Source organism: Euleptes europaea, chromosome 9 (genome assembly GCF_029931775.1).
Source record: "Euleptes europaea isolate rEulEur1 chromosome 9, rEulEur1.hap1, whole genome shotgun sequence".
In the NCBI taxonomy this organism is placed as follows: Eukaryota; Metazoa; Chordata; class Lepidosauria; order Squamata; family Sphaerodactylidae; genus Euleptes; species Euleptes europaea.
The window spans coordinates 60,966,496-61,254,853 of NC_079320.1; the positions used below are offsets into that span (position 1 = coordinate 60,966,496).

At 44.2% G+C, this 288,358-nt stretch overlaps 1 protein-coding gene and 1 pseudogene across 4 annotated transcripts; both read right to left on the reverse strand.

The window, feature by feature from the left end:
- Nucleotides 1–19,188: 19,188 nt before the first annotated feature.
- On the reverse strand, nucleotides 19,189–191,506 carry FAT1 (FAT atypical cadherin 1). 4 transcript variants are annotated; one of them, XM_056855429.1, is made up of 29 exons: nucleotides 191,496–191,506; nucleotides 174,486–177,778; nucleotides 122,954–123,268; nucleotides 97,585–97,646; nucleotides 87,812–88,141; nucleotides 86,871–87,081; nucleotides 82,368–82,507; nucleotides 74,153–74,428; nucleotides 72,552–72,762; nucleotides 66,087–70,154; nucleotides 64,341–64,537; nucleotides 63,252–63,405; nucleotides 57,673–57,906; nucleotides 55,350–55,739; nucleotides 52,735–52,949; nucleotides 52,208–52,345; nucleotides 50,440–50,583; nucleotides 46,242–46,439; nucleotides 41,976–42,777; nucleotides 38,288–38,419; nucleotides 38,024–38,187; nucleotides 35,891–36,353; nucleotides 33,833–33,986; nucleotides 32,279–32,389; nucleotides 29,404–30,035; nucleotides 28,229–28,366; nucleotides 24,768–24,827; nucleotides 21,545–21,580; nucleotides 19,189–20,086 (listed from the first exon to the last, which is right to left on the reverse strand). In XM_056855429.1, the coding sequence occupies exons 2-29, from the start codon at nucleotides 177,757–177,759 to the stop codon at nucleotides 19,461–19,463; spliced, it is 13,875 nt and encodes a 4,624-aa protein (XP_056711407.1). In that variant the 5' UTR covers nucleotides 177,760–177,778; nucleotides 191,496–191,506; the 3' UTR covers nucleotides 19,189–19,460. The 4 variants fall into 4 exon arrangements, 3 of the variants coding, with proteins under 3 accessions (XP_056711407.1, XP_056711408.1, XP_056711409.1); XR_008933506.1 differs by lacking the exon at nucleotides 19,189–20,086 and adding an exon at nucleotides 27,828–27,883; XM_056855430.1 differs by lacking the exon at nucleotides 24,768–24,827.
- A 26,533-nt stretch (nucleotides 191,507–218,039) lies between these two features.
- Nucleotides 218,040–218,611, reverse strand: LOC130482365 (creatine kinase B-type-like; annotated as a pseudogene).
- Nucleotides 218,612–288,358: the final 69,747 nt, after the last annotated feature.

The window sequence follows — 288,358 nt, forward strand, 5'->3', positions numbered from 1 at the left end:
TACAGTCGTTCGTTCATTCATTCGCTCATTCAGCTTGGAGGGCTTTAAGAGGGGGGGTGGACATATTCATGGAGGAAAGCCTCTTAGACAAAGATGAAATGGACACGAGTCTGACTTCGGAAACCGCAATATTCCAAAACCAGTGGGGGAACATTTCAACCTTCCAGGACATTCTGTTGCAGATTTAAGAGTAGCAGTTCTCTTACAAAGGGATTTCAAAGGGAGATTGGAAAGAGAAACTGCTGAATTACAGTGGATATTCAAACTAAAGACAATGCATTTACCTGGGCTGAAGAAAGACCTTGCATTCATGGCTCATGACCAATGCTGATTTCTCCACGCCCATCTCTCCCCTGGACATCACAGACTCTTCTGCAGACCACACCTTATCCCATCACGCCTGCTATTCACCTTTACATACTGTTAACATTTACATACTAATGCTTGTCTGAATTCACTCTCCTCTACTTAAAGACAGATGGATTCACATTCTAGCTGTATCTGAAGAAGTGAGCTGTGGCTCACAAAAGCTCATACCCTCAGGAAAATATTTTGGTTAGTCTTTAAGGTGCTACTGGACTCTTGCCCTTTTCTACTAATGGAGGAAAGGGATATTCGTGGCTATTCGTTAGAATGGATACTAGTCATGCTGCATACCTATTCTCTCTAGTATCAGAGGAGCATGCCTGTTATAGTGGGTGCAGGGGAACACAGGCAGGATGGTGCTGCCGCAGTCGTCTTGTTTGCGGACTTCCTAGAGGCACCTGGTTGGCCACTGTGTGAACAGACTGCTGGACTTGTTGGGACTTGTTGGGTCTGATCCAGCAGGGCCTTTCTTATGTTCTTAAAAAAGAAAAAAAGGCTGGATTTGGAGACTGCCAGTGGCGCAACGGAACCTTGCAAGATCGCCTGGGGCGCGCAGCTGGGAGCAGCAACAGAGATCCTTTAGTCCAGGGGTGCGAAACGTCAGGCTCTGGGGTTGTTTAAGGCCCACAAAATCATTTGGTCTGACCCTTCCTGGGTCCTGGCAGATCTCTAGCTCAGAAGGATCTAAGACTGGCGATCCTCCCCCTCCCGCGGACAGGAATAGTCTCTATTCAAGGCAGATGTGAGTTTGTTTTGCTGAGAAAAGGAACCTTTTCCCCCCCTTGCAGAAGAGTCGTTAGCTATGGAGCTGCTAGGACCTCCCAAGAAACTGTGTTAACCCTTTCTAACCCGGGCCATAGAGAAACATATTCCCTCTGTACTACAAGAAGGCTGGGGGCAGAGGTTGTGACAATGGAGGGGTTAAAGGGGGCAGGGCCAGAATGCAGGGGGGGGTGAGTTCTTAGCCAGTGTGTCCTCATTTCATCCCTGCAGGTGGTAGAATCTGACCCCAACCATGTGGAGCAGGAGCAACTCCGGCTGGACGGCTGTGCCCGGCTTGTGCAACAGACCATCCTGTGCCACCAGGTGGGCGAGTGCGTCACTGGTTGGATGCCTGCCTACTTGCCCGCGTAGCAGCTGCCTGCTGTGGGCTTGGTCGGCTAATTTTTAAGTTGATAATTTTGTATGGCCTGCGAATGATGTTATAAATATCCAAATGTCCCTTGGCGGAAAAAAGGTTCCCCACCCCTGCTTTAGTTGATGTGGAAAGGGAAGAGGGTGGTTTCTTTTGCATCGCACTTTGGATGAATCACGTTTGTTTCAGTCCCGTTTTTGAAAGCAAGGTGGAACTGAAATGCATTCTGTTCAAAGTGCTCTTCGTGTAGTTATTTGCTTTGCATAGCATGTGCGGGGCGGGGGGGGGGGGGAGCCTCAGGGCTCGAATCCACCCAAATGGCATCTGCCTTTGCTTCACAGTAGAAGGGTGGAGAGAGGACGAAGACACCCCCCATGATGATTTACCAGAAAGTCAGACCCTATTCCAAGTGGAATGCTCATTTTCTTCTGTGCCTGTGAGAGCTTAAAACATTTTGGATATTTTGCATATGTGTTCTGCTTCTGAGAGCCAGCCTGGTGGAGTGGTTAAGAGCAGTGGACTCTGATCTGGAGAACTGGGTTTGATTCCCCGCTCCTCCACATGAGCGGCGGAGGCTAATCTGGTGAACTGGATTTGTTTCCCCACTCCTACACATGAAGCCAGCTGGGTGACCTTGGGCTAGTCATATTCTCTCAGTCCCACCTACCTCCCAGGGTGTCTGTTGTGGGGTGGGCAGAGGGAAGGTGATTGTAAGCCGGTTTGAGTCTCCCTTAAGTGGTAGAGAAAGTCGGCATATAAAAACCAAGGTCATTTATGCATGGTTGCTTTAACCTCCTTTATTCCCTGTTTCAGCCAGGATCATTTTTTTCTGTACGCACGTTACCTCATTCCTTGTCGCCTCAACCCTGTTTCAACGCAAAATGAACCCGGCTTTTCCCATTCCTCTTCCTGCCCGAATTAAACCGTTCATCCTGGCTCATTCCCGAATCACTGAGCGAGCGTACAACTTTCTCGGGTTGAGCTTCGCCCCACCCTTTTCCAAACCCCTCTTCAAGGCAGCATGCAGATAGCCAAACAGGGGAAACACAGAAGATTGGCTTCTCTCACAGCCAATCACGAAGCAATGTGTAAAGAGGCATGGATTCAAGTGCTTCCTGCTTCCTCAGAGCGATTTCTGAGCAAAAGAAAGGCTTTTTAAAAACGAGGCTTGGATTTCTCCCCCCCTTCTTTTAGATTGCTCCGTTTTTTGTTTTTTTGTTCTTAAAATGCTTATTTATGCTGCAGTTGGGTTTGGGGGGGAAGGAAATTTTATCTCGCGAGGTAAGCCAATTACGGAGCAGCATTTAAAGGGGACTTGGTTTGAGCTTGGGAGACTGCTTTTCTGTATTAATGGTTCAATTAGCACACAGTTTCATCCCTGATCATTCCAGCCAATGCATACAGTTTTCCCCAACCCAGGTTACTTTGATCCTGGCTGAAACGGGGAATAAAGGAGGTTAAAGTGACCATGCATAAATGACCCAACTCTTCTTCTGATCCCTGAAAGCTCTGCAGTGCCAAGAGGTGCTTTGCTCAGGCCCAGAAAAGATTTTCTCTCTCTCTCCCCTAGAGTGTTTGGGGTGGGGGAGGTATCATGCTGCAAACCAGATGTTCTTCTCTTCAGGGCCATTCAGTATGGGTACTTGCCCAAGGTAACAAATGCAGTGATTTGCATAAAATTTTTATGGCCATGTATTGTGTTCTACCCACGGGCAGTAACAGCTGTTGCTTCCACTGGTGTCTACTGCGGTTGTTTGATGCCTACTAAAACTGGTGGCATTGTTCAAACAGCCTAAACGACAGCCAAGATGAAGCAGGATCTCTCTCGTTCGCATGAAATCTGGCCGAGAAAATGCCTCATCTCTGTGCAGTTTCTCAGCCAGTGAAATCTGGCTGAGAAACTGCACAGAGATGAGGCATTTTCTCAGCCAGACTTCATGTGAATGAGAGACACACCAGTGTTTTTAAAAAGGCAAATTGTTCTCATTGGACAATTTAGAAAATTGGTGCCGTTTGGCCAATAGCAACACACCTGCAGGGTTTAGCAACCCAATTCGTACTATTTTGTCACGATAATGGCATTTTGAAGCCCTTGGTCCTAAATAATTAAAACATCCTTATAGGCAGTTTTTAAAAGGCAGGGGGAAATCAAATAATTATGAACTAGAAAGACCTTTAAAGAGTTGTGCAACAAACAAAAAAGTGAAGTCTTCATATCAGTGAAGTCTAAGATGCTGTTAGCTCTCTGTTTGCCATAGCATTGGCACATCAGTTGTTTAAAAACTATTCTAAAAATAGCATCCAGGGTCCTAATACCTGTCCCATATTAGAAGGAAAGTTTTCTGTTATTGATATTTATCACAGATACCAAGGAATGTAACGCCAGAATGTAACCAAAGGGCTTATTCTACAGGCCTGTACTGTGATGGAATTCTCCAGCCTCAGAAAACAGAACTACATTTAATTAACGCTTTAAACATTAAAATGTTGAAAGAATCTGGTAGCATTCCTGAACACAACTGCAAGCTTGCATTCAAATACATAGTTACCCAATTGTCTGGAGGTTTTATCTAGGTGGCTTTATCTAAAAGAATTGTGCAACATTTTTCACACTCTTGTGGAGAATTATAATTCTTATTTTTTTAAAAAAGTTCCTAGTCCTTTGTGATTGAAAAATTCTTTGTGATTGGAGTAATATATACGGTAACTTATTACTCCAATGCAATCCAACCAATAGGGGGAGCTGCTCTAATAGTCACATGTTTCATCATGTTGGTCCAGCTGCAGGAAAACCAAAGCCTAAATGAAGGAATGAAGTGAAGTGAATGTGTGGTTGATGTTTTTTGCAAGCTATGTTATGGAATGGAAATGTGAAATGGGGGCATATTCATATTTTAGTAAATATTAGGACCAACTAGTATTCACTAATTTTCACAGAAATGCTTCTTTGGTTGGGGGTTCAAGAAAATAGCCCGATGACTTTCTGCACTTCTCTGTAGAGTATGTACTGCTAACCATCCATGAAGGTTGCAGCATATCAACACTGGTGTAACAAAGTTGTGGCAGAAAAAAAGAACATGCAAAGGAGAGCCATTTATTTGACCTTTTAGATCCCAATGTGTTTTGCAATAAGCTTCATCAGGGGATCTCAAGCCGAAACTTCTCTGGCTCCTGTTTAGGGTTGCCAACCTCCAGGTACTAGCTTGAGATCTCCTGCTATTACAATTGATCTCCAGCTGATAGAGATCAGTTCACCTGGAGAAAATGGCCGCTTTGGCAATTGGACTTTATGGCATTGAAGTTCCTCCCTTCCCCAAACCCTGCCCTCCTCTGGCTTCGCCACCAAAATCTCCCACCAGTGGCAAGGAGGGACCTGGCAACCCTACTCCTGTTGCACCGAGTTTTTCCCCCCTCATCTATTGGTATGGCTTTATTTTCTTTCTAGTAGCAAAGCTGTGGGGATGAAGACTGACCACTGGTTTAAATGAAGTGCGACAAGTGAAAGATTAGTGCTTTAAAAATTGGACATTCTTTATGGGCAGGCTTTCTGTTTCACTGTGGCTGAGTGCTGCATGTGCTTGGAAACTGCATTTCATTTGTGGCTTCCCAGATCAGGCACAGGCAGTGAAATTAGACAATTATGGAATTATTGCATGACCATTGCTGCACTGCCTGGAACCTATTTCCTGCATGATATGTAAGAAATCATCTGGAGTCCCTATTTTCTCTAGCTGAAGGAACCCAGGAACTTCATAATCTCTTTTATTTAGGTGTTTTATCTTACCAGCTTTAAAAATTATCTGCTTCTGTTTCATGGATAGTTTTTTTTATGCCGTTTATGCCCAATGGATTGTGGATTGTTTTTATATTTATTTTTTGCTTTCAAGTCACTTCTGACTTACGGTGACCCCTGGTGGGGTCTTCAAGGCAAGAGACTTTCAGAATTGGTTTGCCATTGCCTGCCTTCACGTTGCATGGGTATCCCATCCAAATACTTGCCAGGGTTAACCCTGTTTAGCTTCTAAGATCCGATGAGATCTCAGCCTGGGCTATCCAGGTCAGGGCTCTCTTTTATAGTAAGAAAAACATCAAACCACGTCCAGGAAGTGTCATAAAGTGGCCTAAAATCAGCACCAGTAAAACATCAGTGTCTAGAGAGAAGACAGTTTTGCATTAAACTGGCTGGATCCAAAGCTAGCTAAAAGCTTTTAATTAGCTAAAAGTTCAGGCTACTAAAGCTGACTTTATCTGGCTCTTGCAAGATAGTAAATTAGGTGCAAGATACACCTCTTTGGGGAGAATTTTCCACAAATGAGGCACCACTATTGAAAAAGTCATATCTCTGTCTGCCCCCCACACAGGCATACACAGCAGGGCTTGAAGTGGTGGTGGAGGTGGGGAGGTGTAATTGTGTCAGACACAAGGGTCATCAGGAACCTACCTCTTCTTATCAGGCTAACCAGGTTCAAGTGCTGCCTCATGCCCAAATGGTGCACAAAACTTAATAATTATTGCTGGATGTTTGATGAGCTCAAGCTGAAGTAACTGTCAGTTAACTGCAACCGGTCCTCAAAATGGCTCAAAGCAAGGCAGGCTGTTCCAATGTACTTAAAATATTTGTATCCTGCCTTGTCTTCTTAGATTTAAGGTGGCTGACAAAGCAACAGCAAATTGCAAATGCATATAAACAACAGAACAGTCCATCAACAAGATGAAAACAGCACACATATAAAAAATATCACACAAGACAAAAAAACACAGTTCAGAATGAAGGTATCCGATTTGTAACAGTTTGCTTTTTATGTTTTAGATTGCAGCTTAGAGTACTCTGTTTTTGTTTGATGTCATACATATATAGCACCACTTAAGGGATCTGATGAAGATTCATAATCTTGTTAGAGTATTCTCTGAGCATCTGCAGAGAGATTTTTCTCTGACTGCTAAGCAGCCATGGCCATTGCAGACAGATCTGGTGACCTGGACTCCTGTCTCAGGATTCTCTGGTAGTTCTGGGTCTCAGTACCTTTCCTTTGGCAGGGAAACCTATGATTTTCAATTAGTTATATTTTCCTCCTTAGTCTCATGGAATAAGCCATACCCCCCCCCCCAAAAAAAAAGTCAATTCCTAGAAGGCTGCAACTGTGAACTTATACTGGGAAAACAAAAAATCTGTAGGAACAGATGGTGACTAGGAAACCCAAGTAGGTCACTTGTGTTAATGCAGAGTTTTCCCCACAAGCCTTAGTTCCTCTCTGTTTTCTATCAGTTGTCCTCCAGGCTTTTGAGCTAACATAGCTTCCAAATTAATTCTGTTGGGATTTCTTAATTACTGTTTAGGCTCCAGGGCACAGGAATGTCAGATAAAGCCAGGGCTTCGGAACAATACATTGGACAACTCCTCCCCAATCTGACACTGTTTACTATCGCCGTTTAGGGACTGTCTCTCTTCCCAAGAAATGCACCTGATATAATTGAAAGTAATACTATAATAAAGTATCTAGTGGGGTTTGCAAGAAGTGCATTGCACCACAAGAAGAAAAAGAAGAAGAAAAAGAAGAGTTGGTTTTTATATGCCGACTTTCTCTATCACTTAAGGAAGAATCAAACTGGCTTACAATCACCTTCCCTTCCCCTCCCCATAACAGACACCCTGTGAGGTAGGTGGGGCTGAGAGAGCTCTAAGAGAACTGTTATTAGCCCAAGGTCACCCAGCTAGCTTCGTGTGCAGGAGTGGGGAAACCAACCCGGTTCACCAGATTAGCGTCACAGATGATTTATGGCAAGAGGGCTTTCAAGGCAAGAGACATTCAGAGGTGGCTTACCATTGCCTACCTCTGTGTAGCAACTAGGGTTGCCAACCTTCGGTGGTGGCTGGAGATCTCCCGCTATTGCAACTGATCTCCAGCCGATAGAGATCAGTTCGCCTGGAAAAAATGGCCACTTTGGCAATTGGATTTGGTGGCATTGAAGTCCCTCCTCTCCCCAAACCCTGCCTCCACCCCCCAAATCTCCAGGTATTTCCCAACCTGGAGCTGGCAACCCTAGTAGCAACCCTGGACTTCCTTGGAGGTCTCCCATCCAAGTTCTAACCAGGGCCAACCCTGCTTAGCTTTCAAGATCCGATGAGATCAGGCTAGCTGGGCTATCCAGGTCAGGGTAGGTTGTATTATGAATGTTTAAAATAACCCAAATTCAACTCCAGACTTTTTTTGTACATTCTTACCTTTCGTTGCCATTGGCCAGAATAATCCTTCTAACAAAGAAGAAAAGAATATCTTTAGAATGGGAGGTGTTCAGTGTAAAGGAAGGTACCCAAACTTAATTCCTTTCTTTACCAAAATGCTATCCCATGTTGTGTAGGATTTGAAAATGCTATACGTTTTAGTAGGTTTGTGTGTGTGTGTGTGTGTGTGTGTGTGCCGTCAAGTCACAGCTGACTTATAGAGACCCCTTTTTGGGGTTTTCCTGGCAAGAGACTAACAGAGGTGGTTTGCCAGTGCCTTCCTCTGCACAGCAACCCTGGTATTCCTTGGTGGTCTCCCTTCCAAACACTAACCAGGGCTGACCCTGGTTAGGTTCTGAGATCTGACGAGATCAGGCTAACCTGTGCCATCCAGGTCAGGGCAGTAGGTTCATAGCATGTCCTATTTACATGCAGGGGGAAAAAAGCCAAGCCATAATGTATGATGGTGCAGAACCCATTGCAATATGGCTGTTGGGGTAATGTGCAGAGTCCTGGGCCATGTGGTATGGCAAGGGGAGCCCATGCACCCAGGTCTTCAGGTGGGTTTCCTCACACTGTCTCATTGTCATGGGAAGGAACCACACTGCAGCGGCCCTCACATAGTTATGGCTCAGTGTAAGAATGCGGCCAAAGAAAAGTTGATCAGACAAACAACATTAGTCCAGTATTTGTCATGGCACTCAATCAAACTGCAAAATTTTCTACCGGAAGCTGAAGTTTGCTACCAAATCTCCATGACTCAGAATACCTTGAACTTCTGGATCACTGAGCTTTCTAGAGAGAGGTTAAAAACCTTGAAATCCTATTAGGAACTGACTCAGCATGAAGCAGGATCTTGCTGGAGTCCATTCAGTGTCTCAGTTCCCTTGCTCACATTGGCCTACTCGCAGACGTTTCATTATGCTGTGAACATTCACAGTGAGAACTGCTTAAATATTGTCCTACTGTGTAACTGTCCCAAATGATTAGCTGAAGGGATGATATTCTTAGGAAAGCTTACAGTTTCTCTCTGCTTGTCCCTGCATTACAAATGTGAAACCTCAGAAGACCAAAATCTTCAGAATATTGCACTGTCAATGCAGAAGAGGGGTGAAGTTTCAGATAAATGTGGGAAAGAATCTTTCTGCTCCTACTGCCTAAAATTGCCTAAAATTGCTAACAAAAGTCACCCCACCCCACAACCTCAGCTCATTAATCGAGACTGAAGAGCTAACAGAGGCTAATGGTAGTTAAAAGAATTCAAAACATTTAAAATATTAAAATGGGAAAGGAAAGGGAGAAAGGGGGGAAAGGGGGAAAAGTAGAAGTAAAATAAAACAAGGTTAAAATCTCTAAATGTGAAACGAGCGTTGAGCATCTATAGTCTCATACTCAGAAACACAGCCGATAGAACAGAAAAACAAAGATAAAAGCTTGAATAGACTTAAAACAGGCAGTGGAATATAAAAAGAGACAAATAGGAGCCCTAGTTAAAAGCCAATTAAAACGCTAAAACAAGGAAAAATAAAACCAGTAACAGCACGTTCTTGGGCATCCTGCAGCGTCACACCGGAAGTCGGAAGTCAAGTCCACTTTTCCTCTGTTGTGCTATAAACTGATTGCAGGAGTGGACAAAGCGCCCCAGCAAAATGAAAGTGTGTTATTCAGAAGTGCAGGAGCGTTTCCCGTCCCTTTAGCTTGGTTTCAGTCTTTGCTCACCACATTCTTCGCCAGCGCGTCAGAAAGAGTGCAGGTTAGCAGGAAGATAATGCATAAGTCGGTCATTTCTCAACACGGTGCCCAAATCACTGCAAAACAGACTTACTCTGACATCATAAACCTGTCACGTTAAGCTGTAGTCGATGCCTGCTTTTTCAACACCTATAGATCTCTCTGCAGTTACAGTATCAAAAGCAAATTAATGCCCCAGTCATAAGCTATGCTTGAAACTTTAACTTTTGTACAGCAAGAATCATTGCAAATAATCATCCCCACTCCTCCGCAAGAAGCCAGCTGGGTGACCTTGGGCTAGTCACAGCTCTCTCAGCCCCACCTGCTTCACAGGGTGTCTTTTGAGGGGAGGGGAAAGGAAGGTGATTGTAAGCTGATTTGATTCTTCCTTAAGTGGTAGAGAAAGTTGGCATATAAAAACCAACCCCTCCTCCTCCTCCTCCTCCTCCTCCTTCAACCAACAACACCTGAGTGTGGTATAGTGGTTGAAAGTGTCAGACTAGTATCTGAAGAATCCAGGTTTGATTCCCCACTCATGCCATGGCAGCTCACTGGGTTACCTTGGGCCAGTCACACTGCCTCAGCCTAACCTACCTCACAGGGTTGTTATGAAGGAGAAGAGACTGACGTTAAGTCGCTTGGGGTTGTAAAGCCCCTGTCCTCTCCTCAGTTGAGATACTCCAATTTGACCCCCAGAATCCTCTTAGCTGTTTTAAAGGGCACCCCCTTGAAAACCTAAAGTGCAATGGAGATCCTTGGGAGAAGTCCCTCCCCTCCCCAAACCCTGCCCTCCTCAGGCTCCGCTCCAAAAACCTCCCGCTGGTGGAAAAGCGGGACCTGGCAACCCTATCCATGCCTTTAGTTATTTCAAGGACAAAAAGACAGGCTGTTTCCAGTATTATCAAGTGGTATCCAATTCTCAAATGAACCTAGGGGAGGAAAAAGGCTTAACTGGGTTACTCTGATTTGATCACTAGTTAGTGATTTTCTCCTGTACAAGATCATCCTCAGGTGGATTCACATTTGCATGAATGATTGGCAGTACCCGTGCTATTCACTTCCCATGAGCAGCCAACGTGTGCTTTAGTTGCATGAGTTAGTTATTTTAGAAATGATTTGGGAGCAGTCGCCTAGAAAAGATGGTTTCATTGAAGCGCAAGGCGAATCTCAGCACAGTGCGATCAAAGCTTATAATGAAGAAGATAATAAAATACGAACATTTCCCAGTGTGATGGGGAATCAAGAAAACACGTAACTTGATATCTCTGAGGACACAACGAGTTTCCCTGGAGAAGACAAAATGAAAAATTTAAGCAGAAATTAAATTCAACCAGGATTTGGGGAAGAAGCAAGTGGGTGCCAGGAAACACATCAGCTGCCTACAGACACCATGATCACAGCCCTAGATTGAGCTGACCAGGAAAATATAGATCTGTGAGACGGCCCCCCATGACTATAAGCGTACCAGAAACTAGCTGAACTATCTCCATTGGTGTCAGTCTCCAATGGTTGTTGATGCTGCCAAGAATTTGACACTTTTGTTGACATTTGTGGTTTGAAACATCAAAGCTCTAGCTCGAGAGATGTTTTCCACCCCGTCCATGACTTCCATAGTTACTGTGAGATACAGATGGTATATTGTTGCCTTTAAAGGAGAGGCAAAGCTTGCTTATGACTGCAAGGCTTATTTTATATGAAAACCATGAAAGAAAAGTGCAGCACTGGAAAAATTTGCTATTTAAATAGTGTATCGGCAGATGTGTTTTTAATCAGCAAAATCTTCCTAGTCCCAGGCCCAAAGTTCCTTTAATTATGAATGCAGGAATTGCAACACCTGCTTGTATCAATGGGTGTGGGGTGAGATTTCCACCTCAAAAAGCTTTTTTTACTTATCATTTCTAGGGTCATCTCTGATTTCCTTTTTACAGTTGCATGCACTCTTGTGAGTGGTAACAGGGAAACAAGCCTCTTAGTTAAGGTAAAGGTCCCCTGTGCAAGCACCGGGTCATTCCTGACCCATGGGGTGACGTCACATCCTGACGTTTCCTAGGCAGATTTTGTTTACAGGTTGGTTTGCCAGTGCCTTCCCCAATCATCTTCCCTTTACCCTCAGCAAGCCGGGTACTCATTTTACCAACCTTGGAAGGATGGAAGGCTGAGTCAACCTTGAACCGGCTACCTGAAACCGACTTCCGTTGGGATCGAACTCAGGTCGTGAGCAGAGCTTGGACTGCAGTACTGCATCTTACCACTCTGCGCCACGGGGCTCCTAGCCTCTTAGTTAATCTAGGTTTATAGGAGAACAGGACTTAATTTAAAAAATCACAGCTGCATTGCAAGTACAGCAGGTACTCAAATACTTAATGGAATATGTAAAATCAACATAATGCTCCTTTGTATGTTGTAGGGGGTCTAGATTAATGTGAACACTGGCTGTATTCCCAGGTATTCCCAGCGATGTATCAAGAGTTTGGAAATGTTATAAAACCCCCCCACAGAGTTTCACTTACCTGTAACTGTTGTTCATCTGGTGGATCTTCTATGCAGTAACACATTGGGACTGCGCAGGCCAGCCACTGATAAGATTTGTCAGCTTCTAGCAAAATCGAAAGTGAGAGTGCTCCCCCTCCCCTCGGGGCATGCAGCCTCCCACCCAGCGGTCACATGACCCAGGGGGAGGGAGCACTCTCCCCTCCAGTTGTCCAACCTGCTGCCAAGGAACCAATAACCATGATTGCAGCGAGGTCCCACAGTGGGGAAGGAGGGAGGGATGTGTTACTGCATAGAAGATCCACCAGATGAACAACAGTTACAGGTAAGTGAAACTCTGTTTTCATCTGCGTGGCTTCTATGCAGTCCCACATTGGGAGAGTAGCAAGCTCGGTTCCCCGGATGGTGGGTGTGGGACAGTCACCGAACCCATGACTGCAAGACGGCACATCCCACTACTGCCTCTCTAGAAGAATCCACGTTGACCGCAGTGCGTCATGACGTCACCGCTCGACAAATGTCTTGGAGGTCAATTTTAGACGAACAGGTGACGGAGGCAGCGTAAGCCCTTGTGGAGTGCACCTTGATCATGTCTGGGCAATCCACATGTGCTCTCTCATAAGACAGTCTAATGGCTGAGGCAATCCACCTGGACAGGGTCTGCTGGGAAGCTCGGTGCCCCCTACGGCGGTCACTACAGTAATAACATATTGATGTTTTCCCTGCAAAGAAGGTTCTTTGTAATAGAGCCCCCTCCTTATCGGAAGAAGGGGTCGGCAATGACACGGGTAAGACAAGACCTTGTGTGGGAAAGAAAGCTTGGGTGTCAACACCACTTGATCAGCGTGAAACTTAGTAAATGGTGAGGAATGGCAAGAGCCGCTAAATTTCTGACACGACTGGCCGCGGTGATTGTGACCAGGCAGGCAGTCTCAAGGATAGCAAAGAGAGGCCCCGGTGGCCAAAGGCTCAATGGTGTTTTATGAGTTGGGACAACATGAAGGGAAAGCCCCACTGAGGAACAGGTGGAGATACCCGGGGATAGAGGTTGATTATGTCCCCGTACAAAAAACCTCTGTGAGTCTGGGAGTGAAAAAACACAGAAAGAGTCCAACTCAGCGTGAAGGGCCGAACAGTAGTCGAGGGATTGGACAGTCCAGCATCGTTAAACATACAAGGAAGTCAAAAATTGACAACAGGAGAGAAGCAGCTCTGGACAAACCATTGTCAGCAGCCCTCAGGGAAAAACGTTTCCGCTCGGCATCAAGAAAAACGTCTCATGGACAACTAAATGGGGTGCAGCGGCACCTGAGCTACCCTATCTGACCATAGATTACATAGAATTCTCCATGCTGCCAGCTTGATTCTGGAAGGAATGTGAGAAATATCTTGGGGAGGGACAGTACTCCCTTAAGTCAAGGGCATTAGAATCGTGAACTGAGATCTCCTGGGCCGGATGGTGCTACCAGGATGCCACTTGTCTGTCCGCCCAGATCTTGGCCAGAACCTTGCCCAGCAAGGGGAAGGGGGGGAACCCACCAAGTCATTTGGAATGTATTCCCCATGGAGCCTGGGCTCACCCCCGCTCTGGAGCACAATTGAGGACACGCTGAATTGTGCTAAGTCACAAGAGAAACATTTGCGGGGTGCCCCAGATTAGGAAGAGATAACGGAGACAACGTGAGTCTACAGAGAGTCTGTGACAATCATCAGGATGATAATTTACGAAGTCTACGAGAATGTTACTTGTGCCTGCGATGCGAATGGCAGTGACAGTGGAGCCATGTGTTATGGCCAGTCCGAGACTGCATGGCTCATGCACACAGCAACTGGACCTTGTGCCGCCCTGTTTGTGCTGGGCAGTGCTGTCCATTGTGACCTGAACATGTCGATCCTCAAGGACCCCTGCAAAGGAATAGAGAGAAAGCCTAATAGAATGAAGCTCAAGAAAGTTAATGTGCAGGGTAGACACTTGAACAGGCCATACACCATGGGCCATACAATGAGCTCCCCGTCCTGATAAGGAGACATCAGGAACAAATGAGCCTGTGGAACAGGTGTTTGAGAGGCAACACCAGCCAAGAGGACCACCAATCCAACGAGGCAATCACCGATGTAGGGATTGACAGCTTTTTGTATTAATGGTCAATGTTAGGCTGGAATGCTGTCAGAAAAACTAAGCTTGCAAGGGGAGCATTCGCGAACGAGCAAAGGCAACAACTGCAGTGAAGAAGCCATGAGTCTCAAGTAGCAAAGGCAAGCTCTGAGTAATCGGCCATTGGCCAGTCGTCTAAGTATGGAAATTGACACAGCCCTGCAGGGCCAGGTGTGTAACTCCCAAAGATAAGCGCTTCTTGAAGGCGTGAGGTGCCGTAGCACTATCAAGGGCGAACTGCATATCCAAAGTGTTTGCCTTTGCAGAGAAAACACAATAGTGTCCGCGGTCTTTGTGGATTGCATTGTGCAATATGCATCACACCGGCCCAACAGCAAACCGCATCTGCTCATCTGAGAGTGGCAGGACCTTGGGTATTTAGCATATGAGCAACATATAAGTTTGTGGATCTCAACAGCGTCGTCAATTCCCCAGGTCTACAGAGGGGCGCTTCCCCTGTTTTTGTTGACTAGGTAGAGACGGGAATAATACCCGTAGTCCCAATCCTTGGAGGGAACTTCCCGGACGGCCCCTATCCCCAGAAGTTCCTGAACCTCCTGTAGGGGTTGGGCAGGAGCTGGCGACATAGTGCAAACTGGAAGAGGTAGGGAAGCAGCGTCTCGAGCTCAACAAAGCATCTATGCTTTACTATCTTGCGAACCCAATTATCATCAGTGATGGACATCATATACTGTAACGACGAGACCATTGGACTGTGAAACGCACTTGAGCGTCTAATTATGCCTGCTCAGGTTTGTAGGGCGGTTGAGAGATGGGCTAGGACCTTTCCTGGGTTTAGATGCGCCCAAACGCTTCCTCTCCTGTCGGGCAGAAATGAGATTGGAGGGGAAAGGTACCTTGGTACCTGTATAGGTGGGATGGGTGAGACTGGCTGCCAAAGAATCTTGGCTATAAGCTGGCACAGTGGGGGCGATGCCCAAGGTCTTAGCGGTTATCCTTCATGAAACTATCAAGAAGGCATCATTTAATCGCTGAAGAGCGAGGTGCCCTCAAAGAGTGGGTTCCCAATACGTGATGGAGGTGCCCTCAAGGGCAAGGTCCTAGATACACGATCGAGTGTCATACGGAGGGTTGGACTAGCTAAGTCATGCATGCCTCCGAAGGACTATGGACGAGGCCATGACCTTGCTGGAAGGGTCTGCAACGTGAAGCGCCGCAATAAACTGCTGTCTGTCAAGGGTCATGTTTATGCTCTGAGCAGTTTAGTCTGACAGGCGTTGATCCTCTGGTAGGATACTAATTTGGGATGAATTCCATCCCAGAAGGCATAATAGTATCTGGCCATGATTGCCATGAAACAGAAATGTGAAAGCCAATGGCACTGGAAGTATAGACTTTCCTGGGTAAGGCATCCAGCCTGTGTCCCTCCCGGTTTAGGGGCAAGGAAAGTGAACACGAATCATATTTGCCCGACAGGGCTTCGACCACCATAGAATTTGGGACAGGCTACTGGTACGGAAATCAGTGTCCTCACGACGGATCTTGTAAAGGTTCTCAACTCTTTTGGTAAATAGGGATCGAAAGATTGACTTGGTCCGAATAGAATCGACGACCTCCAAATGCTTGTAATCATTGGAAGGGCCGCGGGACTTGTCTCTGAGGAATGCAATATACCCATGATGGTCGTCATCCGAGACGTCAGGGAGGGAATATATATTAGCACCTTAGACGGCAAAGGCGCATCGCTGTACAGTTGCATCAGTAACTGCTTGCGGAACCGCCGGGCACCCTGGGATCCGCCCTGAATTATAACAGAGGGATATACCAGGGAATCACGAGGAGGCGAGTCCTCCAGAACAATTGGTGGAGTCAGGTGATTCAAGAAGACGTCGACGAACGCCGACGAACGGCGCCGAGGTGATGACGACCCCGATTGGCACCAAGGAGACTTCAAGGAAGAACGATGCTGAGGCGCTCTGTACCGAGGGAAGTTCGACTCCCGAAGACATCAAGGCCCTCACTGACGGAGTTGAATGGCGCTCTGTGCCAAGGGAAGATCAACGCCCGAAGGCATCGAGGCCCTCACTGCTGAGGAGGTAGAAGGCGCTCTGCGCTAAGGGAAGTTCAACGCCCGAAGGCATCGAGGCCCTCACTGCCAAGGAGGTCGAAGGCGCTCTGCGCCGAGGGAAGTTCGATGTCGAATGACGTCGAGGCCCTCGCTGTTGAGGAGAGTTCGACTGATGGCGTTGAGGCGACTTTTACGGAGATTGACGACGGTCTGAAGGAGCCGGGGCAAGGGACTTGGCTGGTAGAATGATCGACTTGGACGTCTTGATGACCGAAGGGAGGATTTAGCATGCTTAGACGTATCTCCAGTGTTCAGCCGAGCATCCTGAGGAGAGGTTTCTTCTCGGGCTCCGCGAAAGTCTGTCCTGCAGGGCCAAGCCTTTTTAGAAGTGCCTTCTCCGGCTTCCAGATGAAGAGTTTCAGACGATCAGTACGAGCCTTCAGTGCTCTGAGGGTGGAATGAATGTGCCGTTCCCTCAGGCAAAGGAGGCAAACCTTGTGGCAATAAGTCTTCGCATTTTGGTGCCACAAGGATGACATTGATTGAAAAGTGGGGGAGAGTGCTCCCTCCCCCTGGGTCATGTGACCGCTGGGCGGGAAGGCTGCATGCCCCGAGGGGAGGGGGAGCACTCTCACTTTTGTTTTTGCTAGAAGCTGACAAATCTTATCTGTGGCTGGCTTGCGCCTGCGCTGTCCCAATGTGGGACTGCATAGAAGCCACGCAGATGAACATCGCTTTAAAAGGGTTTTTGGATGTCACGGCTTAAAAATGGTTGGAAGACGTCTTCACAGCTAAAGAGGCCAAACAAAGTGTGAACAGTATTTTTTATAACAGTTTCAAACTCTTAATACATCGGTGGGAATACATAGAAAGTGCGAACAGTATTTTTTATAACATTTTCAAACTCTTAATACCTCGCTGGGAATACCTAGTGCGGTAACAGCCACTGATGGACCGTTACTAAGATTTTTACACAATATCCTGGGAACTCCGAGATGTGTGGCAGGAATAGTTTTGAGAGCTGTGATTGGGGAGATGTCTTTTGAAGCAAAGGCCTGGTGGAGAGGGTCCAATCTGAAAATTAGGATGTTGAAATTGAATTTAGAATCAAGTCTTCTTGGATTTGTTATGCTGTATCATCATCTAATGAAGGGCCAGAGGGTATCCGATCCTGCAGAACATTCTGAAAACCAATTGGATCCATAAGCCTCTGCGGGCGAGCATAAATCTGTTTGCCGCCTCTGCAGGTGGAAGGGGGGAATTGGTAAACCCAACTGGGCCTGCCTTCAGGGCAAAATGGTCTGACCATGGCACATTATCTGCAGAAATCGGGCCAACGTCCACAAGGCAGTCCTAAACAAAGTTGTACCCTTCTTAGTTTATGGGTTCTAACTGTGACTGGATCGCTGTTAGTCTCCATGCTCTTATCCCCTCCAGGGGATTACAGTAAAGTGCTTAGTCCTGGACAGAACAAAAATTAATTTATTCATCTGGGTGGAGGCTGAATAGACACCAAAAGAACTCATAAAAATAAAACAAACAAACATTGGCACCTTCCTTAACATCAGCTCCAAAGGGGGGGGGGAATCTGCACTTAACAATTTCCCTTGAATTGGGAGTACTGGAATAGAACAGCAGCAAAGACACCTGGCAGAAAATACAATTTTGTCATTTTCATCCTATAAACCAATGTCAGTTTCCCTTTCAAAGCCACTGGGGGTATAAAAAAAACTACCTGTAACACTAATAGTTTTACAAAAATAAAAAGACAGAGTTGTGTGCGGGGGGGGGGGGGAGAGGAATGAAATTGTACAAGGAAATAGACCTCATTAAGGTGGTGGATTATATAACACATGACATGAACACATGAAGCTGCCTTATACTGAATCAGACCCTTGGTCCATCCAAGTCAGTATTGTCTACTCAGACTGGCAGCGGCTCTCCAGGGTCTCAGGCAGGGGTCTTTCACATTACCTATCTGCCTAGTCCCTTTAATTGGAGGTGCCGGGGATAGAACCTGGAACCTTCTGCATGCCAAGCAGATGCTTTACCAATGAGCCACAGCCCCTTGTAGAAGACATAAAATTGTAGGAGACATAAAAAGGAATCATTGCAATTACCCAAACCCCTTCTCTCAAATGTTTTATTATAAACTATTGGGATATGATTACGATCCAAGAAGAAAACATAAAACAGTTCACTGTAGCGGCCAGTGTTTTTAAAAAAAATCTGAAAAGTTATACTCATTCTTAAATTTGGGGTCCACTGATTTTTTTCCCTTACTGAGTTTCCCTTACTGAATTTTAAGCAGTTGAGCAGGCTCATAATGCCACCTGGAGGACACAAATAGCATGTACACCAAGCAATATTTCCACCATAATAAACCTGTGCATTATTTATCAGACAGATGCAATAAACAAAGCTAAAGTATTTTATTAATAATTTATTGTCAGTAAGAAAGACTGGCTAATGATAGATTTCAGTAAAAACCTTTACAAGACCGTTGCATCACAAATATACAGACACTATAAAAACTGTGCCAAGGTGGTTTTGGTTCTAAACAGGTATGCGGTGGGCCCCCAAAGTACTTTTCAGTTAAGGAAAAGTGTATATTGTTCCAAGTACAGAAAGCTATGTAAGACATTGCCAGGTTTTTCTGTCCAGAAAAGTATCAGATACCTTGTACAACTGGAAATTATGTACACTTAGAAATGATTACACTGAAATCTATAAATGAGATGCCAAACACCTGTGCGAACAAACAAATTAAAATACAGTGAATTCCTGAATGTAATAAAACCCAGGGGTGCACTTGGTTTAATGGCACACTAAACACCACTAGAATCAGTGGGAAACAAATCTGCAAAGTATCTACAAAATCTAGTGAAAACTATCGAAATCAAAACTGTACATAACATTTACAAAAAGAGATAAGAAAAATGATTTTTTGGGGGGAACTATATAAATACATTTATCATGCTAAAATGAGGAAGTGGTACGTGTTTTGCTTCATTTCTTTAACATAGACAATGTAAGTACCAAAAAAACAAAACAAAAAAAAACACACACACTTTCAGGAATGGCACAGCCAATGGGAGACCTGTAATCAGTTAAATCTGCAGGCGGTCGAGAAATGGGAAAAAACTGGTTAATATGTTGAAATGAGCTGCTAGATCCAGTGCAGCCATGCCAGTCTTAGCTCACTGAAACAGAAGCACTCAAGCACTGCCGCAAACAAGGGAAAAAAAATAAGCTCTCCAAGATTGCTCTAGAATCTTTTTTTTTTTTTAAAGTTCATTAACATCCAGGCACTTTTTGTTGAGGAAGGTTGTCAGACTTCTGTGTGGTGCTGATGCTCGAGCGGAGGAATGACCACATCTTCAAAATGTCCATCGTCTCCACTCTCATAGTCACTCATCATCACCTCGGACTCCATTTCACAGCATGCCGACACATCAGAGCACGAAGCCGTGGAAGCATACACAGACATGGACATGTTGTCTAGAGGGAGTGCTTCAAAGTCTCTACTGTACCCTACCGTGTACGGGACATAGGGTTCTCTGTAACTACCGGAGACTCCGCTGGTTGTGTTCTGAGGTTCCAACCGGTCCGAGGGATAGTGATGGGGTAGGTACTGGTTGAGGTTGAACCTCTGCCGGCTCCTTGCAGAGGACCCCAAGCTACCCACAGCAGAGATGTCCCTGGGTTGCTGCATTGAGTCAAACTGATCACTGTACTCCGGTGGTAATGGTGGGAGGTCATCGGGCACCGGGAAGTCGTCTGGTGGAGGCGGAAAGTCACTTTCAATGTCGTAGCCTCCAGGGTAGTAGTCTGCATCAATGGAGTTTGGATCTGTGTACAGGGGTGCAGGCTCCTCCACCACCTCGTAAGTTGGATACTCCTGTATGCCAGGAAGTTGGACACTTGGCATCCAGTCGGAGGTATCCCAGTGATACCCTGCAGAGTGAACATTAAACAGAAAAATAAGAAAACAAGTTTCAGTATCTCATCCTCGACACACTCTCAATATTAAAAACAACAGCAGCAGTAGCAATACATAGCGGCTACGAACAACACAACCACCAGTGATCAGATTATACCTGATCTTGTCCCCAAGGTTAACAAAGACATCGAAGGTTACAACTGCAAGTTCAGCGTGCCATGCAGCAGATAATTCATTCTATCATCCATGCCTGGGCTAGCTGTATTTTCAACATACCTCACTCTAAAGTGAGAGGAGCTGCAATTCACTTAAGGAATCAGCTGGCAGAAAATCATTCTTTTCGTGGAAGAAGCATCTCTAAGAGTCTCTCTTGTGTCACCTAAAGAGCTGGTGGGTGATGACTAGTATCACTGAAATAGTTAAACTGTGGAACTCCCTGCCCCAGAATGTGCTGATGGCTGCCAACTTGGAAGGCTTTAAGAGGGGAGCGGACATGTTCATGGAGGAGAGGGGTACTCATGGCTGCTAGTAAAAATGGATACTAGTCATAATGCATACCTGTTCTCTCCATGCCTATTATATTAGGTGCTTTGGAACACAGCCAGGACAATGCTGCTGCAGTTGTCTTGTTTGTGGGCTTCCTAGAGGCACCTGGTTGGCCACTGTGTGAACAGACTGCAGTTCTTGATGGACCTTGGTCTGATCCAGCATGGCTTTTCTTATGTTCTTAAATGGCTTGCCCTTTTGCCCGACTGTAGCCACTTCTAATGCCCCATATATCCATCCAAAGAAAGGTAAGGATCAATCCTAAGTATGCTTGGAAGTAAGCCCCCCCCCCCCCAGTTCAAAAAGGTATTCAGGACTGAAGCCTTACTCCATTGACATGAATGGTGCTTAATATGTACATGATTAACTTAGTTCCATTGGTTTTAATGGGATTGAGGAACAGCTAATTCCCTCTGGATTGGGACAAGTAAATTTACAGTCCTCCAACTGGTAAGGAACCATTTTACTATAAAAGTCATTAATGCCTTTAATTGCTGCCCATCAGCTCAACAGTTAATTTTTATAACACAATCCTGCAAAAAAAAAGACAATTGAACATTTGGTGATTAAAAAGGACCATTAGTAAAAAACGTTCCAGCATTCAAAAGTGAAGAACAACAACTCCCACCACATTAAGTTACTCATGCACAAGTAGCAGAATTATGTTGTGTTGTTGAACAAGGTATACATTGTTGCACTGAGGATAAAAGGAACGAACACTAGTTTCATGGATGATACATCACCACATTGCAAGCTTCTTAATTACTGTGAACAGACTGAGATAAGGGGGGATGTCTAGTAAACAGGCTGAAATTACTGCATACACTACACAAGGAACAAACAAGTGAGGGCAAGTTAGTGTGGAGGGCAAATATTAACAGAGACATTTAAGTGAGCATCAATGAACAACTGCATGCTGAAGTCACCTCTTGAATTGCTCAGGTCAGGAACAGCAAAAGATTCTTTAGGTGGCAAAGTGAAGAAAAAGGGAAGAAAAGATGCACAATTAGGAATCCAAACCATTCAAAACTAACATAAAAAGCCTAAACACAGTAGTAACTGAGATAGCAGCACTGACAAATACTCAAATGTGCCACTGCTTTCCCCCATTTCAACGGAGGAGAACTGATTTGAATTTACACTGGTGCAACCAAATTCAGTGAACAATACACAGAGAAGAATATTCTGTTTCCTAACTAACTGGATCAAATAGCTGTAAAGCTGAAGGGTGAAGTCCAAAGAGCTACGTTAGACATGCCAAAGGGCCAGTAAGACTTCTATGCTGGATTTTCAAGCTGCTTTTGACAGTCCCTTAGTCTTAAAGGGGGGGGGGGTCTACAATATTCCCTTGACTGCATGGAGTTGTGTGGTTCTTTGGGTCCTGGTTCAATGTGGCTCCTGGAAGATGACAGAGCCCACAAACCTTCTAAGGACACAACATGGTCCAAATGCTATGCACAGGGGAAAACACGCTTTAGAAGGATTTTGTGATTGAGCATTGTTTTGGTGCATACAATTCATTTTGTAGCATTGGGGCAAATTCTGGAATTACCTGCCTGTTGCTTAAAAAAAAAAATCTTAAAGAAATATGGATTAAAGAAATAATATGTTTGGAATATTATGCAAATTCATATATAGCTTATGCAAATTCATATATAGCTTATCAGTTGCACACCTATGACTCCAATGATTAAAATTTCAGTAACATAGATGAATTAACCTGTTATGCACTGATTAAAAGGAGGTTTTTTTAAAAAAAAGGAGTCCTGGCCTCCAATGGTTATGTTATGTTGCTGAAAATTTTTTTTGGACCAAAAGCTTTGTTTTAGGAGTGCACATAAACCTCTTGATTTTTCAAAGAATAAATGTGTTGAAGACACATTGACAGGTATTTTAGGTACTGATTCCCCATTCTGTGGCAGCACAAAATGCTCCCCTATGCTGCTATTGGCGGCGTGGGATACCGCCCAAGAATAGATTGGGAGGAAATCTGTCTCCTGTGGCAGCGAGGACTCAGTGAAGATGCCTCCTTTGCACCCTCAGAAATTCTACCCAGGTGCCAAGCCTCGATTATTGGGCAGAGTTTTCATTGAATTAATCATTCCTTTATTTAAAAGACCATTGTGTTGGGAAGTTTGCTTTTAGGATACCAGTTCCCTTTTTATCAGGGATCCTGTTCTCACTTCAAGTATGTTTCAAAGGTAGAGTGTCTGATTAATTTCAGTCAGTTTATGTGCATGTGTGTAAAGTGTGTCAAGTTGTAGCTGACTTATGATGAAATCAGCAAGGGACTGTCAAGGTGAGTGAGAAGCAGAGTCTGCAGAGTCTTCTTTAGTGGTCTCTCTTTCAAATACCGACCCTGCTTAGCTTCCAAAATCTGACAAGATTGGGCTATACCCATGCTGCCTTCCCTCCCCTATCAGTTTATAGCATCTGGGGGGAAAAAACACACACTAACATTATAGCTTAGGTTACAGAGTATGGATTCACTCCTGAGCTCTGAGGTATATAAAGTTTACATACACAGAAGGCCTGTGTTTTCACTGTCCCTTCCTTGACATGCTGGACTGAGCCATAGCCTTGTATGTGGAAGTAACAACGTAGCCATAAATCCTGATAGACGGTCACCAGCTTCAGGATGTGAAGTTTTTCCAGCCTGACCCTCTCATGGAATAATGACCTTTCCCCCAAGAAAGTTAGAATAACTTCTCTCTGTAGAGGAACTGCTTGTGGCATGTTGGTAAGAGGCCACCATACGTGGTGGTTTTAACTAGGTGGACAGTGATAACCCATAAATGAAGAACTACCACCCACTTGCAATCACTCAAATATTTTAAAATTAAGCCGCTACCACACAGTCAGCAGCCAGCTGCTTCCACCCACTAATACAGACAGATGTTCCAAGAATGTAACACCCAGAAGCCGATTTAAGGAGGTTGCTTCATGCTGGATGGACGAAACAGCTTTTTCAGTGCTTAAGAAGGACGAAGAGATACGAAGTGACTTTTGAGAGGGTGGTATTAGGAGACCCTCTGAAGACACTTAGGAGAAGGACTGAATCTGCCTTGCATTTTGAATGACTAGTACTTATAAAAAAATTGGAGTACTTTTAGAGTGCAATTCTAAACAATTACACTCTTCTAAGCCCTCCAATTTCATCAGATTTAGAAGGGTGCAATTCTGCTTAGGATTGTAGTGTTAGATGCTCATAGCAATTCTGAGAGCCAGTGACTCTATTGTGTGTTTGCCATCAAGTCACAGCTGACTTATGGCGACCCCATAGGGTTTTCAAGGCAAGAGACGTTCAGAAGTCACCCTTCCAAATTGTAACCAGGACTGACCCTGCTTAACTTCCAAGATCTGATGAGATCAGGTTAGCCTGGGGCTATCTAGGTCAGAGCTTAAGTGACTCTATTACACAGATGAAACGCCTGATCTTGGATGCACATCCTACTACACATGCATACACCATAAACAAATAAGGTATTCTTTCTGCAGGTTTATCATCAAGGCATTTTGGGGGGCGGTTCATGTTTATGGCGGCCACCAGATGAGTCAGTTGTTTGGGAGTTGGATGATAGCTACCATGTGTCCCCAAGGTGTCTGTTGTGATCTGGAGCTATGAAGGTCACCTCTTTTCACATACGAGAGAACTGACGCCGAGACAGAATGGCTTACACAAAGCCAACTAATGCACATCTCCAGATCTAACCTGGAATAAGGATCACCCCCTTGTGACCCTCTGCTATGTGAGCCCCACTAATATGAACAAGAGTGCCACCAGGGCACAGCTGTGCTCTTGGGCTACAATGCTCATTAATTTCAATGGAACCTGTGCAAAGGCACGTTTCCAGGGAGTTGTGCTCAATGCTATTATTAACCTGAATGCTGTTTTGATGTTAGACTTTGGTCACACATGCGTGCAGAGGAAGCCTTTGGAAATCAAGCCAGATGGAAATGTATTTGACCATTATATTTGTTTGCACTTATGACCATAAAGCATGCTACTCATCTGTCACATTTCTAGTAACAAAGCAAATATTCTTACATTACCTCTAATTTATGAATATTTATTTATTACTAAAAGACAAATGCATGCAATGTCCCGGCAAGGAAATAAATAAAAGTGAAAACATATATAATATATACCTTCTTTTCCCACCGAGTCAACAACTGCATTGACAAGGTGTATTACAGTCACTAGGGAAGCTTGTAAAAAATATGGGAGGAGCAAATTAAAAAAAAAACACAGAAACCTATGATTAGCAGCAGTTCCAAACAGCACATAAAAACAAGCAAACAAAAATAATCATAACGCTTAAAGATCCTCTCATAACTATATACAGAGTAGTATCTGACACATTTCAATGGCTAGCATTCTTTTATGGTGTTATCCTCTATTAGCAGTGGTAACTAGATTGGCACCAGTGATACTCTATTTTGACTGCACAGAAATATTCAAAATCTCTGTCCCTCTGATGATTGTAAAGGTAAAAGGTAAAGGTCCCCTGTGCAAGCACCGGGTCATTCCTGACCCATGGGGTGATGTCACATCCTGACGTTTACTAGGGAGACTTTGTTTACGGGGTGGTTTGCCAGTGCCTTCCCCAGTCATCTTCATCTAACCCCCAGCAAGGGAAGGATGGAAGGCTGACTCAACCTTGAGCCGGCTACCTGAAACCAATTTCCGTCGGGATCGAACTCAGGTCGTGGGCAGAGCTTGGACTGCAGTACTGCAGCTTACCACACTGCACCACAGGGCTCCTCTGATGATTGTAGACCTCAAAAATACCTACAAAAATATGTAGCTCTATGGAGATGATCTACAAAGGTCACTGGGACTGCAAAGATACACATGCAGACAGAGCTGATGAACAAAAAGGCTATCTTCCTACTGTACTCTTGATGCCTGGGAATGGATTCTTGAATACTAAGCCCATGCATAATGTTTCAGTTGTAAATGACATGGATGTATGTATTTCAATGGTTGTTTTTCTCCTACATGGAAAATGGGAGCTAATCCTCTCCTGATTTCTGCTTCTCTGTGTATTATGAAGAAAGGCATTGATTTAAAGGGGCACTCACCATTCACAACTGAGACACTGTGCATGCATTTTAATTTTTATGAGAAAAAAAGCAAAGTGTGAATCCACTCTCAATGAAAAGTTGCATAGATTATCCTCAAGTCTACTGATAAAAGAAATGTATTTTAAAGGACTGCAGGTGGTAAATTAAAATACGTTAAATCCAGATGTCCTGTCTCAATTCTGAAAACAGAATGTTTTACGAAACCCTTGACTCCTAAAAGCAGCTGCTGTCTATCACCTGCTTGCCTGTGAGCACCTACTCCTCTCAGTCGTGGGCCGAGCTGCTGGAATGCTCACAAACATTTTAATTTCTGAAAGGAAAAGGTTAACCCAAAGAATGCTGACAAAAATGCAGCTTCTATGAGACCAATCTGGCTGGGGAAAGGCTCCCAAAAGACCTGAGACCAGGAGATGTGCTCTGTTTGCAGGATGGATGGAAGATGTAAATAACTTAGGTAAACACCTTTTGAAGGTGTTATAGAACAAACTAGCCAAAGGCAGGAAGACAGCAGAGGCAGGAGAAGGAAGCTGAGAAGCAGGTTTGTGGGAAGGGGAAGCAGGGGAAAAAACAAGGAGATCACATGAGAAGTTAAGGGCAGGCTAAAGGCAAAGCAAACAAAATTTCACACAGAGCCCAGTGATAGGAGAGGCTGTTTATTACTAGAGAGAAATGAAAGATAGGAAAGTGAACAGACAGGTAATGCAGCTGGAGAGCCAGGAGAAACAAAAGCAGGGGAACTATTTGAAATAATTAGCCAAACTGTCTCCTGCAATCCTCTAGTGAGAACCAACAAGCTACATGTGGTTGGATCCAGTGAAAAACCTCCACTGATGGAAGGAATTTCCATTAGAAGTGTGGGATTTCTTTGCCTTCCCCCTTCTGCTGCAGCCAAAACACCCCAGAAATACTTCTCCAGGGGCACGGGGGGCCAGCAGGGGGTGGGAGTCAGAGATCTGCAGTGTGAGGGAGGGATCAGTAAAAAATCCCCCCCGCCATCGCCAATGGAAATTTCCCATTGGATCCGACCCTGTGTATGTGTGTAAAGTGCCTTCAAGTCGCAGCCGACCTATGGCGACGCCTTATGGGGTTTTCATGGCAAGAGACTAACAGAGGTGGTCTGCCAGTGCCTTCCTCTGCATAGCAACCCTGGTATTCCTTTGTGGTCTCCCATCCAAATACTAACCAGGGCTGACCCTGCTTAGCTTCCGAGATCGGGCTGTACCATGCTGTACCATGCTGCCTTCCCTCCTGGATCCAACCCTATCTACATGTTTATAGCTGAATAACACTTTATACTGTAACCATCAATTTTGACATTTACCATTTGCATTCCTTTCTTACCACAACACATCACACGAAGATATCTAGAACATCCGATGATACGTATGTGTTGCTACAATGTTAAAGGTAAGCATAGTTGGGAATGCTACTTTTATCGTGGTGCTCGCCCCCACTCCCATGAATAATAAAACCACTAAAACACATATACACACGCACATACACACACAACTTCATTTAAAGCGTTGGTGATCGTAAAACTTACTTTTTAAATTAAGTAATAAAAGGAAGTTTAAGGTTGAGGCCATAAACAAGTCAGAGCACTGAAATTAGTGGACAGGACATCTTAGCTTGAATATGAGCAGATTACTATGCATTTGGAGACTGCAGCCAATCGTTCTCCTAAATTTCAGCCTTTTTTGGGATAACGTTGTAAATAAAACCAGAAAAAATATATTTAAATGATGGTTTTGCACTAACTTAAACAGAACTATAACAAAATCAGGATAACAAGTAGAGAGAAAACAGCTCACTGAGCGTTTTGATGAGCCAAGGCCTGAACACAATTGTGTCCAAAATATTGTCGAAGGCTTTCACGGTCAGAGTTCAGGAAAGAAAATTCCAAGACCACGGTTACACAGCCCGGATAACCTACAAGAACCACAATTGTGTCCCTTTTACTGATTGCAGAATTAAGGTTTCTGAGTCTATAAGGTGGAATATTCTCCATGTACAGAGTTCCAACATACATCTGCTCATCGTGGCATAAGGCAGACAGTGACTCGGTTACTGCAGAAGTCCTGTTGGACCAACTTCCTTCATTACTAATATAGTCAGACTTACAAGCCAGCCCCCTCATACTCTGCTTTCACTCAGTATTGCTCTGATCCATATGGGAGCTGAGGCAGCAGCAAAAGGGGGAAAAAAAGGAAACAAGTGAAGCTGTAATCCAGTTTTAGACATTTTAAAACCTTACTTCATGCCAAGCCCCTAATATTTACAACTCAATTACAAATATTTACAAAGATATATATATAAATAAAGCATCGGAATGCAATTAACATCACAGGAAATGTTAAATATTAACAATTACTGGTCTATATGCTGGTAAAGAGCCAGCCCATGAAATCTGCCAATTGCATGGTACATTTGCATAGAAATGTCGACCGATACTCGAAATGTTAGCATGAGGCAGGCAGGCAGGGATGCAGTGCAATAATAAAGGGTGTTCTGTGTTTACCTACCATTGTCATCACACGATTCGGACTGGAAGGAGCTAAGGGACTGAACCTCAGACAAGCTTTCTCTAGTACTGTAAGGCTGAGACACCTTTTCTTCCAAGGGCTTCTTTGAAAGGCAGGAATCAAGATCTACCACTTTAGCTACAAGAAAGAAAGTAAACAAAAAATAAGGTGATACTTGAAGAGTAAACAAAAAAATCCCCTTAAAACTGTTACTGTAAATATGGAAAAAAAACCGTAAAATTATAGTGACCTTAAAAGAAGAATGTTAGTTGAACCAGACTCAGCCTTTTGGCTAAGATCAAGGGTAGTGTAGTCAAATTATTTCTGAGTCAACAACAGGTAAAAGAAATACAATGCTACTTGTATATGCAAATGACTACTGATGGTGCTTGATTTTGCATAGAATCTTAGAGTTTGAAGGGTCCACCAGGGTCATCTAGTCCAACCCCCTGCACAATGCAGGAAATTCACAACTACCTCCTCCCCCACACCCCCAGTGACCCCTATTCCAAACCCAGAAGTTGCCCAAGATGCCCTCCCTCTCATGATCTGCCTAAGGTCATAGAATCAGCACTGCTGACAGATGACCATCTAGCCTCTGCTTAAAAACCTCCAGGGAAGGAGACCCCACTACCTCCCAGGGAAGCCTGTTCTACTGAGGAACCACTCTGTTAGAAAATTCTTCTTAATGTTTAGATGGAAACTCTTTTGATTTAATTTCAACCCGCTGGTTCTGGTCCGAACCTTCTGAGGCAACAGAAAACAACTCGGCACCCTCCTCTAGATGACAGCCCTTCATGTTCTTGAAGATGGTTATCATATCACCTCTCAGTCTTCACCTCTTCAGGCTAAACATACCCAGCTCCTTCAACCTTTCCTCATAGGACTTGGTCTCCAGACCCCTCACCATCTTTGTTGCCCTTCTTTGGACACGTTCCAGCTTGTCTACATCCTTTTTAAATTGCGGTGCCCAAAATGGAACACAATACTCTAGGTGAGCTGAACCAGCCAAATTACTTATGAGTCAATACCAGGTAAAAGAAATACCATGCTACTTGTATATGCAAATGACCACTGAAGGCACTTGGTTTTGCATCTTGCCATTTTCACCACCCGCTTCAAAGCAAACATCTCTGCCAAAGTACACTGAATCCAAAAAGGAGGAGATGGCTTACTGTCATAGTCAAAATCCCAGCTGGGCTTCTGTATGGAGTCACTGTCCGATGGAGAGTTAGATGGAGGTGGTGGCGGCAAATTAGGGGCTACGCTACAGACCGCCACTGCTTTCCTATGGCCATGTACAGAATCGGGATTAAAAGTACTGAACTCTGGATGCTCTGGAATAGTGGATCCCTCAAAAGAGTTCCTGTCCAGATTGTTCCTTGAATCGCTTGGAATGCTTGGAGTATACGAAATGGGACGAACGGGCACCTGGGGTGGAATGTCAGAATAAATGTTCTTGTTCAGTTTTGAATCAAAGTATGGTCTTTGTAAGAAAGGCGTTGTTGTTCCCAGGTGTTTGTCTTCAGGTTCTGGCTGGTTTTTCTTCTTTCTTCTCCTGATTATTTGGCGGCAGGCAACAAAAAGCCCAACCAGTATGAAGACTCCCACTATGAAAACGATAATTCCAATGACTTCTGCCAAACCAATGTTCCAAGAGGTTGAAACGTATTTATTAAGGATGTCAGCACAATGTTTTCCTCCAAATCCATGGCTACAATTACAGTGATAGGCACCGTATGTGTTCTCACAGAGGGCACCGTTCTGGCAGGGGCTTTCTATGCATTCATCAACATCAGTCAGACACCTGGAGTAAACAGAAAGATCAGTGGTATAGTGACTATTGGTGCCATCTTAATGTTTTACAAATGTGCTCTGACAAATACAAAGAATGGAGGAATATTGTAGCAAGATTACACACATGGTTGAATCTAGCCAGTTTTTTTCACTCACTCTCACTCAATTCCCCTCCGTACTACAGCCTCCATCCCATATGGCTTTTGTCTATGCAGTACATAGGAACATAAGAAAGGCCCTGCTGGATCAGACCAAGGCCCATCAAGTCCAGCAGTCTGTTCACACAGTGGCCAACCGGGTGCCTCTAGGAAGCCACAGATGACTGAAGCAGCACCGTCCTGCCTGTGTTCCACCGCACCCAATATAACAGGCATGCTCCTCTGATACTAGAGAGAATAGGTATGCAGCATGACTAGTATCCATTCTAACTAATAGCCATGAATACCCCTTTCCTCCATGAATATGTCCACTCCCCTCTTAAAGCTGGCAGCCATCACCACATCCTGGGGCAGGGAGTTCCACAATTTAACTATGTGTTGTGTGAAAAAATACTTCCTTTTATCTGTTTTGAATCTCTCACCCTCCAGCTTCAGCAGATGACCCCGCGTTCGAGTATTATGTACCCATGATCCTTAGCACAATGTTTTCAGTGGTCAAAGCAAGGGAACCTCATCACCTATTTTTTTTGCCAAAGGATAAGCTGGTTGGATCCAACCCATATTTGACCACAGTAAGTATAGTATTTTTGTATGTCAGATGACTATGTCATATACTAGGGGTAAGTGGACTTCTGTGCTTTGTGCCCTGGTAGGGGTTTATCCCTGTTTTCTTTGCATAATCTGTATATGGCAAAACACTGTTATTCCTATTTATACAGACAGCAAATGGAGGCTGGAATTCAATTGCACTGATTCTCAAATAGTAGCTTGGGTCCCAAAATTGGGTCAAAATTCTCATGCGGGTGGGTCACGAGGCCATGAGGAGGAAGAGAGTGAGCCAGAAGATACTCTGGCAGGCAGCCTTTGCCTCTGCAGAAAGTACAAAACAGCAATGACTTATGGCTGGTCACTTATTGGTATATAATTAAAAATGCTAAACATGAAAAATAAAACATAAACTTGTCTAACGTATACTGATGTGAGATTCAGGGAGGGGAAAGTAGCTTGGTTTCTTTGAAAAGGGCCCCCAAAACTAAAATAAGTTTAAAAGTAGCTCTTATTTCATTGTGAGAACAAACAACAACAAATCTTTCCATTGCCCGTTAGGAGATGTCTTGCCCTGGTGGCTCTTTTCTTTCCACAGCGGCTGAGGGGTCGCTGGCTGAGAGCCCCGCTTCCCAGGCGGCAGGCAATGAAGCATCATTGAAGGCAACCCTTCACACTGAGTGCAGACATGGCTGACATAGAACTCTACTCTGGCCCACAGTGGCTCAGAAATTCAGAACATTTCCAAGCCTTCAGAATTCAAGAAGATGGCTTCCTGCTTCTTGAGAGGGCTTTGTTTTGAGAAACCAATGATAAATTGGGGGGGGGGTGCAAAAGCAAAAGAAGGAAGCCAAACGTATGAAAAACAACAACTTGTGACTATGGTTATTTCAAATTATCTGCAGAAATGTTACTCAGTTGAAAAGTGTCACTCAAAGCTACCCTGTTTGTTTCTGTTTCAAAATGAAAGGTTTATATTCCAATAAGTCTATGTTCTTCCTTCTGGACTATAGAATGATCATAACATGTGTTGAAAAATGAAAGCAAGGCTTTAAAGCAGATCCTAGTTTTTTTGCTTTGCTTCATACTGTGTTCCATTATAACAATATGATGGCTGATGTAATATGGTATAATGCAATAAAGGCTGATATAATCTGGTGTAATAGCCTGGTATAATCCATAAACATCTGTAACACATTTCAAAAAGCGAAGCCTTAAAGCCTTGCCTTGATTGATCTACAAAACCCAAACCCCATATATATTTATATATTTATTTGTTTATATTTATTTATATTTATTTATTTATTCGTTTTAAATACAACTTCATCTCCCAGACCTCTCTTATTTTAGCAAAACAAAACAGAAGCCCAGCGGCACCTAACATCATTTAGTCCTGTATGAGCTTTTCCAGACAGAGCTTGCTTCTTTAGACAAATGGTTTTGTTTTGCTACAATGGACTAAAACGACCACCCCACTGGAACTATTCTATTTTATCAACCTGTTGTGATGCTAACTTTTGAAAAACATTATGAATACATAATGACCAACCTTTCTCCATGAAAACCTGATTCACATTCGCAAACAGGCCCGTCTAAGCTATCGATACATTTGCCACTGTTTTTACATGGGTTGTCTTTGCAATATGGACCAATCTGACACCTGGAAAAGAAAAAGATCTCATGAATGGTCTATATCAGGGATGTCAAACTAATTTGTTACGAGGGCCGGATATGGTCAGGCCGGGCCATGGCTTGCCGACCCAGAGCAGGGTGAGGGTGGCTGCCTCGGCTGGTGAGCCCACAGCAGGCTCACCAGCCCAGATTGGGACTGGGGGGGGGCTGCCTCATGGGCCAGATAAGAGCTCTCAAGGGGCTGGATCCAGCCCGGGGGCCGTATGTTTGACACCCCTGGTCTATATCATAAGTACCATTTAGTCTCAGCTATGACCTTGGATACAGTCAAGTTCTACTTGTCTCCAGTCTCTCTAACATGCCCAATGACTCATAGGATCAGGCCCCCTGGGTTGACACAGTAGCAGAAGACATAACGGGCATGCCATACATTAGTGAGGGGGAATCTGGGTTTGACACTCAGAAGCATGCTTGGTAGGTGGACACAGCCAAATCCCTAAGAAGTATTTGCACATGATAGACATGAGAGCAAGCACAAGCCTATCTCCACTTGTTGGCTGCCCTTTATGCCATCATATGAATGCTTAAACCATTTTTGAGATCCACTTTACAAACGAATATCTTAATCAGCTCAACAAATGCATGAGCAAAAAGGAACATTCATAGAAGAGATATTCTGAAAACATCTGGGAAAGATGACTGTAGATGAAAACCTGCCTTAACAGTAAACAAAGGTCTTTTATGCATGGGCTGGCTCTCCCTGCTTGGACCTGGGTTCATCGCACATTAAAGTAACCTGGATTGGGGGAAACTGTATGCATTGGCTTGAATGATCAGGGATGAAACTGTGTGCTAATCGAACCATGAATACAGAAAAAACACTCTCCCAAGCTCAAATCAAGTCCCACCCCTTTAAATGCTGCTCTGTAATTGGCTTACCTCGCAGTGCTCCCCATGAGAGAAGATTTCCTTCCCCCCAAACCCAACTGCTGCATAAAAAAAGCATTTTAAGAACAAAAATCGGAGCAATTTGAAAGAAGGGGGGAAGAAATCCAAGCCTCGTTTTAAAAAAGCCTTTCTTTTGCTCAGAAAGAGCTCCGAGGTAGCAGGAAGCACTTGAATCCCCGCCTCTTTACACACTGCTTTGTGACTGGCTGTGAGAGAAGCCAATGTTCTGTTTTCCCCTGCATGCTGCTTTGAAGAAGGGATTGGAAAAGGGTGGGGCATGATGGCGAGGGGAAGCTCAATCCGAGAACAGAGTATGCATGCTCTGTGATTCCAGAATAAGCCAGGATGAATGGTTTAATTTGTGACAGAAGAGGAATGGGAAAAGCCGGGTTTGTTTTGCGTTGAAACAGTGTTGAGCTTCCAAGGAATGAGATATCATGCATACTGAAAAATTTGATCCTGGCTGAAACGGGGAATAAAAGAGGTTAAAGTGACCATGCATAAAACACCAAAGAAGCTATACCTTTGACCTGTGTACAGTCCTCTGCACTGACAGATGAAATCACTGTTAAGAGGAATGCAGGTGCCACCATAGAGACATGGATTGGAAGCACATGGGTTGACGCTGACATCACAGTGTGTGCCTGTGTACAAAGTTGTACACTTACAATCATAACCTACAATGAAAACAAAACGTCATAAAACTACCCGCTATTTTTCATAACATGGAAAGGACAGTCTATGATATTTTCCTTCAACCTAACCCTAACGAAAGGCTACCATAACATATCCTGATTATCCAATAACACAGTACAAAAGCTCTCGTGGGTCACTCAGGTGTTTGAAAGGAACCGGGTAATTTTCTTTCTACCTTTGTCAAAGGCTGCAAACAGCCAAACTGTTGCAACTGCGCAATCCTAGGGGTGGAGGTGGTTAAGAAGCGCCCGAGGACGGAGCGGCCACGCCACCTTCAGAGCAGCTTCCTGGTCCGAAAAAGGAAGGCAAAAAGGTAAGTTCAACAAAATCCTGTGAAACTCCTCAATAGGGTTTCATGGGGCTACGCCTGCCTTTTTGCAGCGTAACTCGCCACCAGCTAAAGGGGATATTTCCCAGGCTGAAAGGGCTTTGGGATCTGACTATAGCAAGCTCCATCCTCGGGAATGCCCCCTTTGAGGCCGGCACAAGCTCTTGTGGCTTGTGCTGCTGTGCTGCTTTCCGGGTACAGCATAAGTGGCCTAGCACCAACGTCTGTGCAACTTTAGGCCAGCACAAGTGGCACTAATGTCGGCGCTGGGGTTATGTCGGCTCCTAAACCGCTGCCCCTGTTAGGATCGGGCTGTAAGTTGCAATAAGGCAGGTGACTGATGTAAGTAGCAAACAGCTCCCTAAAATTAATTAATAGTAGCAGTAGTCATTTCAGCAACTACCATATTTCCATAATTGAAAGACTATATTTTGCTCATTTAATTAATTTCAATCCTGGTTTGAAATAAAGGATTGAAATAAAGAGGGTTTACAACATTAAAAGTAGTAGATATAACATGAAGGGCCTTTGCAGTAGCAAATACAACAACACAAGCCTTTATTGGCATATAAAAAGGAAGACTATACATTAGGATAAATCCGAGTACAAATAAATAAAATTGGATAAAACCATCCCAAATCAGCCATTCATGATACCTGATTGCTAACTGTAAGAACCTTGCAACTGATTCAATTATTTTGGGGTTTTGCGCGGTCATAAGATAGGATGCCCTGATTTCATCAGAAAGCCATTCCCTGTTTACAAACAGCAGGTCAATGATTGGGATTGGCGACAAGCATAAAAGCAACAATTAAAAAGGACACGCAGAAGGGATTCAATTTCACCATTCCCGCAAGGGCAAACTCTATCCACAAATGGGATTTTATTAAATCTTCCATATAGCAAGGCAGAGGGTAGTGCATTTAGCCTGACAAGCATATATGCTCTACTGTTGCGATGCAGTCAGACAAGTAAAGTATAGTGCTATATGTTGTCTATTTGGCCAAGGCTCCCAACTCAAGGGGGAGCATCTACTACTTCAATGGCTTCTAAGTTCCTGCATTTCAATGTCTATAAGTCTACATCTGATCACATCAAACACTGACTTTTCTGTGAGGCAATACAGGAAATCTAAAGGAGAAGAAGAGGAAAAAGAAGGAAGAAAAAGAAGGAAGAAGAAGAGTTGGTTTTTATATGCCAACTTTCTCTACCACTTAAGGGAGACTCAAACCAGCTTACAATCACCTTCCCTTCCCCTCCTCACAACAGACACCCTGTGAGGTAGGTGAGGCTGAGAGAGCTCTAACAGAACTGTAACTTGCCCAAGGTCACCCAGCTGGCTTCATGTGTAGGAGTGGAGAAACCAACCCAGTTCACCAGATTAGCATCCGCCGCTCATGTGTAGGAGTGGGGAATCAAACCCGGTTCTCCAGATCAGACTCCACCGCTCCAAACCACCGCTCTTAACCACTACACCTACTGATCTAATTTTTTTCTCAATATGTCTTATCCATATGGATGATTGAGATTCTAAACAGTATGAAGAAGAAAACTCACCTCCAGCGAGCAGTGGACTACAAATGCCCCCATTCTGGCACGGGCTGCTTGAACAATCCCCTGTGGTAGTCAGTAAACATCCAGGAGACACACCCACAGATTCTTCCATGTGAGCATAACTCCGTGGCTTGCTGTTTAGGGGCAACTCTTGGCCATTAAGTACAATGGAATCCATGCAGCCTCTGAAGCCATTGCTAACCTGCGGGCTCCTTCCATGCCTTGTGCCCTGCTGTCGAATGTGGCCACCAAAAAATACATAGTTGTCCAGGTTCAGTGTCCTTAAAGTACCAGGAGCTATACCAGATGCTGTGTGCACCCTGTCTAAGATCAGCTTGGCATAGTTTCCATCGACTTCAAGAGACACCGAATGCCATTGGCCGTCGTTGATTTGAATGCTCTGCACAGACACAATACCATGACCACTTCCACAGTCAAATTTATACTGCAGCCTTCCATGGTGGATCTAAGCACAGAAGAAAATAAGCAATTAATGAACACATTACTGACTCTACTAGCAGTAGTATCCCTGTGCAATGTTATCCCAAATTGCCTGCTACCATGGAGAAAGGCGCCTAAGACATGCAAACTGGAACCCCTTTGCTTCCATAGTCATCACCTGGTGATGCTGGATGAGATGTGCGCTCTAAGCTATATCTTAATAGTGGCTGCCAAGGGCAGCCATGTGCCCCCTCACAAGGGACCATCGACTGTATGAGAACTCTGTGGGAAAACTACAGAACCAACGCAGTATGGACTAGGATCAGGAGACCTGGGTTCCCATTTCCACACTGCCATGTAAGTTGCTGGGGGAACTTGGGCCAGTCACTCTCTCTCAGCCTAGCCTACTTCACAGGGAGGATAAAATGAGGGAAAGGAGAACTATGGATCCTGCTTTGCTCCTTGTGGAGGATGGGTGAGATAAAAATGCAATAGACAAATAGAGAAGACAGAAAACTAACCATCATCTAGCCCTCAAAATTTATCACACATGTGCAGGGAAGCTTTCAACTATGTTCCTTCTTCCATTAGTAGAAGAAGGAGGGTTGGTTTTTATAAGCTGACTTTCTCTACATTTTTTAGGAGAATCAAACCAGCTTTCAATCTCCTTCCCTTCCTCTCCCCACAACAGACGCCTTGTGAGGTAGGTGGGGCTAAGAAAGTTCTGAAAGAACTGTGACTAGCCCAAGGTCACCCCACTGGCTTCATGTATAGGAGTGGGGAAACTAACCCGGTTCACCAGATTAGAGACCGCCGCTCATGGGGAGGAGTGGGGAATCGAACCCGGTTCTCCAGATTAGAGTCCACACTCTTAAGCACTACACCACGCTGACACCACGTAGGCTAAGTGACTTCTGGAATACTTTGTGAACATTCAAGAATCCAGGGATTTTATCTCAGAAAAAATGGCCGATACTTTAAACATGTATTTTCAACCTCCATTATGCCTAGTCATGTCTTCCTGTCTGGAACTTCCATCCATTTTCTCTCCATAATAGCTTTTCATAGTATTCCCTACTGTAATACTCTTGGGCAGATTTCCCTCTAAACAGTAAGCCGTTAAAAGAGTGCAAGTACAGCCTTAATATGCGAAACCGTGTCATGTATTTTACTAAATACTGTAGTCAAATATTGACTGTATCAAATATTGACTGACCTGCTCAATAGTGCCTGCCCTTATTATGCTTCAGTTTTAACCATTCCACACTGACTACCCTTTTAAAGCGAACCATTTTAAAACCTCCAATCTTTTACATAAAGATTAGCACATTATCTTGATACTTACAGGACAATGATTAGAACATTACCTTTAATACTTTGCAGGACAATGACTCAGCTCAAACCTAACCCCCTTCTGACTATATATTACTCTTCCTACACACTTGACGCTGAGAAACACTGTCCTTCAGTGTTACTCCTCTGAAGATGCCTGCCACAGCTTCTGGCGAAACATCAGGAAAGAAAATAACAAGACCACGGTCACACAGCCCGGATAACCTACAAGCACCAATGAACTCTGACCGTGAAAGCCTTCGACAATACTTTTACATAAACATTAAACTTTGGGGGGGGGGAACCAATAAGCTGTTTCCCGTGTAATTAAAAGGTTACGAGTATCGGAGGGGGGGGACAAACCTCTAAAATGCTATAGTCTGTTCCTCTGGCATACATGACGACTGCGTGGGCAGAATAGGTTCGGAGCCTCATGGTAAGCTTCATTTCTTCCTTGTTTTCATTTTCCGTGAGGCGATACTTAACATAGCTGCTTCCACTGAAAGTTACTGATGGGCCCACTGACGCTGTATTAAGGCAAAAAGAAAAGAAAGACATGTTTCAAACTCATGCTTCTCCCTGAGAAGGCTGAAGTCTCAGCCAAAAGGTATTAAGAAATACTCTCACCAGGGCACTGGGTCATACTGCTTCCATGACACACGCAAGTGTATGTTCCTTCTTGAGGATCCGCTATGCATTCCGTACCTTCCGGGCATGGGTTTCCTTCACATGCACTGCTCATGATGGGGCATCTACCTTCTGAAAAACAGACGGCAGAGCTTTGTTTTTACCCTCCTCTTTTCAAATGTGACAATTTTTAAAATCAGGGCTGTCAAAAGCTGAGGCCTTAATTTTCTTCAGGCACAACAGGTGAAAAAATAAATAAAAGATACCTGAGTTAAGTGGCTGACAAGGAAATAGGCCAGGCAGCAAGAAATCATGAGGGATATGGAATTGCTAAACTGCTATAATTTCGGCTCCTGCTAGGAGAATTGCTCACAGGACGTTCCGTTCCAGTTTTCTCCCCAACATGGATACTGCCATTTCATCTTGCTTCACTAAATCCACGTATACATTTTAACTGTTTTCATAACCCTTAAAACCAGTAATCTGGATTTTGAAGGTCATGCAATTTTACAACACCCCTCGAATGCTCTTCCTTAAAGGCTATGTTAAAGATTTCTTGTGGCAGAACTGCTGGCCATGAGGTCTCATCAGAAAATTAATAGTGTTATGTTAGTAAAAAAAAAAAAAAAAAAAAGGACATTCGAAGTGCTCATCAGCTGAATCCTAAGCAGTCTAAATCCACTGAAACCACTAGGTTTAGAAGGGTATAACTGTTTAATCAAATCAAGTCTGAACTGACCCTAGAAGCTAAAATGACTAAACTGAGGCTGTCGTATTTTGGCCACGTCATGAGACGTCAAGAGTCACTGGAAAAGACATAATAATATTAGTGGATGGCATGGCTATTTATGGTATGACAAAATCAAGATACAAGCATCATTTAGGAATCATATAATCAGGTCCTCTTTATTGCGTATTTGGATGAAATATAAACATATTTTGGAACCAGCAACACCGATGTGGATTTCACCGCAAGAAATGTTAACACTACGTCCACTTAGACCGGACAAATTTATAATCTACCAGGAATTAATTAAATGGGAGGGGAAAAATGTTCATTAAAGGAATTTCAATTTTTTAAAGAGGATCTACAATGGTTGCAATACTGTCAGATTAAATCAGTTTTTGTACAAGATATGAAAAATGGATTTTCTAAAGAAAAGTCCCCTTTCCACAAGATGTTATTAGATAACAATTTGAAACTGATCTCGAAAATGTATAATCTACTTTTAACAATATATTGTGAGCAGGAGACAATTAAACCAACTATGATCGATTGGGCTCAAAACATGGGACATGATATTGCTTTAAATAAATGGGAAAGACTATGGTCAAAGGATTTGAAAGGAATAAATGCGCAATCAATTCGAGAAAACATTTATAAAATGATGTATAGATGGTATTTAACACCTAAGAAGATTGCAAAGATATATAAAGTGACATCCCCTAAGTGTTGGAAATGTAATAAGGAAACTGGTTCCTTCTATCATATGTGGTGGACTTGTGATAAAGCTAAAGATTTTTGGGATATGATCTACAATGAATTGAGATTAATAGTACAAAAAAATATACCCAAAACACCAGAAATGATGCTATTAAGTATGATACCTGACGATTTGCTAATACAAAGAACTTTTTTGATCTATGCTACAACAGCTGCGAGACTGCTTTATGCAGCAAAATGGAAAGGGGCAGAAATTCCCGAGAAAAAAGACTGGATTGGGAAAATGTTTGAATTGGTGGAAATGGCAAAACTTACAGCCATTTTAAATGAAAAAGACAATGTTTGATTTTTAGGGGAATGGGAGGATTGGATGAAATATTGTGAATATGAATTAAAACTGGGGAAAATGGAAGAATACTTATTAATCTGATCTAGAGGACACAATTAATATTAAGTTTTATAAATTTTATATTAATAGAAGATGTTTTATGAAAGTTAAATGAATTTATGATAGTTAAGATCAGACCAATTACGATGGGATGAATACTTTATTAAGAGGCGGAGAGAGGTGATGGGGAAGTCATAAATTTTCCTTTAATTTGTTTTTTTTGTTATGAATTCAAGAAACCATAACAACATAGAGTTAGAATTTTAAATTTCATATTGCTTTTATTGTTGTTTACTATCATGGAAAATTTGTATTATAAAAACCAATAAAATTATTATAAAAAAAAAAAAGAGTCACTGGAAAAGACCGTCATGATAGGAAAAGTTGAGGGCAGCAGGAAAAGAGGAAGACCCAACAAGAGATGGATTGACTCAATAAAGGAAGCCACAGCCTTCAGTTTGCAAGATCTGAGCAAGGCTGTCAAAGACAGGACATTTTGGAGGACTTTCATTCATAGGGTCGCCATGAGTCGGAAGAGACTTGACGGCACTTAACACACACACAACTCTGTTTAGGATTGCAGGGTAGCTGTCGTAGCAGTTGACTAAAAGTTAACCCAGTCCCCAGTCATGTTACCCTCAACTTATGAACTCATTATGCTGAACAATAATAATTAATTATAACAATAAAGTCAAGTTGCAAGTGACTCATGGCGACACCTCATGGGCTTTTCAAGGCAACAGACGAGCGGAGGTGGTTTGCCATTGCCTTCCTCTGCCCAGCAACCCTGGACTTCCTCGGTTGTCTGCCAAACAAGTACTAACTATGGTCGACACTGCTTAACTTCCAAACTCTGGCTCGTCTGGGCTATTCAGGCTGCTCATTATGCTTAGCACTGGTTGTTAACATAACAAGGGGAAATGAAGTCGATTTCTATGTCTAATGCATATTAGGACTGGCACAGCATTAAACTGTCTGGTCAGATAATATCAATTTTCCGTTTAACTAACTGCCTATTATTTGATCCAGTCAAATAGTGTCAAATGTTCCATGAAGCCTGCTTAGCACATCCGGCCTCCAAAAATGGACTCCTGCTTTTAGCAGTTGCTATGAGTTTGCTTTACTGCAGTTGTAACTTTTTTTCTTTTTATAAAATGTATAATTATAGATTGATTCTAGAGTTCCAGGATAAAAGCAAAGAGGAGAAACCACATTTACTACTGCTGAAGTTTTCAAAACGGGTTGAGTATCCCTTACCCGGACCTCCGATATCCGGACTGATCCGAAAACCGAACCTTTTGAGCCGGCATGCAGGCATTACTCACAGGCCCTCAGCAGCACACCAGTTTGCCTTCTGATGGTTCAATGTACGCAAAATTATTTAAAATACTGTTTAAAATTACATTCATGCTATGTGTATAAAGTGTATATAAAACATAAATTAATTTCATGTTTAGACTGAAGTCTTATCCCCTATTTGTATTTGCAAATTTTCCAAAACATGGAAAGATCCTAAATACGGAGTCCGGATAAGGGATACGCAACCTGTAACTCCCTGGTTTTTTAAAGTTAATTTTGTTGTTACACAGACCACAACATCTAACACACCTGAAAATTATTAGAGTATCTTTTTGCTGTTCTAATAAAGCGAATACTTAAAAAAAAAATACTTGACTATTATTTAACTGCTATGTTGGCCAAATATTTTTTTTCACTAGTCAAATGGCTGTATTATACACTTAACTATTCAGTTCTCTTTTAAGTGTACTATACACTTAGCTATTCAGTTCTCTTGGGTAGTTCAAGATTGTACACCAATCATTTTCCACCACACTGTGCACATTTTTCCCCTTTACCTTTGCAAAGACAAAATGGGGTTCTCCGATGATGGGGGGTGACAAAGCTCAACCTGGCCGTGCTGTGGGTGGACATGGCATTTTCATCCACTGTCACTTTTTCTTCGCAAAACTTCCAAGGACATTCGAGGCCCAGACACAATTTGTGGAACACATTCAGTATCCGAACTCCTAAGATCTCCTCCAAGTCAGCCACAGAGGAGTTTATCTTGTGGAGCAGGGCTCTGGTTGGGTACTGAGCACTACCAGACTTTTCAACAAGCAGCAAGACATCCAGGTTGGATGGAGGATCCGAGGGCTGCAAGCTCATTATTTGTATGTCGTTTCTTCTGACCCCTAAGATGCTCCGTACAGCTCTTTGGAAATTGCGCCAATAGTCGCCAATGAATTCCTCTGGGGCAAGGCTGGCAAACCGGAGAGCTATGCTGTGGTTCAGTAACTCCTGGGTTATTTGTCTGATATGCACTGTAATGACTGCTGAGGTTGTAAACTTTCCATCTGTAACGGTAACGTTCAAGAGATACTGCCCTATGTCTAGCCTTTTGTGAGCGATCAGCTTGCCACCTGTGCTAGAGACGGAGAAGGAGGACTCCATCGTGGGATCCAAACTATACGTTAGAGTGTCATACACATCTTGGTCGGTTGCATGCACTTTTCCAATGACGCCGCCGGAATATTCTTCCCCAAAGGCTGTGATGAAGATTTCTAGGGGCAGAATGGCTGGCGGATGGATGCTTTCCTCAATAACTCTGATGTCAACGTAAGTCAAAGAGGACAACTGAGGTCTTCCATTATCGGCCACCTAAAGGGAAACCAATGATACTGAGTTTCTGCTCAATGTGATCAGCTTTTAACAGCATTCTATGCACCTAGTTATTACGGAGGTGAAAATTTAATGAGTCTTGTATGCCAACATACAACTTGACAGAAAGATTACCAGAGGAAGAAGAGTTGTTTTTTTACACCCCATTTTTTTCTTCCTTTTAAGGAGTCTCAAACCAGCTTACAATAACCTTCCCTTCCTCTCCCCACAACAGACACCTTGTGAGGTAGGTGGGGCTGAGCGAGTCCAGACAGAACTGTGACGAACCCAGGGTCACCTAGCTGGCTTCATTTGTAGGAATGGGGAAACCAACTCGGTTCACCAGATCAGACTCCTCCGCTCATGTGGAGGAGTGGGGAATCAAACCTGGTTCTCTAGACTGGAGCCCACCACTCTTAAGCAATACACCACGCTGGCTCCAGAGTACACCACAATGCTATCATTTTAAAATACCAGTGCAGTTTGTTTCCAACTTCTGGAACGCAATCCAGCGCCCACGTGTGGGTGGACCTCTCACTATTGCTGCCACTGAAGAGATTTCTACGGCACACAGAGCTTAGCAAGTGTACTAGGAGCTTTCCATTTGCTATAGGTGAAACTGGGAAAGATCTATTTGCATGTGGACACTCACACCAGTCAGCTGCAGTCCTACGTTCCATTTCAAATAATATGTATAGATGTGGGGGTCTCAGACATACACATGGAATACTCAATTCTGAAAGACCTTTCTCCCTTCATTACAGGATGCACATTTTCCTTGTGCATATGGATTGGGTTCCTTCTTCCTTTCCTTTCCTTTTTCAAGCTCCCGTGAGCCAAAGGTCTTGAGCACTAAATGGGGAGCCTTTATTTCTTTAAAAAAAAAATATGGCGGAGAGATACTTGGCTACTGCCAGGTATCTCTCCACCATATTGGGTTCCTCCATAAAAATGCATAGGAGCAGGAGTACTGTGTTTGTAAAGGTCCTCACACTGACAGATCAGAACAACTGGCTCTTCCAAGACATTATTATTTTTTGAGATCATTAAAATCCCATATTAGTGCAAGAGCTAACTGAAAAATTTAAAACAAACCACTTATGAAAGACGGGTGTGGGTACGTGTGGCACAAATCGTTGCTTGCTGGCCGTCCAATGACAAGTTTTTGAAACACGTGCACCATTTCACAATCAAAATAAGATTGTGAGAAACATTTCTGTATCTACCTAGAAACGTTTCTGGATTACCAGTAATTCAGAAAACCCAGCAGCGCCATGGGAAAAAAAATCCCACCATGCAGTAGCCAATTTTAAGCAGCAGGTGGTGCTAACAGTACTTTTTCTGGTTCAAAATTCAAATAAAGACATTCTTTAATAGCACGCGCGTAATGAGTCACACACAAAACTATCCAACGAGTATATTTCTTGATACACTTACAAGTAATCCAATTACAATTTTCTAAACATATTACCCACATGCTCCATCAAGAGCAACGGTAATCTATTTTGGGTTCAGCCAGAAATTCTCTTTACTCCATTCTCTCACAGCTCAGTTTAAACAGGGCGAGGTTCTTGGTCCTGGAATTCTTAATCTTTGTGACTTAGAGCCAGTTCCACTAGCAAGAGCCAGTTTGAACGTTCAACCAACTGCTCATGCAAACGGTGTATTAGCCTGGGGTCAAAGCAACTTGTGATTTTCACGCTTGCAGGAAAAAAAATTTGCAATATCATGTGGGTTTATTGCTCCCATGTTATATTGCTTTCCCACAGAGATCACTGGCATAAGCAATTATTTGAACAAGAGAGCTACTTATTGATCATGGAAATGGATAACGTTTGCTTCCCTGGACTATTAACCTTCTCTCTAGAGCAATGTTGGAAGGACAACAGTTTTTGATGTCAATATGGCCAATATGGCCACTCCAAACTGGTGCCATTTATTTATTTAACTTCATTTACAGCCCATCTTTCTTGCTTTCTCCCCTGTGGTGATCTATAGCAGCTTACATAGTTCTCCTGTCCTCCATTTTATTCACACAATAAACCCCATGGGGGTAGGCCAGGCTGAGAGTGTGTGACTGTCCCAAAGTCAGCCAGGACGTTCCCGTGGCAGAGTGGGGATTTGAACCTGGGTCTCCTACATCCTAGTCCAACACTTCAACCACTACACCATGCTAGCTCATTTTCAGTGCATTCCTGACTGGAATGCATGCGCCGGGCTTTTGGCCCGGCCAAAACCTCCGCCAGGTGCAAAAAAACGATGCAGCCCTCATAGGGGGAAAAAGGGGGGGGCGTTCCCGAGATGAAACGGCTCAGGAGGTCGCCTAATGGCGGCGCTGGCCACACCCCGAGAATGCCTCCCGAGACACCACCGTGGTCTTTGCCAGCGTCAGGCTCCGCAGGCTTTCGGGCCTGGCGCTATTGCGCCAGTGGCTGGAGACCGGCCCGGCACACCGGTGCTGGGGCCACAAACACCGGCGTGCGCCTCCCAGACACCAGTGCTGTGGGTCCTTGCGCCGGCATGGGCCTTCAGTGGCCTCCTAAAGACTTTGGTGTGGGCCGCCGGCGCAGCTCAGGAATGGGCTGTTGGAATTGAAATATACACACATCAAAACGACAACACAGATATCCCAATAGATTTTATGCATCCACGGCAACAGTTGGGGACTTGTTAGATGAATTCCGCCTCGGAAACTGAAGGATGGTTTCCCAGGGGAAAGGTTTCCCATTAGTTCTCAGGGAATTTCCTAACCAGTCACGAGTAGGGACATGTACCATCTGGTTGACATGACTGATCCTATGTACCGCCTCCTGCTTGCAAGATCTCGACAGACTTCTTGGCTTTTGAAGAAGAATCAAAATGAGGAAGAAAAGTTGGTTTTTATATGCAGACTTTCTCTACCACTGGCTTACAATCACCTTCCCTTCCCCTCCCCACAACAGAAACCCTGCGATGTAGGTGGGGCTGAGAGAGCTCTAAGAGAGCTGTGACTAGCCCAAGGTCACCCAGCTGGCGTCATGTGGAGGAGTGGGGAATCAAACCCAGTTCACCAGATTAGCCTCAGCGGCTAATGCGGAGGAGTGGGGCATCATCAAACCTGGTTCTCCAGATCAGAGTCCACCGATCCAAACCACTGTTCTTAACCACTACACCACACTGGCTGGCAATGTCTGGAGTGTCACAATGGAGCCAGCTGAACATGGGCGAGAGTTGGCAGTGACAGCAGCAAAGGAAAATATTTATCTACCACCAAGCGGTGCTTGGTCGTTAATTGCTGCCTACATAATTTTACAGATTATTGCTGCCGTTGCTACGATTTTCTATGTGGTTGCAAGTTTCTAAAATGCCTGTGCTCCCCTCTATCCATGCTTAGTTTTCTCTGTTCCGCACTGCTGTTAAGTCACATTGGGGAATCCTCTTGGACACAAAGGCAGAGTTTAACGAACTATTACAGCATTTCATACCTTAATTTGAAGAAAATACTGATCCTTCACTTTGCGTTTTAGCCGAATAGCAGTTGTAAGGACTCCTTGCTGGTCAATCTCGAAAGCGTTCCCTTCATTGCCACTCACAAGGGTGAAAAGGAAAGGTGGCCCGTTGTGGGAGGAATCCTTGTCTGTTACTAACAGCTGCTGGATGTTATACCCAACTGGCGTATTTTCCTATAAAAAAACAGGCGAAGGGGATGTAAAAGCAGATATTGTAAAAGGGGGGAAAAGATTCTGTGTTTAATCATAGACCTATAATTGGAATAAGCCAGGGCTGGTTTCTGTGTTGCTGCTGTCATAGGGAAGTTATTTTAAACCTCACCATGTGGCTGCTGTTATCACTTGGAAAGCCGGTGCTCAGAATGCTTCATAAATGAGGCAATTTCATCCGTAGTGCACACTACTGATTTTGTAAAAGGTCTGCACTGGCATCTTGAGAGCGGCACATCACACAAACAGCACGCCACAGTAAAAACAGACGATACAGAATTATTTAAAATGGCCATCCCATGCCAGTTGTAATACGAGCTGTCCCCGAGTCTGAGATGAAATGCGAAACGACGTTCCTGTCAAAAATTAAATTTAGAGTACAACTCTTCTGAAAGAAAATAATGTCTCTTAACGTGGTCACAATTCACGACACACAAAATTCAGAAAACTTCCTCGTCGCCAAAAAAATGCTATAGAAACCTCTCTGAATTTTAAAAGGGGAAAAAACCCACCATTGATGCATTTGGCTTGAGACCTGGAAAAGTGGGAAAGCTGTGTGTATGGAATACATCCATTTGTATTAGTCGTTCTTTTCAAGGCTTTTATACCAAATTTGCAATGTTTTGAACTCAGTATGGGAATTATTTGTGGGAAAGTGTGAAAAAAACTGGCATGTATGTCTGTGCTACCTTCTGGATCACTGCCAATATGTTCAGCATCAATAACATGAGAGGGAAAACATTAGAATTCGTAATTTATTGGGAAGTATGTTTTACCCCACTTCTCTTCCATAATGTTCTTCAAAATGTCTAGGCCTTACTATCCTATGCTTTCATTTAATCACACTGAGGACTTGAATCTGTTGGTTGGATCCTGACTGCCATCAGTTGAAGGAAAGTAGTTTTGCTGAGCTCCTAGGGTTGCCAATCTCCAGGTGGTGGCAAGAGATCTCCTGCTATTACAACTGGTCTCCAACTGATAGAGATCAGATCACCTGGAGAAAATGGCCGCTTTGGCAGTTGGACTCTATGGCATTGAAGTCCCTCCCTCCCCAAACCCTGCCCTCCTCAGGCTCCGCCCCAAAACCTCTCGCTGGCGGCGAAGAGGGACCTAGCAACCCTATAAACTCCCCTTCCTCTAGCAGTTCCTTCTAACTAAATTCTGGGGCTATGGGACTCGCCTGATGAACAGTTGTGCAGGTCAGAGGCTGCAGTGGGGAGCAGGAGAAACAGCCTTTCCTGCCTGATGAAAGGAGGAGGAGAGGTCATTCCGCCCCCTTCTCCATCCCCACAGCAGCTCTCTAACTCCAATGGTTATTAGCCCAAGTGGGTCCTAAAACAGCCACAATTTAGTGTCCAGGGTTGGAAGGGACAGCAGGGGAGACGGCAGCGCAACAAAGTCTACATTCTTTCCACTAGCAGTAGTGAGGATTCAATCTTATGTCTTAATGAGCTCCCTGAAATACTGCAAAGCCCCTGAAGTATAATGAGGAGAAACGTGGCTCTTTCAACTAGAGCCAAACATTTTTTGACATTGTAACTTGGTATAATTTTGATGCAAAAAAGGTGCTTTGTCTCCATGTCATTCATAATCAGAACTACATTTATTAACATAATCTGATGCATACAGATTAAGTTAACATATAAATGTAGTCTGGATTATCATGCAGAGGGAAACCAGTGCCTGCTCTTTTTGCATCAAAATTATGCTAAGCTACACTGTGAAGCATTTTTGACATTGTGTGTGTGTGTGCTTGTACAAAGTGCTGTCAAGTCGCAGCTGATTTATGGCAACCCCATAGGGTTTTTAAGACAAGAGACGTTTGGAGGTCGTTTGCCATTGCCTGACTCCGCATGGGCTGAGAGAGTTCTCAATGAATTGTGGCTGGCCCGAGGTCACCCAGCAGGCTTCATGTGGAGGAGTGGGGAATTTAACCTGGTTCTCCAGATTCGAGTCTGCCGCTCTTAACCACTACACCATGCTCAATCTCTTTTGACACTTTACCGTAACATATATAGAACTCTGATACAATACTAGGTTTATCTTTCACATGGAGTTTAGGTTTCCAGGTTAAAAAAACCCGATAATTTTGTACAGTATACAAAAAAACAACCTAGAGAAACAGAGGCTTCTGCAAAGCTAGTAATCTAGTGAGTCTAGAGTGAGAAATTATAAAAAAAAATGCTTCTAACAGTGAAGGTGACAAATCGCAATGCTGAGAAACTATGATAGGCTGTAATGTAAGGTATATGTAGGCTAACAGAAGAAGGGAATAACTGCACAGAAATGGATTATTTGATCCACTGTTGCTATGTAACTCTTTGGTGTGATTTCTCTAGGATGTTGCTGAGGTAATTGAGCCACTGAGCTGTTCCATAAACTGAGCCGTGTCACAACTTTCTTGTGAAGTAAATCAGTTAACCTTTAAACCCTAGTGCCAGGGGGCAACATTGGGGAAGGCCTCAGCCTTTATCCCTTGTTGCTGACCCAAAAGAGTAACTGGAAGGCCACAGTGTAAGACAGGATGCCTGACTAGATGAACCACTGGTCTGATCCAGTAGGGGTCTTCTTATGTTCTTAAATCTCTTAGGACCCTTTCAAACTGCTCTTATAATCTGTTTGAGCAACCCATTGCTAACGGATTTTTGTGTCATTTCAGACACAACCATTTTGGCTCCCGGCTGCTAATGGATTTTTTTTAACCTTTTCAGACAAAGTCGCCTATGTCCCATAGGGCTCAGCCGTTTTCTATTAAAACTGCTTTCTCCAGTTTTCAGTTCTTCCTTGTGCTTCTGAATTGCTGCAGTGTGCTGTTTAAAATGTCCAGAGAGCTTCCAAAAGGACAATTTCCCCCTGCCTTCTTCAGCAGCACATTCTTTTTTAGCTTTTTTTTTTTAACCTTCTAAGATTAGTGCTATAGCACCATAGCAATACAATGCAGCTGAATGCTGGTGATATAGCACTAAACTTCTATATCACCAGCATTTGGCTGCATTGGATTGCTATGGTGCTATAGCACTAATCTTAGGTTAAAAAAAAGCAAAAAAAGAAAGCACTGCTAAAAAAGCCAGAGTGCTTTCGAGATGACTCATAGACGGATTGAAATGAGCTGTATGAAACGCCCGTCCCTGTATTGCTTTACTCCGAATCAGGTCAACAACTGATAACATCTGGTTCAGAACAGTAATCTGAAAGGGGCCTTAGTATCTCTGCCATCTGGTTGAAGAAGGATAAAACTCAAGGTCTTCCTTTTTTTTTTCATGTTCATACTTTTATGAAGTCACCCAATCACATCCCAGGCTATCATGCTATATCTGCTACCAATGTAAGCTATGGTGAAATCAAAACTTCTGATGCCACATTCATAATTCAAAATAGTCACTGCTCTTAAATAAGACAGACTGGCATCTTCTAATGGTATACGAAGAATACTGTTGTCTAAAAAGTTCTAACTGAAGTAAATTGTTGACTATGTATATGAAATGTATATTGTGTTATTATGAGGTAACCCAATCTGAGCCCGGCTTTGGACTGGATAGAGCAGGATATAAATCCAGTAAACAAAGAAACATCCCAAAGACAGACTGTTATCTTCACAGATCATGGTACAAAAGGCCATGCAAAAGAATGGCACTCTTTACCACTGCTTATTACTTGCTAACTATTGCTTTCCAGTGAACTAGCATTACTGAATCAGCAAGCTGCTCTTCTCATCTCCAAAAATAGACTGAGATAAAAATATTCACATTTTCGCCTGCCAGAGCACTTCACCATCAACGGTCATAGCATCATGTGCCATTCTGGCGTAACTGTTTATTGACTGAGGTATTACAGACCTCCCCCCCTTCACTGACAATCCCACTCCTTGTTATGACAGCAGGTCACTAGCAATATAGAAACCAAATTAGAGTCAGTCATCTCAGCAAAGAAGTAATCAAATGCTAACGTGCAAGGTATGAATTACCTGAATGATAATACTGTAATTCCCCTTTGAGAACACAGGCGGGTTGTCATTTACATCGGATACATCAATATTGACTGTAGTCACATTGGCTCTGGGGGGATTCCCATTGTCTGACGCTTGAACTGTCAGAGTGTAACCTGAGAACTTGAGAGTAAACCGGACACACACAAATGCACATATAAATTAAGGAAAGAAACAGGCTACATTTTCGTACAATGTCAGAACCCACATATTCTCTGGAATTAAGGCATTTTGCCTGGAAACTTTGCATATGTACAAGGCAACACAAGAGCATAGATAATGCTAGGTGGTTTTCATCATATGCTTTTCAAATGTAGAGGCCTGGCTGGGTCCAAAGCCATTGTCTACAAGATGAGAAGCATTCCTGCTCATGAAAGTGCACGATCCCACTGAGCCATATCAGGGCTCACAGTGAAGCTACAGTGGAAAGGCAAACATAGGAATGTGTTCCACAAGTAGAGCTTCTTTGCATTTTACCTATAGTACACTGCGATGTCCAGGCTGGCAAACAATGCCTAACACCTATTTCTTGAAATTATGGTTTGAAGTCATCTTAGAAATTATGCCTCAGATTAGGCACTAGCCATAATTTGCCAACTGGACACCACAGGAAACGATGGTTAGAGGAAAGAAGGAAGTGGGAGAAGGAACCTGTACATGAGAGGGAAGAAAGGAGCCCATGGCACATTGCTGAGACTCCATCGTGGGTCTGGAGAATTTGGTTGTGATCTCTGTACTAGACCTAAGCCTTTACCATACATACTCACTTTTCACTATAATTGTCTACAGCAAATGTCTTGTTCTCACCACTGTCCATATTTTTATTTGCTGTAGCTATAAAACTAACCAATGAACCATGAACAGCTGCTGGTGCAGAACTGCTACTGGTGTTATCCAAGCTAACCAATCACTACATCGACAGGCAGCACACACTAGCAAATATATAAAAGCATCTGAAGCATGCCAGTGACAAACTGCCCCTGCCTATGCAAAGATAATATGACAGGGATAAGGATCCTAGCCTCTCTCCCTGATATATAAACCATGGGCTTAGGGCTGTTTAACTTGGAAAGAAGGTGGTTAAGGGGAAACATGATAGAGGTGTATAAAATTATGCATGGTATGGAGTGGACATAATACTCTCATAATACTTGAATGCGGGGTCATCTGCTGAAGCTGGAGGGTGAGAGATTCAAAAACAGATAAAAGGAAGTATTTCTTCACACAGCGCACAGTCAAACTGTGGAACTCCCTGTCCCAGGATGTGGTGATGGCTGTCAACTTGGAAGGCTTTAAGAGGGGAGTGGACATGTTCATGGAGAGGGGTATTCATGGCTACTAGTAAAAATGGATTCTAGTGCACATCTGTTCTCTCCAGGATCAGAGGAGCATGCCTATTATATTAGGTGCTTTGGAATACAGGCAAGACAATGCTGCTGCAGTAGTCTTATTTGTGGGCTTCCTAGAGGCACCTGGTTGGCCACTGGGTGAACAGACTGCTGGACTTGTTGGACCTTGGTCTGATCCAGCATGGCCTTTCTTATGGTCTTATGGGCAGAAAGCGGTGGACAAGAGGACACTTCCTAACCTGTGACCCTTCTAGGACTGCACCTTCTATGTAAACATATGAATGGGGTCTGAATGCTTGAATCATTCCTACGAGCGAAGTCCCTCTTGTTGAAATAACGATTATGTGGCAGTATTTCTTGGAAGACTGTGCACTAAATCTTAAAAGGCAGATGCTTACCTTCTCTCTGTCAAGAGGTTTAGCCACCTTGACTTCACCTAAGGTAGGATCAATTGTGAAAGGGCTCCCTTGGTTGCCATCTATAATGGAGTAACGAATGTGGTTGTTGGAAGGCCCATCAGCATCGGCTGCCATAACCTACAAGACATCCAGTTCTCATTTTAAACAGGTGCCAGTAGACAATGGTGTTACTTAAAAAAAAACATTCAGTTTTAGATGGATCACATGACAGTTCTCAAGGAATTAATTCAAATATATGAATACCAGCTAAACCAATCTCCCATTCATCTTCCTGAACATGTATTCATATTGCACAATGGATTACAACTGTCACTAAAACACTTCAGAGTTTTTACTGCTCTTATAGCTTCCCTTTTAACATGTGTTTAGGAAGCTGAAGCAATTACAAACCCAAAACAATGTCTCCCCTGTATTTCACTTTTTAAAGCACAGCTGTTACTTTTCCAAAAAAGAAAATATTAGTGTATCGAAATCAGATAAGAGGAGAGGGAAATGGAAGTACATACGGTGATCACTGATTGTTCAACCTCGGCATCTTCACTGATTACTGCCGTATAAGTGTCTTGACTGAACACTGGAGTGTTGTCATTGATATCGGTTACATTTATATTCACTGTTACAACATCACTCAAGGAAGGTGATCCTCCATCTGTGGCTTCCACCGTCAGATAATACTCAGGGGAGCTCTCATAATCAAGACTTCCAATAACAAAAATAGCTCCTGCAAGAAAAATCACATGCAAAATCACTTTTCTATTGCAGCCCCGGGGGCTAGAAAGGGGCAGGAAGCTTTTGAGGAGGATGAACCACACACAGTCTGCGTTGGAAGAAATTAGGCCATAGCTTTTATTGAGCAGTGGTGTAGCATGGGGGCGGATACCTGCATCGAACAACCTGTCTGCCATCTGATATCACCCTGTCCCCTCAGCCCACCCGCTGGGGAAAACCGTGGAGTGACAGACCCAGGATCCACCTGGCTGTGAGCCTCTGCGTGGCTCCCTTGCCACCTGGTGGTGAGAGCCAGCCACCAGCCCCCAAGCTGGGTCTGCCGCTGATCAGGCCCCACCACCAAGACCCCTTATGGGGGTCCCCAAATGGGGGAAGTAGGTGTGCAGACGTGGCCTCCCCCAGCAGGATCCATCCCAATGCCCAAACCACCAACCCAGCTGTGACAATGTCGCTGGAGAGAGGGGGCTGCCTCAAGTGTTCGCCTCTATATAGGGGGGGGGGCGCTGCAGCATACCCATGCCAGAGGTCCACATGGCCCCCACCCCTTCCAGTTTGTGCCCTAGTGGGTGGCAAAAGACCCCTTCTGGTGTTGCGAACCCCTCTTTGTGCCAACGCTGCCAGTCATCATCAGCCAGAAAAGCTCCTCGCAGTACCCCTCCTCCTGCCCTGAGCCGCAAATGCGGCCCCAGGGTGAGTCAGGGCTGGGGCTTACAGCAAAAATGATGTGTCAAGACAACTACAACTTGTAAGTCATTAACAAATGATTTCGGGGAAAGCCTCCAAGTTTCTGACTGTGTTTTTGGTATTAACACACCACTGCATTTCTTTGCCTTGTGGAGGTATTTCCATGCAAAACAGAAGAAAATGCTTCACAAGAAAGCAGAGACACAGTTTGCTCAGTTTCTGTATACTTTCAAGGGATACTATTACATTATCTCTCTTATCATGAGTATAAACTCTTCTACCTGTATTTCTCATTCTCAGTATTTTCCCTGGAAGGCTGCTTATATTACTACTCCAAGGACATACAGATGTGATCTTTAAATGAAGTCTCATATACCAGAAACTGGTCCTGATTATGAGTTGGACTTCGGTTAATAATACTGGAGTTAGTCGCGGCTAACTTGATTTCAGTGGTGCTAAGTGAAATTTCTCTGGATTGTGGCTACTAGATTTGACCCCATGTATCTATTATGCTAGAGCAGGCACTTCCTTCTGGTAGAAAGGAACTTCTCCTGGTACAAGAGGCTCTTCTGCTAGTGCAACAAATCCACAGGATCCAATCCTGTCATGGACCACCATGGGTTAGCACGGGAAGAGGAGTTCTCAACCAGACCCCAAGCCCTTCCTTGACAGTCCCTCCAATGCTTCCCCGAAGGGGCCCTGAGCCAGCAGGTCCCTAAGGCCTAGAGGCCCCAGCACAGACCTGCCCACAACCAAACCCATCGTGGTCTCCCGAAGCACCCTAGGAGCAGAGGAAGTGAAGGCTGAGGCATAGACCAGGTGCAGCAGTGCATACCTGTCTGCCCGAGGCCTCCCCTCTGCTAAATAAATGCTACTAGGAGAGACAGGATCTGGGCTCCAGTATTCCTCATGAGTAGAGGAGCTGATTCGGTTTGTGAGAAGGCACTTAACATGGGACCCAGCAATACCTACAGAGAAACGCGCTATATAAAGCTGCAGCCAGTGTGGGTTCAACTTGCTGCAACCCTGCTGATGATCCTACCAGTTTGCCTGCTTTACTTAAGCTCTTGGAAACTACTTTCGGACTGTGATTCTGGACTGGGCTAATGAACCCTGGACTTTGACTTTGGACTGGAACTCTAGAACCTTTGCTGAGAGACCTGTTGTGGCCTGGGAATTGCCTCTAACCTGGTGAGGACAAATACACTGTGTCCAAAGTTTCACGACACACATATATATTTCTTTTGCAAGGCACAATGAAAACCAACTGGAATACTAGCTATATCACACTTTAGGTAGATCTTAGTAAATGAACAAATGAAAAGAATACCTATAGATGGAACCTATCATATTTTGGACATGTGTTCCTCTTACATGAGAATATCGCACTACTGCAAAAAGTAGGGTAACGAGATAAATTTACTGAAAATAACAGTTGTAGTAATAATAATTACCAAAACTTTTCATTATGTTAATCATTTTATCTCCTTCAGATTCTTTAGATAAATAAATTTTATTTACATGGAACATAATGCATCTAAATGAAGGGAGCACAAAAAGAAAGCTAAGTTTGCATTGCAAAAGGCTGCAATTTTGTACACACTTACTGGGACGTAGACCTCTCCATCAAACACATATTTCTAAGTAGGCATGCATCAGAGTGGAATGTAAATGTATTTTGTCCATCATGTTAGCACAGTTTGGTTACCTGTTTTGGAATCAATACTGAATTTTCCATGTTCATTTCCACTGACTATTGAATATGTGATTTCAGCGTTGGCTTCAATATCCCGGCTAGCGGCATAGACCTGCAGAATCTCCATCCCGATCACTGTGTCTTCTGACAAAGTTGCACTGTACTCTTTATACTCAAAAACAGGTGGATTATCATTTATATCCAGAACAGAAACCACAAGAACACCAGTGGAAGACAGCCTTCTAGGGGAACCTTCATCTTCGGCTTTTACGATCAGAGAATATACTGCCTGCAATTCCCGATCCAAAGGCTTTTCCAATCGAACAATCCCAGAGAATTCATCAATAGAAAACTGTCCGTCGGCAGAATTGACCAAGGAATAGTGAATCTTCCGATTTATCCCTATGTTTTTTGGAAAAACGAACAAACCAAACCACAATTAATGGTATTCTCAAACACGTTTTTCCAGCAAACATTCTGAAAGTACATGAATCATTTTTAAGAAAACTTTATAATGCATATTCAGTCAACTGCATATTGAGACAGAGGTTTCTGCCCAAACTGGAATTCTTTCAACACATAAAAAAGGCAGCTTACTGTAAGCTGACATGATTCCTACAACAGAAAAGCTAAAGAAGATGTTCTCTTTAATTTATGTAACTGATTTATTTAAGATATTTATAGCCCGCCTTTCCTTGTGGCTTACAAATCACAATTAAAACATTACAAAGAAAACCAATAGAATAAAACGCCAGATATGCCCCCCCCAAAAAGATGCCCATTAAAGTTTATACCCCATTAAAAGTTCTGGCAAAAATAACTGGTGTAGCAATGCCACAGCTCGAGGGGGTGTTCCCGGGGTGAAAGGGGTTTGGAAGCTGCCTAAAGACAGCTCCGCCACAAGGGACACCCCGGGAACACCTTCCAGGATGCCAGCGGGGGTACTTGCGCTACCGGAATGCAGCCAGGAGGCAGTGCCTGAACTCCGCACTGCAGCGTCCAGGGGCCAGCATGGACGCCACGCCGTAAGTGCCCCTTAACCCGGGTTAAATGGACACTTATGTCAGCACAGGGTCATGCTGGCTCCTAAGGAGCTTGCCCCCCCCTTCAGGATTGCACACTAAAGCTCGTTGTTTGTATGACGTGCCTGGAGAAAGACTGCTGGGCATCAGTGCAATCTGAGAGCAGCGTAGAATATTTTCCCACAGTTGGTCAGTAGTTGGGGGTTTTCAGAACAGTTAGTTTGCCATTGCTGATATTCTCATTACAGTACCACAGAGAAGCTTCTAAGGATTCCCTGGACATTTACCACACACCATATCTCAGCCAAAAAAAATTCAATCTTGGTCTCAATCAGTCTTGGGAGTAATTACATAAGGTCATTGTTTCTCCTTTGAGGTTCATGTACACCATTCAAAATATATACACAATGCATCAGCTGCTGGAGCCATCCACACTTGCCCTGATTTTATCCCTTGCTCATTTGAGGGGATCTTTATTAGCATTTGCACAGTAATATATAACATGCAAGTAACTTTGATTGCTTGACCTTCGTTTTGAAATGACATTGTCCACCCACCCTCCACCACGACCATTCTTCTGTTTTTTGCTCATGTATTAAATGTGCGTATGACTCAAATACACAGAACAGTCACAGTGGTGCATCTGAGAAGTGCCAGTACATTCTGTGCAACATGTAGCTACTATGGATAATGCTTTGTGCCTTTGATCAAGCGTGCTCTGGCTCAGAAAAACTTTGGCCATGAAACATTTTTTTAGTCTTTAAGATGCCAGCAATGGATTGGATTCACTGTACTGTTTCCATGGTCCACCTGAGGAGCACAACTTTCTCGCCCCTCTCTGCTTCAGCTTGAAACCCCCTCCCTCCAATACTGCCCCTGGGGGATCCTTCCATCCATGGAAACACTGCGCTGGGCCCAAGCCTACACAACAGACTAACCAGCTGTCCCTCAAGGAGAGCCAGTATTCCTAAACACGGTCTGAAGCTACACAAGCTTTCATGATCCACCATAGCAATAAATCAGTTTTTCAACACTGGTCCTGCGACCAGGTTAAACGTTAAGAGCATAGTGAGTGGCCTTTGCTTTTCATGGAAATCCTGCACCATTTCATTCGATGAGAAAACAAACACCTGCATTTGTTGGCTAGGATTAAGCGCACCCACAGATAGTTTTAATTATGATTTATATTCAGTGTGCATCAAACACATTACAAAGACAGGTCTGGATAGTGAATATCAAAGAAGAAAGTTGGCAAATAAATTGTTTGTTCCAGAGTTAAGGCTGTCATAGAAATGCTTCTCAATAACCCATACCTGAATCTGCATCCGTAGCCTGCACTCTGGTCAACAGAGTCTTCACCTCCGTGTTTTCAAATACTGTGATGGAGTATGGATCAGCAGTAAACTCTGGGGCATTATCATTCACATCTTCTATATTCAGAATAACATTAGCATGGCAAAATCTCCCTCCGCCATCGGAAGCTTTGACCGTAAGAGTATAAACTGCTTTCTGTTCGCGGTCAAGCGCTGCCAATGTTTTCAGCTCACCTGTATGTGAAAACAACAAAGGCAAAGATAATAAATGGCTTTAATAACAAGACCTGAGCATCTCTCGCCAATCTATGTTTTGTTTTGAAGGTGAAACTGTGAGCTGCATTTATATTTTGTAATAACTAGACATAAATGGCTACCTCCTAAAGAGGGATTCTTTCCTCCCCAAGTGGCATATTTAACAATGACCGGTGATGTTTAACAATGGCGACATGCTAACCGGCTCCTGTTGGGCAAAATGTCAACAAGTCTCTCTACATCATTTTAAAAGGCACAGACATTATTCTGTAAAAAAAAGGTAAAGGTCCCCTGTGCAAGCACCAGGTCATTCCTGACCCATGGGGTGATGTCACATCCCAATGTTTACTAGGCAGACTTTGTTTGCAGGGTGGTTTGCCAGTGCCTTCCCCAGTCATCTTCCCTTTACCCCCAGCAAGCTCATTTCACTGACCTCAGAAGGATGAAAGGCTGAGTCAACCTTGACCTGGCTACCTAAAACCGACTTCCGTCGGGATTGAACTCAGGTTGTGAGCAGAGCTTTTGACTGCAGTACTGCAGCCTACCACTCTGCGCCACAGGGCTCTTATTCTGTAAGGCAGAACAAATCCAGGAAAACCTGTCCCTTAAAAAAAACAGAGCCGTTCTCCAACGCGCCAGGAGACTTCCAAGGAGGCTGCCCTTGGCACTAACCGTCCCATCAGAACAACTGGCCTGACTTAACAGAACCAGGATGGCCATTGCTTTCATAATGGGATAAACCAGGGGTGTTGAACTCATTTGTTATGAGGGCTGGATATGACATAAATGTCACTTGGTCAGGCCGGGCCATGCCTCAGCAGCCCAGCTGGGGAGTGGAGGGGGTGGCTGCCTCAGTTGGTTCGCAGGCCGGATAATAGCTCAAGGGGCCAGATCCGGCCCGCGGACCATACATTTGACACTCCTTGGATAAACAAAAGACTGGGGTGGGGGAGGGGAATGGTGGCAGCAGCCTGAGGGATGGTTAAGCCACAGCAAAGCAGTACAAAAACAACCAACAGTCAAGTCTTTGAATAATCATGAGCTAACTGTCCAAATGCACTTTGTCAAACGTCCAAGTGTGCTGATCACAGCTTGCATACTGCTTGCAAACGGAATAATGAAGATTACCGAACATTTCTTTGGCAACCTCTTCCTGTAGTCACAGGAAGTGCCTCTTTCTTTGGAAACTGAAACAAAACAGCATTGCATCCCCAAAGCAGAGAATTGTTGTTGTACCCCTTGGCAGCCATTTTGTGATTGGCCCCTCTCCCCAAGACAGGGAGGATCCCCACCAGCCTTTTCTCCAAATTCCCGAAGTTGGGGACCCCTGCCACACAGCACAACGATGGACGTAAGGAGAAGCAGCAACCAGTAATGAGAATACTGGGAAAGCTACTGGGCAAGTAAAGGTGAGAAGGGAAGGTCCATACACAAGTCTGACAACAAATCATACTTCATTCATTCATGTTTATTGTGGTCAATTGACCAGTTCCATATAAAATTCAGAGATCTACAGTCACGCTTCCAACATCCAAAAACAAATCATACTTGTGTACATTTTTTTACTGAATATTCTCAGGTGATGACCAGTATGCAAACTTAACCAATACATGTTCCCCTAGCCAATAAAGCAGCATTTTCAAAGGTGCCCCAGATGATGGGATTTCTTTCCTTTGGAGACTTCACAAAAAAGGAACTGTGGCTGATGTGACATGTAATGAGCTGAAATTTCTGCCCATTCTCACCTGCAAGTTGGCATGTACTACTGCAATTAGCAAATACAGAGCATGCACAGCTAAACCAGGCCTACAAGTGCTACATAGCTACTTAAAGTTGAACCCATTTAAAAGGCTTCCTTTGCTGAGACTGTATATATTCTCCTTTTATTCTTAAGCCACAAAGCACTTTTTTTTTACTACCTTCAGGTGCTAACACAAGCTGTGGCCTACACAGAAAGGTTAAAGTACATAAACCATATGGATTGCTCCCTACAAAATCTTTTCTGTGATGAAGTATTCAGAATGATGTAAAACTGCCAAGAGATACTTTGGTAAGGAACACAGATCTTGGGGAAAGGTTAAGAACTTAACAGGAAAAAAAATTCTAATGGATTAGAACCAAGGTGTCTGTTCAAGTCTGACTGGTGGTTTTCAACAACAGCCAGAAAAACAGAGTTTCACTTACCTGTAACTGTTGTTCATCTGGTGGATCTTCTATGCAGGCACACATTGGGGGGACTGCGCAGGCCAGCCACGGATAAGATTTGTCAGCTTCTAGCAAAATCTAGAGAGAGTGCTCCCCCTCCCCTTGGGGCATGCAATTTCCCTGCCCACCGGTCACATGACCCAAGGGGGAGGGAGCACTCTTCCCTCCAGTTTTCCAACCTGCCGCCACGGAACCAACTACTGGTCTAGCGGAAAGGTCCCACAGCGGGGAAGGAGGGAGGGATGTGTGCCTGCATAGAAGATCCACCAGATGAACAACAGTTACAGGTAAGTGAAACTCTGTTTTTCATCTGCATGGCTTCTATGCAGTCCTGCATTGGGAGAGTAGCAAGCTTGCTTACCAGGATGGTGGGTGTGGGACAGTCACCAAAATAAAGACTGCAGTACGGCACGTCCCACGGCTGCATCTCTCACTGAGTCCACATCCATAGCGTAGTGTTTCATAAACGTGGAAGGTGTGGACCAGGTGGCAGCCTTACAGATGTCCCGGAGAATTATCTTGGAAGAAAAGGCGAATGTGAATGGGAGCGACGGTGACGACGACAGTCAACCGAAGAACCCGAGTAAACTGAGGGAGTCGGGTATCGGCGTCGAGAAACATCCTGGCGCCGACGGGAGGGGAGACTGGCTCCTAGAGGAGGAACGGTGCCTCCGAATGACAGGGCTGTGTGAACGAAGTGAATGGCTATGTCCGGTGATTAACTGCTTGGATGATGAACGGCAAGATTGGGAGCGGTGAGAAGTAGATCGGCGCCGACGATGAACGGATCGGCTTCGACGATAGGATCGGCTCCGACGAGATGAACGGCTGCAACGCGAGGATTGGCTCCGACGACGGGATCGGCTTCGACGAGAAGAACGGCTGCGACGAGTTGATTGGCTCCGACGAGAGGACGACCGGCGTCTGCGGGAGACGGATCGACTCCGACGGGCGGAACGATGTCGAGAAGAGGATCGGCTCCGACGGGTAGGGCGGCAACGGCGCAAAGTAGACCGACGCCAACTGGATCTGGACGAAGCCGAGCTTCGAGAGTGGCGTTGAGAAATCGATCAACGCCGAGGCCGTTGACCAGGTTTGAGATGGGACGAATCTTTCGGCGACTCTACTTGGGTCTTTTCAACTGACCGTTGAGTCTTGTTGGGTGCTCACAGGAGGGGGTGGCTGAACGGCACCTTCCTGGAGGTCTGCAGATTCTGCCTGAGGCCCCTTACCGTCAGGCTGTGGGGACTTTGTAAGCGCCGGAGGCACATCTTTGTAGAGATGAAGGAGGTGCTGTTTGAAATCAGCCGAGTCTTCCTGGGCCCTGCTCGGACACGGAACCGAGGGGGTAGCCAGGGAATGAGGAGGCGAATCCTCGAAAGTAATGGGCTGCTGCGCAGCTAAGTCGGAGGCAAGCAACGCCGAGGGATGAGACGACTTGGCCTGAGATCAGCGTCGAGGAGATGATGATCGGCGTCGAAGAGACTTCGGCGAACGCGAAGGCGATCGGCGCCGAGGTGATCTGGAGTGGGAAGCATGGCGCAAAGAGCCGCAGCCGTGGCCATCTTGGGAATCTGGAGCAGTAAACTTTGCCGGACGAACAATGACCGATAAGGGCTTCTTAGAAGGGCCACCCCTTGGATTTTTTTGTTGGGGGTCCCGCTTTGGACTGCGGCTTACTAGTTGAAGTACCAGGCTCAGCAGATTGACCCCGCGGACGAAGAGACTCTTTGTAGAGGTGAGAGAGCAGGCGAGTCGACCGAACCCTCAGGGCCTTGTTGGAGAGTTTGGAGCAACTTTTGCAAGTTGCAGGAATGTGGCCTTCTCCCAAACAAAGGAGACATTCAAGCTGAGGATCAGTCTTTGCCATCTTGGTACCACAAGAGGTACATTTTTTGAAAAGTGGAGCTTTCTTGGACTCCATGGCTAGAGACGAAGCTAACACGTTCTCTCTCTGTGGCGGCAGAAAGAGAACTGGAGGGAAGAGTGCTCCCTCCCCCTTGGGTCATGTGACCGATGGGCGGGGAGATTGCATGCCCCAAAGGGAGGGGGAGCACTGCCTTTAGATTTTGCTAGAAGCTGACAAATCTTATCTGTGGCTGGCCCAATGTGGGACTGCACAGAAGCCACGCAGATGAAACATGATTCCGGAAAATGTACAAGCAGAACAACATCCCTCCCTTGCGTATCCCCAGACTCCGATATTTCAGAGGAACACTGCCTCTGTGTTTTGTTTAGCATATATAGTACATTGTATATTGATTAAACTCTACTTGTTTGAATCTATTTTGACTGTTGCATTTGCAGATTCTAACTGTTAGCTTGCTTATTCTGAGATTTTTTTAAAACAAAAATTGTAACCTGCTTTGATCTTTTTCAAGGAGAAAGCTGGGTGGAAAATGCCTTAACATAAATAAATAGGCTTGAATCCTGTGGAGAATTTCCACAGCCAGAAGGAATTTCCACCAGCAAAGCAGGACTTCATCACCTCCCCACTCCTGCTGTAGGCCCAAACAATCTGAGATCTTCTGCTCTTGGGAGACAAAACACCAGCACAAGGAGGGTGTTGTTGAAAATTGCCCCCTTTCTGTCAGCAGAACTTTTCCACTGGATCCAACTCACTGTAAAACTGGCCCAACCTTCAAAGGTTAGATGGTTGGTAGTCAAGGCCATAGCCTTTTCTAACAAGGCACTCTGACCATCAAAGGCCCTTCTTATATATGCACATATGCACTTCACTATTGTGTGTGTGTGTGTGTGTGTGTGTGTAAAGTGCTGTCAAGTCGCAGCTGACACAGTGACCCCCTGGGGTTTTCAAGGCAAGAGATTGACAGAGGTGGTTTGCCATTGCCTTCCTCTGCATAGCAACCCTGGTATTCCTTGGTGATCTCCCATTCAATTATAACCAGGGCCGACTCTGCTTAGCTTCTGAGATCTGACGAGATCTGGCTAGCCTGGGCCATCTGAGCCAGGGTTCATTGTTTTCAGGCCCCAACGTTTTAATCCACTGTTTTCCCATTCATATTTAAGCAACATGCTTGCAGTTTACAGCTGACTAAACAAACCCTGATTATCTCCAGTGGCTATCATTACAATTTACAAGGCATCATAAATAATACCTGTGTCTGGACTGAGTCTAAAGTCTTCTGCTCCAGCACCATGCAGGATGTAAGTAATTTCGGCGTTAGAACGAATATCTGCATCTGTGGCAGAGACTTGCATGATGAGTTTGCCAGGAGGAGAATCTTCTGAAACAGCCTCTGTGTACAATGTCTAAAAGGGGTTAGGAGTAATATAGAAAGAAAATACAACATTATGGAACTGGAATATGGAAGGGTGTGAATATGGAGTAACTGGGGTGGATGTGTAAAAGAGTTTCAAATATGGGGCATGAAATGAAGACTATGAAGCACAAAAATAAACAGCCAATGAAGAAGCAAGTCAGGTACTCTAACTCATGGAAGGAAACATCCATAGGTACTGTTGCAAACAGTCTACAGTACAATCCTAAGCACAATTGCAAACTTTTAAACCCACTAGTTCAGATGCAGTCAGCAGTCACAGCCTTCAGATGCAGTCAGCAGTCTCAATTGGCTTAGAAAGATATAATTCTTCCCATGGTTGCACTACAAAAGGCATTTTCTACAACCATAAGAATATACCATCTAAGCCAGGATTCTATGTAATATATTAAAGGAGCAGTCCTAAAGCTAGGCTGTAAACAGTTTTGGGCAGTTAAGTCCCTACATCAGCATACCAGCAGAATATGATGGTGTATCTGGGGCTTCACCAGTGTGGCACAGTGTGAATAATGTGCTGGTGCCAATGATGCACCAGTGTACCCAGATGGTGGAGAAAAAACTGGGCCATGCCAGGAAAGTGCTAGCCAAGCAAAGTCCTAAGACTCTCCAGCTGGCTGCTTCTACTGTATATATACCTACCATTTATAAACTAAGAGGTAGCAGATTCTTTTATTTTTCTTTCTTTCAGAAGGGCTACATACCACAGATGATTAGCAGTTATTCACTGGCAGGTAAAGGTTTTTTGGGAGGGAAGGTTGGTAACTCATGCACACTTATTCACAAGAGTATCTTAAGAAATCTTTTTTCCTTTTCTGCATACAGTTGTCCCACTGGATTTATATATGTATAAGAACATATATTTGGATTGTGCTAAAAGTGAAAGTTTACTAAAATACATCTTAATACCTTTTCACAAATAGGATTGTTGTCATTTGAATCAAGGACTTTAACCTCCACCATGGCTTTTGTTGCAAACATCCCATCGGTTGCCGTGATGTCTAGAAGATAATTATCTTTTACTTCTCTGTCCAGGGGTTTTCTGACATATACTTTCCATTCATTCTGTATGTTTTCCACAGCAAACTGTCCTAATGGATCACCTCCTAAACAATTAATAATAAAAAGTCATTATTAGACAAAGGTGCTATTAGACTGAAGGGAGGAAAAAAACCTATAATACTACTATAAACTGCATTGTTTGCAAGCAGAAGGGTGGTAAAGTGGTTAAGAGCAGCAGGTCTGTAATCTGGAGAACCAGATTTGATTCCCTGCTCCTCCACATGAGCGGACTCTAATCTGGAGAACCAGGTTCAATTCCCCACTCCTCCACATGCTGCCTGCTGGGTGACCTTAGGCTAGTCACAGTTCTCTTAGAACTCTCTCAGCTCCACATACCTCTCAAGGTGCCTGTTGTAAGGAAGAGGGAAGGAAGGTGATAGTAAGTCACTTTGAGACTCCTTATGGTAGAGAAAAGTGGGATACAAAAACCAACTCTTCTTCTTCTTGCTCAAAACCCAATGCCTCAGGCTGTATCAACTTTGTCAGAATTGAGGGTACAGATCAAGGTTACCAGGAAAAGGATAATTATATGCCGAAGTTGGCAGAAGAGAAGTTTCTGATTTCTTAAAGGTCCTCAGAGTTTATTTCTTATACATTTAAAAAAATATCCTACTTTTCTCCCTTAATTGAGACCAAAAGTAGCTCATCATATCATTCACTCCTCTTTCACAACAACCTCCTCGTGAGGTAAATTAGGCTCAGAGACTGTGATGGGCCCAGGGTCACCCGGCGAACTCGCAACAGCAGAGTGGGGATTTGGACCCAGTTGTCTCAATCCTAGTCAGACACGCCAGTCACTATGCCATGGAGGCTCTCCGCTGACCTTCATACATAGTACTTTTAAATGCAGATCCTTGGTAGCAATTAAGTGCTGGTGTACACATAAAATCAACACTGCAAAATAACACTAAACAATAAATGCCATTTAAAAACTGCATCAATGACTTTAAGGTCCTTTGAAAAATACAGTTCACGCAATTATAATCCAATTGTGCCATAAGCATTTTAACAAACCAGAGATACTATCTTATGACATCAACCGTGCAGACAAGGCACACTAGAGAAACTCAGCAGCCAAGAGGTTGTTGCCGTGTCGGCTAAGGAAAGAACCACAAACCGCAAGAAGAACAAACTGCCACTGAGAACACCAAGCCAGATCGAGCCCTCCCCACATCTTCACAACCTGAAATAAAACCTAGCTTGATGTCAACCCAAAATGCATTGACTTGCCCTTATTAGAAGCAGCCAATGGTACAGGCCAAAGGAAAGCACACAGACTGCCGATGCCAGCACAAAGGGCTACAAAGGGAGGCCGAAAAGAATTCAATACAGGCCACTGTTTTCAGTGACAGCTTTGCGTATCTTGTAACATGCCCTTCCAAACTGAAACTGCCCATTCCTGCTTCTTATAATTTGTTGCCTAAAGACGCAATAAATGTCTAAGGCGCATGACTGAGTCTCATAAACAAGTGAAAGAGAGGTAAGATAGATTTTAAATCACAAGAACAATATTATATGACCATTATTTAAAAGTAACCAAATGACCAAATATACATGCCAGCAATTTCTAAATATATATTTCTAAATATTTACCTGTAATGAAATAGCTGACTTGTCTGTTGGCCTCTTCTGAATCAGCATCGGTAGTACTTAATATTGCAACAACTCCTCCAGTTGGATCATCTTCGCTGACTGTGCCTTTGTAAATCTCTGCAGTGAAGCGTGGAGGGTTGTCATTCACATCAGTCACAAAAACTTCAACGACTGCAGTAGAAGACAACTGAATTTTCTCGCCTCGGTCAGATGCGACTACAGTAATCCTGTAGGTATCCTGCTTCTCATGGTCAAGCTCTTTTAGAGTTGTAATCCAGCCTGTTTCCACGTTTATGGCAAAAGTATCTATGATATCAATCTCTTGTGTGGCCTCTAACATATAAGTAACATGTCCATTGATTCCAGAATCCTGATCAACTGCTTTGACTTGTATGACCTTTGTTCCAGCTGGCATATTTTCCACAACATATGCTTCATATGGATTGGACTCTAAAATGGGTTCATTGTCATTTACAACTTTTATTTGAATGCTTACGTCTACTGAAGAAACAATTTTGTAATTTTCATCCATATAATGTGCTAGCACTGAAAACTGGTACCACTTAGTTGTCTCATGATCAAGGCTCTTTTCAAGTTTCAAGTTTCCATTTTGCCTATCTATTACAAAATATCCATCTCTGTTGCTTTCAGGAGTATTCCCTTTAACCAGAGTGTATAGCAAGGGCTGAGCATGTTCTGCTCGTATAACATCTATCTCTGTCCCAACAGGAATATCTTCAGGAAGAGTATAAGAATAAAATGGCTCTGAAAATCTTGGGACAGGCACTTCAGGGGGGAGTATTCGAACATAGAGAGGAACAACAGTCTCCTTTTGCGGGGAGCCACCATCCATTGCTCTGACAAAAAAAGTGAGGAACTCATTTTCCAAACCAATTAAACTTTCTTTTGTGGTGATTAGTCCAGTCAAAGGATTAATTTCTAAATTCTCTTCAACGTTTTCAGACTCTGCTTCGATGGTGTAAGTGATGTCTGCATTGGAGCCCTCATCAGCATCAGAAGCTAAAACCTTAATTACAGATGTACCTTTTGGTACGTCACTTCCAATATTCGCCTCGTACTCGGTTGCTCGGAACAAAGGGCCGTTGTCATTAACATCAGTGAGGATTACACTGATGCTGCAGAAAGCCACTTTCCCCCCAGAATCCTTGGCCATTAACCTGATGGCGATTACTTTTTCAGCTGGAGTTTCACGATCAAGTTTTTCTGAGGTAAATATCTGTCCTCTCTCATTAGTATAAAACCTGTCTTTTGCGAAATCGTTCACAATATGGTATGTGACGTGGCCATAGTTGCTGGCATCTTTGTCCGCTGCTTCGACTTGAATCACCAGCGTATTCAATGGAGCATTCTCAGCGAGTTCCACCTCATATTCAGTCTGAGCAAAAACAGGGCTATGTAAATTGGCTCCAATTACAGTTATGAAAACCTGAGCTGAACTTCTGAAGACCCCATCAGAAACAGAGACATTAAGACTGTAAGCAGGCCTCAGAGCCTGTTTGTATAGGCTTGAGAGGGTGATGACACCAGTTTTGCTGTCGATTACAAAATTCATGTGATCATTGCCTGTTAATATGGAATACTCGAGCTTGCCTGCATCTGAACTGTCTGCATCGAAGGCCTTTACACAAGTCACAAAGTGTCCACGGGGAGCCAGTTCACTCAGGTTAGCTTCATAAAGCAGGTGGTTAAATACTGGTGGGTTATCGTTCAGGTCTGTTATGTTGACAGTTACAATAATGTCACTGCTCAGTGGAGGCATTCCACTGTCTATTGCTCTTACTAGCAATGTGTGTTGCGGAGCCTTTTCGTAATCCAAACTCCTTGCTGTCAGAATGAGCCCAGTGCTGCTATCAATGTGGAAATAATCATGGCTTTTGCTGCTGTTTTCTATCAAGTGATAGGAAATCCCTCTGTTTGTTCCAGAATCAGCATCTGTAGCCCTGACATGTACAACAGATGTTCCAATTACAGACGCCTCAGAGAGGGCGGCAGCATAAAATTGCTCTGTAAAGATAGGAGGATTATCATTGATGTCTTCAATTATTATGTCGACAAATACTTCAGCATGGGCCCCCGTCAGAGAATCAGTTGCACGTATTCTCAGCTTGTAGGCAGGGTGGGCCTCAAAATCTAGAGGGGCAAAAATATTGATAACTCCAGTATTGAAGTTGATAGTAAACTGTTTGAAAGGGTCGCCGTCTGTGATGCTGTAAAACACTTTGAGTCCTTCTGGGCTATTAGCTTGCACATGTACAACAGGACTGTGAATCTGGATATTTTCTGGTATCTCTGCACTGTAGAAGGTTTTTTCAAACACTGGCATGGCTTTATTCACCACAGTGACCGGGACTGTCACTTCAGCAGAAAAACTTGGTTCTCCTTCATCTTTTGCTATTACAGTGAGGAGGTATTCTTTATTGAGTGTATCTGGGTCAAATGGCTTCTTGAGTGAGATTTCACCAGTGGGTCCTATTTGGAAGAGGTCATAGTGTTCTTTGAGGTAATAAAGAACTTCTCCATTTCTACCAGCGTCTTTATCCACAGCAGTGACACGCCGAATAACGTGGCCCACTTCAGAGTCTATTTTAACAGTGGCATAATATGGAAGATCGACAAAAATAGGGGCATTATCATTGACGTCTTCCACAGTGACCTTTACTACAACGTGTGCAACTAGAGAAGGCTTATGCTCTGCTGTCACTTCTACTACAACGTCAAAAAACTCCTGCAGTTCACGATCAAATGGTATTCCAGTGATTGAAAGGACACCTGAAGTGCTGCTAATTTTAAATCTGCTGTCTGGGTTTAGAATATGATAAAACAAAGGTTCATTTATTTGACTCCCTATAGCAGCAATAACAGCGATTGTTTTTGCTTCTGTGGAATTTTCTTGGACTACCGCATTGTAGGAACTCTGTGTGAACTTCAGCTGGCTTGCTTTGCTCTCTTTCACATTAACTTTTACGGATGCAGTGCTTGCAAATCTGCCATCAGAAACTCTGACTGTCAATTCATACCGGCTTCTTAACTGAGTTGTATTTTGCACAGTTATCTGCCCCAACTTGGAATCGATTGAAAATTTGTCTCCAATGTTGCCTTCTGTGATAGAATACATTAGTTGTGAAAAGGCTCTCGAATCAGCATCTGTGGCATTTACAATGGCAACTTTCACCCCTCTATAGGTTGGCACTAACAGGGTTGCCTCATAAAGGTCTTTTGAGAACACAGGAGAGCAGTCATTGATGTCGATGACGTAAATGGTAACATTTGCCACGTATTCTGCAAATAAGTGTGGCGTCCCCATATCGTGCACTTGCACGGAGAAGTGAAATATATTTGTCTCTTCATAGTCCAAGCTCATTACTGTACGGATAGCGCCCGTACTAGAATCAATGGCAAAATACTTGTGGACAGATGGCTCAACGATCTGATAGACGAGTAAAGCATTTGATTCCCTGTCAGCATCTGCAGCTCGTATCACTAATGGGGAATTCTTGTCGGTTAGAACCACACTGTTAATTGAAGCCAATTCACTGATGAGTCCTGTGTATTCTGCTTGCATAAAAGTTGGCGCATTATCATTCTCGTCTTGAAGGTGTACCAATACAGTAGTGTTAGTGGACTGGCCAGCCATGTTGGTTCCCTGAACAGTGAGAGTATAAAAAGGCAATGTTTCAAAATCAAGTGTCTTCTGAGAGGTAATGACACCGGAATTTGGGTTAACGGTGAAGACATCACCCACGTTACCATCTTTTATTTCATAAACGATGGATGATTGGCTGTATGCAGTTACCATGCCAACAAAACTGCCAATGTTGCTGCTTTCACTGATCTCTGTGGAATATTCTTTCATTGTGAATTTTGGGGATGCATTGTCAGAGATTGTGACTGAAATGTGTACGGATGTTACTTCACTCATTGGAGGAGCCCCTTTATCTGTGGCTTTCACTATCAAAGTATAGTCTTCCTGACTGCTAAAATCCAATTCTTTTGCAGTAGTAATACTGCCTAAGATAGGATGTATACTGAAAGCATTTCCAACATTTCCTGTAAAAGAAAAGAAAAAATTAAGCACAATTAGTAACCACAGATAATATAGTACAGATGTTTACAGCTATAAATCTTTTTAAAAAAACTTTATATAAGATTGTAAACTGTATTAGAACTTTGTATTTTTAAGAAACAGTAAAATTGTATGCAATTCAAGACACAGGAAACTTTTTTGAAAACGTCCATGAAATGACTAAAGATATTTTCCATAATCTTACAGTGTAATGGACACCAGCTGGCATAATTACTGTACCCATCATTTGTTACCATCTAAGGTCAAGTATAATGTACTACCCAGTTACATGTGGATGTTATACAACACATCTTCTGAGGAATGGGGCACTTTCATTAATGCAAAGAAAACCAAGAACAAAAGTCATATGCACTCTAATGCAAGTGGAACTACAATCACACTTAAGAACATAAGAAATGCCATGCTAGATCAGACCAAGGCCCATCAAGTCCAGCAGTCTGTTCACACAGTGGCCAATCAGGTGTCTCTAGGAAGCCCACAAACAAGATGGCTGCAGCAGCATCCTGCCTGCGTTCCACAACACCCAATATAATAGGCATGCTCCTGAAAAGCACCATTTGAATATCAAGAGATTATCAATGAATATGCTGTGAAAATATTCTAGGAAATGTCCTTCATATTACAGTGTTATCCCTAAAACTAGCAATTCTTCAATGAATTTATTTTTAAAAGTTTCTTCCAAGTTACTCCAAATTAAAATAAACAATGTTCTGTATTTAAAACTTGTGAGAAATACCGAACACAGTTTGACTGATTAGCAAAAGCTATCACAACAAGCTCTTCAAAATTAAGAGGATACTATACTAGGGTTTTGTACTTCACAGGAATTCCAAGATATAAGATTCCAAATTAACAGACTTCTTACATTTTGATTAGAGGACAGAATAAATAACTATGACTAAAGCCATGACCTCATCATGGCAATATTTTATTATAAGCATTTAAATTATGTATTTGGGTAGGCAGTTGATATTGTCTTTTTTTCCTTATAGAAGGCCGTAAAAAGAGCGCCATTCTTAGAATATCCCATTACTAATCCCGTAAGCCATTACAAGCATCTGAGGAATGCTCATTTCGTATGCTTAGAATTTCAGCCCAAATGCTTTAGCTGTTTATTAGCACAAGATATTAGGAAAACAATGCTGAGAAAGTTTTAACATTTCCTCCTACAAAACTGAGGATAAAGAGAGAGATGTGTGAGAGAAAGAGCATGAGAATATGTACACACATGGATAAAGTCCTAATTGGGGAAAAAAAGAAATAGGAGTTCTGTCAGGTCCTATTTGCTGGGATCATATTACAAGGATATTTTTGCAAATTCTGACTGGCACTTTGTTTCTGGGCCAAATTAAATATGTTGCAAGAGGATACTACAGGGAGCCCATTTCTTCCATATTACCTCCATACACCCTCCCTGGTGGGTTGTAAACAGAAGAGGCATCACTCTGGCTGTCTCAGTTTGATTACCTATCATCAAAATTGGTCTATTTATGTTGTGGTGTCTAAAATTGTAGAACCTGCTGTATAGGTAAGCCAACCAGATATCTTTATTAAGACATTTTGACATCTAGTGAAGACAGATTTGCCTCACTGACCATAATATAGGTTCATATAACAGTACATTTGCTCTATTTTTGTAAAGGGAATTAACCTATCTGACCTTACTTAACTGCTTTCTGTTGTTACTGATTTTATAAGTCACAGGTTTACAATATTAAAAACAGCAATTTCAGAAAATCAATGTAGGAAACAGCCAACGTTTTAAGAAGCAGCAGCCAGCAACTCAAGAAACAGAAATATACATACACATTCTAAAACCCTTTGCAGTGCCATCTTAATAACAGCCTCACTGAGCAGACTTGAGTAGGATTCTTTGTAGACACTGGAAAGCTATTAGAATGAATGCCAGAAACTAGGTCTAACAAAACCTTAATGAAAACAAAACAAAAAAACAGCAAATGGTGCAAGGGAAAAGTATTTTATAATTAAATTGCCCCTACGCATTTCGCATATAGGGGGATCTTTCTGAACTCAAACGTCCGAGGCAAGTAAGGAAATAATCATGAATCCTCATTTCATTGCTTGCCTGGGACGCTTGAGTTAAGAAAGATCCCCCTGAGGAAGCATATGCGAAACATGTAGGGGCAATTATTAAATACTTTTCCCTTGCGCCAATTGCTGTTTTTTGTCTTCGTATGGTTCAGTGTGGCCCTCTTTTCTTTTGTCTAACAAAACCTTTCTTAATGAATCTGAATTGTGCGTTTCTTTTTATATGGCTATATTTTAAACTTTGGATCTTTAAGCTGAAATCAAACAGCACCTTTTAAAGATAACATGATGCTGAAGCTTTGCATACATACCTGATTCTATGGAGTACACAATTTCTGCATTTTTCCCTTTGTCCTTGTCCAGGGCTGTAACTTGGAGCACTACTGACCCAACAGCGGCAGACTCATACACCCGCCCTTCATAGGAGGAACTGGTGAACCATGGTGCATGATCATTCGTGTCACTCACATTAATGATGATTCTAGCAAAGCTGCGCTTGACAGGAACATCTTGATCTCGAACCTAAAACAATAACCAGCATATTATTTCACTCATTTTTACATTTATTAGGATCAGTAAGAACTAATACAGTCAGTACCTATTCTCTACAGAATCAGAGGAGCATTCCTATTATGTTAGGTGCTGTGGAACATAGGCAGGATGCTGCTGCAGTCGCCTTGTTTGTGGGCTTCCTGGAGGTACCTGGTTGGCCACTATGGGAACAGACTTGATGGGCCTTGGTCTGATCCAGCATGGATTTTCTTATGTTCTTAATTATCATTATGATGCAATTAAACATGTAAGGGGTTGAAAGCAAGCCATGCCTGCGGATTGTACAACCCTACAAAGACAACACATATAATCTTATTATTCACCTATTTATAAACTGGATGTGTGAAACCAAAATGAGAGAAGGTGCAGGACTAGAGAGGATCCATACAGTCAGTACACACCTCCAAGGATGTGGGAAAATATAATTGATTTTTTCCCCAAGGAACTTGAATCCTCCCCTCAAAGTGGTGTGTACTGAGTTTTGCATTCATGTTGTCCTCATGCTGCCATGAATGTTGGCAGGAAAAAGTAGCCTGCAGCATTAGTTGATAGAACAGGAATTAGGCAGAAGGGAAATAAGAGGTTTTCCACTTGTATCCTTTGCGTCTGGCCTAAAAGTAGTGGTGGAGGATTGCAGACTGTGTCTCCTCACACACAAATCCCCCCAAGTCCAATTCCACCTCCACAAAAGGATGTTTTAGAGCAGCGGTTCCCAAATATTTTGAATCATGGAGCACTTTTCGGGAGAGAAATTCGTCACGGAGCACTAATTTTCACCTAGCACCTATATACTAAAACGAATGACAGCAGTATTTTTCTTTCCCATCTCTTCACGGAGCACTAGGAGATGTAAAAAATTCAAACATGTAGATCCTCCTCCCTTCTTCCTCTGCTCCAGCAGTGGGATTTTATTTATTTTAAATATTCTTGTTTTACTTTCCCCAATATTCGACATGTAACAACAACGGTGGGAGCAAAACACACAAACTTTCACAGGCTTTATGATTGCAATGATAGCTAAATACAATATGTGTGTACGGGTGTGTGTAGATATATACATTGATATTATGTATTTATATAAAGTATGTAATTATACAGCATTTTTGAGTGTGCAAGTGTTTTACACACCTCCTCTGCAAGCTTTACCAGCACTATTACTATTATCCCACTTACTGCAGTTCAACATCTGAACTGAGAAATGGTGGCTTGTCTAAGTGTTCATGGCAGAAGCGATATCTGAACTAAGGATTTTCAGGTCAGGAAGCTATTACATTCCACTAGCTCTTGGAAGTCTTTTGCCTTTGTGACTCAGAAAAGAATACCATGTATCAGCTGAAGAAGAGGCAATATGCTTCTTTACCATGACAGTGAGAATATGCTGATGTATGGCCTCGTGATCCAAATGTTCGGAAGTGTAAAGAGAGCCAGTGGCGGGATCCAGACGAAATTTCTTAAGGCTGATAGGATCGATGCTGCTCTGCATAGTATAAATTAGCTTATTTTTCTCATCTCTGTCCGAAGCACTGATTTGCAAAATTTCTGTCTCGGGCATGGTGTCCTCTGGTATAACGACTTGGTACTCCCATGAAGAAAACTCAGGTCTGTGATCATTCGTGTCTATAACCTTGATGTATACCTACATTGACAAAGAGATAAAAAGGCGACAGTAATAAGATAATGACAAAAATGCAAAATCAGTTAAAAAGCAATGGAGAATGGAATGCAGCGACTTTCCCTCTTACCGAACTGACAAAACACCCCATACAGAGTGATAGCAACATTCCGATCAAGACAAATGATGTAGAAAACACCTTCTAAACAAAGAGGCATTTACAGAAATATTGTCTGTGAGCCACAGATACACTATATGAATTCCCAAAAAGTTAGGCATACTTAGTGAGAGTCTTTACCATGCTCCTCTGAGCATGCAGACCTCCCTTTCCAAATCCTGTATATATTTTTTACAATTTTCAGTTTCAAAAGAGAAACACTAGGGCAGGGCTCGAGGGGTACTGATAAAGAAACATTAAGTCTAAAACTTCCCTCTGCATGCTCAGTTAATCGATGAGATCTCTGCATCCAGGCTGTTATGTATTCGAAACTGCAATTCTTCAGTACAACTTCAAACTTCATGGAACATAATTTTAAAAATGATCCTACAGTTACAGTGATCTTTTCCCACCTCACCTAACTTTAAGTACATTGCTGCAAATAAGAACAAGCTAGTTAAAAGAAAACTGAACAGCAAAAGGTACATCTATTACTAGGCTACAGTTTTGTTGCCCTCTAGGTCAACAAAGATCACTTTGGAAAGTCTCGTCTTTGAGTTTAAATGGAAAAATAAATGAGATTTAAGGCAGCGGCTCCAAAAACGGTGGACTGGGGACCTGTTGGGGGGGACGGGACGAGGCTGCAGAGTTATTGCAAGGGGTTCACAAACCTATCCAGCTTGGGCAGTTTTCTGCTTCCCGTACCTTCTTCCTTGACTTGCCTCCATGGCAGCGATGCCCTCCCAATTCTCTGTGTGTGGCCGCTAGCTGGGCTTAATCCACCAGCTGGCTTGCTTTGAGCAGGCAGCGTCAGGCCATCCTCAGCCAGTGGCCCCCAAGTGTGCACCAGCCTCTTCAGGGTTGCTCGCCTACTTGTGAAGAGAACTGCTCCTTGTGAGAAGCTTGGGTGGGGCATATTGGCTCCCATCGCCCTCCCCTTCCCATCTTGGGTGACAACTGGAAACGCCTGTGCCTTGAATGGAGGCACGGGCTTCAGCCCTTTAAGGAGCCACTCTCTGGCTGCCAGCATCCTTGGGGGCCTCTCAGTTGGCCTCCCTGGCCCCTCCCACGTCTCCGGCAGCCCAAGAAGGTCCAGGCTGCACCAGGCAGCTGTCAGAGGACAGCAGCTTCACTGGGCTGCAGCATCTCCCTCTTGACTCCCTCCCTGGGTAGCCTGGTAAGTATGGGGGAGGAGGGGCTGATCCCAGAGATCCATGCATTTGAAGCGGGTGCTGACCCAAGAAAGCTTATGCTGGAATAAACTTTGTTATTCACTAAGGGGCCACTGGGCTTTTTAAGAACATAACCTAATAAAAGGCATGCTGGATCAGACCAAGGCCCATCAACTCTTTCTTGGAAGAACCCCGTCATCCAAACACAGGAGGAAAAGCACTTTTCCTTATCTGTGGTACCATAGCCACCTTGCAGCACTTCATAAAGCCTTTGTAGGTATAAGAGGCCCCAAGAGCCCCATTCTGCATTAACAAGTGCCAACTCCGTTCCAGAGCACAGAATTATAAATAAGGATAAGTGGCAACTAAATAAGCACCTTTAGTGTGTTACTCGAGGTGGGAAAATACTATATTTCAGATGTCCATTTGGAATACGAATTGAGCTATTGATGAGGTCCCTTAAGAACGGTATCATTTTAATGAAAAAATACTTCAATTAGTATCAATCTCTGGAGACCAGTTCAATGGTATGGGCTTCAATATGATTTTGATGGCTTATCCATGCTCAGTAGGATCCACTGGAAGTGTTTTCTGAACAGGGAAGAAAGTCGTTTGACTCACTTCAAAGGAGGCACGGCTCATTATCCTCCAAACACCTGCCAAACTTGATGCTTGGCCGTGGACAACCTTTGCGACTGCTGATTTGCTACAAGATGGTGCTCTGAGGATAAGGGTGCCCTGAAGTCAAGGGCAGATATTACATGTGCATTCCTGGCTTGAAAAGCTACCTTACATATACTGGAGGTAAGGTCCTGTCAATCATGTTACTGTGTGTACGCGAGAAGAACTATATTGTACTTTAAGACCCTGAGGTTAACATTAAAATCTTACTTTGCTTTCAAGGAAGGAAACTGAGAATAAACTGTGAAAAACAGTAAACGAGAACTGCCTAAATGAAATTCCAATTGATTCCAAAGGATAATATATCCATTAATTTTGCAGATGGAAGCGACTTGATGGCACTTAGCGCACACAATTTTGCACAATGTAAGATTCAATATTAGGAGAAACAACACATGGATGAAAAGAATTAAACCTAAAATTCCTACTTATTGAAAAGTTGATAACCACAGCAATAACTGCTAAGTAGATGGGGCTGTAAAAACAGTGTTCCATAAACATAACAGAATGGTTCACACATTTATTTTCATTTCCTATGAATTACAATCTTCATTTAAGGTTGCAACGAAAAAGATCAGTGTTTGGAATGATTTGATTTCTCCTCCCACCCACCCCCCACCGCTTTTCTTCCTCAGCCATCTTTAACACTGTCAAGGTTATTACTGAAAACTCTGAATTCATTTATTCTCATTCAGCATTTGGCTCCCTATAAAAGCTTAACAATAATCTTGCTTACTGCTTCACTATTTCAAAGTTATTTAAATAATTTTACTAAAGCATCATATGTTCTACAGATGTTCATGGCCTGCAGCCAACTGCAGCCTTCTCATTTAGCAGACACAATCAAAAGGGGTTTTATCTCCCCCCCCCCAACAAAGCCATATATTTGGCTTACTATTTTTACACAGATAACAATTTGATAGCTACATGCGTTTTTGCCAGTGAAATTAATATAACACAAGGAAAAATGGCTGTTAATCAAAGGCTTGTTAAACTTTTATTGTGTTTCAGCTGCTTAGCCAAGTATTTTGTGACATGAATAATCTAAGGCAGCTTGCTACACTTAAATATATTTTAGAAGAGTTGGTTTTTATACCCCACTTTTCCCTACCTTAAAGGTAAAGGTCCCCTGTGCAAGCACCGGGTCATTCTTGACCCATGGGGTGATGTCACATCCCGACATTTTCTAGGCAGACTTTGTTTACGGGGTGGTTTGCCAGGGCCTTCCCCAGTCATCTTCCCTTTACCCCCAGCAAGCTGGGTACTCATTTTACCGACCTCGGAAGGATGGAAGGCTGAATCAACCTTGAGCCGGCTACCTGAAACCAACTTCTGTTGGGATCAAACTCAGGTCGTAAGCAGAGCTTTGGACTGCAGTACTGCAGTTTACCACTCTGCGCCACGGGGCTCCTTACTTCTTCCCTACCTTAAGGAGTCTCAAAGTGGCTTTCAATTGCCTTGCCTTCCTTTCCCTACAACAGACACCTTGTGAGGTAGGTGGGGCTGAGAGAGTTCAGAGAGAACTGTGACTACCCCAAGGTCACCCAGCAGGCTTAATGTGGAGGAGTGGGGAATCAAACCAGGTTCTCCAGATTAGAGTCCACTGCTCTTAACCACCACACCACGCTGGCTCTCATGCTTTCTGCATGAATTTGTAAATCAGCGATGTTTATTATAGTTGTCTTTCAAATAAAGGGTTTTACAGACATTCTGCACAACTCTGATGTGTCCAAAATTTTTGTTTTAATTGCTCTTATTTAAGCAAAGTATGGCTCAATTTACTGTTTAATCTTCAGAAAAACTTGGGGGGGGGGGGCTAAAGAACAAATCTCTTTAAATCATAGACTAAACTAAAACTTTTTCATCAGTGCCGTCCAGACTGTGGAATTCCCTAGCTCATGAAGTTTGCCAGAGCCCTTTGTTCTTTATCTTCTGTAGGGGTGTTAAGGTTTTCTTACAATGGACTGCTTTCAACATTTCTTCTCCTTCACTTGATAATATTTGAGTTCGTACAATAGGTTTTCTCTTACAACTGACTTCTTATTTTATTACAGATTTGTGTGTGTGTAAAAAGCCTTCAAGTCGCAGCCGACTTGTGGCGACCCCTTTTTGGGGTTTTCATGGCAAGAGACTAACAGAGGTGGTTTGCCAGTGCCTTCCTCTGCACAGCAACCCTGGTATTCCTTGGTGGTCTCCCTTCCAAATACTAACCAGGGCTGACCCTGCTTAGCTTCGGAGATCTGACAAGATCAGGCTAGCCTGGGCCATCCAGGACAGGGCTATTACAGATTTATCCTACACTATTATTGTAATTAGGTTTATTTATTGTTATTTGTGTTTTAGGTCGCTGCTCTTTTGTACTATTACTTTTAAGTATGTTTACGTATTTTTGAAGTGTTCTACTATGTGTTTATTTTTTGATCATGCAAGCTACCTTGACTATCATTTATAATAGGAAGGTTAGGTATAAATTCTCTAAAACCAAAAAAAGCACACCTTGTTCATGTGTCAGAAACTCTGATGCTTCTACAAATGAATGCAGTTTAATTGTTGCAGAACAGAAATGTGAAACCCTAGCAATATATCACATCAATCCCTTCACGACAGAAATGGGACCAATCCAATAAAAAACAAGTCTTTTGCTTTCCTGCAAAAGCTACCTCCTCAATCTCTGACTCTTCCATTAAGAGGCAGAAGACAGCAGTTAAACACAGAAAACAGCTGAAAAATGACCTGTGGGTTTCGAAAGGGAGAAAACAAACATTGACAAATCCATGTTGAAAAGTACTAAAAGTATACCTAATTTTGAAAAAAAAATGCTGACTGTTCCAACTATCCATACTTTAAGCAAAACTATTATTTACCGTTTTCTAGGGGATACACAAGGGACTTCCCAAACATAGTTGGGGAAACAACTAATTTGTTCTGAAGCAGCTCCTTTTGGTAAGAAGCCAAAGCTGATTGCAAACCAAAGAGAATGAGCTGAAAAATGCTAAAATTACAAATATATAAATTTTAATAAGGTGCACATGTAGATTAAAAGCATAAAACTCCCAGTAAAGGCAAAAACTTACACAGTCAGTATATAAAAACATAAACAACTGTGATGTACCATCTTTCTTTGACCAATATGAGAACCAAAAAGGACCAGACGCGTTTTGGCCTGGAAAGGCCTTCCTCAGTGGTCAGTATAAAATTATAACTTATCACACATCCTAATATTATAATCATAACATAATGGGCAGTAAGAAACATCTAAAAGCCCTTCTAGTACAGTGAAGCTCCCTGTGAATTTTTTTATTTCTTATACGCTAAAACCTGGCTTCACTGTCTCACCTTCTGTTGTATGCTGGGCTCTTAAGGATGTGAATACATCAAGCAGTGTATTAGGTCAAAGCTGCCCACTTAACTTCTATTTCAACGCTTCATGATTTGTATCAAAGCAGTGTGGAATAGTGGTTACAGGGTCAGACTAAGGTTCGAATCCCCACTCTGCCACAGAAGCTTGCTGTGGGTGACCTTAGGCCAGTCACACAATCCGCTTAACCTTCCTCCCAGGATTACTGTGAGGATAAAATGGAGAGAAGAACACTGGAAACTGTTTGGGGGTCTCCTTTGGGCAAAACAGGGAGAATATAAATGAAGCAAAGAAGTAATCAATTCAAAACTAGGTTGATAAAGACAGTGAAAACTAGACACTCTCCCTAGCAATTTTATGGAGCTGAAACACAAAACACTTTCATAGCCCAAGCAATGACCATCACTGAGGAAAAGGTGTTGAGACATTCTTTATGGGATCATGAACTATTTTCACTGGAAGAGAACATAGATTTTGAAGGACTCATTAACTGACTTAAATGGATCAATCATCAACTTCGTTCCACCACTTCAGGATGCACATCCAATATCAGGCACTCAGAGAACAAAGTGGCACCATTTTCTCTATGCACGAGGGATACAGCTTGGACATTATAATATTATTCATAATTTTTATGTATTTCCACAAGCATTTACTGAACTTGTCAAAATGATAAATGACTTGGATCCAGAAAAGCATTGCTGTTGACTGAAAGGGTTTCTGTCAGCAGAGCATAACCTTTTTAGCTCCCCCTAAGATGTTGTTCCTAGGGGGTTCCCTATCCCCGAGGAGGAAGAGGAGGAGGAGAAGAGTTGTATTTATAAGCTGGCTTTCTCTACCAGGACAGTTGTATTTTATCACTTTGGATTCATACACCAAACTAACCTGTGGTAATAATAATACTATGCTCCTACTCTCAGGTTTATCCTAGATGAGTTATGCAAAAGCTGGCTTACATGAAAGCTAATATCACCAGCACTGTGCACTCAAAGTAGTAGATAATAAATTCAACCTAAAAACATGTAGTGTGAATGTAGCAGATGTAGCTACAAATGTCATACTGCAGGGGTGGGTAGCGTCAGGCCCGGGGGCCGTTTAAGGCCCGTGAAATCATTTGGTCTGACCCTTAGTGGATCCTGGCAGATCTCTTGCTCAGAAGGATCTAAGACTGGTGATCCACCCCCTCCCGTGGACAGGAATAGCTTCTATTCAAGGCAGATGTGAGTTTGTTTTGCTGAGAAAAGGAACCTTTTCCCCCCTTGCAGAAGAGTCGTTAGCTATGGAGCTGCTAGGACCGCCCAAGAAACTGTGTTAACCCTTTCCCACCCAGCCCATGGAGAAACGTATTCCCTCTGTACTACAAGAGGGCTGGGGGTGGAAGTGGCAACAATGGAGGGGTTAAAGGAGGCAGGGCCAGAATGCATGGCGGGGGGGGGGGAGAGTTCTTAGCCACTGTGTCCTCATTTCATCCCTGGAGGCAGAGGTAGCAGGAGCCGGCTATAGAATCCGGCCCAGACAATGCGGAGCAGGAGCAACTCCAGCATGCGGCTGGACGGCTATGCCCAGCTGGTGCAACAGACCATCCTGTGCCACCAGGTGGCCGAGTGCGCCACTGGTTGGATACCTGCCTGCTTGCCCACGCGAGGAGGTCATCTGGGGCAGCTGCCTGCTTGGGGCTTGTTCAGCTAATTTTTAAGTCGATAATTTTGTATGGCCCGCAAATGATGTTATAAATAACCAAATGGCCCTTGGCAGAAAAAAGGTTCCCCAGCCCTGTCATATTGGAATGGGTCACCACAGAATCAGGACAGGGTAAACTACTGGGGGTCAAATCAGTATATGCTTTCATGTAATATCACATTACTGGGATACTCATCCACACGAAGAAGGTATCTACTACTCACTGCAGTAGGAGTGCTTTATAATCACCCTAGAATGTTGTGCAAGAAAAGTGTAACGAAATCAAGATGTTTTCAGCTTTATCTTGCCTGTGCAGCATCTGGTACAAAAAGAAGCATGGGAACCGATACAGCGCCTAATTATTATGCCGAACTGTTGTGCAAGTCTGTCCAAGTGTTTGTGGATCAACACTAGAGCTGTTTTCTTTCTGCTTACAATTCCTTGGACACGATCCATATTTTCAAGAACGACAAATATTGCATCATGTTAAGTGATATAGTTTTACAGTTACAATGTTCAGTACCTTGACCATAAAGCTGTTTTCAAGCTGTTGATCCTCTCCACTTTTGGCTGGGTTTCTTTTTTGGTGGTGTGTCTTAAATTATTAATCCTTTTCTTTCTAGGTGAATAGCAATTTGCAAAGCTTGGTCTCTGTTTCTCATTTATTCTTCTAATTCTAGAACCTGATATGACTTTAAAGATGTTGATTCAGAGGGACGGGTTATCTACTTACACATAACCTCCCCCCTTTAGCTAACCAACATTAAGGCTATTGTACTCAGTTTGTACAGGAAACCACTTCCTTTTCACATAAAGATCCTCTAATTTATACACAATGTAATTCTGCCCAAGGGAGAAAAGGGGGACAGCTAGAAATTCTGCTTTCAATAAACATGTCATTAGAAATTCCATTACCTGAGTGCCAATAGTTCTGGTTCCATCTGTTGCTTCTACTGTCAGGTTGTAATTTGATTTCTGTTCTGCATCGAGAGGCCTCGCGACAATGACAGTCCCAGTGCCCTTGTCCACATCAAAGCGGCTGTCATAGTTGCCACCTGGTCCAAGAAATTGCATGAGACAGAAGTTAATAAAATGTTGCTTTGCTGTATAATTTCATGAAGATACCTATTTCTATGATGTTTAATACAAGTTTAAAAGAAAACTGGATCCAAAATATCTGACGCTTTGTGTTGGATTTGTCAACTACAACAGACCGCCACCAGAAGCAGACATTTACACCATCCTGAATCGATCAAGTGTGTGTGAAGTGCCGTCAAGTCGCAGCCGACTTGTGGCGACCCCTTTTTGGGGTTTTCATGGCAAGAGACTAACAGAGGTGGTTTGCCAGTGCCTTCCTCTGCACGAGATCAGGCTAGCCTGGAATCATAACTGCAGTTTATTTGACACAGAACTCTGTTCCAGGGGATATTTTTTTCTTTCTTTGAATAATTGGGTTTCTTTTAAAAGGTGGGATGTGTGACTGCCTTACAGCCCATTCCTGAACCTTTCAGCGGCCGAGGATGGCGTGGTTGAGGCTGCCGCGGCACCTCCAAAGAGGTTCCCTGACCTCCAAAAGGCTTTAAAAAAAACCCTTTTAAATTTAAAAAGTAAAAAACGGGGCATTTTCCCCATTGAGAACGCTGTTGCTGGAGTGGGTGTTCCCGGCCTGAAGGGGGTCAGGAAGCGGCCTACTGGCAGCTCCTCCCCCCGGAACAACAGCGCAGGGACTTGTGCTGTCGGGACACTGGTGAGAGGCCAAACCAGTGTCCCAGGGCCACGCTGCCACACCAATGCAGGGAGGCCAGCGTGAGCGCCCCAACGCCAGTGTCCATGCCACTCTCAGTGGCGCAAGTGGCCCAGACACTGGTGCGGCCACTTGCACACCTCCTGAGCCCTTTTGGCCTCAGAGCTCAGGAAGGGGCTGCCCTGAACAAGCCCACAAATATGGACCCCATTGCTCACAGTTTTGTTTTTTGTTTTTTTGGTAGCCCGTCTGACTGTTATGTCATTTGGGGACTCTTACTGCATAGCTCTTTTCAAACTTTTTCTTAAATACATGTCCAAGCAGAAGAAATTAATACGAATACTGGATAACGTTACTTGTCCTGCTATATTTATTAAAAAAAATGTTTTAGTGCTCAAAACAAAGACCTGGGCAGCCACGGTACAGATGTTAAAATATTTGCCATGCTTACAATGGGTACAGGCCATTGAGCACTGCTGCCATTAAAATATTATTGAACATATGTGGCTTACTCAAGAATGATGCTCCGTAGATTGTGTACCAATGGACTGGGCATGAGGTAGGTCCTTAAGGGGAAATCTTAAGGGGGAAAATTGAACTGAGGGTACAAAAAGAGCTCAATATCATAGAAGGGCTAACTATTTTTCCCCCTTCCATAAACTTATCCTTTTACAAAACCTGTAAGTGTCCTGAGAAACTTAGCTCTGAAATATAGTTCAATAACAGTTAATAACCTAAACGTTTAATGGATCGTCATCATAATATTTGTTATGCAGATTGCCTCAAACAGTACAATAGCTATAAAAACTCAATGTTATCTGTGATAAAGCACTGCCCATTAACTTTGATTGGTTTTACTTTTAGACATATTATTTGAATAGGACAAATTAATTTCCACCTGTTGTTAACCCAACCCTTGTGATGGCAAAATTGTTTGTCCCAATCATGACTACGTTTCTTCTATTCTTTTGCCCATGCTTAAAGAATTAAGAATGTCTTGAGTGATATGTCCATCTCAATAAAACTGTATGTAACTCCCAGTTACGGTTGCCAACTCTTAGATGGAGCCTAGAGATCTCCCAGAATCACAACTGGTCTCCAGACTATGGGGTTTCGCCTGCAGAAAAAGCTGCTTTGGAGGGCGGACTCTGTGGCATCATACCCTGCTGAGATCCCTCTCCTCACCAAATCCCACCCTCCCTGGGCTCCATTCCCAAATTTCCAGGAATTTCCTAGTCTGGAGCTGGCAACCATACCCCCAGTCCTTATTGTAAATAGTTTGCAGAAATAAGCCTCATTTATTTAAATGGCACCTAAGGCCAAGTAAGTGTACTTTAAGACTGCATTTTCATTTTAACAAATCAGAAAATATAAATATTTTTGAGGGTGTTTTTGCCTTTCAGGCAAATCAACCAGACTGACGGGCTCAATGTTGCCTCGGTACAGGCTATTAAACGCTACTGAATTTCTTGCGAAGGTTGTGCAAATCATCTCTGCCCACCATTCCTAACTGCTCACAGTAGCGTGCAATACATAATTAAAACATCATACAACAATGAAATAACAAATTTCCCCCTCCTATACGCACACCTAATAAGACCGAATAAAACCTAATAAACAAAATAAAATGTCTGCCACCTAGGCTTCATTAAAAGCTCTGCTGAATAAAGCAGCAAAGTTTCCAAGGTTGGCACTACCCTCACCCCATCAGACAGCCGGTCCCATAAAGTAGGAACACAAAAGGGTCTGAGAGGGCATCTAGGAACAGATGCCAGCTAGTTGGGAGGTAGGTTTCCATTGTCCTTCATTTGTGTGTGTGTGTAAAGTGCCTTCAAGTCGCAGCCGACTTATGGCGACCCCTTTTGGGGTTTTCATGGCAGGAGACTAACAGAGGTGGTTTTCCAGTGCCTTCATCTGCACAGCAACCCTGGTATTCCTTGGTGGTCTCCCATCCAAATACTAACCAGGGCTGACCCTGCTTAGCTTCTGAGATCTGACGAGATCAGGCTAGCCTGGGCCATCCAGGTCAGGGCGTCCTTCATTTAGGCTTTACTAATCCCACTAACCGGGGTTTCTGATTCAATTAGCATGATAAACGCCGGATCCTTTCTGCTCCTGCATGGCTTGGCCAAATCAGCATGGCTGACACTTAAAAAGGCATCCTTCTAACAGTGCCCTAGAGTCCTTACGAAGATACATCAGCTCTTAAGGTTGGTCTACAGAAGCAGTATTTAGCCCATCAGTCTAGGTGCACTGAAAGTACAGAATGAACCATTTTGGGCTCAACCTAAACCATCATTTCGTATTGATTCTTGAAATGTGGCATGAAGCAACAGTAACAACAAACCCGGGGAAAAAGAAAAGAAGGAAGGAAGAAAGAAAATCCTTTCAGAAAAGAAAACACCCACATGTATTTTTCTAGTGTTATCAGATTATTCTCAAATGACTATGTTTTCACTTTAGATCTCATAATCTGGCAATAAATTATGTGATCTCAGCAGATACCTTCTGCTGTACAGTTCAGGTCACAAGCCATCTGAAAGATGTAAAAAACTTCACTAGCAAGCTTGTCTCCTGGTACAGCCAAAAAGAAAGAAAGCATGGAAAGCAAGCACAGAAGAAAGAAAAAAGATGTCAATCAAATTAGGTCATGCCATTAGTAAACAGTAAAACATAGTCTAAAACATCCAGATTAGCAAGATGTGTTCTCATTTGAATAGGAAATGGGGAAACATTAACTAACTGGCTACGGTTTCTGTCCCAGAGTCACTCTTTCTTCCATTATGCTACTTAGTTTGTCTGATATGAAGAAGAAGAAGAGTTGGTTTTTATATGCCGACTTTCTCTACCACTTAAGGGAGACTCAAACCGGCTTACAATCACCTTCCCTTCCCCTCCCCACAACAGACACCCTGTGAGGTAGGCTGGGCTGAGTGTGTAACTAGTCCAAGGTCACCCAGCCGGCTTCATGTGGAGGAGTGGGGAATCAAACCCGGTTCTCCAGATCAGAGTCCACCGCTCTAAACCACCGCTCTTAACTACTACACCACGCTGGCTCTCTAGGTTTAGATGAAATTTACAACACTCTGTGGGCTGCTATCCTAAAGACCCAGTCTTACCACACTGGGCATATCTACTGGTCTCATGTAGTCCCATGGGCTGTTCTCCAAAGCAGTTGGGTCCCTAAGAGGTTAGGGTTCTGACCCTGTACCTCCCCAGTCCTAGACTGACACCTTAACCGTTACACCACACCGGGTCTATGACCCTGGATACCAGTTCTGGCACATCCAAAACCATGAGGTAGTTTGGGTACATGGTGGACCATCTACCACAGCTCACAATTTTGCCAGGATAAGGAGCTCTACCCCTTTAGCATTCCCTGTGCATAGCAAACCTATGCCACGTGATAAATTATAAAAATCACAAAAAACATTTCATCAAAACATTCTTTTCATGACACAGAGAACGTTCAAAATTAAAACCCTCCTACAAGCTAATTTCATTTGATTTAGAAAGAAAATGTTGGTTGGTTTTATTTCTTCAGCTGTTCTGGATTGGAACTATGAACAATTTTTAGGAATTCTTCATCATTTGGGAGCAGGACTAGAATGTTTAAAATAGTCCAGAAAAACCACCAAATAATTTACAATGAGGAAAACTTGAAACGCTCTTACCCGTAATGTCAAACCAAAGGGGAGTGCCAAGAGGCTCAACAGCTATTACACCAATCATGTGAGCTACTGGATCACTTTCCATGACAGTAAAAGAAAAAAACGATTCCTCAAAAACAATTGGTTCAGGAGCTGGACTGGGCTTTGGGATCCATTCTATGTGAAGCCGAGTTGTTGATGATTTTTGCGGACGACCGTTATCCACAGCTTTGATCTACGACATATCGAAAGAGGTTTAATTGTTTAAATTCCATAAGTGAAAACAAAGCAGAAACATTCTTGTCATGCGCACACTCTGAAATTAACCCTGAGAACATGCACAGTCACATCAGAAGACGGGATGACAATTAACTAGAGGCCAAAACCATGGAACAATTCTATAAGCCCAAGAAAGCTTTACAGCGCAATCCTAAAGAGAGAACACCGTTCGAAGCTCACTGACTTCAAATGGACTTAGAACTCTTTTTTTAGGATTGCATTGGTAGCGGCATTCAATGCCGAATGACAAACGACTTTTTGAAATATTCACACAAAGAAACAAAGAGTCACTGACAGGCGCTAAGCAGTTCTGCGGATTCTGGCCCAAGACTGCTTTGTTTTTAATCCTTGATGAACAGCTGCTGCAAAAACCACAACATTAATGTGTGGAAAGAAATGAAACTCAACACTCTCGTCATTCATATTTTTATGAAGAGTGTATTCACGCTTTAAAAAAAAACACCTTAAATCAGTATCAACTTGATTCTTGTTGTTTTTGTATTTTCCAAGCCTTTTAAAGTACCCCTTCTGAATATGAAATAATGAGAGAATAATTTTTTATGATAGCAATGGCATATAGAATCATAGAGTTGGAAGGGACCACCAGAGTCATCTAGTCCAACCCCCTGTCATCTAGTCCAACCCCCTGAATAATTAATAATGCAAAGATTGAAATCTTGACTTACTGTAAGAATGTCATATTCTCCAGCGCCAGAGTACTTCTTAGAGGAGACAATTCCAGTTTTGGGTTCAATAAAAAATTTGCCATGCTCATCCCCTTCTTCGATGCTGTAAGATATTTCTGCATTGGGTCCCTCGTCTTTATCTGCTGCCAAAACACGATAGACAGGGTCCCTCCGGGCAGTCCTCTCCCTCTCCGGTCTTTCACGTTCGGGCAATCTGATTTGGTAGAACTTTTGCAAGAACTGAGGTTTATTATCATTTTCATCTAAGATCTTGACTATGACCCGGGCAAGGGTTGATTTTGCTGGGATGCCGTTGTCTGTAACTGTTACCTATGAAGGACAACAATTTTACAAAAGTAAGTAAGGTTACTCTTTGATGCAATCATTGCATTTGCAACAACCACTATAAACATTTTCACCTAATACTGCACCATTTGTTTTTCAATCAAAATGTTTAGTTCTCTTCAAATCTGTCTGTCTGTCTGTCTGTCTGTCTGTCTGTCTGTCTGTCTGTCTGTCTGTCTGTCTGTCTGTCTGTCTGTCTATCTATCTATCTATCTATCTATCTATCTATCTCTTTAACCGCTGATCTTTGTATAACATACTGACTTAATAGGCATAGATTAAAGCTGTTTAATACTGTAAAATTCCCATTACATTTTTGTTAAATTTTGAAAGAATTTAGAATATTTAAAGGTATTTCTTTCTACTAAAGTGTTAATAGTTTAATTCCCCCCCCCGAGCTTAGTGATTCAACATTGTTTACAAAACACATTTTTGTTTCTCCAGAAATATATAATTCATCAAGTACGTCCTTTCTAAGTAGAGATTATAATAACTTAAAAGAAAGCAATGCCTTTCAAATGCCATTAACTTATTTCCATACTGAAATGTGTAAATATGCCACATGACCTATTTTGACAGTTAAAGGGAAAAAATGTAACCATGGCTTGGATCTCACAGAACATTTCCACTGACGGGAGGCATTTCTGCCAGCGGGGAAGACCTACCTCCTCTCCTTCTGCAGTCCCAAACATGGCCCCCACCCTAAGTGTTGCTCCTGGGGCACAGGGGACACAGAGAAGTAACAGATCTGCTGGGGAGGGGAGCTGGTGAAAACCACACCCCCTTCCATTCACAGATATCATCTGCAGGATCCAGCCACCAAACTAAAATTGTCTTCCTTACTGCCTGCTCGAACCTGTTATTTCTTGCAAATCCACACTGCAAATTGCTTTGTGCTGTAGTTACAAGTCATGTTCTTCTCTGCAAGTCCAAAACTTCTTGCCTATATGTCTGAAGTGATCTTAGCTGCTTTTTCTTTCTCATACATATAGCGGCAAGTGTTATCTGCAGAGACAGACTCTGAGATTGCTTAACAGACACGTACTAACAATGCATCAATCCAAAGCCCATGGAGTACCGACACAGCAGTTTAAATTCATAGATCCTGCTCTAGGATATCAGAATTCAGATTTTCAGGCCTTCACAGTGCCTCGGAACTCTGCTGCATGCCCCCAAACTGCAAGCCCCAGAAGGTTGGACCAGAACCAACGGGTTGAAATTAAATCAAAAGAGTTTCCATCTAGACATTAAAAAGAATTTTCTAACAGTTAGAGCAGTTCCTCAGTGGAACAGGCTTCCTCGGGAGGTGGTAAATGCTCCTTCCCTGGAGGTTTTTAAGCAGAGGCTAGATGGCCATCTGTCAGCAATGCTGATTCTATGACCTTAGGCGGATCAAGAGGGGGAGGGCATCTTGGCCATCTTCTGGGCATGGAGTAGGGGTCACTGGGGTGTGAGGGAAGGTAGTTGTGAATTTCCTGCATTGTGCAGAGGGTTGGACTAGATGACCTTGGTGGTCCCTTCCAAGTCTATGATTCCATGAGTGCCCTGCAAGAATGAGGCAGTTCTAGGATTAAGATGGCGACGAAGGGCACCAGGAAGGAAGGCTGATGACATCTGCAGCACATCATACAGAGAGGCCCTTTGCTAATGAAACAATGAAGATACACACATACACTATTATCCTAGCTGTATGCCAAACCTGAAACGTTCCTTTGACATCAGTAAACCATCTAATTAAATTAGTGATATCAACATCCAGGATCATGAAGCAACTCAGAAAGTTAGGCATGCGTAATTAGATTTCATCAGCCTGAAAAAGTGCAGTTAGAAGCTTCAACTCCTGAAATCGTTAGTTAATTCACTTGTCAGCTTTGCACATACAAACAGACACACTTCATGAAGACCAACGAATGCCCGGGATACCTGCTTTCAACGTCCACCCCAGCACCCCAGACAGCCTTGTATGCAGAACCAAACCAAGCTTCCTTGGTATCTGTGCTCACCTTTTCCTAGGAAGAGGAAAACAAATAGGGACTGCAGGGAAGATGCTCGACCCAGGGACTTCACAGGTCAGCGAGGCTTACGGCTGCATCACTTGCGTACCTTTCTGTGTTCTGGGTTCATGGCAAATCCTTCTTGCATGTGGACTTACTGCTGTATGAAACCCATGGGGAGAACTCGGTTTGGGTGTATTTGCAGGAATGGTCCTGGCCCATGTCTGGGACACAGAGTTGGCCCATAGAGGAATTTTGTGGTAGATGAATGAAGATGAAGGCAGCCAATGAAGGATTCTGACTCCTCTCTGTTCTACCACCAGCTAATGAGAGCCAGCGTGGTGTGGTGGTTAAAAGCGGTGGTTAGGAGTGGTGGACTCTAATCTGGAGAACCGGGTTTGATTCACCACTCCTCTACATGAGCGGTGGATGCTAATCTGGTGAACTGAGTTGGTTTCCCCACTCCTCCACATGAAGATAGCTGGGTGACCTTGGGCTAGTCACAATTCTCTTAGAGTTCTCTCAGCCCCACCTACCTCACAGGGTGTCTGTTATGGGGAGGGGAAGGTAGGTGATTGTAAGCCAGTTTGATTCTTCCTTAAGTGGTAGAGAAAGTCAGCATATAAAAACCAACTCCTCCTCCTCCAATGCAACAGACCCTTTCGCAGCTCTTTGCTTGTTTGCCCTTTTTTATTTTTATCTGTAATTTCTTTCTTTTGTATTCTTGTTCTTTCATGGTCCTTCTCTGTCAGTGTGAGATACACGCCGAAATAGCTGACAGTTGCCACCATTTGCCCTACTGCAATCATCGGCAATTGACGGAAGACGAGCCATTCCGCTATTTTAAAGAAATATTTTGCCCATCCTAGTAGAGAAATTTAAACAAACAAGAGATTGATCGACCCAGAAAATTAAAAGTCAAGTTGTTGAATGTTTTCAGACACGAGTGCTTAAATTCCCCATGAGGCACTGGGGGTGGGGGTGGATATATAACAGAACTGAAATGGAAGCCTTTGAGAAGAAATGTGCTACCAATATTTTTCCAGGGAAAACTGCTCCAGAGATGTTTTCACTAATAACAAGACCCTAAACATGCACCAAAATGCTCAGTGCTTTGTAAGTTTTGTCTCTATCTTGAAAATTCACATACCAGACAAAACTCTATAGAGTTTATATATGGAATCATATTTAGGCACCTGGTTGGCCACTGTGTGAACAGACTGCTGGACTTGCTGGACCTTGGTCTGATCCAGCAGGGCCTTTCTTATGTTCTTAGTGTGGGCATGTAAAAATAGACATAATTTGGGCCTCTTGAAGCTCAAGCATGCAGTGGTCTTCCAGGTACTAGTTGGACACTTTTAACCACTACACCAGGAGTCCTGGTTTGTAGGAAAAACCCCCAGCAAACCTTATTTTATGGTTTGGATATAATGACAAACTATGGGTTGGTTTCAGCCACATTTTGGCTCAATTTCGGTCAATTCCTCTCTTTCTTACAGCCTCTGCTCCACATGGATTTTGCTCATGCAGGTCTCATGATCCCAAACATACTCTTTTTGGTGGGTCAAAAAAGGACTCTTTTCATCCCTTTTTCATCAGTGGGAAAACAGGCTGGATCTAACTCTATTGTTGGCCATGAAAATGGAAAATCTTTCATTACGTCACACACAGGAGGAGGAGAGAAAGAGTCCGGGATCTGCAGGCAAGCCGGGAGTGACGCTGGCCTCCCCACCTCCAGACTTCCATGGGCCCAGGAACCACTTCCCCACACCTCAGAAGAAACAAGAATTGATGGGGGGATTCATCCGGCCAGGAGGATCCCTCACCAAACAGCCTGAAGCAAGGAATCGCTGGCTTGGCTGCCCGGGAAGCACAGGGCACCGAGAGCGAAGGAAGCTATGTTGGACCGCTGCTGGCCAGCCAGTGATGTCAGTAGCTGGCGACGGACCCCTGGCAGCCAAAGCTGGGACCCTAAGCAGCTTGGGCACGGCCAGACGTTCCACAGGGCCTGGGGTCCCCAGAACGAATGGGCCTGATGGGAATGCAGCAGCATCACCGATGGGGCTAGGCTGGGTTTGGGCCTCCTGAGGGGGAGGCAGGGTCAGCAGCCGGAACCGCTCAAGTGGATGACCAATCTGAGGGGCATCAAGGAAGAGAGGCTCAAGGGAAAGAAATGCGGTAATAGGTGGGAGGGGAGTGAAAGGAACACTAAGGGCGAAAACGTATGTTTGCTTTAGCCTCCTTTATTCCTTGTTTGAGCCAGGATTCATCCAGGATTGAACGCACATTCGGTGAAAACGCATGCGTTCGATCCTGGCTGAAACAGGGAATAAAGGAGGCTAAAGCGACCATGTGTTTTTGGCCATTAGGGTATATAAAAGTAATCCCCGCAAACAGGCCAGGCAGGAACACGCGCTGGCAGACCAAGAGCGACGTGGTCTTGCACAGCCAGGGAAAAGAAAGAACCAGGTGGTGCAACCCCCGTCTTCTCCCATTCTGAGGCCTGAGGGGTACTTCCATGGCGGTGGGCACCACGGCAGTGAGCAGGCACAGAAAGGAGCAATGACGCCCACCTAATTCACATAACAGACCATGGAGAAGCTGGCATGAAAACAGTACAAACACAATATCCAGTATTTAAAAGTGAGAAGCCATTTCATGGCTGTTTGTAAAACCCACGAGGAGGTTCACAGGACACAGACTTTACTATGTTTATATTTGCTGCTCTTCAAACAAGAGTGAAATGTGGGATAAATTTTAATGGCAAACAAGGAATAAACCTGTTACTCCATCTGGTCAACACTTTAATGCTCAATTAATTAGACAGATGCGCAGCATTTGGCTCTTGCTGCACATAACACTGCCACCATTCTGTGAATGTTTGGGATTCAGCCCAAAACTTACAAAAAAACAAACCTATCAACATGACAACGTGGAAGGGGGGGGGGAGGCTTTTGAAATGCTCCATTAAAAAAACAACGACTTAACAACTATAGCCAAGTGGCAATGATTCCCCTATTTGATACACTCACACTAGGCAACAAAGGGGAATAGAAGGAGAGAAGACAAGAGAAAACGGACTGGCAATAAGCACTAGAGAAAATAAATCAGAAAATCCTGTTCCTCGTCTTTTTCATAAAACTCGCTTTGAACAGGTGATCATGGAGAATTTTGTGAACTTCTTATCTAATAGTAGTAGTAGTAGAAGAAGAGTTGGTTTTTATATGCCGACTTTCTCTGCCACTTAAGGAAGAATCAAACCGGCTTACAATCACCTTCCCTTCCCCTCCCCACAAGAGACACCCTGTGAGCTAGGTGGGGCTGAGAGAGCTCGAAGAGAGCTGGGACTAGCCCAAGGTCACCCAGCTGGCTTCACGTGTAGGAGTGGGGAAACCAACCCGGTTCACCAGATTAGTGTCCGCCGCTCATGTGGAGGAGTGGGGAATCAAACCCGGTTCTCCAGGTTACAATCCACAGCTCCCAGCCACCGCTCTTAACTGCTACTCCAGGCTGGTGTAGCACAGAGGGTATTCTTCATTTAAATCTCAGTGGTTAAAATGAGTTTTATTTTCTTGTCCATCTGTAAAAGTAGCATTTCCCTACTGAGTATTGCTCAACCAAGTTCAAAAATCATGTTGTCCCAGGAATCATGACAAATGGCTGCAGCAGAGTAAAAACTATGCTTCTTTCAGCTTCCCATGATACAATGGATCACAGACCTTTTCGGCAATGTGCAGTTCTAGGCTTATCTCGGTCCAAGCTCCTGCATCTGTGCTATGCTTCACTGAATAACCTGTGAGTACCCTCGAAAACCATGCTAGTACCCTGAACCTTAAATCTGAATGAATGCGCTCATGCCACTGCATAGAGATCAAGCAAAAATGCCCAGACGGGGTGTTCTTTTACAGCAGTGGTATATCTGTGGTGGAACCAGTGATTTTCCAGGAATTTTGCCATTGCTCCATTCTCCCATGGAAACGTTCCACCCTCTATACATAAATATAGACTGTTTATCTATAGCTGTCATGCCTGTTGTGGTGCAAATCTGTCATGTTAGATGGGTTAACTGTGAGATATGAAGCACGGACAAACCAATGTGTGTACGAGTGTGTGTGTGTACACACTGTATTTACTTTCTACTGATGTTGTTTACATTTCCCTAGCATTATTTAAATTTGATCAGAATTTTTTTTTTCCTGATTCAAATTTTCCAGGAATACCCACGTTAACTGGGGGGAATTATACAATTGGCATTTCTCCAAATAACACAAACAAGCTACTACAAATTTAATACCCTATTGCTCCATGTGCAATAACTTGTTCTCTTACTCAATGGACAGCTCTGTTGGGGGTGGTGGTGGTGGAGTCATTCTTGCTTTTAAACGAACCTGGGGCATACACAGACCTATCTTAAGTATGCCATCAAGTCACAGCTGACTGATGGTGACTCCAAATCAAATTTATTAATATGGTCAACTGATCAATCACATGCCAACACATCAAAATTTCCAGACTCAATAGTTTTGCACCGCAAAATCACAGACTGCCCATACAAATAAAGGTGTAAGATCAATAAAAACAACCCCTGGTTAAAATTATCATGTTAAAACTGATAAAATTATAAAATATTCTAACGATCATTCTCTAATAAAGTTCTGCGTATTTTAATAGCAACAGCGCAGAACTTGGCAGTTTGGAGCGTAAGCTGAAGGTCTTCTCCTAATAGGAGCTTCTTTGCCAAAAGACTGATGGCGACCTCATGATCTTCTACCTCATGGGGTTTTCAAGGCAAGAGATGAGCAGAGGTGGTTTACCATTGCCTTCCTGGGCATAGCATCCAAGTACCAACCCTGCTTAGCTTGTGAGCTCTAATGAGATTGGGCTAGTCTGGACTACTAGGGCTGCTATGGAGAGACAGTCTAGAGGAAAATAAGGAAAAGGAAAAAAGAAACAAAATGCCAGGGAAATGTGTTAGGGGAGAGAGTACTTTGCTCATATTCTGTAGTTTAAAAAGATTCTCAAGAAATAAAAAAAAAACTTCACATAACTGAGGGTGGAAACTGTGAAATTTGTCACTTGTGATGAACACATGAAGCTGCCTTAAATTGAATCAGTATAAGGTCCATCAAAGCCAGTATTGTCTACTCAGACCAGCATCCCTTGGTCCATCAAAGTCAGTATTGTCTACTCAGACTGGCAGTGGCTCTCCAGGGTCTCAGGCAGAGGTCTTTCACATCACCTACCTGCCTAGTCCCTTTAACTGGAGATGCCAGGGTTAGAACCTGGGACCTTCTGTATGCCAAGCAGATACTCTACCACTGAGCCACAGCCCCTTCCTAACCAGAATGCAACCTCTACTCACTAGAAAATAATTCTTATGAGGCAAGAGACAGTGGCTGTGGAATAAAAGACCACACATATCACATGCACAAGGTCTTAAATCCAATCCTTCAAACTTCCAATGAAATAATTTCAAACAGAAGACAGTGCAATACAGTTGAGAACCTAGAGAGATGCTGATAGTCACACACTGGGCTAGAATGAATATGGAATACATCCAAATTTTATTTCACAGCAACGCTTTAAGTAGAATCCTTGCAGTTTTGCACGTACCCCCCAGTTGTTCACATAACCGTGCCTTTAACTTTCACAACGGACATTACAAGCTCTCTTTTCACATACTTAAGAGCTGCTGAACGCTATTATGTCTTCAGTGACTGTCAAAGATTTCCCTGTGGTTTCTGGAGACAGCACAGTGAACACCAAGGGCAGAAATAAGCACACGGGAAACAGACATGCTGTGAAAATAATGGGGCCTTCAAGAGCTCAGACAATGGGGTTCCTTCAATTACAAGATTAATCTGCTGCTAAGCAGGAGCCACAACCAGCCCTCTGGGTGGAATCCTCAGGACTGTCAGGGCTGCTACAAATCTACAACAAATAGTGCAAAGGGTGGGACCCAGTATTTCATATACAACCAGCACAATGCTGTACTGCTGTTTTGGAACAGTAACTGGGATTAAGGGCTGTGTTTAAGGACTACTGGTTTCGGGTAGCCGGCTCAAGGTTGACTCAGCCTTCCATCCTTCCGAGGTCGGTCAAATGAGTACCCAGCTTGCTGGGGGTAAAGAGAAGATGACTGGGGAAGGCACTGGCAAACCACCCCGTGAAACAAAGTCTGCCTAGTAAACGTCGGGATGTGACGTCACCCCATGGGTCAGGAATGACCCCAGTGCTTGCACAGGGGACCTTTATTTTTTTAAGGACTATTTGGGAACCGTACGAGATCACTGCAGCAGCCTGGCTATTCTATGCTAATGGTGACCCTGACTGAAAGTATAAGGGTGTGGTGGAAGGTTTCAACCCAGCAAAGAAATACAGATCACAGCAGTCTGGGCAGAACGTCCTGGGTTGACGGATTTCTACCGTGGTGGGAATGAAGCTCTCCAAAGTATCTCTGAAGCAGACACACTAGTGTACAAACAGATAAAAGGAATTATTTCTTCATACAACTGTGGAACTCCCGGCCCCAGGATGTGGTGATGGCTGTCAACTTGGAAGGCTTTAAGAGGGGACATGTTCACGGAGCAGAGGGGTATTCATGGCTACTAGTAAAAATGGATACTAGTCATGATGCATATCTATTCTTTCCAGGATCAGAGGAGCAGGCCTATTATATTAGGTCCTATGGAACACAGGCAGAATACTGCTGCTGCAGTCGTCTTCTTTGGAGGCTTCCTAGAGGCACCTGGTTGGCCACTGTGTGAACAGACTGCTGGACCTGATGAGCCTTGGTCTGATCCAGCATGGCTTTTCTTATGTTCTTATGTAAAGTGGTGTCCCAAAGCAATTAATACATTAACTCAAGGAACTCCCAGTTTCTCATACGGTTAAAACCCTCAAGAAGTGGAGGAAATTCTAACCTTCAGTAGTTTCTGTGAAGAAATTTTTTTAACTCCCTTCCAAAGAAAATGTGGGCTGTCTCCAAATCCAATCCCCCCCCCCCACAATTTCTTTAAGGCAAGGGAGGACTCAGCCTCCCTTTACCTGTTAACTGACTGATGCGCATGTGAGAGATTCCAGTTCAGATACAGTCATATTCTTTCTGCCCACTAGATGGGTAGGGGGGGCTCAGTCTTCTTTTACATCTTTGACACAAATACTGGGGTACGCAGTGCTTCAAACACACTGACAGAAGTGAGCTACGCCACCCACTGCCAAAGCTGGGTTTTGTAGACAGAGAACATTAAGATATTGGCCTGTAATATTTTCTTTTACAGGTGGACTTTCTAGCATTGGTACAGTCTCTTTTTGCTTGAACATGGGGGCAGTGGGCCCTTAAGTGAAATTAGGAACCTATATTATTAAATAAACATATTCCGGCAGATATGCATTGGAAATGTGCAGACGCAAAGAGTCAAAAGCATAATTTACCTCTAATACGTGCTCTGCTTGTTGCTCTCGGTCAAGTCTTCTTGACGTCGTTGTAATTAGACCTGCAAAGATCAACAAGGAGTCCATCAGTTCTTGGGGGAGAAATAATAGGTCAGGAGGCTCAGTGTGGATGAATACACAGGAACATACTAACTAGTGGTGATACTGCTACGATTTATACATATTTCTATTACATTAAAAAAAAACTTTGAACTGCTCAAGTTATAATGGTATGCCCCATTCAGATCTTACCTACTGTTGCAAAAACCAATCTTAGGGATGTGTGCATTCACGAGAGGAGACTTTGAAGTTATCAATTTATCTTTACAGCAAAATACTGATCCTATGAGGCTGCAGGCTAACTGATGCAGTTTTTTCCCTTGAGTTGGAATAACCTGTTGTTCCAAGCAACGCTGAACAGTAATGAAGTTATGACGAGTATGCGATTAAAAATTAAGTTTCACACATGACCCTTCAAGGAGTTCTTGCTACAAGTGATTTATAATACAAAATTTGCATTGGCCAGAATGTTCATTTACATTATAACTGCTGCTGTTCTACATTCAAGTTGTGTTAAGACCTATTAGGAACAACAAAAGTATCACAAAACCGTGTGCGTCGAAAAACAACATGCCAAGACTTCATTTTCTCTAGAACTATTCAACCAACTGGGTGTTCAGTACAAAACAAACAAACAAAAAACACAGAATAAAGGTGGGGGAAGAAAATATAAGTGGTTTCAAGGTTTGTTGGCAAACATTGAGTCCTGGAGTTGTAATCTTAAAATGGAAAACAAGGTGAGTTACAGACTAAACTGGATTCTTTTAGATAGCGCTGGGTGTAAAACAGGCTTTCGAGTCGCATCAGGTTGTTAAAACAGGGAAAAGCCACTCTCACTTTCTGAATATAAAAGGCAGCAGCTATTTCAGCTCTTCTCCACCTGGTTTATTTTTCCTAGGCTGTAGGAGGGGCAGTTGGTTAATTTGCAACTAGGTCCCAAAAGGTGGAGGAAGTTTAAAAGCAGGTCTTACTTCTGAAAGTTTAAGAACCACTGCTGCAACTGCTAGCCACCCGATCTGCCGTCACCTTCCTTAACTTAGTCCTCATTAGCACCCTGTGAGATTTCAGGGACTGGATTCTCCCATCACACCAGTGCTGCGGGTGCTGCAGTCGTTTGCCTGCCTTTCATTCTCCAAGTGAGCATAAGAAGCCCGGCATCCTGTGGGCAGCCTATGCCTCATGTCAGTTTCTAGATGACTGGCATAAGAAAGCCCTGGAAAGAGGACACTTTAGTGGCTCCCAGACAGCTGGTTGAGCGTGAAATATTTCTAGCCTGTTTAATAGCAGACAGCCAGATTTTATAGTCAGGCAAAAACAGCCCATTTCCTCTCCTTTATGAACAAGCATGGCCTCCTGAAGAAAGGATATTTCCCCCAATTTTTTGCCATTGGCATTAAGGGCTAACAGGGATACTGGACCAGAACCTCCTGAAGTTTTTAAAAAAGCCAGTTGGCAGTCTCGCATGAATGCCTAGATGACTAAGAAAAGGTTACTGAGAAAAGATATTGACCATGAGTTTTTTTATGATTTAAATTGCCCCTCCCAAAAGGTGTAACTAACTCTGTGGGGAAAGAAGTCCTGTCATTTTTCTTCCTTTGGGCAAACTACAGTTTCAGGCAAGGCAATTTAAACCATGGAAGAAAACCAGTTTCTGGTGAGGCGGCAAATAAAATTTCAAAACAAATAGGAGAAAAAAGGATTAAGCGCTCCCTCCTCCAATTTTCAAAGCAGCTATAGATCTTTGGCCGCATTTCCAGTTTATCTCTAAGAGTGAATTCACAAGCATAAGCAACAAATTAAACGTATTCTTTTCCATCCAAGGAACAGCTGTTGTCATCTGGACATCACAGCCCAATTTTCCATATACTCTGAAACTGATGGGTCACCACGTTTTGTGCTAAGTGCAAGTATTACATGGTTATAAAAATACTTCTGCATGTAAGGTGTGCCACTCTTATCTGGATTTTAGATAGGGGGGAATAATTTGCAGGTTCCCCTGCACTAAAAGTTAGCACAAGTTCCCATTGTCCTGATTTTCTGTTTTACTACGATCTAAGTTGGGAACTTAACCCAAACTCAATGTGTGCCTATAATAATCAGTAAAAGCAACATCTAAGGAGAAAAGATAGCTTCTTCCCATTTTCAAGTTGCTTCCAACAACCAGCCAAGAACCACTGTGGTTTTACTGGATTATGTCTCAGCCAGGAAACAATCCTTTGCACTTCTCTCTCTTCAAACACCAAGTAATGCAATACCATGCTTAAATCCCAAGCCTAGCATACCAGTTCCACAACTTTCCCCAAACAATCTGTCAGTATAGTTGAAATGGTCTTTATGTTATTATAGAGCCTCAAAAATTGTTTGCTCTAGCTCCCTGGTAAATGAATATACAAAGAAAGAAATCCACTGCTTTGCCTTCTACAAGATTAATTCTTTTTCTCCAAAAGAATCCCAGGTCCTTAAGAAAAAATAACAACTATTTCTGAACCGTGTGAGTTATACAGGCTTGCATAATGGCCAGCTATCTTAACAATTGAGCCTTTAGGCATTCCTACTTTCTTTCTGCAATTCCAACACTGCTCAGCTAAACAAAATTCCTACCAATGGCCATGGTTGTTTAGGCAACCAGAATGATGACCCATAAAGTCTTGTCAGCCATACATGGCTTGTTACACTGTTTATAAACAGGTGGGGTGGGGCAAAGAGTATTTCAACTTCATTCTCCCTTTATCTTTCATTTTTTCTTATAAGAAATCCTTTTACATTGGGAAGATTAAAATTTTAATCCTAAGTAATAAATGGTCAAACCACAAAGGGAGCAATCTTAAGCAGGTCTTGGATCTTAATCTTAGGTTTACTCCCAGACAACCAAACTTCAGAATGCTTCATAATTTGTATGTGTTTATTAAGCTGTTTTATGGAAACTGCAGAGTAAAGTGTTTTTCATAACATGATATTTGTCAATGAGCTCAGTGTAATTGTGGCTACTGATGAGTAAAGTTTAACTTCAAAACACCTGTAATTGGTTCATAAACCTTTCTAAAGATGTGACAATGTATATTGCAAAGAACCATAACAAGGAAGTGACAAGACTGGTGTTTTAATGCTTTTAAAAATACATTTTCCAACACATACTGTATTACAGCTTCCCAAAATGAATTACAGGTTCTTGTTATTCAAACAGTACATGTAATTCTAAATATGATTTAGCATAGGCTTGAAGCTGACAGAGTGAGACAGACAAGTGACCCCTGGGAAAACAAACTGTTATTGTTTAAAAAAAATCTCACTGCAAAATATAATGATGGACAAGTAATATTAGCACTAAATTGTTGCAATTTTCCAGTGAATGATGTTTTAAAATTTGAATGTGAAAAGCCTGTCAAAACATGCCACATCAGTAACACAAATCTGCAAAGGTACAACTAATTTCTTTGGCTATGGTCCTCAAATTTCTCAACCATTATTAGTTCCAATACTTTCAAAAGCCTTTGCAGAGGAATGTACGGTTAAGGCAGCTGCCGTTTCAGAATGGTAAGCTCAGAATCCCTGGCCCAACTCTCACAAGAGAAAGGGATCTCAGAAAGTCCAACCAGTCATACGCGCTGCTGCGGGACAAATTGGAACTGGGAAATATTTCTGATTCACATTTAAATAAAGAATTTAAACAATGTTAGAAAACAAGGCAAATGCACCATGAACAAGCCTGGACCACACAAAGCACTGAGGTTCATCTGTGCTTCATATCCCACATCCAACCCATCTAACATGACAGACTTGCAACACAACAGCCCTGACAACTATAGATAAACAGACTAACTATAGATAAACAGACTATGTTTATATATGTGGGGCAGAAAATTTGTCCAAGGAAAAATACAGCACGGGAAATTTCCCACCCTGCATCACTGGCCATACACAGCTTGCGGTGCTCTCGTAAAGTGGACCGAGGGGGGGGGGGCAAAGAAGATTAGCTTCTCCAATTCCTAGACGAAGGTGGCAGAGGCCAAGACCAGGCAAGCAAGGTGGGAGGCCGGCGGTGGGCAGAAGGAATAGGAAGTTGACAGTCTCAAAAGATGGTGACCACCTGAAGTCACCATCTCAGTTTACCCCATGGTAGAGCCAGCCCTGCATACCCCAGTTAAGAGCTGCTATGAATACTTTTAATGGTAAAAACGGAGCCTTGATTACTTAAGTGAGGGCTCCTTCTCTTCTGAGGCGAAGGGCATCTTGATCAGTGGATTGTTTCCCTTGCTCCATCCGGGTAGGCAGGACCAAATTTTTAACTTCCTGTCTCCCTGGGCGGGAAAACAGCCTACAGGTAGCCAGTTACCGGCTTGACTAGCTTAACTGACAGGAATAGAGAACAGACTAAAAGGAACAACATCACCCACAAAGAACCATAGGAAAGAGTGGGGATTAACTTGGATTCATATAATCCATGGTGTGGTCTGAGATAAAACTGGTCTGAAATAAAACTGTAGCCCTGGTGGGCAAGATGCCCTTCGCCTCAGAAGAGAAGGAGCCCTCACATAAGTAATCAAGGCTCCGTTCTCCTCTGAGGCAAGGGCATCTTGATCAGTGGGACTTTAAAGAGCTCCCATCTGGGTGGGTTAAACGCTCTTGTCTACCACATGTTGCAGGACCCTGCGGCCAAAGGCCGCCTGAGCCGAAGACCAGGTGTTAACCTTGTAGTGCTTCACAAAGGTTGAGATAGAGGACCGGATGGCCACCCTGCAGATCTCTTCGACTGAGGCTTGCCTGCCGAATGCGGCCGTGGTGGCCGCGCTACGAAGGGAATGCCCTGTAATGCCACCGGGGACGGGAGTCTTGCTGGATTTGTAAGCCTCCACTATACACTGAGAGAGTAGCTAATGGCTGTGGCAGACATCCTTTTACCTTTATTGGGGTTAGTTATCCCCACAAACATGTAATCTGATTGTCTAAACTCTGCTGTTCTACTGATGAATATGCGGAGAGCTCTATGTAAGTCTAACGAGTGCCATGCAGTTTCCTTTGGTCCAGTTGGTTTGGGGCAGAAGGAAGGCTGATCTCCTGAGATCTGTGAAAACGTGAGTTAACCTTAGGTTGGAAAGTGGGGTTTGGTCTCAGAACCACCTTGTCCTTATGAAATACGCAAAGGCCCTCTCTAATGGAGAGTGCTCTGAGCTCTGAGACACGCCTTGCTGATGTGATAGATGTTAAGAATAAAATCTTCATGCGTAAGAATTTTAGAGGCACAGATCTGAGAGGTTCAAAGGGAGGAGCTGTGAGTGCCTTGAGGACTAGGTTAAGACTCCAGGATGGAAACCTATGAATATAAATGCGACAAGTGGAAGGTTTATGAGCCTCCAGGATAGTGGCTACCATGTCCTCTGAGTATCCCCGATTTAGGAGGGATCTCCTCTCAAGTGCCAGGCGGTCAAAGAAAACCACTGAGGGTCTGGGTGGACTAGAGGACCCTGGCGGAGTAATCCCCGAATGGGTGGAATCCTCCAAGGTTCCTGACACAACATCCTTATCAGGGTTGCAAACCATGGTCTGCGGGGCCAAAAGGGAGCTATCAGTATCATGTTGGCACCCTGCTGTTGAATTTTGCGCAAGACCCTGGGTAGGATGGGGAGGGGAGGGAAGGCATACAGCTGGCCCGGAGGCCACGGGCTCAGTAGAGCATCCGTCTCCTCCGCCCTTGGGTGAAAATATCTTGAATAGAACCTTGGTACCCTGTGGTTTGAGTCTGAAGCAAACATATCTACTAAAGGGACGCCAATTTTTTCTGTGAGTTGAGCGAACATATCTTGATCTAAGGCCCACTCTCCTTCATCCATGAGCTGATGGCTTAGCCAATCCACTTGGACATTGAGGGCCCCCTTGATATGTTCCTCCTGAATTGAGATTGTGTTGGACTGGGCCCACCTTAGGATCGCTGAGGCCTCCCGGTGAAGGGATGAGGACCTGGAACCCCCCTGTCTGTTTATGTGAGCCTTTGTGGTGGTGTTGTCTGTCCTTATTAGGACGTGGTGGGCTCTGAGGGCCAGAGCAAACTTCAGTAGTGTCAGCTTCACTGCCCTCAGCTCCAGTAAGTTGATGTGGAGGGCTGACTCCTGGCGATACCAGCGACCTTGAGCCATCTGGCCTTCCAGGATGGCTCCCCAACATTCCAGGCTGGCATCTGTGAAGAGCTGCAGTGGCTCTTCGTGTATATATTGAGTGGCCTTTTGGAGGTTTGATGGTAGAGACCACCAGCGAAGGCTGTGTTTGACTTCGAGGGAGATGGGAACGAGCCTGTCCTTTTTCCTCGCAATGTCCCTCTGGTGCGGTCGCAGGAGCCACTGGAGGGGCCTGGAACGGAACCTTGCCCAGGGAACTACTGCAATGAAGCCACCATAAGTCCCATGAGTCTTGCCAGGGACATGAGCCTGGCGGACCTGGATTTGGTGATGGCTGTCACTAAAGAAACTATTTTGGTTATTCTTTCTTGTGGTAGGGACAGGGTGTTGGTCTTTGAATTGATCCGAACCCCTAGGTTCTGAGAGGGTTTTAGAGAACTTTTGGAGAAAATTATCAGGTAGCCATGCTCCTGTAGGACCTGAACGACCCTCGCAGAATGAGCTCTGGATTGTTCCCTGTTGGGGGCGCAGATCAGGATATCGTCCAGGTACGGATGTACCTGGATACCTTCCTGCCTGAGGGATGCTATGACTGTGACCAGGATCTTTGTGAAGACCCTCGGGGTGGAGGCCAACCCAAAGGGGAGGGCCCAAAACTGGAAATGGTCTTGAGCATGTGTGAAGCGTAAAAAACGTCTGTGATCGGGATGAATGAGTACATGGAGGTATGCCTCGGTCAGGTCCACCGCTGTCATGAAGGTGCCAGGTTGGAGGGATTCTACGATTGACTTTAAGGTTTCCATCCGGAAATGTCTGTAAGTCATTCTTTTGTTGACATTGCCCTCCAGTCCCCGTTCTTTTTGGGGACCGTAAAGAAGATGGAATAACTCCCTAGAACCTTTGGAGAGCAGGAACCTGTTCTATGGCTCTGATCTGGGACAAATGTTGAATGACCCTGATTGTCCTGGCATGTTTGTTTTCCCTGTGAGAGATCGGAGATCGGATGTAATGGTCGCGGGGACGGGAGATAAATTCCAGCAGGTATCCCTGGGCAAGGATCTTGGATACCCACTTGTCTGGACTGGACAGTGACCACCTTGCACTGACGTACTGGAGCCTCCCACCCACCTTGAGAGGGTTGGTGTCACTGTGAGTTATTTTTGGAGAACTTGTCTCCCTTGTCTGATCTGGGCTGTTGGGCCTGGGGCCTTTGAAACATTCCCCCTTTGCGAAAAGGTCTGCTGCTACCCCAGGAGCCATTACCCCAAGAGCCTCTCCTATAGTCGGACCTAAATCTGGACTGCACCTTCCATGACCGAAAGGACGGATATGATGTAGGGCGATGCTCCTTCCTGATCTGTCTAGGAAGGGCTTAGTTTTTGTCCCTGGTCTCGACTAGGATACTGTCGAGCTTTCTCCGAACAGTCTACCCTCCTTTACAGGGTAGGCCATCAAGTTAGTTTTTGTCCTGAAATCGGCTGGCCAGGCTCTCAACCAAAGAGCCCTTCTCATAGAGGTGACTGATGCCATAGATCTGGCCACAAATGACATGGTATCGAGGGAGGCATCGGCCATCAGGGAAATAGCACTTAAGACCCTTTCAAGGCCGCCAACCACCTGCCGATTCTCATCAGGAACCAGTTGAATAATTTTCTTGACCCATAGATAAGATGCTCTTGCAAATATGGATGTATTGGCCCTAGATTGAATGGCAAGGGTCGAGGCCTCATGTGCTTTTCTCGCCAGGGAATCAGACTTTCTATCAAGCTGATCCCTGAGAGACCCCACTCCATCTTCTGGGACAAGCCCAGGGGTTTGCAAGTCCAGTACTGGGGAATCCACCAGAGAAACCTTAAGCATGTTCATTGTGTGGGGTGCAAGACTATAAAGTTTTTTGATGGTGGGTGAAACCTGTTTGTTGGAGGAGGGATTGTCTCATTCCTCCCGGACAGCCCTTATAAAGAATTCAGGGAAGGGAACCAGGTTATTTTGCACCTGTCTCCGAGGAAAGCATTCTTTCACCCCCTGTTTCAGCGTAGACTTTGGCTCCTCAGAGGAGACTGTTTCCTCGTTTAAGTCCAGAGCCAGGATGGCCTTGGCCAACAAGCCCTGATAGTCCTCTCCAGAGAATAATCTGGTGTGCTGACCATCAGATTGGGAGGGTTCCTCCTCCGAATCAAATTTGCCCTCTTCGCGCTCCTTCTCCTCAGAGGCTAAAGAAGAGGCAGAGGAATCAATTTTGTCTGGTTGTTGGCCCACCTGAACTGTCCCTTTAGCCTTCATGGCCGCCTTTGTAGGCCATTTCCTAGGAATAGGGGCCCTTGATGTGCTAGGGCTAGAATCCTCCTCCCTCCCTGTAGTCGACTGATTGTAGCAGTTCTCTTACAAAGGAATTTTAAAGGGAGATTGGAAAGAGAAACTGCTGAATTACAGTTGATATTCAAACTAAAGTCAATGCATTTACCTGGGCTGAATAAAGACCTTGCATTCATGGCCCATTACCAATGCTGATTTCTCCACACCCATCTCTCCCCTGGACATCACAGACTCTTCTGCATATCACACATAATCCAATCAAGCCTGCTATTCACATTTACATACTGTTCCTCTACTTAAAGACCGATGGATTCACATTCTAGCTGTATCTGAAGAAGTGAGCTGTGGCTCATGAAAGCTCATACCCTACCAGAAAATATTTTTGTTAGTCTTTAAGGTGCTACTGGACTCTTGCCCTTTTTGACTACTGCAAACAGACTAACACGGCTACCCACTGTGAATTATTGACTGATTGGAAAGGGTGGAGGTCGATTCGCCAGGAGTGGGTCAAGGAGTGCAGGGGAGGCGACATTGGAAGGCTTGGAATGCCTGCCACTGCCTCTGTAAGGCTGTATTAACTAGATCATTTGCTTGTTCCCATGAAATAAAATGGCTGCCCACATTAAAATGGCCACCCGCTGCTTCCATAAAGGAGGGAGGGGGATACCAACTCCCACAGGGAGAAATGGGGCCGCCGCAATATTACCAGCTTCCAATTGGGAAGGAGCTGTTGCCGTCGTCAAAACGCTTGGGGCTGGAATCGGGGTTCTGTGTGAAGAGACAGGAGTTTTTCGCCCGGCTTTCACCCCAGCATTGCCTTTGGCGCACTTCCTTGCCACCCTGATGCACTGGCGCGGCTTTTCGCACCTTTTTGCTCTTCGGTTGCACCAGAGTTGGCTCCTCAAGAGCAGGAGCCTTGGATTTTTGGCTGATGCTCCCTAAGGGACCACATTCGCGGCCGTTGGGAGAGCCGGCTTCCCCGCGGGCGGATTGAACCAGCCTGGTATGATAGTCCTCTACAGAGAGGAGGTCGTCCTCCCGAACAGAAATGGCGTCCACCATTTCAAAGGGCTCCGACCCTTTGTTAAAGCAACGAAACAGGAGGGACTGGATGGGTGGGAGTGGGAGGGAGAATACGGTGGTATCAATGAGAAAGAGGACTCACAAATACGAAGAAGACTGAGAAGAAACTTTTCCTATATTGATCCTAGGCACGGAGCTGTGTGTAGAAGCCTGCTCTACCCAAGGAGGCAGGACGGAAACTGGCTTCCTGTAAGCTGTTTTCCTGCCCAGGGAGACAGGAAGTTAAAAATTTGGTCCTGCCTACCCGGATGGAGCAAGGAAAACAACCCACTGATCAAGATGCCCTTGCCTCAGAGGAGAATGGTACTACGACTAAATCCTGTGCATATTCCAACAGCCGTTTTGGAATAACTACCATTATATCTCAAAACCAGAGCAAACAGGAGCAGTTCGGATAAGCAATAATTAGGGTTGCCATGTACCTTTTCACCACTGGTGGGAGGTTTTTGGGAAGACCTGAGTAGGGTGGGGTTTGGGGAGGGACTTCAATGCCATAGAGTCCAATTGTCAAAGCAGCCATTTTCTCCAGGTGAACTGATCTCTATCGGCTGGAGATCAGTTGTAATAACAGCAGGACATCTCTAGCTAGTACCTGGAAGTTGGCAACCCCTAGCAATAATATGCATATGGATTAAACACTTTCCTAGCATTACAAAGTCATTAAAGTGCACAGCTGAGTCATTGTTTGAATACAATGTGTGTGTACGTTGCCAAGGAAAAACTGTAGGACTTCATGTATTGGATCAAAGGTTGCTGCTTTATCTCATAGCTGACATTTCACAGAAACATTCAATGCGTTATCAGCAGTCAGGAAACATAAGAACAAGTTTCATCAAAACTGTGAACGCAGGCATGAGTCTGCATGTGCGCTTGGGACTGCTTCCTCTTTAAGTAGAGGAACCTGCTGACTGTTGCAAAAATCAGTCTTCTAAGCGACAGGGAATGAAGATAGGTCCTTCAGATAGCACGAGACTAACAATTTACAAGATTGACAATTAAAGCACAGAGGCTTAAAAAAATGAAATCTAGAAATACAAAGGCACTAAGATGATTAAGCCTCTGATAGCTTTCCCATTACAGTCCCTAAACAGTACACAGTAACTGTATCACTACGGTTAGCATGAATTATTATATGCCACTTGCAAAATGGCACATAGACTGTGGTCAAAGACAAATCTAATATAAAATAAAGCTCACAGTGTACTCGGAGCTAAGAACACCGTTATACTCCTAGAGATGTAGAGTGGACATTTCCCCATTTCTAATGATCTAAAGAGAGCCCTGTGGCACAGAGTGGTAAGCTGCAGTTCTGCAGTCCAAGCTTTGCTCACGACCCAAGTTCGATCCCGATGGAAGTTGGTTTCAGGTAGCCGGCTCAAGGTTGATTCTGCCTTCCATCCTTCCAAGGTCGGTAAAATGAGTACCCAGCTTGCTGGGGGTAAAGGGAAGATGACTAGGGAAGGCAATGGCAAACCACCCCATAAACATAGTCTGCCCAGTAAACGTCGGGATGTGATGTCACCCCATGGGTCAATAATGACCCGGCGCGTGCACAGGGCAACTACTTTTACTTTTTTAAAAGTCTGTTGTTTCACAAGATTAACAACAATTAATATATGCCACTGCCAAGGTAATATTGAGCAAGCTCAATAGTTTCAAAGTTGCAATTACTTTTTTCTGGCGATCCTCTCTAGGAATTGCGTAAGAGACTACATGTAAGTTTTATTGATTTGTATCCGACGGTTGGGGGAATTAAATCACACACTTATAAAAATAATAACACAATTTTTAAAGAAGATTTCTGCGCTGCCTCTCTATAGACCCTCCTCAAGGCAGGTTACCAAGTAAAACCTAAAACAAACATAAACACCATAAAAGCTGAAACAACTAACAATCTATTAAAAAGTTAGCAAGAGCATAAAAACAACCTAAAACAGGCTAGAAACAGACAGTCAAAACAAGTTTAAAAGCTCAACTCCTTCATTACAGGCCTCGGTAAAAGAAAAGTTTTACAGCTCATTTCTGAGCTCTGAGGGAGGAAGTCCTTAGGAGGTGCGCAAGGGCCTGCGCCGGGGCAGCCTCCCCGCACTGCCGCCATTGTCCCAAAGGTGTTCCCAGGTGGAACCGCCTTTAGGCAGCTTCCTAACCCCCCTTCATGCCGGGAATGCCCCCTTTGCCCTTACCTGGAGTTCCGCCACTCTTTTAGATGGCGTAGCCCTGTGGAAAACTATGGAGTGGTTCCATGGGGCTCACAGGTAAGGGCAGCATTTTGGCTTCAGTGGGGGAAGGGAATCCTCCTTTGGAGGCAGCGTGGCGGCACTGCCTCCAGCCACTGGCTCAGCCCTCCTCCTCAGGAGTGGGTTGTAAGTTTTGTACCTAAAAAACAGCAGGGCAGGTATCAGGTGAGCCTCAATGGAAAGGGCAGTTCACAGGTGAGGCCGCACCAATAAAAAAAACCCTATCTGTCCCTCACCTCACTTCTGAAAGTGGGGACACAAAGAGCAGGACCGGCAGGCTAGACAGTGTGGCAGGAAGTTAACCTTCAAGTACCTTGACCCTAAGCTGTTTAGGGGTCTTATAGGTAAGAACCAGCACTCTGCATTGTGTTGGGAAACAGGCAGCCAGTGCGAATCTTTCAGCAGATGGGTCATAAGATCCCCGTATCCCACCCCTGACAGAAGCTTGGCTGATACATTTTTGGACCAGCTGAACTTTCTGGGCAAACATCAAAAACAGCCCCATGTGGAACACATTAATAAAAAACCAAGTGATGAATTGACCGGATTTGTCTTGCAGGTCAATTTTTTTTTTTTTTTTAAAAAGAAGAAGCTAAAATTCTTATTTGTCTCCTCTATCATGTAGGAAGGGGTATCATCACCAATCTGACGGGGAACTAACAAGTAATGCAAGCGAAGAGGTGTTTCTGTCACCACAGATGTGAGTTTAATTCTGCTGGGAAAGGTATGCGGATAAACAAGTCCATGGCATATCTTGCACAGTTCTTCAGGTGTGGTCAAATTACTCAATGCCTTTGAGTGCCTTTGAGTTTTTTCTTAATTTTAAGCAATATAAGGGAAATGCAGATTATTATCTTTAATTTTTACAGGTATTACTCCCGTAAAAATGATTTCCACATAAATAATTCAGTTTAAACATTTGTAGTTACTGGGACATAATATAAAATTAAAACGAGGTACTTCTAAAATCTGCTTACTAAAAGTAAGTCAAAACAAACACACTAGATCGTATTATACTCTATTTAGAACACCCGAGTTTAATTTTTCTAAAAAAAACCCATATCTCTGAAGATTAGGGTGGATTTTATTTAAATCAACTTGATTTAAATTGTGATTTAAATCATGATTTATGATTATGATTTAAATCACTACTCAGTAAGACTAGATTTAAATCATGGTTTTCTGCATAAACATCACTTCTCATGATGTTGTTTCCTTCGGGCCACCAGGCCTTGCATTTCTTTGTTGCAGTGTCTGCATTTTGCATGCATGCCTGCCTTACACATAGGTAGAGGAACTTAAAATTAAAATATTCCCAAACTGGGTCACTTTTACAGCCTGCTGCCATTACAGGTTTTCTCCTCCAGGAAAAGAATAATATGATAAACCTCAGGCTATAATCTTACAGAAACCTCTGGAAGAGCATAACATTGTGAATGGATGAATGGAATTCATTTACCAAAACATTTAACCACTGCATGAATATACAGCATCATTTTACATAATTAAAAACTAATTCTTATTTCAAGATGAATCATCTTTGGACTATAATGTATCTTAAATAGAACTATCTTTAGATAGATGTTTTCCTCAAAAAGCATTTTATTTAAAAATTTGATTTAAATTTTATAAATCACTTTTTTTTTAAAAATGACTTTTATCCACCCTGGTGAAGATCACATACCAGCAAATCAAACCCTCGATCAGACTTACTGGATCTTGCGCTACCTGCTCACTGGCCACTCCTACTTCTTCCACCTATTCTTCCTGATAGTAAAGTTAACAAATCAGTCAACAACCAGGTGCCTGAGTCTAGACTCTAGGGGATGTTGAGCTGCTTATGTCTCTGGCAGCTGAGTGCAAGATGCTAGGTTAAGTTTCTGCAGCAAGAGGAAGCAGCAGTAAGACCAACAGGCTTGAACCAGCGTTTATGACGTGCCAGTATGTCTGTCAGACAGTTCAGCTGTGAGGTCAGGCTTCCGGGTTACTTGAAGAACACTGTGAGCCATTTATAGCTGGCTTCCATCTTGCACTAATTTGAACTATAAAATATATTGTCTTACACCCTATGAAGAAAACTTCACTTCTTCATTTTTTTTTAAATTTCTAAAAATCAAACACAAACCTTTATTGGCATAATTACAATGCCATAATCATAAATCCATATAAAATTCACTTAAAGCATAATATAGATTGGACGGATACAATAAAATTCCATATAAACCAAGAAATTATAAAATATACTAATTAAAAGCAGTTTTAATCTTAAGCACTTCTGCGAAATATTGGGCCACCGTCTTAGTTATTTCAGGAATCGAATCGTTCAAAAGAAACTGACATTTAAGATTATTATTCAAAAATCTTTTGGTAGCTAAATAAAGTAGATAGCAATCTTTCCCGCAGACATTCATAAAGAGGACATTCTAAAATTATATGAACAATGGTGTCAATAGAGTTAGAGTTGCAAGACCATAGATGTTTGTGCCTTGGAATCTGGGAATATCTACCAGAGAGCATCTTAGATGGAAAGGCATTTACCCAGGCCAGTAGAAAAGCTCTACATTGTAAAGGTACATCCAGAGTAGAAAAATAGCTAGCCATTTTACGTTTATAATTAGTTAGACCAAGCATAGCAAGCGAACAAATAAATTTCTAAAAATCTACTGGCACTACACAGCCAGTCAGCACATTAGATTTGCCATATAGACATGATGTGGAAGTTGTGCCACATAGCGGTAGCTCTGTGTGGAACATGGGATCTTAACAGGAACATGGGCATTTTCACCACTGTAGTGCATTCCTGGCACTGTTAATTACTGGTGCTCCAAGATCCAATAAGAAACCATGAAGTCAATGGGCTTAGAACAGCATGACTCTAATATTTACTTAAAGGTAAAGGTAGTCCCCTGCGCAAGCACCGGGTCATTACTGATCCATGGGGTGATGTCACATCCCAACGTTTCCTGGGCAGACTATGTTTACAGGGTGGTTTGCCATTGCCTTCCCCAGTCGTGTACACTTTACCCCCAGCAAGCTGGGTACTCATTTTACCGACCTCGGAAGGATGGAAGGCTGAGTCAACCTGGAGCCGGCTACCTGAAACCGACTTTCGCTGGGATCGAACTCAGGTCGTGAGCAGAGCTTGGACTGCAGTATTGCTGCTTACCAGTCTGCGCCATGGGGCTATTTACTTACTGTGAGCCAATTTCATCAAAAGTATTTTATAGACCTATGTTGAGAACAATTTTTCTTAGTTGGAAAAGTAATCAAAATACTCTTTTTTTGTGCTTTGCTATTTTATAGGTTAGGTCCAATGACCAACAAATGAAATTAATGCCTTTGTGATCTCTGCTTTTAATCAACTTTAACTAAAGCAGTGTCACTCACCTACAGTGAGTTTGCTGAAAACTCAAGGTGAGTATTCCAGGAACACCTGCAAATTTCCTGGCAACCAGGCAATATACATCAAGACAAATGGGCCCACCGAGGCTTAAAGGGATTAAATATACAACTAATCCCAAACTTTTGAGCATGTAAATCCCATTATCTCCTGTAAGACCCATTAAATTCCTTAAGCCTATATTCTTTCTCCCTACAGTCCACATCGCCTTACATGCTTTCCAAAACATGTCAGAACCAAACAACAAACAAGCAAAACCCATTCTGAATTCAATCATAAAAAAACTAAAAGGATTTTTTTTGGGTTTTAAAACACTGTCCAAGTATTCAGCTTTTAAGCCTCAAACACAGAACACACGTTTCTGTTCATAATCTTTTGTGGTCCTTAAAAGAAAATTCTAACCTGCCAGCATAGTTTTAACAGCTACTAAAAATAATGTTAATACTTTTTCGCTCTGTCAGTGAAAATGCCAGGTGACATTTTGACTACTGCTTCAGTATAGAACTTTGAATTATATGAGAGACAGCAGGTGTACCTATGAGTGATGGTTAGAAAATTAGGCATAGTTTCAAGGGTTTTTTCTTGCTCCATACACATGTGGGTGATTTGTTACTTCATGATGAATTTTTTGGTAGTATTTCTGCAGCGAGATAAGACACATTTTATGAATTTAATATCGATACCTGCGGACAGTCTCATGTGCAGCTCTGTACATTCTGGGCAATAAAACCCAAAGGACCAAAAATTCACCCCTAATTCTAGGCATGACTATGATACAAGCAGTCATCACAGGCACCTGGGTTACAGTGACAGCGGCACCCCTGTGACATTTGTCTGTCAAGAGCAAGCTACTACAGCCATCTATTGCTATTTATTTATTTGGGGAATTTATATACCAACTCTTTGGAGTCCTTCTTGAAGTGGCAAAAGTAAAAACAATACAATAAAAGACCCCATAACTATTAAGTATAAAAACCAAACAAGTTATTAAAAACAAGCCAATGCTATCACGTTGCAGGTATGCTAATTTTCTACAGATTTAGCTGTGGTGGCCATAAATCCTTTAGAAATGCAAGTCAGGACATAAAGTCCTTTCCACCCCTTGCCCGCTTGTTACCCCTGGTTTGAGCTCAGCTGCGTGGTGTAGTGGTTAAGAGAGGTGGACTCTAATCTGGAGATACGGGTTTGATTCCCCAGTCCTCCACACGAGCGGTGGATGCTAATCTGGTGAACCGGGTGTGTTTCCCCACTCCTACACATGAAGCCTTCTGGGTAACCTTGGGCTAGTTACAGTTCTCTCTGAACTATCACAGCCCCACCTATCTCACAAGGTATCTGTTACGGGCAGAGGATGGGAAGGAGATTGTAAGCTGCTTTGAGACTCCTTAAAGGCAGAGAAGCAGTGGAGTATAATAACCAACTCCTCCTCTTCTTTGGGGAGAGGAACTGACACTGGCACAATGAAGCATTGCTGTATCTGTGCGGGTGTCGGAGCACTAGTACAATGCCACAAGCTGTAATATTTCACCAGTGCAGCAGAGATGTGGCAATCTGGCCACATTATCAAAATGTTGGGTAATCCAAGCAAAGAAAAATGGAAGTGCCTGTGTGTTTATTGTGAGAGGCATCAAATCATTACCCACTTTTGGCACTGGAAGGATGCTAAATGCAAGCAAAGAGAATTCAATCCTATATCTCAAATTACTCCACTTGGGTGCTGGTTCCAAAGCTATACACAATAGTACTGGTATGACTGCACCAATTCAGCACGAACTGTATTGTGCTGGGCTTCTTTTATCTTATCTTTTTCCATGCATGATTCTATTACCCCATTCCATTTTGTTTAAAGTAAACATGGGATAGGAAGCAGGAAAGCACAATCATAAAGATCAGAATGTACTTTTACAGCTATTTTTACCTGTGTTGATAGCTTTCGTTGTTTGACATCAGGTTCACTTGACTAGGGGTGGTTTTTATATTTTCCTGGAGAAGCTAATATTTGAACAAAATGCTTCCACACAACATAAGTGAGAAAGCTTTTTGAGATGGCTTTCTTTCACTGGCTTTAGTGGCTTTTGTACTGTTCTTTCAAAAAAAGTCATCTCAAATGGTTTAGGAGGGCAGTGATTTTGAAAAAAAACAACGATACCATACAGAACTTCCTGTCTGTTAGTGAGGGGAAAAAATAGAGTGCTCCTAAGGAGATTTAAAAAAACTATGTCAAAAGGTAGCTTTTCTTTCCTCTTCACACTATACAAACAAACTTTATTTTACTTGTAGAGGTGCAGCCTGATCATATTCATGTTTACTTGGAAGGAATTCCCACCGCAATTAACGGGGCTTACTCAACAGGTAAGTGCACAAAAGACTGCAAGCTGTAGTATAATTACTTGAAATACAGCAGGCAAATAATAAGATTTTGCCTTTTCTGTGCGAGTGGCAGGCACCTGCCTCCACAGTTAAATACGCTTACCTACACTGTAGAAGTGGAAGGGATGTGCCAACAACCCCGCCCCGCCCCCAAACAACTTTAAAAGCCATACAAAGCAGAGACATTTTTCTTTCTCAACATGCTGTACAAGCTTCCTCCGCCAGTCCTGCTAAGGAGATCCACATGCACAAGCAGCCTCAGACACATATTTCATTGACAGAGATCAAGAACTGTAGGCCTAAATGGTATCTGAGTGTGGATGTGGTCTGTCTACATGGAGCTGTTTCCAGTGGAACATGAAATTGCAACATACATACAAATCTGAATCTAAATGCACATTCAGCTGAAAGCACTACAGTACAGAGAGATCACACCCCACCTATAGTGACTGTCTACTGGCCTATTTTGGCACACTATGTATAACGGCAGAAATTAGAAGTAAATGCAGCACTCGTTCTACAAGAATGGATTAATTCCAACTTCCCTTGGCCAAATGACTTCTAGTGGGGTGAGAGCCAGTGTGGTGTAGTGGCTAAGAGCGGTGGACTCTAAGCTGGAAGACTGTGTTTGATTCCCCACTCTTCCACATGAGCGACGGACTCTAATCTGGTGAACCGGGTCGGTTTCCCCACTCCTACACATGAAGCCAGCTGGGTGACCTTGGGGTAGTCACAGTTCTCTTCGAACTGTCTCAGCCCCACCTACGTCACAAGGTCTCTGCTGTAGGGAGAAGAAAGGAAGGCGATTGTAAACCGGTTTGATTCTCCTTAAAAGGTAGAGAAAGTCGGCATATAAAAACCAACTCTTCTTCTTCTCCTCTCCCAATTCAAGGAATATTAACAGTATGCTAGAGCCCTCCATTCTCTTGACTGTGCACCTTGTCACAGAGTTTTTGACGTACGTTCTGGTTGACATTGCAAATCTGCTAATCCTGTTGCATCTGGCTCTATAGTGTGAAGAAAGAAATCCCACACTTCCATTTTGGGTTGGGGCTTCCAGTTTATTGGGATACTGGCAGCTACTGGGGAGGGAGGGAAGGAGAGAATTCATTTCACACATAAGAGTTGATACCTACCAAGTCAGACTGTGGGTTTCAGGTAATTAGAGTACACTGGAGAATGTACCCAAGGCCAACTGTCGGTTGTTGAGCACTTTCAAAAATTTGATTCTACAAGCAAACAATTTCCAAATATATCTTTTGTAATATACACAGATACAAGTAAACATGAACCTAATGTAATATTAACTTATTACTCCCTCAAATGTTTTTCAGGAAGGGAAGTAAACATCCTAAAATTCCTAAATTCTGGACAAAACATTTTAGTACCGCCTTTGATAGTAAGCAAGCACACTGTGACCCTGAAGCTTCTCCAATCTAAATCCAAATTTCAGATACTTAAGGAAAGCATCAATTCATCCTACTGTAAAAACGATCACTCTGCTAGTTGGTAGAAAATGCTTTGCTGAACCTCGTTTGAAAAAATACTCAGGTAAAAAAAGAAGAAGCAAAAAAGCTAGAGTGGCACATACTACAGTATAGGTCACCGACCACTTTGAACTGGTTCATTAACAATCAGAGCATAACCTTCATTTAGGTCTTTTCTTTTGGCTTTTATATAGAACTAACAATGCAGACAACCAACAAAAGCAATACTTCCCCCCCCCTTGTGCAAACATAAATATGTAAGCGTAATGACCTTTTCCCACCCCGTTAGGTCACAGCTGACTCATGGCGACCCAGTAGGGTTTTCAAGGAAAGACACATTCAGAGGTGGTTTGCCACTGCCTGTCTCTGCATCATGACCCTGGTGTTCTTTGGAGATTTCCTGTCCAAATACTTGCCATGGTCGAGGGTGAAAGTGTGTGACTGGCCCAAGGCCACCCAGCAAGTTTCCATGGCACAAGCGGGGATCTGAACCTGGTTTTCCCAGGTCCTAGTCTGACAACTTAACCACTACACCATGCTGACTCTCAAGTGTAGCCCTAGATGCCTTGAATATATTTCTAGTAAGAAATTTACATAATTTTGTATTGATGTGAATATACACCAAATAAGAGAAATGCTTAGTTCTCATTACTATTTAAAATGATAGCAGTCTTTCTTAGATCTCAAATGCCTTAAGATCCCTAGGATATTTGCATGCAATCCTAAAAAGAATTACACTCTGATTTCAATAGGTTTGAAGCAGAGTAACTCTGCTTAGGACTGCAATTATGATCACTGTCAAATAAAGGTCATAAAATTTGTTATGTGTATACTAACATCCAACAAGTGAAAGGATACAATCTATTTAACTATATATCCTTTACCCAACTGGAAAATAATATTTATTATGTATTATATAAATGAGGTACCTGATTCTGTAGTAGGCAGGTGCAAAAAACGCATTCCTAATAAAAGATGAATAAACAAATATAGCAGATACATAGAAAATTCAGGTTTTCCGTGATAATGACAGCGCATTCCTGAGCTCTAAGGGCGAAAGCCTTTAGGAGGCCAGGAAGGTGCGGCGCTGGAGTTCGGCCCCCTGCGCCGGCGTCCAGGTTACTTACACCAGTGTAAGTGGCCCAAACGCCGGCAGGAAAGCACGGACGGTGGTCACTGCTGTGGCATTGCAGCCCTGGGACACCAATGGAGCTTTCCACCGGCGTCCCACAGCTGTCAAAGCCCAGGAGGTGTTCCTGGGTTGTTCCGGTGCCGGGCTGGGGGAGGAGCTGCCTTTAGGCGGCCTCCAAAGCCTCCAAAGCCCTTTCAGGCTGGGAACACCTCCCTTTTTTTGGCGAGACCCGTGCAACTCTATGAAGGGTTGCACTGATTTTTAACAATGCTAGGTTTTGGCAGGGCTGAAACCTCCTATGACTGGCGCAGGCATTCCTCTGAGGAACGCACTGCGAGTGTGCAACTTAAAAACATTTGTAAGGGAAATAATTAAACAAGGGAGCTTCCTCTATGAAATGCTATTGTGCAGTCACAGGTTCTCCACTTCCTCAATGAAGCAGTTTCCCAGTGTTATCGGAAGTCCTTGGAAGCTGTTTGCAGCTGCAGTCATTTCCTATTTCATTTTGCTCTGTCTCCAAATAGTCTGCAGTAGTTGATCAAATGGTCAAAAAAGTTGTAATATGACAGCAAATGTAAGGTAGACTATCTGCCTTTGGCTCTCTCTATAACTTGATAGACACTCCTAAACTCACTGTGAAATTCCTCTGTCCTTTTAAACATAGTTTAATTCTCTATCTAAAATATCTTCAGTACTACTGAATACAGTCCTGTAAAATGTTGAGCTAAAATAACTGCTAAAACAATAAACAAAATAGGGAATTGCTTCTCAATTGCAAGAAGCGACAGACCAACAGGGAGCATAAGCAAACAGGAAACTATACTCACATCTAAATGTCTGAAATTGCACAGATGAAAAACATTAATAGCTATCAAAATGCTACTTTGTGCATGTGAAGTTCATAAATCCTTAACAGAAATGTATCCAGATCTTTCCACAAAGACCTCATGCCTCTAGTTTTGTTTGCAAATGAAGTCTAGCCACTGCTAGCTCAAGGTCTGCAAATATAAGAACTTACGCACACCAGTCTAGCAGACGCATCGTTTAATTTTTCAGCCAAAAAGACAAATCCAGTCTTAAATATCCTGGAGATGAGAGCAGAATTCATACACATGAATGAACTAAGCACCAAAAAGCATATGAAGGAAGGTATTAACTACCATGCTAACTGATATCCCAGGTGTATCACCATTAAGCAATCTAAGAACTTTGTGGCAAACAAGCTTGCCAGGCAAGCATACCTTGTTCGAGCAAGTTTTTGCTCGGATTACCTCAATGATCCCTGGTGAAGTCTGTGAAGATCGAGCATATTATTGTTGCTGCTGCTGTTGTTTCAATTTGTATACCACCCTCACTCCCCGGCAAAGACTGGGCTCAGAGCGGTTAACAACCCGTCGAATAATAATACAGTAAAATCACAATAGCATAAACATGGAAAACCACATAATCGCCTCAATAACACTAATAATAACATGAACAATAACACTAACAAATAAATAATTTGTGGAACTCCCTGCCCCAGGATGTGGCAGCTTTGTACCTGTGCAGTGGCTGCTTGTACTATAGGGCACAAGCTATGTAATATTTGCCGTTACTATTTACAACTGCTTTTTCCCAGTTTGAGAACTAAACTGCTCCAATTACCAGAGAAGGAGCACCTATGTCCCAGGTAATTAAAGTGATTGGCTTGTGTAAAGGTAGAGCATGGAATTGCTTGCCATATCATCCCTTCTTTGCACTTGCACAGTCCTCTAAATGAGAAGCGCTGGCTAGATTGCAACCCATTATTTTTGTACCTGTTCAGTCAATGCTGTTATCTGTTTGACAAAAGATCACGACGTTTGATTAGCTAAACAAGATTGCCTGGGTGCATGGGTAAATGCCGAAGGCATAATGAACCACTCAGATAGTAAGTCTCAACTAACAAAAATATCAGCCATCTCAGTACTAGACCCACAACAAACCTGAAGTGTTGTTGAGGTGTACCTCTGGCCAGGAATGAAATGATCTGCTATAGGAAAGCTAACTAGGGTTTTTTAAGTGCATGCCTATTTCTGAATCAGGCCTGACCAGAGTCATCCAGAACACTATCTATCTAGCACAAATAAGGCAAGGTGGCACAGGCTTCATTTCAAAACTCTTTTTCCCCCTAGACCCCTTAGGTCTAGGTCTCACTCTCCTAATGCAGCTTGAAACCAGTAACCTTTAAACAGAGCAAGATTAACCTATTTGCATTTAAAGCAGATTCAGAGGCAGCTCTGCAGGCAGCCAATCCACCCATTTTTGTTTGAGAGTTGCAATTTAGTGGTTGTAGTCCCCAGGTAATTAACAAGGCTCTTCTTCTCTCCACTTGAATTCAAGAGGTTCACATGGCTGAGCCATTACTATTTGGGAGGCTTAAATCGCAGCCATTGTCTTCCAATTTCACACGGTGCTATTATTCTAACAGGGAAATACAGCTGAATGCTTCTCTTCTTCAAAGTTTAAGGAGACAGAAGGGTAGAATTTGTTCACAATAAAGGGATTCCCTCCTGCACCCAGACAAAAAGGACATGCACAAAAATTTATGAAAACTGACAGCCAGTGGGAAACAAGCCTATCCAAATTGGGGCGGGGGGAGGGAATCCAATTCCTCCTGCAATACAGAGCAATCTTTCACACACAAAATAAAAATATACAGGGTTTCACATGTACACTTTAGTCTGAAATGAAAAGAGGTCAATCTATATGTATGTTATTGATGAGTAGCCATGTTAGCATGTAGCGGCAAAGTAAAACAGGAGCCCAGTTGTACCTTAAAGGCACTGGTACATGTGTTTGGCACCTTGGGCTCAAAACTGTCTGTCATTCCCCTTGCTACACGATATCAAAAGGAATATGCAGGATGCCTCCCCCTACCCAAGATTTCAAAGGGAAGGCATGGAGGAACTGGTCAAGGGGGGCAATAGAAACACCAACAACGAAGGAATGAACAGACTGTATGCATTGTGAGACCTAAGACTGAAAATTCATAGCATATTTAGCCTTAATTCATTGCTTGAAAGGAGGAGGGCAAAGAGGTGAAGGAAACTGTCTGAAAAGCTAATGAACAGTATAAATCGCCCTTTTAGACAGATGGATTCAAGGATCAAAATGATGGAATAGACAAGCAGATAGCAACTACCAAGATTGGATGACCACCAAAGCTGCACATTTAATCTTAGCTGGAGTTTCTCCCTGCCCCCAGGGTCTTTATCCCCATCAACAAGATTAAATCCAGGATACAAAAATGAAGGTCTGTATTAATGATACAATAAATGCTGCTGAAATAGATATAGACCAGCGAAGTCTGCAAGTTGCTGATTGGAAAGATCAGCATTATGGGCACCCTCTGGCTCTAGGTAACCTTCATACGAATACAAATTTCACATGAAAGTTATTACAGCCATTCTTGATGAAGTAGCAGTTCAAGGCTCGCAGAGCAAGCTGGAACAGAAATCCATGGTACTACATTAACATGCTGAAATTACTGAGTTTCTCCTGCAACTGAGATGATTGGGTCCAACTTTAAATTTCAAAACTCTCCACCCCAACAAAAACAAATGATGTGATGGCCCAGGTTTACTCAGTGAAGATGGAATTTGCCCCCATAATCCTTTAAGACCTGGATCTGAAATCGTCAAAACTACTTCCACAATACCATCCTCCAAGACAGATGGGGTCTGAAACTGATTTCCAGACGTAAAAAAATGACAAGAAGGACAGCTGGGCCTGATGCGGGAAGGAAAAACCATTAGGTATTCTCCATGACAGAAGACCAATGGCTTAGTGGACTTAAATAACACAATCCTAGATCTGGAGTCAGTCTGTTGTAATGGTTCCCAAACTGTGCTCCAAGGAGCACTTGGTACTCCGTGAAACATCTCCTAGTGCTCCGTGAAGAGATTGGCAAGAAAAATAACTACTGTCATTTGGTTTAGTATATAGGTGCTAGGTAAAAATTAGTGCTCCGTCACAAATTTCTCTCCTGAAAAGTGCTCCATGACTCAAAAAAGTTTGGGAAATTCTGGTTTAGAGTGTTGGACCAGGACATGGGGAGCCCAGGTTCAAATCCCCACTCAGCTATGAAGCTCCCTTGCAACTCATTCTCAACCTGATTTACCACACATGGTTGCTGTTATGGAAAATGTAGGAGATGAGTAATGGTTAAAGTGATGGACTAGGGCCTGGGAGACCCAGGCCCAAATCTCAACTCAGTCACAAAAGCTCATTGGGTGACCTTGGCCAGTGACTCTATCTCAGTGTAACCTAATTCATAGTGTTATTGTGTGGGCAAAATAGAGCAGAGTGAGAACTTTGTGGGGCCGTGGCCCCACAAAGCAGAGGCTAGATGGCCATCTGACAGCAATGCTGATTCTATGGCCTTAGGCAGATCATGAGAGGGAGGGCATCATGGCCATCTTCTGGGCATGGAGTAGGGGTCACTGGGGGTGTGTGGGGCAGTTGTGAATTTTCTGTGTTGTGCAGAGGGTTGGACTAGATGACTCTGGTGGTCACTTCCAACTCTATGATTCTATGATTCAGTGGTAGATCATCTGCTTGGCATGCAGAAGGTCCCAGATTCAGTCCCCAGCATCTCCAGTTAAAGAGACTAGGCAAGTAGGTGATGAGGAAATCCTCTATCTGAGAGCCTGGAGAGCCGCTGCCGGTCTGAGTAAGCAATACTGACTTTGATGGACCAAGGCTGTGATTCAGTATAAGGCAGCTTCATGTGTTCACATGCTCCTGGGGTGGGATAAAGATGTGACTCACAGAACTCTACCACAGGAAAATACTGATGGGAAGGTGCATTCCTCACCTTAAAAAAAATCCCTGCCCAAGCAACATTAGCATGTTAGGGAACAAGTTTCTAGCCAAACCTTAACTTCCCAACCTGCCATTAGATTTTTAATGTGAGGAGCACTAAATATGATTTTAAAGATACATTCTGAAGTGGTACAGTTCCAAGACAATTGTCCCATGTTATTCAACAACCACCACCTCACTGACACCCACAGCTTGCCTGTGTGTGCACAAAGTACAGCACAGAACAGCCACTTCCTCACCCCTCTGTTGTCTTTTCTTTTCTGTTTGAAAACTGGAGAGCCGATACATCAGTGAAAAAGTCGTAGAAGAAGTATCCGGTATTTACTCACCAGTTTTCGGATTCATGAAAAAGAATCCCTGTGGGTTTCCACTAGTAATCTTGTAGGTCAGCTTGTCATTAGAGCTAGAGTCTGCATCAACTGCCTGTATGTGAATGACTGACACATCCTTGGGTGAATTTTCCATGACTTCTGGGTAATAAACCGGCCGAGTGGTCTGGGGAGCGTTGTCATTGACATCTCCTACTTCTATGTAGATTTCAATGAAGGAAGAAAGAGGCACAACACCTCGGTCTGTTGCATACACAGTGAGCCAGTAATGCGAAGTAGTTTCCCGATCAAGCAAATCAACCGTTTCTATCGTACCTAGAAAAGAGACAAACACAAGTTTCAAGTATTAGATCTATTACTAAAGTTTTAGAACACAGATTATTTGAGTTCAAAGTCCATTGCAAATGAAGCTTCCACCATTTATATATACATTGTACAAAAATCATAGAACCAGAGTTGGAAGGGGCCATACAGGCCATCTAGTCCAACTCCCTGCTTAATGTAGGATCAGCCTAGAGCATCCCTGACAAGTATTTGTCCAGCCTCTGCTTAAAGACTGCCAGTGAGAGGGAGCTCACCACCTCTCTAGGTAGCCGATTCCATTGTCAAACAACACTAACTCTAAAAATAATAATAATGATGATAATCCTAATATCCAGGCTGTACCTTTCCACCTACAATTTAAAACCATTATTGCGAGTCCTATCCTCTGTTGCCACCAGGAACAGCTCCCTGTTCTCCTCTAAGTGACAGCCCTTCAAATACTAAAAGAGAGCAATCATGTCCCCCCTCAATCTCTTCTCCAGACTAAACATTCCCAATTCCCTCAATCTTTCCTCATAGGGCTTAGTCTCCAGGCCCCTAATCATCCTCATTGCTCTCCTCTGCACCTGCTCAATTCTGTCCACATCCTTCTTGAAGTGAGGCCTCCAGAACTGCACACAATACTCCAGGTGTAGCCTGACCAATGCAATTAATAGGCACTTAATAATCACATACCACAAGGGCATTTTTACAAACGTGACAGGGCATTATTATAATGGAATGGTTAGGAAGATGCAATAATAAAGGTAAAGGGACTGTGAACTATAATACTGTGTCTAGTGTGTACTATCTGTCACTGTCTCTATTATGTATTGTGTAATTTCTGCATTGCTTAATATGCCATAATAATACTTATGTTTTGTTTTAGCTTTGTTCCAGATTTTTACTTGGTCTCATTTTCTGCAGTCCTAATCTGATTACATTGTTTATTGGGTGTCCCATTCTATTGACTGCATTGACTTACAATGTGTAATCTGCCTTGAGTTTCAGTGAGAAAGGTGGATTATAAAGAACAAAAATCAAGTAAGTAACCACCATCAAGCAAAACCTGGTTCAAATATACAGAGTATGAAAATACAACTCTTTCTCAAAATTATTAATCATTATAAAGGATTGTTCTGAAACATCTGTAAAATTATTAGTTGTATTCTACAACTCCCACTGTTGGACTCTACGGGCTTCCTTCTATAAGGTTTTCTTCTGACAACAAAATACTTCCTGCTGTGGAAAAAGTGCTGGAGACAATTCTGGGTGAAAAGGAGCCCAGCTTCAGGAAAAATGGATTAAAAAAAAAAATTATATAGCTAAAAATTTGGAACAGAATTAAATTAGGTATTAGATATGTAAGAAACAAGTAATAAACATCAAATATGGAAAAACATGTTGAGAACAAAGAGTAATGTAATTCAAAGAAGTTAATAATGGAATTGTAATTTTGAATGCTAGGCTCCGCAAATATTGCTACATTGTAATTATGTTTTATGTTATCTTGTGTGTTAAAAAATTTAAGAGAAAGGAAGGAAGGAAGGAAGGAAGGAAGGAAGGAAGGAAGGAAGGAAGGAAGGAAGGAAGACAGAAAGACAGAAAGACAGAAAGACAGAAAGACAGAAAGAAAGAAAGAAAGAAAGAAACTCAGCTTAGTGAGTGCTGTAGGATCCAACTCGTTTAGTTTTTTAAAAAAATCATTCTGATCCCTTGCAAGAAGTTAGTTGTCAATTTCAAATCATGGTCTATATACAAAAGCATGGGGTAGTTCTCAGACAAAGCTAATCTCTGATGCAACATTAATTCTGACCGGTTAAAGCAACTCTTATACGCAACTTTGCACGGCAAAAAAATGCTAGAGGGACAGTTGGATTAGAGCATCACAGGTGAAAATAACCAAGAATATTATGGCCCTGACAAGTGTTAGACTAAAACCATGTTTAAACTGCCACAAGACTCCCTATTTATTGCCATTTCAAGGGCTACATTCACAATTTCCCAACGACCACCAGATGTCACTGCGGAAGCTGGCTTTTAAAAGTACCACAGCTCAGATAACATAAAAAGCAAGCTCTAGATTTTAAAGTTCAAATTAATACCCAGCACACATTCTCATCTAATCACATCATTTGCCCCTCAAACAACAAATGGTTATATGGTTCTGTTTTGTTGCCGAGAAACCTGCCAATGCCTGTAAAACATAGCAAAGCTAGGTTATTAAATTTAAAATAAATTGCGATTTTATGTTTTTGAACCTCTTCAACGTAATGGCAGTGCATTATTCAGCTGCAATTTTCTTCACACACACATTACAATCACACACCATTACTGTACCACTGATACAACTTTATGCTGCTTGGTTTTATCCCTGCTTTTAGTGCTAAGTGTACAAACTCTGCAGTAATCACAAATGTATCCTGAAAGAATATGAGTTTTTGGGACTGTCTAGGGCAGGGCTGTCAAACATACGGCCCACAGGCCAGACCAGGCCACTTGAAAGATCTTATTCAGCCCATGAGCCAGCTACATCCCTTATCCCCGATCTGGGCTGACAAACCTACAGCAGGATCGCTAGCTGAGGCAGCCACCCTCCAGTCCCGATCTGGGCTGGTGAGCCTGCTGTGGGCTCGACAGCTGAGGCAGCTGCCCCCCACTCTCAATCTGGGCTGGCGAGGCATGGCCCAGCCCAACTGAGTGACATTTATGTCATATCCAACCCTTGTAACAAATTAGCTCGCAATCCCTGGTCTAGGGGGACCGGATGATTTATCACCAGGGACCAGGTCACAGTGATACCAATCTAAGCACAAGACAGCAATGTTGACAGGAGGTGGAACATGCTCTGGGGGCAAAGCAGCAGCTGGGATGGGACAGACATATTTCTTTGCTCTGGTTTATTGTTGGGGACAACGGCCGATGAAACAACTTTGGTTGCATGTGTGACATGCCAACCCTTATATAAAGCACAGTGGAAGCCAATCATGGAGATGTTCTGGATCCCAACCTGAGAAGCGGCATCATCACCAGCGAAGAAAGAGGGAAAAAACTCAATTTCCTCCAATCCTGAGGCCCCCACTTTCACCCCAGAGGGCACATGAGGGACTGGACCCCACCAAGGACCTAACTAAACTCACTAGGATTTGTCTGAACAAGTTTTGTGTTGACTGCTACATGCAATGGGTTCATGAGTGTCTGAGTTGTCTACCGGGCAGCACCTATAACAGCACTAAAACGGCAATCCTTTCCCCCAGGCTCCCTGATCCTTACAAGAAATAAACAACTGAAAGTTCTGCTTATGAACATTTCAAAAATAAACATTGGATTACAACATTCACTGGAGTCTTGCACAGGAAATGAAACTGACTCTGAGTATTCTGGAAAAGCCTTTGGTCAGTTTTTCTTCTGCATACACGGGTCTTGGGACAGCCTTGATCTCTTATAGTCATGTGAGACTTCTTTTACCGTTGTGATATCCCATGCAGCAGAATGCCAATGAGTGGGAAAGACGCATGAGCCTCACCCACCCGGTTGCGATATTTACACCCCCTCAAAGGCACATGGAGCCCCGTGGCGCAGAGTGTTAAGCTGCAGTACTGCAGTCAAAAGCTCTGCTCACGACCTGAGTTCGATCCCGACAAAAGTCGGTTTCAGGTAGCCGGCTCAAGGTTGACGCAGCCTTTCATCCTTCCGAGGTCGGGGAAATGAGGACCCAGCTTGCTGGGGGTAAAGGGGAGATGACTGGGGAAGGCACTGGCAAACCACCCCGCAAACAAAGTCTGCCTTGGAAACGTTGGGAATGTGACGTCACCCGGGGACTACCTTTACCTTTACCAAATGCACACATACAATCCCCTCACAGCCAGACAGAATGGAATGGCAGAGAAGCAGCTCCCACAAAGCTGTGAGAGGAAGAGAGAAAGGGGGTGCCAGGAGTTGATCCTGGCAGCAATGAAACCCACTAAGGGTTTTTGAACACTTTGCCTTAAAACATGTCAGTTTCAGTTTCTGTGCAAATCTCTTCTTTGCAGGCTGATCCTCCCGACAACACGATTACATCCCCGCGTTGTTAGGTGTGGGCTGGATATTGAAGTATTGCCCCTGAACCAGAATAGGCAGGATTACCACGCAAAGAATAAAACAGGAGAAAGAGCACACCTTGAATTCGTCAACAGAATCAGCGCAACAGACTCTGGCACAGACAGTGCAGGAATATGCTTATTTGCAAAGACTAAAGAAGCAACCCTAAGCAGGTCTATTCAGAAGTAAGTCATATTGATAGCTTACCCTCAGGAAAGCGTTCTTAGGATTGCAGCGTAAATCTGAGTCCAACCGAATAAGCACGCTTAGCTCTGCCCTTTAAGGAAGCTAATATACAATCATGTTAGCATGTGTTGAAATGTTCATCTGTGTTGCCTTCTGTAAAATACACTGCATTGTTTTCCAAGCCTTTAGACAGCCCACTGTTTGAAATGCCTTGAAAAGATACATTCCTTGTCAGTGAGGTATATGATGCTTTAGCAGAGGGCAGGTTCATGTCTACCCTCTTACCCTGTTATTGGGTTCTGAAGTTGATATAGCAAGGCTGTAATTAGCAACCTAAACGGTGTGTCTGTGGAGCCAGGGCACAGCGTGGGAAGGCGTGTATGATTAAGGAGTGGGTTTTTTTCTGCGCTGTGAATGCTACAATATTGGGGGAGCTGCAGATGCACTGATTTCAACCAACCTAATCCTTTCATGCAGCAAAAAAATAAAAAAACAAATTAATAAAATTATTATTATTATTATTATTATTATTAATAATAATAATCTTAAGGGATTGCATGCACCTGACTAATTCCTGAATTCTAGCCATTAATAAAAATTTAGCACCCATGTCTACTGAGTTTTCTTGGGCTTGTAGATGAGGGTTAATTAATTTTGAGCGCTGTTGAGTATAGAGTGGACAGCGCAGAAGGATATGATGGACTGAATCTGGCTCTTTAAGATGGCAGCTGCAAAGCCTTTTCTCGCGTGGTATTTTCTTATATCTGCCACTAACCATAGCTGATGGAAATATATTCAGCCTAGCCAACATAAAGGCCCTACAATGTTGGGGGAAAAGTAAATTTGAGAAATACTGGGCCATGCTGTTCACAGTTGCTTTCTTCTTTTCCTCGGACATCTACCTGCTCATGGAAAATTAAGGGTTTTAAGGTTTAATTTTGTTGTTGGTTTTATTGTCATTACTATGTGATAGTTAGGTTTTTAATGATGTTACCCTGCTCTGAGCCGGCTTTGCTGGGGAGAGCAAGCTACAAATTTGAAAATAAATAAATAAATAGATACATAAAATGGTCTGACTTGTGCCCTACAAGCAGTCACAAAATGTAGTTTTAAATGCTTGAGCGCCGTCTATATTTTGAGGATTTGGAGGGGCAGGTAAAAATCGCATGTTCTGCTCAAGCTGAAGAAGACAATGCAAGTAGGGAAAAAAGAAGCTGCAGTACATAGGCTGGTCATATGATTCTGGCCACTCATCAGATCAGGCCCGCGCTCCTTATCTCAAAACTGACAAGTCAGTATTACAATGGCCCTGCTTTTCCATGACCTATAGGCAGGCAGACACGGAGTGTAATTAAAATATCCTCCTGTTACATTTTACAGATTCCACCATCCCTACAATTTAAGGAGGGAGGCTGGAATCTGAAACGCATTTCTTCCTCTTTTTTTTTGGAAAAAATCTTCGTCAGGATCCTGCAAACCCTTTTATGCTTAGCGCAGTTGGCCCAATTACTTGTTACTTATTTGCATCACTGCTCCAGGTTACCAAAAAGGCCTAGATGAAAAATAAACACAAAATCTGCGGCAGGCCTGGCCCTTCAGGATATTTCATACTATCTCTCTGAATTTTCACTTTCCACCTTTTTTTTTTTTTTTTAAAGAAACCTCTTTCCCTTTTATTTGTGGAAATATAAGGGAAAGCATACAGGTAAGTATTCTACCCAATGCTAAATATTAAGCAAACCTGCACACAACCTTTAGTGTCACGGCCAAGCTATACCAGGACACTTGAATGAATAAATTTATTTTTACGGCATTAGTCGGAACACATCAAATTACAAACCTGTAAGTAAATTAAATAATCTCTTTGCAATAGGAAATATCCAAAGATTTAAAAAATTAAAAACAATAATTTTCCATTTAAAATTATCCAGAGTTGTTATTAACATTCTTAAGCTTTTCCACATGGATCTTAATTGCTACGGAGCAGAATTTGGCTACCTGAGAAAGGCAAAACGAGCCCCCTTCCCATAAAAGAAATTCCATAACCTCTTCCTCCAAGCCGAACTCCATTGAATTAATAAGGGGATAAATCAACTTCTAATGTTCTCATAATAACCGCACCTGAGGAAGACATGGCTAATATTTTCAATTTCTTCTGCCCCACAGGGGCATATACCAAGACACTTGGAAAACGCTAGGTTCTTTAAAAAATATTTATAATATTATTTTATTATTTATACAATTAATTAACTTTAAACATATTGCACAACATCTGTTTATATTCTGGCTGTTCTTTGATAATCCCTGACCCTTAGGCCTACTAACAATAAAATTTTGACTATGGGCCTACTTATAGGTGAAAAACACCCTATTCATCATCTTGTCTCATTCTCATACCCCTCCCAAAGAAGGAAAGCACGTTCTTGGGGGTGGAGAGTAGAAGTCATAAATCAGCTGTTAGGAATGCATTTAATTTTACTTTGACATTAATCTGATCAAGGCCTGCTCAGTTATAAGCCTCAGAGGGGTAACATTTGCTAACACACACACACACACAAAACAGTATTCCTTCATATTGAGGATCTAGAAGGAAAGACTGTAGTAGCAAAAGGAATATCCAGATCCAGTGAACAAAGAATTGTATATGACACCAGAAGCAGCCACTGTAAAATACAGAGGCGAAGGGGCTCAGTCTGAAGGCTGAGGGAACTGAAACAGTGAAAGGACACCTCCAGACAAGCTTAATAAGGGTACAACTAGATGAGATGCTGTCCCTGGGTTCACCCCAGAGACCTGCCTCTACTTAGCTGTAGGGATGCCAGGTCCCCCCTGGTGGGGGATGGAGGATAAGGCTGCCGGATCCAGGTTGGGAAACTCCTGGGTATTTTGGGATGGAGCCTTGGGAGGACAGGGACTTCAGTAGGGCACAATGAGCCCATCCTCCAAAGCATCCGTTTTCTTCAGGGGAACTGATCTCTGTAGTCTGGAGATGAGCTGTAATTCGGGGGAATCCCCAATTCCAACTGGAGGCTGGCATCCCTATTAAGTCCCATGAGGCCTGATTCTGGTTGGGACCAATGCAGAATGGGGGGAGGAGGAGCTCCTGCCTCCCCCATGCCATTTTTTTCTGACCAGAGATGGTGCAGGGGGTGTATTTGCCGATATACGTCCTCTAGGCACTCTTAAACAGCTTCCCCAGTACTAGAAAATGAAGGCATGTCCTCAGGGTGAACCAAAAAGCATCATGTCTAGTTGTGTCCTAAGTCTCCAAACCAGTGGATCATCAAAGTGTAGAGATGAAAAACTGAGTTCTCCTGGGACTACAACAGAACTACAGACTACAGTTCCTCTGGAGAAAATGACAGCTTTGGGTAGGAACTCTATGGCATCACATCCCTGCAGAGCGTCCCCTTCCCCCCAAGTTCTGCCCTCCCTTGGCACTGCCCCCAGATCTCCAAGAATTTCCCAAACTTGAATTGAAAGCCCTATAAAGGGCCCCCAAAACATTCGGGGCTATGATAAATGGTCCTAGGGATTCTATTTTAGAATTGTTTTGATAATTCTATGGCAATATGGTATAACAGTTAAGGTGCCAGATGGAAATCATGACTCAAGTCCTTTTTTAGTCACGAAGCTCACTGGATGATCTCGGATTAGTCAGCTTCACCAACCTCACACGGCTGTTTTGGGAATAAAGTAGACATGGGGAGAACAACAGGTTGGATCCAGCCAACGTTTCAACTGTCCAGTTCTATTCCCCTACTTCCTACATACAGCCCCTCCCTGCCCCATGTGCCTTTTGTTCATGCAAGTCCTATGATCCCCAGCATAGACTTTTTTGTGGTTAGTGAGGGGATCTCTTCTTTCCTTTTTCCCTAGCTGAGAAGGTAGTTGAATCCTACCCAGTGTATGCCATGGAGGAAGGGCAGCATAAAAATGTAATGAAGAAATAAATTAAAATCTAACACTACAAACCTCCTCATAAAAAAGAGGTAAATATACGAACAAACACTTTACAGCCATTGGTTTTTTAATCCAAACATTCTTGACGTGACAGGCAGCATGGTGTAGTGGTTAAGAGCAGCAGTTTGGAGCGGTGGGCTCTGATCTGGAGAACTGGGTTCGATTCCCCACTCTTCCACATGAGCGGCGGACTATAATCTGGAGAGCCGGGTTTGATTCCCCACTCCTACACATGAAGCCAGCTGGGTGACCTTGGGCTAGTCACAGTTCTCTTCGAGCTCTCTCAGCCCCACCTACAGCACAGGGTGTCTGTTGTGGGGAGGAGAAGGGAAGGTGATTATAAGCCGGTTTGATTCTGCCTTAAGTGGTAGAGACAGTCGGCATATAAAAACCAACTCCTCCTCCTCCTTCCCATAAGCAACTCTGCTGTCTAATCCTGCCCCTTCTCTCAATTTGTGGCCTACATACATGCCCATCCAGCTTCCTTTTTAAAACTCGGCTAAACAAGTCGATTTCCCTTGAACATAAGACAGACGCTGTTCCTGTGATCATGCTCTTTGCACTTGTTCCAGCTTGACTGCACTTGTTAATGATTACCACGAGGAAGGCTGAGCTGGCTGAACCTCATAGCACAGAATGAATCATTCCCCCATTCTTTCGTGGCGAAGAAAATCACAAAACGTTAAGCAAACATTTTCTCTAATGCGTGTTGCTGTTTATAAATCTGATTTGGAGGCAGACAAGTCATCATTTGAATAAAGCTGAGGAATGTCATTTCGCCACAACGTATTAGCGTCCCTAGAATTTTGATGTCCCCTCAGTGAAAAAGAGCGAGAAATGCAAACCAAAGCCATCTAGGAACATTTCAGGATATTTATCACAAGAGTAAACACACTGTACAAGATAGCATGGCTTTTGTAAAACAAAACAAAAAATCAAAACAAAGAACCTGCAGCAAATGAAAACTATGTTTTCCATTAACGAAGTGTTTTAAAAAGCTTTTGTTTGACCGTACGAGCGCTGCTAAAAAGAAACAGAGGTTTAAGATAAGATAAAGAAACTCCTCACCACTTCCATTTTTATGTAATCAAAATCAGTTAACCCGTCTCAGGTTTCCTGCCAGGGCAGGAGGTCAAGACTTCTGAAACAGGAAGGGAAGATTATGGTATAAAATACATTAATACTCAACTGTTTTCTTTTTGTAAATGTTTAAGATAAGCATAAACATTCCAAAAAGAAAATGTGATTTTTGAAAGTTGTCCAAGACACAATGGTCTGCATGCTCACCGAAAGACGATGAGCAAGATGTTCAGTGCGAAATGCTGGGTATTTTCCCCCCCTCATCCTTTCCAAGATAAGTACGGTTGCCAACCTCCAGGTACAAGCTGGAGATCTCCTGCTATTACAACTGATCTCCAGCCAACAGAGATCAGTTCCCCCGGAGAAAATGGCCGCTTTGGCAATTGAACTCTATGGCATTGAAGTCCTTCCCCTCCCCAAATCCTGCCCTCCACAGGCTCCACCCCAAAAACCTCCCACCAGTGGCCAAGAGGGGCCTGGCAACCATAAAGATAAGATAAGCTTAAAACCTACAAAACAGACTTTACTATTAACAAGCTTGACTGATGATATGTTGGGTTCTCACCTGAAGCTGTTTATACTGAATCATACATTTGGTCCATCAAGGTCAGTATTGCCTACTCTGAGATCTCAAGTCTTCCCCATCACCTACTACTTGATCCCTTTAACTGGACATTTTAACGATTGAACCTGGGACCTTCTGCATGCTAAGTAGATGCTCTAACACTGAGCCATAGCTCCTCCCCTTCTCTCTTTCTGGAGCAAGGCTCTAGAGCTGCATATGATTAACACAACCCAAGACACTTCTTCTCTTAGGGCCAAACTAGACATTCCAAGAAATACCAATCCAATTTTCCTCCCCAGTATAAAGACGCAATATTGGGAACGGAGGCATGTGCATGGGACAATGTGCGGAAGCAGAGTACTTTGCCCTGCAAGCAACACTGAAAGAAAAACATTTTCTCCCCGTCTGGGCTCTGACCTGGGGAGAAAATCTGGCTGGGAGAAAAACAGTCTTGAGAGTCTCAGCAGTAGAGATTTGGCAAGAGGGGTTAAATACCAATGTAATGAAACTCCACACTGGAGTATGATTGGATTCCATTACTTTCGGCACATGCTGGACTCAAAACTGTGTATTTGTTGTTATGATTCGAAGGCTGTATTTATCTCTTTTGAAACACAATAGATCTTTTTCCTGACAAAAGGCAGTGAAAGTTCTTATTCCAAAGTGTATTTTCTAACAATCAAAAGCAAGAGAGCCAGCGTGGTGTAGATTAAGAGCGGTGGTTTGGAGCGGTGGACTTTAATATGGAGAACTGGGTTCGATTCCCCACTCCTCCACATGATTAGAGCGGCAGACTCTAATCTGGAGAACCGGGTTTGTTTCCCCACTCCTACACATGAAGCCAGCTGGGTGACCTTGGGCTAGTCACAGCTCACTTAAGAGCTCTCTCAGCCTCACCTTCGTCACAGGGTGTCTGTTGTGATTGTAAGCTGGTTTGATTCTCCTTTAAGTGGTAGAGAAAGTCGGCATATAAAAACCAACTCTTCTTCTTCAAGTGGGGGGACACCCCAATGCCCCCATGCATTTAGTTTGTCTGAAGTAAGAGATACTATCCTGTAACAGTTGATAAAATGTTCTACAACCCCACAACTTGCATAATGGTATAAGCAGCAACAGAGCAGGTCTTTATGAAATACAGCACAATTTTGTGTGTGTGTGTGTGTGTGTAAAGTGCCTTCAAGTCGCAGCCGACTTTTGGCGACCCCTTTTGGGGTTTTCATGGCAAGAGACTAACAGAGGTGGTTTGCCAGTGCCTTCCTCTGCACAGCAACCCTGGTATTCCTTGGTGGTCTGCCATCCAAAAATGGTGGTCTGACCCTGCTTAGCTTCTGAGATCTGACAAGATCAGGCTAGCCTGGGCCATCCAGGTCAGGGCAGCAAAATTGTACAAACAGATTAATTAGCTCAAAGAACAACAGTATATAATACAAACAATACCTGCTTTTAAAAAATAGCAAATCAAAAATGACAAAAAAATAAATGAATTGCCTCGGTGATGGGGGGGGGCATTTCCCCCTTACATAAATTAAGTGTAAAAGCCAAAGTAATTATTGAAACAAAAAACCCCAAGGTTTATTAATTTGTTGAAGGCTGACACAGCTTTTTGTATGCCAAATCTATCCCATTAACAACTGTAATACTCCCAATTCCCACGGATAATCCTCCTTAAGTGTGCTTATCCATGAGAACGTTCATCAATAATATTAATGATTCTGTGATAGAAATCAAAGTTTGCAATCATTTTTCAGCAATGCATGGGAATGCAGTTTAGCAGACCACATTCCTGGGAGTGACATCTGAAACAAAAAAAATCTGGTCTGGAACATCTTGCTCAAAATTTGATTATAATTTTAATTAATATGAATTCTAATAAGCTAGGCAAATAAAACAAAGCTCAGTAGTTTTTTTGGGTTGTCAATGCAACTTGATTTATGTCAGGAAATCTGTAAATACATATTTGTATTTATTTATTTATACCTTATTTATATCTTATTTCGTATTTATTTGTATCTTATTTCTTATCTTGTTTATGTATAAATTTATGTTCCCTTTATTCCTTTATGCTATTCCTTTATTCAGGGTGACTTATAACCAGTCATAAAAGGCAATCAAAAGCCAGTGGGGTATAATGGTTACAGTGCCAGATCTGGGAGGCCCAGGTTTGAATCCGCACTCTGCCACTGAAGCTTGCTGGGATGACCCTGGGCGAGTGATACGCTCTCTAACCAACCCAACAGGCTTGTTGTGAGGATAAAATTATAATTATCTCAGAATTTCTTTTGTCGGCCTTGGTTCACAAAATAGAAGAGAGACAGGTTTGTAACTTTAAAAGCATTTAAATAAGCCAACTCAAATGAGGCATACGTCACTTGAAGAGTCTATTGTTCAAATGCGTGATTCCAGACCAGGATTATTACAGCCCATTCCTGAGCTTTGAGGCACCCAGGAATGTTGCAGCGCCTCCAAAGAGGTTTGGAGGCTGCCGCAAGCAGGAAAAAGGGCAATTTAAAGTTTAAAAAAATTGGGGGGGGGGGGGGAACCCTATAGACTACAGCGAAGCTGCGCCAGCAAAAACCTGGTGCAGCACCACTGAGGGCGTTCCCAGGCTGGAAGGGGTTAGGAAGCTGCGTACTGGCAACTGCACCCCCCTGGATGGCGCAACCATCCCAGGGCCACGCTGCTGCAGCAGTCCAGGGATGCTGGCATGTGCGCCCCAACGCCAGTGTCTGTGCCAGTCTTGCCAGCACAAGTGGCACACCTGTGCCACTTGAGAGCGCCTCCTGCGCTCTTTCAGCCTCAGAGCTCAGGAGTGCGCTGTTAGTTGTAGGCCTGCTTACTTTTGGCATCAAGAAACATCTGGATGTACACAGATGACATCACAACACAGCACAGAGAGGGACTGGTATACTTCTGCTACAGGCCCTACCCACAGTGATGTTCAGCTGTCATTGGCACGGCTTGTTGTCAAAGGGAGAAGTTAATATCCTTAAAGGCAAGTTTATTTTATGAAAGCTGAAAGTATCCATTTATCTGGTACTTGTGGCAGATAGCACTTCAGCTCCGCAAAAAGGTTATGAGACATTTTAAGAAATTTTGGATTCCTCATCACTGACTGACATATCAGTTTAGTGTTACTGACATCGTGGCTCAGTTAAGATGACTCACTAAGCTGTAGGATCAGAAATGGGCCGTGGGCCTGTATGCAGTAATTGCTCGAGCAATAGTTTGCTGCAATATGTGAACAGGGAAAGTGTAGCTGGGGCTAATCTCCAAACCATAGCTTACCCCTGTTCAAAGTATGGTCTTGAACCATAGTTTTGCAGTTACCGCTGTCCACAGCTCATACAATTTACCAAACTGTAGTTGGAGGAAACCATGAAACAGAAGCGGGAATGAGAAGGACAGAGCAGGAGGGAATGCAGAAGCCCCAAGATGTCTGCACCAGGCCAAAACTGACATATTTAAATGCATGGGTCTAAAAAAAACCTTCTCTTTCGAATCAGGTTCTTAATTTCATTAGAAGCTTTCTATCTTTAGGATTAAAGAAGCAATTAATATTTTAAGAATAGAGAGAAACTGCAGATCTGCCTTAAGCTCCCAGCGGTTCTAGCTGAAAAGTATAAATTGTAACTACAAGTCTCAATACAGACTCAGAAGCAAAGTAAAAGTACTTAATTATTCTTTTAGAGAGTGTTAGGAAAGTGCAGGAGTACAGAGCAGAAACTATGAGCTGAAAATGCTAGTTCAAATCTCAGATTAAGACATGGATCTTGACTTACACAGGCCAGTATCTTTCAGCTCCCAACTAAAATTTAGTTCTCTTTTACAAGGTTGTTATAAGGATTGTTGCGAACATTCATGTGATCTGATTCTTGGGGGAAAGTTATGGAATGGAGGCATGAGGAGAGAGAGCCAGTGCAATGCAGTGGTTAGAGTGACGGACTAAGATCTGGGAGACCCAGGTTCAAATCCCCACTGTGCCAAGGTGACCTTACTGGGTGACCTTGGCCAATCAAGGTAATCAAGAGTGGTAACACTCTTAGGCTGTTACCGCACTAGGTATTCCCAGCAATGTATTAAGAGTTTGAAAACGTTATAAAAATACTGTTCGCACTTTCTATGTATTCCCACCGATGTATTAAGAGTTTGAAACTGTTATAAAAAATACTGTTCGCACTTTGTTTGGCACCTTCAGCTGTGAAGACGTCTTCCAACCATTTTTTAGCCGTAGTATCCAAAAACCCTTTTAAAGCGATGTTTTTTATAACATTTCCAAACTCTTGCTACATCGCTGGGAATACCTAGTGTGGTAACAGCCTTAGTCTAACCAACCTCACAGGGTGCTGGTGAGGATAAAACAGAGGAGAGAAGAATGCGTACCAGTACTGTCACATTAACCATGCTTTACAGGAAAATAACTGCTTGCTGAATCTGTGCTTCCAGTCAGGAGCCACTCCCAGACCAGCAACTCATACAGGAGCACAACAATTGAGCTTCTATAAAGACATCTTAGTCTTACACATTCTACAAGTAAAACATTTTCAAGTTAAAACGTGAAGTATGCCTCCAAATTCAATTCAGGGGAAAAGGTGCTTTAGTTATCAGAAGGTTAGAAAACGTTGGTCTACATTCATCGTAAGATCTTTTCGTGTGGCTGCTGGGTCAGCTCATGCATAGCCGCATCAGCAGTAAATTTAAGAAAGCGAATAAGTCCGGTGGGCTGCAGACAGCTCTCGCAAACTGTACCACTTTGGGCAGGCAAAGCCATTACCGCCTGCTGAATCCCCAAAGGCTACATCCTTCCCTTTTCTCCACCTGAAGCAGCCCACATCCCTCTCTGTCCACCCTAGGAAAAGCGTAACTTTGCTAACAGCATCCAATCAGGACAGTCACAAAACAGAACACTACTGGGCCCATCCATATAGAATGAAGCAAGCAAATGGCCCCAGGTGGTTTTAGAAGATTCATTCCAGTAGGCAAAAAGGGTTTCTCCCTCAGCCCTCAAACTGGAAAGTAGGTCCTGCCATAAAGACAAGGAACCATTCAGCCCTCAAAATGTCAGTTGAAGGGGGAAAAAAACACCGAACTTCCATCCGGTAAACGCCTTGAAGCAATCCCTTGCTGAAGGAGGAATGGAATGAGACCTTTAAAAAAAAAATACATCTGAACTGAAAATGTCATCTTGTACTTTGTATAAATAGAGCACCGTACCCCAGGCAGCACTGCAACAAAACTTTTTAAACAACTAAATACCTGTGATGAGAACATGATTTTTCTCCCTAAAATGGTTACACATACATACACCAGCTCCCCTCACTACAACTGAGGGAGGGAAAAAACATTTTCCTGTCTTCTTGCTGTCGTTGTGGATATACTTTTGGATGGAAAGAAATACAGTTTACTCCTCTTTCCCCGGACACAAAGGGCGAAAACGCATGGTTGCTTTATCGTCCTTTAATCCCTGTTTTAGTCAGGATCGAACGCACATTAAGTGAAATGCATGTGTTCGATCCTGGCTGAATCCTGGCTGAAACAGGGATTAAAGGAGGATAAAGTGACCATGCGTTTTCGCCCAAAGTAAAACTAGCATTCTATTTGCACATGCTGACTGTGTGTTGGTTTGGTTTTTTTGCTGTTAAATCGCAGTTGACTTATGGCGGGTGGCTCCATAGGGTTTTCAAGGCAAGAGATGTTCAGAGGTGATTTGCCATTGCCTGCCTCTGCGTCACAACCCTGGTATTCCTTGGTGGGCTCCCATCCAAATACTGACCAGGGTTGGACAAGGTTGGGCTAGTCTGGGCTATCTAAGTCAGGGTTGGTGACTGTGTGCTGACCAAGAAAAAATGGCTTATCCAGGTAACTCAGATTTATCTTATTTATTGACACCTACTTTACCAACAGAGTCAAACTGCATTTCTATTATAACAAGGTATGTGATTCTGCTACAGAAGAGGAGAATAATCTACAAGAACCTTGAAATTGACCACTAATGGGTTGTCTACATTTAACATCATTCATTCTCTTCCTCCAGAAGAATTTTTCCAAGCAGATGTGTGTTGGAAATGTAGGCTGCAATACTGTGCCCAGTTAGGTGCACTTAATCCCCCCCATTTACAGCTGTACAGAGTGCAACACTAGGTAACCAAGCAACAATAACATTATTGCCTTCTGAGTTATAGATCCAGGCTCAAATTAACCATTTATTCCTTTACAAGAAGGTAACGAAATACACGGAAAGGATACAGCTTGGTTAACTGTTGGAAAATGCCATGGTGTTTATTTGAACAGACTCAGAAGTTAGAGACTCATTTTCAAAAGAAAAAAATCTGAGCACTGCTACTTTTTAACAAAGCTATTTAAAATGCTTTAATAATATCCTTAAAAAAAAGTGCTTAATTTTATTAAATGCACCATCAATCTTTTAAAGGTTGTAACATACAGTTTTAAACAGTCCTGGTCCGATCTTCCTTCCCCAATGGCTAAGCCATCCTATTATGATTGGATAGAATTAGTGTCAAGAGGATTCTGCTAATTGTTCCGATTGTCCTTGAGTATATTAACTTCTGCCTTCTGTGTGACAGACTTGCTTCCCCATTCCCGAGAAGCCTAGAAATTCTGCACCAGCAATTTCAGACAGCTGACACAAATATGCAACACATTTCATCACAGGCAAATAACACTTCTGCTGTTTATCTGTAAAGGTTTCACAGTGTTGCCAGTCTCAGAGAGAGACAGACAGAGAGGGAGAGCACTGTGTTTCCATGCATGAGGCTATCACCAACAAATCCTACAGCTTGCAACCTACAAGAAAGAAGAAACTCTTTTCACTGACATCTCTCTCTCCTTATTTAAGACTTTGGTTTTATTTGCCACTTACATAAATTTGAAAAAAGATAAATTGCTTTGCTGACACCAAACACTAGGTATTATGTAAATTTAGTGGGCTAAAAGATGGAGGGAAAGGGTACACTGTAGACCTGTGACACACTATGGCCTGGCACGCACTTCTGTGTTTATTAGGTAAATATCAAACAATTATTTGTATGTGTTAATAAGCAATCACAGATTACTTAATTTATTTCTTTACCTCATTTGTGGCTTGCCCTTTTCTCCAGTGGGGACTCAAAGTGGCTTACATTGTTCTCTTCTCCATTTTATCCTCACAATGACCTTGTGAGGTAGGTTAGGCTGAAAGTGTGTGACTGGCCCAAGGTCAGCCAGCGAGCTTCCGTGGTGTGGGGGATCCAAACCTGGATCTCCCAGATCATAGTATGACACTCAAACCACTGCACTGCACTGGCTCAAAGGAACGTCTACTCCCCCTGAAGCACCTAGAACCAATACCCATTTCTGTACATTCAGTTTCTATAACCAGCTTCCAGTTAAAAAGTGATGCTGCATCAAATGAAATCTATAAATATATGAACCAAGCCTGTGTGTACCCCAGAAATGCCTGAGTCTAAAAAAATATTTTGGTGGTATGCCATTTCTGGGTCCTGAATTCTTGTGAGTGTTGACTGGCATACAGGTAAAGCTATGATGACAGCAAATGATGAATAGAATAATTGGTTTTTATATGCTGACTTTCTCTACCACTTAAGGGAGAATCAAACCAGCTTACAATCACCTTCCCCTCCCCTCCCCACAACAGACACCCTGTGAGGTAGGTGGGGATGAGAGAGTATGACTAGCCCAAGGTCACCCAGCTGGCTTCATGTGTTAGGAGTGGGAAACCCAACCCAGTTCCCCAGATTAAGCGTCCGCCGCTCATGTGGAGGAGTGGAGAATCAAACTCAGTTCTCCAGATCAGAGTCCACCGCTCTTAACCACTACACCATGCTGGCACCACACATGGGTAAATACCTCCTTTATGCATGAACACAAATGTTGCGCTAAAGCTAAGTCCACATTATCTATGATGACTGTGTTCTGTCAATTAAGCACGCCAGAATTTCTACCAATAATTAGTGATATGAATAACGTTTCAATTAGGGAAGTGAAAGTGTGAAATCGCCCAGTTCACAAATATTTGCCCCAATGTGAGATGATTCCTAGATCCCTTCAAATTTAGGCTTAGGCTTGCACGGGGTAAGCTGCCCGACCAGCCTCTTGCTAGCTGATGTATGAGAATGAGTGAGTGAGTGAGTGAGTGAGTGAGTGAGTGAGTGAGTGTGTGTGTGTGTGTGTGTGTGTGTGTGTGTGTGTGTGTGTGAGAGAGAGAGAGAGAGAGAGAGAGAGAGAGAGAGAGAGAGAGAGAGAGAGAGAGAGAGAGAGAGAGAGAGAGAGAGAGAGAGAGAGAGAGAATAAAGATTTAAAAGGTGATTTTAAAATGTTCACATGAAATATGAAAAATTCACAAAACCCCTGGTGTAAACTGGGGCAAGCAGACAAAAAATTCATTTACTCACAAAATTCACTACATGTAACTGAGTTTAAGCTCTGACGTGGATGGCCCAGGCTAGCCTGATCTCATCAGATCTCGGAAGCTAAGCAGGGTCAGTACCGGTTAGTACTTGGATGAGAGACCACCAAGGAAGTCCAGGGCTACTATGCAGATGCAGGCAATGGCAAACTACCTGTTTGCCTCTTGCTTTGAAAACCCTATGAGGTCACCATAAGTTGGCTGTCACTTGCTGGCACTTTCCGCCACCAGCTGAGTTTAAACCTCTTTATGGCTGCAATCCTAAGGGCACTTTTCTGGGAGAAAACCTTATTCAATGAAACAAGACGTGCCTATGATTACCCTGTACTATGATTACTCAAGAGAACGAACGTTAGATGTCCTTAAGCCACAGTACAGTCAATTTAGGCAATTTAGGCAACGCAGAACTGTTTAGGCAATGCAGAACACATCCCCTTCAGTTTGTAGTGTGAATACATTGTGGCATAATGAATTGTGTTTGAATGAAAGGGCATAACGGACAGTTAGTGCCAGTGAGGCTGCCGGACCCCTCCCTCAAATCAGCCTCCTTCCTGTTATGTACTAACAACAGAATTGTTGACAGAAAATGAGCGAGTGATGCTTCCCCATCACTTTTATGCTAGTGGCAGGCTGCTGCTACAGGGACAGGAGGAATTTAAAAAAATACAAAAACAAGAAAACCAGGAGACAGTAAAACAACAACCGCACAAAACACCCCAAAAGAAACGCTTCTAAAATTGAGGCACCTCAAAAGCTGATCTGCAAAGACAGGCTATGCAAAAGAAAATATGGAATCAAGCAGCGGCTGATTAAAAACATGGGCTAATCACGATGCTCCAAAAAATAAAATTCAGAAGCATTGCTGTTTACAAGAACTATGTGATCTGGAAATGAGCTTTGAACTGCAAATATACTTTGAAACAATAAGAAAGGATGCTCTAAAAATTCAAGGTGTTTTTTTTTTGCCAAAATGTAGGGAAAAAAACAGTTTTTAAATAATTGTGTGGGCCACTATCCCTTCTGAAGTCTGCATATTGCTTTTAACATTTTTCTTAAGGTACGTGTTTTACCCTATACAGTTCACTAAGCAAGATAAATTGATGGGAAAAAATGTTTTTGGTTAGAATAGTCTACAGAAAAACAACATGCAGAAATTAAAGACCCAGTTAGTATATGGGAAATCTGTTGAAGTACAAAGTGTAAGCGTGCCTCAAGACAGCAAGTGAAAAAGATGATGCAATTAGAATCCCTGATGGGGCAGCCTTAAAACTCGACATATTACTTCCAGTTCAGGAAATCTTTTGGGACCAAAGCAGACACCTCCTATTGTCATACTGCTTTACGGTTATTTTGCCAGCTCTGGCTTTTTTCTTCTGTCAACTAAGCGGCTCGTATGCCAAATTTCAGGACAAGTAATATAGTTGTTATAAACACAAACAGTTCGATATGGCTGAACCTTTGATGTAAAGTAGACACAGAGAAAACCGTAGATATGCTGCAGTGCAAAGAAAAGAGAACTCAAGCAGTAACTGTTCCAGTGCCAGCAAAGTTTTTGTGAATCGCAAACAGTACTGCTACCAAGATTTCTTACGGAAAACAAAAGAGAAAGAGATAAGAGCCGGCGTGGTATAGTGGTTAAGAGTGGCAGAGTCTAATCTGGAGAACCGGGTTTGATTCCTCGCTCCTCCACATGAAGCCTGCTGGGTGACCTTGGGTCAGCGGCAGTCCTCACAGAATTGTCTCAGCCCCACCTACCCCACAAGGTGCCTGTCGTGGGGAGAGGAAGGAATTGTGAGAGTAAGCCGCTTTGAGGCTCCGAAAACCGGGGTATAAAAACCAACTCCTCTTCTTATTTAGCAAGAGTTATTTAGAGGAGTTCCATTGAAACAGAGGGAAAAGTTGAACTGGATCTTATTATTACAACAGCTGGAGACCATTTTTTTCAAACTCATTTTAGTAAAGGTATACAGGTACTGTACTCCGAACGACGTGCCACTCAATTTACTCAAAAAGCTGCCCTTTTACTGAGGCTTTTCATTTTCATACTATCACCGCTATCATTACTGGCCTTCCAACAGGCATGGGTGGTCTGACAACGGTGTAAGTGCATCACTTGATCGCTCGACAGTTGAGTCTAGCTGAGTGCAACAATGTTCTTCACATATCGCAGGAACAAGTGTTTGCTCTCCCCCCTTCACCACACATAATGCAAAACATGTACAACGTAACCCTAAACAATGAAGTCACTCCACTTAGGAATTGCACTAGTAGGGATATAATTTTTTCAGAATTTTTGAAGCCCTTGGTCTAGTTTGTAAAGTTTTTAGGGGAAAACTGAAATGCAACAACAGTTATCTTCTTATGTAATCTTATTTTATCGTCTTGACAATAAAATCCATCATTCATAAAATATGGCACACTTTCTAAGTTATGCCTACTTTTTATGCTTATATACGTAGCACATGCCTTTCGAGCAGCCCATTCCTGAGCCTAAAGACGAAAGTCCTTTGAAGGCCAGGAAGGGGCTGCGCTGGTGTTTGGCTCCCTGCACCAGCGTTGGTATTACTAATGCCACTCAGGATGGGCTGGATGCTGGTGGGGAGGCCCGCATGCCGATCTCCCAGTGCTGCCATAGAAGTGCCACCCAGGGACGCCGGACGGGCCTTCTGCCAGTGTCCCACTGGCTCAAAGGCCCATGCTGCCATCCCGAGGGGCGTTTCTGGGAGAAGCCGGGGGGCGGAGCTGCAAGTAGGCATCCTGTCCCCTTTCGGCCCAGCATGCAGGTGGGGAGAACGGTGTTGCTGTGACTGCTTTTTTGCAGGCGCAGCCTCGCTGTTCTCAATGGGGCAAAATGCCCCATTTAAAATTTTAAAAGCCAGCAAAAGGCTTTTTAAAGCCTTTCGGCGGCCAGGAAACAGGTTTGGAGGCACCACGGCAGCACCTCAGCCATCCCATCCCTGGCCGCTAAAAGGTACGGAATGGGCTGTCAGACCTCTAACATTTAATAATTCTTATTAATAGCAGCATATGAGACCCATATTTTAAAAATCGGTTTATGCAGCTAGCATTTCCCCCCAAGTCAATTGAAGTTTCTAATTCAAGCGTCATTATATCTGTTGATCATTTACTGTAGTCATTACAAAAAAGGTTCTAAACCTCCACAAGTCAAACACAGGCAAACATGCCCCTATTTCCATCTGACAATGGATTTTAATTTCCTGATAGCACTGGGAGTAGCATTACACAAGGAAGAAGGCATGCTCCAGAAATGCCCGTTTTGCTAAACCCCATGCACTTCAAAATCCAAGTCACAAATGAAAATGCCCTGCTTTGAGTTGAAACAAGGTGACAAAGGCTGAACCTTTTGCTACTACCAATCCTTTGTGAAAGTAAGATAAAGCAGAAAGGCATTGCTATTATACCCAAAATTGTAGAGACATAAACAGTGCACACATTCTACTCTTATCTATCATCACTTTGATGCATTCTGCTTTTTTTTTTACAACAGACCACGGGCAATGCAAGGGCATCGCTCTGGATCAAGCAGAAAATTCCAGACAGATGTTTTTTTTCCACATCACAACAGATTAAGCAAAAGTAGGAAAGAATCTTACAATACACAGCCCACTCTGCATTGCTAAAACAGGATTTTGGAAAGAGAAACACAGTTATCGAAGCAGAGTTTTCAGACTGCTTATTTCTGCCCTGCTGGAAAAGATTATGAACACCTGCAGGGATACCCTCACTCAGAGTTTTACATTTGAGAGGGGAAAAATGCTTTAGATCTACGAATTCAACATATAAACAATCAGAGTCGCCAGTAGATAAAGGCTCATAAGAGCCCTGCTGGATGAGCCCAGTGGTCTATCTACTCTAGCATTCTGTCTCCAACAGTGGCCAATCAGTTCTTCTAGAGGGCTAACAGCAGGACATGGAAGCTGAGGCCTTCCTCCAGCGTTGCTTCCTGGCACTGGTATTCAGAGGTTTACTGCCTCTGAACGTGGAGGTTCCTTTTAGGCAAGTAGCCACAGATAGACCGATCCTCCATGAATCTAATCCCCTTTTAAAGCTGTCTATGGCTGTGGCCATCACTATATCGTCTGGCAGTGAATTCCACATTTTAATCACTCGCTGTATAAAGAAGAATATCCTTTTGTCCATCCTGAACCCATCAGCTTCACTGAATGTCCTCAAGTTCTAGTATTTTGGGAGAGGGAGAAAAAAAAATCTCTTTGTCAACTCTCTCCATCTTATGCATAATTTTATAAACTTCTATCGTGTCCCCCTTTAGTCGTCTCTTTTCTAACCTGAAAAATCCCAGACTCTTCAGCCTTTCCTCATTGGGAAGGTGCTACTGTTACCCTAAATAGGCAGTCTCCAGTTGGGGGAATTAGCTGAGGAGACAAGCTAGCGAGAGGGATAACTGGGAACTACAACCTGTGTCTACCAGGATAAATCCTGGGGGGAAACTCTCAAATGGACAGGCAGTTGTCCAACCAAAAAGGGTCAGGACCCAAGAGAAAGCCTGGGCTATTCTCCTGAATATTGACTGATTGCTGAGATGGGTGCAGATGAGATAATTAATGATCTGCTCGGAGTGCTAATTAAAATGCCTTAGGGTGACACAATGGAGATTGTAACGGCCCAATACACAAAAGCGGAAAGAATATAGAATTTCCCCATTTGAAATCCATATAGACTTCATATGTAAGGAGAAAACAGGTTTTTCAGAAGCCTGACTCTCAAAAGAAATGACTCAGCCTAAATGTTTAGTCAAGGAGCTGCAGCTCCGTCCTTGACTGAATGCTCTCTTAGAAAGGCACTTGTTTCTGAGGCTATTCAGAGTGACCTTGAAGCCAGCAAGGAAGCTTCCAGGATGTTCTCCACTGAAACGCAGGCAGCGACAAGGTGTTTCTGACTTTTGCTCTGTACTCTGATAACATTTGCTGACTGTGAGCAATGATGTAATGAAATGTCATAATGTGATTTTATGTGCAGTTTTACTTTTAAAGTTAAGAAGGTCTTTCAGAAGTAAGAAGAGTGTCAAATTAACCGTATTCTTAACATGAAGAGAATGCTGGGGAAAGTTATATTTAAAGAAATATCATAAAGCCATAAACTGACTGTTTAGTACATGGCCAGGTCAGCAAATGACCTAACAGGTAATCCTTACAAGGTGAGAGCAACAACGCTGCTGCTCAAAGATCCAAAAGTGCTGATGCACTGGAACAATCTCAAGATCAGATCCTACCAAGCATCGTCAAGGGTAGGAAAGGATACTGATCTTGAAAGGTATATAAGGAGGAATTTCCTAGCCAGGAGTTAGAGTTCCTAACAAGTTGATACCCGTTGACTTGAATGGATCTCTCCATCCCTTACCTGGGATGTAAAAGCTTTGAACCTTGATTCTTGCATGGATTGAGGCTCTCAGACCTTCCGTATGGGTTAAGACTTTCTTGCCTAAAGGGTCTCTAAGTGTTCAGTGGACTGAATACTTACAGATTTTTCCAACGTTTACAAGTCTTCCTGTGAGACTGGAGAACTCCCAAAAAGGGATTCTTTTCAAGATCGCCAGCCCTTGCTAGGACTGGATATCTGAACTGAATGCCTGCAGACTTCTCCATCTTATGAATAAGATGGGGACTCTTAGAATCCATCAACCTTTGTGTGGAGTCTAGGAGTTTAGATCTTTCCATATTTGAAATGGAAACACTGAGAACTCATTGATTCTAGCAGGGATTGATGAATTCTCACTAAGATCTATCTAGCCTTGTATAGGCCTCCCAGTCCTGACAGACATGGAGATTGTAAAACCTATAGCTTCCTTCATACAGGTCTCTTCACCCCCCTTCAAAGAGTTGAAGACAGTAGGAGCTTATTCTCTGAGCATGCATCAGAGGTTTCTCTAGCTAACTGAGCATGAGTCAGAGGTTTCTCTAGCTGACAGGGAAACCTCTGCACTCAGTTCTTACACAGAACTCTGACATTCACATGGCTTTAAGCTTTGCATAGCTTTCTAGTTCTGACACAGCTAAAGATGGCATGCACATAAATATAGATCTCCCTGATCTTAACATAGATCAGAGGCCTTTCATAGGCTAAAAACATAGATTTCTCTATGGTTTCATGAACTTAGTCCTGGCATGGACTGAAAATATGTTTCAAGGGCTCATGACTTCAGCTCTTACATGAACTCATGGAACCAGAGATTTCTCTAACCTTTGCATACACCAAAGACATTTAAATACTAAAATAACACACAGAGGACCAAAAAGGTTCAAATATCCTTAACATGAATTAGGAACTTTTCAGATCTCTCTAGGCCCTGCCGTGCTGGGGAGGTTTGCAAATGACATGACTAGGTGAAGTATGTCTTATGTTCTATGATGTTCTAGGTACTTTGAATTAAGATGCTTTTAACTAAATCAGATCTTATTCATTGCACTAACCATTTTTTACAAGATTTCTGTAACTGTTTTATTTCCTGAATGAAATATTATTACTGGTTAGGAGTTTGAACTCTTATATAGAGGAATAGAGATTGTTTAAGATTGCTTGCATACATGAACATGTTTAAGACTCATAACGTCTGAACTTTATAACATGTTTTAGAACTTTGTAACCATTTACATGCATATATATTATGTAAAATAAACTGTATATACATTCACATCCTTTTCATAATTTATTGGAGCACTTCAAGAGAAAACTTACTTCGGTAAGAAGCATTGAGTCCTGCTTAGTAGGTGTATAACTGAATAAGATAACATACTTCTTCTCAGGAAGGGGTCCATTCTAAGAGCATAGGCACTGAAAAGCATTGACCCGCTTCAAGATTAGCTAGCCCCATTGTCAAGCCATGCACACTTTGGGCCAGGGAAAGGGCATAGTTGCCAACTGCCCAAGCTTGACACACAAGATGGATCCCAAACTTCTCTGAGAGGTCTCCATTTTGAGTGGAGCAGTGTTTTGCTCTTATGCCAGTCTTTGGTCCCCTTGACTTCATGGCACTCCTTACCGGGAGAAGGGTCCGACTGCTTACACTACAACCTCCTAACCATCTTGGTTGCCCTCTTCTGTACTTTTTCCAGTTCCATTATGTCTTTCTTGAGATACATAAACCAGAACTGTACAATGTATTCCACAAAGTATTCCATTGTAGCGATTTCTGGCAGAAAGGTAAGCCGCAAGCTCCCACAACATCACTCACCAGCACCTGCCCCAGCTCCGTGTGTGTAAAGTGAAGTCAAGTCGCAGCCGCCTTATGGCGACCCCTTTTTGGGGTTTTCATGGCAAGAGACTAACAGAGGTGGTTTGCCAGTGCCTTCCTCTGCACAGCCACCCTGGTCTTCCTCGGTGGTCTCCCATCCAAATACTAACCAGGGCTGACCCTGCTTAGCTTCTGAGATCTGATGAGATCAGGCTAGCCTGGGCCATCCAGGTCAGGGCCTTAGCTCCACTACAATAACTCAATCCTTGTTCCGCAGCCTCTGTTCACTTATTGCCTCTTCTGGCACACCGAGACACTTGAGTAACCATATTCAAATATGCAACGTTATTTCAATTTCAGAACTCAAGGTTGCGTTAGCATACGATTTCCAGCTTGCCTTTATTTATAAATGTGGTAACAGAGTTCCTATTTTTCCCCCTTTTGATGCTCATGCTGAAAGGAGGTGTAGAAAACAAAACAGTTTCAAACTCCTAACTGTGTAAGCAAGCTGAAGGAACAATCCCCCAGGCTATGGAACACACCCCGTTAGTTAAACTGTTGCTAAATTCCTGTCTGCCAGAGTAAGTTTGACAGGGCATGTCAATTCCAATGTACCAAAATAGGAGGGTGGGGGGAAGAAGAAAACTAAAGTTAGATGCGAGCAACGGTTCTAAATGGGAATAGTGTTGCAGAACACAATCTACTCCCACAGGACTCTCGTTAACTTTCGGGAAACGATTTGACCAAAGATTAAAAAAGGGGTTGGATCCAGCCACCATTTCCACTGCTGGAAAAGGGAGGAGGCTATGTGGGGATCATGGGACATAGGCTGTAGTAAGGAGGAGAATTAGGTGAGATCGACTGAAAAAGCTGGCTGGATCCAACCCAAGGGCAGTTTTCTTTCAGCAAATGTAGGGTAAGATTTGGTCCAATGGCTCAAATCCCCATGTTTTTAAGGGATTATGGCAAACTTCACACCTGGCCCTTTCCCTAAATACAGGTAACTGTGTAGGAAAAAATGTATACATACTCACAAGTGTTTATTTTTAAACAAATATGTGGATCAGGAAACTACTCATGGCTTCCCAGCCTATGCGCTTCTGCCAAAATAAAAGCACATGCTGCCCTTCCATGGTTTTTCGTACATAAAGATTGTATTAGTCAGATCTAATGCCTCCTAAACTAACTTGTAGATTGCCACAGTTATTTGTTATTGAAATAACCATTCTGGTAAGTGATTCCAGGAACAACAGTCTTAAACCAAGTCACAGCTGTTGTTTAAGCAGTACAGAAAATGCCAGTAGACTGACATTTCCACCAAGGCAACACCTTCAAGTTTTAACAGTGTAAATAATATACATGTCCAGGATGCCACCATTGAGCCAATGTCAACCAACATGTCTACAAAAGTATCTGTACACATATATTGTCTATATTTTATGTGTCTGCTGCAGGACATACTAATGTTAGAAAACAGCAAGAGTCCTGTAGCACCTTAAAGGCAAAGGTCCTCTGTGCAAGCACCGGGTCATTCCTGACCCATGGGGTGACATCACATCCTGGCGTTTACTAGGCAGACTTTGTTTACAGGGTGGTTTGCCAGTGCCCTCCCCAGTCATCTTCCCTTTACCCCCAGCAAGCTGGGTACTCATTTTACTGACCTCGGAAGGATGGAAGGCTGAGTCAACCCTGAGCCAGCTACCTGAAACTGACTCCCGTCGGGATCGAACTCAGGTCGCGAGCAGAACTTAGACTGCAGTACTGCAGCTTACCACTCTGCGCCACGGGGCTCCTGTAGCACCTTAACACTAACAAAATTTCTGGCAGGGTATATGAGCTGTGACTCACGGAAGCTCATACCCTGCCAGAAATTTCGTTAGTCTTTAAGGTGCTACTGGACTCTTGCTCTTTTCTACTGCTGTTGACAGACGAACACAGCTACCCGTCGTGACATACTAGTGTATATGGCTAATTATTTTATTTTTCTCCTAGCGTTCTTTCAAACGGCTCAGGGACATGGTCTACTCCCCCTACCCTACTCTCTCAGCAACTCTGGAAGGTAAGTTATGCTGACTGCCCCACGTAGTAGAACAAAGATTTGAATCCAGATCCTCATGGCCACAGTACTACTGATAACTAAAACACCATGCTGGTTCTCTTTCTACAAACGCACCTGACAGCTAAGATTATGGTCTTCTTCTTAGGGTCCCAACCCAGCAGTAACCTCTCATTTAATTTGTTACGTTCACACAGGATGCCCTACAAAGCTGTTTAGATATACCAACTAATACAAAATGCAGCTATTTGCCTGTTAACTGGAGTGGGGAAAGAGCCTTGGATACTCACCGTGAAGGCTCCTTCTGCTCTGAGATACGGAGGGCATCTGTAGAGTGGGTGTTTCCTGTTCCTCTTGCTTCGGGAGGCAGGAACCTAAAAAGTTTCTATGTCCTGTCTCCTGGGGGAAACGCCCCCCTCCTCTCCAGTTCTAATACTTTCAGAGCAATAGGACTCAGATAAAAACAGTAAGGAAGTAACATGCAAACAGTGGTACATATAAACTTAACAAACATTGTAACCTTATGAACAAGACAGGTTAGAAAACGTCTGACTGTAGTGAAACTAGAGAGGTTAGGACAGATTACAGTTCACCGGAAATGGTCTCTAACTTTAACTCTGAAGCAGAATTTTGTTTGACCAATGACTAACCTGCTAAGATTTTACTGGGTGGGCTAGATGCCCTCCGTACCTCAGAGCAGAAGGAGCCTTCATGGTGAGTATCCAAGGCTCTTTCTCGCTCTGAGAGAGGAGGGCATCTGTAGAGTGAGACAAGAGCTGTCCCATGACCAGGTGGGAGTCATGCGTCCTGCAAAATGCTTTGGAGAACCCACCTACCAAAGGCGGCGTCCGCCGAAGCATAGATATTGAGCTTGTAATGCCAAACAAACGTGGAGATAGAAGACCATGCTGCAGCCTTACAAATCTCCTCTAGCATGGCCCTGCGGTCAAAGGCAGTGGATGTGGCCACGCTCCTGACCGAGTGGGGCGTTATCCCTGGTGGCACTGGAAGGTTGTTGGATCTATACTCCTGAGAAATGCAATCTTTGATGGATCTACTGATGGCTGCTTGTGACATGGGCTTGCCCTTTTTGGGGCTGTCAGACTGATGAAGAGGGAGTCTGAGGCTCGGATGTCATTAGTGCGCCTGATGTAAATGCGCAATGCTCTTTTTAAATCTAGAGAATGCCATTCCTTCTCCCTCGGGGTCTTTGGGTTTGGACAGAAGGAGGGCAGCACAAGCTCCTGTTCCCTATGGAATTTAGAATTAATTTTAGGGCAAAAGGATGGGTTAGGTCTCAGCACCACCTTATCTTTGTGGAACACGCACAAACTCGGTCTAATGGATAGGGTGCCTAACTCTGACACCCTGCGAGCTGATGTTACTGCCGTCAAAAACAGGGTCTTCATCCTCAACCACTTCATATCTGCCTGGTGGAGTGGCTCAAATGGAGGCTTGGTTAGAGCAGCCAACACTGTGTGAAGTTTCCAAGTAGGATACCTGTGTTACACTGGAGGCAAGGTCAGGGTTACTCCTTTTAAGAATGCCTGAACATGTGGATGTTTGGTAAGGGGGTGACCTGAAACCCTGGGCACTATAGTGGCAATGGCCGCTAGTTGCCTGCGGAGAGTGGAGGGTTTCAACCCCTGTTTGTGACCATCTTGTAGGAAGGAGAGAATGTCGACTGTGTGTGGTTTTAGTGGGTTAACTCGCTTGTGGCGAGCCCATCTAGCGAATGCCTTCCAGCTGGTATTATAAATTCTAATTGTGGAAGGCTTCCTGGAGGCTAGAATGGTGTCTGCGATATCTGCGGGGTATCCTAAGCCTAGGAACCTGTCCCTTTCAATGCCCAGGTGGTCAGCTTGTGCCAGTCTGGGTCCAGGTGCAGGATTGGACCCTGATGAAGAAGATCGTGCCTGACAGGGAGCCTCCAAGGTTTGCGACTGGACAGTTCTACTAGGACCGGGAACCACGGGCGCCGCAGCCAATAAGGTGCCACTAGGATGACAGACGCCTCCAATAGCCTAATTCGACAGAGCACCCTCGGAAGTAGGGGGAGAGGGGGAAAGGCGTAAAAGAGACCCTTGGGCCAGGGTGCCCCCATAGCGTCTGTCTGTTCCGCTCCCTGCTGGCGGTATCGCAAGAAGAACCTGGGTACCTGGTGGTTGTAGCGGGTTGCGAAGAGGTCCACAATCGGGCAACCGAGACGAAGGGTGATCAGGTGGAAGACTTTGTGGTGAAGGGACCATTCGGCTTCGCTCAGGCTCTCCCTGCTGAGCCAGTCCGCCTGGACATTCAGGGTCTCCTGGATGTGTTCCACAGTGAGAGAGGCCAGGTTGGATTCTGCCCAAAGTATCACTTGCTTGGCTTCCCTGTTCAGAATGGATGAGCGAGATCCACCCTGTTTGTTTTTATGTGCCTTTGCGGCAACGTTGTCCGTCCTGACTAGTAGGTCTGCACCCTGAAGTTGGTTCTGGAAGTGCTGTAAAGCCTTGAGAATTGCTCAGATCTCGAGGGTGTTGATGCTTAGCTTTCTCTCCCAGGAGTTCCATATTCCCTGGGCTGGCTGACCCCTGGGCTGCCTGGAGGGTGGCTCCCCATCCGGAAAGGCATGCATCAGTGAAGATTTGTGTCAGAGTAGGTCTGATGAATTGCAGGCCCTTGGAGAGCTTCAAGGGATTGCACCACCATTTGAGACTGGTTCTCACTTGGGTTGAGACAATCAGTTTCCTGTCGCGCTTCCGTATGATTTCCTTTTGATAGCCACTGAGGAAGTCCTGCAGGGGTCTGGCATGATACCTTGTCCATTGAACTGCCGGTATACATGAAATCATTAGGCCCTGCAACTTGGCCAAGAACATTAGCCGAGAGGTCCGAGCTAGCATGGTTTTCTTGGAGATGGAGCATAACTTGAGAACCTTGTCCTCTGGTAGGACGAGGCAATTCGAAACCGTGTTGATGTAAACTCCTTGATGCCGGAGGTTCTGGGAAGGCGAGAGCTGGCTCTTCTCCTGTAGTGTATCAGGAAGCTGTGATCCTTGAGCATCTGGATGATGGTCTCTGTGTAAGACAGGCTCTGTTGCTCTGAAGAAGCACAAATCAGGAGGTCATCCAGATAAGGATGGACCCTTTTGCCCCTCTTGCGGGCCACCGTTACAAGTGTGACCATGACCTTGGAGAAGATCGGGGGCGCGGAAGCCAATCCAAAGGGGAGGGCCCGGAATTGGAAGTGTTGACTCAGGAACGTGAATCGGAGGAACCTGCGATGTGATGAGTGGATCGGAATATGAAGGTACGCCTCCGTGAGATCTATGGACGTCAGAAAATCTTTTGGTCTCAGCGCCTCTGAGATAGACTTTAGGGTCTTCATTCTGAACTTCTGCTTGCAGATGTGCTTGTTCAGGAACTTTAGATCTAGAATGGGGCACCAACTGCCATCTCTTTTTGGCACCGTAAAGAAGATGGAGTAGATTCCCAATGAGCGCTTCATCTGAGGTACCTGCTCGACGGCTTGGATGTCTACTAGATGTTGTACCGTGGCTGATGTTCTCAGCTGCTTTGCTCTGTTCTTGATGCGAGGCGAGGAGACTATGCGATCTGCAGGGGTTCTGCAAAACTCTAACTGATAACCTAGTGAAATGATCTGAAGTACCCAGGAATCTGCGTGGGAGGAGATCCACGGATCCAGAAACAACCTGAGCCTGCCCCCCACAGGCGGAGGGAAGGAGTCACTGTTTTGATTGTTGGGGGGCTTTATCCCCACGATCAGATTAGAAGTTGGAAAATCGAGGGGATTTGGAGAATCTCCCTCCCCTCCAAAAGGAACCATGATAGGAGCCCCACTGGCCTCTTTTATTGTCTGGTCTGTAGGGGCCAGGGTATGATAGGGACGAAAGGGCGTCTGATTAGCAGACCCCCTCTGATCTCTGCGTGCACCCTTTGGTAGAGCTTTCTTTTTATCCTTGGTTTCCACCAAGATGGACTCCAAGGTATCCCCAAAGAGCTTATTGCCCTGGTAAGGGTAACCCACGAGGACCACCTTGGATCTATGTTCTACCTGCCAAGGGTGGGCCCATAGGGCTCTCCTGGCTGCTGTGGTGGTGGCCATGGCCCTAGCAGAGAATGACATGGAATCTAGAGTGGAGTCCGCTAGAAAGGAGACCGCTTTGAGGATGCGAGAAAGGCCCTCTAAGGCATTTCTATTCTCTTCGGGTATGAGTCGCCCCAGCTTTCTTGTCCACACAATAGCTGCTTTTGTGACCAGAGCTGAGGTGATGGACGCACTTATGGCCATAGCTGAGGCTTCATGGGATCTCTTACAGGCAAGATCAGCCTTTCTATCCACCGGATCCTTTATCATGACTTGCCCCTCCTCAGTAGCCAAATCAGTTGAGTGCAGGGCAGTGACTGGGGCTTCCACCACAGGGATATTCAGCATAGATGAGGTGGAACTAGCCAGATTATAAAGCCTTTTGGTGACCTGTGGGCAACATTTTCCTCCCAGGGGCTTTTCCCATTCCGCCTTAATAAGATTGGTAAAATAATATGGGACTGGTATGGCTTTGGATGGAAGGTCGTGCATGTGGAAGAACTCCTTAGAGCCTTTCTGTTTTTCAGAGGAGCAAGAATCAGAGTCCTCTGATAAATCAAGGGCTGCTAATGTTTTAGTCAGAAAGGAAGGAAAATCTTCTGCATTAAAAATCCTATTCTGTTTATTTTCTACTACTATATCTTCCCCTTTGGAGGAGAAATCGCCCTCCTCTCTTCCCCCCTCTTCGTCTCCAGAGGAGAAGGGGGAGGCAGCATGCTCCTGCTGCATTGAGAATGCAGGCGGATGAGCTTTCAGGGCAGCCTTAGTGAGCCACCGGCCTTACCCAGATTGGAAGCGGAAGGAATGATGGGCCCTTGCAGAGTCGGAGCGGCAACTGCCGCTGTGTGCTCCTGGCCGCTAATTAGTCGGAACGACAAAAGCTGTTGTGTGCTCCACACCGCCGGCTGGGAACGGAGCGGCAAGAGCCGCTGTGTGTCCCTGGGCGCCTTGTTGTTGTGCCGGCCGCAGAACTCGCCCCGATGTTCCCATTGCCTTCCTAGTGCAGGCTGCAGCGAGGAGACCCTTGGCAAGCTTGCCGTGCGTCAACCCGGCTCTATTTCGCTTGCCCATAGTGCTACCATTTTTGGACTTACTCTTAGAACCGGCTGCATCGCTGCCAGAGGGCTGCAGTTGATCGGGGGCCGCCATTAACAGAGAAGGGTCTAAATCGCCCAGGGACTATAAATTGGTCGGGGCAATCCTCCGCCATTTTATTTTGGCGGGAAAAAATCTTTTCCTTGTAAAGGAGATAAATATAGAGAGAAAGACTATCGAAGGATAAGAAGTGTTAGACTTAGTATAGAGTACTAAATCTAGAACAGATTAGGGGAAAAATGAGAAAAGAGATAGCAATAAGAACTTCCCTAACGGCTAAGAGCAGAGAGCTGCGAAGAAGACTGCTCTCCCGATAGCAAGGCAAGAAAGAACTGGAGAGGAGGGGGGCGTTCCCCCCAGGAGCCAGGACGTAGAAACTTTTTAGGTTCCTGCCTCCCAAAGCAAGAGGAACAGGAAACACCCACTCTACAGATGCCCTCCTCTCTCAGAGCGAGAAAAGGTATCCGATCTATTCCACTGGCCGTCTTACTTGCTTTAAGGACCAGTTCCAGGTACTGCCTTACCCTCAATGTCCTGAACAAGCTTTCTGAATCCTACACACCCTCAGGAGCCTATTGTCCCATATGTAAGACCTTGCTAACTGACAATTTTGGAGACCTCTTGCTTCACATCCTGTTACTTACTCTAATTCAGGGATATGCAAATGATGGCTTCAGAAAATAAAATCTTTACATATTAAGGGTTAATTGAGGGTGTAGTGGTTAAGAGAAGTGGACTCTAATCTGGAGAACCGGGTTTGAGTCCCCACTCCTCCACATGAGGCCTGCTGGGTGACCTTGGGCTAATCACAGTTCTTTCAGAACTCTCTCAGCCCCACCTACCTCACATGGGGTCTGTGGTGAGGAGGGGAAGGGAAAGCGATTGTAAGCCGCTTTGAGACTCCTTAAAGGTAGAGAAAAGCAATTCTTGGTGGGATGTTAGAATAACCCATACGTGCAGGGAATGGCAGGAAAATACTGGGATTAAAGAGCTTCTTACAGATGCTTTACAGAAATGGAAACATAAGAGGTGGAGAGTTGCTAATTATCCAAGTGCCAAACATACCTAATGCACCAAAACACCTGCACTGAGTGCTGCTACACATATTTATACTTATTGCAAGACTTCATGTGTGCCACTTCAAAGGACACACAACAACCTGTGTTTGGTCTGCAGAAATCTTACCGATTATTCATCAACCTATTAATTATAAGTAATGTTAAGCTGTATATTTTCAGTTATGCAAACAGCATTTGCTATACTGGCTCTTTGTTGAACTCTTGCTTTGACATGGTATCTCTCTCTTATCTGTAAAAGTTGCAGACTCTGCCCTAGTGGGATCTGAGAAGCAGACCTGCTCTGCTGTAGCATTCACCCTACTCTGTTAGTCTCCTCATTATATACCTTCTGTGGGGAAGTGAAAACATTTTTATTTGCCAGAGTCTGCTAAAACTGCTGGTCTGTTTTTTAAAACTTCCATGGTTTAGCTTTGTTTGCTTTTCAAATTTGTTTCAGAAAGATCATATGTCACTGCGAGAAGCTAAGACATTTGTTATAATAAATCAAGCTTGTTTGCTACATTAAGGGACCTCCATGCTTTGTTCTTTATCTCGTTCAACATTTTTTTTCTAAAAGAAGACTGACTCTTTCCTCCTAGCGGTTATACAAAACAGATTTAACTAAACAGTTAACTGGAACTGAGCTGAAAATCTTTTTTTTTTAAATGAATATCCTCTTTCTTTCCTGAAGATTGTGATGATGCTAAAATGATAGCGATCTTGGGCGCATGTCCATGCACGTATTATGACAGTCACTAAGATTCTGGGCTTCATTCTCAGCCATATAGGACTGAATTATAATCATGGATGTGACAAAAGGATAAAAATGTTAGCACAGTCTGGGTTTCATACCAGCGTGGTGTAGTGGCTAAGAGCGGTGGACTGTAATCTGGAGAACCGGGCTGGTTTTCCCACTCCTACACATGAAGCCAGCTGGGTGACCTTGGGCTAGTCACAGTTCTCTTCCAACTCTCTCAGTCTCACCTACCTCGCAAGCTGTCTGTTGTGGGGAGGGTAAGGGAAAGCGATTGTAAAAGCTGGTTTCGTTGCTCTGTAAAAGGTAAAGAAAATTGGCATATAAAAACCAACTTTTCTTCTATTTAATTTCAGGGCATGATTGTAAGAATGATAGCTTGCCACATAGTAGCAAGTGTGACAAATCTCCTGTAGACCTATTCCTTTTCAAAAGGCTTGAAATGGTGCACAATTAAACTTTAGAATCCGGAAAGAAAGGGGGAAAAGGCTATAATTTCTACCTTTCCCTACTGACCTTAACATATATTTCAAAAGCTAAGCAGATGCTTCCAGAAGTGATTAATCTGCAAAATAGCACCTGTTTCAGAGCAAGAAACATCTTATACAGCTTTTGACAGTTATTTCCTTTCATAAGCCCTTTCCTTGTCACATGTTTTTGTTTTGTTTTTTTCAAATAAAGTTACGGGTTTAGAAAATGTAATTCTCCTCCATGCGTATCTTTCAGAATAAACGAAATCATACTTATGGAGAAAACCCCAGTCCAAAATGGGATTGTCTCACCACCGTCTCCTAGGTCAGGGCTGCTTATGCCAGACCAGCCACGACCCACTCTACAGGGGTCACCGCCAAACAATGCTTCCTCTTAACAAGCAGAGAATGAGAGGGGGGAAGGAAACCCAAAGCTTTCATGTTGAGCCCCTATTTACCAGGCACCGAAAATGGTTTGTCCAACAGGCTGTCTCAGAAACAGCTCCACCACTCTCAGCAGATTCCTTCCTCAGACAGCAAAACTCAAAACAAACATGTTTGTTTAACAGCAATTCAGCCCCTTTCAAAAGTTGCATTGCAGAATTAACCCTCCCAAACACACACACACACACACACACACACACACACACACACAGACCACTGATAGTGTGTGATGGTGTTGCAACTAGTCAAGAATGTCAGCTGATTTCTATTAAGTGCATACGTTCCATTTATGGCACCACGTTAACAAAAGACTTTGTAGATGAGCTCTAGTACAACGATCCCACCTTCCCTTCACGGAACCCAAACTTGGTAGCAAAGTAATCGAAAATAAGAAGGATTAAAAAGCAACCCAGCCTTGTTTAGTTGTGTACCTTGACTGTGCTCCAGGGCCTGGTGACATCACTGGGGACTGACGGGGCAGCGCGAGGCAGGGATGCCGGCGGCGCCTCGCCAGCAACCTATCTCTGGCATAGGGCCTTCCGCCAGCACCAAAGAGGGCATCCCTGGGGTGGGGCGGACTTCAGTCCACCCCCTAAGCCCTTTCGCCCTGGAGACGCCCCTTTTTGCAGGCGCAGACTTGCACCCGCAAAAATCACGGAGGAACCCCATGAAATGCTATGGAGCAGTTTCACGGGGCTTGGGAGGGGGGGATTTATTTTTTTACCCCTACTGCGCCACTGCAAGCCGCTCAGGAGGCGGTGCAGGTGCGCCGTCCCTGGGTCCTTCTTAACTACTCCCCCACCCTTAGGATTGCGCTGCGACTCTCTCTCTTTAGGAACAGAGGCCAAGAGGCTGAGTTCAGACAAAATGCAAAACGGTATTTAATTTCTCGGACTAGGGCTAGTGTCTATCTGAATGTGGGCCGCTCTACCATGGTTAATTAAGATATATCCGACCAGGTCCTGAAAACATGTTTGTAGTTGGGGTTTTTTTAAACTGCAGTTGGTCATAACTGTGGTTTCATGCGATCTCAGTGCTGGACAAGCTCAGAGGCCTAGTTGTTTCAGCATTACTTGCATTACTTCAGAGGGGCCAGACCAGGGGTGTCAAACATATGGCCCCGGGGCCGCATCCAGCCCCCTGGGAGCTCTTATCGGCCCGCAAGCCAGCCACCAGCACCCCACTCTCGATCTGAGAAACACCCCCTCCCCCAAACTCCCAATCTGGGTCGGTGTGGCGTGGCCTGGCCAAGGGACATTTATGTCATACCCGGCTCTCAAAACAAAGGGGTTCAACACCCGAGCTAGACTCTCCGGCTCACTGCAGAAACAACTAGTCCGCTGAGCTTGTCCGGCACTGGGAACTAGCTAAAGCCTGGGCTCCAAATGTGGCGCCCGTGGGTGCCATGGCACCACTAACACTTTTCCTGGTGCCCGCTGAGTGTTTTCAGAAAATGGGAGGGGCCAGGTGGGGCTTTTGTCCGGAAAAGCATCTTATTGGCCACTGGAGATTGGATTGGCTATGCAGATGTTTTAAAATGTTGCTTTGGTAACAGCTGCTACCCCAGCACAGGGATCTTTTCCCTGTGTGACCGAAGGCATGCCACCACGCTCTGTCAGAATGCCAAAGGTGCCCTCGGGGTTAAAAAGGCTGGGGACGCCTGAGCCGGGCGGAAGCTTTTCCACAAACCTGGAGGAATTTAGTAAGACGTCATAACAGCCTTTATCTCCAGCTTGCTCATGAAAAGCCACTGGGACTACCATTTTAGGAAATACATATTCCTTCCACTGTTACTTTTCATGCAGCATTATTAAGATAAAGGTATTTCTTTATCAAAACTGGAGGAAAGTTCACGGCCGCAGTCCACATTACTATTTAACTAGCTCTGCTTGCCTAGCAGGACTTTCGGCTTTTCTTTCTTCCTTTCTTGAAACAGCAGACATCATTCTAATACACTGTTTTAGCTCAGAACCGCCTGTTCTGGAAAGGTATGTGGTGGGAAGAGAAGCTAAGGAGCACGAGTCCACTGGAACAGATGGTCACACATCTTCCAAGATTGTGGCCATGACCTTTTACCCAAAAGATGTAATAAAGAATACCAGCCCCACCCATGGCTCTGAACAGCTACCGACTTCCACATGCTAAGTTGCAGTGTGCTTCGACGTGCTTCCTAATAACCACGTTAGAAAATATTCTTCCAAGATCCGCAAACATCATTGTGTTTCACAGCTGAGTTTCCACCACTTTCACGCATGCCAAATAAAGCACTTTCAATCCGCTTTCAGTACACTTTAATGAACGTTTGCAAGTGGATTTTGCCAGTTCACACAGTAAAACCCAGCTTCAAAGTGCATTGAAAGTGGATTGAAAGTGCATTATTCAGCATGTGTGAAAGTGCCCCTAGTCTTCCCAACCCAAGTTCAAGCCTACCACACAGTCCACCATGCCACAAAGGAATTCCTCAAAGTTAGTAGGGTCAGCCATCTGACTGGCCGTTAAAAAAAAAAAAAAACTGCAGAGGGGTATCCCTCAGTCCTGGCAAATCAAAACAGAAGTCCTGTGGCACCTTAAAGACTAAACATTTATTCTAGTATGAACTTCCATGGATCTACACATAAAAAGGATGCACTGAAAAATCAACTGAGCAGTCATACTGTGAAAGAATCAACGATATTTAGAACTAATGTCTCCCTATCATCCAGATGTTTGATACTCAAATAATTTGGTTTTATACTTAGTAAAACCATTATGAAACACTGACATTAGCTTTAAATACTGAAGTGAATGATTGAAGCTTAACTTTTTTAAAATCCATATAAATGGGAACAATGAACTGAAGAATTGCTTTTTACTTTACTCTGGGAAAGATACCAGGGTCAGTTTAGAGGGGGGTTTTACATAGAAAAATTGAAAACAAAGCAAAATGAAAGTTCATTATACACTAAGCAGTCAATCAGACAATTATTGTTCAGAGATGCTTGCAATTATCTGCCAACAGAAGCTATGCTAGGTTTCCCCTCTGCTACAGGGCTAGGGGGCAAAGCTGTGGTGCTAACAAATTACAGCAGGATGAAATGAGGCAGCCTGCCATCTAAACAGTGGCATTCTTGGCTTCATCAGGGCCAAATAATTGGTTGCCAGCTGCTAATATATGATCTGCCAGTTGACTAATATGCTATCCATATCTAGAATCCAGCGAAGCAACTCTACTTCTGCCGCCCTTTGCATTTTCTTTTGAGGAACGTACTGGAGGCCTTTCTCCTTGGTTCTCCTCTGTTGTCCTGCTTGTGTCGGAGCCCAAGAAAAAGTGAGAACTGAAGTAATTAGAAATCAACCCAATTCATTATTCATGGAGCGCCAGAAACAGAAAGCTGTTTCACCATCGTATCTTTCCAGATCAAATAACTATCAAGTCATAGCACCTCATCCGCTGTTGGAAATGCATCCTAGGTTAGTGTTTGTTTTAATTCTCTTTGAGAACATAAGAAAAGCCATGCTTGATCAGACCAAGGCCCATCAAGTCCAGCAGTCTGTTCACACAGTGGCCAACCAGGAAGCCTACAAATAAGACGACTGCGGCAGCATTATCCTGCCTGTGTTCCACAGCACCTAATATATTAGGCATGCTCCTCTGATCCTGGAGAGAATAGGTACCGTATGCATCATGACTAGTAGCCATTTTAACTAGTAGCCATGAATACCCCTCCCCTCCATGAACATGTCCACTCCCCTCTTAAAGCCTTCCAAGTTGGCAGCCATCACCACATCCTGGGGCAGGGAGTTCCACAATTTAACTACGCGCTGAGTGAAGAAATAACTTCCTTTTATCTGTTTTGAATCTCTCACCCTCCAGCTTCAGCAGGTGACCCCGCGTTCTAGTATTATGAGAGAGGGAGAAAAGCTTCTCCCTGTCCACTCTCTCCAAACCATGCATACCGTATATACTCGCGTATAAGCCGAGTTTTTCAGCCCCAAAAATGGGCTGAAAAAGCCGGTCTCGGCTTATACGCGGGTCAATACGGGGGGGGGGGAGGGAGGGAGGGAGGAGGAAGGGGGAAACTTACCGCCGCCGCCGCGCCCGTGCTGCTTCCTGCCGCCGGGAGCGGCCTGGGGCAGCCTCCTGCAGCCACAGGTTGGCTGCCCCGGCCCTTCCCGTCCCCCCCCCGCCATTTTTCCCGGGCGGGAGGGGCCTTGGGCAGCCTCCTGCAGCCGCAGGAAGGCTGCTCCGGGTCCCCCTGGGCCTCGCCGCCGCTTCCTCCCGCCGGGAGCGGCCTGGGGCAGACCCCTGCAGCCGCAGGAAGGCTGCCCAGGCCCCCCCGGGCCGCGCCGCCGCCGGACCCTCGCCGCTGGAGAGCCTTTCAGGTAAGCCTGCGTGGGGGGGGGAGGGGTTATAAGCCGACCCTCGGCTTATACGCGGGTGCCTAATTTTTCCCCATTTTTGGGGAGAAATTAGGCACCTCGGCTTATACGCGGGTCGGCTTATACATGGGTATATACGGTAATTTTATAGACCTCTATCATGTCTCCCCTTAACTGCCTTCTTTCCAAGCTAAACAGCCCTAAGCGCATGAGGGAGTTGGTAGCAAAGCAGAGGTTAGGATGTAGAATGAGCCAGGAGGTCTTGTGCTTCCATGCTCACCCCTTCCTTGTTCAGAACAAACTGCCATTGTGGTGACGCCCAAGCCAGCACACAGCACTTTGTTCTCTTGCCTATAAAACCAGCTCTCTAAAACCACAACTTACTTTGGTGATTCTGTCCAATTTGGGGGTCATGTCTACCTATGTCTAGATACGAACCAGTAAACCTTCAATCTATGCCCCCCACACAGGGGGTGTGGATGCCTGGATCACTGCCACATTGTTTCCACATGATGTCAGAAAGCAGCCTATACCTTCCCCCTCCCTCATCTGAAGCAATTATGCTCCGAAGGACACCTCCACGTTGGTTAGCATTTTTAATAAAGTATTTTAGCAAGTCACTAGATAAACACATAATGAAGATACATTTCAAAAGGTTAATTGGAAACTAAAGTGTTCATCTCAGACTTTACTTAAGATTTCAGTATGCGCATGTTCTCTTCGAGAAACTGAAATATAAGCCAGCTTCTGCATGCAAACTAAGTCTTGTACTGTTTACTTTCAGAACATTCTGTATAAAATCCATGAGTACAGTAAGAGTTACAGAAATAAAAGCACTAGGCCATATCTAAGTCAAAACAGAGGTTTTGGGGAACATTTCAGAGAAAAGATGAGAGGAAAAAATAAAGGCAAAGAAACGCTTGTCTCCCCTGGGTGGGATAGCTTCCCACTTTGAGAAGGGCATAGAAGAGAGGATGACAACTGTTCAAACTTCCTCTCTTCTTGCCACTTCTCTGCAATATACAGCTCAGCTCATATTAACATTTTTACTGTATTTTACTGCACTTTTTATTTTAACTTTTACAGATTTATTTTTTGACTCTACTGTTATTGGGATTATACCAGTGGCTAAATGGTTTTACTATTATCATGAATTAGTCCTTTGGTGTTGTCCTATCAAAAATTGCTTTCGTCTTCACTTGAATGTTTTATATACAAGAATATGTATTTTCTGGTCAGTGACCATGATAACAATGAAAATATAAGTACAACGAAAGTATCAAGTGCAGCTCAGTGCAAAGAACTTAGGAAATAATTCTCAAATTGAAATAATTAAGTGGCGCCAGGTTCCGAGTCACCAAGCTCCAGAAACTCCAACGCATTAACACAGCTCTTCCTCTAGAACAGGGGTGGGGAACCTTTTTTCCGCCAGGGCCATTTGGATATTTATAACATCATTCGCAGGCCATACAAAATTATCAGCTTAAAAATTAGCTGACCAAGCCCCAAGCAGGCAGCTACCCCAGATGACCCCCCGCATGGCAGGCAGACATCCAACCAGTGGTGCCCTCGCCCACCTGGTGGCACAGGATGGTCTGTGGCACCAGCTGGGCATAGCTGTCCAGCCACACATCGGAGTTGCTCCTGCTCTGCATGGTCAGGGCCGGATTCTACAGCCGGCTCCTGCTACCTCCGCCTGCAGAGATGAAATGAGGACACACTGGCTAAGAACTTGCCCCCATGCATTCTGGCCCTTCCCCCTTTAACCCCTCCATTGTCGTCACTTCTGCCCCCAGCCCTCTTGTAGTAGAGGGAATACATTTCTCCATGGCCTGGGTGGGAAAGGGTTAACAGTTTCTTGGGGGGTCCTAGCAGCTCCATAGCTAATAACTCTTCTGCAAGGGGGGAAAAAGATTCCTTTTCTCGGCAAAACAAACTCACATCTGCCTTGAATAGAGGCTATTCCTGTCCGCGGGAGGGGGCGGATCACCAGTCTTAGATCCTTCTGAGCTTGAGGTCTGCCAGGACCCACAAAGGGCCAGACCAAATGATTTTGCGGGCCTTAAACGGCCCCTGGGCCTGACGTTCCCCAAGCCTGCTCTAAAATCGTCAGGCTTAAGATTTACAATCTAGTACCAACAAGTAGAGAGATTGTTAGGAGTTGTAGCACTTCTTTTCCCCCTTCCAACACCATTTTTTCTTTCTCTCTTCCTAGCAGCCCTCACGTCTTCTCCCCTTTCTTTGCCTCCTCTGTCCTTCCCACTTGGCAGGGTGGGAATTCGAATCTGACTCTAGCCACTATACCATACTGGCTTTTGTGTTGTGGCTCCAGTTGAACAATAGCAAGCAGCCAGTCCTGGGTGAGTCGTGCAAGTCACATGGCATCAAGTCATCCATTGGTGCACCTGACCCCAATGAATCCTCTCCTGCAAGCCCAAGAATGCCTGGAAAAGGTTCTGTCCCCTCCCCCTGCCTTTTAGTGACAGAAACCAGGACTTGAAGGCTGGTAATGCGGTTATGGCTGCCTAGTAAAGGCCACAGATGGAATTTCTTTCTTAAAGGTACAGGTGCAGCTTGTATTATTTTGGTTGGCTTTAACCCCCCAATAGCCCTGACCTGGATGGCCCCATCAGAAGCTATGTAAGGTCGATCCTGACTAGTACTTAGATGGGAGACCACCAAGGAATACCAGGGTCACTATGCAGAGGAAGGCAGTGGCAAATCTGTTAGTCTCTTGCCTTGAAAGCCCTACTGGGTTGCAATAAGTCAACTGCGACTTGATAGCACTTCACACACACAAAAACCCCAATATCTTTTTTCAGATTTTTCTGAAAATCTGAGGCTTTTCTCAGGTTTGTAGAAAGAACTGTCTTGTCTGACCCTGGCTCCAATCTCTGGCTTTAAGTATCCACAGATCTGGCTATGCTGAGAATTAGATATATTGATAACTTCAGCGGGGTCTAACTGAAGTGTGAGAAGATGAAGTATCACATGCTAGCCATTAGTATAACTTTCAGAGAATGAGAATCTCTTTATTCATAGGTCCCCGTAAAACAAAATTATAAGTTGTTCTATGGTTAGCTTCCCCACCAACCAATTATATTTTTATTTTAAGGATACTAAGCCACAAATGTATCAACCAGACATATGAGTCTCCAAGTGTGAAATGGGTCTCTCTGGAGTAGAACTGACCCTTGGGAACTAAGGAACGACCTTCTCCACAATCTTTGTCCTCCTTTCCGGAGAGGCGACAGGTATTTAAATCACATGGTAGCAGCGGCTAGTCTTTCTTTTTCATGAACTTTCTGTTTCTATTTAGGAAGCACTAAAACAGACCGCAGAGCATACCGTGGACCCATACAGAATCAGGAGGGTTGGCTCAGCGCTACACATGAAGCCTGCCACTGTAAACGTCTTTTGTTCTTTCTCCCCCAGAAAGGCATCAACTAAATATGCCTTTACCAGCAACAAAAAGCCCCGCACAAATTGCATTACACAACTGCATCCCACCTCACGACAGGTAAAAAACTAAGCCTCTAATTTGTGTTAGATCTCAGGAGAAAAAACAGACCCCACCCCCACCCCAGGCATGCATCAACACCTTTCCCCCCACTTTCATTGTAAGCTGGTAGCCAGCTCTAGCTTCAATAAGTGATCTGAGCTCATGGTTTCTTCATTCAAGCAATGTGTAAGATGTCAGTATGCGCTTGCTTTGCAAGAGAAAGCTTATTTTAAAGTGAAATCCATTTCTTTATCCTTTTGTTCTGAAATAAATCAAACTGTAGGATGACTGCTATAAACATGGAAGCGCCCTACATTTTCATTAGCATTATCAAAAGTCCTTGAAAATTTACTGTTTGACACACGATCGCTCCGCGGCTGAAGAGATGCTGCAGCGTTAGAATGTAGCTTCCTTCCACAGCGATTCTTACACCAAGCCTGCCGGAGTCGTTCCCCGCCCACGCCAAATATGCAAGTCTGACTCAACTGTTTCATTTTTCAACCATGAGTGCATCACAGTACAAAGATTCCGAATCACAGCACCAACAATAATGGCACTGGAACACCAAGCTACACTTTTAATTAAGAATCACTGCATGAATTTCCATCATCAGAGTGAAAACTTCCTACCATAAATGCTCTCAGCTTGGTAAGGTTTTTCATTTGCAGATCTTTACCCAGTGTACAAACTTGATCCCATAGGCCGGGGAAAAGCACAACATTAATGAGTAAACAAGAAGAAGAAGAAGAGTTGGTTTTTATATGCTGACTTTCTCTACCACTTAAGGAAGAATCAAACTGGCTTACAATCAGCTTCCTTTCCCACCCCACAACAGACATCCTGTGAGGTAGGTGGGGCTGAGAGTGTGTGACTAGCCCAAGATCACCCAGCTAGCTTCGTGTGTAGGAGTGGGGAAACAAATCCAGTTCACCAGATTAGCCTCCGCCGCTCATGTGGAGGAGAGGGGAATCAAACCCAGTTCTCCAGATTAGAGCCTACAGCTCCAAACCACCGCTCTTAACCACTACACCAAGCTGACTCTTGTAAACAGCTATTGCAAGTAAAAATTATTTCCTGGTAACTTCAAGGAAAGAAAGTTTTTGTAATATGGAAGACCTAATCCCGCCCCCCCATACTTGACATCAACAGACCACAAGCAGCTTATATCTGTCTAAGTTGGGAGTTCAGCTATGAACAACTTTTGCAAGCTAATAACTTGAAAATTTACAGCCCAATCGGGGGGGGGGGAGGGAGGAGATCTGTGGCAGCCGTCAAAAAGAAAAACATGTTTTAAAAATACAAAAAAGGAAAATGCCCCCATTGCCCGCAGCGAGGTTGCGCCACCAAAAAATGTGGCGCAGCAACACTGCAGGGCGAGGGAACATTCCTAGGGTGAAAGGGGTTAGGAAGCACCACCCCAAGGAACGCTTCAGGTATCCCCCCTTCCATGCCGGCACGGGCTTTCCCTTCCAGGATCTCCCTACAGGGGACGACACAGCTCTGTGTCTCCCCAGCGCATCTGCCCCCGGGATGGCGTAAGTTACCCTTTAAGCCGGGTTAAGGGGGCACATATGCCAGCACGGAGTCACACCGGCTCCTAAGGAGCTTTGCCCCCCCCCCCCCGGTTAGGATTGCATGCTTAGCTGCACATTTAGTATAAAGCCATTTATTTATTTACTTTGTTTACGTTTCTTCCTGAGACTCAAGGCAAATTACATTAAAAAAAAGTAATAAAAGCAGGATAATATGTAATCAAACATATGAATTTCCCCCTTCAGTCTAACACCAAGAGAACAAGATGGTGCCAAAATTCTTAAAATTGACGATCTTAATATCTTACTCTCTCGGTTCTGAAAATTAACACGACAGATGCTTTATTCACAGTGGTTGTCTTTTTTATCCACTGTATGCAAATGTTATTGATACATTCAGCACAACACTGTGTGCCTTGCTCTCCTAAACCTCTTATGGGCTTTTAACAAAAGTGCTGAGGGGACAAAAGATGAAGTTCTGAAATCTAGTAAGTCTCGAGGTCTAGATGGCATACACCAATGGAGCTCAAATGTGAAAGTGTTCATCTACATACGAACACATGAAGCTGCCTTATGCTGAATCAGACCCTTGGTCCATCAAAGTCAGTATTGTCTACTCACACCGGCAGCAGCTCTCCAGGGTCTCAGGCAGGAGTCTTTCACGTCACCTACTTGCCTGGTCCCTTTAGCTGGAGATGCCGGGGATTGAACCTGGGACCTTCTGCATGCCAAGCAAATGCTCTACCACTGAGCCATGGCCCCTCACCTTGTCTCTAAAATTGGCCATGTGCACTAACAAACAGTTCAAGGCTCACGGAAAATAATAACAAATTGCAATATATTAAGTGAACTAGTGAACAAATTGTGCAAACTAATCTAAAATTGGCCAAGTAACTGGAAAGCAGCAAATGTTGGGCCAATTTTTAAAAATGGGTCCAGAGAGGATCCAGTTAATCTAACATCCATCCCAGTTAAACTTATTAAAGACAGAATTATTAAGCACACTGAGGAACAAAGACTGCTGAGAGGGAAATCAGCAGGGCTTCTGTAAAAGAGAGTCCTGCCTCCCCAACAATTTGGAGTTCTTTGAGCAGGTTAACAAGCGTATGGATAAGCATGCTCCAGTAGACGTTATACACTTGGACTTCCAAAAGGCTTTTGACAAGGTACCTCAGACTCCTAAGTAAGCTTATCAGTCATGGGATAAAAGGATGGGTCCTCTCATGAATTAAAAATCGGTTAAACAACAGGAAGCAGAGAGAAAAGGACAATTCTTGCAATGGAAGGGAGTGAGCAGTGGGGTCTACAAGAACACATATTGTGTTTAGAAATGATTTGACATTGGGAATAAGCAGTGCAGTGGCCAATTTTGTAGATGATGCAAGATTATTCAGGATGGTGAAAACCAAGGTAAACTGCGAAGTGCTACAACAGGATCTCTCCACATTGGGCAACAACACAGCAAATGAAGTTCGTTGTAGTTAAGTGTAAGTGACGTGCACGGGAACAAAAACTTCTCGCTGGAAATGGGGTCTGAACTGTCGTGAGACTGAGAGGGAAAGATCTTGGTGTTGTAGAGGCTTGCTCAATGAAAATGTCCAGTGGTGAAAAAGGCATACTGCATGCTGGAGATTATTAGAAAATAAAAGAACCAACGTTGTAATAACCTTTTTACAGAACGATAGTGCAACCCCATTTGAAATGCTGTGTACAGTTCTGGCCACTGTATCTCACAAATGATAAAGCAAAGCTGGAAAAATTAAAAGATAAGGGTCACCAAAACGATGAAGGGGTTGGAGCACATTTCCTATGAAGAACAGCTAAAGAGAGTGGGGCTTTTCAGTGTAGAATAAAGGTGACAAAGGGGAGACATGACAGAGATTTATAAAATTATGCATTGGGTGGAGAAAATGGACAGAGAACGTGTTCCCTGTACCACACAATACTAGAATGTGAGGGCACCCAATGAAGGTGATGGGCAATAGGTCCACGACAGACCAAATATGTCTGAATTAAATTAAAAGTAGTGGAGTTCACTGGCAGTGGACCAGGGATGATCATGAGCACAGATGGCTTTCAGAGCAATTGCACAGATTCATGGAGGGAGGTCCATCACCAGCTCTCTCTCTCTCCCTCCCTCTCCCTTTATTGCCACTATTTTCCATACCAGTGCTAACCTCTGCGAAAAATACGAAAAAGGTACTTTGGGTTTTACTTTTTTACTTCGGTAAATCGATATGCACGCCCCTACCAGCTACTATCTATAGTGAGCAGAGGACACCTTAACATACAGAGACAGCAAAGCTCTGTGTACTGTAACTGTGCGTTTATAACTGTGTTATAACAATTATAAAAATGTGGAAGGGTGTTTAGTGATTATCACAATTGTCAAAAATGAAACGAATACCCCATCTAAACAGCCAATAATTAAAAAAAAAAAACCCATGCTTTTATTTTGTTCTGTTTCTTTTGTTGGCCTCTCTCTTAAGCTTTCGTTGGTTTCATTTCTACAAGGCAGCCAACCTTTTCCTAATAAGGATGCAAAGCCTGTTAAGTGATCCTTGGGGGGGGGGGGAGACGCTTTCCTGATGGACTGTAAACTGTGGCCACTAGGATAGCATACATCTATGACGTATATCCTGAATGATACTAAAAGAGGTCCTCCTCCTTCTGCCAGCTTGCCTAGATGCCTTGCCCCCCTTCTGCCAAATTTCCTCATGCTGTTGTTTGTGTTAATGTTTAGAATCTTTCCTATAAATTATCCTGTATACTTGAATGTTGAACCTGGACACAAGTCGTTGCTTCCAAAAGGTGAGCGCCTTTATTGTATTCGTCTGAAATTTGGCAGTGTCTATGTCATAGAGGAGTACTGTCATCTCTCTGAAGTTTGTCAAGTTTGGATAGAAAGGCATGAAGGTTACAGACCCGAGAATGGGTACTCGAGTCTTCTACTGAAATCAGTGGGAAATAAAATAGAATTATGAAAATAGAACCACCTAGCAAGGCATACCCTTTCAGAATAAGAAAAGAAGGACACATATTTCCATACATAAGTCTACTGAATACCAGAATTAGAAGGCAGGATCAAGGAAAGGCCTTGGCCTCAAACCCTGCCTGCTGGCCCTCCAAAACAACTGATTTGGCCACTGTGTGAAATAGGATGCTGGATTAGATTGGCCCGAACCAGCAGGGCTCTACTTATGTTTTGATTGTCTCCCTTACTGTTTACATGTAGCAGCAAGTCTCCATTAAAGTCAGCCAGCCTTAATGCTAGTCTGGCATAGTCTAAAGACAACATGTGATGAAATCATTAAGTGAATTGTTCCTTAAAAGACACACTTGCCATCCCATGAAAAAAAAAAAAAACACAGGATGAGCTTTACACCCCCAGTGGGGTTTTCATCCCCCAAGACGAACACCCATTTCACCTCATGTCATGCCTGAGACCCAAGAATTTCAAAAGCAGCTATACACCAAGGGAATTTTCAAATGCTTTGGAATTCTGGTGTAAGGAAGCCCAAGGACATAGCTGAGGCAACATATCTAAGACTGTGTAAGCGCAGTAAAAATTAGCATTACGTGTAAGAACACATTTGATACATTTATATCCCACATTTGTTTTTGTTTTTTCCACTGAACATAAAGTGGTATACATAGGGATCTGAGGAGGTTTCCCTTCCAGGCAACTGTACCACATGCCCTCAAACCATGTGTGTGTGTTAAGTGCTGTCAAGTCGCTTCTGACTCATGGTGAATCTATGAATCAATGTTTTCTAAAATGCCCTATCCTTGACAGCCTTGCTCAGATCTTGCAAATTGAGGGCTGTGGCTTCCTTTATTGAGTCAATCCCTCTCTTGTTGGGTTTTCCTCTTTTCCTGCTGCCCTCAACTTTTCCTATCATGATTTTCTTCTCCAGTGACTCTTGTCTTCTCACAATGTGACCAAAATATGATAGCCTCAGTTTAGTCATTTTAGCTTCTAGGGTCAGTTCAGGCTTGACTTGATCTATAACCCACTGGTTTGTTTTTTTGGCTGTCCACAGTATCCGTAACACTCTCCTCCAACACCACATTTCAAAGGATTCTACTTTCTTCTTATCAGCTTTCTTCAATGTCCAGCTTTCACACCCATACATAGTAATAGGGAATATGATGGCATGAATTAACTTGATCTTGGTGGCCAATGACACATCCTTACACTTAAGAATCATTTCTAGCTCTTTCATGGCTGCCCTTCCCAGTCTCAATCTCCTTCTGATTTCTTGGCGGCAGTCTCCCTTTTGGTTGATGATGGAGCCAAGGAATAGAAAGTCTTCAACAATTACAATTTCCTCATTGTCAATCATACCTCAAACCATACCAGCACATATATAAAGAAATCAACTGAAGAAAACCTAGAACCCAGTTCCAGAAGCATGATCCTGACCCCAAAAGAAATACCGATACAAAAAGCAACAGTAGTTGTGACCAAGATAGGGCTGGTTTCAACTGATTACTTTCTTCTACTGCAGCTGCTGTTCTAGCCTCACTCTGAAACTCACAGTTCAGTGCAAATATATTCATATTTGTTTCAGAACAGGATGAATACTACAATTATACATTATCTGCCAGCAAGACAAAATTTACTTGTGAAATTATGCATTAAATACACTTCATTCTTTTTTTAAACCCTGCTTTGTAGTTTGACAAGTGGGCTTTGTAAAATCTGCGTTATATAATTTGAAAGGTAAAAGCGGAGAACTTTAATTACAACTCTCGGGACTGCTCAAAATGATATTAACTATTTTGTTAAATAATACACTTTCAAAAACAATACCGCCAAGTGGCATTCTGTCCTTTGAAACCTTAAACTTCCACTACATATGCCTTGAATAAATTTAATAAGTAGTTATAAGCCACCTCAACAATTGTATATAATACACCTCATGAATGTTCAATTAGAAGAGTCAATTTATCTTTTTAAATTAAGTATAATTTATTCCCCAAGAGGCTTAAGATAATAGCCAAAATCTTCTACAATCTATTGCTATACTTAGGCTTAACCCAGATATACTGAAAAAGATTTACCTCAGCAACACAGAACTAGCCCGTCAAAATCATTCATTCAGAATACTACCATCAACCTTGCCTTGGACAAAGACAAAGAACATGAGCATCAGTCAGTCTGCAAGCAGATGTATTAAAGAGAAATATGGAACATCAGCAGTCTGTAAAGACGGTGAATGGCCATCTTGTCTGATGTACAATGCATGTTCTGCAGACTTCAAATTCCACTGATCTACCAGGTATGTACACAACACGCTTCCCGGACAAAGTGATGTTGGATATGGTGCAAGCAGGCTTTATGAACAAATAAACATGAGTCTATCTATGATGGAAGAATTGCAATTGTATCTGTCTATTCCAGGTTTAATATCCACAGGTTCACTGCAACAAGGGTGGGTTCAATCTGTTCTACTGATGAAATGGGGAGGAGGAGAGTTCCCTGTGTCCACCAAAAACGCTATTATGGGATCTAAAAGGACAAAAGCAATGTAAGACAGGAGCTGCAATGAGTAAAGGAATTGGCCAGGAGTGAAGAAAGTATTCCCAGAATTCACTAAAAGTATGTTTGGTTTCTATGTGTTCAGTCTGTATGAAGGTATTACAGCCAGCTTACAAACATAAGCCAGGCTGGGTCCAAACCAAATATGCTCAGAAGGAGGGGAATGCAGGGTCAGATCCTATTTTACCATCTATCCATATATAGAATCGATGTTCTTTTCATGGATTTGTGAATAGGGAAGATTTAGCCTTGGCTCTATCTGGGACTTCAAGGATTGGAACGTCTTGACTTCTATTACCAGATTGAATAACTGACCAGGCGAAACACTCTAATCTTATTCAACTTATAATCATACTGAAGAACAGAAGTTGCGCCCTTGTACAGCATCCTAGACAGAGATAAGAGCCTTATCTAGAACACTGAAAGTGGCAGAACATACCCAGAACCATGCTGAATGATAATCTCCATACTCAAAGCCTTCCACTGCTACAACCACATTTTGGTATTCAATTACAAAATTCATGTTCCTCCCTTTAAAGATATGTATTCAACATGAAGTGCTCCAAGCATTCAATTTGTCCTATTCAGTTCTCCCAGTTAAAATATAGCTTTATAAAACTATCTGTTGTAAAGAAGCAGATTCTATATAGTCTACGAAAGTTATGAAGTACAATAAACCAGAGATGGGATTATTTCCATGTGTGTAAAATTTAAACTAACATACATTACAGGAGCAGGCCAAGGAAACACAAATAAACATAGTTGCGGTAATTACCTAAAATTATATTACACAGAACAATTAAACAAATTCTTACCTTTTTCTTCATCTATACTAAAAACTCCAATACCAGATCCATCTCTTATGGAGTATCTAATTTCTCCATCTCTTCCTGTATCTTCATCATAAGCAGACACAGTCATCACGGAAGTTCCAACAGGAACATCTTCATTTACAAAACCTTTATCCACAAAGTTCTGAAAAAGCGGTGGGTGAAGATTTTCATTTACATCAACTACTTCGATTTCAACGTAACAGGTAGAAGACAATGAAACAGGCTTCCCTTTATCTTTGGCACGGACAGTTAGATTATAAACTTGTTTCCTCTCAAAATCCAGTCTTTGGACAATGCGAACTGCTCCACTGAGTTTGTCTACATCAAAGCTTCCATCCCCACCATCTAAGAGGCTATACCGCACTTGACTTGACTGGCCTAAATCAGGATCATAGGCTTCCAGCCATGTGATAATTGCTCCTTCTGGAAGGTCCTCTCGAATTTTCACACGATAATTTGACGGAATAAATTTGGGAGGGTTATCGTTGACATCTTCCAAAGATACCTTCAGTAGTACAGTCGAAAACAACTGAGGTTCTTCTTCAGCTTGGTCCCTGGCCTCTATTTTCAGGAAATGTACAGGCTGCGCTTCACGATCCAGAGGCCCTACAACTTTCACAATGCCCGTCACACTATTAATAGAAAACTTATCTGTATCTGTGAGAATGGAATATCGCACTTCTCCATTCATCCCTGAATCTCTATCTATGGCTTCTATATGAATTATTTCTGTATCCAGGTCCTTGTTTTCACTCACATCTACAAAATAGCTGTCCTGTAAAAATTCTGGACAATTGTCATTGACATCTAAAACTTTAATATCTAAAAGAAGCCAGCTGGATTTCTGTGGTATTCCAAGATCATAAACAGTAACATTCAATATGTACTTATCTTTTACTTCACGGTCAAGGGGTGTTAAAATTTTTAGCATTCCTGTTTCCATACCAATGGTAAAGCTGCTATCATTATTGCCTCCAGAGATGGCATAGACCAGTTTCCCATTGAAACCAGTGTCATGATCAGTAGCATTCATAAGTACTATGCTAGAACCTACCAGCTGATCTTCTCTTACTTCAATGCTACGGGGAAGATTATTTCCAAACTGAGGTGCATGCAAGTTCACAGAGTGCGTGTCGAAAAAGGCATCCTCAACCTCACTACGACCACGCAGCTTGTTGGCTTGCAGTAACTTCTCTGCCAGCATTTTGGCGACGCCAGTTTCTTCACACTGTAAACTGACTGGTTTGCGGCCGGCAACTACAGTGACATTAATGTACAAAGGCACTGCGAAGTTCTCTCCATCAGTAGCTGTTATTCTCACGCTGTGAAAGGATGCTTTTGCACCAAAGCCATCTACTAATGACTGCTTCAGGGAAAGAACCCCAGAGTTTGGATTTAAACTAAATAAGTCGAATTCGTTTCCAGATTCAATTTGGTATTGTACCAACTGCAGCTCATCAGCATCAATAGCAGACACAGTTGTTATTTGATCTCCAACCCCAAGTTCTCTGGGGATTGTTCCCACACAATTGATTTTCTCAAACAGTGGAGTGTTATCATTCAAATTATTTAAGACTATAGTAACAGGAACTTCGGCTTCTCGGCGATATGGCGTGCCCCAGTCAGAAGCTCGAATCCTTAACTTATAGATTCTCGGCATTAATTCATAATCCATGTTCTCAGAGGTACTAACAACACCAGTAAAGTGGTCTATCGCAAAAGGAACGGGGTTTAAGTTTGCAATGCTATATGTCACATAGCCACTTTCACCTTCATCAAGATCATTCGCATTCACACGCATGACACTCGTACCTACAGGCACATTCTCATCAAAAGATGCTTTATAAGATGTCTGTGTAAATTCAGGCGAGTGAGTATTCACATCTATGACTTTAACCAATATTTTCGTAAACGCTTTTCGGTCGCTCGTCATGATATCAAGTTCAAAATGTGATGCGTGCTCTGCTTTTATGGGATCTAAAGTAGTAATAAGGCCCGTGTGAGGATTCAAACTGAATCTGATTCTGGTCAGTGCATTTTTAAACACGTATTTTAAGTGGGAGTAACTAGGCATCGTTTTTACCATAGCCACAGGTGTGTTTGGTGGGGAAAATTCACTTATCTCTGCTCTATAAACATCTTTTTCGAATCGGGCTGGTCCAGATCTAAACTGGGGAGATGCCACATGGATTACTTTCACAGGAGAAAATTTTGGAGGATTTCCTTTATCTTTAGCCTGCAAGGTTAGGTTATAGCCAAAGGGCTGGTTCTCCCAATCGATATTACTGACAGCTTTGATTTTATATTCCTTCCCTCCAGGAAAAGTTCTGACAGCTTTAAACTGCTGGAGGGGATCACCTGCCACAATGCTTAGAGATGCCACCTCTCCATTCGAGCCCTGATCCCTATCCTCAACAGTTACAATTGCATACACTGGATCCTTGTCCAGCTCTGAAGGAACCAAAGCAAGGGCGGCGATAACCGGAGCGTGTTCGTTGGCCTGCTCTATATAAACAGTCAACCTCGCCATGCTGCTGATTCCGCTGCTGCCGTAGAGTTTCATTCCACGATCCACGGCAAGGATTTCCAGATCGTAAACCTTTGTTTCTGAATAATCAAGCCTGCCGGTAAGAACTATTACGCCGCTGGTTGGATGTATCGCAAACATATCTGTCCTGTCTTTGAAACTATAATAAAATTCCCCATTAGTTCCAATATCTGCATCCGTTGCGCTAACTCTCGCAATGCTGGTCCTTATTGCTGTATTCTCCAGCAATGAAACGCTGTAAGAAGTTGGGGAAAACAAAGGCCTCAAGTCATTTGTATCCAGCACTTGCACTCTGACTTTTGTGCGAGCTTCGGCATTTGTGTTCTTCTCTATTGCTTTGACAGTTAACACGTAGTGGTCTTTCACTTCTCTGTTAAGTATCGCTGTGTTCCCTCCCTTGGTCCGTATCCTCAAAAAGCAGAAGTCTCCCAAAACATGCTCTTCGGCTTTGAACAGGTTCTCGGTGTCCCCAGAAATTATTTTGTATTTTATATCCCACAACGAGTCTGTGACGTAAATGCCCATTTTAACCGGGTGCCCAATGTAAGTCTTGGCAGCAGAGTTTTCGTACACAGTGGCATTGTACTGAGCGTGCGTGAACTGCACTGGGCTGGCACCTTGTGGTCCCGGGGTTCCTTCACAGTTTCCAAAACGCTGCAGGAGCAGCAGCAGGAGCAGCAGCAGCAACATGGTCAAATGGCCCTCCATGGAAGCAGCTCCCCAAAACCTGGAGAGGGAAAAAAAACCCACAGACGTTAGGAGCTGTGGCGCACAGGCAGGATACTGCTGCAGTCATCTTGTTTGTGGGCTTCCCAGAGGCTAGGTCCCCCCAAAAAAGGAGGGGGGACGGGACAAAACTTAAGCCTAAAAACAGAATTAAGTACCTTAGAAGGTCAACAAAAAAACAACTAACAAGGCCAAAAATATAATTGAAAGCTAAACCATTAATAAGTTGTCTAAGTGCATATAAATTTAATACAAGTTAAAACCAAATAATGCTAATGACTCCTATACAGCCTTGCAAAGAGCTTTCCAAACGCATATATTAAAATAACACAATTGGCATAATATGCAATTAGACATGCAGCCATACACGAACCATAGACATACAATCACATAAAGACAATATGCGTTTCAGCCTATTTGCCTTCTTCAGTGGTCTAAAAGATCGCTGGGTGATCTTAGGCCAGTCACACCCTACCTTATAGAGATATTGCGAGGATAAAAGAAAGATGAAAGCTGATTTGGTCCCCTTTGGGGAGAAAGTCAGGGTATAATTGAAGTAAATAAACACACATATTTCACCAACTGTGACAGACTAAGATGGAATGGCACAATACCCACACAACCAAGACAACTGCTGATGCATGAACCGTTTTGAGAATCACTCAGGAAGTGCAACCAATAGGAATGAGACATTTACCTGCAACATCTTAACTGAGCTTTTGTTTGCTCTTCCTATCACATGAACACACGAAGCTGCCTTATACTGAATCAGACCCTTGGTCCATCAAAGTCAGTATCGTCTACTCAGACTGGCAGCGGCTCTCCAGGGTCTCAGGCAGAGGTCTTTCGCATCACCTACTTGCCTAGTCCCTTTAATTGGAGATGCCGGGGATTGAACCTGGGACCTTCTGCATGCCAAATAGAGGCTCTACTACTGAGCCACGGCCCCACCCCTGAGCTGACAGCTGGCCTGCAGAAAAGTATCCTGTCCCTTTACAGGAGGCTTAATGTGTGGAAATGGGCAGTTGAAGCTTTTCATGGCATGGAGATAAACAGCACTACCTGGTAAATAACATCCCATCAAGTCTCTACTAAAGAGACAGGACGTTTTTCTCCATGCCTGTTAGCAACCCTGTTCTTGTCTCAGGTATGTACCTTGAGCATGGCTAGGAAACACAAACCCCATGGCACTTAGCTCTTACCCTGTGGCATTGAACAACTCGCCCAATGGATTCCATACTGGTCCCAAGATACAATTTGTCCTTTTTGTGCTTTTGTATATTTAAACTTTATTGCTTTTATTGTATTTTATTTGTGGTAGGTCATTTTGGGTCTCGTTACGAAGAAAAGGTAGCCAATAAATACTAATTAACCTATATTTGTTTCATTTCAAAACTGCTCAGTACTGCTGCATTCTTCTGTTCTCCTCACAACTAAACTTCTACATCCCAGAAGGCAGAGATGGAGAATCAGCTGGACATTTCTTTGTGTTCCCAGAAGCTCAGAACCACCAGGAGCAAATGGTTGGCAATTACTATGACTTTAAATTGTTGTTGCAGTTAGTAATTCTATCCATTAAAAATAAACTGGAGCTCTGCCATTTATGCCGATTCAGTCCTGCACTACAATGCTAAGCAGAGTTAAGTCCACTGAAGTCAATGGGCTTGGAAGGGTATAACTCCACTTAAGATTGCACCGATCCCTAAACGAATCTCAAACATGGCACACTGCTTTCATGACAAATATCATTCCTAGCCCATTTAATTTAAACAGGCAGATAGTGAAAATACTCCCCTGGTTCCTACCAAATATTCGTAAGGTTTCGGATGGCAGATTATATGCCTCAAGCAACAGTAGTATCCTACATGATGCCTTCAAAGAGCCTATTACTTTAAAGATTAGATGCTCCATTCATGACAAGAGGCAGTAACTTCAAACAAATGATCCCGGTAGCAGCAGATGTCAAAAATTGATTTTCATTTACAGGTAATGCAACGTTCAAGGCACCCGATTTCTTTCCTGCAGAAGGCAAATCAGACTGCTTGCCTCACAAGATTGCAAGATAACCAACATTTGAATACAGGAATGTGTGGAACTTACAAAGCCATGAAAAATGTCAATGGCTACCCAAACAATCTTTTAATGAGCAAGCGCATATACCAGAGCCCACAAGATTCAGATTTGGCTACAGTAACTATGATATTTGCCTTGGAATGAATTAAACTTATTCACTCTGATCATTCTTGCTAACCAGCGTACATCTGGGAAGCCAATAGTTTAGAATAATATAATAAAGATATTAAAGTATTATTTTACAGCTATAACCTAGCATCCTGATTTTTAAAAAGATTCTTAGGGAAACACAGAATATGGTATCGTCCCCACCACCACCTTAACCACAGGTTAACATCACCCAATGTGCTCCACAAAGCAGAGCCAGACAGAAAGGTTCAAATAACTTTCTGCCTAGAAGCCGAATAGTCTCCAAAACCTCCATTCTCCACTCTTTGTACATAAATGCCCATCTATTCATCCAATTTACAACACTATAGACAGGTGAACACTCACACGTCAAGTCACATGTTTAGAGAATATGAGTTTATCAATAGCTTTAAAACCCAAGATGGTCTAAATCAGTGGTTCCCAAAGTGGGCAGTACCACCCCTGGGGGGTGGTAGATCTAGGGGGGCACTAAGGGGCAAGGGGGCAGCAGGGGGGTACTAGAGGTGGGCCCCTTCAACTGTATTATTGGGCAAAAACGCATGGTCGCTTTATCCTCCTTTAATCCCTGTTTCAGTCAGGATTCAGCCTGGATCGAATGCATGCGTTTCGCCTAATGTGCGTTCGATCCTGGCTAAAACAGGGATTAAAGGAGGATAAAGCGACCATGCGTTTTCGCCCATTGACTAATTTACAATAGATCCAGCTATGGCACCGTGCTGGCAAATTGGGTGGAAACTATCAGAGTTTGTTTCCAGACTTTGAAGAGATGGTACTACTGGATCAAGCTCATCAGTTTTGCTGGATAAATTTCAACTAAAAAGTTGTAATTTGATTTTGAATAGATGTGCAATTAATTGTTACGGTTTTGAAATTTTATTGTTATTATCTTCTTTAGTGCGTCATGCAAACCCCTATTTTGAATAATGCTTTTTATAGGCTAGGGTAGGGGGCGCTGGGGTTGAGTTTGTGGAACCAAGGGGGCGGTGGCCCAAGAAGTTTGGAAACCACTGGTCCAAATTGTGGTTTGGCTGTGATAAAGGGCATGTTATAAAATGATTATCCAGGGACTGAAAGATGAACAAAAACACATTACAGAAATGTTTTGGCTCTTCTGCACACTGCTGGTATCCCACTAACTGGACAGGGACATATTTGTTTGAGCAGCTCTTTCCACACAAAAACTGAAGAATCCCATTCTTGAGTACTTCATCCCATGGCACTTGTGAACACATAATCCTCACCTTTTATCCACCTGCCACATGGATGTGTTTGCACTGCAACTTATTCCCAGCAAAGGGTCTGCAGTGCGTACCCTACTCCAAGACCTACTAGGAACAGCACTCTCCATCTCCCTGACAAGGAGCACCCCAGCAGGCAGCTACCCACAAGCTCTCATGTTCATCTGTGATTTACTGCTGATGGGTACTAGGAACGATCCCAGCACAAGAGCTATAATTACAGCACAGTATTGATACCAAGGGCAAAATAATCATCCTTAAAGCAATGTAAACACATCAGGTCAGTCAATAAATGGTATTCCATAAAAGTCTTCAGTTTATACTTTATCATCAACTGTTCACCTTCAGCAAACCAAAATGATTCCATTTCCACAACATTTTAGCCAAAGGCTATGGCTATAAAATTTTTTATTATCTCTGAAATATCACAAGGTTTCAGATTTTTTTCCCCCTATCAATTTCCAAAACAGTAAAACTGTTTGCTAAGCCTTAAGGTTCATATAAACTTCCCGAAGGCCATGACCAAACGTTTTTGTTTCTGGCACAGGAAACAAAAACTATTCGTGTTCTCATTTGTTTCTTCATATGCAAACCTGCTTTAAAACTTGTTACCATTTGCCTAGCTTTACAGTTTTAGAGGGAACTGTAACTCAAGGCTATCAAGCTGTAGTTGGGCATTATGTTCCTTCCAGAGCAGAATGCCCACGTGTTTGTGTGTGTGCACCGTCAAGTCACAGCTGACTTATGGCAACCCCGTTGGGTTTTTCAAGGCAAGAGACGGGTTGTCATTGCCTGCCTCTGCATGGGCTGAGAGAGTTCTGAGAACTGTGACTGGCCCAGGGTCACCCAGCAGGCTTCATGTGGAGGAGCAGGGAATCGAACCTGTTCTCCAGATTAGAGTCAGCCACTCTTATTTATCTATTTATTCCTCATATTTATAGCCTGCCCTCATTCCCAGCAAGCTGGGCTCAGAGCGGGTTACAACAATGCGTAAGAAAACATCAATTAAAACACACCTTAACACCTGATACAAATTCTGTACTCCATATAATTAATAAACAAGATGGCACTCAATACTAATAAATAGCGACCAGCATTCAATACTAATAAATAGCGATACAGAATGCCTTATGCACACAAGTGGCTTAACCACTACACCACGTTGGCTCTCTACGTAATGTCCATACTGGTATGAAAGTATGTACATATGGAGATAGTCATTGAAAAAAAAATCACACGTTGATTAAAAACTTCATAGGCCAAAGAATTTCCCTGAAGTTGACATCATAATATAGTATCTCCTCCCCACCCACCCCCCAGATACGCATTCAGCCATTTGCCTCAACTCAATAATTATCATCTCACATTAGCTTCAGTCCTCTTCCCTATAGCATCTGCTGAATCTCCTGGCCCTTGAACCTCAGGAAAGTGACCAGCAAATACAGGTATGATAGCACCACATAGGTGTAATAGTGCCATATGTGTCACTCACAGAAGTAGCTCTGGGGTGCTACACTGCAGTTGTCTTCCTGTGTCTGTTAGCACTGGGAGAGCACGGCATTTGCTGGTTGTTTGCGGCCGGAACACCACTGCAGCTGTCCCTCCCAGCCCCTCAAAAACAAGGGGAAAGAGCACCAAAAAACAACTGTGGACGTCTCTCCCAGTGCTAACAGACACAGGAAGACAACTGCGATATAGCACCCCAGAGCTACTTCGTTGAGTGACACATATGGTGCTATTACACCTGTGTGGTGCTATTACACCTGCATTTGCTGGTCGCTTAAGACTGTTAATGGCTATGACTCTGGGGTATGTGTGTGTGCGTGCTTTGCCAAACAGCCTTGCTTCGAACCACTACTGCTGGCCAGTGAAAATACATTCAGACACGAGGGAATTGTTTTGTGAACACATGAAGCTGCCTTCTGCTGAATCAGACCCTGGGTCCATCAAAGTCAGTATTGTCTACTCAGACTGGCAGGGGCTCTCCGGGGTCTCAGGCAGAGGTCTTTCAAATCACCTATTTGCCTGGTCCCTTTAACTGGAGATGCCGGGGATTGAACCTGGGACCTCCTGCGTGCCAAGCAGAAGCTCTACCACTGAGCTACAGCCCTTCCCCAATATAATCCAATGGATTTAAGCCACAGCAGCACACATCTCTTAAGACCAGAAGGGTACACAAATGAATACAACAAGACAGCTCACAATGCCAGAATCACTATGTGGTAATTAGAAACAGAAACTCTGGGACATGTTAGGAAGGATGCCAATACCTGCTCTGCCAGTGCAAGATTTTCTGCACCAAGCAAAATCCTTGGTGTGAATGTTATGGGAAATCTCAAGAAAAAGAAATCCTTTCACTAAATACCCATTTTAACTTTTAAATTGTATGTATCAAACGGAAACAGTTTCATATACCAGTTTCATCAATCACCAGGCACTAGCTTTTGCGTACTGCTCGAATTTGATTCTGGAAGCATCCACTGGTTTAAGCCACTGACTTACAGCTCCAATAATAGGTACAGAAGAAACACACCATAACTCTTTCTCCTGTGAAGTTCAGATTACTTTTACAGCTATTACCATAAATTATTTTCAAAGTTTATATATTTGCTATTAATGGCTCATATTCTGAGTTCAATAGAGCTTACTCCCCAGCAAGCTTGTACAGGATCGCAGCCCTATCCTGACTGGCTTAAATTTACATTAGCTCTGGACATAACTGGTCTTTGAATCAAGTCGCTGGAAGCCTATATATATGAAAGGTGTTCATAACCTTTCCTGTGAATGGGTATTACTAAAAGGCACCAATTATGTGCAGTACATGTATGGCCCAGGCTAGCCTGATCTTGTCAGATCTCAGAAGCTAAGCAGGGTCAGCCCTGGTTAGTATTTGGATGGGAGACCACCAAGGAATACCAGGGTTGCTGTGCAGAGGAAGGCACTGGCAAACCACCTCTGTTAGTCTCTTGCCATGAAAATCTCCCAAAAGGGGTCAAAATAAGTTGGCTGCGACTTGACGGCACTTTACACACACACACACATGTATAATGCACACACAGCTGTCAAGACTGTGAAAGAGACACAATCTTCTTACCTATTTTTCTCCCACTGTGGTAAGTTAACTAACTCATGCTTTCTAAAATGAGAGTGATCATTTTCTTACAAGGTTTTGTAGGATGCTGAGGATCTTGCAAGAGAAACCGACAGGGAGAAAGAAAATGCGACATATCAAAAACACCGATCAGTCCTCCTCTCTGAATGCTCAAGTATTGATTCCTTTGGAAAAGTCTGAGGGTGAAGTTATTACAGAAACCACCCAGAGAACACAACGGCACAATCCAGCCAACATTTAGCATTTTTTAAAAACCGGTCAAAGTCCCCATTGCGACTGCTAGTTAGAAATAGAACACAGAACTTGATGGACCTTTAGTTTGACCTTTGGTCTTCTTGTTCAGTCTCAATGGAGGGATGAATGCAACTTTGTCCTACCGCAAGTCTACTCAGAAATAAGCCAAGGCAAGTTTATTAATACGGCCGACTGACCAAACACGTGCCAACACTTCAAAATTCCTAGACACAATAGTTTTGCACCGCAGAATCACAGACTGCCCGTACATATAAAGGTGTAAGGTCCATAAAAGCAACCCCTGGTTAAAATTATCACATTAAAATTGATAAAATTGTAAAATAATCTAACAATCATTCTCTAATAAAGCTCTGCGTATTTTAATAGCAACAGTGCAGAACTTGGCAGTTTGGAGCGTAAGCTGAGGGTCTTCTCCTAATAGGAGCTTCTTTGCCAAAAGCTCAACTGACTCATCAGGGAATTTACCAAGTAGGGGGGAAATAAGCTTTGATCTAACTTCGTGGTAGAATGGGCAACATACCAGTGCATGTTCGATAGTTTCAATGTCCCCTGTTCCACACAGACATAACCTCTCCCAACTATGTTCAATGGGGCTTACTCCCAGGTGGGCATGCCCAGGCTTGCAGCCTTAAGCACGGATTTTACTTCCCCACTGAAATCAATGAGAACTCAAACTACCCGACTGTGCCTGAGTTGTACTTTAGAGATTCCCCCCCCCCCTCCGGCAGTGAATTGCCTTCTTTATGGGCATTAATTTGACATGCTCCATATATAACGCAAACACACGCCCTTCTTCTCAGGATGCACCACTATCCCTTTTTGCTCTTCCTCAATACAACTCAGGCAAGCAATCAATAAATCAATCAAATCCCCAGTGCCCTGGCAACTTTTCATCTCCTTTGACAAACTCCTACTAATAAGTTAAATGAGGGAGTAACACAGGGCAGTCGACAGTTGAACAACAGTCATGCCAAAACCCCAAATGGATTCTAGAGAAGATTTTTTTGGGGGGGGAATGCACGCGTTTTACTAAATCCAATTACAAAAGCAGCACGGTTGGGTAAGGGGTTGACAGATAAAAAGGGGGGACCCTCCTGTAAGAGTAGCACCTGGAGGCAGTTCTGAAATTGTATAGATCTATGAAGTCAGGATTTGGGCCTGGGAGTTGTGTTCTGCCTGAAGCACTGTGCCCTGCTCCGGAACCACCATTTATTCATGGAAGGTTTTGCCACTCCGTAGATACACTTTTTCCCCATCCAGATTCTCAAAACTCAACAATAAGCCGCCATGCAGAGTTTTGAGAATTCAGATGGGGAAAATGTGCAGCTAGAGAATGACAAATCCAATGCAAAACCTCCCATGAATAAATGGCCACAAGGCTTTTGCGCCGGAGGTTTTGCCTCGCATCCGCCGCTCTCCAGCTGCCCCTTTTCCCCATCCGAATTCGCACCGTTCTGCCCGGGGGGGGGGCGGGGAGGGGGCTTCTTTTCGAGTGCGAAGAATGCGGCTGGGGCAAACGCGCCTCTCGAGCGAAGGCTGCCAACCCCGGGCCAACCCTCCCGGGCGTCAAGGGCCAAGGCCCGGTCCGGCCAGCGCCGCAGACGGAGCCGGCAGAGCCCGGGGAGGTTTTGCGCGCGCGCGCGCCCCCGGGTCCCACGCCGAGCCAGCAGGACAATGACCCTCTCCCCCCCCCCGAGCAGCCCCTCCTGCAACCCCCTAAGTCCAACGGGCCAGTCTCCTCGGGTCCCCTACAAACACACACACACACTTACACACTTGCAGGCAACTGGAGAGGGAAGGCAGGAGCTTGGCCTCTCTGGATGTCTCCAGGCGCAGGCCGAGCCGGGAAGCTTTTGTTCCAAGGCGCGCGTCGCTCGCTCCCCCCCCCCCCCCCACGGTCCCGCTTGGAAACTTTCTCCAAACTTTCTCCTCCAAACTTTCTCCTCCAAACTTTCTCCTCCAAACTTTCTTCCCGCAACGAAGGCCGTCGATGCGTCGGGAGGTTTCGCTTCCCGAGATGCGCCTGGCCCCCGTCCAGGTTCCCAAACCTCTGCACGGTTGAGTTTGGAGAACTCGGATGGGGGGGGGGGGGAACGGGCGTCCAGAGACCCAAGGCGAAACCTCCCCGGCATCAATGGCTACAGTTTCCTCCCGAGAAGCTGCGACGCCCCAGGCGGGGTCGACGCCCCCCCCCCCGGGTCTCCCCATTGCTCACCTCCGCCTGGCCCTCAACGCCTCCCGGGAGGAGGTCTCCGCAGCCCGCGCCCCCAGCCCCGCATGGCGAGCGGCCCGCCGCCCTCCGCCCGTGCTTCTCTCCCTCCTCCTCCTGGCTCCGGCCGCCCGCGCCGTCTGGCCCGCTCGCCTGCCCAGATTCCTCCGCCAGAGCAGGCGCTGCCGCCGCCGAGCCGCCCCCGGAACTCATTTCTCTCGCCTGAAAAGCCTCGACAGCGCCTCCGCGGCTCGCAGCCTTCCGACCGGGGGGGGGGGGAATGGGGGGATTATTGCAGCCCCGAGGATCAAACGCGCCGCCGTCCTCCTTCGGGGCCGGGATCCCACGCAGGCCACCCCCTTCTCCAAAAGCAGGGGGTGGCTTCAGGGGAAACTAGCCCCGCAGCCCCCTGCGAACCGGGGTGACCCCCACGACGCCCCATGGGGACTTTGGCTGCCGATCCCCGACCGCAAAAGTAAGTCGGGGGGGGGGAGGTCGCGCTGACCACGACCCCCCAGCCCCCCTAGATACAGTGAGGTTGACTTCCGAGTAGAGCCGCTGGGGAAGGGGCGACCTCCCCCTCCCAATACTTTGGGGTTGACTGCCAAGGAAACACTTGTAGGATCGGGCCCGCAAGGGTGCTCGGGGCGGGTCTCTCTTTTGGGGTTTTTTTTTTTCATTTTGCGTGGCGCGCCCCCCCCCCGAAGGCGCGAAGTTGACCATTATGCACGGGGGGGGGGCTTCTGCCTTGGATTTGCACCTTCCCCCCATCTGCATTCTCCAAACTCAACAGTAAGCCCCCCATGCAGAGTTTTGAGAATGCGGATGGGGGGAAGGTGCAGCTACAGAGCGGCAAACCCAATGCAAAACCTCCCGGGCATAAACGGCCAATTTGTAAATCGTAAACGCGAAAACTAGAGCAGGAGTTCTCTACAAGGAGGGACTCCCCCCCGGGGGGGGTGTTTAGGGTTGGGGGGATTGGGACCACTATTCAGCAAAGTGCTTATTATTTGGAATGCGCCTTTTGAGACAGACTAGTTTGGGAAGGGGGGAATTATATTCTGAACAATGGGGGAAACGGGGGAAATGGACAAAAAAGGTTGAGACCCACTGAACTGGAGTCTTTAAAAAAAAATTCGTCTTCTTTTAACTGAGTCCTCCAAGTTTGTGATCTCCGCCCAGCCCGGCTCTCCGCAGAGCTCGACGGCCAACCCGCCTCCCAACGCGGCTCGTCCCGTTCCCAAGTCGGTAACTGCTTTAGGGTTTGCTTGGTCGTGCCGCAAAGCCTTTCAAAAGGGAAGCCCGGCCTCCCCTCCCGCGGGGCTTTTCCCACTCCGCCGCCCCAGGGAGGGAGGGAGATGCCCCAGCCCTTGCGGGCACCGCTGGGCCAAGCTCCCCTGGCATGCTGCAAAAACCCAACGTGGCCCAAACGGAATTCAGGCCGCGCGCCCCAAGCTCCGTCCCCACCGGATCTGCTCGCTACCCAGCCAGAAATGAACGACGGCCCGGCTTGGGAGGCCGGCGCACCGGAGGAGTTTTCCGCCCGCCCTTCCCTCGAGGTGGGAAAAACCGTGGCTGCTCGTCCAAAATCTGCAGAGACAGCCAAGTCGCACTGCGCTCCCCCCCCCCCCCGCCACGAAGTTTGAGCAGCCGTCGAAGCCACTTACTCGCGAGTCAATCGGACGGGCCTAAGGAAGAGCCCAGCTGAGCCGCGGCGCCGCCAGTGGTCCAGCTGGGAGCCGGGTCCTAAACGTCGGCTCGGACGCCGATCCCGCGCGTCCCGCTCGACGCAGCGCCATCCTAGGAAGCGCGCAGCAGCCCGCTGGAAGCAGCCCTTTTCTGGACGGCAAAGGCGCATCTGCCCGCGATGCGAACTCGCCCGCTGCTCCCACGCCCGGCCGCACCGACTTGCGAGGGGAAACTCCCTCCAGGCGGGCCGGCCAGCCTTCTCTAGCTCAGCTCGCTTCTCCCTGGGAGAAAATGGGGGGGGGAGGAAAGGGGGGCGGACGTTTCCCCCAGGAGTTTCAGAAGCTGAGCGACTTACTCAGAGGAGTCGACAGCCGCCAGCAGCAAAGACCCGAACGCATGGCTGCCCGGCGTCGGGAAAAATGAACTTCAGCTTGGACTCGCCAATAGGAACAGAAGGGGAGGAGGAGGGGGACGGGGGGGGTATCAGATTCCACTAGAGACCCCTATTGAAAACACGCACGCACAGAAAAACCGATGCCAGCAGTAGCAATCCGTGGCAGGGGCAATCCGAACCATTTCTAGGAGATATCTGAAGAAGTGAGCTGTGGCTCACGAAAGCTCATACCCTGCCAGAAAATATTTTTGCTAGTCTTTAAGGGGCTACTGGACTCTTGCCCTTTCCTACTACTGCAGATAGACTAACACGGCGACCCACTGTGAATCACAAAGCAGATTTTTTGGGGAGGGTTTGTTTCTGAATGATAAACGCACCGGAACGACATCGCGAAGTCTCATGAACGAGGTTTTCCTTTCGCGAGCATCAGCAAATCTGCACGGGCTGGAAGTGGCGATTGGTACCCGAAACCCAGCTATGTCACCTGCAGGGCAGTTGATGCCGAAGGCAGGGGAGGACCCTGCCCCGAGCCCGCAACCAGCTTCTGGCAAAGCGAGAAGCAGAATGCGCGTTCATCGCGAAGCGCCGACTCCGGATCGGCATAGTCAAACTCCGGATCTGATCTGTAACTGTGAAGACTGGCAGGTTTACATTGACGGCCGCCGTCTTTAATCCAAGTTGAATCCATTTCAAATGGGGTTCAGACAGACCGAGCCACGCACCGGATTCTGCCAATTTACTCCGACTTGCTGTGCAATCCCAGAGTGACTCCGGCCTAAACCTGTTTGGTATCCAATGGGTTTCGACTGGGACACACTGCCTAGGAGTTGACTCCAGTCTAAACCCGTTGGTATCCAACGGGAATAAAAACCGATTGGGATGACTCGGAACAGGGTTGCATTTCCAGCCAAATTCAAATTTTGGGAGGCGAAAAGGTACCCGAACCCTCCGGCAGTCCTCTGCCAACCACGTTCACTCGGAGCAAATACCCAGGGGTCAACTGACTTGCTTCCGAGTAGACACCGGAGCGGGCTGTGTGTATCGTTAGACGGATGGGAATGACACCGGCTTAAACACCAACAGCATCCCGGTCCCAGCGGGATGCGCTCAAACTGGGGCTGAAACGACACCAGTTCGACGAATTCGCCCCAAACATATTTCGCTCCTCGCCGTCCCGTCTGCGGAGAGAAACCCCCGCTGGAACCCGCCTCATCTCCTAGATCCCAGGCGGGTTTCCGACGAGGATTCCTTTTCATGCAGCGTTGAGCCCTCGAAAGGGTCGGCCTTCCTCCTGCTCCGACACTGGTCTGCATAGTCCCGGTTCCCAGCCCTCCCAGCCCACGAAACTTAATTGCTTGGAAGAGAAGCGAAGGGGCGTTTTTCGCCGCAGGGAGCCAGCGGGGAAGGGGGGGGGAGACAAAAGCCCCGAGCCAATTTAATTCCCAGTAGCCTCACTACGTTTCTTGCCTGCCCTTCTCACTCCATGCATTAAAGGAGGGGGGGGAACCAGCTCTCTCTCTCTCCCCCCCCACCAGCAAGTGCTTAAAGAGGCTACCGGATCCACGTCGACTCTTTAACGGAGAAAGCGTAAGGCCAGGGAGAACTCCCGTGCGCAAAACCAGGCTGCCAAACCTAGAATCATAGAGTTGGAAGGGACCACCAGGGTCATCTAGTCCAACCCCTTGCCCAATGCAGGAAATTCACAACTACCTCCCCCCCCCCACACACACACACCCAGTGGCCCATACTTCATGCCCAGAAGGTGGCCAAGGCGCCCTCCCTCTCACGATCTGCCTAAGGCCATCGGATCAGCATTGCTGACAGATGGCCATCCAGCCGCTGCTTAAAAACCTCCAGGGGAGGAGAGCTCACCACCTCCCGAGGAAGCCTGCTCCACCGAGGAACCGCTCTTAACTGGTAGGAAATTCTTCCGAAGGGAATGGAAGAAGTCGCATTTCGCCCTTGCGGGTCACCGCCGGTGGAGACCTACCAGGAAACGTGGAGGCCCCCCGAGGAGCTGGAAGACAATGAATGCGAGGGGGGAGGGGAACCTCGTGGCTCCGGCCAATGCTGGACTCGGCCGGCTCCTCGCCGGGCCGGGCGACGGCGGCAGCGCGGAGCAGGCGGAGCCGCGCTCTCCGGCCGGGCGCTAGAGGGCGCTATGCGCCAAGACATCCTGGCGGGCTTCTCGCTCTCCCCGCTGCCCAAAGGCACCATTTCCAAAACAAGTTGAACTCGGCAATGGATGCAAAAGAAGAAGAAGAAGAAGAAGAAGAAGGGGGAAAGCCAGCAGCACATCTTGGCAACCGCGCTCTGTGGTGCGCAGCCTTTGATTGGGATCGCCGCCTCTCCGGAAAGCGTAGGGGGAGCAATGAAACGGGAGGCATCGGTGGCACCCTCCGGAGACACTAAGATGGGGTGGGGTGGGGGGGGGCGGAGAGAAGCACCCCAGTGTTCGGCCCCCAAGCTTTAACTGCCCTCTTTTATTGCGGGGGCTCAAAGGGCCTCGGCGGCGCGACTCCAAAGGCAGACCGGTGCGGTGGGGTGGGGTGCGGTGGGGCGGGGAGGGCAAGCAAGCAAGCAAGCAAGGCAACTCACCCGCCAGGCCAGCCGGGTCCGACGCGTCTCTCTCTCTCTCTCTCCCCCCGTCCGCCCAACCCTTGGCTCTCAGTCGCGGCCAGCCCTTCGGAGTCCGCCGGCCCGGCGCGGGGAAAGCAGGGCCAACTTTGCCCGGCGTCTGGCGGCGGCCAGGCAGCCCGGCGCCGCCCCGCGCCGCCCGGACGGCCGCATGCTGGCTGGAGCTGGGCTGGCCGGGGCCGGGGAGCTCGGCGTGGGTCCCGCAGGCGCTTGCAGGCGAAGAGCCGGAGCGGCGGCGGCGGCTGCAGAGGCGCAGTGGCTCCCGCCTCGCCTCCCCTCGCGCTCCGGAGCGCCGCCCACCGCCCTCTTCCCCCGCCGCTGGGCTCCGGCCGCCTGGCGCTCCTCGCCTGCCTGGCCTCGGCCGCTGGCCTCCCTGCGCAGCGCCTGGACCCGGCTCCCCCGCCCTTCCGCGCGGGGGCGGGGGCTGCAAGGGCGGCGGGCAGGGGAGAGGCGCCCAGCCCTTCCCCCTTGAGGCGGCGAGGTAGACTCCCCCTGGCTATGGAAGTTCCACCGATTTTGCCATTTGTCATCATCTCTTTTTTCCTTCCCGTAAATGCGTTGAAATGTATTAGGACGGCAAGGGGGTCGCTTGTTGCTGGGCAGGGTGTCTCTGCGTGTCTGGGCGCTACTCATCGGGGCAAGAGTCACGGAGGGCGACAGTGAACCGCAACAAGCACTGGGTGAAACTGTTCCTGTACTGCCGCCTCTCTGTCTGTATTACAATCGGATGCGCCCTGAATGATGGGCTGTCATATCTTGAATTTGGATAAATGTCCCTTCCTCAGTATATGATCGGGACTCGGAGATTTCTGCCCGTTAGGGCCTCTGGGTCGCAGCTGCCAGAATAAACGGTTTTCTTGAAATAACGGTTCGGGTCTCTATTTCCCCCACGAACCCCTGTTTACCGCTACAACCTAATGCAATAGGCATGCTCCTCGGATCCTGTTACGTTAGGCCCTTTGGGACGCAGGCAGGATGGTGCTGCTGCAGTCGTCTGGTTTGGGGGCTTCCTAGAGGCACCTGGTTGGCCACTGGGGGAAGGGACTGCAGGACCTTGGTCTGATCCAGCATGGCCTTTCTTATATTCTTAGACTTATTCTCTCCAGGACCAGAGGAGCTCGCCTATTATCTTAGGTGCTGTGGAACACAGGCAGGATGGTGCTGCTGCAGTCGTCTTGTTTGGGGGCTTCCTAGAGGCTCCTGGTTGGCCACTGTGGGACCAGACTGCCGGACTTGATGGGCCTTGGTCTGATCTAGCATGGCCTTTCTGATGTTCTTATGACAGTGGAGGCGCTCGGCTCCAGCCAGTCCCCACACCTGTGTGTGTGTGTGTGTGGAAACAGCCTTTGCCACATCACTTTTCAAAACTTCCGCCATCCCTGAGGCTCCAATCCATGGCAGGGTCGCAGCCATCCTCAGCTGCCATTATGTGCATTATCATTCCCCCCATTCCTCCCAGGAGAAAATCCTGAAACCGTGACACGGATGTCTAAGATCTTTTTTTTTAACCCTAAAAATAATCTTTTCTGGCAAGGTGCACTTCATCCATTGACAGGGGGGGTGGGGTACCCACACAGATTGCTAACCCAGATGTTTTTGTTGTTGTTGTTTTAGAGACATCGTTTTGCAGGGACAAAACTGAGAGGTGCAGATCGAAACCTCATTTTCTACACCTGGATCCCGGTTTCCCCCCCTTTTTTATCCTCACCCAAGCCTCTGGAAAGGAATTAAACTAATGCTTATCATGGCCACTACCATTGCAAAAGACAGGGAGGAAGCGGCTGTGGGCAGGTGAATTAGCATCTGACAGCTCTGTGACCTCTTGGGTTACTCCCTTTCTCATCGTCTCTAGCAAAGGCAATTGTGAAAGGACCAGCATGACTGAATATCATAGGTTTAAGTTGGGGGTGGGGAGAGGAATCACCTGCAGCAATAGAATCCACACAGCCACCTTCATGCACCTTTTTTTTGTGGTGCAGCATCTGGCTTCATAGCTATTAAAACTCTAAAGATAAGATTATTTTTCTTACAAGCGGGCAAATATTTTATCACAAATTAATACACCAAGGGCCAAATGAAATTGCTTTGCAGGTTGAATCCAATTAGCCACTCCAGTTCTAAGTCATGTCCAGATCACACCCCCAATACTCTTAATGGAATGTTTCAGTACGTAATTCGGATTGCAAAAAAAGTTTCAGGAAAAGACATACATTTCCCCCCTAGGATACCCCGCACCATCTCACAGGGAAGTAGCTGTGCAAAATTCTGGAGTCCACGGGGAAAGCCGATACAGAGCTAGAGTTCTGTTGTGGATAACAGAATAAGTCTTTTATTCTTTGCTCTGATGACAACAGTCTTGAGCACAAACAGTTCCAACAACAGGACAATAACAACAAAAAGAACAACAATAAATATGCCTATGACAACTAGGGCATCAAGTTGCTCAGATCTATCTAGCTCTGGTTCCCAAACATCTCGAGCCACCTTGGTTCCACAAACTCAACCCCAGCGCCCCCTACCCTGTTCTATAAAAAGCATTATTCAAAATAGGGGTTTGCATGACGCACTAAACAAGATAGGAACAATAAAATTTCAAAACCGTAACAATTAATTGCACATCTATTCAAAATCAAATTAAAACGTTTTAGTTGAAGCTTATTCAACAAAACTGATGAACTTGATCCAGTGGTACCAGCTCTTCAAAGTCTGGAAAAACATTCTGATAGTTTCCACCAAATTTACTAGCATGGCACCATAGCTGGATCTATTGTAAATTAGTGAACAATACAGTTGAAGAGGCCCACCTCTAGCCCCCCTGCTGCCCCCTTGCCTCTTAGTGCCCCCCTAGGTAATCCCCCCAGGGCATGGTACTGCCTACTTTGGGAACCACTGATCTAACTGTTAGATTTGATTACATGGGGGGGGGGGGAATACTTGGCAACTGCCTGGGTGATATTATGATCACTTCCAGCCAAAAGGATCTAGCTTACAATGGGCTGGAATGCTAACCAGATCCTTTAAAAAGGGAGAGACAATCATAGTTCTCTACCTATGAAATTTTGGCCCATCCAGTAGACAATGGAGCAAGGTGTCAAGGCTCCCTGCGTCATTCCCTTTCTCACCCCCTTTAGCAAAGGCAATTGTGAAAGCCAGCGTGGTGTAGTGATTAAGAGTAATGGTTTGGAGCTGTGGACTCTGATCTGGAGAACTGGGTTTGATTCCCCACTCCTCCACATGAAGCCAGCTGGGTGACCTTGGGCCAGTCGCACTCTCTCAGCCCCACCTACCTCACAGGGTGTCTGTTGTGGGGAAGGGAAGGTGGTGGTGGTGGGAATCACTTGCAGCAGCAGAATCCACACAGCCACTGTCATGCAGCCTTCTTGGCATTTTTGTGGTGCAGCATGAATGGAGAATGGATGTCCTGATGCTTTTTTAGACTGTTGATTTGGTGGTGGGGGGCTTGGATGGAAACTTTTGGATCCAACAGGCTGTGTCTGCTGCTGCAATGCTGAGCAGCTCTAGATTAGCCATTGATTCCCAAACCATGTGCCACAAGCAATCAGCTAATCTACTGGGAGTAATAAAGCATCAAAAGTGCCTGTGAATCAAAGACTGGTGGTGGAAAGTGAACATCTGACTTATGGCGACCCTGTAAGGGTTTTCAAGGCAAGAGACTTTTTGGAGTTGGTTTTGCCATTGCTTGCCTCCGCGTGGGCTGAGAGAGTTCGGAGAGAACTGTGACTGGCCCAAGGTCACCCAGTAGGCTTCATGTGGACGAGTGGAGGATCAAACCCAGTTCTCCCGATTGGACATGTGGTGGTATTGAAGACAGCTTCTGAGATCTAGCAGGATCATCCCCAATGCAATGGCAAGATGAACCTGAATTATGAGATCCATAGATCAATCAGGGCAGACAGGATGGGATGAGCACAAGGTGGTGGATCTGGAAAGATGAGGTGAAAAGTATCGTGCAGGAGATCGTGTCTCTCTGGGTGCTATTTCATCACTATCGGTTTTATTATTACTTGGCTGCAATGAAAAATGACAGACGTGACAGTAATGTGACCTTAGATGATGGATTTGGGTAGTGGTGAAACTAACTCGGGGAGGGAGGGGGGGAAAGACCCAATAAGACGTATGCATTTTCACCACCAGTGTTGGCTGTGTGGTACCGTTTTATGCATAATGAACATGTGTGATATGCATTTAGATTCTTGATGGGGAAGACTGAAGGGAAACTTTAGCAGCCATGTGCTTCTTTGCCTTCATTTTTATTTTATTATTAGAGCCTCTTGGAAGAATAGCTTGAGATGGTGTTCTGTGCTCTTCCCCTTCCAAAGCACTTAAAACAGTTACGTCTTTCTTCACAACAATCTAAAACGACATATAAAGGAAAGCCTTCACTTTGGCCCATGCACCTTCCCCTCCTTCTGTTTGAGCTTTGATTCTGCAATGACATTTTACGAAATCTGACCGTGTTAGTTGTCCAGCAAAGAGTAAACGGTAGTCGTTCTATGCAGAGGGAAGAAGGTAATGCATATTAAGCGAGACAACTTCTTTTTCTGAAGGGAGCATTGCTGTTATAAAGCATTTTGATATTCTCATGCAAGAATAACCAACACAAAATCCTTTGCGGCTAAGGACATTGAATGTTTACAGACTGTGGGCCTGATCCAAAGAGAGAAAGCAGAAAAGCTTAACTGATGGGATCAAACTCTTTCTTGATAGCTATCAGCTGGGATTAGAAAGAACCATCTCAGAATGCATTTAGAAATGGAGATATGCAAATGCTGCAGGATTAGGTACATTTCCAGATCAAAATACAGCATTAAACACAGCCCAGAAATTCAAATAATGCCCTTGGATTAGGGTTACCAGGTCCCTCTTCGCCACTGGTGGGAGGTTTTTGGGGCAGAGCCTGAGGAGGGGAGGGACTTCAATGCCTTAGAGTCCAATTGCCAAAGCAGCCATTTTCTCCAGGTGAACTGATCTCTATCAGCTGGAGATCAGCTGTAGTAGGAGGAGATCTCCAGCTAGAACCTGCAGGTTGGCAAACCTACCTGGGATATATCTGTATTTTGTCTCCCCAAATTCAAGGTTTTGGTAGGATGCATTTTAGGGCATGTTCTGTGATATGAATGATATGGAAATTAAGTGAAGAACATTTAGATTTGAATGCAAACAAAGACACTGTCTTTGGCAAATTGGTTTCATGAAACGACAAAGTCATGGATAAACGCACATTGTTCTAGGACAGTCCCAGAGTTCTTGCTAGCCATCGGTCCAGATGTTGTGATTTCACAGAACGTTGGGTCAGAAAGTCTGCCAAAGTGCCGGTTTAAGATTACCAAAATGGTTCTTCTTTCCAGCTGTTGGCTGAGATATTTTGATGTTATACAGTGATCACAGACATTCTTAAGTACAAACTGTTCACATGACAGGGGCAGCGAGACCTGCAGGTACAGCTGTGTTAAAAACTAACAGAGAGACAAAATGGGCTGAATTTCTAGATGTCCTCTTTCTTCCCTTAGAGATCTTTGCATCAGTTCTTGGTGACCGTGCTGGAGACCACTCGGGAGAAGCAAAATAAAATTATATGCAGGGAAGCACCGCAACATGTTTGTATGGTGGGAAAGTAATGGAGGAGAGCTGAACAGAAAAGTCTGGTTGGAATAAATATTTCCGTAAGATGTTACGGGCTTCAACTTTTTTTTTTAATTAAAAAGTGCTAAAATTGCAAGCTTTGGTCCACTGCACAGTAGATGCAGCAGAATACACTCGGTACAAAATACCATGAATTTTGTTGGAATCAAACATACCAGATCACCTTAGATAGCATTTGGAAGGAAGCTGCCCAGAGTTTTTAACATCAGAGTTTATGTTCATATATGTGTATAGCAAAGTTACAGTAGACTAATTTAGTCCCCTAGGGACTCATTCATTGCTCTGTTTCTGTGGGGAAATGTGTCTATTGTGGGGGGGGGGGAGAAACCTCATTGTGCCTATTTCCCTGCCTCCCTTCTAGCTCATTAAAAGATGGGAGGCCAAGCATGCATTAGGGTTGCCATACATTCTTGATAGTGAAGAGAAAAGAAGGGAAAAGTTGCCAAGTGTTTCATTAATTTCTTTTTTTTTTACTGTCACCACATAGTACAGTCAAGGCTTAATCTCTTTTACAGTTGCTACTTTTAATGGGAAAATGAAAAGTTTAAAACCACACAGTGGTTACTCCCAGGAAAGTATACTTAGGATTGCAATCTTTGACTCACTAGTGAACCATCTAACATTATTTTCCATTTTTTTAAAATATAAAGACCACTTTGATTTTCTGCTGCTCTTGACCTTAGAGATACATAGGTAGGGTTGTCAACCTCCAGGTGGTATCTGGAGATCTCCAGGTGACAGAGATCAGTTCCCCTGGAGAAAATGGCCACTTTGGCAATTGGACTCTATGGCATTGAAGTCCCTCCCCTCTCCAAACCCCACCCTCCTCAGGCTCTGCCCCCAAAATCTCCAGGTAATTCCCAAGCTGGAGCTGGCAACCCTATACAGTGCCTGGCAACTGGCGGGAGAGTTGTGGGCAGGGAATATGGAGGGCTGCCATGCTGGCTGCGGCACCACATCCATTCTGGTAAAAATCCAGAAGTGACATGGGACTCTAGGAATTGCTGGAAACTCCATGGTAGTGTGGGGATATAATCATTTCACCTAACACAAATGGACAGTGAGGGAGTAATTTTAGCAGTTCTGCTTGTGAAGGCCTGTTGTGAACATGGAAATCTTCTGTGGGCTCCAACCCTTTGAGTCAGGAGACTTCCCAGTCAAGAGAGAAATTCTAAGCAGGTCTACTCAGAATCCTACTCAGGCCTGCTCAATAGAGCTTACTACCAGGAAAGTGTACTTAGGATGGCACTGTAAGATGATACGTAGTTGCTTCTCTTTACGCAGGATAAAGTGGAGGAGAGGAGAACGGTGTCTGCAATGGGGAGAAAGGCAGGGTATAAAGGAATAAACGCATGTTAAGTTTTTATGGCACTGGTATATAGATCTTATGGTTTAAGTGGTATCCATTATTGTGCTTCTCTCACAACACAACAAGTTCCTCTGCTGGGGAGCTAAATATGAAGCAATGGATCGTCCGATAGCATTGTGTGAAAAATATGAAGAAGGTCCAGCTGAGGGGAGCAGAAGGGGTGTGTGTAAAGAAACAGCAGTTTTTGAGAAGAGACAAAAGAGACAGACAGAGACGTGTTAGTTGAAAGTGAAATCCCTTGTCTTGTGCGACAGCAAATCTGCTGCCATGTAGGAATGCCTCTTTGCCTTCCCCTATACTCAGCGTGTGCATTGGAAAATAAAGCGAAATATTACAGCGACACCGGAAGTCCTCCCGAGCTTTCTCATCCAAAGGAATCTAAAGCCAGGTAGCAGTACCGCTAGAAATTCTCACCACTCCGAAAAGTGGGAAGCGCACAATAATATCTCAGGTTGATTCTCTGAGTCAGACCTGGCCAGTGTCCTAGGGTGGCATCCTTCCCACCCAGTCTTTTTCAACCAGGGTTAAATTCTAGAGGGATTTATTTCTGTTCCATCGTGGAAACATTTCCTTCAGGGAAGGCAAGCATTAAAGCTCTTCTGTTGCATCTCGACTGAAAACAAGCAACCTTGGTGAAAATTAACATTTCCGAATCCAAGGGGGGTAGGAGGAGGGAAGGAACCAGGCTTTTTTTTGGGGGGGGAGCGGGGAGTGTACACATAATTCTCCTTCCAAGCCTATCTCAAGCAAATGCCTGGACAACCTTTCACTGCATCTCGAGTGATAACAAACTAGCACCCCGTCAGATAAACTAGGGAAGTGATTTATGGGGAAAGCAAAGGGCGAAGACAAGGGTCTCTTGCTGCAAATACCATGGCAGCCACCCTAAGGCATTTAAACCTAGGGAGAGCCAGTGCAGACATTTCACTGACAGAAGAAGGGGCTGGAAGAAAATTCTTCTCACTGACGAAGCTACAAGGCCTTTTTTTTTTTAAGCATCAGAACCTGCACTTTGCCCAGTGATAATGGTACTAGCCTCTTGTCCCTTTAACTGATCATCTCTGGACCCAGCCAGGTCTCTGTTTGCATCAGAACTCACAAGAGTCTGTCCTGAAGCCTGGTTTTAATCCAACAGTTCAGCTGAGGACCCTGATAAGTGATTACAGTTGGTCCCGTTCCAGAGAACAGCCAGGACAGGCTTGGGGAACAAAGGAAGCACTGTCCCGACAGCACCGTTTTGTAGCTTTATGCAGGCAAGCGAACGACACAAGGCAGGATTCTTAACTGCATTTGTCTGTCCCTCTGATAGCCCCTGCTCTACTTTCTCCTCCATCTTTCTTCCTCCCTTCTACTCTGCTTTCTTCCCGCAGTATAGAAGGCCCTAAGGCTGCCCAGCAACAGGCTACAGTCTTCCTCATGGGAACCGTTTCTAAACTTCAACGATGAAATAACGTGCAACACAGCTATTAAAACGCAGCACACCACAGCTGATATTCTGCACAGACCTCCAAAGAGGGTAAGAGGCAGGGTGTTACGTATGTACATAGTTAGGCTGATATGCAGGGGGAAACTAAGGAGCTTGAGTCCCCGACGAAGGATCCTAAGCCGGCACGCGCCATTGGCGACCCAGGGTTCTTCCCCCTATCACGGATCAGGGGGGGAGTGGCCGCAGGCGGCCAGGGGGGCATATAAGCGGGGGCAGTTTACACAGTTCTTCCGTTCTGTTCTATGCTTCAACAAATGCGTTGTTGTTGGAACTCCGTCTCGACCTCATGTGTCCTCCCCACGCGGACTTAACACAGGGTAAGAGAGAATTCTCATGCGCACACCCAGCTGCATCCAGGGGGCTCACTGAGATACACCTGGATTAGGGTTGCCAGCTCCAGGTTCGGAAATACCTGGCGGTTTTGGGGGTGGAGCCTGAAAAGGGAGCGGTTTGGGGAGGAAAGGGACTTAAATGGAGTATAATCAGAATTGCCAACCTCCAGGTGGTTTGAGAAAATTGGCAGCCCGAGGGCTCAATATTATATCAAAATTAGCAACAAATAAAAGCATGTGATTTATTAAGGCATTAACTCCATTAATGAATGTGTTTTTCGCTACTGCCTTGCATCTGTGAATGTATATTTGTGTGTTTTTTGCGTTACCGTTTTGTGTAATTGATTTAAATTTATTGTGTGGGTGGCATGGAGTTAATGCCTTAATAAATCACATGCTTTCATTTGTTGCTAATTTTGATATAATGTTGAGCCCTCGTGTTGCCAATTTTCTCAAACCTCCAGGTGGTGGCTGGAATCTCCCGCTGTTACAACTGATCACCAGGTGACAGAGACCAGTTCCACTGGAGAAAATGGCTGCTTTGTCTCGCCCCACTCCAAATCTTACCCTCCTCAGGCTCCACTCCCCAAAATCTCCAGGTAATTCCCAACCCGGAGCTGGCAGCCCTAAGTATACAGTCCACCTTCCAAAAATGGAGTATAATGCCATACAGTCCACCTTCCATAGCAGCCATTTTCTCCAAGTGAACTGATCTCTGTCTCCTGGAGATCAGTTGAAATAGTAGAAGATCTCCAGCCACCACCTGGAGGTTGGCAACCCTAGCCTGGACTGAAGGCCCACCTTCCAACCCCCAGTCCTAAAGCTGGCACTGAATCATGAAGAAGAGACGACGGCTGAGCAAGTGCTTCTTCCCTTTCTCTGCTCCTATGGATTTGGGAGTGAGGCTTGCAAAACAGAGCACAGAGGGTCCATTAAGCAGTCTTGTCAACCAGCACTGCTTTTTAAATTAAAAAAAAAACACATTGTCATACTTCAGCATCCTCAAAACAAAGAGCTCTGGACTGAAAATATGCTGGTACTTTCTGAGTGTCCTACCTTCTACTGTTTTTTGTTTTGTTTTTTTTGCAGAATGTTTTATGGCCACCGTTTGGTGTTTTTATTATTTTCTCTATGGCTTTTTAATTATCTTTCCCTAACTCTATCTGTCTGCACCTTACAGTTTTATCCTTCCCATTCCCCAAGCAGCTTAGGGTGGAAAAAATAGGATTCCTTGGTGGTGGAAAGTGCCATCAAACTGCAGAGCTTTCAAGGCAAGAGATGTCCAGAGGTGGTTTGCCATTGCCTGCCCCTGGACTTCCTTGGTGGTCTCTCTTCCAAATACTAACCAGGGCTGACCTGCTTAGCTTCCAAGATCTGGTAAGACTGGGTTAGCCTGGGCTATCCAAATCAGAGCCAGGATTCCTTACTTCCTTTTTATATTCACACCAGTTCTATGAGTTAGGGTAGCTAAAAGATTGTCTTCCAGGGAAGCTCCATTGCTGAGCAGGATTGAACCCTGGATTCTCGCTTACTGAAGCTATTGCTGCCCTCCCCATGTCACGTAGATTGTGTGTTTATTATGTGTGTGTGTATATACACACATACACACACAGTTCCCCCTAAATGCTGTTTTAGCATTACTTAATTCACTTAAAAACCCTTACTACCTGAAGTATTCACATTACTATGAAGCTTAACAATTGTGCTGTGAAAGGCACTTTTTATAGTAGGAAAATGCATGAAATTATACTCCTAATGGAACGGATTCTTCAGTTTTATAGCATTGAAGAGATTCTGTCAACATGTATACTTGATGAAACAAAGACCAAAAAGGAAAGGATTTAATGGAAAAGATGTAAATTCCTTCTATTCCAACTTCAGACTTTTATGTCTGGTCTATCTCCAACTAATCTTGCATTTAGAAATCTCCAGCTATTGTGTAAAGGGTCAATTCTGCCCCATTGAAATGAGCAGAACGTGCAGAAGAATACTTCACCCATCCAGGATAAATTCAAGACGGACTGCATTCCACGTTATAATGAATTTTATTTCTTCTTCTCAGCCATCCTTTCCCCCCTTATCTTTTTAACAGACTGGTTATATAGCCCATAATCATACAGTTCTGTGTCTTATTTTTTAGGTGTGGGTTCTACACCATCCTTAGTCTGTTAAAACACCTTAGATAAGGCTATTACCATGTAAATTAGACAGATAATGAACCCTGCTGAAATGTTCATTTAGACCAATATTATATATTAAATGGAATGTGCTGAATTTCTGTCTCCAAATGAGATCATATAAAGGTCAATGATGGTAAAATAAAAGCACATATCCAAGTAGGATCTAAGTAAAAATCAATACCCATCTACTTTATTTTCACATCACTGAGTGTATATAAATGTGTCAGTCACATGAAATATTACACGTCCTTTTGTACTTGTGAAACATCAGTTTGTTTACCTACTTTTTAATGCCTTTTGGCATGAGATAACCTTTAAAGTGAAAAGAAAAATATACTATCCTGTTATGTTTTTGGGTCTTATAATGTTAGAATCCCAGAAGCTGAACTGAACTTAGTATCTTTAGCTGACATAAGCAGGCTAGCGATTCAGCCAAGAGAGTCAATTCAGACCGGGTGCAGAAACAGAATTAGTAATTTGTTTATTTAGGTATTTATACCCTGTTTTTTCCTACTTGATGGAGACCCAAAGCAGCTTCCAACATTATTCTCCACTCCCTCCATTTTATTCTCAAAGCGTCAACATTGTGAAGTAGGCTAAGCTGAGAGAGTGACTGAACTAAGGTTACCCTTGGCAGAACGGGGGTTTGAACCTAGTCTGTCAGATCTGAGATATCTGAGGAAGTGAGCTGTAAGTCACAAAAGGTCATATTGAAATAAAAGTTATTTGTCTTTAAGATGCCACTGGACATTTGTTTTCTTTTGCTATAACAGACTGACATGGCTATCCCTTTGCAATCAGTCTCCCAGATCCTACCTGACATGCTAACCACGATACCACACAGCCTCACAGGATTTCTGGATGGACATAGAATCTGTATATGCATGCTCTTAACCACAATCTAAAAAACCATACAACTGGAACAGAACAACCGAGGGTGTTTGGGGCTGTGATTCCTCAGCAGCAACCATGGCTGCCATCTCTGGATTGGGAAACTCCGGGAGATATTGGGTGGAGCAAGAGACCTCACCAGGGTATAATGCCATAAAGTCTGCCCTCCAAAGCAGCCATCTTCTCCAGGGGAAGTGATATCTGTCTTCTAGAGATCAGTTGTAATCCCAGGAGATCTCCAGCCCCCACCTGGAAGCTGGCAATCCTAGTGGCTATTTGTCATTATACAAGCAGTGCCAACCTTTGTAGCAGCACATACCTCTGAAAGAATGCCCAGAGTCAATGGTGCTTAGTTTGGCAGAAAATAGGCATTGCAAGCAGGATACATTCCATTTTGAACACATTGTGAAGAACACAGCATACGCTGCAACATCAAAGTAGACAGGGCTCTGGAAGGTCCATCAAGTAAGCTTGTCAGCCCCCTGCAGTGGTCGGGAAACCCTGTGCACCCTGTGGGCTCCTCTCTGCTGCAGCTCAGCTGGACAGTGAGGGGGGTGGCGGGCAACCAGGGGGGACATCCTAACATGCTGATGTCACTCCCCATGTGCCTGGAAGTGACATCACTACATTGCTGGGGATGCTCTTGCATTTGGGCAAAACTCTACCGTAAAACCACAGTGTTTTACCCAAATGCTAGAATATATTTCCTTTATTACTTTGAGCTTGGGTGCTGTTTATTCTCTTTAACTAACGTTGTTACAGCACACATATCAATTGTTGAGTCTTTACTATACTAACCTCCAGGTACTAGCTGGAGATCTCCTGCTATTACAACTGATCTCCAGCCAATGGAGATCAATTCACCTGGAGAAAGTGGCTGCTTTGGCAATTGGACTCCATGGCATTAAGTCCCTCCCCTCCCGAAACCCCACCCTCCTCAGACTCCATCCCAAAAACCTTGGTTTTCACCTTGGGTGCCGGTGCCGGTGGTGAAGAGGGACCTGGCAACCCTACTCCCAGGAGTTGCCAGGCCCCAACTGGCAACCCTACAGAATGAAGAGATCTCCAGATAATGATTTTTTAAATTGCTAAATAGCAGCCAGTGAAGGAGGGGGTGCTGATTCGGATGGGGGGGGGCACAGGAACAGGGAGAATCAACTACCTGCTTCAGTGTTTGCTCAAAGGTCATGATCTCTTGAACCTCTTGGCATCCTGTACTTCTCCTGCAGTGGAACATATTGAAAGTCAAAGTGGGGAGGGGAAGGCTTGAAATTAGGAAAACAGCCGGGGGGGAAAGAGCTCCGATAACCCAACTGAACACCATAGCTGTGATCTGGGTTTGGGGTTCATGTTACTGCAATGCAACAATTTTAACAATGCTGGAGATTTGTTCACAGTTTGGGCAGTGCCTCACATGTTAAAATTAATACCCATTTGAAGGAATGACAATTCATTAACAAAACACCTAAAAAAGCAAGAGAAATGATACCTGCATGGAAGTTAGCTTCCAATTTCCTTCTTTTTCAGTGCATGGGTGGAATTATCTGCCCTTAACTCTGATCTTAAACTGAAGGGTTTTGATGGTAGAATATCTCATACACTTGGTTTGATTTGGAAAGAACAATCTTGAGAAGTACAGAGTCTCCTTGGAAATGGAGCTGCTGAGATTGGAAAACATCTGGCTTTTTTATTATACGGCATGCGAACATGATGGTTTAAAGTTTTAGAGGGGCATGTCTATTTTTCATTAGCTGATGGAGATGGCTATTTTAATGGGGTGTGGACACTGAAATTTTAAAGACACCCATCAATTTTTTTTCAGTCAATCATGGAAATAATTTCAAAGCTTCCTGACAAATGTGTGGACATTATATATCAGGTTGGTGCTATGATACTGATACTATAGCACTTCTTTGTTTTCAAGAGAGTGATGCACTAACCTTTTTTGATAGTGGGGCGTTGATTTAAGTGAGATAGCCTTTGTACGTGGCTTGTAGAAAATGAATTTTATCCTGGCATAAATGCCACAGAAATGCAGTGCATGCACATTACACTCAAGAGCCCATAATGCTTCCTTTCTAAAGAAGACTTCTGACATTTACAGTGACAAAATGCACAGTCCCCAGGCTGAACCTATGAGGGATGTAACAATGGAGCAAATGGAGTGTAGCAAAACAAAATATTGGCTATTAAAGAAGGCTGGTTGGAGAAGGAAGCACTATAGATGATATACTGAATGGTATAATGACACTGGGGAGGAAGGATAAAGTAGCAAGTAGTAACCAAAAGAGGTGGCTAGTTGCTGACAAAAGAAAGTTTCATGCACAAACTAAATGGAACAAATGAGTTAGCTGCTCGCAACATAATCCCGTGTCTGGCCAAAGCAGTCTTAGCCAATAGATTGGCAACAGGGGCGGCTGCGCTGTGCCCTACACATGGGAAAACCCCAACCACCCATAGCCCTATTCCCCTGAAGGAGAAGAAGAGTAGGCACCTGCCACTTCTTGCACCTGCCCTGTCTGGGGCGCAGGCAGCTGACTTCTGGTGGCAGCAGTGTCTCCCTCCCACTCACCTCGCATGGGGTGAAGGCCAACACTTGCTTGGCCCCAGCGAGGGGGGCTAACAGTGGGGTGGAAGTGATTCTGGGGCCCCAACCTGGATTTTTGCCTCGGACCCCAGAATCACTAAGACCACCGCTTTATATGGCATACTATGGCCGAGTCCTTGGCTGTGTGTATGTCAAGTGGCCATCAAGTTGCAGCTGATTTATCGGGACCCCTGGTGAGGGTTTCAAGGAAAATAAAGTAGAGGGGGTCTGCCATTGTCTTCCTCTGCACAGTCTTCCTTGGAGGTCTCCCTTCAAAGTACTGATCCAGCTTAGCTTCCAAACTTGGACAAGATTGGCCTATACTATGCCATTTCACATCCCGGCTTAGCCATCATTACATAAAATCAAACATCTCCCTATCTAGCACCCCAGAGTATGACTTAAAAGTGAAGTTGGTGGGAAAGAAACCTTCATGAAATTGCAGATGCACCGCTTCTTGTATAGATTGGGCACTATTGGTCAGCTTCTCTTGCAGCTTTAAGCCACAGGTTGGGGTTATAGCAGTTTAATTCAACCACTGTTTATTTAGTACATTTTAATGTACTCCAGGGTACATCACTCAGGGCATATCACTCTCCCTTTCTCCATGTTATCTTCACAACAACTGTCTGGTAGGTTAGGGAGAGTGACTGGCAAGCTTCATCCTGGGGATTCAAACCTAGATCTCCAAGTTCGTAGCCCAACATCCTAACCACTACACCATGATGGCCACTTGTATAGCGCCTCTCAGCATGCAGTGTTGTATGCCAGAGTGACACCAATATCAGCTACGCTCCTGTGGTGTGCTCAGCAGCTGAGGATCTGGTTTAAGTAAGAGGCAGTGACAGTAAGATTGCTAGGGCCCTCTTTGTCACCGGCGGGAGGTATTTGGGGCGGAGCCTGAGAGGGTGGTGTTTGGGGAGGGGAGGGACTCCAATGCCATAGAGTCCAATTGCCAAAGTGGCTATTTTCTCCAAGGGAACTGATCTCTATCGGCTGGAGATCAGTTGTAATAGCAAGAGATCTCCTGCTAGTACCTGAAAGTTAGGAAATTAGCACAGGAGCGACACAACGATGTAATTACAAAGTGCAAAAAAGTTCTGTTTGGAAAAGCTACAAGTAATAAGCAACAAGTAATAAGCAACAACATAACAAAAATAAATCACATTGTGTCTACAAAGTCCAATAGTAACTGATGTATTAGTATTGAAGATAATAAAGCACAGGTGATGATGCTTTAAGAGATGACCTTAGGAAAAGGAAAAGAAGGCTGGACATGTAAGAGCCTGGGAAAAACTCACGTATGCCTTTGGGAGCATAAGGTAAACTGTGTGACACAAAGGAGCACTAAAAGGCATATATGCACACAATGCATATTCCAAAAAGGTTTTCAAAAGTTCATGACAAGTGTACAAAAATTACCTACAAATCCAGTAATCTCCACCCATTTGCTCCAATTTTTATACATGAAATGATCCAAATATTTGAGCCCAATTCTAGAAGGATCATGTATTACTTTTGAAATAAAAAAAGAAGCTTGTTGCACTGAGTGTCTGAATGGTTCAGCTACAGAAAACTTAGTAATCAGTGGGCGTAGGGTTGCCCTGAGGTTCTTTTTCCCCCTTTCACTGGCATTTTGAATCATACATTAAGGCGGTTTGACAATACTGAGAGGGAAAAAGTTGGAGATAATTTCTCAACAATCCAAGAATAATGACAACAAGCAGGACTGTCGTGATTGATTAATGATTTATGATAACTACCATACATAAGAAATCCCTTCTGAATGAAGCCATTCACTTTTTGCAACTCACTTTTACAAAGAGAGTAATGAATTATCTAAATAAATACACCCAAACATATACATTTGGACATATTTGCACTGTGATAGATTCTAACAAAAGAACATAAGAAAAGCCATGCTGGATCAGACCAAGGCCCATCAAGTCCAGCAGTCCGTTCACACAGTGGCCAACCAGGTGCCTCTAGGAAGCCCCCAAACAAGACAACTGCAGCAGCATTATCCTGCCTGTGATCCACAGCACCTAATATAACAGGCATGCTTCTCTGATCCTAGAAAGAATGGGTATGCATCATGACTAGTATCCATTTTAACTAGTAGCCATGAATACCTCTTTCCTCCATGAACATGTCCATTCCCCTCTTAAAGCCTTCCGAGTTGGCAGCCACCATCACCACATCCTGGGGCAGGGAGTTCCACAATTTAACTCTGCGTTGTATTCTACTTTATTATTGTTGTTGTTACTATTGTTGCTGTTACTATTGTTGCTGTTACTGTTGCTATTATTATTATTATTATCTCTCACAAAATATGCTGTCTTTCAGGATAATCTCTTAGGGTCAGGGCTGCCAAGAGCCCCCATGGGCCCCTAGACGGAGGTTATGGTCCGACTGCGACATTTTGGAACTAAAAGCTCCTGCGTTTTAATGGTGACAAAGAAACTGGCACCTATGCTGCCTTCAGGGGCAAGATGTTTTCTCAGCTTTCCACTGTGCAAGCAGGTACAAGAGCAACGCCATCCTGACGGCTGGTGACAGAATTTCATGTGGAAATGTGGAAAGTTTGCTATGTATACAGATTTTTTGTCCTTTTTCACGAGAGGGTGGCAAATCTAATGGGAGACAGAGAGAAAAAGAAAATACTCATGAAGACAAGAGCTCTGAAATGAACAGTAAAAATGATGCCTCTTACCTACTACCTATCTAGTGCAAAGTCCTTTTCAGATGTTATATGGACACATTGGGAGCCTAGCAACTGCATGTATTAGGAACATGTGGTATCCATGAAGAAGAAGAAGAGTTGGTTTTTATATGCCGACTTTCTCTACCACTTAAGGGAGACTCAAACCGGCTTACAATCACCTCCCCCTCCGCACAACAGACACCCTGTGAGGTAGGTTGGGCTGAGAGAGCTCTAACAGAGCTGTAAATTGCCCAAGACCACCCAGCTGGCTTCGTGTGTAGGAGTGGAAATCAAAGTTCACCAGATTAGCCTCCGCCACTCATGTGGAGGAGTGGGGAATCAAACCCGGTTCTCCAGATCAGAGTCCACTGCTCCAAACCACCACTCTTAACCACTACACCACACTGGCTCTCCGATTAGGTGTCCATATTGCCTGATCAGGGTTAACATGCATATTTGCATACACATAAAGCTTCCCGACAAGTGAACTGACCACTAGATTTTTCAGGGTTCTGGTTTGGAGGCCGCGTGGTGTAGTGGTTAAGAGTGGTTGTTTGGAGTGGTGGATTCTGATCTGGAGAACCGGGTTTGATTCCCCACTCTTCCACATGAGCGGTGGATACTAATTTGGAGAATTGGGTTGGTTTCCCCACTGCTGCTGGATGACCTTGGGCTAGCACAGCTCTCTCAACCCCACCTACCTCACAGGGTGTCTGTCTGTTGTGGGGAGGGGAAGGGAAGGTGATTGTAAGCCAGTTTGAGTCTCCTTTAAGTGGTAGAGAAAGTCAGCATATAAAAACCAACTCTTCTTGTTCTTGATCTTCTTGTTCTTGTTCTTCTTCTTGTTCTTCTTCTTGCCAAAGCTGTATGAACAAACAAAATATGTGTGTGGCCCCTGTTCACACAACATGGCAACCACACGTATCGGCAGTATTGTGGTTAGCGTTTGCTTTGGATATGCGTGGTTGCTGGATTCCCAGTATGCATGTAAATAATATTTGTAAAGAGCTAAAGTCAGCTTTGTTAATCTGTTAGAGCACTTACAGAGTTGTAGATAGATGAGGCTCTGTAGACTGCTTCAGGTCAGGAAAATGACCCAAACTGGGGCTTTGTGGGTGCTGTTTAAAAAAGAAAAAAATGCTCAGGAGGTGACCACTTACCTCCTGGCATTCTGTTTAATTTGGTATTAAGACTTCTCCTATCGGCTGTTAAGCTGAGACAGAAGTCAGAACCTCGGTCATGGTCATACTTCTCATTCAAGGGATCTTGTTTGTGACAACCAGGGATCAGCTGTGGAAATGTTCTCGGTGTCAAGCCAGACTTAGCATAAGTGAGGCAACAGGGAAGAAGAACATGCCTTTGAGAGTGTATGGAATGAACTTTCTTTTTCCAGAAACTGAGCATAGCTGTTCCCATGTGCAAGTATGCTTGCGGAGACTCAGTGTTTATGGCTTTGGACTCCAGGCAGGCAGGCAGGCAGGCTTATGGCCCCGCATCTCTTACTTCGAGGGTTGCCAGCTCCAGGTTGGGAAATACCTGGAGATTTTGCAGGCAGAGCCTGAGGAGGGCGGGGTTTGGGGAGGGGAGGGGCTTCAATGCCATAGATTCCAATTGCTAAAGTGGCCATTTTCTCCAGGTGAATTGATCGCTATCGGCTGCAGCTCAGTTGTAATAGTGGGAGATCTCCAGCTACTACCTGGAGGCTGGCAAATCTACTTACTTCAAGAATTAAAAACTACTAAAAGAAAAGTAATTATGTTGTTCCTTCTTCTCTGGCACTGGAACTTGGGGGTTGGGCTAGGGTTGCCAACTGCCAGATACTAGCTGGAGATCTCCTGCTATTACAGCTGATTTCCAGCCGATAGAGATCAGTTCACCTGGAGAAAAATGGCCGCTTTGGCAATTGGACTCTATGGCATTGAAGTCCCTCTCCTCCCCAAACCCCACCCTCCCCAGGCTCCGCCCCAAAAAATCTCCAGCCAGTGGAGAAGAGGGACCTGGCAACCCTAGGTTGGGCTCTGACTCACTGGTAGTAGAGCATCTCCTTTGCATGCAGAAAGCCTCAGGTTCAAGCCCTGGCACCTCCAGTTAAAAAAACCCAGGTAGTAAGTCCTCTACCCAAGACCCTGGAAAGCTACCACCAGTCTGCATAGACAACATTGATAGGCCAATGGTTTGACTCAGGATCAGGCAGTTTCATGTGCTGAGACTGTGTGATAACTTAGCGGATGTCTCTTAGAATCCAGGCAGTAGACTTCTTTGGAATGAAAGCTTGTGATGCCTCCATTCAGGTCTTCACCGTTAAAAACGGTTGCCTTTGGTGCTGCTGAACAGGTGCTGTTCCTAACTTCCGGTAACTGGTAAGGGAAAGGTATGGAAACCCAGGCCTCCTCTGGCTGACTCCTAGGGACTGTTCTTGTGGCTCAGGGGCTATGGACAGCAGCATATCTCTGCATTACTCTTTGATACCATATTCGGGAAGTTTGGCGAACGGTAATTTTTTAACTTCCCCTTTCAAATACTTGATGCCATTTTACTCTCACAGCAGGTAAACTGCATGTATTGTATCAGGCTGCTGGGTTATCCTAAATTCTTGAGGCTGTGTAAATTTGACAGATATCTAGAATAGCCCTGTAGGAATTATTTTACGGCAGCCCTGTGATTTCCTTTCTTATTTTCCTTTCAGAAGTGGTCTGTTTCCATCACAAATCCATCACAGCCTAATTCTAGGGAATGAAATAGCAATAGATATTAAAGCACATGAGGAAATTACACAATATGATCAAGTATTCATTGGAAAATACCTGTGAGATTCTTTCCTGCTTTGATGTCCAGCAACATTTAATCTTAGCTTCTGAAATATCCCCCCTCCCCACTTGAATCTTCGTTATTCACATGGGCTCTTTTCTTGTTTCCTTTGCATTTCCTTCTCATGGCAAAGATCATTATCTTCAAAAGTAAAAATAATGGATCATTAAGGGAAAATCCTCATATGAAATACCGACTAGATAAGTGGCATCTAATGAAGCTTTACTTTTCTCCTTTTAATGGAAACAAGGATTTACAGAACAGAGTAGGCCGTTGGAGTGTAGATTCGTTTTCATCACCGATTTCTCCCTCTGTGAAATAATATGTCTCGACATCCTCACAAAGGGAGAAGACGCTCTTGAGAAGGGGCTTGATTAGACATGATTCTGAAACTTGATGAAAGCAGAGCAGTTGAGAGGCCACATTTCACGAAATCACAATTCACAAAAACCAGTTCACATGACAACATCACAGGGAGGGGCTGTAGAAAGGTTTCTTGCATGCAGAAAAGGTGTAGGTTCAATCCTTGGCATCTTTAATTAACAAAAATTTCAGGTTGCGGATGTTGGGGAAATGCCTAAACTCTGGAGACCCAGTACTCCTTAGAGCAGGGATGTCAAACTCAATTGTTAGGAGGGCCAGATATGACATAAGTGTCACTTGGTCGGGCTGGGCCATGCCTCACCAGCCCAGAGTGAGGCATTTTTTGGCTATCTTGGCTGGCTCATGGGTTGGATAAGAGCTCTCAAGGGGCTGAATCCGGCCTCTGGGCCTTATGTTTGACACCGCTGCCTTAGAGTAAACCAGGGTTTCCTAACACAGTGGTCGTGATCGCTACTTCCCGTGGGACACACTGAACATTTTAGAAAGGGGGTGGGGCCATGGTATGGCAAGCTTTGTTATTGGCTGCCCTCATTCAAATGAAAGGGTTTTCCATGGCTGCAATAGCAGCTGCAGCCACTGGAGGAGCAAGAGGACTGGTAAACACTCGGGCTTTCCTTAGCCGTTGTGTGGTTCCATTCACACTCCAGGCCTTACTGACTGTTTTGCCATGAATTTATTTTTCAGTGCAGCCAGGGAGCTTTGTTCTAGTCTTAGAGTCTAAACAGATGGCTTGTTGCATGCGGGGCAATAAGCATTCAGGAGCAGAAGCCCACCCACTCCCCTTCTCCAGGCTTGCTGTCTTCCCAGTGGCTGGACCATGCTTCCAACCAAAGTCCAGATAATACTAACTTCAACAGACCAATGCTTGGCTCTGAATAAGGCAGTTCCATGTGGTTGCCATTCAGTTCTTTTGCAAAGTAAGGAGGGAGAATGATAGCTAGCAGAAGGGAGGGGGATTGGAGATAGGAGCCAGCACAGAACACCCAATCTCTTTGTTATGATAATGGCATACTACCTCATGCTGTGCTAATAAGTCACACAGAGAGCCAAAAAGCTTGGAAGACTAAAGTGATAGAAGGATAAATCTTTCTTTGGGACAAGGTCATCCCGAAAAGGGGAGGCATGGAGAAAGAGAGGTTATAAAAACTCTGTACATGGGGAATCACCTGGGGAGTCCATCATGTCCACAAGGCAGGGGACAATTAGACACCATTTAGGAAATACCTAGTGAAGGGAGAAAAACCTGTGTTTTTTCATCTTTTCTTTGTTCCCTTGCTAAGCTCAAAGCTTGAACAGAATATCTGTATTCTTTTATTAATGCTCTAAAAGTCTGATCTCTGGAAACTCACCATGCCTATTAGGTCTACCTATATAAAATGTGGTAACAGGGAGGGGCAGCAGAGCACAATCTCTCTAAAGAGTGAAGTTGCAATAGATTGCCCCCATGCTTGCTTGTGGAAACATAGGAGAAGGCGCAGCAATTAGGCAGGGCCTCTAAATGGCAACGCAGGTATGGAATGTCAGGTGTAAGACTCCGTTTGCCAGGAGATACTCTTAAGAGTGATCACTGGTGGCATTTGGTGGTTACCCAGTTTGTAATTGGCACCTTTGAGGAGTGAGGGGACAGGTCACATTGCCAAGCAGAGACTTGGGGTGGCCACCTGTGGAGGATCCAATCAGAAGGAACAGTGGAGAGCTTGAGAGTCTGGACAGCCCAGTTTGGCCATCCCAGAGCAGATGTTAATGGTGGCCAATAAGCACTCCCGATACCAAAGAGCAAATAGGTGATGTCCTCAGCTAACACAGTAGTCAAGTCACAGTGATGGCACTTCTAGACTTTTGCAGCACCAACCTAAGCAGGGCCACTCGGAATCCCACACAGGTCTGTTCAACCGAGGCTTAATCCCAGGAAAGATTTCTTAGCATTACACTGTTAAACACTCCTCTAATAGTCTGGCCACATCTGAGTTATGCTGAAATCTTTGTACTAAAGCTGATTTAAAGTTCTCTTTTCTGGACTGGTTCTCTGCCTCAGGTGTGCACAGGATTCAGTGTCTTACTGTCAACACTCATACGAAATGCGACTGGAATTTGGGTCAAATATTATGGTTCATGCGGTTCAAAAAATTCTTGCAGCCATGCTGCCCAAATCAGCTATGCTCTCTGCAAAGATGTGACACCCTTTCCTGGCATTGTTATTGTTGTCATATTTAAGTCAAAGAATGTGGTGTTTCCTCATCATCATTCTTGCAGTGCTTTACGACTTCACAAATTGAAACTGCTGGTTTATTTATTGACTTCATTTATACTTTGCCTTTCTCCACAATGGGGTTCCAAAGTGGCTCGCATAATCCTTCTCTCCTCCATTTTATCCAAGCAACAACTCTGTGATGTAGGTGAGGTCAGAGGCGGATCTACAGTGAAACTAATGCAGCTTAAGCTTCAGGGCCCCTAATCCTGGAGGGGCCCCCTGAAACAACTTTTTTTTAAGGAGTGAATTTCTCAACAAAATCAATGGAGTTTTTTAGTGATAGAATCATAAACCAATGGGTTGAAGTAGTTAATATTGACTTTAGAATATGCTCTAATACCCATTTCATATTTTCTCAAAATGTCCCCGTAATTAGTCAAATTTCAAAATTTTCTTGGGGGCTTGCAGTGCTTGAACCCCCAGTTGTAAGGGCTCACTGAGCTCACCAGAATCTATTCACAGCCTACATTTTGGCAGCTGGATCCTCAAATCCTTCGTTGGTGCACGGCTTAATAATTCTATAGCTCTGCCCTTAGGCTAGAGCCAATCAGAACCATAAAAAGACATCTGAATTCTCAATTCATGATGCATTTGTCTCACTTGTGCATTTTAACACCAAAAGATCAGATTTTCACCTTTATCCTAACGTGCCCCCTCTGATGACCCCCTCCCTGTTATTATTTATTAGTTAAATTTGTAAGGTTGCCAGGTCCCTCTTCGCCACCGGCGGGAGATTTTTGGGGTGGAGCCTGAGGAGGGCGGGGTTTGGGGAGGGGGGACTTCAACGCCATAGAGTTCAATTGACAAAGTGGCCATTTTTCTCCATTTTTCTACAGGTGATCTGATCTCTATCAGCTGGAGATCAGTTGAATTAGCAGAAGATCTCCTGCTACTACCTGGCAATTGGCAACCCTACTGAAAATGGAGGGGGTTCACTCCTAAGGAGCAGGGACTGGGGAGTGGCTGCTGCAGATGGAGGGATCCTTCATCCAGGAAGGGGTGAGTTAGCCTGAGGCCTAGTGCCAGGAGACGGCTAGGGACAGTAAAGATAGATGTGTTAGGGTTTTTATTTGTTTGATTGCCTGCTTTTACTGGTTTTGTCATCCTATTGTGACTTGAGTTATCATTATTATTAGACCTCTTTAATAAACTGTTTGTTACTCTGCCTGGGTCCTCACGCCTCATTTGGTCACCTAGAGAGTGGTGGACCCAACTCTTTCTTCCTCACAGCATCTTCAGTCCTCCCCAGTGCCATCTATTGAGTTTTTATATAACTATTGTTTTGCTTCCACAACATTTTTTATTCACACCAGTGACTGACATGTGAGACAACCCAGTACTGCAATTTTAATCAAAATCTGAGATACAGTAGTTAATTTTTTAAAAAGTTGTGGTGATCTGCCATAGAACAACCCCACTGAAGAAGATAACAGCAGTTACCCAGACCTCGTTGCTGGTGGGAAGGGGATCACTGTATGGCCCATTTTTAAGGACTCCACCCCATCACCCTGTTCTCCACCATTTGGGCCTCAAGGTCCTTGCAAGGGCAGCAAGGCCCATTGGGCCTTGTTGGATGCTGCCCTATAGTTGCTGATTGTGAAGGGGCCCCCTAACAGTTCAAGCTTCAGGGCCCCAAAAATGTAGGTCCGCCACTGGGTGAGGTGGAGTTACGGTTGCCAACTGCCAGGTAGTAGCAGGAGATCTCCTGCTAATTCAACTGATCTCCAGCTGATAGAGATCAGTTCACCTGGAGAAAAATGGCCGCTTTGGCAATTGAACTCTATGGCGTTGAAGTCCCTCCCCTCCCCAAACCCCACCCTCTTCAGGCTCCGCCCCCAAAATCTCCCATTGGTTACAAAGAGGGACCTGGGAACCCTAGGCGGAGTATGTGTGTGACTGGCCCAAGGTCAACCAGCAAGCTTCCATGGTAGAGTGGGGATTCGAGCCTGAATATCCCAGAACCCAGAGAAACATTCTTACCCAGAATTTCATTGAGCCTAACCAATTAATAAGTGGTATTGGTAAGTGGATATGCAAGAAAAATTCCCCTCGTTATTTCCTCCTATAACCTTTCCCCACTTTGTGACATAACTCGAGATTTTCTGAAATGACCCTGACTTAAATCTGCGTTCTTCCACTTAACTGTGTTGTTGTATCTAGCTGTTAAAGATTATAACAGCAGACCAAACACCAATGTAGGATTTTTTTTTTAAAGTTTCACCAGATTTAAAACTCCTTAAGAAGGCAATCCATCAAAAGGTATTCAAGGAAAAATAATTTTTAAAGTGACCTGTTTTCCTCTTTGTAGTTTTTAAGTGGACCCCTTTCAGGTACCCTTACAATACTTAGGCAACCATTAGACAGGAACATAATTAGCAAGGCATTGTTCTTTTAAACTATTCTCCTTCAGGTTAAAACCTTGAATTATTTTTAGTAACAAGTGTGTGTAACCAATCCAACGCAGAGCCAAATTGTCATGGCATAATTATATGCAGTTCACTCTACTATTAAAGGAACACTATGGTTTACCATGGTAACCCTACAATTAGAAAACAGATATCCTTCCACATGGGTTCAAAGTAGAGCTATTAACATATTAGCCTTCCTACACACACTGACGATTTACGCTACACTTTCTTAAGCCCCCCTCCCACCTTTCAAGCCTTTCACAAACTCTGTGCCAAGGAAATGCAGATCCTGCTGACAGATAAAATTATGAAAATGTGTGGACTATTATTCAATTTCCATTGTTTATTCTATGGCTTTCATTTACTCTTGCAATTGTACTTTCTGGAGAAGCTCCATCTCTTCATTCTTGGAAGCTGCACAAAGCATGTTCCATTATCCATTTTCATAAGTCAAAGATTCCCAAGCATCACCTCTACTTCCAGCCTAAGGTGATGATATAAGAGGTAAGACTATTCTTTAGCAATATTGTGCAACTCTGCATACTGGAAAGAAACTTAAACATTAATCTACAAGAGAAACATTTAATAAATAACCACAATTACTGTTGTTTAATTAAGAGCCCATTCCAGGGGGGGGGGTAAACCATGGTGGCAGAGCTGGTACAGCTGAGGCTTTCTCAGAGGCTTCCTGGCTGCCGCAGAGAGGAAAGAAGCCATTTTACCAAAATAAAAACAGGGGGGAAAGGTTCCCCCCCATAGAGTAAAGCGGGTCTGCGCCACCTAAAATGGTGGTGCAGGACCACTGTCATATTGGGAGGCACCCCAGTGGAATGCCATGGGAATGCCTCCCAGGGTGCCGGTGCGGGGATTTGTACCAGGAGAACACTGGCGGAAGGCCTCGCCAGCTCCTGAGTCTCACGCTGTGGCATGGCGACTCAGAGACGGCGGGGATGCCCTCCGTGATGGCGTCAGTACCCATTATCCTGGAATAATGGGCACTTATGCTGCTGTGTGGCCACACCGGTTCCTAAGCTGACTGCCTCCGCAGTGTACAAGCTTGTATCACAAAAGCTTAGTGAAGATGAAGTGTCCCCAACCTTGCTGTACCTGTAGGTACTTTTGGAATTTTGAAAATAGGTAGAAGGCACCACCAAATAAATGGCTGCCATGGGAGCACAGGAAATCACAAAATGTTGGGCCATTGCAAGCCAAACATCCTTCTACAATGGAGGCAGCTGTTTCTGAACAGGTGCTCCCCACAGACACAAAGGTGATGGTTCTTCTGAAGCACCAATGAGATGGAAAAAAGCCAAAAAAGGGCTATCTGGTTTGAGAAAGATGCAAATGGATGCAAGGAAACTCATCAGTGTACACCATAGTGTACCCATAGAAGAGGAAGAGGAAGAAGAGTTGGTTTTTATATGCTGACTTTCTCAACCATTTAAGGAAGATTCCCGTTGAGATCCCCTTCCAGGTTAGCCAGAGCTTCCACACAAAGCTTCTCAATTGCACGCCGCTCTCCCCGGCTGCAGTGAGGGGGCAGGCAGTAGCCTCGGATGCTCCTCCCAGTTCGGACTCGCGCACTGAGGACATAGTTGGGGTCCAGGTCATCACCCCCCTGCAGGTTGTCAGGATTCAAGTCCGTCTTATGCTGGTCCGTCGGCTTGTATCCCCCATGCCGGTCCTTGATGATGGGATCAAGGAGTTCCCGGAACACTTCATATGACTCTTCATCGCCAGCCACGCACCCGACAGTCATAATGAAAGGATGTCCACCCCAGTCTGAATCACATCATCCACGGTAAATCCACTAGGGGTCTGCTTGCCCCACAACTTGGAGTACAGTTCCAAGGTCAGGACTTTAGCCATGTGATTGTTGTGGGTGCTCAGGTCCGGATAATCATCCTCCGTGGAGTATTTCATCTTCAAGAGGTTGTGGCTGTTTGAGAATGGCATGGCGGACACCTGGCTGCAAGGAGTGGGAGGGTCAGAGAAACCGCAAGACCAGCGCTGAATTTTACGCAACCCCCCCTGAGCCTTTTTCTTTTTTTTTGCAAGCCCCGCGCGCTCCCCAACAGACCTGCCCGGAGTGGCAGGAAGATTCAAACTGGCTTACAATCACCTTCCCTTCCCCTCCCCACAACAGACACCCTGTGAGATAGGTGGGGCTGAGAGAGTTCAGAGAGAACTGTGACTAGCCCAAGGTCTCCCAGCTAGCTTCATCTGTAGTAGTGGAGAAACAAATCCAGTTCACCAGATTAGTCTCCGCCACTCATATGGAGGACTGGGGAATCAAACCCGGTTCTCTAGATCAGAGTCCATTGCTCCAAACCACCACTCTTAACCACTACATCACGCTGGCTCCATACTAATCTCTGAAATCTTTGGGCCTTTTATGCACGGGTTGTTTCCATCACCGTCACACCCCAACTACTTAGGGGCTTTGTTTTCATTATGTACATTTTCTCCCACCTTTAGAAGTCACCTCGCTCTCCCCTCGCATTTCCCCTGTATTTTCTGGATGTTTTTTTAGCCCAAGTTTAATGTCTGCCTCAATCCCAAATCAAAAGCTGGTCCTGTACATACTTGTCAATTTAGGTTTTTCTCCCCATGCCCCTTCTTGTTTCTCCCTCCCACTTCTCCCTGCCACTTGTCTTTCCCTCTCATCCAACCCTTCCCCACGAAGCCATCTTTTTTGTTTTTGTATTTGAGTGCAGGGCTAATGAGAGAATGCTGGACGAGTCACACAAAACAACCTATGCGGCTGCTTATTTCTACAATTGCACAATGATTGCCATTTTCCATTTAACTTGATTTCTTCAGCAGCCCCTTTTTGTGTTTGTTTGTTTTTGTGAGTGCAAGACTAGCAATGAAACAATGAAATGGTCAAAAATGACCGTGCGAGTGTTCCTCTGTTGTTTTGTACCCTGCATTGAGATAGCCAGAAATAAATGTGTTTTTTGGGGGGGATGGGGAGGAGGGTTATCCAAGCTCCCCTTCATTATCATGTTCCCATGTGTGCGTTGAATTGCAGTCTTCCCATAGTGCACCTTTGTGAGCCATGAGTGCCTGATGTGATCACCTGATGTGATCGTCAACATGGAGTGATATACAATCTGGCCAATCTTTTAGAAAAATATGGTAAATAATCATTGTTAGGAGTTCAGAGTTTTTTCACTGAAGTACATTTGTGTCCATTCAGAACTTCTTCCCATTCCTTTTGCCAGTTTATATTGTATTCAAGAATATTCATGCTTTTTTGCTTCTCCAGTTTGCTGAAAATCTGTGGTGCATCCTTTAAATTATAAGCTAAAGCTTCCATTTTAACTGGGATGTAATCTACCAGCAGGTTGTGAAATGCTTGTCAGGTAGGAATTGAGATGGAAGAAGAGGTGTGCAGGGATTGCTGAAAAAGACAGTACCGTATATACCCATGTATAAGCCGACCCGCGTATAAGCCGAGGTGCCTAATTTCTCCCCAAAAATGGGGAAAAATTAGGCACCCGCGTATAAGCCGAGGGTCGGCTTATAACCCCTCCCCCCCCGCAGGCTTACCTGACAGGGCTCCTGGCGAAGGCGGTGGTGGCGGCGGCCGGCCCCCCACAGGAGGCTTCCAGGGCGGGGGGAGGCAGGAGCGCTCGGCTGCCGGCTTCCCCTGGCCCTTCCAGGGCGGAGGGAGCCAGGCACTCTCGGCTGCTGGCTTCCCCCGGCCCTTCCATGGCTGGGGAAGGCAGGAGCGCTCGGCTGCCGGCTTCCCCTGGCCCTTCCAGGGCGGAGGGAGCCAGGCGCGCTCGGCTGCCGGCTTCCCGCGGCCCTTCCAGGGCGGGGGGAGGCAGGAGCGCTCGGCTGCCAGCTTCCCCCGGCCATTCCAGGGCGGGGGAAGGCAGGAGCGCTCGGCTGCCGGCTTCCCCGGCCCTTCCAGGGCGGGGGGAGGCAGGCGCGGCCGGCGGCGGCCGCGCGGCCTAACAGCGGCCGCAGGAGGCCCTCACATGGCGCACCTGGCCAGGGGAAGCCACATGGGCCCGGCAGCGATGCGGCGGCGGTAAGTTGCCCCCTCCCTCCTCCCTCCTCCCTGCTCCCTCCTCCCCCCTCCCCAACCCTACTGTATTGACCCGCGTATAAGCCGAGGCCGGCTTTTTCAGCCCTTTTTTTGGTCTGAAAAACTCGGCTTATACGCGAGTATATACGGTCTATACCTGATTGGTAGATTGACAGTGGAATGAATCCTGGGCAGTTATTCCAGTCTAAATACACTGAAATAAATGTGCTTAGACAGGAATAATTTTGCATAGGATTGTGCTATCCAACTTCTGGAGTAGAACCCCAGAGTAAAATGGCCATTATCAGGCTGAGCAGCCTTCCAGATTAAGTATATTGTACAGCTTTGGAAATAAGTAATTAAAGGTACTGGTCCACACGATTATCACTAGCCTCCCTGCCCACCAGTGTGTATTTTAGTCATTTGTGGCATAACAACAGGTTGAAGAAAAAGAGCAAAGTCTTTCGTGTAGCCACACGAGTAAGGTGATTTCACAACAGAGCCAATGGCAGCTCGACAGGGATGTTTGAGGACACAAAAACAGTGTGAGGGAGATGTCTGAGGCTGCTCCTCCCTGTATGCTGTGGTTATGAGCAGAAAAGCATCAGTGTGCATGCGGGAGGCACAAATCTCCCATTGCACATGTGACACAGTCTTTGTGTTGTTCTCCAGCAAACACAAGAACTTCGTAAAACATAGTAAGGCCCTTAGCTCTCCTGCTCAGTTGCCTGGAAGGGATGCTTACTTGCTACAGGGTGGCCTGGAGAGTGGCTACTTATAAGCCTCGTGCCAGCAACTGGATGCAAAGTTCCATTACAGTGACCCCTAATGTGATGTTCAAAGGTGTCATGGTACCCAATTATGTGTTGCCTGGCATTCACCTGCTTCTTCCCTAAAGTATCTTTCAATTTAATTTTATTAGATCTATGACTGCAGTCTTGGACCAAGAAAGAAGGGAGGGATGGGGAAACAGGGAAGGGATAAAAAACTTAGAGAAACATAAAAGGCATAAAAACAATACTAGATTAATAATGCTAAAAACCAGGTGTCACCCGGAGAATAAAATTTCCTAACTAAGCTAGACTAGGGGCGGAGCAAACTAACTAGAGGTTACCAAAGGTAGGCGATGAGAATTCTTTCTTCTTAAGAGCAGCAACCTTGGCCAGAAAGCGTGCCACATTTGATGTCACCAAACCATTGTTTGAATCACCAAGCAAAAATGACAACAACCCAAGAATGTGAAGGAAGGTTCAAGTTGGTAAGAATTGGAGCAATAAAGGCCTCTCTGTCCTGAGACCAGCGAGGACAACGAAGCATCAAATGGTCCAAGGTTTCAATTTCACCCATATTGCATGGGCAGAGACGATCTGAATAGGGTATCCCATTAAACCTACGCAACATAACCATAGAAGGAAAGGCGTTCAGGCGGGCCAAGAGAAAAGCCTGACGGTGTGAAGAAATTGGAATCATAGTATGAAAGTCTGGAAGCTCCTCTGGTGGAGGGAGCCCCAGCGCCAAACTGGAACAAGTACGTCTAGCCCTTGAAACCGTGCTGGCCCAATCTAACTCCTTCAGTTTCTTCAAAATTACCGCTGATTGAGATGACACAAGATTATCAGTAGGAGCGGAAATTAGGAGTCCCAGTGCTTTTAGTTTTTGCGCTAGAAAAGTCAGCCAAGGGTTGGGGACAGGATCCTTGAGAATAAGATGGAGAAACCCCGCTTGGGACGGAAGACTGGCATCGGACAACTTAAACCTTAGCTTAATTGCCCTCCTCCACGCACGTGCCTCGCCTTAAAGTATCTCTTCCCCAAAGATCCGGTCCTGGCTTTCCCCCATTTTATTGGAGCAGGAAGTGTTTCAGAAGAGCCGGGAAGTATTGGTTTTCGTGAGTGTAGAGCAGGGGTCCTCAAACTTTTTAAACAGGGGGCCGGTTCACTGTCCCTCAAACACTGTCGGGGGCCGGACTATAGTTTGAAAAAAATATGAACAAATTCCCCACGTGTGCGGGGGAGGAGGTGGCGGCCGAGGGGGCTCTCCGGAAAAGCATCCTCCTTGCAAGCCCGGACCTTCCCCCTGTAGTGGTTAAGAGTGGCGTTTTGGAGCGGGGACTCTGATCTGGAGAACTGGGTTTGATTCCCCACTCCTCCACGTGAGAAGCGGAGGCTAATCTGGTGAACCTCTACACACCTCTACACACCTCTACACATTAGCGGAGGCTAATCTGGTGAACCTCTACACACGAAGCCAGCTGGCTGACCTTGGGCAAGTTACAGCTCTGTTAGAGCTCTCTCAGCCCCACCTGCCTCACAGGGCGTCTGTTGTGGGAAAGTATGGGAAGGGGATTGTAAGGCAATTTGAGTCTCCCTTTAGTGGTACAGAAAGTCGGCATGTAAAAACCAAGGCCATTTATGCACTGGAGGTTTTGCCTTGGATTTGCCGCTCTCCAGATGAACATTTTCCCCATCCGAATTCTCCAAACTCTGCCCGGGGGTGGGGGGAGCTTACTTTTGAGTTCTGAGAATTCGGATGGGGAAAATGTGCATCTGGAGAGCAGCAAATCCAAGGCAAAACCTCCTGTGCATAAATGGCCACAAGTCTTTTTCTTCTTCTCCCTGGAGATATGCCCACCCCCCCAAGGGGCCCCTACAATTACCTCCAGGCCACAAGAATACCCCCGGGAGGAGAGAGAGCCCCGAGCCATGAGAACGCTGCCCGACTGTGGCCAAAACAGGAACGCCAGGGCCACGGGAGGCTGGGAGGGAGAGGGGGAAGGGGGCGACTGGGCGGCGCGCGAGGCAGCAAGATGCCTCATGCGCCAAGGAAAGGGGGTTTTGGGTTGGGGAGGCTGGGAGGGAGAGGGGGAAGGGGGCGACTGGGCGGCGCGCGAGGCAGCAAGATGCCTCATTTGCCCAGGAAAGGGGGTTTTGGGCCGGGGAGGGTGAGAGGGGGAAGGGGGCGACCGGGCAGCGCGCGAGGCAGCAAGACGCCTCGTGCGCCCAGGAAAGGGGGTTTTGGGCTGGAGAGGGAGCAGGGAAGGGGGCGACTGGGGCGGGAAGGAGGCTTCCGGCTGGGCGCATGCGGCCAGGAAGCCCAGAAAAGCTCTGGGGGGGGGCAAGGGGGGACTGGCTTTCTCGGTCCCCGGGCCGGACAAAAGCCCTCCAGGGGCCGGATCCGGCCCTCGGGCCGTAGTTTGAGGACCCCTGGTGTAGAGCCTCTCTTTGCAAACGACAGCTTCTATCATAGAAGGATGCCTGTCTTAGAACCTCTTAACATTCTGAGGAGCGTTTTTTGTGGAACCTTTCAACATTTTATGATTAGTACCAACTCCTACGGTCACCATTTTGTGATGGCATCCATTATCCATTCTCAACATTCCCAAAGTACTCACTGGCTCAACAAGGTCGGGGACCCCGATCTAATATTTGCATGGAAATTTTAACCCCCTATTTCCAAGGATTAAATAGTATTTCACCAAGGTCCACATTTCTTACAAAACCCTGAAACCTCAGTTTCAGATGCCAAAATCATAACATATGTTTGTCATTTTGTACTGATTGTTGTTCAGTGAAGTGGCATCGGTTTTGCACGAAAACAATTCCGTAGCAAATTTGGCTCTTTGGTCTTACTGTCTGCGTGAAAAGACTAACAGAAAATCCTAATGGAAATTTCAGCAAAGAGGCCTGGTTGCATGCCACATGTTGCTAATTTTTTTCCCTATTAGTAAAAAAACACACCATACATTAAAAAAAATAGATTTAAAATATAATACATCAAAAAGAACAAACAGCTTTGATGTGAGATATAATTGACTGCACGTGGGAAAGACTGAGTTCATAAATATGCTGGGTAGTTATTTGGCTGCAAATAAATGATTAATAGCAGCGCATGAGTGGCTGTTTGTTCTTCAGAAACAAAACACAGACACCTATAGATAACCATCTCGGGGACAAAGCCCATACCCAAATGATGCTCTTTTTGTTCTGTCTTGATTGTCCTGGATTTAAATTATCTATTTTAAAAGCTGTGTGGTTAGAGTGTGGGGAACAGGGACTAGAAAGCATAGCTCAGATTCAGCTCTATCAGCTGTAAATGTGACAACCAGAAGCCCCAAATGTGGGTGTGCATTGCCACACCGATGAATCCCACCAGTTCAGTGTGGCCTTGGTGTGTGTTGCAAGGTGAAGGAGGAATGTATTTTCAGCTTTATTTGTTGGTGGGGCTTATGGGATGGGTTAATATGGCTTTAGATATTTGTGGAATATATGTTTTTATTTTGTGACATTCTAACAGTGCGGTGTAGAGGCTAGAGTGTCAGATCTGGGAGACCCAGGTTTAAGTCCCCACTCTGGCATGAAGCTTGCTTGTTGATCTTTGGCCAAGTGATATAGTGGTTAAGAGCAGTGGTCTGGAGTGGTGGACTCTTATCTGAAGAATTGGGTTTGATTCCCCACTCCTCCATATGAGCAGCAGACGCTAATCTGGTGAACCGTGTTGGTTTCCCCACTCCTATACACGAAGCCAGCTGGTGACCTTGGGTTAGTCACAGCTCTCTTAGAGCTCTCTCAGCCCCACCTACCTCACAGGGTGTCTGTTGTGGGGAGGGGGAGGGAAGGTAATTGTAAGCCAGTTTGATTCTCCCTTAAGTGGTAGAGAAAGTCAGCATATAAAAACCAACTCTTCTTCTACTACTCTCTCTCTATCTAACCTTCATGTCTGGGAGCAGTGGAAGCCCTTCTGGCCTTACCTGGTAGGGTGAGAGAAAAGAGCAAGAGATGTCCGCCTGCCCCGTGGCACAGAGTGGTAAACTGCAGTACTGCAGTCAAAAGCTCTGCTCATGACCTCAGTTCGATCCCAAAGGAAGTTGGTTTCAGGTAGCCGGCTCAAGGTTGACTCAGCCTTCCATCCTTCTGAGTACCCAGTCAAATGTGTACCCAGCTTGTTGGGGGTAAAGGGAAGACGACTGGGGAAGGTACTGGCAAACCACCCCATAAACATAGTCTGCCTAGGAAATGTTGGGATGTGGCATCACCTCATGGGTCAGGAATGATCCTGCGCTTGCACAGGGGACCTTTACCTTTAGGGTTGCTAACCTCCAACTGGTGCCTGAATATCTGGAATTACAACTGATCCCCAGACAACAGCGATCAGTTCTCCTGGAGAAAATGACTCCTTGGAAGGTAGACTTCGATATAATTATACCTTGCTGAGCTGTCTCCCCTACCCAAATTCTGCCCTTTCCAAGTTCCACCCCCAAACCTTCAGGAATTTTCCAATCCAGGGTTGGCAACCCTATGTCTGCCTCATGGGATACCACCAGTGTTCTTGGCCAGGAAGATGGCTGAGCTATAAAGATAAAATGGAGGAAAGCAGAGTCAAGTAAGCCTACCTTGAGCTCCTTGGAGGAAGGAATGGTGGGATGAAATCAAAGAAATAAGTTCTCTAGACTTTAAACCTTGGAGACACTTTTTCAGCCTGGGGTTGCCGGGTCGCTTGGACTGGTGGGCAATTGCCTGCCAATCCATTGGCCGGCTCAGGAGCACAGATCATGCATTTACACCCGGATGCTCCTCATCGTTAGTGTTTGGGGGTCTGAGTGGTAAAGCAGTCCGTTGTGATTCAGCACTTCCTGGTATAAACCGGAAGTGACATAATAATGTCGGCACGGCCATGTGCACACAATCCTCATCCCAGCTCTGCCCCAAAAACCTCCCGCTGGAGGAGAGGGGGGACCCGGCAACCCTATTTCAGCCCCTCCCCTTTTCTTTTGTTGCTCCCCCACAGTGGGGGACCATATGGTGGAATGGTGTACTGGATAAGGTCAGGAAAGCTCCCTCATTTTTATCATTCTGCAGAATGTGTAAAACAGAATTGTTCAGGAAATACTTTTTTTTAAAAAAATAGCAGAAATAGAGCCATAGTCAATGTCTGTGAAATTTTAGGTAGTCTTCATTGCTTTGTCCATTATTTATACCGTACTGCTGCACTGTTTTTCTAATTTTATAAACCATTTGTTTCATTGTTATATGTATTATACTTTTTTTTTTTTTTTTGGTATGTAGTATACTTTTCAGTGTAGGCCTTGACAAATTATCCTTGGATCACAAGGAGCCAGCCCTAAAATGTAAGAACCAGACTTAAGGATTTGGTATTTTAATGACTACATTTTCAAATTATTGCTGCCCAAAAGCCTAATCGTCACAATTTCTTGTAATTGTACATGGCAAAAGTATATTCCTATATAAATAAATACAGCCTTGGTTGTTGTTGTGCTCTGATCAGGTGATATTGGCTAAGAGATATTGTACTATAGTTAAGCAGTTGCTTTTTAAACATGACTTGGTCTGCCATTCTCTGGCAGGGAACCAAACAACTCTTTATCTTTCGATGTACAGGACGAAAGCTCTCCAGGATGAGCTGATCCATCTGACCCCGCAAAGCACTTTTCATGAAATCTCCTATGCAACACTCTAATTTTTGTCTACTGCTCTGGTCTGATTGCATTTTTTTTAAAAAACTGTGTAATCCACCTGGAGTGTCAGTGAGAAGGGTGGACTAAAAACAAAATAAATGAATTCTGACTCTCCAAGGACACCATCATGTCCCCGCCCCCACGAAAGGTAATGCTGCTTTGTCTTTCACAAGCAAAATAAGCAAGTTCCAGTGAGCCCAGTCCTGTTTGGCTTACAGTGGAGTTTCATGTGGCTTGCTTCCACATCCACCTGGATGAAAAATCAAAGTCTGACCTTCGGTCCACTGGTCTGTTTGAGAGCTCTTTATTTAGTCATGACAAATATCCATACATTTGCATTTCTTGCTTGCTTGTTTATCATTCATTTTTCATTGTTTGCTTTTATAAAGGCTTTGACCAATCAGCTGGGTGGGGAAGACCAGAAACATGTGTTGTAGGAGTCAACCATGAGTAACCAGCTTAAAAGTGTCAGAAATATTAGTTACAGGGAGGGCGGAGGGTGAAAAATTGGTTGGATAATCTATTTGGCATATAAAAGCACCAGTATAATGCAGAGACTATATTACAAAAAAAGAAAAAAAAGGAGTGATTCCCAAATAACTTGGAAAGAGAAATAAAGATGGAAATTTAATGGATAATTAATTTGCAATGAACCATTTTGCCGGCATTTTAAATTATTTAAAGCTTACACAGTGCTTTGAAGATACAGTGCTATATAATTTCCTTGTATTACCTTTTATTTCTATAAAGCCTGTCCCGCAGTCCTCTCTTTTCCCTCAAGGAATCCTGCAAAGTCTCTATCTTCTAAACAGGAAGTGTATGCGGCGTCTTTAAGTACTCCAATCCTGTAATTGCCTTCAGAGTTTTGAAGTGGAGCTACATAATGATCCAATACAATCCAAAGCTTGGCAGAAAGGGCTTGGAAGTTACCACCTGGCTTGCCAATTCATCATATATCTAAAAGAAAATGAATTGAGCAAGTTAAGTTGTCATTCACATCCATGCTGTGTGTTAGAAAAAGGATTATTTTACATTTATGTTACCATTCTGCACATGCAGTGCAGTAAGAGCGAGTGTGGGGAAGTGTTTCAAATTATCTATGGGGTAGAGAAAGTGGACAGAGAGAAGTTCTGTAATACTAAAACTTGAAGCACCAATTAAGTTGAGGGAGGGACAAAAGGGGAGGGGATGTGGCTCAGTGGTAGAGCATCTGCTTGGCATGCAGAAGGTCCCAGGTTCAACCCCCGGCGTCTCCAGTTAAAGGGACTAGGCAAGTAGGTGATGTGAAAGACCTCTGCCTGAGACCCTGGAGAGCCTCTGCCGGCCTGAGTAGACAATACTGACTTTGATGGACCAAGGGTCTGATTCAGTATAAGGCAGCTTCATGTGTTCAAAAGGAATATTTTCCCGTGAGTAATTGGGAAATGGAATTCACTACCAGTAGACACATGACAGACTTGAACATAGATGGCTTAAAGGGTGGATTAGACAAATTCATGGAGGATCTGAGTTCCATCAGTGGTTACTAGACATGGTAACTGAAGGAAAACTCCACAGTACACTGCTGAGTACCAATGCTAGGAGGCCCCATCAGGGGAAGACCTTGGCCTATACGCCCGTTTTGTAGGCCCTCCAGGGCAACTGGTTGGCCATAGGGCTGTTGGAAATTTTTTTGGGTAAAATTCAGATTCGGCAAAATTCGGCCCATTTTGATTTGGGAAATACCAAAGTCCAAACTCCCCCGATTCGGATCAGTGCAATTCGGAGCGAGATCCGGAGTTAGGGGGGAAATTCGGCTGTTTAAAGCCATTAAAAACACATTCGCGCCTTTCCGCGGCTCCGGAGGGGCATGTTTGGAGGTAGAGGTCGCAAACTTTCAGCGTAGCTTGAGGGGATCCTTCTTGCAAGAACCCCCAAGTTTTGTGAAGATTGGGTCAGCCCCCCTGAGGTATGGGCCCCAGAAGGGGTCCCCCCCAATCTGCCCATTGCAATAAAGCCATTACAAACACATTCACGGTTTTCCGTGGCTCCGGGGGGGGGGATTTTTTGAGGTAGAGGCCCCAAACCTTCAGCGTAGCTTGAGGGGACCCTTCTTGCAAGAACCCCCAAGCTTTGTAAAGATTGGGTCAGGGGGTCCTGAGTTATGGGGCCCAGAAGGGGTCCCCCCCTCCACCCATTGGAATGAATAGAAATAAATAGACCATTTGGACTCTGAGTTTGCAAAACCATGCAAAGCAACACATGACACGACCTTGGGAGTTTGCAAACCATGGAAAGGGACAGAGGTGCTCTAGCTATTCATAAGGAGCAGCTGGGATGGAATTTCCCCTTTTGCATCGAACTCAGAAGTCAGGCGTCTCAGGACTGGGCAAATGCATTGTTTAAGTCACAATTTGAAAAACAGTTTTGAGCGAGCATCAAAATAGCCTTAACTGGTCTTATGAATGAGGGAAAACCTGAGGACACACAACTGAAGCCCCTCCTCAAACCAGGGAGAGAGAGACGCGAGCGGGCACACCCCCCCAGGCAGAACGGACGAACCCCCCCCCTCTCAAACCAGTATGTCTCAGCTCCAAATGGGGAAAAAAACGAGGAGGTGCGGGTGCCGAGCGGCTCCGGGGAGAGACTCACTGTCACACTCAACCCCAGGCTAGTGGCAAAAAACAAAAGCAGAGCACAGCACACACTCCCATAGAGGCGAGCGGGCACACACCCTCTGCAGAATGGGTGAAGCCCCCCCAAAACAGTACGGCTCGGCTCAACCCCAAACGGGAAAAAAACCAAGGAGGAGGAGGCGTGGCCTGGGTGCCAAGCGGAGAGAGACTTGCTAGCCGCCGCACAGACTCAACTTTAAACTTTAAAACTTTAAAAGCAGAACACACACTCCCGCAGAGGCGAGCGGGCACACCCCCCTCGGCAGAACGGGCGAAAGCCCCCTTTGGCTTCCCCCCACCCACAGAAACTGCTCCCCCCACACACACAGACTCTGTTCTCCCCCCGCACACACACAGGAGAAAAGGTATAGAGAAAAAAAACCAAAATCAAACTGTGTGGATGTCTTCCAGCAGGAGCACGGAGGAGAAATCCTATTCCGGTAAGCACCAGCAGCTCGGCCCAGTCAGGAATCGGATCTCTCAGCAGCACAGCCACCAAATTGGAAGGCAATGAATACAGTCGGGACAGGAGGGGAGGGACGGGAGTTTTTAGACTCTTCTCCTGGCCATTTCAAAAGTGAGGATCCCTACTCTGATTGGCCAGGAGAAGACCCAGCTTGGCCACCATTGGCCGCAGGAAAATGCTGCTTACTAACTGACTGTTATGCTGCTGATTCTGAGCCCCCGAATTTGCCGAATTTATTCGGTGCCCCCTAACTAGCCAAATTTAGCTCGCTGTTTTCCCACTTTTTTTAAATTCGGTTCCATCTGAACTAAAAACCGCCAAATCGGGGGAAATTTGGCTGTTTTTCGGTTCAGGATGAACTGAATCGACAGCCCTAGTTGGCCACTGTGTGATACAGGATGCCGCACTATATGGATCAGTGGCCTGTTCCAGAAGGAAACATACATTCTTATTCTCTTATTTAGAGCAGTGATTTTTCAAGGGGGCCTAGCCTCCCCCGCCCCCGAAGGGATGATCTATATTATTCACAAAGTTTGAAGGTGAATGGAGCCATTTGGGATGTTGGACAGTTCCTTCTTCCCACTTGTTTAAACAAATTGTTTTATACCGCTCACTCTGCCCTGAGGACACCTTTTCGGGTCTTAGTTTTCTCCTAAAGTTAAAGGTAAAGGTCCCCTGTGCAAGCACCGGGTCATTCCTGACCTATGGGGTGATGTCACATCCCGATGTTTACTAGGCAGACTTTGTTTATGGGGTGGTTTGCCAGTACCTTCCCCAGTCATCTTCCCTTTACCCCCAGCAAGCTGGGTACTCATTTGACCGACCTCTGAAGGATGGAAGGCTGAGTCAACCTTGAGCCGGCTACCTGAAACCAACTTCAGTTGGGATCGAACTCAGGTCGGGAGCAGAGCTTGGACTGCAGTACTGCAGCTTACCACTCTGCACCACAGGGCTTCTTTTCAGTTTTCTCCTACAGTCATGCATAAAAGGCCTAAGAGAGTATGTTGGCAGTGGCCAGCAGTGTTCTGTGCTGTTTATTCATGTGCAGGCTGTTGATGTCATTCGCCCAAAGTGGGTGCTTCAAGCCATTGCTCTGATGCCGTCTTGTTGCACTTCAACTGTGCCATCCAGCTCTCCCCTTTTCACTGCTGTCACAATCTTCCAGCAGTCATTGCCCAACAGTACCTCTGAACAGTTTCTTCTACACCCCATGTCACTGGTTCATTTACAGAACTGGAATCTTCATTGAAAGGCTGAGGGAGTTGGGGATGTTTAGTCTGGAGAAGAGGAGGTTGAAGGGGGACATGATTGCTCTCTCTTGAAGTATTCAAAGGGCTGTCGCTTAGAGGAGGGCAGGGAGCTGTTCCTGTTGGCAGCAGAGGATAGGACTCGCAATAATGGGTTTAAATTGCAGGCGGAAAGGTACCGGCTGGATATTAGGGAAAATATTTTTACAGTAAGAGTTGTTCAACAGTGGAATCAGCTACCTAGGGAGGTGGAGAGCTCCCCCTCACTATAAGCAGAGGCTGGACATATATGGGGCACATGTACTCAGAATGAGTACCATGTTGGACCTTGTCAGGGATGCTCTAGGCTGATCCTGCATTAAGCCGGGGGTTGGACTAGATGGCCTGTATGGCCCTTCCAACTCTATGATTCTATGATCTTTCACTGGTCTTTACTGATCTGTAGCAGCCTCTTACTACTGTGACATTTCATCAAGCCCTTTCTTTTTGTATGTGAACCATCTGTTTGCCTTTCGCCATAGTTTCTCCATCCATTTCTACAGTAATCAAATTATTTCCCCTGTGCAGCATGCAGCCTCCCCCCCCCCTGTGCTCCAGCTTGTCTTTTGTTTTTCTGACAGCCCTTCGGTTTATACATGCATTTTGCAGCTATTTATCCCAAAGATAGGATCCAAAGTATTTAATGTGGGGAGGCAAGCAGTCTAGGATACACAGGAAATGAAGAACATTAGTGAAATTCCTTTAAACAAACCATGTCAGGGAGAGGTTTTTGCTTAATTAACCCACAGCATAAACTATTCGAACATTACATTACAGCAGAATGCGAGCACACCACAGAATAACCCCGGGAGTCTTTACATGTCCAAATGCAACGTGGCAAAGCAGCACATTACTTCTGAAAGGAGAGATGATCAAGCCTGACTGAAAACCATGCGCTTTGATCAGGGAGCCCTGCCCCTTAGTCCCAGATGTGCAGGGATGGCTGTGGTTAGACATTGGTGGGGGAAAGGACTTTGGCTCAAAATCAAAGATTTGGCTGTTTTATTGCATTTATATCCCACCTTTCTTCCTACATGTAATTGAAAGGGGCTTACACTTGAAATCTCTCATCCGAACACAGACCAGACATACTTAGTTTCGAGACTGTGTGCATCAGAGATGCTGCATCACATACCGTAACCCCCCCCCAAAAAAAACCTAAGTCCAACAAGGTACTCATGGGGAGGGGCTGTAGCTCAGTGGTAGAGCATCTGCTTGGCATGCAGAAGGTCCCAGGTTCAATCCCTGACATCTCCAGTTAAAGGGACTAGGCAAGTAGGTGATGTGAAAGACCTCTGCCTGAGACCCTGGAAAGCCACTGCCAGTCTGAGTAGACAATACTGACTTTGATGGACCCAGGGTCTGATTCAATATAAGGCAGCTTCATGTGTTCGTGTGTACTCATTCTGTGTATATATGCCCCATATATGAGTCCTGGTAGAGAAAACATAGTAATCCCCTTTCTCAACATGATTCAGCGGACCTGATCCAAATGAGGACGCGGATTCTAGATAATTCCAGTGTTCCAGCTGTCCATATGATTTAAAGTAAGGCAGTTCACAGACTGTCCCCTGGATAAATCAACCTTGGATCGAGACCTCCGAGGGTTTAAACGTCATTCTTTAAAATGGATGCATTGAAACGCTGGAATTATCTAGAATCCGCGACCTCTTTTGGGTCAGGTCTGCTGAATCTGACTGAGCTTGTGCTCCATTGAACTGTATCAGTGTGTCGGATTGGGGCCATTCTCGCACAGCCGGACTTTACAGAGAGTACCTAAGAACTGCCTGTACGTGTGCTTTCTCTGTTGTAGTTCCCACCTTATGGAATGGCTTGCCAGAGAAGGTCAGGAAGGCTCCCACTCACCTGGCTTTCTGCAAACTATGCAAAACGTAATTATTCAAGAGGGCTTTTCTGCACAGGTAATAGGGTTGCACCGCACAAAATGGTTTACAGGCTTACTTGGATAGATGATTGGGGACTGCTGTGTATAGCTTGCTGTAAGTAAGATCCTATTATGTTGTTTTTGTGCCACTTAATGTGTCATGTTAATACTTATGCTATGCTTCAGTTCTTTCCAGCTGGTTCCAGACTTCTACAATTCTAATGCATTCTTTATTGAATGTCCCATTTTGTTTGTACTGACTTACTATATGTAATCCACCTTGAGAATCCCTGTGACAAAGGCAGACTATAAATAATGCAAACGAATAAATATATTAATGTGCCAGTCCAGCACTCATACCAGTAAATAGCTGTAACATGTCTTCAAAGAGAGCAGATTAGGGAGAAGCATGCCAGATGATGTGGCTTCTAGGTAGGGTTACCATGTCCCTCTTCACCACCGGTGGGAGGTTTTTGGGGCGGAGCCTGAGAAGGGCGGGATTTGGGGAGAGGAGGGGCTTCAATGCCATAGAGTCCAATTGCCAGAGAGGCCATTTTCTCCAGGTGAACTGATCTCTATTGGCTGGAGATCAGTTCTGATAGCAGGAGATCTCCAGCTACTTCCTGGAAGTTGTCAACCCTACTTCTAGGAAGGTTTAGTCCTGGCACTTCTCGTTCTAGAAATATTGACAAGCACTGGGACAAATGTTACTGTACTAAGGATGCTTATCACTTTTGTGACCAATGACAAGGTCAGGGACAGTGCTATAGGATTCTGCTTTCTTTGAACATGGAATTGTATGGGGTTTTTACACACACACATATGCCACATACAAACGCACATGCACAGCCAGAAAGGCAAAGATGAGGAGAGCCTCAACCCAAAGGAATTTCAGTTCAGCTAACTCAATGGTTTTTCTCCACACTGCCCCCGTTTCTTCCAAATGCCTATTTATACACTTGTGTGTGTGTGTGTGTGTGGGGGGGGAGTCCACTTGCCTCAGGTAGAGATGTCATCTTCTTCAATCTCTCATTCAAAAACAGAGTTCTCAGGAGACCATGTTCTAACAAGTAGCCCCCATTGTGCAAATATTCTCAGACATTAAAGAACATTAACTCTCTCTCTCTGGTCAAAGGCCCTGACTCCCATACGTTATCACTCGAGGCCAAACCATTTATGGTAATCAAGCAGCAAACTCCCAACATTACTGCTACATTTAGGCCTCTGACAGTGCAATCCTAAACAGAATCACACCCTTCTAAGCCCATTAACTTCAATATTGCACATGCCAGGAGAAACCTTTCCCCCACAGCGAAATAGTTCACATTTTGCTCCTTCTGTTCAGTTTTGCTGGATACAGTTTATATTATAATAAAAGTAATGTGAGAATTTATCCTTAGGAAAAGCCTGCATATGAGCATATGTGGCCAAGCACCCTGGTTAATAGCCATTTTGATGTTATTCTTGTGCATGAATTCATCAAGCCCCTTTCTAAGGAACAATCACCGAGTATTGAGTCCATTAAACTCAGTCAGATAAAGAGGATAAGTATCACATCATAATTCAGGGGTTACCAAATTGGTTAGCTGAGGTCAGACTTGACTTCTGAGCTCTCTCTTGCTCACACAAACGTTGCCAACTCTCGCTGTGAAGGGGGATTGTATTCTCTTCACCTCACAACCCACACCACTTAACTAGGGACGGGAGAAAAAAACAGTTTGTGTTTAGTATGCCTGGTTTGAATCAGGTTTCAGTCTCCTTAAGGGTCAAACCCAATCTCAGATTAGCCTCCAGACAGAGCCTTGTCTCTTTCTATTTCAGCTTTCTAAAGAGCTTTCTTTATATATGTGTATTTGGCTCATGAATGATGTATTCAGGTATTTCAATGATGAATAGCTGGAGCCAGTTTCTACAACTGTTGCTGTTTAAGCAGTGTGTGTATATATTGGAGAACCTCTGTGACTCAAGGGGCTACAATTCTGAAGCTACTGATATGTAGTGTGTCTTTATATGACCACGTATGGCAGGAAACCACATAATGGATTCTTGTGTAATTTTCCTTGGCTTGTGAATGCTCTCTCAAGTAGTACTTCCTGTTGTGGAGAGTTATAGCAACTGTCATCCCCCTACAAATCCTGCTGGCCCATCTATACTAGAAGGTAAAGGTAAAGTCCCCTGTGCAAACACCGGGTCATTCCTGACCCCTGGGGTGACGTCACATCCCAACGTTTACTAGGCAGACTTTGTTTTACGGGGTGGTTTGCCAGTGCCTTCCCCAGTCGTCTTCCCTTTACCCCCAGCAAGCTGGATACTCGTTTTACCGACCTCGGAAGGATGGAAGGCTGAGTCAACCTTGAGCCGGCTACCTGAAACCAACTTCCGTTGGGATCGAACTCAGGTCGTGAGCAGAGCTTGGACTGCAGTACTGCAGCTTACCACTCTGTGCCATGGGGCTCCTACCAACTATACTAGCAACAACCAAAATTGGGATTACCTTTGCTCACTATGACAGACCCTTTCTTTAAAGAGACAGGACCACACAGCCACTTGTGATTTTGGGGGACCAGGTTTGTTTTGAGCTGTAAACCCTCCCCTCAGTTACAAGAGGGAGGGAAGACAGCATGGTATAGCCCCATCTCATCAGATCTCGGAAGCTAAGCAAGGGTGGTGCTTGGTGGAAGGAAGACTCTGCAGAGGAAGGCAATGGCAAACCATCCCCCTCACTGGCAGCCTTTAAGCAGATGCTGGACAAACACTTGTCAGGGATGTTCTAGGCTGATCCTGCATTAAGCAGGGGGTTGGACTATATGGCCTGTGTGGCCCCCTCCAACTCTATGATTCTGATTCACACTTGCCTTGAAAGCCCCTCGCTGGGGTTGCCATCAGTCAGCTGTGACTTGAGGGCACTTTACACACAGTTACAAAATGTTATTAGGGTCGCAGATGAAAAGGCTTTAGGTTTTCTGCCATAAGATAAATTTTGTGGTGAGCCAGAAAAACACAGAGAACACTGAAACAGGAGTTGTATGCAAATAAGAAAAAGAAGAGTTATTTATTTACAGGTTGTTTTAGAGAACAGATCAGTAGCACAGATCTCCAGAGAGTCAGAAGAGAAACCTAGCTAAGGCATATAAATTTAAGCAAGCTATGGTTTCGGAGTGTGGTTTGAATTGTCTTTAATGCCTGCAAGTGAAAACAGGGTTTCATTGACTAGCTACTAGGTTGGATCTTTTTACACACACAGGATCAGGGTTGCCATCCCCCAGGTTGAGCCTGGGGATCTTCTGGGATGACCTTCAGATGTCAGAGATCAGTTCCTCTGGATAAAAGGGCTGCTTTGGAGGGTGGACTCTATGGCATTATACTCTGCTGAGGTCCCTCTCCTCAAACCCCACTCCTCTTGAGCCGCACCTCCAAAAGCTCCAGGAATTTCCCAACCCAGAATTGGCAACCCTACGCAGGATTCTACCCACACCAGCCTGCTCCACAAGAGGTGGAATAATTGGTACGAGGTCTGCCCATCATCACAGGTAGGCCTCACAACAACCAGATATTCTCGCCTCTCCCAGAGGCAGAGTTAAACCACTTACGTCAGCTCTCCTGGACCACGGCGGCAGCGCGGCCCTCGGACACTGGCGTGGCTTCCCGCCGGCATTCTCCCAAGCACAAGTCCCCCGCACCAGCACCCCAGGAGGTGTTCCTGGGCGTCCCGGGGGGCGGAGTTGCAGTTAGGCAGCTCCCTAACCCTTTTCATGCTGGTAATGCCCCCTAACGCAACGGTGTTGCTGCGACATGGTATTGAAGTCCCTCCCCTCCCCAAACCCTGCCCTCCTTAGGCTCTGCCCCAAAAACCTCCTGTCTGTGTTGAAGAGGAACCTGGCAACCCTACCATTAGAGGAAAAGCAGCTAAAGAGACAAGTTGGAGTGTAAAATATGACAGGCAAGGAAAGGATAATGCATGCCCACCCCAATGCACCTTCACCAACCATCACTCTCTGCTGAAAAGAATAAAGCTCACAATGGCTGATTACACTTATTTGCATCTAACGTATAATTGTGACCCACAAAGTTGGAAGCACTTTACTATCCCTGCACTGTTCTCCAAGGTACTCTGTGAACTGCACACAGAGTGTATGGCTATTGTAATGGTCTCCCATGTGAGTCCTCCCGCTGAGAGTTCAAACTACTGCCAGTCATAACCAGCAGGGTATTGGTTTGGTCTGTTTTTGTAGCCTCTTTCTCTTTTGCTTCCTGTGGATTTGTATTTTTCCTGGCTCTCATGCATCATCATCATCATCATCATCATCATCATCATCATCATCATCATCATCATCATCATCATCATCATCTAATTCCCACTCTGCAGCCGTAAGGAGAACTCTCATTCTATCTCGGGTAACTTCCTTTGGTTAGAGGATTTGAGAAAAATCACCTCTGCTGTATGCTGACTGCTACAGTTAAGTGTCTTACAGTGCAATCCTAAAGGGGGGGATTGGTGGCAGCGTGACCCCTGCACTAGCATAAGTGCCACTTATGCTGGTGCGGGTGAGTGGTGCAGCAGTGCGAGGCATGAGCGCAGGCGCAGCCTCGGTGGCAGTGCTCCTCCAGTGCTGGGGCTCTCACTGGCACCAAAGGGGGCATTCTCGGGGGCGGGATTGACTTTAGTCAGCTCCCAAAGCCCTTTCGCCCCAGGAATGCCCATTTTTGCCGGCGTGAACTTACACCAGCAAAAATGGTGGCATAGCCTCATGGAACTGTATACAGCAGTTCAATGGGGCTTTGGTATCTTTTCCTGTGAGGCTTGCTCACCTTGGCACCACAAACCACTCAGGAGGCATCCCAGCTGTGCCGTAGCTGCACTGTCCCCGGCCGCAGCGAACCTACCCCCCTCAGAATTGTGCTGCCCATCATGTTTGGACGAGTCTCCCTTTAGAATTTCCATAGGGAAACCTTCAGGACCACATTTCCCAAGATGTTCAGGGAGAAAGGTAAAACCACCTGATGTTTGGATGTCTGGCCTTCAGGACTAGGCTTCCCAAGATTCTCAGAAAAGTGGGGAGGATAAAGGACAGGAATAACAGGTGATGGAGAAGGACAGGGCCTGTAGAAAAGGAGATTAAAATCTACTATTTTAAAGAATGTTTCAGATCCTGCCTAATGTAGCTTTCTTACCAGCAACAAGCTGTAGAAAAAAAATCATCTGTCAAGTGGACATATGGATACTTATGTAAATTAATTACAAATACACCTTAAACATGTAATCTCTATACCTGTCATCCCTGGGAATGATAATTAATTTTGAATTGATAAACCTCAGTAATTTCATTCATTCATTCACTTTTTAAAATGGTAATCAGAAATTTCAGGTTCAGTCTCTCCCTCCAATGAAAAAAGTTTCGAAGCTCAGAATCCTACTTGCTGGATAAAGCTTTGTTAAAATTGTCATATTAAGAAGAACATATTTTTCACGCCTTCGACATACATTCTTTTAAAGGAGAGATTTCAATTTCCTCCAGGAACCACTTTTTAACAGTGCTCTTGCCTGTCACAAATATGAGGGCTATCATTTCGATGCACCAGAGGAATAAATCTTTTAAAGGGTCCAATTTCGGAACTCGTGAAAGACTGTGCCAAAAATTCAAACTGACTTCAATAAGATCAAGATCTGACTATCGGTTTCCTTTTTCATCCCTCTCGCTCTTTCTCCATGAGCCTACATCTTATGCTTTTAAAATAAATGTTTCCTGGGGATTGTGATAATATAATATTGTCTTTACTGCCAGCATCTTTAATGTTCATATTTACATGCCTTTACCAGCATGCTGTTCCTAGGAGCCACTCATCAGTAAAGAATGTGCATATAAACACTCTAGTCTTTCCTGGAGCTTCCTTATAAATGGAGTGCCCCAAACCTAAAATAACAGCTGTCCAACCTCCACTCTGCTAATGGGATTCATTAATTTGTCCCCCCCCCCCTGTTTACTTCCTCCAGAGCTTTTGGCAGTATGCAGCGTGATGCAGAAAAACATAGCTGAAGGACTGGCATTCAGAGAAACCCTGGCATATTAGATGTCATTCTGCCAAGTAAGTATATGGGTGGAGAAGGTAAAGGTGGAACATCCATTCTTCCTTAACCGTTTGTATTTACTTAACCTGTTAGGAATGTGTCAGAAAAACAGGTTTAATAATCAACTGGTTTTCATCTTTCCAACAGCTGCCTTCATCAAAAGAATCGTCTGTCACCTGGTGTGATGGGTTTGTTGACCAGTATTCAGTCTGTGCAGAAATACTAGCTTAATGAACCTAGCTAAAATGATGCCTTGGTTCCTTCTAGGTGCCTGTTGCATTGTCCATATGGAAGTAAAAGTAAAACAAATGGGGTAATATCATGGTACCTTTTTATGACAACATCCATGCTGTTTTACTGAAGTACGAAGCACAATTGTCTTTCCAAGTGATGCTATTTTTCAGATGTGATTAAGCTGTTATTGGAATGGGATCTGCACAATTTACTTGCAAAATACTATATTGTCCCCCCCCCTTTTCTAACCTAGTGTTTAAATGAAATACAAGTCTAGAAGGAGTAATTCACACAGAAGCATGAAGATGCCACATCAAAAATAACTACAGGAGACTTTTCCAGGAATCACAGACAACTTGGGTTGTGGGTTATTACATACGAATGTAACATAAAATCAACAACATTTAAATTATGCAGAAAGCCACAAAAATGGAGTCATCCCTGCAATTATTTTGTATGTGAAATATGCTTTCTCCACTCTCTCCTAACCATCCATAACAAAGCTTGTCAAAAATCTCGTTTTAATAAGAAAATGTATGTCAGTGCGTTTGCATAACCCCTATTAAAAATGTAGTAAAACAACTCTCTTGCTCCATCTTTTCTTTCTAGAATCCTTATATATCGGTTGACGTTTCTCAATGTAGCGCTAGAATGTTTCATGAAATGTTTAGAATTGATGGGAAGTAATACATTTTAGTTTGTGCTTACTTTTTAATGCTGGTGGAAGATAAACCTAATGCAAATAATACTTGAAAAGTCCATTGGCTTGTTCACTAAGCCTTGCATGAATCATCTTTGGGGCATATGTGCACCTGCAGTTGAGGTAATATTGTGAGTACTTACTGTACACCTAAGGCCAGCCAATTTCTGCAGTTCTGGTTGTCCTTTAAAATGGGGTTGAAATTGTGGCAATCTTCCTGATGTGTCTATTCTTCCAATATTTTTAAAATAAAGGGAATAGGGTTGTAGTAAACCAGAATTGTTCAAGGCACATTTTTCAAAGGTGAACAGAATTCTAACTTTAATATCTGGGAAAATTTTAGGCAATTTTCTTTTACTCTTGCTTCATTTATTGTATGTCTTACGCTGTTCATATTGCATTGTTTTCTAATTTTGTCCTCTGGTTTTCTTTGTTTGCACCGTTCCTAGCATTACACTGTTTGATTGCATGGTTTGTCGGATGTATTTCGGTGTTTTATTGCAATGTCTTCTAATTCTGGAATCAGTCTTGAGTCTCAACAAGAAAGGTGAATGATAAATCAAGTAATTCAATAGAAGAAGAAAAAATAAAGACAAAATATGTTGCACAATCTTGTCCAAGAGTCAGAGATAGATAGATGTCCAAGAGTCAGAGATAGATTTTAAAAAGATTAATTCAAACACATTTTGGTTTCCACTCCTTTTCATGCATAGAATTGGATTCTAAAATAAGAATGTTTCTTGGATCAGATCAATGGTCTATTTGCTCCAGTATCCTGTTTCACACAGGAGCCAACCAGATGCTTTGGGAAAGACTACAAGCAGTGCATAAAGACCAAAGCCTCCTTTTGATGTTGTTTCCTAGTACTGCTGTTCGGAGATTACTGGCTGTGAACATGGCTGTTCCTTTTAGTCATGCTGACTAATAGTCATTGCTGGACTATCTTCTGTGAATTTGTCTAATCTCTTTCTAAAACTAGTTAAACTAGTGACCATCACTAGTGATTCTGATCTGGAGAACTGGGTTTGATTCCCCATTCCTCCACATGAGTGGCTGCTGCTAATCTGGTGAACTGAATTTGTTTCCCCACCCTTACACATGAAGCCAGCTGGGTGACCATGGGTTAGTCACACTCTCTCAGCCTCACCTACCTCACAGGGTGTCTGTTGTGGGGAGGGGAAGGGAAGGTGATTGTAAGATTGATTCTTCCTTAAGTGGTAGAGAAAGTTGGCATACAAAAACCAACTCTTCTTCTTCTATAATCCCCACAAGTTAATTACTCTTTGGGTGAAGAAGTCCTTCATCTACGGGACTGCCTCTCCTGGTATGTTCCCCAGAGAAGCTTACGTTCATGTAATACCAACTTGCTGGTGATCCCTGGCCCAAGGAGTATCTGGCTGGCCTCAGCCAGTGCCGGGGCTTTTTTGGCCCTGGCCCCTGCCTGGTAGAATAGACTCCGTAGTGAGATCAGGGCCCTGCGGGACCTTCAGGAGTTCCACAGGGCCTGCAAGATGGAGCTATTCCGCCAGGCTTATGGTTGAGGCCAGCGATGGTTCTCATTATAATTACTGGCCTCCCTAGTCCTTTCCCCCTTTTTCCCCGCTGCTGAGCACCACCCCTTCTATACCACCTTAGGGTGTGGTTAAATTAATTTATTACATGCAAATTTCTGTCTCTAGAGTTTTGGTGCCATTGAGGGGCATTATTGGGCTATTTTAAATTGTATTTTAAACTATTTTAATGGGTTATTGTTTTATTGTGTTTTAGACTGTGTAAGCTGCTCTGAGCCCGACCTTCAGGTTGGGGAGAGCAGGGTAGAAATGTAATAAATAAATAAAAAATAATTTTTTATCTGAACCTACTGCCCATCAGCTCATTATCACTCTTATTGAGAATGGTTCCAGCATGGGTAACCACCCTACAATTCTTTAGTGTAAAGAAAAACATTTTTTCCTTTTATAGATTCACTGACTTTGCTCATCAATTATTTATTTATTATTTAATTTGCCAAATTTATATCCCAACTTTCTGCCCTTATAAGGACTGCCAAGGCAGCCAACAATTTAAAAGATGCATGATAAAATTATATTATAAAACAATTATAATAAAAAACATACATTATAAAACTGCTATAATAAAAACAAATAATATATACATCATTAAAACATCTTTTTAAATTTTTACAAACAGAGTTGAAAATACATACAAAACAGTTAAAAAACATACAAAATATAAAAACATTAGTTAGGAAGGAAGGAATACCAAACCAAACATAAAAGTTTCCGCTGGTGGAAGATGGCAATAGAAAGAGACAGACGGATTTCTCTGGGGAGAGACTTCAAGAGCTTTGGTGCCACAATGGAGAAGGCCCTCTCCCAGGTTGCAACCCACTTAATCTCAGAAGGTGGGGACACTCGAAGCAGGGCCTCTTCAGATGACCATAATGGTCGGGAGGGTTCATTAATGATGGTAGAATTCTCTTAGATTTCAGGGCACCCTTCTGAATCTCCTATGAATCTCTTTTTTAAATCAGCATTTGCTAACTGAGCTTCCATTATTGTGCATTTAACTATTTCCAAGCATCTGGAAGAGACTTAAACCTCTTTATCCTTTTGACAACCACCCTAATTTTTTAGAATTTTAAAATTGAACGTGACTGTGTTAGACATTTTGGCCAACCTTCCAATCACGTCACCTGTGAAGTTAATAGCACTGGTATCACTATTACACTATTAAACTTGGCAATTGGAGCAATAGCAATTCTTTGGGGGAATCTGCCTGTTTAATTTTTTAAATGTATTGGACTCTATACTTTCTCTGAGATAGAAAGCCACCTCACCCCCCTCTCAGGATGTCCTTCCCGGTTTTTCTTGTATGTATCCAGGGTCAACTCTATCCCACTGATTGTTCCACCCCCCAATTTCTGAAATGTCCATATCTATGTTCTATTCAACCCCAAACACTCCACAGCTGCCATCTTAGCTCATAGGGGGTTTGGTTTTATAATGTGATTTTATTATGTATATTTTAATTTGTTATAGCTGCCTTGGTGACTCTCATGAAAGCAGAAAGGCGGGATATAATTTTGGTATCTTGTTTTCCTCTCCAAGGATTCCTGTGGTCACTTATGGCCCTTTAGTATCACCAAATGGCCATTATTTATAGCCTTCCTAGTGTCACTGTCAAGTTCCAACCACCACCATTATCATCATGACCTTTAATTATCAGATTAGACATGAAGAAGAAGAAGAGTTGGTTTTTATATGCCGACTTTCTCTACCACTTAAGGAAGAATCAAACCGGCTTACAATCATCTTGTGAGGTAGATGGGGTAGGTGAGGTGGGTGGGACTGAGAGAGCTCTAAGAGACCTGTGACTAGCCCAAGGTCACCCAACAGGTTTCATGTGGAGGAGTTGGGAAACCAACCTGGTTCACCAGATTAGTGTCTGCCGCTCATGTGGAGGAGTGGGGAATCAAACCCAGTTCTCCAGATTAGAGTCCATTGCTCCAAACCACTGCTCTTAACCACTACATCAGTAAAGGGACAGTAGTCTGACAGTGCAGTCCCAAACAGACTCACGCCCTTCAAAGCCCATTGTCTTCAATAGACTTAGAAGGGTTTAACCCTGCATAGGTTTGCGCTGCAAGGAAGTAACTTGATTGCAGCTTCATGTTTAAGGCAGCAAGGAGCATTCGGCTTGGCCCGATTGCTTCACTAAGCAGCATAATTCAATATTGATGAAGTGCCATATTTTCTCAACATCAGAAGTTTGATTAACACCACTTGAAACTGTTTGTTAAAATATTAAACGACACAATAACACAGATCTATGGCTCTAGTCCCTGAACCATTTACTTATTTCAAAGAGTACTTTCCCAGAACTAAAATTCAGTGCACACTCACAACCCATTATCACAGCCACATGTCTTAATTTTATATTCAGTCTTGCGTTTAGATTTTGTCTTAGCCTGTAAAGAGAAGAGCCATTTATGCAGGCTTATAGTTTTTTAGGTAATAACTAAAGGAAAGGCAGGATGGCCACTTTAAAGAGATTACTGGGGAATGGATGAGGTGGGATTAATGACTCTCTGCTCTCTTACACCCATGCAAATAATTCTTTATGGTTGTTTCAGAGGATCTTATCACATCTCTAGAATTATGGACAGAGATGAACAGCGACATGATCCCTGGTGTAAATCATGGATATGGGACACCTTCACATGGAAGGAAACCAACACATCAACTTCTTCACAGAAAAGCAATTAGGGTATGTGTCCATGATTTTCAACAGATATGTTGCTAAGGAAGGGGCAGTTAATCCTTTTCCTGCCAGCCATTTTTTTTCTAATTTCAAATGCCTCCCCCAAGCTCACTCCCTTTGAGATGCCAGATACATGTTCTCAAGGGTAAATAGATGACTAGAATCCCAACAGGGGGAAGCAGCGAAGTGTAGAGTTGCAGAAGGGGAAGGGGTTAAGCACCATGCCAACATGTCCATTCTTTCCTGAAAACCATCCCCCTCCCAACACTCCTTTTAAGCTAAACGTGGGCAGTCAAGATTTTTTTAAAAAATATTTTATTATGTTTATCATGTCATTTTCCTCTCAGTTATTGCGGTTTAGTTTTAAAATTGTGGCCAGGATCCAAATAATTATGTTGCCCAGGGAATTTTTTTGAGCTGCAGAAGTTACATGTCACATAACAGATTTTGAAAATCTACTCAATTTCAGAACAGATTTGATTTGTGGCTGTAGTGGGAGAACTACAAGTTACAGGTTTCTTGGGCATGTGAAACTAGTTGTGGTTCCTTGGGTCAGAGGACAGAGTAGTGGGCTTAGGGTTGCCAACCTCCAGGTACTTCATCAGTTCCTCAACCTTAATCTTTTCACTTGGTATATATTTCTTTTTTTTATTTTATAAGCACAAGTTTAAACTCCCCATGGGTAGAGGACTGATCCTTCTGCCTAACCAGGCTAGTATATTCAATTCATTTCAGAGATTCCCAGAAAGGATACCTTTGAAATGGACTGAATATACTAGCCTGGTTAGGCAGAAGGATCAGTCCGCTACCCATGGGGAGTTTAAACTTGTGCTTATAAGATAAAAAAAAATACATACCAAGTGAAAAGATTAAGGTTGAGGAACTGATGAAGAACAAAACGGCCATCTTCCTCACCTGTTTGACTTCTGATGAATATATTGTTGCTAAAGAAGAAGAAAAAATATTGTTAGAATTATTATATACATGGTAATGTGTTTACTTACCTATATTTATAATCAGGATTATACACTTACCTGTTTGTATGCACCTACTTGTGAACAATACATGTGACTTTGTAATTTATGACCTGTGCTTGGATATGACTTTTGCATTATGATGGTAATATTGGAATTATATTGAAATTGCTTGGAATATTTGTTTTCTGTGTGAATTTTAATTTAACTACTATATACACAGAAGTGTCTATCTTTATATTAGCCTCCAGGTACTAGCTGGAGATCTGCTGTTACAACTGATCTCCAGCCAATAGAGATCAGTAGGGCTGTTGATTCGGTTTGGCCCGAACTGAAAAACAGCCGAATTCCCCCTGATTCGGTGGTTTTTAGTTCGGGACAAACCGAACTCAAAAATGGCGGGCAACCGGGGGAGCCGAATTCAGCGAGTTCGGGAGTTCATGAATAAATCCGGCCAATTCGGGGCGTCAGTAAGCAGCATAACCGTCAGTAAGCAGCATTCTCCTTCCCCGGCCAATTGGTGGCCAAGCTGGGTCTTCTTCTAGCCAATTAGTCAGGATTGAGTACTGGAGGAATCAGCTGATGTGCGGCCTGGCCGGGGAGAGAGAGAGAGAGGGAAATCCTCGTGTGTGTGTGGGGGGGTGCTTGTGCACATTCGCTCCTTTCTGTGGCTGCAGGGGGCGTTTTTTTGGGGTACAGACCCCAAACTTTCAGCAGAGATTCAGACAAGCCTTCTTAAGAGACCACCCAAGTTTTGTAAACATTGGGTCAGGGGGTCCCAAGATATGGGCTCCCCCTTTTTCCTTTCCATGGCTGCAGGGGGCGCATTTTTGGGGGTACAGACCCCAAACTTTCAGTGGAGCTTCAGATGAGCCTTCTTAAGATACCCCCAAGTTTTGTAAACATTGGGTCAGGGGGTCTCGCGATATGGGCTCCACCCCTTTTCCCTCCCCCCTTTTCCATTTCTGTGGCTGCAGGGGGCGCTTTTTTGGGTATACAGCCCCCAAACTTTCAGCATAGCTTCAGCCAATCCTTCTTAAGATACCACCCAAGTTTTGTAAAGATGGGTTCAGTGGGGGCAGAAATATCGGCTCCCCCCTTTTCTCTTTCCGTGGCTGCAGGGGGCACATTTTTGGGGGTGCAGATCCCAAACTTTGAGCGGAGCTTCAGACAAGCCTTCTTAAGAGGCCACCCAAGTTTTGTAAACATTGGGTCAGGGCCCCCCGAGATATGGGCTTTCCCCTTTCCCCTTTTCCCTATTGGAATGAATGGATCACCCTGTATGCATCTCCAGAGCAAAATGTCCCGTGATTAAATGAAATCGTCTTGGATTACCCAGTCCTCCTCCCAGCCCCTCCTAATGGAACAGAAGACAGCCACAGTAAGACCCCTTTGGGGGCTTTAATCTATACTTTTTCTCCTGTGTGTGTGTGTGTGTGGGGGGAAAGCAGAGTCTGTGTGTGTGTGGGGAGGGAGCAGTTTCTGTGGGTGGGGGGGAAGCCAAAGGGGGCTTTCGCCCGTTCTGCCTGGGGTGTGTGTGCCCCCTCGAGTCTCTCTCTCCTTGGTTTGAGGGGGGGCTTCAGTTGTGTATCCTCAGGTTTTCCCTCATTCATAAGATTGGTTAGGTCTATTTTGATCCTTGCTCAAAACTGATTTTCAAATGGTGACTTAAAGAATGCATTTGCCTGGTCCCGAGTCCGATGCAAAAGGGGAAATTCCACCCCCTCCTGCTCCTTATGCATAGCTAGCTGCCTCTGTCCCTTTCCATGCTTTGCACAGTTGCAAAGGTGTTGCTTTACTTGTTTGTGTTGCTTTGCAGCTGGGTTGCTTTGCAAACTTCTCAGCTGTTTGTCGGGGCTGGGAGCTTTGTGCGTGGGCGGCAAGCTCTGCTCAGAGATGCACATTAAGGGTGGGGGACCCCTTTCGGGGCCCATATCAGCCCCCCCCTGACCCAATCTTTACAAAACTTGGGGGGTCTGGCAAGAAGGGTCCTTTGAAGCTCTGCTGAAAGTTTGGGACCTCTAACCCCAAAAATGCCCCCCCCAGAGCTGTAGAAAGGTGCTGTTGTGTTTTTAATGGCTTTATTCGGCTGAATTTTTTTCCTGAACTTTGAATTCCCGCCGAATTGCACGGACCCGAAGTGGGGGAGTTCGGACTTTGGCATATGCCAAATCTAAACAGGCTGAATTCAGCCGAATCCGAACTATACCGAATTTTTTTTTAATTCGACAGCCCTAGAGATCAGTTCACTTGGAGAAAATGGCCACTTTGGCAATTGGACTCTCTGGCATTGAAGTCCCTCCCCTCCCCAAACCCCACCCTCCTCAGGCTCTGCCCCAAATACCTCCTGCCGGTGGCAAAGCAGGACCTGGCAACCCTAAGTGGGCTGAGATTTAGAGGTCATATGCAAATCCTGATTCTATGCATTTTTACTTCAGGGGTCAAAGTGGGAGAAGAAAGGAAGTGATACGGTTTAGCTTCAGATTAGGCCAAACTCAATTTAACTCTCCACACTCTTTAGGTTGGAAGGAAGTCAGCATGGTATAGCCCGATCTTGTCAGATCTTGGAATCTAAGCAGGGTCAGTACTTGGAAGGGAGACCACCAAGGAAGACTGCAGAGGAAGGCAATGGTAAACCACCTTTGCTTCTCATTTGCCTTGAAAGCCCCTTGCTGCGGTCACCATAAGTCCGTTGCAACTTTGTGGCACTCTACACACACACACACACACTTTAGGTTTTTAAATGCTGCATTTACTATTTACTTGAAAGCTTAAACAACAAATCCACTGTTTGGAAACATTACTGTCAGCTGAGTTGCCAATCTCCAGGTGGGGCCTGGAATTCTCCAAGAATTACAACAGATCTCCAGACTACAGAGATCAGTTCCCCTGGAGAACAAGGCAGCTTCAGTGGGTAGACTCTTATGGCATCACATCCCTGCTGAGTGCCCTCCCCTTCTTAAACTCTACCCCCTCCCCAGGCTTCAACCCCAAATCTTTAAGAATTTCCCAACCCCTAGTAAGTTTTCAGCCATTACTAGGCAGTGAGTGGGGCTCAGGATTGATAGCTGGTGTAATTGCTGCAGTATTGGGGTCACAAACTCCCAATGCCTGGACCTAATCAGCAGTCTGGCTGTAGTGTTCTGCACTAGCTGCAGCTTCTGAACACTCTTCAAGGGTAGCCCAAAGTAGAGGGCACTGCAGTAGTCCAGTCTAGACTAAGGCATGGATCACTGTGGCTAGATTTGACTGAACTAACCAAATGTTTTTGAGAACCATCACAGAAACCCCCCCACTATGGACCTCAAGTAAATGGCCTTCTGAAGTACACAGCCTTTGCATATATAGGTTACATTCCAGCCTTTGACCACCTTCCTCTTCTCCATTCCTCCCACTAATCTTCCCTAAGCTTCTAAGAAACTCACTGTTAAGTTTGCGTGGGGAAAGCGCCCAGTGTTAGATTCCAGAAGTTATATATGAAGAAGTATTTTCCTTTCTCCGTTCTTCTGCACCACATTACTGTGAATGTACATTGCTTTATAAACAACCATCCCATCCTTTCCTGGTGATTTCCCCCCCTGACCCCTTGAATATTTTGGTTGTGCTTCCAGCAATATAATATACTTTTTCAGCTGGGTTGAGCAGGACTGTACATGGTGAATCTCCTTCCCCACATCTGCTCTTCCCTATTACTTCCCTGGACAATGTTATGGGAAAGAGAAAGGCTGCTGCTTTGAGTTGTATGTATAACATAGGGCACTTTTACACATGCCAAATAATGCACTTTCAATTCACTTTCAATGCACTGTAACTATCGTTTGCAAGTGGATTTTGCCATTTCACACAGTAAAATCCACCTTCAAATGCATTGAAAGTGGATTGAAAGTGCATTATTCAGCATGTGTGAAAGTACCCATATAGTTCTAGCCTAAGATAGCAAGCAAGCAGAAGGACATCAATGGAGCTGGGTAGCATAGTGCAGAAGCAGCAAAGGGAGATTCCCTGTGTGCTAATATTTAAAACGGGAAAAAAACCCCCAATCCAAACTCTTGAAGAATCAAGAGAAATAATTCTAGCTTGTGTGTTGGCTAATGTGGAATCGTTTCACACAGAAAATCGTTTTGAAGGGAATTTGGCATCCATCCTATCATTGTACTTCAAAGACTCAGCCTCTAATGCAAACAAAAGGTATGGAGTAAACAAATTAGCACGTTCAGGATGCTGAGCTTATGCTCTCACCTCATTGTGCAAAGCACCAAGTCAATGGAAGAGATTTTATAGACTGCAAACAGTTTAGCTGTTGCTGTAGCTGAAAGGACTGAAATTGGGAGAGGAAGGAGGGGAAAAAAGCATTTCTTAACAAAAGGAAACATTTAAGTGTTGCCCCCTTTGAATAAGATGTTTTTCACAGACCTTACAAAGCACTCTGACTGATGTCATAGATAACTCTCTGTAGTGACTGAGCTAAGGACGGAGCTTGATAAATATGCTTAGGACATATGCTTAGTTATAAAATCTAATAATGATCCTACACATGGAAGTTGGATTACCAAAGGGATTTCCCCGAGGCTTATGTTAGTAGCAGTTATTAGAGACCCGACTCTCTTAAATTTGGGCACTGTGTTTACTTTTGAACCAGAATTCATTTCTAAAAAGGAGCGAGCGAGCGAGAGAATATAGCTCAGACTACAAACTCCTCTTCCAGAAAATGAGGTTTTGGTAAATATACACATTTTTAAAGGATGAGAGAATAGCAAACTCCTTTGGACGTGCAGCTGCAATTATACAAACCATCATGTTCCCATTTGCGTGTTCATGTGTGAAACTCTGTCACCTTTTAGCAAGGAATGTGATCCAGAACTGATCGTGGGTTTTTTCCCCCAAGCCACATATGGTGTGTGTTTATGTGTGTGTGAGAGAGACAGAGAAAGATGCTGGTAAATATTCTGATAAGCATTCTTCTAAGTGATGTTTCGATGACTTCACTAATGGAAGCCAGATTATGAAATGTATTTGCCATCAGGCTTAGGCTTATAATAACCATGGGGTTGATCCCAGCCAAGTCTGTGGAAATATTTTCCATTGGTTTCAATGGAAATAGAATCAGGCCAAGGCTAAATAACCTCCATTAGACCAGATTTGCTTTTAAAAATAGAGCATTTTCCATCATATGCATTTACAAAATGTACACCCTACCTTTCTGCACTTATCAGGACCACCAAGGCAGCTAACAGGTTAAAAAACTGTGTTTTTGTTTGAGTTTAATGGTTTTTAAGACATGTCTTTAAAACAATTATGTCTTAAAAACCATTAAAACTAAACAAAAACACACTAAACAATTAAAACCAAGTTAAAATACACATGCAGTACAGTAAAATATATGTACATAAAAATGGCAATTAAAGCATAGGGCAGGAAGGAGGGATCACTTAGGGAATGCCAGGCCAAATTTTAAAAAATCTTTGCGTGCTGGCAAAAGATGGCAACAGAAGGGGACAGACAAGGCTCTCTGGGGAGAAAGTTCCAGGATTTCCATGCTGCAACTGAGAAGGCTGTTTCCCAGGATCCCTAGGTTCCCAGCGTGGTGTAGTGGTTAAGAGAAGAGGACTCTAGTCTAAAGAACCAGCTTTGATTCCCCACTTCTCCACATGAAGCCTGCTGGGTGACCATGGGTAGTCACAGTTCTCTCTGAACTCTCTCAGCCTCACCTACCTCACAAGGTGTCTGTTGTGGGGAGGGGAAGGGAAGGTGATTGTAAGCCAGTTTGAGACTCCTTAATGGTAGAGAAAATCAGGTATAAAAACCAATTCTCCTCCTCCTCCTCCTCTCAGAAGGCAGGGGCACCCAAATCCAAGCCTCGAAAGTTACATGCATTTGTCCCAGCTACAGAATATCCAAACCTTCCTCCGCTGGCCATTCCCAGGCATGCCTAAACATCACCTTTAAGGCCTTCCTCAGTAATTGGCCCCTGACCTTGGTGCCTCGTTCTCTTTCTTCCTCAAACCCCTTCTGGCCCGTGCATGCCCAAAGGCACTCTCTCTTGAGCAATGGTGGCTGAGGCCATAATCCAGCAGTGCCCTACTGAGTGCATGTCGGGTAAAGCTGCTAACTTCCAAGGGGGGCCTGGATATCTCTTGCTTTTACAACTGATCTCCAGACTGCAGAGATCAGTTCCCCTGAAGAAAATGGCTGCTTTGGAGGGTGAACTCTATGGCATTGTACCATGCTGAGGTCCCTCCCCTCCTCAACCCCCCTCCAGGCTCCATCCCCCAAATCTCCAGGTATTTCCCAACCCAGAGCTGGCAACCCTAAATAGAGCCACACCCAATCTACTGGCCAATTTCTGCCTGATGCTCCCCTTTCCCCTTGTCCCCTTTGGCTGTTTCCCAGGTGTCCAGGCCAATACCCCCTGGGTCGCCAACCCATTCTAGCTCACCTGCCTCGCCTGTCGCTGACGTGTCCATCACAGTATGTGCCAGCTCTTCAGAGACCTGATCAGGGCAGGTACAAGCACACTTGGGCCATTATGTGAATGAGCCTGGGAGTCTCAATTTTGAATATACTGAGGGCCAGTGTGGCCCAGTGGTTTAGAGTGTTGGACTAAGACTTGGGAGACTCAGTTTTGAGTCCCCACTTTGACCTAGTATCTCTCTGGTAAACTCTGGATAACACAGCCTAAACTACTTCAGAGGGTTGTTGTAAGGATAAGATGGAGAAGAATGATATCATTCAAGTTGGGTCCCCATGAGGGAGAAAGGTGAGATATAAATGAAGTTAATAAATAAATATTGGCTTGTAGAAGGCAATGGAAATAATATTTTATTATTCAGACCTAGTTGAAACCTGGGTTTGCCATGAACATGGAAGCCTTGCATTAATAGGCTGTATCAAAAGAAAGGCTAAGAAATTCACACAAACCCAACGATCTCCCTGCTGACTGTGAAAATTTATGCCAGTTTTGAATCCTGTCTCATGATATCTGAATACATGAAGAAGCAGGCATGCTTTTGACCATCACTTGCAATATATACATTATCCATCATATCTGAAAAGTTGGAAGAAGTGTCCATGGCTTATCTGTCAATAATACTTTTGCAAAGTGTGTTGTACTTAAGAACATAAGAAAAGCCCGGCTGGATCAGACCAAGGCCCATCAAGTCCAGCAGTCTGCTCACACAGTGGCTAATCAGGTGCCTCTAGGAAGCCCCCAAACAAGATGACTGCAGCAGCACCATCCTGCTTGTGTTCCACAGCACCCAAGTTAATAGGCATGCTCCTCTGATCCTGGAGATAATAGGTATGCATCATGACTTCAGATGGTGGTGGTGGGGTTTGCCAGTTTATTAATCAACTAACAGCCTAAAAACCTTGCCTCATCATGACTGCAGGGTTTATTTAAAGCCTATAACTATCCAGAGTCACAGAATGTCCCTTCCACTTGCTTAGGCCTGTATGAATCACACCTGGGAATATCATAAATTTAACAATTTCAGAAAAGTTCAAATATTCCCAAGATGGTTTGGATAAAGGAGATTGTACAATTAAGCATGCCATGGTGAAGCTTCCTGATTTCGTTGAATTTAAGCCATGTTTAAGGGGGATATTTGTTTTGAAGGAAGCTTGACACAGGGTAACTTTATAAATAAATAGAAAGATCTTGGTAAAGAGCGTGACACATGATTGGGTCACTCCACTCTATCAATTTGTTTACTTTGTACATAATCAGACATGTTTATTTGCCACAAAGTGCCACCTATATTATGATTCTAGGTAGGATCTTCCTTTAGCTAGCTGGCAGTCTTCCTAACCTTCCTGACTGCCCCCTTCCCCATGTTTCTTTGCGCAGATACTCCAGCCTGTAAATGTGACTCTATTGCCACTTTCCAAGACTTCATATGCTGGCTGAAGGAGCTTTCCAGCCAAGTGCAAAGTACCTCCCTGTTCCTTACATATGGTACAATGTCAGGATCCAAAAGAACCCTGTCCCCAAGGAACCCAAAATAACGTTCAGGAGAACATAGCGAAATGAGTTCTCTCATTTCAGTGCAGTTAAGCAGGAGTGTGAGGTTATTGATCTTAGTACAGTTTGGCATCTGTATTGAAGAGGACATAACATCCCAATGAAATTCCTGCTGCACATGGTCTCATAAACCTGGCCCACAATGACCCCAGAATAGCATGAACATTTATGCAGTGTCCCATATGAATAGGGTTACCATCCATGGACCATAAGAAAAGAATACACAGGTACACTCTTTAAAAGAAGATGATGATCCTGGGGCCAGAGGAAGGGGATAGGATTTTTTAATCTGCATAAAATGTAGTAGGTATTTAATTTTTAAAAAATCTGGAGCATAATTTGTGGATTTCATTAAGAGCTCTTCTGCCTTTCCCCTGTCATTTGAGATCTACGTAATTGAGTTTTGGATTGTGGCCTTGCTGTACTGGCAAATATATTGCTTATTTTCTAGTTAGTCCCGGTGAGCTCTAACTTTCTTTTCCAGCCCAGGAATAACATGTGATTTTAGATGAACACCAGTTAAAAGTAACTAGCTAATAGAATCACTCAAGAGAGACCCAAGCTGAATGGGAAAATCATTTGAAAGCTTCCATAAGACTCATTGCAGAAGCTATTTTGCCATAGCTACCTCTGAACACACAAAACCAAGCTTTCAGTTTTTTCTAGGTACAAGTTGAAATATGTTCATCATTATTACAGAGATTGCATTTTTTGTGCCTGTCTAAAAATGGCCATAATGGATTGTTTCTGAATGAATGTCAAGAATTACAGTCTATGGGTAAGTTTACACAAGGGCGCTGCTCTGAACAAAATGCATATAAAAGTTTCTTTGGAAGATGGAGATTGTAGGTAAGTGCTGATCGAAACAAGTAATCAGCTGCATTCTCACTTATTTCCCCTGAACTTCCTCATTTCTCCCTCCCTTTGCTGTTGGGGCTCAACCCCCTTCTTTAACAGTGGCTTCTTTCTTTCTCTTACATATTCGTCCTATCCTTTGTCCTAGGTCACCCAGTGACCTTCATAGCAGAGTGGGGATTTCAATCTGGGTCTCCCAGATTCTAGTCCAACACTCTAACCTCCAAGAAAACACTGACTGTCTATGTCAGAGGTAGGTCAAATCAAACATGTGCTTCTACACCATTGTATATTGTTCCACCATCGAGCCAGCGTGGTGTAGTGGTTAAGAACAAGTGGACTCTAATCTGGAGAACCGGGCTTGATTCCCCAGCCCACCACATGAGCGGCAGATTATAATCCGGTGAACTGGGTTGGTTTCCCCACTCCTGCTTCTACACCATTGTATCTTGTTCCACCAGGTGAACATCGCTTTAGAGCCAGCGTGGTGTAGTGGTTAAGAGTGGGTAGACTCTAATCAGAAGAACCGGGTTTGATTCCCCACTCCTCCACATGAGCAGTGGCCTATAATCTGGTGAACTGGGTTGGTTTCCCCACTCCTACACATGTAGCCAGCTGGGTGGCCTTGGGCTAGTCACAGTTCTCTTAGAGCTCTCTCAGCCTCACCTACCTCACAAGGTGTCTGTTGTGGGGAGAGGAAGGGAAAGATATGGTAAGCCAGTTTGATTCTCCTTAAGAGTTAGAGAAAATTGGCATACAAAAACCAACTCTTCTTCATCTTTTTCTTATGCAGCACTTCCATGTTAGACATCACTCCATTTTTTTTAAAAAAACCTCTCATAATCAAGGTTCTTGAGTTGGTTAAGAAAGCATAAGGAAAAAGGTGAACCTTCCAGTTTGACTATGGAGAGGGAAGAGCGAGAAGGAAAACAAAGAGATAGAAGCCAGTGAACTGACTTTGATACTCATCAGTTAGAAAGTGCAAGGGGAAGAAAAATCAATCAGAGTAGCATGACTACTACCAGGAAACATCTGTGTAAATGGTCTTTATCCAGCTTCAATGAGAAATAGCTTGAAATAGATTCTGTGAGGTGGCTGAGGATATGTTTTTGAGTGAGATGCCTGGCTAAGCTTTAGGAATATTCTGGCTGGAACTCTAGCCCCCTTGAGAAAATCCAGAAAAAGCACTCAAATCACATTTAAAAGAAAAACAGCCCCCAAACAGTCCATCTAATTAGAATGCAAAAGTTCTAAGAAGTCCTGACAGCATCATGTAAATCTCATAGTGCCTATAGGAGGATTGAAGTGTGACATTCTGGGATCCATAATAGATGATGGTTATGACCACACATATCACATCCTTATTATTTACCCTAAAATGGAAAACTTAGAGCAGACAATTATGCTCTCGGCATTTTACATTTCTTTTATCTCTGCTGCTTCCCCACAACAGTCTATCCTTTAAAAAGAAAAAGAGAGAGAGAGAGAAAGTGTGTGTGAGAGAGCGTGAGGCAATATGACAAATCACAGAATCAGAAGGACGGAGGAGTCAGAGGTATGTGAGACAACCACAACACTGATACAGCTGAGCAAAGTAAATGAAGTAACAAAACATTTCAACCGCTAATTGACAAGAGCTACACTTTTAAGCCAATCTCCACTGATGAGGAAAGAATACATCTGAATGAACAGGTGCAAAGAAAAATAATTACATGCCAAGCTGTATTTCTTTTGCTGAGGAATAACGACGACTTTTAGTCATGCGCTGAAACCGAAATGTGAACAAAATGTCTGGTGGAGAAAATGTGAAATGACAGATTTTAGTGGCATATTCAAATGAGAACAGTATTGCATTTCCCTCAGTTTTGGTTTTTAAGAAGAAAGTAAACTTTGGGGAGGAGGGTAGAAATTTTCCTTGCAAAACTCTTTGGGCCAATAGTCTCTTTTTCTGGGCAGTTGTTTCCTTGGCAGGTATTTCTACAAAGCCGTCCCTACCCCTGCCATTCCTTTCCCCTCCTTTTGTGGGTTAGTCACAAGCAGGGCCATCTTAACGAATGGGCCCGATGGGCACTTGCCCGGGGGGCCCACGAGCATAGGGGCCCTTTGATAATCTGTGTATGTTGAGTGACTTGCCATAAATAAATATTACTACACAGTAGTCTAGACTATACTAAACTATAAAATAATATTCGCTGCAATGTTATTGTGTTACAAATGGAGATTGTGATTTGTCTCTGATTTAATATCCCTGGGTTAGTATTGCAGTCACCTCTGCCACTGTGCCACCTCACTTGCATGTAAGCCTATGTGCATGGATCTCGTGCTGCATAATGTAACTTAGCGTATATGTTACGTCACTTAAACTCAGTTGACATTACTAACATTAGACCTACTGTAGTACTATTAATAGCATTGACATGATTATTGGATATATTTATACATTGTATATTAACCCAGATATAGGGCTATGCATAGATTATTAGTGATTGAACCTGAGATTCAATCACAACATTGAACACTTGTACGGTAATCATGTAGGGGTTATTTAAGATTATGAATTTATGATGCAGTACTAATAACCAGTTATTGATAGTTTGTGAATATATGACTGGATAAGCTTTTTAATTGTGCAAGTTGAGAAAATTGTTGAATGTAGTCTGGTAGACCTATACATGAAAAGCTATGGCTGGTTTTAAAGGAAATGGGTGTGCCACAACATCTGATCGTTTTGATGCGCAACCTGTACTCTGGACAAGAGGCCTCAGTTAGAACAGAATATGGAGAAACGGAATGGTTTCCAATTGGCAAAGGTGTCAGACAAGGATGTATTTTATCTCCCTATCTCTTCAATCTATATGCAGAACATATAATTAGGAAAGCTGGATTAGATTTAGATGAAGGTGGAGTGAAAATTGGAGGGAGGAACATTAATAATTTGAGATATGCTGATGACACTACATTATTGGCAGAAAATAGTGAAGATTTGAAACAACTATTGCTGAAAGTTAAAAGAGAAAGTGCCAAAGCAGGACTACAGCTGAACATCAAGAAAACAAAAGTAATGACTACAGGAGAATTACACAACTTTAAGGTTGACAATGAGGAAATTGAAATTGTTCAAGACTTTCTATTCCTTGGCTCCACCATCAACCAAAAGGGAGACTGCAGCCAAGAAATTAGAAGGAGATTGAGACTGGGAAGGGCAGCCATGAAGGAGCTAGAAAATATTTTGAAGTGTAAGGATGTGACTCTGGCCACCAAGACTAGATTAATTCATGCCATCATATTCCCTATTACTATGTATGGGTGTGAAAGCTGGACAGTGAAGAAAGCTGATAGGAAGAAAATAGATTCCTTTGAAATGTGGTGTTGGAGGAGAGTGTTACGGATTCCGTGGACTGCCAAAAAAACAAATCAGTGGGTTATAGATCAAATCAAACCTGAACTGACCCTAGAAGCTAAAATGACTAAACTGAGGCTGTCGTATTTTGGTCACGTCATGAGACGACAAGAGTCACTGGAAAAGACCGTCATGTTAGGAAAAGTAGAGGGCAGCAGGAAAAGAGGAAGACCCAACAAGAGATGGATTGACTCAATAAAGGAAGCCACAGCCTTCAATTTGCAAGATCTGAGCAAGGCTGTCAAAGATAGGACATTTTGGAGGACTTTCATTCATAGGGTCGCCATGAGTCGGAAGCGACTTGACGGCACTTAACACACACACACACAGAGACCTATACATAGATGAGGCTAGATCAGTGCCAGACACCCTAGCTATGCCAGTAAGCTAGATCTAGGTCTTGTCCAGCAGTTTTGTGAATCAGCACACAGTAGAGAGTTTGTATTAAGAATAAAGACTATATTGTCGAAGGCTTTCACGGTCAGAGTTCATTGGTTCTTGTAGGTTATCCGGGCTGTGTAACCGTGGTCTTGGAATTTTCTTTCCTGACGTTTCGCCAGCAACTGTGGCAGGCATCTTCAGAGTAATAACACTGAAGGACAGTGTCTCTCAGTGTCAAGGGTGTAGGAAGAGTAATATATAGTCAGAAACGGGTTGGGTTTGAGCTGAGTATTGTCCTGCAAAAGTATTGTCCTGTAAGTATCAAGATAATGTGCTAATGAGGGTATGGTATGTTAATATGGAACCATTGTATCCTGAAGTGATCTGTTAATGTGTGTAATCCAAAGCTAATCTGTATGGCTATTGTTGAATGTTGTCTTTGTCTGGAGGTTTTTCAGGGCAGGAAGCCAAGCCTTATTCATTCTTAAACTCTCCTCTTTTCTGTTAAAGTTGTGCTGATGTTTATGAATTTCAATGGCTTCTCTGTGCAATCTGACAAAATAGTTGGTAGAATTGTCCAGTCTTTCAGTGTCTTGGAATAAGACCCTGTGTCCTGTTTGTGTCAGTCCATGTTCAGCCACTGCTGATTTCTCAGGTTGGCCAAGTCTGCAGTATCTTTCATGTTCTTTTATCCTTGTTTGTATGCTGCGTTTTGTGGTCCCGATGTAAACTTCTCCACAGCTGCAAGGTATACGATATACTCCTGCAGAGGTGAGGGGGTCTCTTTTGTCTTTTGCTGATCGTAGCATTTGTTGTATTTTCTTGGTGGGTTTAAACACTGTTTGTAGGTTATGTTTTTTCAAAAGTTTCTCCATCCTATCAGTGACTCCTTTAATAAATGGCAAGAATACCTTTCCTATGGGAGACTGTTTTTCTTGAGTTTTCTGATTTTTGTTTGGTTTAATGGCCCTTCTGATTTCATTCTTGGAGTAGCCGTTTGCTAGCAGTGCGTGATTTAGATGATTAGTTTCTTCCTTGAGAAACTGTGGTTCACAGGTCCGTCTTGCACGGTCCATTAATGTTTTGATTATTCCGCTTTTCTGTCGGGGGTGGTGGTTGGAGTTTTTGTGTAAGTAGCAATCTGTGTGAGTTGGTTTCCGGTAGACCTTGTGACCTAACTGAAGGTTTGATTTACGGATGACAAGGGTATCAAGAAATGGGAGTTTACCCTCAATTTCCTTTTCCATGGTAAACTGAATGTTTGGATGGATATTATTAAGATGGTTTAGAAAGTCCATTAATTTTTCTTCACCATGGCTCCAAATGGTAAATGTATCATCTACGAACCTGAACCAGACTGTAGGTTTGTAAGGTGCTGATTCTAATGCTGTCTTTTCAAAATATTCCATGTAAAAGTTTGCTATTAAAGGAGTCACTGATAGGATGGAGAAACTTTTGAAAAAACATAACCTACAAACAGTATTTAAACCCACCAAGAAAATACAACAAATGCTACGATCAGCAAAAGACAAAAGAGACCCCCTCACCTCTGCAGGAGTATATCGTATACCTTGCAGCTGTGGAGAAGTTTACATCGGGACCACAAAACGCAGCATACAAACAAGGATAAAAGAACATGAAAGATACTGCAGACTTGGCCAACCTGAGAAATCAGCAGTGGCTGAACATGGACTGACACAAACAGGACACAGGGTCTTATTCCAAGACACTGAAAGACTGGACAATTCTACCAACTATTTTGTCAGATTGCACAGAGAAGCCATTGAAATTCATAAACATCAGCACAACTTTAACAGAAAAGAGGAGAGTTTAAGAATGAATAAGGCTTGGCTTCCTGCCCTGAAAAACCTCCAGACAAAGACAACATTCAACAATAGCCATACAGATTAGCTTTGGATTACACACATTAACAGATCACTTCAGGATACAATGGTTCCATATTAACATACCATACCCTCATTAGCACATTATCTTGATACTTACAGGATAATACTTTTGCAGGACAATACTCAGCTCAAACCCAACCCGTTTCTGACTATATATTACTCTTCCTACACCCTTGACACTGAGAGACACTGTCCTTCAGTGTTACTACTCTGAAGATGCCTGCCACAGTTGCTGGCGAAACGTCAGGAAAGAAAATTCCAAGACCACGGTTACACAGCCCGGATAACCTACAAGAACCAAAGAATAAAGACTGTTCGTACAATTAAAGGAATGACACGTTCATTATGGAAGCAGAATGTTTAAATATTTAGGTCTTGTTGCAAGCACACTTATATAATATAACCCTACATCGGACTGGTGTGGGACTAAATACTAAATATTTAAGATATATATTTCCAGGTGAAAACCCTTTCAGCAGAAATGAAAAGTAATGTTTTGAGTGGAGCACAGAAGAGGAAGAGAGCTGCAGAGGAGAAGGAGAAAATAGGAAAACTTCCAAAATTAACATCATGGCTCAACACAGGTGCAATGACAGCCACTCATACCATTCCTTCAGATATAGTATCCACATCTACATCCATTCCTGCTACCAATCATCCAGTTTCAGCAGACATACCATCATTGCCTGTTGCTGCTGCTGGTGACATTTTACAAGAGGAAATACCCAAATCTGTAACAGTAAAGGAGTTTGCAATCCAAGACACAGATCCGGGGCTATGGAACATTAATGATACTAACACAATAGATTACTGGATTCGTAGTGGGCCCTCATCATGTCAGAATCATGATAGCAACCTTTCAAACTCACACAGAGTGTATAAAACAGCTATAGTAGAGAATATGAAGGCAAGGTATTTATCAAACGATATTCACCATCCCAAGGTTGTTTGTACTGCTTTGTATGTTGCCTGTTGTCCAAGAAAGAATCTCCCTTTGCTACATTGGGGTTCAATGACTGGAAGCACAGCAATGTTTTTGTAGAACATGAAAAGGGAGAAGAACATCGAAAGTGCATGACAGCATATTTGATAAGGCATAAAGAAACTGGAAGTGTAGATTCTTTATTACTTGAGCAACATCTCTCAGAGCAGGAATATTGGCATAAAGTGTTGACACATGTGGTTTCTGTAATTCGCTTTCTTGCCTCCAGAGGTTTGCCATTTCGTGGAGAAAATCAGATTATTGGGTCAGCAAAAAATGACAACTATTTAGGTATACTAGAGCTGCTGAGTGATTTTGACCCTTTCTTGGAAGAACATCTCAAAATGTATGGAAATCGTGGAAAAGGGAATCTGTCATATTTATCTGCAATTATTTGTGAGGAATTTATTGAATTAATGCGACAACATGTTCTTTGTACTATTCTTGAAGAAGTAAAAGAGTCAAAGTATTATTCAATAAGTGTAGATTCCACTCCAGACATCTCACACACAGATCAACTGACATTTACTGTCCGATACATTAAAGGCTGTGAGCCTGTGGAATGTTTCGTGATGTTCATCCCCACTGTTCTCATGGGGCAAAGGGTATAACAGACACTGTTGTGGATTTTCTTAATGAGAACAACATTCCACTATCAAACTGCCGTGGTCAGTCATACGATAATGCCTCAAATATGTCTGGACGATATACTAGATTGCAAACATGGATTCATCAACTCAATGAGTTTGCCATCTATGTCCCCTGTGCTGGACACAGCCTGAACTTGGTGGGAGTAAAAGCAGCAGAGTGCTGTCTACAGACTGTAAAATTCTTTGACTTTGTTCAGCATCTGTATTCAGTTTTTGCTGGTTCTACTCATCACTGGAATGTATTAACAACATCTGTAGGGAAAGATTTTGTGGTCAAGCGTCTGTCTAACACACGATGATCAGCACATTTTGATGCTGTTGATGCTCTGTATGGGGGTTTTGAGAAAATAAAACATGTACTTGATTCTCTATCAGCTGACAATGAACAGCAAGTGAATACAACTTTCCTCCCTATTCTGGACACTCTAATCTTTGAACTGACAAAACGTGCACAGGCTTATTCACAGATTGGAAATCTGTTTTCTTTCTTCAGTGAATTGAAAACCATTGTTTCTGATGCACTAAAGAAAAAGTGTGAACATCTGGCTAATATGTATCAGAAAGACCTGAATTATGATGACCTTTTAAATGAACGTGAGCATCTCAAGCACTACATGGCTCTTGATGAAAATTGTGAGACTCTCCCTGCATTGTACAGAAAAATAATTTCGGACAATTTGAAATCTGTATTCCCGAATGTTGAAATTGCACTCAAGAGTGTTCATGTGCATGATGGTGACCAACTGTACAGGAGAACATTCTTTTTCAAGACTGAAACTTATAAAAAATCTGCTTTGTAGCACAATGGGGCAGCATCCTTTGAACTGGCTTTCACTCATGTGCATGGAAAATGACATCCTGAAGACCATTGACTTCAAGCCAATAATAAAGCAATTCTCTGAAAAGAAATGCCACAAATGCTTGTTATAATAAGTTCGTAGTAATTTCATACTCTAATCTGTGTGGTTTACTGAGTATTATTGTGTTTTTCAAGCCTTGTGTATTATTCAAATGTTTATCATGTTGATTAGTTGCTGCTGTACAGCCTGTTTTTAATGTTTTAACAGCAGTTTTGTTGAAGTGCCAATAAAATAAATATATGTTTAATATTATTGACCATTTACTTTTTATTCCTGTGAGTGGTTGTCGTAGGGGCCCCAGCATACTGGTTTGCCCAGAGGCCCAAAATGCTGTTAAGATGGCCCTGGTCACAAGGGTTATTCTACCCAGTCAAGGATAACACAATGAATGGTGGTAGATCACGATGGGTAGCCATGTTAGTCTGTCACTAGCAGTAGGAAAGGGCAAGAGTCCATTAGCACCTTAAAGACTAACAAAATTTGTAGTAGGGTATGAGCTTTCGTGAGCCACAGCTCACTTCTTCAGATACAGTGAATTGTGCAAATCAAACAGTTTTTCTTGTGGTTGTTTGTGTTGTGCGATTAATTTGGTTCCCATCATTCACATTTTCAAAGAATCTGGGTGAGGACCAGTTTGGTGAAGAAGTGATTTAGGTTGTGCTGCTCAAACTACTTCACCCAAGGTTGCACCTCTCCCATTACATTCCTTCGTGCCTTTGTTTCAGGACTCATTCATATGTTATGTGGCAGACACTGGAGTTTGCAGAAATAAACAGCATGATGCTAGGGCTGTTGAAAAAAAAATTCAGTAAAATTCGGATTCAGCAAAATTCAGCCCGTTTTGATTCGGGAAATGCCAAAGTCCGGACTCCCCCAATTCGGATCCATGGAATTTGGCGCCAGGTTCCGAGTTCGGGAAAAAATTCAGCCGAATAAAGCCATTAAAAACACATTCGCACCTTTCCGCGGCTCTGGGAGGGCATGTTTGGAGGTAGAGGTCCCAAAATATCAGTGTACCTTGAGGAGACCCTTCTTGCAAGAACCCCCAGGTTTTGTGAAGATTGGATCAGGGGCCCCCGAGTTATGGGGCCCGGAAGGGGTCCCCCATCTGCCCATTGGAATAAAGCCATTAAAAGGGATGTACTAAAACGAATGACAAGTCAGCCCATTGGAAGCAATGGGAGAGGCTGCCCAGCCTTTTGAAGATAATGGGAGAGGGGAATGTCGGTTGACTTGCATTGACTCCACTGAAATATATTACAGGGGATATACTAAAACGAATGACAGGCTAGCCTATTCGAAACAACAGGAGCGGCTGCACAGCCCATTGGAAACAATAGGAACCAGCCAGAGAGAGACTCACTGACCCACAGTTAACTCCACATGAAGTTGGCAACTGGTGAAAACAGTAGAAAGCACAGTCCCACACAGAGGCAATCAAGCCCACCCCCCAGCAGAACAGGTAAACCCACCCCCCTTTGGCTTCCCTCCTCACTCACACACACACACACACACACACACACACACAGAGAGAGAGAGAGAGAGAGAGAGAGAGAGAGAGAGAGAGAGAGAGAGAGAATCTCCCCCCCCCACATACACACACACAGGAAAAAAATTATAGAGAATTATAGGGAAAAGCCCCCAAATGGGTCTTACTGTGGATGTCTTCTTCTCTTCTATCAGGAGCAGGGACTGGGAGGACTCAGGAGCAATCCAATATGATTCTAGCAGACTCACACACACATACTCTCTGGCACGGGAGGTTTTGCCTTGGATTTGCCACTCTCTAGATGCACATTAAGGATTGCCTGCTCCCATTCATTCCAATGGGTGGATGAGGGGGGACCCCATAACTCAGGATTAATTGCCTTTTAGTCAGACCCCCGGGCCGGGGTAATGGTACGGCCCAACTGCCGAGGCAACCAGACCCCCAGGCCGGGGTAATGGTACAGCCCAACTGCCGAGGCAACCACCAGACCAGACCCCCGGGCCGGGGTAATGGTACAGCCCAACTCAAATGTGTTTTTAAAGGCTGTAATGGGCAGATGAGTGGGGGGACCCCTTCCGGGCCTCATATCTCGGGACCCCCTGCCCCAATCATCACCAAACTTGGGGGTTCTTGCAAGAAGGGTCACCTCAAGCTACGCTGAGATTTTGGGACCTCTACCTCCAAACATGCCCTCCCAGAGCCACGGAAAGGCGTGAATGTGTTTTTAATGCCTTTATTCCTGTGGGCGATTTTTTTTGGGGGGGGCGACCCCTTCCAGGCCCCTTATCTTGGGACCCCCTGACCCAATCTTTACAAAGCTTGGGGGTTCTTGCAAGAAGGGTCACCTCAAGCTACACTGAAATGTTGGGACCTCTACCTCCAAACATGCCTCCCCAGAGACGCGGAAAGGCGCAAATGTGTTTTTAATGCCTTTATGGTTATGTTGCTGATTCGGAGCCCCTGAATTTGCTGAATTTATTCGGTGATCGCCCCGAACTCGCCAAATTCGGCTCGTTGTTTTCCCACCTTTTTTGAATTTGGTTCCATCCGAACTAGAAACCACCTAATCGGCGGAAATTCGGCTGTTTTTCAGTTCGGGATGAACCGAATCTATAGCTCTACATGATGAAGATGCATCTTATAAACATGCAGGGATGGCGGACAAATGATGGAGAGCCTGAACTTGTGGTACATTCCTACAACAAGTCAGTTCTATGTTTAAAAACATTTTATGGTGTTCACCACTGCAAACAACAATGTAAAAATGTAATGTGAATTCATTTTCCAACTAAAATAGATCACTGAAGGCCCTCTTTTCATCCACACACCCTTGTATGTCTTCAGAGCACAGGGGACAGATGCCATCTGTATGACCAGCATAGCAGTTTTGATGTGGTATCTTCAGTAACACATTGTTCTCATAACACATTGAAGGACTCTCCAAGGCTACAAAAATAAATAAATAAGTCTAGAGATAACACCCAACGTCTTGGAGCTGCTGGTTCACATTACTCACATGACTAAGCTGTTTGTTCAAGTGATTCTGGAGAACATTCAGACCAAGTGAATCTCTCTCTCTCTCTCTCTCTCTCTCTCTCTCTCTCTCTCTCTCTCTCTCTCTCTCTCTCTCTCTCTCTCTCTCTCTCTGTCTGTCTCTCTGTCTCTCTGTCTCTCTCTCTGTGAGAGAAAATATATTTCTGCTTCTAAAACTGTTTCTAAAACTAAAATTGAGTTGCTGCAGGAAACTTGGAGATGCACCATGTAGTTTGGGCCTGAGGAATCAGCATCATAGGGTCAGAAATAGGGTTGCCAGCTCTGGATTGGGAAATACCTGGAGATTTTGGGGATGGAACCTGCGGAGGGCGGGTTTTGGAGAGAGGAGGGACTTCAGTTACATAGAGTCCAATTGCCAAAGTGGCCATTTTCTTCAAGGGAAGTGATCTCTGTCGCCTGGAGATCAGTTGTAATAGCGGGAGATTTCCAGACACCACCTGGAGGTGGAAAAAATACTATTGGTCCTTTTGAGTTACCTAAGCCTTGGTGAGATAGTAGCTAAATATCGCCCTTTGGCCATCTACAATGAAAACAGGCCAGTAACCTCCTCCTCTGGGCTGTGTTCTGCTGCCCAGAGACTTTATTTGAGATTCTGTATGTCTTAAAGAATTGTCTGAAGTAGAGTTGCCAACCTCCAGGTACTAGCTGGAGATCTCCTGCTATTACAACAGATAGAGATCAGTTCACTTGGAGAAAATGGCTGCTTTGGCAACTGGACTATATGGCATTGCAGTCCCTCCCCTCCCCAAACCCCACCCTCCTCAGGTTCCACCCCCAAAACCTCCCACCAGTGGCGAAGAGGGACCTGGCTACCCTAGTCAGAAGGCACATAATGCAGCTCTCCTACAAAATCTAAGACTTTCCTGTATCAGTGAAACAGATGGAAATTCTCCTAGGGAACATATGCAAGTTGCCCTGAGCTCTTCTAAAAAAGAACAGTGTCCCATGGATTCATTCTACCAATGGCAGCACTTTCCCCTGGAACAAGGGGCCTTACCTTGACTAAGGGGCAGCCTTCTGAAATGGGGGAAAGCTTCTTGGGCTAAGCGAAGATATCCAAGGGGTGGAACCCAGAAGACCAACATGTTCGGATCTATCATCAGTACACTCCTGGTGTAAATTAATGAACTTTTGTCTAGTTGTCAGTGAAGAGCAACAGTCCCCTTTCCCCTTTGTCAGCCCAATTCATGGTTAGTCTTTGTGAGGCTATGCTATAAGTTATGCTCCTGAGAAAGGGGGCTCTGACCTTATTTATAAAACTGTCATGTATAACATTTTGGAAAAATAAAATTAAAAAATGCATTTAAGAAGATAATGCAGTGGAAATTAATATAAATCCCCACGCTTAATTTTGTAAAGTTGATAGGAAATGGCTTCATTTGGCTGAGGAAAAATATACAAGGTTGATAAGAGAGAAATATCCGAGTAATATTTAGGGCTCTCCTAATGAAAAAATATTAATTTTCTGATAACATTTTTTTTGCAGAGTTGCACATGCAGATGGAAGACTGTAACTTCCTCATGTAGCTCCTGATTTATCAAACTGCTTTATGACCTGTATGTAATAAGGCCCAATCACAAGATATAAGCATAAAAACAAATCAAATATTGAAGAAGTTCGGCCGAGAGAATGGGAAAAAAACACAAGAGTTTCTCCTTCAAAAGGTCGTGCTTTCTGCAAAATTAGTGCGATTAAATTAAATTCTATGGAAAATCCCTTTGGGTGGCAATTCTGCATTTGCATTAAAATGCAGATATGCCTTCATTATAATTGTTGTGTGCAAATCATGGTGCTGAATTTCATTTAGATATAATGCAACTGGAAGCAGAAATACAGCCTCGATATATAGTGGAGTAACTGATATTCAGTGGTTAATTTCCCCAAAGAGAGGCACTTTGCACATACTTAGAGGCACTCTGTCTTCACTCTGAGTGCACATACTGATCCTGACCTTAAAAATAGCTTCTGGAACTAGCCTTGGTGAAGGCTAATTGGAATGTAGCACTGATTACATAATAATTACTTAACAGTTACACAGAACACAGCATTTGGAACAATCATACATGAGTATCAGTGTCAGCTGGGAAAGGGGTATGTATATGTGTGTCAGATGTCACAGGAGGTACATATTCTTTTTTAGTTGACCCTTTGGAAGAACAACCATCAGTAGCCCTCTTTGACACTGCTGATTGGTCCTTTGCTGATAGAGGTGCTACTGTTAGGTCCACATGGATTTCAGGTTGGCTGTACATAGACTAGAAGTAGGGTTGCCAACCTCCAGGTACTAGCTGGAGATCGCCTGCTATTACAACTGATCTCCAGCCGATAGAGATCAGGACAATGACGGCTTTGGCAATTTGACTCTATGGCATTGAAGTCCCTCCCCTCCCCAAACCCCACCCTCCTCAGGCTCCGCCCCAAAAACCTCCCGCTAGTGGCAAAGTGGGACTTGGCAACCCTAACTATAAGTAATAGAGTCAGAAGCATCCATTTTTTCTTGTTGCTTGGATCATAAGCCCTTTACTAATATTACATCCATGCATATTGGTTGCCCAGCAACCATGCATAGACCCTCCTGATAGGCACAGTTGCCATGCTGTCTGATTAGGGGCAGTGAACCCACCACTTCAGTACGTGCAAACTGACCACCTGTTCAAGCAACATGGCGACCACATGTACTGGGATCATCATGCATAGTGAGCACTCCTAATACATGTAGTTGCCGAACCTCTGGTTCGCAAGGGTATAGTGTATGAAAGGGGTTATTTTGACCTGATCATCCTTCTGAAGTAGACAGTGCAGCAGAATTGTGAGTAGCTCCATTCATAAATTAAATTCCTTGCCAGCATGACTTTTAAAACTAAAAATATTTATATCCCTCCCTGTCCAGAATGATTCCGAGGCAGCTGAGCTTAAAGTGCCATTAACTAAGATAATTAGTTGGAGGGCATTTGTTCCCCTCAAGCTCTTAAAAAAGCAGATGTTAGGCCACTGCTGGAAAAAAAAATTGCTTTGGATAAGGATAATTTGGCTTACTGTCGACCTGTCCCCAGCCTTCCATTTTTGAACAAAGAAATCGAACATATGGAAGCAGAACAAGTTCAGGCATCTCTGAATGATGTATCTTTCTTGACATATTTCAGTGTGTTTTCAGACTTGGTTATGGGATGAAGATGACTTTAGTTGGAAAATGATTTAAACATTGACAAAGGGAATTCTTCTCTGTTCGATTATTCTACAGCCATTGGCACATTTGGATTCCCCTCCCCCGTGGGGCCATGTGGAGTAGATGGTAGGCATCAATGGGACTGCCCTCATGTAATTCTGGCCTTTTTTTTTAACCTAGTGGAACATAGGTTATTGTGACAACTGCACTGTTTCCAAGATATAGGGTCCTAAGTTACATCTAATCATGCATTGTGTGTGTGTTAAGTGCCGTCAAGTCGCTTCCGACTCATGGCGACCCTATGAATGAAAGTCCTCCAAAATGTCCTATCTTTGACAGCCTTGCTCAGATCTTGCAAACTGAAGGCTGTGGCTTCCTTTATTGAGTCAATCCATCTCTTGTTGGGTCTTCCTCTTTTCCTGCAGCCCTCAACGTTTCCTAGCATGACTGTCTTTTCCAGTGACTCTTGTCATCTCATGACGTGACCAAAATACGAGAGCCTCAGTTTAGTGACATCCATATTAGATCACCGCAATGTATATTATTGTACTAGATAGAACAGGTTTCCCTAGTGTGGTGCCCATAGGTGTCATGGCACTCACCAACACCTTTCCTGGCACCCACCAAGTGTGTTTTGAAAGTTGGCACCGCCAAATAAAGCTTTTGCTCAGCAGGGTTTCTGATTGGCCATTGGCGATCTGATTGGCCGTGAAGATTTTTTAAAACACTGCTTTGGCAGTGGCTACTGCCACAGCACCAGGATCTGTATTGCATGAGTGAAGGCAAGCTGTGTATATGCAAGACAACATTTTAAAACAATATGTTCATTTTAAAAGGCACCCTGACATATTGTGGTTGGCTCTGTTTCCTGCGGCTGCCATTTTTTGGTTGCGCCCACCACCCTGTCTCAGGATTCTACAGGGAATTCCACAGGCTCAAAAAAATTGGGGATCTCGATATAGAGCCAACAGATCCCAGATTTAGTATTAGGATTGACAAGGTCCAGCTGTTTATAGCATATCAATATAATCTTGGGCCATTTTCACTGGTTCCTGGTTAATTTCTGGGACTTTTCAAGACCTAAACTGTCTGGGTTCAGGTGACTTCAAGGACCATATTTTCCTGGACCCTAATGTCACTTCTCAATGTTCATCCAAATTTACAGTGCCATCCTAAACAGATCACGATGGGTAGCCGTGTTAGCCATGAAGGAGCTAGAAAAGATTTTCAAGTGTAAGGATGTGTCACTGGCCACCAAGACTAGATTAATTCATGCCATCGTATTTCCTATTACTATGTATGGGTGTGAAAGCTGGACAGTGAAGAAAGCTGATAGGAAGAAAATAGATTCCTTTGAAACGTGGTGTTGGAGGAGAGTGTTACGGATACCGTGGACTGCCCCCCCCCCCCAAAAAAAATCAGTGGGTTATAGATCAAATCAAGCCTGAACTGACCCTAGAAGCTAAAATGACTAAAATGAGGCTATCGTATTTTGGTCACATCATGAGATGACAAGAGTCACTGGAAAAGACAGTCATGCTAGGAAAAGTTGAGGGCAGCAGGAAAAGAGGAAGACCCAACAAGAGATGGATTGACTCTATAAAGGAAGCCACGGCCCTCAATTTGCAAGACCTGAGCAAGGCTGTCAAAGATAGGACATTTTGGAGGACTTTCGTTCATAGGGTTGCCATGAGTCGGAAGCAACTTGACGGCACTTAACACACATGCACACAGCAGTGTTAACCTGTCTCTAGCAGTAGAAAAGAGCAAGAACAGAGTTAAACCCTTCCAAGCCTTTGAGTTTAATAGCCTTTGAACACTATAACTCTACTTAGGATGGCACTGTAAATGAGAGAGGACCATATCTGCAGCATCGGTAAATTATAAAAGTCTTTGCTGGAGAAGTTAGTCTTCTTCCCTCACTGTTGTTTTCAGTGCAAGGCTAAGATTGTACTATTTCATTACTCTTCTGGAAGGTAATTGCTCCATTTATTTTGTTTGTGAAATGTTCATTATGATTTTTTAGTTTAGAGGACTGGTTTAGGGATAGAGTGTTTGAAAGCGGGTGCATTGGTGATCATATAACATAGTTTAAATTGTACTGTGAATTGCTTTGTGGATTTATTTTTTAACATAAAGTTTGGGGGAGGGCTTTATTTCTCTCTGTTTCCCCTCTCAATTTATATTTACTTTTTTATGTTTGCCATATTATACATGTTTACTTTTATTTTTACTCTAACCATTTGTTAATTCTAACTGTTAACCTTCTAGAGCTTATTTTATATCGAAACATTTTGATGGTGATGGTAACCGAACGTTGGGACAGAAATGTTTGAAACAAATAACAAAATGTTTGGTGTATTTGTATTAATTACAGAAAAAACTGTGAACCCCTGAGAAGATCTGGTCTAGGAGAATACATCCCATGTAAAGATTTGTCTCTGATTCCAGTGCAAACCGTTTAAGGCCAATGAATGGAAGGAAGCAATTAATGCCTAAGTAACTAGAGCATCTGGACAGGAATGTGAAATGTACATATTTTTCCATCTCTGGCTTTTGGAAGCAACATTTCTTTCTTTCTTTCTTTCTTTCTTTCTTTCTTTCTTTCTTTCTTTCTTTCTTTCTTTCTTTCTTTCTTTCTTTCTTTCTTTCTTTCTTTCTTTCTTTCTTTCTTTCTTTCTTTCTTTCTTTCTTTCCCCAGATATAATAAAAGTATCTGACTTTTTCATTTTTTTCCAGTATTTTGTCAATCGATAGCAACTGCAGCTCTTTATGTCTTCTATATTTGGGATTCCAAATCCCTAAGGAATGTCTAACCCCATCCGGATGGGCTTAATAATACAATGAGCCCATTTATATCAAAATGTGTAAAAGAGCCAGCATTTGTTGGAATAATATTTCCACCAGCCACTGTAGTAGCATCTGTTACCAACATGAGGTATACCTTCCTGTTTGGGTCTTTAAGGATTACATAAAAATAAGCAGCCTACCCCAGCCAAGCTTGAATCATAGTGATTTCAATGGCAGAGTTTTAAGGATGCAATCCTGACACTTTCCTGAGAGTAAGCCCCACTGACTGTGGTTTACTTCTGTGTAAACCTGCTTAGGGTTGCTCCCTCTCTCACACTGAGTTAACTGCACCTTTAAAGTCCTCAGATATGGTGGGAATTCTGCCAAGTATCAAGTGATTCAGAATGAGCTAAACTCTAACAACTAACAGTTTCAGGGATATTTCAAAGTTTTTATTTGCAGATGAATTAGGAACAAAAAATCATCTCCTTGGTCAAGTGCAACCAATGTTACCATTCCCTTCAAACCCACTCACACATTTTATAGCTTGTGAAAACTTGTTGTTGCTTCCGTTAATTTTAATACAGTACTAATACAATTGCCCTGACCTGGATGGCCCAGGCTAGCCTGATTTCGTCAGATCTCAGAAGCTAAGCAGGGTCAGCCCTGGTTAGTATTTGGATGGGAGTCCACCAGGGTTGCTGTGCAGAAGAAGGCATGGCAAACCACCTCTGTTAGTCTCTTGCCATGAAAACCCCAAAAGGGGTCGCCATAAGTCGGCTGCGACTTGAAGGCACTTTACACACACACACACACACACACACACACATACAATCGAGATAAGAAAATCTACACAATATAGAATTGGGGTGGCGTTTCACTACATGCTTCTATCCCAATGTGATGTACAGTTTTACAAAAAACAAAACAAAACGGGGCAGGGGGAAGAATATATCATTGTAGGCTTTTCAAATCTGAAAAATAAGAATAATCAGTTCAAAATCTTTGTCCCATATCTTCTAACATAAAAGTGAGTTCTAAATAACAAAAATCTTCCAAACTGATGTTTTTGCAAAAAATAAAACCAGAAAACATGAGGGAACCCCCAGTGCATTTGTTAAAATGTATTTTATTTCTAAAGTAATAGAAAGACAAAACTAACCATGCATTTTCAGTTTCTAGTCACAAAAGAAGGAAATGAGTGGGTAAGAGGTAATTATTGGATTTCACCATTTTGAAGTCGTTAACATATTCCTTTCCAACAGGGGAATGAAGCTTCATTTTAGGTCATATTTCATTTAGGGCTGTCAAAAAAAAAATTCGGTACAGTTCGGATTCGGCCGAATTTGACCCTTGTGGGTTCGGTACGTGTCGAAGTCCGAACTCCCCCGCTTCGGATCCCCGGTAATTCGGGGGGATACAGAGTTCGGGGGAAAATTCGGCCCCAGCGCGCCTTCCGAGGGATTCCCTGAAGGCGCGCGGGGGCCCTTTAAACTGATCTGAGCCTCCCAGCTGGGAGGCGCAGATCAGTTTAAAGGGCAGCCCGCACCTTTCAGCGGGCTCCGCTGGAGAGGCTCGGGCTGTCCTTTAAACTGATCTGTGCCTCCCGGCCGGGAGGCTCAGATCAGTTTAAAGGGCAGCCCGAGCCTCTCCAGCGGAGCCCGCTGAAGGGGGGCGGGCTGCCCTTTAAACTGATCTGCGCCTCCCGGCCGGGAGGCACAGGTCAGTTTAAAGGGCAGCCCGCGCCTCTCCAGCGGAGCCCGCTGAAGGGGGGCGGGCTGCCCTTTAAACTGATCTGCGCCTCCCGGCTGGGAGGCACAGGTCAGTTTAAAGGGCAGCCCGAGCCTCTCCAGCGGAGCCCGCTGAAGGGGGGCGGGCTGCCCTTTAAACTGATCTGCGCCTCCCGGCTGGGAGGCACAGGTCAGTTTAAAGGGCAGCCCGCGCCTCTCCAGCGGAGCCCACTGAAGGGGGGCGGGCTGCCCTTTAAACTCATCTGCGCCTCCCGGCTGGGAGGCGCAGGTCAGTTTAAAGGGCAGCCCGCGCCTCTCCAGCGGAGCCCGCTGAAGGGGGGCGGGCTGCCCTTTAAACTGATCTGCGCCTCCCGGCTGGGAGGCACAGGTCATTTTAAAGGGCAGCCCGAGCCTCTCCAGCGGAGCCCGCTGAAGGGGGGCGGGCTGCCCTTTAAACTCATCTGCACCTCCCAGCCGGGAGGCGCAGGTCAGTTTAAAGGGCAGCCCGAGCCTCTCCAGCGGAGCCCGCTGAAGGGGGGCGGGCTGCCCTTTAAACTCATCTGCACCTCCCAGCCGGGAGGCGCAGGTCAGTTTAAAGGGCAGCCCACGCCTCTCCAGCGGAGCCCGCTGAAGGGGGGTGGGCTGCCCTTTAAACTCATCTGCGCCTCCCGGCTGGGAGGCACAGGTCAGTTTAAAGGGCAGCCCGCGCCTCTCCAGCGGAGCCCGCTGAAGGGGGGCGGGCTGCCCTTTAAACTCATCTGTGCCTCCCGGCCGGGAGGCGCAGGTCAGTTTAAAGGGCAGCCCGCGCCTCTCCAGCGGAGCCCGCTGAAGGGGGGCGGGCTGCCCTTTAAACTCATCTGCGCCTCCCGGCTGGGAGGCGCAGGTCAGTTTAAAGGGCAGCCCGCGCCTCTCCAGCGGAGCCCGCTGAAGGGGGGCGGGCTGCCCTTTAAACTCATCTGCGCCTCCCGGCTGGGAGGCGCAGGTCAGTTTAAAGGGCAGCCCGCGCCTCTCCAGCGGAGCCCGCTGAAGGGGGGCGGGCTGCCCTTTAAACTCATCTGCGCCTCCCAGCTGGGAGGCGCAGGTCAGTTTAAAGGGCAGCCCGCGCCTCTCCAGCGGAGCCCGCTGAAGGGGGGCGGGCTGCCCTTTAAACTGACCTGCGCCTCCCAGCTGGGAGGCTCAGATCAGTTTAAAGGGCAGCCCGCGCCTTTCAGCGGGCTCCCCTGAAGGGGGGCCGAATTTGCTGAATTTATTCGCGAACTCCCGAACTCGCTGAATTCGGCCACCCCCGGTTGCCCGCCAGTTTTGAGTTCGGATCCGTCCGAACAGAAAATCACCGAATCAGGGGAAATTCGGTTGATTTTCAGTTCGGACCGAACCGAATTGACAGCCCTAATTTCATTTAGTCAACTGGCAATCCCATCCTAAGTCCTGGCACAAAAAGGTTTAGGATGATGACTAAGGCTACACTGGCTTAGCCCCAAATTCTTCCAGAGCATCTGGAGATATGCCAGAAGTGAGCCAAGCTGACTTAGCTGTGATGGTTCCACAGAAGGGACTAGGACAGGGTTGTTGATTTATAGCCTGTATTTTCAGCAAGACAATTATAGTTAAATTGTTGCAGGATTTCAACTCTGCCCTGTTAATTTGGTCCCCTTTCATCAGGAGGCCTCTCTTTCCCCTCCCTATGGGTTCTTACCCCTGTGGGTAAGCGACTGTCGGTAGGATGCAGTAAGACTCAGACTCCAAAGTGTTACGGATATGAATTAAATGGTTTATTGGAAGGCATTCCTGTACAGTACACTATAAAAGTAAATTGAGACTGAGTCAGACGCATGATACAGGAATACATATGGGAAAGCATGGATGCCAAACCATTAGTAAGATGCAGATGGTTACAGAAAATAGTATAAACAGATAGGCAGTGCTGAAGCATGAATAGAAAAATGCAATTCTAAATCAGTTCTAAATCAGTAGAAGACACACTAGGTATCAGAGAGATTTGGGGTTTGCTATTTTATTTTTTATTTAAGAGCCCCGTGGTGCAGAGTGGTAAGCTGCAGTATTGCAGACTAAGCTCTGCTCACAACCTGATTTTGATCCCGATGGAAGTTGGTTTCAGGAAGCCGACTCAAGGTTGATTCAGCCTTCCATCCTTCCGAGGCCGGTAAAATGAGGACCCAGCTTGCTGGGGGTAAAGGGAAGATGACTGGGGAAGGCACTGGCAAACCACCTCATAAACGAAGTAGGAAACGTCAGGATGTGACGTCACCCCATTGGTCAGGAATGACCCGGTGCTTGCACAGGGGACCTTGACCTTTACATTTACCTTTATTTTTGCTTTGTTTTTAAATATTATTGTAAACCGCTTGAACTACAAAGAAAGACGAGGAATAAATGTTTTCATAAATGAATATCACTGAACACCATTAGTACCTTACCCGGTGTGTGACCAGCCCTTGGAATTTTGCCCCAATAGTTCCCCCTTCTCAGCTGCCCTGAAGTGAATTTGACTTTTAACTCTCATGTCAAGAACCATAATAGAGCGTGACTCATTCTACAAGTCAAATGACTTTGAACTATTGTTGCCTACTACTCAGTAAACCATCTTTGAAATTCAGTAAAGTGTCAACATGGCATGGGGCCTGTTGCCTCCAAGAGAAGAAATCAGATATCTCATGTGGTACACAGTACTGTTATGGTTTGCCTAAAGTAGCCCTCTGGATTTTTGTCCTACCACGCCACTGGAACATACCAGCTGTTTAGATATAAGGTGTTAACAGAAATGAACAGTAGGAAATGCAGATGTGCTCTTAGGAGACAACGGGGCAAGATGATTCATAAGCAGTCAAGTGGCTTCTCACTTCACAAAACCAATGTACTGTCCAGAACTCATCTGGAACTTGGCATGAGCATTTTATTAGGCTTTTTGACCCATATTAAAACCATGCACCTGAAAATCCAGTTTTGATTTTGCCTGATTCACAGTACTGTGCTGGAGTCTCCAATTTCTGTTTCTAGACAACAGTGTAGACAGAGAGAATCCATCCAGGCCAGGCCCACACACAGAGTACTCCAAAGCCAAGATTGATTTTTTTTAAAAAGCCCTTCCTTTAAAAGCTCTTTGCCTTAACAGAATGTATTTTATTAATGAAGAAATGCTCCACATCATCGGCAAAGGAACAAAACCTTTGCACAACAATGTCTATTAAGAACAGAGCTAATAAAGAAATAATAAATAGAAAATGTAGACACTGTAGAGGACCATGAAGGCAATTCATATGGCTACTGGAAGGAAAAGCTGGGAAGAGTCGTGAAGAGAAAAAAGTTATGCCGAAAACAAAAAGAAAAAAAAATCAACCAAATTAGAAACTTGGAGAGTTCTTTTCGTTACCCACCCATCATTCATTTCTTTTTTTATTATTATTATTCCAAAGGAGAATGAAGATCACTGGAAAAAGTGGAGTCATGTAGCAATACATTTTATTAGTAAAATGAATAATAGCATTGGCCAAAGCCTGCCTAAATATAATAATTTTGCAGAAATCAGAGCAAATAATGGAATTCCCTGACAGGATAAAGCAAGTATGAAATAACAAAAGACAAGGATTTTTTTCCCTGCCAGTTGAAAAAGTATGGGGAAAGATTTAATAAAGCCTTGGATGTAAAGGAGCGCTACCCATGATTCAAAACTGATTTTCAAATTATACAGAATTGTTTAGGAGGAAAACAGTTGGTGGGGGGAGGAGAAGGTAGAAGGAAACTTCAGCAGCTTCCCCCCGCCCCGGTATCTTAGCTGGAAATGGTCCCTTACTCTGCCATTTTTCTGTTTTTGATGGCCACCCATATTGAAGACATGGATCTGCCATCAACATATGTATTTTCTGCCATCAGGGGTGTACACATTTTGCCTCTCGTGAAAACTTTGACTTGAACAGACATTCTCTTTTTAAAGCACCCTAACACACAGTCCAAACAGAAAGACTTGGAAAGCCCATGTGATGCTTGGTTTCCCTAGAGCCATCTGCATGCAGAATTCTACTTCATGACTTGTTGAACATTTTCCAGGAACAAGAAGAAGCTTTGATGGTAGGGGTCCCATTTCCCTACTCATGTTGCATGGGAGTGGCAGTGGAAGAAAAATATAAAAGACCCTACAGTGGGGCTACATCACTTCCAGTAAAAAAAGAAGAAGAAAAGAAGTGACATAGGGTAGCTCTAGGAATTGCTGGAAACTCTACATTTTTACCGCAGGGTTTCCAGTGATTCTTACCTAGAACTACCTATGTCATTTCTGGTTGTTTTCATCATAAGTGACATGATGTCACACAGCCAGGTCATGCCCCCCATCCTTGCCCACAACCCTCTTGCTGGTTGCCAGGCACTTTCTGGCAACCCTAATTGTTGGAGTGTGTATTTAGGGAAATATGTTTCACTGTTCCCACTTGCCTCCTTCTCTGACTTGTCCCCCATGACTTGAGCATGTTTTGCCCACAGCTGCGCATGATGCACTGAGTTATAGCTATGTGCCCTCTGCCCCCTCAAGTCAGCCACTGCCAACATGACAAAGTAGGCCCTGTCACTGGCTGTCAAGGAAAACTGAAAATGAAAGGTCCAAGTTGATGAATACGATAGTTATTGCGATATTCCTGGAGCATCTCAAAGGTGATCTTTCTTCCTGAGTCTCTAAAATAAATGCAATCAATTAAAATTCCTGACATCTTGATAGTTCTTGCTACTCATTTTGTTTTCCAGATCAGAGTGAACAAACACTGACTGGTGATCCAATTGTTTATACTGCATGTGTTACAAATCATTTACAAGTGTAATAGACAATGCCAGATTAATAATTTTATATGCCAGATTTCCAATTAAGTATGTAATGATGCCTTAATTATGGAAATTAATACAAAGGTCTAAATTAGAAACATTCAAGGACTTTGAGGCACCTAGAGGGACCTTTGATTTCTGCCCCCCTCTTCCTCTTAACCAATTGCTCTCTGCCGTGCCATACACTGCAGACTGTTTTTGAACACATGATTTTCTGGATTGTGGCCATAGGAGTGGAAAGATTTGTGATGTACAGAATGGGTGAATAATTCACCTTCCATTTCAAAAAGCAAAACCTGAGTGCCTAGAAACATTTAGACTCACTATGAGAACACCAGCTGTTATCATGTGGTAAATGTTTACATGCCCTGACTTGGATGGCCCAGGCTAGCCTGATCTCGTCAGATCTCAGAAGCTAAGCAGGGTCAGCCCTGGTTGGTATTTGGATGGGAGACCACCAAGGAATACCAGGGTTGCTGTGCAGAGGAAGGCACTGGCAAACCACCTCTGTTAGTCTCTTGCCATGAAAGCCCCAAAAGGGGTCGCCATGGATCAGCTGTGACTTGACGACACTTTACACACTCACAAATGTTTACATGGAGGAGTTTGTTCACAACCTGCATTGCGCGGTTTTCACTCTGCTTCTGGAAGATTCCTGAAACAAAGGTTGGCACAGTGAAAAGTTCCAGTCTAGTCCACATGCATGGCTTTCCATAGATGCTAGCTATCAAGGACATTTAACTTTCCCAAGCCTCAGCCAATTTATGGCAACCACATAGGGTTTTCAAGGCAAGAGACATTCAGAGATGGTTTGTCATTGCCTGCCTCTGTGCAGCAACCCTAGACTTCCTAGGTGGTCTCTCATCTAAGTACTTATGAGGCCTGACCCTAGTTAGCTTCTGATATCAGATGAGATCAGGCTTCCACATGGGGATCCTTAAACACATTTACCAGTACATGAAAGATAGCTTGAATGAAATCATTGATAATTAGGGCAGAGTCATGTTACCAGTTGCTTATTGACCATTTAAGTTCCACCATAAAATGGCAGTTCCATGTGGTGAGGTGTTTGTGGAACCTCTGATTTTCCACTGTGCCACCTTAAACCCTTCCAAATGGATGTAAAATATCAACTGGTGCTTCTGCACGGTTAACACAGGCACAGATCATCTTGCCATACCAAGCAACCTCCACAGATGGAATACACAGTGGTTACCAACCAGTTTCTTGGTTCCACTTATTCATTCTTACTTACAAGTAAAATTATTTCAGATCAATTAAATTACATGAAGTAAAAGCATAAGCTAGTCACAAGTGTGTTCCTTCTTTTACAATTAGAAGGGCTCATTGCTTGAGGAAATGCCTCAGAAAGAACCACTGTTTCTTTGTGGTATGAAAATAGTTAATATTTTCCTTCAAAGAACTTGTGAGACAACCTCTGGCCATTGACTGTCTTCTTTATGTAAATTGGGAGTCTCTAGCATTCTGCTGAGGGGCAAGGAGGATTCGACCTCTTCTTTCTTCCACACATTTCTGATCGGGTATGGAAGGATGGCAAATTTCTCTTCATCACTTGGCAGGACAAAGACCACTTGGGAGCAAAGTGTGTAGAGATGGGGGCCTTCCATAGAATGGAATCACAGTTATGGAATGCTCTCCTGACTGCCACTTGCCTGGTGCTTGTTGAGTTTTAGGTATCAGGTTAATGTTTTCCCAGGTTAATGTTTTCCCCTTTACTCAGGCTTTTTGGTCTTGACTAGTCTGGTTTTAGTTGACCTCCACTTGGATTCTTGGTTCCCAGATGTTTTCATTGTCATTTGATGTTTTTAATTATTCTCATTCTGTTTATGGTTACATCATAGACTTATGACAGGCTGTGATTTTGCTATTGCAAATTGTTTTTGTAGATTGTATTGACAAACTGTTATGTAATATATTAATGCTGTGATCTGATCAAAACCCTTTTGGCTGAAAAGTGGGATATAGGGTTTCAAACAAATATAAATGACCAGATCATCTGTGTATGTATGTATAAGTAGGTATGTATATGTATAAGTAGGGTTTCCAACCTCCAGGTAGTAGCAGGATATCTCTTGCTATTACAACCGATCTCCAGACAATAGAGATCAATTTGCCTGTAGAAAATGGCTGCTTGGCAATTGGACTCTACAGAATTGAAGTCCCTCCGCTCCCCAAACCCCGCCCTCCTCAGGCTCCATCCCAAAAACCTCTCATCAGTGGCGAAGAGGGACCTTGCAACCCTATGTATAAGCATGTCTAATAGAATACTAAGAATCAAACAAGAAGTCTTGGTTGTCACCAAAAAAGACAAACATACAACTAGCTTTTCATGCCAATCGATAATATCTAGGAGAACTTGTTTCATGACTTGAGGAGGTTCCATGATGTTGTTAGCAACCAACAGGCATGGAAATCCATAGGATGTTGCAATCTGATATAGGTTCTGCTAGATGTTACCATGACATTTGCCATTTTGGTACTAAGGTAAAGGTAAAGGTCCCCTGTGCAAGCACCGGGTCATTCCTGACCCATGGAGTGATGTCACATCCTGATGTTTACTAGGCAGACTTTGTTTATGGGGTGGTTTGCCAGGGCCTTCCCCATAGATGCATGTTTACCATCATGTGTAGCTTAGTTCAACTTCTCTTTATGGCAACATCTACATATAAAAGCTTGGATAAAGATAATTAAATAAACTGGGATTGTGTGCTAGCACAAATAGGCAGTTTCTCTTTTGATTAATGTATACATAGGCCCTAATTTGGGAAATAAAAAGTTCAGACAAATCAGTTACATAAGTAAGTAGATTTCTTGAAGCTGGGGAATAAGAGCCTTTGGGTTGAAGTGTGCAACTTAGAATGGAAAAATATATACAAGATTCAAATATTCTAGTTGCTCAGAGCTTTTGTTGGGGAGGAAAAACAAGCTTTTCCTTTGGAATGGAAAACATGCATAGTGATCTTCTTGCTTAGTATTTTAACATCAAAAATGGAAATAAGTGAGAACGGAAATCAAAATTCAAATTCACATTTCTGCTTCAAATCAAGTCACCAAAATAAGTCCATAGTCTTGATCAGGGGTGGAATAATTGTTAATCAGAGAGAGTGAAAGAATTGTTGCACCTCAGCTATTCTAATTAGAAATGCACAGGTAATGAATGAGATACAGGAACAAACAGCCCATGAAGAATTCCAATGAGCTGTTTTAACAAGGCCTACGTCTACTAATGATTAAATGAAAAAAGCATAGCTTTTTCTTAGCCTTAAAATAAATAGGCAGAAGGGAATGTATTCAATAATAAAAGGATTTCATTTCATTTCAAGACTTGAAGGTTATCAGCAGAATTCCCAGATGGACTGTTGTTGGCTACCTAAGGCTGATCCTGGCCTTGCTTTCCAGAGTTTTTATCATATTTTGGAATTCGAAGTAATAGGCAGCTGGATCAGGAGGAAGCTTGGTGAGAGGATCTTTGTCTTTAACCTTCCCCCCCAAAATATACTTGCTACTGTCCAGTACAAAAAGGACCTGAGATGAGAAAGCCAGAATCTCCAGTCAATGACAAATCTATTTTCACTGTTAGCTATTACAGGAGCCACTGTGGCTACGGTTGCCAGCAGGGTTTCCAGGTCTCTCTTCGCCACTAGTGGGAGGTTTTTGGGGTGGGGCCTGAAGTGGGGGTTGGGGAGGGGTGGGACTTCAATGCCATAGAGTCCAATTGCCAAAGTGGCCATTTTCTCCAGGTGAGCTGATCTCTATCGGCTGGATATCAGTTGTAATAGTGGGAGATCTCCAGCTACTACCTGGAGGTTGTGCTGGAAAAAAAGGCACTTGGCACATACAGAAATCGAGAGAAAAATAGGTACCAAACAACAACAACTTTTGGAATGCAAACACAACTTTAGTGTAAGTGAAAATAGGTGCAAAAGTGAAACAAACAACAAACATCACAATACAACTCTAGAATGCGTTGCTCCCAAAGGAGTCTTCTGTGGAGTCGTCTAACCCCCCGATGTTTGGTCTTAAACGGAATGTCTCTTTAAGAGATCGACTTGTACACTCAGACTGTCGTCCCAAGAGACTTGCTCCTTCCATCAATGGACATTTTCCGTGTGGTTCGTGCTCCTTCTGCCCCTTAAGTTTGCCTTTGAAAACTTTTACATCTACCACTTCCAATTTTACTTTTAAATTAAATCAATTTTCAAACTGTTCCACTAGCAAATGCGTTTATTGCATCTCGTGCAAATGTGGAAAATTGTATGTGGGCAGTACAGTTTGTCAGGTGAAGCTCAGGATAGGAGAGCACAAATCTAGGATCAGACAGAAGATTTTAGATGCCCCCCTCACTTTGCACTTTATTAATAACAAGCATAGCGAAAATGACATCCGTTTCTTTGTAATTTGGACTTATAAAGGTAATCAGTTTGATTTGGAGAATGTACAAAATTTTTTATTACAACAGGAAATGCACTTCATATATTTATTTAAATCTTACTCCCCGTTTGGGCTTAATAATGAAATGGATTTGTCTTGTTTCTTATAGTCTTTTACAGTTCACAGTAAGCCAGCGCGTTTATAGCAATGTATTCCTTTGGGTAGAGTTCCTTTTACATACATGTTTTTAGTAGAGTTCCCTTTAAATATTCTTTACTGAAGAGTACTGTATAAATTAACATCACCTGTAATCTCAGTATCCGACTTCGAACGGAGCAGCTCTACGAGCACTTTTGAATTGTCCTGCTCTTTGCAGAGATTTGATACACTTTCGTGTTAAGGTATGTCAGGCAGACCTTGTTGTATTTCTATTTATTGTATCTTGTATAATTTTAAAAATATTTATAGTATTTATTGTATTTATATAGGAGCTTTATATAGGAGCCTTGTTTCCCGATATTTGAACAGAGTTGCTGATGAAGCCGCCGCTGCGGCGGTGAAAATGTAAAGTTAATCCGGACTGCGTTTCAACCTGACCTGTTCTTTTCCATCGTCTTCCGATTCAAACTTTATGTATGAAGTCTTTGGGACTTTTGTAATAAGATTTAGACAACTCCACTGAAGACTCCTTTGGGAGCAATGCATTCTAGAGTTGTATTGTGATGTTTGTTGTTTTGTTTCACTTTTGCACCTATTTTCACTTACACTAAAGTTGTGTTTGCATTCCAAAAGTTGTTGTTGTTTGGTACCTATTTTTCTCTCCACTACCTGGAGGTTGGCAACCCTAGTTGCCAGGTCCCTCTTCACCACCGGTGGGAGGTTTTTGGGGTGGAATCTGAGGAGGGCAGGGTTTGGAGAGGGGAGGGACTTCAATGCCATAGAGTCCAATTGCCAAAATTGAGATGCACACAGATGCTGCTCTCGAGATGCACACAGGATCGGCTGATCCCATTCATCCCAATAGGGAAAAGGGGGGACCCCATATTTCGCCCCCCTCGATCCCATCTTTACAAAACTTGGGGGTTCTTGCAAGAACGGTCCTTTGAAGCTATGCTGAAAGTTTGGGGGCTCTACCCCCCAAAATGCACCCCCTGCAGCCACAGAATGGCTCGAATGTGTGCTGTAAATGGAATAAAAATGCACATTAAGGGGGGACCCCTTTCGGGGCCCATATTTCCCCCCCGATCCCATCTTTGCAAAACTTTGGGGTTCTTGCAGGAAGGCTCCTCTGAAGCTACGCTGAAAGTTTGGGGGCTGTACCCCCCAAAATGCGCCCCCTGCAGCCACAGAAAGGCTCGAATGTGTGCTGTAAATGGAATAAAAATGCACATTAAGGGGGGGACCCCTTTCGGGGCCCATATTTCGGCCCCCCTAATCCCATCTTTACAAAACTTGGGGGTTCTTGCAAGAAGGGTCTTTTGAAGCTATGCTGAAAGTTTGGGGGCTCTACCCCCCAAAATGTGCCCCCTGCAGCCACAGAAAGGAGCGAATGTGCACATGCACCCCCCCACGGGGATTTCTCTCTCACACAAACAGATACTCTCTCTTTCTCTCCCTGGGCCGCACAGCAGCTGGGCTCATGTGCTCAATCGCGACTGATTGGCCAGAAGAAGACCCTGCTTGGCCACCGATTGGCCGCGGGAGATTGCTGCTTACTAACTGACGGTTATACTTCTGCGCCGAACCCTGAATTTGCTAAATTTATTCACCGAACACCCCGAACTCACCGAATTCGGCTCCCCGTTTACCTGCCTTTTTTGAGTTCGGTTCCATCCGAACTAAAAACTGCCGAATCGGGGGAAATTCGGCTCTTTTCGGTTCAGGATGAACTGAATCGACAGCCCAAACTGTAAGAGCGCTTGTATAATGTTCCACACCAGTAAAAATGGGATCGATTGCCAGGAAAGATGTTTGCCAGCATGAAAGCCCAATGACAGAATCTTTCCCAAAATACTGGCTTGGATCCCACAACATATTTCTACAGGTGGAAGGGGTGGTGGTTTTGTGAATTCCCTCTTCTGCTGCAGACTTCCAATTGCTTCTAATACTGTTGGGGGGGGGTCTCCTGTCCTTCAGGAGTAGCATTGCAAGGGGCATTGTATGCTACTACAGGATGGGGAAGAGCCCTGTGGCGCAGAGTGGTCAGTTGCAGTACTGCAGTCCAAGCTCTGCTCACGACCTGAGTTCGATCCCGACGGAAGTCGGTTTCAGGTAGCTGGCTCAAGGTTGACTCAGCCTTCCATCTTTCGGAGGTCGGTAAAATGAGTACCCAGCTCCTGGGGGTAAAGGGAAGACGACTGGGGGAGGCACTGGCAAACCACCCCGTACACAAAGTCTGCCTAGGAAACGTTGGGATGTGACGTCACCCCATGGGTCAGGAATGACCTGGTGCTTGCACAGTGGACCTTTACCTTTTATAGGATGGGGAGGCAAGGAAGTCATGCTTCACCCAAGAAAACCCTCTGAGACATCCAGCCCAAATTGCTAAATAATACAGCCATTGTACTATTCTCTGAACATTTTAAAATCAATCAACTAGATGAATGTCCATATGCATTGGTCATGAATAATAATTCTTTGGCTTGGATTTCCAGATGTTATTGAGTGTCAAGAACTGATAATACATGTCTTGTCTTCGGGACAAAGAAAAAACATCAGTAAACAACCAGCAATACCTTTTGTGCTCAATGCTTGGAAGTTGAAACTGTTCTTAAAGCAGGTTAATTAGTTTAGGATTACATTGGTAAATGATGTGGAAGAGTTTTGAATTTTTGCTTTTCATCTGCATCCTGATTTGTAAAGTGGAAGGCACATTTGTAAGGGGACAGCAAGCATTAGGGGGAAAAAAACCCTAGCAAATTTTCAATTAAAAATTGTCTGCAAACAGCGTGTGATTGATTGTGTTGAAAAGAAATTAATTACTAGGCTGTGTTCTTGACAAATAATAGATTAGAAGAACAATAAGAGTGAGGTGTAGGAAGAAAAATAAAAACAACCTGATGAGCGAGAACATTTCAAATGAGCCAAGAGACCTTCTGATAAGCTCAAATAGCAACAGGAACAGAAAAAGTGCATTGCCCAAAGCTGGAGAAACTACAGATATGAAAACACATTTGGATATATAGGCCATTATCATCATCATCATCATCATCATCATTATATAACAACAACAACAATAATAATAAGAGTTGGTTATTATATGCCCACTTTCTCTACTTTTTTAAAGGAGACTCAAACAGGCTTACAATTTACCTTCCTCTCCCCACAACAGATACCTTGTGAAATAGGTGGGGCTGAGAGAGTTCTGAGAGAACTGTGACTAGCCCAAAGCTAGCCAGCTGGCTTCGTGTGTAGGAGTGGGGAAACCAACCCGATTCACCAGAGTAGAGTGTGCTGCTCTTAACTACTACACTACGCTGCACACATAATTATGTACACATAATTGTTTGCAAGGCTGAGAGGAGATAATAAACACAGGCCTGCATCCAACCACACTTTCTGAAGACTTAAGGAAATCTCCATGCTCTCATCAGAAAACTTAGGTGTCCTTGCCTTTGGCATATGTGATTGAATGGATACAGGCCAGTGGCCATACCAGGGGCTTGTATTCAGCTGCACAGTTCCAGATACGTGTATACCTTCAGGGAAGGGGACAGTGATTTCTGCCAATTCACATTCTGATGGCAGACCCCCACTTTGCCACCAGTGTTGTTTGTGATGGTCTGCTGATCCCAAGGAACAGAATTTCAGGGGTGGGGGCTGTGGCTAGCAGCTGGAGGGGGATGTAGGAAAATCCCACTCTACAAAGCTGGTGGATACACCCTGTTTCATACTGACGGTACATAGATGTATAATTGATTTTGCTGACATGATTTTGTCCCTCTGCTTCTCCATATCCTTCATACACTTTTAGCTTTCCACTTTCCAGGAGGGATCAAAACAGGTTATGGGAGGGTTGCCAACCTCCAGGTGGTGGCTGGAGATCTACCTCTATTACATCTGATCTCCAGGCGACAGAGATCAGTCTGCCTGGAGAAAATGGCGGCTTTGGTAGTTGGACTCTATGACAGTGAAGTCACTCCCCTCTCCAAACCCTGCCCTCAGGCTCCGCCCCCAAAATCTCCAGGCATTTCCCAGAACTGGCAACCCTAGGTTATGGGTAACTTTCCTTCTGAAAGAGTATTTGGAGACTCCAAATACTCTTTCCTCAGAAGGAAAGTTACCCGTAACCTGTTCTGATCTCTCCAGGAATATACATATCTACGTATGTGTGCGTGAATATGTACACACACACACACACACATTTCGCACAGTTACAAAACCACTTTAAGTTACAATGACACAGCATACTATTGTAGCATCTTTTTGTGTGTAAAGTGCCTTCAAGTCACAGCTGACCCATGGCGACCCCTTTTGGGGTTTTCATGGCAAGAGACTAACAGAGGTGGTTTGCCAGTGCCTTCCTCTGCACAGCAACCGTAGTCTTTCTTGGTGGTCTCCCATCCAAATACTAACCAGGGCTGACTCTGCTTAGCTTCTGAGATCTGACAAGATCAGGCTAGCCCGGGCCATCCAGGTCAGAGCAGCAACTTTTTACTTGCTAATATATAGGTTGAGCGGCGGATGGGGAAGGATAAGCAAGCAAAGGCAGTGCTCTGATAGACTCATTGCCCCCGGAAAGAAAAACATACCATTGGAGCTCCCCAAGTTTGCTTGTCGCATGCTAGTTCCAAAAGCGCAAAATGTTTCTCTGCCTGAATTCAAAACTGCTTGCACGCGTGTCTGTCTGTGAGCCTACCCACACACAATTTTTCCTCCGCCAGAAGTCTGGAACCTATTTCTGCTCCCACTTGAGCTGTCAGTGTGACATCTCTAGCTGGCCTTGATTTCCCATTACTTCCAAGTCATTGTTAGTGTCAAGCCATTCCAAAGACTTTGAGCAGCAGGACAATATAACCTATAATACCACTCCAGCTGAGGAGAAAGTGTCTCTCTAGCCTCTCCGCTGCAAAGTAAGTGACTAATTGGTACAAGCAACCATGGAGCCTGCAAATACTGCTGGGGTACGTGTGGACAGTGTGATGGCCATTTAGTAGCACTGTGCCAAACTGAATGGCCGTTCCTCTATGCTGTACATTTTAAAAAGTCGCATAAAGCATATAAAATGCATATATAGGGAGGAATATTTCAGCACTGTCATTTTCCATGCTTCCCTCTCAGGTGTAATAACTGATGCAATTTTGCCATCTCTTCTTTAATGACCACAAATTACCTCTGCACAATCCAAGCCAGGGTAATATGGCAGAGGAATGTTAGTATGAAAAAAGAGGCATTGTGACATCTTACCCACATTTTGCTTTTGCAATATCTTGAGTGCACATCAATTAACTTGTGTCTTCTACTCCTTATGACATCACTACGAAAGTCCTCGTCACATACAAAATCTTCCACATTCCTACTTAGGTTTGCCAGCTTTCAGGTATTGGGGGAGAAAATTAGACACCACTGTACATATATGAAGAGATTTGGAAATTAGTACAGGAGCGAAATTACTATTAAACAAAGTGCAATACTTTATAACTAGCTACGTGCAATGACATACAATGTAGGACAATATATACACAAGGACCTACAACCAGTGTTTACAAATATTCTC

Excerpts from the sequence above, each read along its gene's own strand:
- FAT1 (XM_056855429.1), bottom strand. The coding sequence starts at position 177,759 with ATGGAGGGCCATTTGACCATGTTGCTGCTGCTGCTCCTGCTGCTGCTC. Across the intron at positions 36,354-38,023 it reads CAGACTATAGCATTTTAGAG|ATCCACCATGGAAGGCTGCA; the intron begins GTTTGTCCCCCC and ends TTCTGTGCTTAG. Across the intron at positions 33,987-35,890 it reads TAGTCCACTGCTCGCTGGAG|GTTATGATTGTAAGTGTACA; the intron begins GTGAGTTTTCTT and ends TTTTCATTGTAG.